At 56.4% G+C, this 278,206-nt stretch overlaps 7 protein-coding genes across 24 annotated transcripts in view; 2 read left to right on the top strand and 5 right to left on the bottom strand.

The window, feature by feature from the left end:
• The first annotated feature begins 12,004 nt into the window (after positions 1–12,004).
• MACROD1 (mono-ADP ribosylhydrolase 1) lies at positions 12,005–164,262 on the top strand. 2 transcript variants are annotated; one of them, XM_060104325.1, is made up of 11 exons: positions 12,007–12,596; positions 22,636–22,737; positions 23,382–23,498; positions 149,364–149,393; positions 162,236–162,352; positions 162,843–162,964; positions 163,096–163,126; positions 163,311–163,384; positions 163,748–163,829; positions 163,917–163,953; positions 164,124–164,262. In XM_060104325.1, the coding sequence occupies exons 1-10, from the start codon at positions 12,299–12,301 to the stop codon at positions 163,919–163,921; spliced, it is 978 nt and encodes a 325-aa protein (XP_059960308.1). In that variant the 5' UTR covers positions 12,007–12,298; the 3' UTR covers positions 163,922–163,953; positions 164,124–164,262. The 2 variants fall into 2 exon arrangements, with proteins under 2 accessions (XP_059960309.1, XP_059960308.1); XM_060104326.1 differs by lacking the exon at positions 149,364–149,393 and having other exon boundaries at positions 12,005–12,596.
• Positions 53,700–55,724, bottom strand: FLRT1 (fibronectin leucine rich transmembrane protein 1). Its single transcript, XM_060104980.1, has one exon. It carries the CDS (start codon positions 55,722–55,724, stop codon positions 53,700–53,702), a length of 2,025 nt encoding a protein of 674 aa, XP_059960963.1.
• Positions 164,263–165,148: 886 nt separating the features above from the next.
• Positions 165,149–172,960, bottom strand: OTUB1 (OTU deubiquitinase, ubiquitin aldehyde binding 1). Its single transcript, XM_060104826.1, has 7 exons — positions 172,856–172,960; positions 170,914–170,975; positions 170,603–170,701; positions 166,268–166,386; positions 165,937–166,021; positions 165,626–165,820; positions 165,149–165,508 (listed from the first exon to the last, which is right to left on the bottom strand). The coding sequence occupies exons 1-7, from the start codon at positions 172,911–172,913 to the stop codon at positions 165,311–165,313; spliced, it is 816 nt and encodes a 271-aa protein (XP_059960809.1). The 5' UTR covers positions 172,914–172,960; the 3' UTR covers positions 165,149–165,310.
• A 5,245-nt stretch (positions 172,961–178,205) lies between these two features.
• On the bottom strand, positions 178,206–180,062 carry LOC132493788 (cytochrome c oxidase subunit 8A, mitochondrial). The gene is made up of 2 exons (XM_060104601.1): positions 179,865–180,062; positions 178,206–178,688 (listed from the first exon to the last, which is right to left on the bottom strand). The coding sequence occupies exons 1-2, from the start codon at positions 179,976–179,978 to the stop codon at positions 178,593–178,595; spliced, it is 210 nt and encodes a 69-aa protein (XP_059960584.1). The 5' UTR covers positions 179,979–180,062; the 3' UTR covers positions 178,206–178,592.
• An 8,972-nt stretch (positions 180,063–189,034) lies between these two features.
• Positions 189,035–203,405, bottom strand: NAA40 (N-alpha-acetyltransferase 40, NatD catalytic subunit). The gene is made up of 8 exons (XM_060105050.1): positions 203,160–203,405; positions 196,897–196,992; positions 195,455–195,507; positions 192,934–193,029; positions 192,681–192,839; positions 192,466–192,549; positions 191,960–192,037; positions 189,035–191,708 (listed from the first exon to the last, which is right to left on the bottom strand). Exons 1-8 carry the CDS (start codon positions 203,163–203,165, stop codon positions 191,567–191,569), a joined length of 714 nt encoding a protein of 237 aa, XP_059961033.1. The 5' UTR covers positions 203,166–203,405; the 3' UTR covers positions 189,035–191,566.
• Positions 203,406–219,597: 16,192 nt separating this feature from the next.
• On the top strand, positions 219,598–224,716 carry RCOR2 (REST corepressor 2). Of its 4 annotated transcripts, none has more exons than XM_060103353.1 (12): positions 219,598–220,226; positions 220,954–221,010; positions 221,307–221,387; positions 221,626–221,678; positions 221,766–221,927; positions 222,035–222,159; positions 222,253–222,322; positions 222,412–222,627; positions 222,990–223,067; positions 223,204–223,261; positions 223,400–223,632; positions 223,754–224,151. In XM_060103353.1, exons 1-12 carry the CDS (start codon positions 220,100–220,102, stop codon positions 224,066–224,068), a joined length of 1,575 nt encoding a protein of 524 aa, XP_059959336.1. In that variant the 5' UTR covers positions 219,598–220,099; the 3' UTR covers positions 224,069–224,151. The 4 variants fall into 4 exon arrangements, with proteins under 4 accessions (XP_059959336.1, XP_059959337.1, XP_059959339.1 ...); XM_060103354.1 differs by having other exon boundaries at positions 223,400–223,515; XM_060103356.1 differs by lacking the exon at positions 223,400–223,632 and having other exon boundaries at positions 223,754–224,716.
• Positions 224,717–224,940: 224 nt separating this feature from the next.
• Positions 224,941–278,206, bottom strand: part of MARK2 (microtubule affinity regulating kinase 2) — a 59,417-nt gene continuing 6,151 nt past the window's right edge. Inside the window, exons 1-20 of one of the 14 annotated variants that reach the window (XM_060102994.1) lie at positions 257,458–257,572; positions 240,295–240,474; positions 240,001–240,054; positions 237,262–237,310; positions 236,884–236,949; positions 236,724–236,794; positions 236,449–236,505; positions 235,495–235,731; positions 234,937–235,056; positions 234,737–234,836; positions 234,545–234,657; positions 233,453–233,585; positions 233,090–233,271; positions 232,660–232,757; positions 231,696–231,857; positions 230,801–231,058; positions 229,738–229,764; positions 227,734–227,778; positions 226,869–227,115; positions 224,941–225,259 (exon numbers count right to left, since the gene is read on the bottom strand). In XM_060102994.1, the coding sequence (XP_059958977.1) occupies positions 224,978–225,259; positions 226,869–227,115; positions 227,734–227,778; positions 229,738–229,764; positions 230,801–231,058; positions 231,696–231,857; positions 232,660–232,757; positions 233,090–233,271; positions 233,453–233,585; positions 234,545–234,657; positions 234,737–234,836; positions 234,937–235,056; positions 235,495–235,731; positions 236,449–236,505; positions 236,724–236,794; positions 236,884–236,949; positions 237,262–237,310; positions 240,001–240,054; positions 240,295–240,429 (2,436 nt within the window). In that variant the 5' untranslated portion in view covers positions 240,430–240,474; positions 257,458–257,572 and the 3' untranslated portion in view covers positions 224,941–224,977. Of the gene's footprint in view, positions 227,116–227,733; positions 227,779–229,737; positions 229,765–230,800; positions 231,059–231,695; positions 231,858–232,659; positions 232,758–233,089; positions 233,272–233,452; positions 233,586–234,544; positions 234,658–234,736; positions 234,837–234,936; positions 235,057–235,494; positions 235,732–236,448; positions 236,506–236,723; positions 236,795–236,883; positions 236,950–237,261; positions 237,311–240,000; positions 240,055–240,294; positions 240,475–257,457; positions 257,573–278,206 lie in introns of those variants that run through there. The other 13 variants (XM_060102981.1, XM_060102982.1, XM_060102995.1 and 10 more) reach the window with 13 other exon arrangements.

Raw genomic sequence — 278,206 nt, forward strand, 5'->3', positions numbered from 1 at the left:
GAAATTTCAATTGGGCGGTGAGTTGCAGACACTTTGCTCTGATAGGTTTAAATTGCTGCCCTTCAAAGAGCAGGGTGGGGTTTTACTGTAGCCGTGGTTTATGGGAGCCCAAGGCCGCAGCCGCCGCGGTGGTACCCCAGGCTGCGGTATTGGCGGGGTCGCTGGGGACGCTGGCCGCTGCCTTTCTCGCTCTGCGGATAGTGTGGCCTTGGCAATTCGCTCCTCCCCGGCGGCAGAGCCCTGGTCCTTCGCCCGAGCGTCGGGCTCGGGGGTCCCAGCCTGGGGGCGGGGGGCCGTTGGGGTCGGCCTCGGGAGAGTCCCCCGACGCGTTCCCGGATCCCGCTGTTGGGTTTGGGTGTTCCAAAATCCCGCGTGGTGGTGAAGGTGCTGGGGCTTGGGTAGGACAGGCCTGGAATCTCACCTTGGCGGGGACCCTCCGTGGAATGGCACCACCTCTGAATCTTTCGGGAAGAGAGTTTGGTAATCCAGGGCCGTGGATCGTTCATATTTATGTAGTAGAGTATTTAGTACTTAATGAGGGATAGTTTCCCCGTTATTCGGAGGTAAAGGGGTAAGGGAGACAAAAGACCTCACTGAGGTGCTCGATCACCTGGCGGGCGGCGGCGGCGGCCTGGGCGGTCCTTAAAATCGCGGCTGTTCTGCCAGAGGCAGGGCAGGTACCTGTAGAGAAGCGAAAAGATTTAGAGCGTGAGAGAAAAATGATTTTTCGTCCTGGACCAGCATGTGGTTCACGGAGCAAAGCAGCCGCATGACGGGTCTGGAGGGAGCTTAGATGAGGGTCTTGGGTCCTGCTGTGACCTCTCTCCCCCGCCCCCGCTGGGTAATGCGGTCCCTTCCGAGGGTTTTAACTGCCCTTTATGCTAATAGGTTGTCTCCACAGCGTTCATTTCCATCCCAGCTGTCTGACCCATTCTCGACACTACAGCCAAGGTCACTGTAGATCCGCTTGCCTGATAACCCCCTCCTTTGCTCGAAACTCTTGGAGGCTTTTAGATTGGGGATCAGGGCCTGTCTTAACATGGCAGGCCTACTTTTCCCACCTCTTCTTTCCCTGTCCTCCACCTTCAGCACCAGTCTCCAGCCGCACTGACCTGTCTGTTCCTTGAACTAGGTGGGCTCCTTCACTTGGGGCCTGCCTGCAAGATGTTTCCTCTGCTGGGATCTCCCTTCCACCAACTCTGCCAGGTTAGGGTCTCCTCAGGTCTTTCAGGCTGAGATGAGCTGTCAGGGTTCCTTGACGACCTGCCCCCAATGAACTCACTAATTTCTGCCCACCTATTATTTGCTTTCACAGCATCATGGTCTACACATGTGTCCAATCACATATTAAACCAGAGACTGGTATCCGTACCACATTTTGTAGGGCCTACAAGGGCCTTGTGTCTTTTCCTTTAGATCCTTGTCTTCCAGGTGCGTTGTACAGCGTTTTGCACGTAGCAGGTAATCGTTAATTCATCAAATATGCCCTATAATTTTTTAGGTGTAAGTGTGGGCACTGGGGAAATGCAGTGAGTAACCCTGACAAAAATCACTGTTTTTGTGGTGCTCATTTTAGTGAGAGAGACAAACTAAAAAAAGTTTGCATAGGGCCTCCCTGGTGGCGTAGTGTTGAGAGTCCGCCTGCCGATGCAGGGGATACGGGTTCGTGCCCCGGTCTGGGAGGATCCCATATGCCGCGGAGCGGCTGGGCCCGTGAGCCATGGCCGCTGGGCCTGCGCATCCGGAGCCTGTGCTCCGCAACGGGAGAGGCCACAACAGTGAGAGGCCCGCGTACCGCAAAAAAAAAAAAAAAAAAAAAAAAAAAGTTTGCATAGTGTATCTGCAGTAGAGAAAAATAAAGCAGAGCATTGGGCAGGTGGGGCAGTGTTGCATTTTCAGTAGGGGTCCAGATCAGACCCAGTGAGAAGCTAATATTTGAGGAAAAACCTGAGGAAGTGAAGGAGTGAGATTCATGGATATCCTAGGGAAGAACCTTGCTGTCAGAGGGAAGAGCAGATGCAAAGGCCTTGGGGTGACCAGAATGGCAGGGGCAGGGAGAGAGTGGGAGGTGGGGCTAGAGGAAGCAGGAGCAGATCCTGCAGAATGGGAGGCCATTGTGTTCACTTGGGAACATGCAGAAAAGTGATGTGATCTGACAGTTTTATCAGGATTCTTCTGATTGCTGTATCAATGAAGAGGACGAAAGCAGAGGAACCTCTTCGGAAGCTGTTGCAGGATTCTAGGAGAGTGGTGATGGTGCTGTGGGCCAGGGTGGGAGCAGAGGATGGGTGACAAAAGTTGGATTCAGAATGTATTTTGGAAGAGCTGACAGGATCTGTTGATGTATTGGGTGCAGAACATGAAGGAAGGAGGTGACTCCAAGGTGTTTGGCCTCTTACTCATCTGCTAAGTTAAATCTGTCAACAAGACCTTTCCTTTCTTCTTGGCACCGACCCCAGACCACCGCACTCCTGCCAATTTCACTGCTGCCCCCCAGCCCAGCTCTTTCTCCACCTCTGGATGCCTTTTGAGGCCTTATATCGTCTCCTCAACAGCCTCTCTCCAGGCTTCTTTGCCATCCCTCCCTCTCTGTGACCTGGTCTCTGCTGTCACACATCTTTTTTGTAGTTCTGTGTGTGGTACAGTACTCTGGGTACAGGGGCTCAACAGTGAACAAGGCAGCCCTCAGATGCAGCTTCTGCACACCTTGTTTTCTAGTGGGAGAGAAAGATGATACTTAAACTCCACAGCTGTGTGACTTCTAGCAACCTGCTTAACCTCTCTGTGCTTCAGTTGCTTTCATTTTAAAATGTGGATGAAAAAGTTTCGGTGTCAGAGTAGTTGTGAGGATTGAATGATTGGATATTTACAAAGCACTGAGAACAGTGCCTGACGACAGAATAAGTACCATATACATTTGTGAAATAAAAATAAAGTTACAAATAAAGATAGTTCTAAGGAGTGGTGTGTGCTATAAAGAAAACAAAAAGTAAGGATAAAGAGTTACCAGGGAGGCAGGGAAGGAGCGCCTAGAGGTGGGGGCTTAGTGAACCCCTTAGACTTGCAGTTATGAAAAGCAAGACACGGACAGCGTTCCATACAGGGCAACAGGAAGTGCAAATACCCTGAGACTGAAACAAATTTGGAATTTTCAAGGAAACCAAAGAAGGCTTTTCTAGTATCCTTGTCTGTAAATGAAGATGATGAACTGCCTATGACTTCCCAAGGTCACTTTTGAGGATTAAACAAAGTAACCCATGCTCCAGTTTTTGTTTGTTTGTTTGTTTATTATTTATTTAGGGCTGCTTTGGGTCTTCGTTGCTGTGTGCGGGCTTTCTCTAGTTGCGGAGATTGGGGGCTACTCTTGTTGCAGTGCATGGGCTTCTCATTGTGGTGGCTTCTCTTGTTGCAGAGCTTGGGCTCTAGTCATGCGGGCTTCAGTAGTTGTGGCTTGTGAGTTCTAGAGTGCAGGCTCAGTCGTTAGTTGCTCCACAGCATGTGGGATCTTCCCGTACCAGGGCTCGAACCTGTGTCCCTTGCACTGGCAGGCGGATTCTTAACCACTATGCCACCAGGGAAGTCCCAGAGAGCCCTCTTTGAGAAAAGAAAAATACAGATTTTAAAAAAGCATGGCGCTTTAGAAGGAGTGTGAATGAGGCACCTTGAGGTTTAAGCTTATTCAGTGTCATGGTAAAGCCACTTCTGAACATTATGATTTCCACCAACTCAGGCTTCTCCAACTGAACTCAGAGCCCTCCCTTGGGGGCCAGGAGGCAGTGATGCGGGGTGGCTGGCCGGTGTCCCCTTCCCCAGGTCCCTGGAACTCAAGCATAAGCTCCACCACAGCAGGCATCCTGGCCCTTGGCGATGCATGACGCTTCGGAGTGATTCATGCTGCTATTTTGGTGCTGCTGCTCTTTAGGTGGGGAGCAAAATGTCAAGGGCTGCATTTGGAGTCAACTCTGAGGCTGTAAATCCTGCAGCAGATGAGAGACTGAAGGGGTCACCACGTGCAACCAGATTCTCTGCAGAACAAATTCCCAGTTTTAAAGTTCTCCCAGGAGTTCCCTAGTGTCCAAGTGGTTAGAATTCCGGGCTTTCACTGCCGTGGCTCGGTTTCAATCCTTGGTCAGTTGGGGAACTGAGATCCCTCAAGCTTGGCCAAAAAAAAAAAAAAAAAAAAAAATTCTCCCAATATCAGAAAAAAGAAAACAGCTGGAACTCAGGAAGCTTAGCATGGGAGTGAGGAGTTAGGAGTGGGGGTTAGGGGAAGGTTGCAGCTCAGAATTCTGGCATCTGCAGAACATGGAATTTTTGTTTTTATAAGAACTTTCAGTGTTGGAGAGGGAACTTAAGACAACCTGAGTTTCCTTCTCCATGTGAGAGTGAAGTTCCATTCCATGTTCCGAGAAATCCCTAAAGAATATTTTCATTTCCCACTTAACTGAGTGATTCCAACTTTGAGCTACCTGTTACCACAGAGTCTGAGTCCTGATTAGCAGGAAAAGTGTGTGTGGGGGGAAATAAAGTGCCATAGAGTTCTGCTCAATTCAGTGAACTCGTACAGAGCCAGGAACTGTGCCAGATACTTCAAGGAATAAAACGATGGTAATTATTATCCAATAATTACTTACCAGAGAGCCCAGAGCCCAGTCCGGGAGCTCGCCATCCACAGGCCCTCCCGGGGTGCTCTCAGCCAGTCTCGTGGCTATAAACACAATCCCGGATGACTCCCACATTAGCTTCGGCTCAGATCTCACTCCCAAGTTCCAGACTTGTCTACCCAGCTGCCTCCTCGATATCTCCATTTGGATGGCAAATGGACTTCCCAACGTGTTCGAATCAGAGCTGATAATCTCCCCTGAAGCTGTTTCTCCCTTGACTTCCCTCTCATCAGTGGCCTTGCTATTCTTGGGCTGGTTCAGGCTGAAAACTTTGGAGGCATCCTTGACTTTCACAACCACATCCAGTTCATCAGCAAATTTTGTCAGCTGGACACGGGCCCTTCTGCAAGTCCCCAGCCATTTCTTGGCTTTGGGAAGGGGAACGGAGTGTTGGCTCCCTGAGCTGGTAGGTGGCCAGAGGCAGAAGGGACCCCCGGCCTGGGCTCCCAGGCCATATCGAGGCCTCCCACGCTACATACCGCTTCCAGAGGGCAGGGCCTGTGATTTGTTCACTGCCATGTGCACTCAGGGCCTGGGACCTAGTCCATGCTTGTAAGAGTTTGGTGAATGAGCCAATGGATCTGATCATCCTTCTACTCCCCCATGGGACCCGCAGCCCCTCCCAGGGAGGCTCTCTGGCCTTCTTCCCTCCAGGCTTCCTTGGTCCCTATTCTCCTTACCCTTCTCTGGGCCAAACGGTTGAGTCCCTTCAGATTCAAACATCTCAATCCCACTGTTTCTGATATCTGTTTCTTGAGAAATACCAAGTAGTGCAAAGTGTGAGCATGGGGAAACAGGCCCTCTCACGTCCTATTGATGGGAAGTTACACTTAGTAACATCTATTTAAAATACAAAAAGCAATTCCACGCTTACAGGTTTATCCCACCTGGGCCCAGCCTGGTGGCACAAGGATGTATACTGCAGCCCTGTCTGTGACAGCAAAAGGAATAGCACCCAACTACATGTGCGTCCATTGAGGATCCTGGGAAACGTGATGTTGCTGCCAGAGGACAATATTAGTGAGTGTTCAAAAGAACCCGGTAGAGGGCTTCCCTGGTGGCGCAGTGGTTGAGAATCTGCCTGCCAATGCAGGGGACACGGGTTCGAGCCCTGGTCTGGGAAGATCCCACATGCGGCGGAGCAGCTAGGCCTGTGAGCCACAACTACTGAGCCTGCGCATCTGGAGCTTGTGCTCCGCAACAAGAGAGGCTGCGACAGTGAGTGGCCCGCGCACCGCGATGAGGAGTGGCCCCCGCTCGCCGCAACTAGAGAAAGCCCTCGCACAGAAACGAAGACCCAACACAGCCCAAAATATAAATAAATAAATAAATAAAATTTTAAAAAAGAAAGCAAGGATGTTTTAAAAAAAAAAAGAAGCCGGTAGATACTGACATGGAAACATGCCCACGATAGACTGCAGAATGACGAAAGTCACGCAGCAGTGTGTATGGCGAACCTTACTTTTGGCAAAAAATGTGTGTATCTTTCTATATGATTATATATATGCATGGGAAAAGTCTAGACAGATATATAGCTAACTGCTAAAGTTGTTGCTTCTGTGGTTTGGGAATGGGGAGGGGTGCTGCATTCATTTGCTGGGGTTGCCATAACTAAATACCACAGATTTGATTCGGTGACTTGCACCACAGAAATTAATTTTCCCACAGTTCTGGAAGTCCAAGATTAAGGTGCTGGTAGATCTGGTTTCTTCTGAGGGCTCTCCCCTTGGCCTGCAGATGGCTACCTTCTCACTGTTTCCTCACATGGTCTTTCCTCTATGCAAGCACTCATCCCCAGTGTCTGTGTATCCAACTTTCCTCTTCTTCTTTTTTTTTTTTTTTTTGTGTGTGGCCACACCACGTGGCTTGCGGGATCTCGGTTCCCTGACCAAGGATTGAACATGGGCCACGGCAGTGAAAGCCCGGCGTCCTAACCACTAGGCCACCAGGGACCTCCCAAACTTTCCTCTTCTTATAAGGACACCAATCAGATTGGATCAGGGCCCACACTGAGGGCCTCGCTTTAATTTCATCACCCCTTTAAAGACTCTGTCTCCAAATACTGTCCCATTCTGAGGCATTGAGGGTTGGGAATTTAACATATGAATTTTGGGGGGGGGGAACATGATTCAGCCCATAACAGAGGCATTCACTTTCTATTATGTTGTTAAAATTTGTTACAATGGGGACGTCCCTGGTGGTCCAGTGGTTAACACTCTGTGCTTCCACTGCAGGGGGCATGGGTTTGATCCCTGGTCAGGGAACTAAGATCCCACAGGCTGCACGGTGTGGTGTTGGGTGGGTGAGGGGGCAAAAAAATTTCTTGCACTGAACACTACATTTATTCGAGCTAAATGTCCCCAGAGCATCCACCTCCTTCCCAGGCTTTCTCTGAAGTCAGAGGAGGGGCAGCTAGTGACCTCTGCCAGCCCAGCCAGCTCCAGGGCCCTCTGAGGCCCTTCCCCTGAGGAAGCCAGTATGAGCCCCTCTGGATCACTGGCCAGGTCCTCAGACCCACCCTGAGAGGAAGCAGATGGAGGGGCCTCTACCATGCAGGCCTATGATTTATAGCTACATGTTCTGGACATTTAGTACCTTGTAACCCATCCTTCCCCTTCACACCTCTCAGTTTAACAGCAATATGATATTAGCCAATGAAACAGATAGTAAAATGAAACAGGTAGGTGATAAAATATGAAGAGAGCGCTACAACCTGGATGAAGGGAGGTGCAAAATTGTGATCACACAGCAAAGATGTTAGGGGGACCTGGGAGGTGCAGGGGTTCCTCTACCTGAATGAGGCAGTAAAAAGAAGAAAGATGGCCAGGTAAAATGGGGTAGGGCTAAAACTTGAAAGACCCAGGAAACAGTAATGCACTGGGCTTTAAAATCAAGCCCCTGAGGAGAGGAGTGCACTGCCTTGTGGGTCTCTTTAGATCTGGCAGTTATCCTGGGTCCTGCTCTGGTCTTAAAGACCAGAAGCTGGAAACCCTCACTGTACTGTGGTCCCGCACCTCACTGCATGTTCAGTCTTGCTGAGATGGTGAATCTGCTCCTCTGGGTAGCTTTGCAACCCTAAAAGGTGTGGAAGCCAGAAAAGCAAACCCAGAATCTTGCTACCAGTTTAGGCAGTTTTGTAATCATTGTGCTAATACCTGCATGTTTATTAAATATTTTGAAACATGCATCAGTCTACCCTATTTGATTTGCAGTTTTAATTAGAAAGGAACGAATGGGGCTTCCCTGGTGGCGCGGTGGTTGGGAGTCCACCTGCCGATGCAGGGGACGCGGGTTCGTGACCTGGTCCGGGAGGATCCCACATGCCGCGGAGCGGCTGGGCCCGTGAGCCATGGCCGCTGGGCCTGCGCGTGCGGAGCCTGTGCTCCGCAACGGGAGAGGCCGCGGCAGTGAGAGGCCCGCGTACCACAAAAAAAAAAAAAAAAAAAAAAAAAAGGAATGAATGGGAGACAGCCTGCCGTGATGACTGTAATAATGCCTCCCATCCCTGTATGCCTGCCCTTTGCCATGGGATTTGGCTGCTTCTATGAAGAAATGGAGTCTATTTCTCCACTTCTTGGATTCTGGGCTGGCCTTGTGACTTGCATTGAATGCCGTGACTGTGTGAATTCTGTGCAACACAATGTGGTGAAAGTGATGTAGTGTGACTTCCAAGTCAGGCCTCGAGGCATTTTGAAGCCTCTGCTGACATCCTCTTGGAGCAGGGCTTGAGAGCAGCATGCTGTGAAGATGCCCAGTCTGGCGCAGTGGAGGCCACATGGGGCAGAACCGAGGGGCCTCGCTGACAGCTAGCGCCAATTGCCAGCCACATGAGTGAGGCCGTCCTGGGCCCCCGCCCCAGTTGGTTTGTCAGATGGCTGTGGCCACAGGAGTGACCCAGGCAAGACCAGCAGATGAAACTTCCAGCTCATCCCAGCCTGAACTGCTGATGCAGAGGCCTGGTTGTTATTTTAAGCCAATGAGTTTTCAGTGGTTTATGAGGCAGCAAAAGATAACTGAGACACTATAAAAGGATCTAAGTTCGTAAACGGCGTTTGAATATTTAAGAGAACTGATTTACCATGTTTATAAGTTTAATCTAGTAGTGTATAACAATTGCTAACTGATTAGAAAAAAATATGCTTGGCTTGGGAGGGGAGAATAAGGTGGGAGATGAAGGCATCTTTACCCCCTACTCCCTCCCTGCTTGTAAAGGAAAAAAACAAAAAAAGAAAAAAATATGCTTGTTATATGTGTAAGTCTCTTCTGCTGAGAGTTTGAGGCATTTGAGAGGACCAGCTATTTCAACTCTGTAAAATGTAGTTTAAAATCTATTAGGGAATTTAATTACCTAAGTTTGCAATTGGCATTCATTTTCAGAATTTAATCTGTTGAACCTGTGATTTAATTAAATATTCATCAAAGACTTAGTGAGAGTAATTGTTCTTATTTTTACACAAAAAATAGATTTATAAATAGAAAACTAGATTTGCAAGTTGCATTTGGATGTTTAAGAAAATCTAGTTCTTTTAATTTATAAGTTTAATAAATACAGTATTAATTTAAATACAAGCAGCAGTAGGTAACTTTTCGCTGCATGAGAAAAACCCCTCTCCAACATTAAAAATCCTCAACAGAAAACAGCGGGTGTTACAGCCCCACCAGAAGATTTGGCATTCCACAGACTCCCATGCCTTTGCTTCTGCGGGTCCCTCGGCCTGGAATGCTCCTGACACACATAGACATCTGTGGTATCTGGCAAGATTTTACCTTTTCTAAAAGGTCCAGCTGAAGCTCTGTGAAGAGGTCCTGCCTTGCCAAGTCAGAATCACACTTCTCTGCCTAGACCCATCCGTGTGTGGGGCCCAGGCCTCTCTTAGACCAGACCCTGGTAGGCTATTGTCTGGGACCTTCTCTATCCTGGCTGCCATGTGAGAACAGAGCTGAATCCCAGCAAAAAGAAACAGAAGGACTAGTTCAGATGCTGAGGGTGTCCAGGGTGCTTCCATGGCCTGGCTCTGGGGGACATGGATTTCAGGCTCTGTGCAGAAGGCAGCCTCCTGATAGGCACTGATACTTTCTATGGCTGGGTCCCCTGCCTCTCCTTGTTTCTCCTCCCCAGACTTTGCCGGGAATGGCGTAATAAGCAGAATAATGCCCCCCAAAGGTGTCCACATCCTAGTCCTTGGAGCCTGTGCATATGTTACCTTACATGGCAAAGGGGAATTAAGGTTGATAATCAGCAGACTGTAAATGGGATCATCCTGGATCATCACCGGTGAGTTCAATGTAATCACAAGGGGCCTTGAAAATGGAAGAGAGTCAGAGGGAAAGACCATCAGGGAAGACTGGTCAGTGAGATGGAACATTGCTGGCTTTGAAGATGGAGGAAGGGGCCCACAAGCCAAGGAATGTGGGTGGTGTCTGGAAGCTGGTGCTGACACCTTGATTTTTAGCCTAGTGAGACCGATGTCTGACTTGTATCCTACAGAACTTTAAGAAAATGAATTTTGTTTATTTATTTAAATTTATTTATTTATGTATTTTTTGGCTGCGTTGGGTCTCTGTTGCTGCGCATGGGCTTTTCTCTTGTTGCGGCGAGCGGGGGCTACTCTACGGTGCAGTGCGCGGGCTTCTCATTGGGTGGCTTCTCCTGTTGCAGAGCACAGGCTCTAGGCACGCGGGCTTCAGTAGTTGTGGCACTCAGGCTCAGTAGTTGTGGCTTGCAGGCTCTAGAGCGCAGGCTCAGTAGTTGGGGCGCACAGGATTAGTTGCTCTGCGGCATGTGGAATCTTCCTGGACCAGGGCTCGAACCCATGTCCCCTGCATTGGCAGGCGGATTCTTAACCACTGTGCCACCAGGGAAGCCCCTGTTTATTCTTTAAGCTGCTATATTTATGGGAATTTGTTATAGCAACAACAGGAAGCTAATACACAGTGTCACCCACATACTTCATTGCCTGAATCAGTGACATCTGTGTAATCACTTACCAGACCACAGATAGGAACCAAACCACCTTGACCCAAGCCTGGACTCTGACCCCCATAGGCCATGTTGACCTCGGGCCAGTCCAGGCTTCTCATCTGTGCCCTGGGGCCGTGCTGCCTCACCAGGCTGTGGGGGGCACATAGTGAGTTAGTGGAAGTAGAGCAAATGGGTGTAGAGGGCTTAGCTCAGCGCCAGCTGGTACCTAGTCCCCTGTGAATGGTTGCTGTCCTGGATGCAGTTGGCAAGGCCCTTCTTGCCCTGGTAAGTTATTGGAGAAGCGGCAAATGGTGAGGTGACCTTAGGCCTGGGGGCCTGACTACTGCATCCTGAACTCATCTCGCTGACCTTTTCGGGGAAAGGCGCAGGCCTCGTCGTTGGTAGTCCTGGAGTGTTGGGGGCCCTTGGCCCTTCCTTCCTGTCCCCTGGCTTCTGATCTACCCTCTCTGCCCAAAGGTCTCCCACTGATCCTCTCTTGGGCACCACAGTGGTGCCAGCTGCATCCACAGGGGGGTTCTGTGATCCTCCTCACAGCTCTGTGAAGAGTTATCACCACACTCAGCGTCAGAGAGGCCTGGAGCACAAGGCAGGTGTGCAACCAGTCAGACCTGAGAGCTGTCTTCCTAACATGCAGCTCAAGAAGCAAGGTACAAGGGGCCAGTGTACCCGAGTAAGAACGAGCAAAGCTGGCGCTAAAACCTTCTCTGGAACCCTGGCTTCTTGTCCCAAGTTAAAAAAATATCCACTATGGCGAGTTCCCTGGCCGTCCAGTGGTTACGACTCTGCGCTTCACTGCTGTGGGCCTGGGGTTCAATCCCTGGTCGGGGAACTAAGATCCCGCAAGCCACGGGAGGCGGCCAAAAACAAGCAAAATATCCAGTATCATATTTATCAAATAATGAAATGGTATAGAAAGACATTAAAATATTTATATTAAAATCCATCCTTATAGTCCTTGTAAAAAATTAGGAAAAATATAAAGAAAAAAATCACCCCAATTCTTCCACCGAGAAGGCCACTTGGAACTCTAATTTTCTGCCTTCAAATTACACGATTTCCACCTTTGCCTCCCTAGCTGCTCTAGATTCGGTTCCTGCCGCCGCCGGCTAAGGAGCAGCGCAGCGGTCTGGGGAAAGTCGCCCAACCGGACGTACCCGTTCGCGCCACTCGTCACCTCCCCGCCGCCGGCGGGGACGCGCGGCTCCCGGGGACTGGGGGCGGGGTGGGTCCCGGGTGACCCGCAGGGAGCCGCGCTCGGCTCAGTACGCCCGGCCAGAGGGGCGGAGGCGGGGCCGGGGGCGGGAGGCACCTCCCACCAGGAAGTTGGCGGCGGCCGAGCCAGCCCCAAGAGGAGGCGCACGGCGGCCGCGCAACCCTGCGAGAGCTGGGCTCAGGCGCAGCGCGACCCCGCTGGCCGGGCGGGGCGCGCACGTGTGTATACGAGTGCGGGGGCCCGTCAGCGGGCCGGACTACAAGTTCCAGGGTGCCCAGCGGCGCGCCTGGGTTTTCTGGCCGCGCGGCCCGCTGGTTCCTGAGCAGGTCGCCGCGGGTTGGCACGCGTCACCTGGTTCCCGAGTAAATAAGGGAGAGACTCCCTGAGCACCGTAAATAGAGTCCAAGTGGGCGGGGAGCCGCCCCGCGCCGCCCGCTCATGTCTCTGCGGAGCCGAGTGTCCGGCCGCCTGGCACAGCTGCGCGCGGCGGGGCAGCTGCTCGGCGCTCGGCGCCCCTGGCCCGGCCCCTCGGCGGGTGCCAAGCGGACCCGCAGCACTGCGTGCGGTCCCCCGGCGTCCCTGGGCGCGTACGACCCGCGCGGGCGGACCCCAGCGGGAGTTGGGGCTTGGGGGGCGGCGGCGGTGGGGCGGAGAGCCGGGGTGCGCACCTGGGCCCCCCTGGCCATGGCGGCGAAGGTGGACCTGAGCACCTCCACCGACTGGAAGGAGGCAAAATGTAAGTGTAAGCAGAAGGGGGGCGCGAGGGGCGAGGGCGGCCCTACGTGGGCCTTCTCCGGCTGGACAGCACCCCACCAGCAGCCTCGTCCACCCCAGAGAAGTGGGGAAGTTAAGGTCCTGTGCCCCGGTATGGACCCCCATTAACAGCCACGCCCCCTATGTGCCCAGCCCCATAAACTACTTCACCGCCCCGACCAGGTTCAGGTCCCCAGTGGGGGGCAGTGTGAGGAGGGTGGCCTCACGCCATTGAAATGTGTTGCTGGGCACCCCCAGGGAGCATCCAAGACCTAGTACCTTAATCTGTTGTGCACGAGGGAAACTGAGGCCCAGTGCCAGAGCCAATAGGCCAAGGTCACTTGGAGTTTGCTTCAGGATCTGACAGTAGGCTCTGAACTCCCCGGGTTTTGCATAGTGTGGTTTCTCAAGGGATGGCATTTTAGGCAGAGTGGCAGGGAATGGGCTGAGGGGACAGCTCTGGGGCTGGCATCCCACCTGGTGGGATCAGATAGCCACAAGGAGTGGCTTCCCTGAGCGGGCCGGTTCCACCTCCCCCCACGCCTACGGGGGGGGGGCTGCATCTCTAGGCACGTGGTTTGGTGCCCTTTTGCCCTTAACGTTGGCCTCTGGACACTTGTGAGCACTCTCTGCCTTATTCCTGGGGGACACAGGACAGAGGAGCTTCGGGGCAGGGCAGAGATGGGGCGTTGTGCCTATGAGAACAGTGACCCCCCACCGCCCCCTCCGCCCTCCCCCCCACCCCCCATACCCAGGAGTCAAGCCATTTCCTCCCGCTCTGGGGCAGAGCATGAGTCCTGGTGGGCATGAATCCCAGGGCTGGACTCTGGGCCCGAATAGAGCAGGGAAGGCAGGCAACCTGACCTGCAGAGCCCCAAATAGCCCCGGCTGCCTGTCCAGCTGCCCCTGCCCTTCAGGACCTGCTCCCTGGGCTCTTGCGACCGTTCGGGCTGGATCCCCGTTCAAAAGAACAGGGATAGCAGCTCATTGGCTGGGCCCTTGTGGTGAAGTGGGTTCAGCCAATGGGGTTGGGAAGGCAGGCCTAGGGCTGGCTGTGGTTGGGGGCAAGGGGAAAGCATCCTCTTGGGGTTGGAGGTAGAGTTCAAGATGACTTAACCACTGTCATGAATTGCATTGCCTTCACTGGGATCTTAAAGCACCAGCAGGAAGCACTTGACTTTGCTCCGGGAACACAAGGAGTGCTTGTCAGCCCTTCAGCCCTGGCCCCAGAACACCGTTCAGGGTGGGGAGTGGGGGGCAGGCCCCCTGGTACGGGGACTGTCCCCACAGGGAGCCCTGCTTTCCCTTCTCTGTCAGAGAACAGTAACCCAGGGTGGTGGGAAAGAGAGCTGGGGAGGCCAGGGGCCCAGGCACCTGTGCTGCAGCTGCCATTTTTTCTAGGACCCGGCTCTCCGCCCCTCCCATTCCTGGGTGCCACTGAAAACTTCCAGACCTCATGAAGCTGATGGGTCAGGAATTCCCAGGCTGCTCTCTGCTAGGAGCTGGGATTTCCATTCATTCAGTTCATGTTTATCGAGTGCCTTCTATGTAGCCAGCACTGTTGTGCTGGGGAGACAGGCAAGGACCCTGCCCTCATGGAGCTTAGGGGGAAGAAACAGTAGAGGATGTGATCAAGGCAATGAGACAATGCCAGGTAGAGGTCAGTGCTGCAAAGAAGCCGTGGCCGATGGGGCCACCTGAGTGCCGGTGTCCAGTCAGGGGGCAGTGTGAGGAGGGTGGGCTTGCCCCAGGAACCCCAGCAGTAGGTGTGAAGCCGCCCGCCCCCCAGCAGCCGTTAGGTGGTAGTTTGTGGGGGTGAGACACAGAGACATCTCTGTGTCTTAGTTACCTATTGCTGCATAATAACAGATTACCCAGACACTTGGTGGCTTAAAACAGCAAACATTTATATTATCTCACAGTCTCTGAGGCTCAGGAAGCTGGGAGTAGAAAGCAGGCTCAGGGTTTCTCAGGAGGTTGGCGGGGACTTGGTTAGGGGTGGGGTGAGCCCTTCCCAGATGGCTCACTCCTGTGAGATGGCTGTTGCCCAAATGCCTCATCTAGCCCACATTCAAGGGGAGGGAAATTAGTTTCCACCTTTGTGAGGGAAGAGGATCAAAAAATTTGGGGCATATTTTTAAAACCGCCACACTAAGGGACTGCCTCAACTGGATTCTGCCTCTGATTGGGGTCCAAGCTTTGATCCTTTATTTATTTATTTATTTATTTGGCCACGCTGCTCGGCTTGCAGGATCTCAGTTCTCCGACCAGGGATTGAACACGGGCCCCTAGCAGTGAAAGCGCCGAGTCCTAACCACTGGACGGCCAGGGAATTCCTACAATCAATGTTCATTTACCTAAGTATACTGCTGTGTAACCACTACTTTGATCAATAGGTAGAACATTGCCATTGCCCCATGAGGTTCCTTTGAGCCCCTTTCCAATCAGTACCCCTTACTGCTAATCATTTTTCTATCTATTCATTTTGTTTCTTCTTGAACTTCATATCACCAGAGGCATACACTGTGTCTGGTTCTTTTTACTAATATCTCTGTGATTCGTCCACATTATTGGGTGTACCGACAGTTTGCTCTTTTTTATTGCTGTGTAATATTCCATGGTGTGGATGTACTACAGTTTGTGCACCCAGTCTCCTGTTGATGGGCATTTGGTTTCCAGTTTGGGACTGTTGGGAATAAAGCTGTTGTGAATATCCTTGTACATGTCTTTGATGGACATGTGCTCATCTTTCTGTTGGGGGTATACCTACATAGGCCTCTAAATGCTTGTCTATGCCTGAGATGATCCTCTCTCAAAGACTGGCACATAGTAACCAAACTCACAAGAGACTGATGTATAGTTCAGAGGGTTGAAGTGCAGTTCACACTGGGGAAATGTAATAGCTCTGGGTCTGGAAACTCATGTGAACATGGGCAGGGCCTCCTCTCCCTGTGGAAAAGCCATGTGGAAGCCAATTCATAGTCTTAAGTTTGCTCACCAGCAGGTGTTCTCAACTAGGGAGCTGGTTGAATGATTTTGGAAGCTGATCCCACTGCCCTGGGCAGGCTGGGCAAACTTCCCTGCCAGGGGTGCGCCTACCCACTGAGGATGCCCTTCCCTGGGCGGTTGCTCAGTGTTCCAGTACAAATGCAGTGCTGAGTGCCTGCTCTGGGCCCCAGGTGCAGATGCCTCAGTCCATGGCCCAGCGAGTCCTCTGGACAGATAGCCAAATTCTGCCTGGGTTCTTTTTCCTGGGTTCAAGCTGACTGCCCACTTCTGTGGACCTGTTCTTTCTGTGGACCTATTCTTTCTCTAGGTAAGTAAATACCATCAGGCTGATCTTCCTGGCTAGGAGACATTCAGTCTTTTTGAGAGACCTCTGCAGTATTTGATTTCACTGGCCAGGGGTTAATTTCTATAATTTAATTCCCTCAGTTCTGGAGTGTCTCATTACCACCCACCCCCGCCAGGTTGTGCCTTTTCATCAGAAGATCGTGGAAACAGTCCTACTGTAAGGCAGTTGGGTGTGAGGGGACTTAAGTTCAGGCACTGGGGTATTTGGGGGCTTTGCCACCACAGGAGGGGCCTGGCCTCCAGGAGAAGGGCACAGATCCTCCTTCTGACCTGCGGTAGGGGCAGAGCTGTGTGCTGAAAAAGAGAACAGGCGTTGGTGTCATCAGACGTGGCCAGCCCTGGCACCACTGCTTCCATGCTCCCTGAGCCTCAGTTTCCTCATCTGTAGGATGGCACCAACAGCACCCGATTTGTAGGTTGTGCTGGGATCACATTAGAAACCATTTTGTACACAGTGGCCAAAGGGTCCCCAGTGCCCCCTCCCTTGTCACCCCCCAATGCCCCCCATCCCTTGTCGCCCCTCGGGTCTATCTCCTCTCTCTGCCCTGTTCTGGCCAGGGGGACACTGGGCTTATATAAACTTGTCTTCCCCATGGTCTCAAATGCTAGAACCCTGACCCTCAGGTCCTGAGCCCTGTTTCCTCTCCCTGGTGGCTCAGGATACGGCTCATGTGTTCCAGCCTGTTTGCATGGGGCAGGGCAAAGACAGATTTCAACCCCTGTGGGATTTCATGCAGAGCGGATGATGTATCTGATTCGACTGCCGAACCAGAAAATTTCCCAGGTACACCTGGGAATTGGGTGGGCTTCTCCCACCTGTCTTCTGGGAAGCAGCCTTGGCACGTCCCGGTGCGGCCAGAAGCGAGGGGGTCTGGGAGAGCAGAAAAGCTCCAATGTGCCTCCTGCCGTCTCCCCTTTGCTCGTGCCAGAGGCCTTAACGAGCCCGTGCTCTTGGGGGACGGTGAGAAGTGATTAATGCCTCCACCGCCATGTTCCCAGAGCCCAGCTGTTATCAGCCCTGCCCACCCACCCTTCTTCAGAAGAGGAGCCTCCTTCCGTGCCAGCCTGCCCTCACCTTTCCGAACACCGTCTTGTGAAGTGCCATAAAGACACTTCTTTAAACACATCATTGAATTCCCGTTCGCCCGGTGCACTTTATGGTTCTGACACAGCCTGCTCCCTCCAGCTCGGCTTTCGTGCCCGGGAGCCGCTGAAAGCTTCATCTGGGGTCAGACCTCTCCATCAAAATTTACTGCAAACATCCTTTTACAGCACCTGTCTCACTGAGCTGTGAAATACTCTCGCCTCTCCAAAAAGGAAAGAAAATTAAAACGTATGTTGTACATCTTTTATAAGAAAAATAAAACTCACTTGTGCTTTAAGTCGGCACCTGTCCTTCTGGCAGAGGGAGGTAGCGTGTGTTATAAATGCGTGGGGCATATGCCCACCGTAAGGGTCCTGCTTCTCCTCCTCCCAGAGCGAGTGAGGAGGGCCTGGGGCGGCCCCGCTGATGATGAAGCTGAGGCTGGGAAGAGAGCCCTCCGGTCCTCAGCCGGCTTCTCCTTCCCATAAATCAGAGAGCAGTGCAGCCTGTAGCTCCTTGGGGTCAGTCAGGCTGCAGCCTTGTTCTGGAGATGAGTGAGGACACGGCACCCCACACACTGGCCTCGAGAGGTGTGCGCTTGGGGACCACAGGCCAGAAGGGCAGGCCGACAGGTGTCCCCAAGGTTGGCACCTCGTCAACCGGTAGCTGAGCTGGAATCTCTGACGGTCTTTCTTTGCCGTCTCCGGGAAGCAGAGTCGTGTTTTGGTCTTTGCTGGAGAGAGAGGACTGCGCGGGCTGTGGGTCACTCAGAGCAGACTTCGGGTACTGGGGAGGACAGTGCAGAACAGAGCCCTGGGCTGCGTCCCGCCCTGGCTTCCTTTTGCTTGCCTGTGGCCAGGGCGATTGCTCTACTGATTTTGTAAAGCAAGGTGGTGGCATCTGCCAGGTGGTGTCTGCTCGGGGACCTGAGCCATCTCTGGGCATCCCAGATTAGTTCCGTGGGGTGCCTGGGGCCTGCCCCAGCCAGAGGGACTCCGGTCTTGGGAGTCCTATGGGGTTGGTCTGGGCTCTGGCTGACCAGCCCCTCCAGTGTCACAGTATGGGCCTGCACTCTGGCCACAGGTCCAGCCAGCTCTGAGTACCGGCACTTGGACATGCCAAGGCCTTGGAGGGGGCCTTTGGTCACAGTTGTGCAAGATGATAAACATGGGGACCCAAATAACTTAAAAAGCTCCTGCGCCTGCTTTGCCCCAAGTTGGAAAAATAATGTGTCCCCTCCCAAATTTTGTCTTGTTTTCGTTTGCTCTCTTTGGGCCTTCTTATTTCACACACAGGAAGGAGTGAGTATATCTGATGTGTATATTGCACTCGACAGCTTCCTCTGTGTTTTCGCAGCCAATCTTCTTGTTCACAGCAAGCTTGGGTGCCACGGAAGGCTGGCCTTGTCCTTATTCTAGAGATGAGAAAACTGAGGCTGAGAGGGTGAGCACCTTGCCCATGAACATGATGGTGGGAGGTCATGAGCCCAAACCTGGGGGGACCAAGGAGCAAGAGCGGAATCAAAACCCCAGCAGCGGCCGGGCCATGGGCCAGCAAACGCCTCAGACAAGCCGGGGGAGGCTGCCAGAGCCTTGCTTTTGCTCTCCCATCCAGCTGTTCTAGATTTCTCTCCATTTCCCCACCCGAATGCTCTCTCCGACCTCAGGGCTTTTGCACGCGTTGTTCCCTCCTCCCGGAAGACCCTGTTCTGTTAGCAAACTTGCCCGCAACCTTCAGGTCTCAGCTCCTTGGTTCATTGAGTCATCCCACAGATGCCCAGGGACACTCACACATGCTTTATGCTGTGCCAGGTGCTGGGACTCCAACATAAACATGACATATCCCCATATGGCCAAGGTCAAGCAAAGCACAGATGGTAGGGGAGGCAGCTGCTCTGGGAGGGGGAGGGCAGTGAGGAGGGAACTGTAAAGGAAGACCAGGCAGGAGGCACAGCAGGTACAAGGGCCCTGAGGCGGGAAACAGCTTGGCTGTTGGGGGAACTGAAAGGCTGAAGGCTGTGGGCAGGGTGAAGTGCAGTGGGGAGGGTAGCACGGGAGGAGGTTGGGAAAGAGGCAGGCTCTCCAAGCCCTGGCAAGGACTTGGAGTTTGAACTGAGCTTCACACAGAGAGACAGCTTCCATCTGACTTCTGTCCCTAATATCTCTGGGCTGCTGTGTTAGGAACAGACCACAGGGTGGACACAGGGAGTCAGCTGGCTGGGGAGTGGGGAGGCGCTTCCACAGGGGTCTAGGGAGCAATCAATGATGGAGGCTTAGCCCTGGTGGGAGTAGCAGAAGGCATGGTGTCTGTGGTGTTGGGGGGATAAATCTAACAGCCTGCAGATGGATGGAAGAGGGAAGAAGAGAAAGGAAAGACCCTTGGTTTGGGGCCCCAGCAAAGTCTGGGGCCGTTCACTGAGAAGGAGGAAGGATAGAGAGGTCAGAAGTTCAGCTCTGCACACAGAGGATTTGGGGATGAGAGCAGGCTGTGGGCCTTGGGGAGCAGATGCTCGGAAGAGGTGAGGGGCTGGAGGTGCAGCCTTGGGATCATGAGTGTTTTCGAATGATGTGAAAACCCAGGGAGAGGGTGTAGATTAAGGAAAAGGGGAGGCAGCAAGGAGGCTGAGAAGGGGGGCCGGTGAGCAGCCTGGGATCGGAAGTTGGGGGTCCTGAGAAGAAAGAAGGGGTTGGGGGTGCTGAGCGTACAGGGGAAGCCAGGAAGGGCCACTGCATAAGGACAGGTGGCCAGTGTGGTGCCTCTGACCTTGGCCTTGATGGAGAGGTGGGGTCGGGGGGAGGAGGAAGTGGAGACAGCGCGTGTAGACAGTGGAGTGAGGCAGAGAAACCTGGCCACAGCTACAGCGTGTGGAATGCGTGGTTGAGGGAGGGTTTTGTTTTAAAAGCCAGGGTACACCAGAAGGTGTTTGAGGGCAGGCAGGACAGTCCAGTGGAGGGGGAGCCGCAGGAGTGAGCCCTTGGGGAGGTGAGCTGGGCGGCCTCGGCTGGGAGGAAGGACCTTCGTGCCCAGTGACCTGAGGGAGGGAGAACGAGATATGGGCAGGTGTGGGGGGTGCTCCCGCCCTGGTGGGAGGGGGAGGCAGCCTCCACTGGATGGATGGCCGGGAGGACAAACAGAGGAGCCTTGGGAGAGGGAGAAGGGGGAGGGGGCACCCACTTCCAAAGGAGAAGCTGGAGTGGCCACCTGGGGAAGATGAAGAATTTAGAGGGAGCCTCTGCTTGGTTGGTAGGAGCTTCTTGAGCGATTTGCAGCTCCTGGGGCAGACCAGAGAAACTGGGGGTACCTCTTCCAGGAAGCTGTCCCAGACCTCACCTCGCCTCCCAGGTGTGGTGCATGGTGGGTGCTCAGTAAATATCTGTTAACTGACTGATCTGTATTCAGACTGCCAGGGAGAGGCAGAGTCTGGATGGAGCCGAGCCTGTTCTTTGCTTGGTGGTACCGTCTGCCGGCAGCTGAGTGCTTTGTTTTGTGCCCAACTAAGCCTGTTCTGCTTCTTATTTAACGCGAGGGAGCTTTCTGTGCCCCCATTTTACAGAAGAAGACAAGCAAGGCTTGGAGAAGTGCTTCAGTTCCTTCAAATACCAGCACCATCCCCCCACCGCCACCCCCCCAACACACAAAGAAAGGAGCATTTAAAGTAGGAGCTCTTGGCCTGTTTCTCAGATCATGGGGAGGGCAGACCCTTGAGAAGGAGGCTGGGAAATGGGTTGTGAGCATCCAGGGACTCTAGTGACAGAGGGGACTGTCCACGCTGGGTACCATCCACGCTGGATACCCTTGCCTCTTAGAAAGAATGAGAATGACACTGCTGTGGGGGGATTCTTAATCTCTACCTGGTGGAAGCATTTTTAATCTGATTTGGGTGCCCCTGGGACGAGGTGCCCCTGTCTCCCCTCAGCATCGTTCTCCCCCTGTGCTTGCCGCCTGCCCCACACCCTGGATTGCACCCACCCAGAACCTCGAACATGCTGTTCCGGTTGGTGGAACACCCTTCCCTACTCTGGCTACCTCTCAGTCCTCTTCCCAGTCTCTGCTAAGCCCCCCTGGACTGGGGTTCCGGCTACCTCCTCTCCCAGTCCCCGAGCGTCCCTTCCATAGCACTTGGAATTTGGATTGCTTGCTTGATTGGGTAAAGCCTGGTCAGTCTCTGTCTCCCCTGCTGCATTATAAATTCACGAGGGCCAGGACCACGTCTGCATTGCTGGGGGTTGGATCCCCAGCACCACGTGTAGGACCTGCGTGTGATGGGTGTTTAGGGAAGGGGGAGGGAAGTGGCTGCCGGAGAGTGTGGTTCTATCTTGAGCTGGAGTTGGTGTAAGCAGATTCAAGGTGTAACGAGCTTTTTGTAATAATTCCCTACAGTGTTGAGCTGGACTGTGAACGGGGCCCTTTCCAGGCTCCTCGGGCATCTTGAGCAGAGGCTTGGATGGACTGACTTTGGCAGGGCAAAGGCACATGTGGGGGACCCACCTGTCTCTTGAATATCTGTCCGTCTCTGCCTTTCCACAGAAGGCTCCAGCAGGCGGACCCTACCTCTCCCCCTACCCCCTCTAATTGCCCTCCTACCTCTGCACATTTTCTGATGATTTTTGGGTTCCTTGACTGTGGTCTTTCCTCTTTGTTGTCTCCCCCTCCCCTGGTGGTCACTGGGGGCTGCTCATCTGGGGAGTGTGTGGTGGAGGAGGACAAGGCCCGGCTGAGAGCCAGGCTGCCCTGGTGGTCTCAGGCCGGCAGGGGGAGCCCACGAGCCGCGAGCCTGGACTGCTGCTCTGGAGAGAGGCTTCCCTGCCTGGGGCCACCCAAAGGGAAGACCAGGCCCAGCAGGGGAACCAGCCTGGGTGGACCCAAAATCTGTGAGTGGATGGGGGGCCTGGCTTCCCACTCACTAGCTGTATGACCACGGGTGGCTTCCTGACCTTCCTGAGCCTGTTTCTTTATCTGTAAAATGGGGACAATTCCAGCCACTCCCTTGATTCATGACTCACCCCAGCGGGCATCTCTCCGCGGGGAGCCCTCTGCCAATGCAGGGGGTTTGTCACAAATGGGCACCAGACCCGCTTGGTCCTGTGGCTCTTTGAGGAGCATGGGTGTCCCGGTTCCCTGTGTCCTGCTGCCTACAAATAACGACGATGATGATGTAACTGATCGATGATGTAACTGATTCAGTGCCGCCGACCTGCCTGGCCTTAGCATGTATGAGTAAGCTTGAAATTAGTCTACAAGGGCTGTCTTGAAGATATTTGGGACCCAGAGGTGTGGACGCAACTAGAAAGTGGCAGAGTTGAATTCTGAACTCAGGTCTGTGGTGCCTGCAAGACACCCTCCACCTCCATGGGCCTCAATTTCCCCTCCTAACAAAGAGGGCACAGCAAGATCTTCTAGGGGACCCTCCTTCTGTGCCCCTCCCCGTGTGCTTGCGGGAAGGATGGGCATGCAGGGCTTCTTTGGATGAGGCGAGCATCCCCGTGAGGACAGGGGACCCGTGGGCGGTGGGGAGGCCCCCCGGACTGCTCCTCTCCCTGCCCACCTGACTCTCGTGCCCACCCCCCACCCCTCGCCCCTGCAGCGTTTCTGAAGGGCCTGAGTGACAAGCAGCGGGAGGAGCATTACTTCTGCCGGGACTTCGTCCGGCTGAAGAAGATCCCGACGTGGAAGGAGGCGGCGAAAGGTAGGCCCTGCGCTGGGCGGCCCAGCTGTCTGGGTGGTGTGTGGCCCTTTCAGGCCCATATCTTGGGAGAATCATAAAGACAAGGCCAAGAAGGAGAATGGCGGCAGCATTTATGAGCGCTTGCTATGTGTGGGGCCCTTTGCAGTGTCACCACATTTAATTATTAACACAGCCTGAGGCAGGTTCGGTTTTTATCCCCATTATACCGTTGGGAAACTGAGCCTTAGACCTGCAATCCCATGGCCGCTGGAGCTGGGATTTGCTGCTTGGTGTAGCGGCCTGCAGTGCGGCGTCCTGGTGAGCACGTAGGCCCTGCGAATTTCAGGCCTGGTAACCGGGAACCCAGGCCAAGTTACTTAACCCTCCTAGGCCTCAGTTACCTAGTGTGTAAAATGGGGATGGATGGCATTGATATTCTAGCTGTGTGCAACGTTGTGAAGATTCAAGGAGATGAGTGTGTGCTGCACACAGTAGGTGCTTAGTCAGTGTGGGCTGTCATTACCGTGTCATCGGTCCTCGCATGGCACATTGCCTCTGGAGGTGGAGGGCAGTTGATGGCGGCTTGCCTGACTGGTGGCCACTGGTGGGTCACTCTGCAGTGGGGACCTCTCTGTGACCCCACCCCCGGCCTCTGCTTGTTCCAGGGGTGACCGTGAAGGTGGAGGAGCCCAAGTACAAGAAGGACAAGCAGCTCAACGAGAAGATCTCCCTGTTCCGAGGCGATATCACCAAGCTGGAGGTGGACGCCATCGTCAACGCCGGTGAGTGAGGGCTTCTGGCCAGCCTGAGCCAGAGACCTGGGTAGCCACCTTGTCACTGTGCCAGGCACGCGTGGATGCCACCTGGCTCCAGTGAGGCTCGGGTGGCTGGGTGAGGGTGGCCTGCTGGCGCCACGAGAGCCCAGCGTGTCGGCAGCGTGGACTCCTCTGCCCTTGAAACCCTGACCTGCTGTGTCAGGGGCGCCTTGGCTGAGCTGCCTTGAAGCTCTGAGACCCGTTAGCGGCTGGTAAGGGAGAGAGCTCTGCTGGAATTGCGCCGTACTGCCCTGCCAGGAAGGCGGTGGCCAGATGGGGTGGTCCGACCTTGGGGGCTGCAGATGCCCCTGACCACTGCTTTCCTTCCTCCGCCTCCTGCCCTCCCAGCCCCCCTTCTAACTGGGGTGGGCGAGGGAGCATGTTGGGGAGCATGTCAGAAGAAGGGTGGGGGCAGAGGCCGCTGCACCCCTGTCAGCTTCCTGCAACGGCTCTTGCTGGCTGGGCAGTTTATTGTGATGAGTTGAGGAGTCTGCTGTGTCTCTCCCCTCTTGGCAGAGGGAGGAAGGTGGCGGCTCTCCTCCCAGGCGGTGGTTGTCTGGCTGAGGTCAGGAGGGGTGTGTCAAGGGCTGGTCAAGCCCAGCAGGTGCTCAGGTGGTTCACAGGACAAGGGCGAGTGGGGGCCGAGTCCCCCACTGTGGTTGCCAAGTGTCACAGGACGGAGCCTCCTCCTTGGAGGAAGGTTCGCAGACCTGGGCAGACCCCCTTGTCTTGGGTTCCGACTCACAGGGAAACTCCACTGTGCTAGCCCCTCCCCACCTGCGCAGTCTCAGGTGCTCCCAGGAGCGTCTCAAATCTCCTTCATCGCACCCTTGGGCTTGCAGCCATTGGCTGACCCCAGTGCTGGCCAGGGCGTGGAGTGGCCAAGTGACTCTGGGTCTTGGTGGTGCCCATGCTGGTCTTGCTAAGCGACTGGGCTTGAGAGACCAGGGGAGAGGTGGCCGCTCATCCGCTCTGGGCCCGCTTGTCTGTGATCTGGGTTGCATTTCCGGCAGTGGCATTGCTCTGCACGTCTCCCCACTGATGTTCGCAGAACTGTGTGGTCACAGGGGTGTTCCCTCCCCGCCATTGCCTATTTCAGCGCACAGGTGACCAGTCACAGGTAAGGCAGGAGTTCTGACTCAGAGCAGGGGGTGGTGGGGTCCCCTTTGGATTTCTGCTGGTGCTTCCTCTGATGTGTTTCTCTTGGGCCACTAGGATGGTGGGTAGCAGCGAGGTCCCCATCTGGGGAGACACGGTGCTAAGACAAGTCAAGTCACAGTGGCCCAGGAGAGAAGGGTATTCTTGCTGCCTGGACCCCAGAGGGATGGCCTGGGGTGGAAGGACCAAGCCTTGGGGCCGGGGCTGAGGGGACATTGCCACAGGCCTGCGAGGCTGCCCTACCTAGTGCCCTTGGCCCTGTCAGTCACTGGCAAGGGTGTGGGAGGCGCCCCGCTGGTCCTTTTTTTTTTTTAATAAATTTATTTATTTTATTTATTTATTTTTGGCTGTGTTGGGTCTTCGTTGCTGCGCACGGGCTTCCTCTAGTTGTGGCGAGCGGGGGCTACTCTTGGTTGCAGTGAGCGTGCTTCTCATTGCAGTGGCTTCTCTTGTTGCGGAGCACGGGCTCTAGGCACGAGGGCTTCAGTAGTTGTGGCGCACGGGCTTAGTTGCTCCGTGGCATGTGGGATCCTCCCGGACCAGGGCTCGAACCTGTGTGCCCTGCATTGGCAGGTGGATTCTTAACCACTGTGCCACCAGGGAAGTCCCCCCGCTGGTACTTTTCTTCCTGAGCTGCAAAGTGGCCAGAGGGAAAAGTGGGGCATCTTATCACCTCCTTCACAGCCAGGTTGATGGTTGGCGGCCAGGAGGGGGGTGTGGGGACCGAGGCAGGGTGTGGGCAGAATGCAGATGGAGTGGTGTGGGGGCTCTGGAGCCTGCGCGCGGGGCTGCAGGCATGATTAATGGCTCTTCCTAAGTGCCCTTGTGCCCGGCCAGACTCTGAGTGCAGCAGCCCTGTCAGCCTCTCATGCTCTCAGGGAAGCCCTTTGGTCCTGGCTTCATTTGATTCGCCAGGGCTGGGCGTGGCAGTGTTTGCTGTGTCTTTCTGGGGACTCCCCTTCTCCATGTACCTGCCTGGGCTTGCATGATGGGAATGGTGGGAAGCCCACCCATTGGATAGTTGGGGATATTAGGGTCTGATGCCCATGAACAGTGATGCTCACGCAGCACCTGGCATGAACAGAGCCCTCGGCACCTACCGCTGTGTCGGCGCTAGAATTGATGCCAGCGGCGCCACTGGACGTCAACCCTGGCCCAGGGATGCCAAAGGATCCTGGTACCTCCTACAAATGCGCAGCTATGCCTCCCCCTGCCTGCCTCAGTTGACTAAATACCTCCTGGTGTGTCTTCCCTGGATCTCCTTTGTTTCTAGAAAGAGTCTCATAGCAGGGAGGACCCAGAACCTGCCTGGAACCCCAAAAAACGGCTGAGGCGGGCCCTGGATCCAGAGCTCCCACACAGAGCCTGCATCCCCTGCGGACCCTCCCTGCAGGTTTTCCCAGCCCGGTGTTTGGGTGGCCTTGGCACTAATCAGACCTCGGGGGTCTTTGGTGGTTTTGGTACCCTTCAGCATCCTCCCTGGGCCCTCCCAACCATGGCCTGGGGCCGCCGCCCACCAGGGGGCAGCAGAGATTGCGGTTCCTGCGCGCAGCAGAGCCCGTAAATCAGCCTGTTTATTAGCGGCATAAAAGTCGCGGCAACGCGGGGCTTTTCAGGGCTGCATAAATCTGGTCTGTGCCTCGTGAAACCCACATGTGCTTAATTCATATGTAAAGTTTCAAGCAGGAAGAGAATACGTGTCCATTAAATTCTATTTGACTTGATTATAATCATTAGCCCTGAATAATTGCTTCTCAGCGCCGACCGGGGAGCCACCACAATGAGGAAAAGGAGCGAGCAATTATCTCGGGGTGGGAATTTTTTAATTTTTATTTTTGAAGTCAGGGGCAGTGTTGGTCCCGCCAGGGTCTGTGGCCCATGGGGAGTCGTGTGGGTCGGACAGGGCTGGGGGCTTGAGGTCCACTGTGGAGCTTCTGGATTTTCTCAGGACGGGGTGGGGGGCGGGGAGTCTCTCTTTGTCCCTGAGGCCAGATGGGGAAGGGTAGGGAAGATGCCATCGCTGCCTGGGCCTTGCTCCAGCTGCAGGGACCATGGAGGGGGAGGCCTGCAGGGGGCTGGGAAGGGCCTGTGCGAGAAAGGGATCAGCACCCCAGAACCCCTCCATCCTGAAGAGCTGTGGCTAGGGGGTGTCTCCAGCCACGCAGGCGCTCTTCCCATCCCTAGGGAGGACCCTGGGGGTCCTTGGAGAGGGCAGGGGCCGGGTGTCCTCCCTTCCTGCCCCCTTCACTTCTCCCCTCCCCGCAGAGTGACTCCACCCACAGCCTCGCTCAGGACTTTGGAAAATCAGACTCAGTTTCCCAACTGTTCCCCTGACATTTGAAGTCCAGGGCTGGTTTTTACCCCACTCTGTTGATATTTGATATGTGATTGGGGTGTATGTGCTATTATGTGCCTGTAATAGTGGATATGTGTGTGATTTGTTATGTGTATAATATGATGTATGTTATATGGTATGTGGAGGGGGGCTGGAACAGAGTAGAAGGATGTTTTCCTGGCCAGTGGCAGGGCATGAGGTCACAGGGGACAGGACCAAATCCCCTCAAACCCCCAGGGGCAGTGCAGGCCTCCCCGGGCCATCCTTGGTCTTGCCTCAGTGGCTGCCAGCCGAGGCCACTTGCTTGGGCAGAGTCTGGAGAGTCTCAGGCTCCTGCCATCTGTGCTGGCCGCGGCTCCTGCCCACGGGGGCACACTGCATCCATCTTAATTAAATTGGGCTGCCACGCTGGTGAGATAAGCCAGGAAGCCCCTGCAGCCCCCATTCTGGAGCAGGAGATTCTTTGGGGCAGCGCCTGCCTCTCCAGCTTGGCCCCACGTCTCCCAGGCTGTGTCTAGGGAGAGCCAGGCCTAGCATCTCCTCCAGAGAAACCTTGGGTCTGGGGAGGTGCCTCAGCTTCTGGAGTGTTTATGTCTTCTCTTTGCCACGGAATGGTGGGGACTATGGGGAGAGGCAGCATGACCTTGACAAGGTCCCTTCCATGCCCTTGAGTTTGCCAGCTTACCAAGCCTGTGCGTGTGGGCCCCTAGTTCCTGACAGACAGCTGAATCCCAGGCAGGAAATGTCCTGGCACAAAGAAGGACCCCCATTCTTGGCCAGTCCAGGGTCCGGCTGCCGGCTTTGGCCTTCAGGGCATAACGGGACAGAGCAGGGATGAACGTGATGCTTTGTGCAAAGCCAGAAGGAATATTAAACTGCAAAGCTGTCCCAGGCCACTGAGTCAAGGCCATGGGCGTGCTGTGGCCTCTGGTCAGGCATCTCCACACCTCTATTTCCCCATCTGAAAAATGGAGCATCGTTGGCCCCACCCCAGGGTTGGCACATAGTAAGGCCCTGTAAATTAGTATTGGAAAGTCAGCATGAGAGAAACTAAGTAGAATATAATGTGACAAAGCACTGGAAGTGAGGTCTGAACAGAGTGCCACGCGTTGCCTCAGGGACCAATTAATTCTGCAAGGAGGGCGCGGGAGGCGAGGAGGGTCAGGGGAGCCTTTGAGGGGACCCGGCATGCGGGCCGGGCCGTGCAGAACAGGTGGGAAGCCATGTTTCACAGCGACAAGCTGGCCTCACTGGGAGTTTTTCTAAGTTGCTTATTTATTTAAAATAAGGCATGAAGTGGTGCTCTGTTTCCTTAAGTCTTGGGGCTTTGAGTTGTGAAAATCTGCCAGCTGCTTCTATCACCCTCGTCTCCGCAAGCCAGCCAAAGCCCTTGCTTCATCCCTTCTGCTGCCAGGAGCCTGGCCCCCTGGCTGTCCCTGGCCACCGCTTGGAGTCAGTGATTTAGAGACCGCCTTGATGGACTAGCAAGCAGGGGGGCCGAGGGGCGCCGACTGCCTTGTGGGAAGTGATCTGACGCTGAACTGTCTCCGTAAATTGCTTTACCTGTCACTTCAGATTTAAAGGTGTTTACTGAGGCCGGGCCTCCACAGCTACCTTCAGCAGCAGCCTCTTCGCAGTGGGCAAGGAGGGTGGGCGGGAACCTGTGAGCCACGGAAGACTCCCTGGGCCCTGGCCCCTGGGGAGCACAGGCGAGACCAGCCACTGCCTCCATGCCGACCACATGGCATCCCTGCAAAGCAGGCAGGACTCTGATCCCCATTTTCAGTGATCAAACTGAGGCTCAAGAAGGAGATAACATGCCCCAGCTTGGCAGGTGACTGAGTCAGAATTCAAACTCATGTGTAGCCTTTCATTCATTCGATCAGCAGGCGTACATGGCAGGCCTGCTGTGCACCAGGCATTGAGGTAGGTCCTGGGCTATGGAAGACTCAATCTCAACTCCCAAATGCAGAGTGAAAAATATGAATGGAAGGGACAGCAAAGTGCATGAGGGATGGGAAGCACACCTGCAAGGGTGGGAGGCAATCTGGAGGGCTGCTTGGAGGAGGCAGTACTTGAGCTGAGAAGTAGGAATCTGAGTTAGAAGTTGGACAAGGACATTTTAAGGGGAGAGAGGGAGAGCACTGGCAGGGAGGGTGAGGCAGGTGGGACTCAGGGGAGGCTCTGGGGGGGCTTGGAATGAGCCGTGGTGGGTCCTGAGCTGAGGGTCTCCCTCTAGGTCTAGGCTGTATCCACACCCCATGCTACCTCTCCTAGCCTCCTGGTGTTATTATATCAGCCCCACGGTGTCAATGGGAAACTGAGGTTCAGAGACTTGAAGCAACTTACCTAAGGCCACACAGCTGAGCAGTAGTGGCACAGGTAGGGAAGGTTTGCCAGACTAAAGAGCCTCCAGGAAATCCCCACCCCCACGTTTTTTGTGGGTAGCTGGGAACACCTTCTCTTTGTTCCCTTTTCTTTTCTGGTTTAAAATTTTGGGTCCCCAGAGTGGGTCTGCTGTCATCTGTCCTCACTACAGGGAAACAGAGAAGCGGGATGGGGACTGGGTGGTCAGTGCAGAAAAGATGGGTCTGGGTTCATTGGCCCCATGAGGCCTTGTGGTGGGCTCCTGCTCCCGTGGCTGCTTGGTTGTCCTGTGCCCCAGTCCCTGCCCTGAGCACCCCACCAAGCCCTGCTTCTGGGTGGGGATAGTGTGTTACTGTGTGTTCCCTCTGGGCCAGGGGCTGCCTCCACACTGGACTTATCACGTCACTTCTGAGGCAGGCAATAATATTCCCCCAGTTTACAGATGAGGAGACTGAGGAACGTATGGGACCACAGTGCTGGGTACAAGGCCGAGCCAGGAATCAAACCCTCATCTTTCAAACCTGGGTTTGAGAGGGATGCCGTCACGTTTGCTTTTTCAGAAGTTCCCTCTGGGTCCAGTCTAGGGGTGGGGGGCTGAGTGGATTGGGAGGCCAACAGGGAGGCCTGGGGTACAGGTGGCTCCCTCCCCACATTAGAAAGCCTGGGACACCAAAGACTATGCCAAGGCCTGATTTCCACCACTGCAGGAGGAGGGAGGCTCATTTCCACAAGGTCAAGAAGCGGTTACATAAATTCATAAATGATGGATCCCTCCTGAATTATTGAGATTCCCTCAAGGGCTCGCAGGGCCTGGGCCAGTGAGCCGAGCTCTGGCCGATGGGCAGGACTCGAGGATCCTGGAAGGTCCTTCTGCCCCAAGGTCTTCTCCCAAGTTTCCCTTTATTAGCCAGATTGTTCCTGTCCTTCCAGAGGGAACGTGACAGTGGGCAATGGACCTTGGACCCAATGATCTTTTGTTCTGAGACTCAGTAAATATTTGTTGAATGAATGAGTGATCAGATGTCCTTGAGAGTCGGTCAGACAGCAGGAAGGACTGGATGAACCAGTGATCGCCTCTGGGCTCCCTCCTTGTGCCCCAGCCCAGACCCCACGCGGGACTAAAGCATCATGCAGGAGAGGACAGTGGCAGACTGCTCCTTGTGTGGGCTGCTTGTGAGGTTCCTGGCTCAGTGTGAGGCTCAATGACCCAGTGCCTGCCGCCAAGGCATTTACAGTCTCATAGGGAAGACAGGGGAGCATCTGAAGCCCAGAGAGGGACGGTGACCTGCTCAGGGTCACATAGCAGGGAAGTGGCAAAGCAGGCCTTCCTAACTCCCGGCACTGCCCTTTCTCCTGGGCCTTTTTCTCCCCATCACAACACACAAATGGTCAGGAAACGCAGGTAGGGCTCCGCTGCCCGCCACCCCCTGCTGAGGGGCCCTGAGCCCTTTCTGTCCGGCTCATCTCGTCCTTGAGGCTGCCAGCCTTCAGCACCCACACCGGTGTGCCGGCCTGTGTCCCTGACGTGCTCTCCACCCCAAGCACTGAGCTGAGGAGCCTGGAGCTTGTGGGAATGTGTGTGTTTTGAAATTAATGGGGACCATTAAATTGGCCAAGCATGAAAAGGGCTGGATCTGCAGCACTTGGATCACTCTCCAGTGCTTTGGCAAAGGGCTGCCCAGCCAGCTTCGGGCCTCCCCAGGAGGCTGTGTCTTGCCCGCCGTTTAATGCATGGGTACCCTGTGTCCCTAGGAGGTGAAGGGGGTCCGGCGCAGCATGTGAAAGCCATGGATGCCCCCAGGAAATGGGGTCCCCTTCCCTCCCTCTCAACACAAAGCTCTATGCAGACAGTGCTGTTTGTGGGGGTGTTGAGATGAATCTGCTCTCTCGAGACCCCTAGGGTGGGCTTCACACACACCAGAGCCTGGCTCTGGGGATTCCTGGGTGGGACCTGCCCTGGTCCCAACTTGGGGTGGCCTCTAAGACATAACATGACCTAAAAGAGAGTGAAAGTATCCAGCCCCCGCTTCCTCACCTCCCAATCTCCAGATAGCCCCACCTGCTCTGGAGTCTCCATTACAGAACATTGAAATTGGGAGTTAGAGTCCTGGGTATGAGTCCCGGCTCCACTGTGCACCAGCTGTGTGGCCTCAGGCAAGCCCCTTCACCTTTCTGAGCCTCGGTTTTCTCGTCTCTAAAACGGGGATAAAAGTGCATCAGGGGCTTCCCTGGTGGCGCAGTGGTTAAGAATCTGCCTGCCAATGCAGGGGACACAGGTTTGATCCCTGGTCCGGGAAGATCCCACATGCCGCAGAGCAACTAAGCCCGTGCGCCACAACTACTGAGCCTGCACTCTGGAGCCCGTGAGCCACAACTACTGAGCCCACACACCGCAACTACTGAAGCCCGCGCACCTAGAGCCCGTGCTCTGCAACAAGAGAAGCCACCGCAATGAGAAGCCCGCGCACCGCAATGAAGCGTAGCCCCTTTTCGCCACAACTAGAGAGAGACTGCACGCAGCAACGAAGACCCAGTGCAGCCAAAAAAAAAAAAGTGTGCATTAGGACCCATGTCCTGGGTCATTGTGAGTTTGTTTGTTTTTTAAATATTTATTTATTTATTTTGGCTGAAGTGCAGCACGCAGGATCTTCGTTGCTACATGTGGGAGATTTAGCTGCGGCGTGCGGGCTCTAGTTCCCTGACCAGGGATGGAACCCGGGCCCCCTGCATTGGGAGTATAGTCTTATTAATCACTGGACCACCAGGAAGTCCCTCATCGTGAGTTTGAAAGGAGACGATTCACTCAGCACGGCGACGCCTAGGATAGAGGAAACCCAAGAAATGCCAGCTCTGGGCCTCCTGCTGTTGCTGCTTCCCTGGAAGGGCAGCTCAGACCCGTGGAACCAGGACTGCTGTGCACCAGCCCTCAGTAGGGCTGGGTCAGGGGTTGTCAAGGGCACCGCCTTCCTGTCCTCCCTGTTGTGAGCTGAGCACTTGCTGGCCCCAGGGGAGGCCCTTCCTGACCCCTAGTCTTTTGGATTTGGGGTCTCTTGACCATGAGCATGCAGGGCAGGAGGGCTAGCCCCCCTCCCCTCTGTGACAGGGCTGTCAGTGTCTGCTCTGCCTTCTGTCCGGAAAGGTGTGTGTGTCACATGGGAACAGCCCAAGACAGGGGATGTTCCCTCTCCCCAGGGGGCCAGGAGGTGGGTGTTGACTGAAGCTCTCCTTCAGAGCTTGGCTGCCTCGCCTCAGCCTGAGCTGGCAGACCTGAAGCCACCTGTAGCCTCCAGCCCTCCCTTCCTCTCCCCTCCTCGGGGTCTTCTTGCATTTCAGAAGCTCACCTTTGGGGCTCATTTATTTATTTTGCAAATTATTTCTACTCATGTTTCCTCAGGCCCTGCTGGCAGCCGTGTTTCATGTGGATGCAGTGACTGTATCACGGGTTCCCTTTCCCTGAAATCTTTTTTTTTTTTTTTTTGGCCATGCTGAGCAGCTTGTGGGATCTTGGTTCCCCATCCAGGGATCAAACCCACACCCTTGTCAGTGAACGTGAGGAGTCCTAACCACTGGACTACCACGGAATCTCCCCCCTGTAATCTTGACTGATGACTTATGGCAGGGGTGCAGCTGTCCTGGGGGGTCCTGGAGCCAGGCCTGGGCTGGAAGCCCCCCATGGGTGTGGCACAGGCTGGCCTCAGAGCCAGCTCACAAAATATTGATAGATTGATTGGGGTAAAATCCGGTTCCACTAGCTGCTTCTCTGGGCCTCAGTTTCCACACGTACACCTTATGGGAGGATTAAGAGGAAAAAATGAGTTAGTGCCTGTAATGCCTTGCGCACTGGAGGGGCTCAGTAAATGATAAGTACTGTTCTTATTAGTGAAGTATCTCACTGCACCACCCACTAGATCAGAGCCCCTAGAGGGCAGGGGCAGGGTGCACTGACCCCTGGTCTCCATCCCTAGACAGGGCTGGCACATGGCCGGTGCCCATCCGTGGCGGGGGCCATCCAAGAATGTCTGCACAGCAGTTCCCCAGGAGGGACACAAAAGGACAGGAACTAACAACTCATCTCTGCCGAGGACTGCTGGGTGAAATCAGGCTGCCCGGTGGGCACAGTGGCGGGAACTCCTGCTGCTTGCACATCGGGCAGGGGAGGGACCACAAATATTTATGTCCTTGTGGGAGTGTCAGGAGCCAGTGAGGACTTGGGAACGAGGAGCTTGGGCTGCAGCCTCCGGGGAGGACAGGTACTGGGTGTGGACCCGGGTTTGACAGTGAGCCCGGATGGCCCTGAGAGGGTGGCAGCGGGGGGTGGACATAGCTGGCTGGCATCACCTGCTTTGGTTCATTAAAACCCCATCAGCCGAACCCCACACCCAGCGGCAACAAGTGGTCCTGTACAGCGGTACCCACCCTCCTCCTTCCCCTCGTTTCCCTCTTCGGACATTGTAATTGCCATAAAAATAGGAGCTTAGCTGCGGTGGCTGCGTAGCATGTGGGAAGAGAGAGGCCCGGCTGTCAGCCATCCCCCTACCAGCAGGGCTCGAGTCTGTTTTATTATTGCCGCCTGGCTGTATTTCACGTAGGTTTAAACATCATCAAACGCCACATCCCTTTTGAAAAGCAAGAGCTACCTTGCTGAGGATGTTGAGGAGAAACAGGAACATTAAAATCTACGAAACAAATGGCCCAGAATTGACATTTGTGATGGGAGCCTTACAGCTCTGTCAAAGGAGCTAAGGCCTGCTTGGCAGCTGGCGGGGAACTTTCTGGTGAGGCTCACGGGTCATGCGAAGGTGGGGCAGGTTGTGGCTGAAGCTTTGGGGTTTGGCAGGGAGGGGACCAGAGTGTTGGTGATGGAATTCTGTGGGTCACCTGACCACCTCTTGGCCTCCCCGGCCTTGACCTTGACTCAGCCTCATCTCCCTCCTAACAAGGCAGATGGGAGCCCCCTCTGGTGCGTAGAATAGGGTGCTGGGCTCTGGGGCTCAGGGGGTGGGAGTGGGGGCATGTTAGGGGCCAGGGCTGCTGTGGCCACTTAGGAGCTCTGTGACCTTGACCAGGATACACCTCCCCTCTGAGCCTCGGTTTTCTCTTCTGTAAACCTGGGAGAGTGCTGCCCCCTCCGAAGGTGGTTTGGAGGACGGAGATGCATGCAAATGCCTGGCAAGTCACTGGAACTCAATAAATGGTGACTGTTATCATTGAGCAAGTGGGCATTTGAGCTGGAATTGATTTTTAAAAAATGTTTAACCTACCTGTTTCCATTGAAAAACAGATATAATAAAACCGGGGAAGGATTAAAACAGGAATAAAAAGAAACAAGTGACAAGGAGGACGCTGACCTGGGCATCCAACAAGAATATGCCCAGTGCTCTTGGCCACACCTGGAGCCCTTTGGCCTGGATGCTCTTTGCACATGCTTTCTGACCTGCTGGCCTCTTGCCTGGTTCCTGGGTCTGCTCAGCCCTACCTCCTGCCTTGGGATGCTGGTGTCTGGTCTACTGAGGGACCATGCCCTTGTATTTTATGCTCTTGGCGGCTGCTTGGGCAGCTTGGCTCCTGGCACTTACCTTGGCCCCACCCAGAAGACACCTCAAAGCGAGGCTATTGTAACAAGTCTATTGCAACTGAATATGACAAGTGGCCTTGAGCTTCCTGGCAGCCATAGCAAAAAGGGAAACAAGATTTTAGGTTCTGTACTCTACACTTGGAAATCCATTTATATTTCAGCTTAATGCCTCTTTCTCTTTCTTTCTACTCTGTGCCTTTTCCCTCCATTGTCTCCCTCTGTCACCCTTACCAGCTCTTCTTTATTACCCCTCCAGATGCTTCATCCCTTGCTCCAGAGTGCCATCTCTAAGTGCTTTGCTCCGGGTGTGGGAGGCCCCTCTGCCCTCTCTTTTGTTGCTGTCCATTCCCTTGTCAGCGGCCTGGCCTCTGGGCCTCTTGCCTTGTGCAGGCCCACTGGGTCCGCCACTGTGATTTCTCTCAGATGAGCCAGTGACTAATAAGGGTTGCCCCCAGGGTGGGGGGGCGGCAAAATCTCTCCCTTCTTAATATCGGAGTTTAAAAATGTGTCACCATCAATTTGAAGAAAAGACTTGTTCCTGCTGAGAAAAGCGGCCTGGAGATTCGTCTCGCCTTAGGCAGCTGCATAAATTCCAGAGTCACAGAGGCTCTCCATGCAAATGCCGCCTCTCAGCGCCACAGCCAGCCTGGAGAGGCCCTCGGAACCCACCCCAAGCTCCCATGGGCTGGCACCCCACCTCCCCACCTCTCGTGCTCCCACAGAGACTCTGGGGCCCCCTTTGTGGGGGGCATCCTTGGTTAGAAGATACTCACTTCTCTCCACCTCTTTGTGGTTAAGCCGGAGGCTGAGCTTGCAGCTAATTCCATGTCGCGATGTGCTTTGATCCTGGAGGAGAAGGAGGAGGAAGGAGTGACTTCTGAGAGGGGGTCCCCACAGTCCCCAGGGGGAGGGGGTCCCTCCCTTACCCTTGTCTGTGGATCTGTTGGCTGCACAATGGATTTGCCCTGAGGGTGGGATTTTTAGGGCCTGGATGCCCTGTCCTCCGACCCTGTTTCATCCTTGTCTGGAAGGGACTGTTGGGGTCATTTTGACTATCCCCCCTGTCTTCAGACAGGCCCCCTCCCCTCTGGCTGGCAGGCCTGCCCCTGGCACTTTGCCCTCAGACCTGGCCCAGCCTCCTGCCCCACAGACCCAGACCTTGGTCCCCTCCTCTTCCAGCAGTTCTCTGAGCCCAGGATAATCATCATAACAATGACCTGAGAGCTGGCTTTCAGTGTTCCTGCTTTTCAGGTTAGGAAGCCGTGGTGCTGGGATATTAAGTGACTTGTCTCCAGACAGTCCGGAAGCTTGAACCAGATCCTGGGTACTTTCCCCTATGTCACATCACCTTTGAATGAATGAGTGAGTGAATGAATGAGTGAGTGAATGAATGAATGAATGAGGGGCAGTGGGCTCATGGCAACCACTCGTAGTTCTAGGTGTCTGGTGAGTGGGCATGGTGTCAGCCCAGGATGGGGGTATTTGGAGAGCTTGGGGAAGGTCAGGGAACCCCCCTTCTGTCATGCAGAGGTCATTGTGGCCACCTTTGTGGCGGCGTTGTTTGTCCTCCCGGGAGGTTCACCCAAGCATGGCGCAGAGCAGGGGGGTGACCTTGGCCGGCACCAGGTGGCCTGCAATCTGCAGTCTGACTCTTCTGCCAGGAGCTTAGTGGCGGGTGGGAGAGGGGTGGTCACAGGGTGCCAGTGAGCCCTCCCTGGTTTTGGGGAGCCAGTGCAGCTGGGCTCAGGGTAGTCAGAAGAGATAAGCGGGAAGTTTGCAGCCTCCCTGGCTGCCGTGGCCCTGTCAGAACACGTGCTGAGCTGTCATTTACCACCTGGTGCAGGGAGTTCTGTGGGCTGGTCCCTGCGTCTGCCACCCCAGCTTCTGAAAGGACCCCACGAGGACTCTCGACAGCTATTACTCCGAGAAAGGAGGGTTGTTTTTTTGTTCCTGGCTCCCTAAATGTTATTGCCTTTATAAGCTTTGGAAATCAGTTTTATGGCCTGCACTCTTTGTCTGCTGAAATGTGGAAAGCACTGGAGGGGAATGAACCACAGGTTTGCTTCTAGCCCTGAAAGGTCAGATGGCTGAGGGTGAAGGGGCAGGGCTCACATGTGTCCTCCATGCCTGGGTCACTGTCATAGCTGGAAGGGGGACTGTCATAGCTGGAAAGGGGGGGCAGGGATGGTGCGCACCAGAGGGGGCCCTGGAATTCTGTTGGGAGGGTCAGCTTGAGGCTTTGGGACTTGCCTCTTTTGTCGGCTGGGTCCCGCTGAACTGGTCTGGGATGGTCATCCCTTCTTCCTGGATGCCCAGCTATACCAGCTGGCTCCCCTCAGGTGCCATCCGGGGCACCCTGCCAGCTACTGGCAGTGTAGACTTCTCAGTGCAGTAAAAAAATAAGCCTGGGTTTTGCCAGCTGAGATGCAGGCCTGGCAGGGGCTCCCACCTGCAGAAGGTGCTTCATCTTTGAGCAGAGTTGGCCCCCTGGGAGCTGGGCAGGGTGTAGAGATGCAGTGGGAGCATTCAGAGGCCCACGCAAATCCTCCCCCCCTTTCCTGGCCCTGAGGACCCTCAAGGGAGGCCCTGAAGGTCTGCCCCAGGCAAAGGCTGCTTCTCTACTTCTCTCTTGATATGCAAAGCACTCCTACAAATCAGTAAGAAAAGTGGGCAAAAGATATGGACAGGCAATTCCCGGTCGGAGAAAAACAAATGGCCAGTAAACAAGTGAAAAGACGCAGAACTTCGCCAGCAATCAGAAAAAGCCTAATCAAAATAAGAGACATCATTCCCATGGCTGGAGAAGAGGCAAAGGCTGGAAGTATTGATATGCACAGGCGTGGTGCTGGAAACAGGCCTTTGCTGGGCTCACCATTGCATTGCAGATCACACCAACCGGCACACAGTAGGTGCTTGGAAATACTTGCTTTATCCCAGAAAACACAAAGAACTCCTCCTTGCTCACAGGGAGTCTCCGCAGGGCCACTGCTGCCTTTGTGGCCCCTGGTTTGCCACACCCTCCGCTGGGGGTGCTCCTGGGGGGTTTGGCCTCATTCCCACCCTCAGCTCCCTGGCCCCAGGGATCCACACGCTTCCTTGGCTGTGGTCTTTCTGGGCCTGGCCTCTTGTGGGGTGGATGCCATTTCCTGCTGCTGGACAGTGCCTCTGGGTTTCAGCTGTCTCTGCAACCTCATGGCTGGTGCCTGGGCTGCACTGCACAACGGGAGTGGGGGGTGGTATTCATAGAGGCCACAATGGAAATGGGGGCCCCCAGAGTTGGGCAGCCCTGGCTGATATCATGGCCTCTTGCAGCACCCCAGGGAATCCTCGATTTAGGGAAGGTCTTGCCCTAATAGTGACCTTGGCTCCCCAGGCATCGTGACTGGCTCACCCTCATCGTCCAGCCCCAGAACCTCTCCTGCTGTTTCTGGTTCCCTCTCCTACCCTCTCCCATTCCAGCCCAACTAAATGATTTTGGGTCTCATAACTGCATGTTCTCTCTCACCTCCTGGCCTTCGCTTGGGCTCTCCCCGCTGCCTGGAGCACCTTCTCCTCCCATTTCCACTTGGCTGACTCTGGTCAGGCGCCAGGCCCCGGCTTAGATGTCATTTCCTCCAGGCACCTGCCCTGACCTGGGTTAGGCATCCCTCCCACATGCCCCAGAGCACAGCCATTCATTCATTCAGCAGGTGCTGGGTGCTGAGGCTGCAAGGGCGGGCAAGGAAGATGTGGTCCAGGCAGCCAGGACACCCTGGGGAGCGACATGGTCACCTGCAGCACTTGGTCCTGGAGGCAGACCTGTCTGGAGGGTCAGGAAGGGGGAGCCCAGGGGAGCATCCCAGACAGGGGCCTGAGGTGGCGCCCTGGGGGTGGCTCAGCTTCTTGCCCCGGGAGCAGGGAAGCCAGAGGGAGGCTGGGGTGGGTGGTAGCTGCTCGCGGAAGCCCAGTCGCCTTCTGCTGCCTGCCCCAAGAGGGCAGCCCTTATCTGTAGAGCCTAGCGTGGCCCGTCCACAGCAGAGCTGCCTTTGATGCAGAGCTCAAGGGGGAGAGTACAAGTCCTGCTTCAAAGGGCTTCAGTCCCGAGGAATCTGGGTCTCCAAGTCCTGGAATCATCCTGCCCCTCATGTGCCTCCCTAGGCAAAGCCGGCCAGCAGGAGAGCCCAGGCCTGGGGGAGACCTCAGCCTGGAACTCGGCTCCTGGGATCCCTGGCAGCCTCCTCTCTTGGCTCTGTCCTCCCTGTCCTTCTACTCCCAAGACCCAGCCTCCTGCCCACCTTCTCTTTCTGGACGCCCCCAGACTGAGGAGGACACAGTCCTCCTTCCTCCATTCAGAGAGTATGACATGACGAAGACCTAATCCCTGCCTCTAAAAGACACTCAGTGTAGAGTGGGACTAGTGGGTACAGCACAGGGTGTAAGTGCCTAGTAGGGGAATCCAAGGTGCTGTGGGCCGGTCTGGGAAGGCTTCCTGGAGGAGACCTGCCTGGGGAGGCTTACTTCCCTGCAGCGATTTCTGGTGGGGGTGTACCTGTGCCTTTCCCTTCCGGTTCACAGACCCCAATCAGGCTGTCTCACTGGCCAGGACCTAGCTCCCATACTAACCTCTGTCACTGTGGCCTTGGGCAAGCGCCTTAGTCCTGGGCCTCAGTTTACTTGCTTGAAAACAGGGGTGAGTGAGGATGGAATGCAGTGACAGGTGTCTGGTGCCTGGCACCATCGGGCTGCACTACCTCGCCTCTCACAGACGGGTGCCCCTTTAGGAAATCCCCCCTAATTATGAAGCACCAGATCTGGGCCATCACATGAGAAGGAGGCACATTCATTAGTAGACTCAGGCACACAGCCCGGCCATGCCAAGCGTCTCTCCGTGCCAGCTTCCCGGGGACGAAGGCCTCACTGAGAGCACATCTCCTGTGTCTTCCTGGTGACAGGTTCCATCTGCTAGCCCCTGGGGAGCCACCATCCCTGGTGACGGCCCCTCAGCCCTTCACCCGGGCTTGTAATCTCAGCTCTAAGGGACTGCAATCCCTTTCTCTAGCCCACCACAACTAATCCATTTGCCAGGGCCCCCATCCAAGAGAAAGCTAATTAAAGAATTTCTGCTTTTGGCTCAACCTGGACTTTGAAGACTCCCTTTGGTCTTCCTGGAGTATCTGAAAACAGGTGGAGAAAGGGGGCCTCAGAAATGGTGTCGGAGAAGCCCCTGGAGCCTCAGTAACAGGCTGAATCCCCCCAAAGCCAGCAGGCGTCAAACAGTCCTCCGCCCAGTGCTGCTGAGAAGGGGCTCAAGGCTTGTGACCCTGTGGGCCCCAGACCGCAGGGCTCCCTGTCCCTGGCTTTCTGTGAATGTGAGGTTGTGCATTCCCCAAGAGGGTCAAGGCCGTGGAAGGTCAGGGCACGGGTCCCTCACTGCACGATCTGCAAAGCAGTGAGAAGCACTGTGGCGCCGAGCCTTCTCGTCTGTGACGTGGAGGCCCTGCTTCAAGGGTGGCTGCAGTGGCTGGCATGGAGCAGATGCCCAGTTGGGTGGGCTCACTTCCTCCCTGCCCCTCCCTCCAGTACCCCCCATGCCAGCACTGTTTCTTTCAAGAGCTTGTTTGCCTTTTAGAGATTTTAATCAACCAACCGCAAATATTTATTCGACACTTATCAGCAATGTGTGCAGTCCATAGGGCAGGGTTCTTTGGGGTCTCGCTCACTGCTATGTCAGGACCTGGCACACAGTAGGTGCTCAGTAAAGACTTGTTGATTGTGTGGTTGGTGGACAGGTCCTGAAAGAGGTAGCCTCTGCTCTCACAGAGCTTACACTATTGCTGCCTTCAGAAAACACCCACAGGGTCTTTGGGGGATCACCGAGCCCCTAAATATGGGGTCGTGGGGGAATCTTAGAGCCGGTCCTCCTTGTCACTCTGAGCCAAGCCTGGTGTAACCCGGGAGAGAATCAGGGCATCTGCTGCCATGCCAGCCTCCACCCTCACCCCCTCCCAGGCCCCTGCTCCCCCATTTTCATCACAGTACTGGGGGTGCAGGGAGCATTTAGACCCGTAGTTCCCTGTGCAGGGACATCGGGCCTGCATCACGGAAATAAAAATGATAAAAACCTGCCACTGAATTCTGGGTGGCAGTAAATTACTTAACACCTGAAACAGGTTGAAATGTGGCCACTGTGGCTTTTAATAAGTCCAGCTCTGATGCCACGGCTTCCACAGGGAGCCGGCTGGTCTCTCCCCGAGGCATCATTTCATTGCATCCCAGCCTTGGCAGCAGTGCAAATAAGATTTCACTTCCTCTGTAAGTCTCCGAAGGGGGAGTGCCAGGTTTTCACTTGTGCTGTCAGTTAGCGGCTTGAGGGATCCTACTTCCTCTGCCTCTGGAGGAGAGGGTCCCTTGGAGGTGCCGGTACCGGACCTGGGGGCGGCAGGCCGTGCAAGAAGCAGGTGCTGACAAGAGGCCAAGGGGTGTGGAGGAGGGGAGGGGAGGCATCCAGTAGGTGGGCTGGGGGCGCCTGAGAGTGATGAGCAAGCTCCACCCAGCCCTTCTTTTTTTTTAAAATTTATTTGGTTGCACTGGGTCTTAGTTGTGGCAGGCGGGCTCCTTAGTTGCAGCTCGCCAGCTCCTTAGTTGTGGCATGCAAACCCTTAGTTGCGGCATGCCTGTGGGATCTAGTTTCCCAACCAGGGATCGAATCCTGGCCCCCTGCATTGGGAGCGCCACCAGGGAAGTCCCCACCCAGCCTTTCTGAGGCAGCATTTTGGGGCTGGCTGGGGACCTCAGATCCCACCAGGGCTTTGTATGCAGGGTGCTAAGAACTGGCCTCAGAATTTGGGTGTGGGGTGGGACTTGGGGTGTTAGACCCTTCCCAGGTTTGATCGCTTCTTCAGGATGCTTGATGAGGGCAGGGACCCCTCCTAGGAAGTGGGGGCAGGAGGAGGGAAGCTTCTGGAACCTGGTGGTAGCCAGGTAAGAGCAGTGTCCAGGGACAGGGATGGCGGCCACCCACTCTTCATCCCACTTGAACTGGAACTTTTAGTCCTGAGCCTGACCGAACAGCAGGAGTTGGACACATGAATCAGGGACGCTGGACTTTGGCGTGCCGCTTGTCTGCTGAGCAGCTATTCAGGGGACTTGCCCCATATATATCCGTAACCTCAGCAATATGTGGGTCCTGAGATTTCTTTGGGAAGGAAAGGGCTGGAAACTGCTTGGCTGGAGTGGAGGCTGTAGCAGGAAGAGTCCCGGGTGGGTGGGGAGACCACCCTGTCCCCCAGGGTCCATCTGAAGACATGCTAGGGAGACAGGGGCTCTTCATTGTCAGCCTGTTGCCTCCACCACCCAGAACTTGCACCCCCTTGAGGGGCCGGCCAGCTCTGCTTGCTCTCCTGTGAGGCTGGGCCTCCCTACCGCTCAGATGGAGGGTCTTCTTTCCATTGACCTGAAATACAGGTCCTGGAACCTCCCCCGTGGTTCCTGGTGATTTCCTCCTGTGCGGCCCAACCCTGTCTGGGCCTCCAGACCCCCGGGCCACTTATTAAAACCTAAGATGCCCCCATCCCCAGCCCTGTTCTCCAGAAGCCGAAAGCTCGGGTCAGCCTGAGAGCCCGTCTAGCAGGTTTCCGGAGCAGGCCGCAGACCTTGGGTGTGGTCACGGTGGCTTGGAGAACGGGCCCTGTTCCGACGTCTCTCCTCTCTGCAGACCTGGGGGCACTTGGCTGTTGCGGAGACACCTGGGCCTCCTTGGGAGAACTGCCCGCCAGCTCAGCACCTGTACCTGGGGGCTAGGGATGCTGGGTAAACCCTGGGGGCACCAGGGATGGGGCCTGCAGGACGAGTGGGTGGGGGGGAAGCAGCGTTCTCACGGAGGCCCCGGCACACATCAGCCACGTCAGTGCTGTCCTGGTGGGAAAAATGAGCGCGGTGAGTGCGGTGAGCTGTCATCGTGTGTACGCTTTACAGAGGCACAGGGAGTGGGTGGTGGAGCCTGTGGGTCTCACCCAGTTCTGAGGGACTCCAAGGCCCTGCCCGAGGAGCCCCCAGGACAGGCGTTAATCCAGTGGTTCCCAAATGCATGTGACCATGAACCCTTCCTGGGCAGAACTTCTGTTAGCTCTAGGGGCTCAGGAACACAGTCTGGGAAGCCAGCCCCCCCCGCTCCGGCTTGAAGAGAGTGGCCGGGGCACCTGGTCTGTGGTGCTGCTGCCAGTGTGTGGATGGTCAGGTGAGCTGGGTCAGCCCCGTCCGAGGCTCCCCCTGCCTGGAGGGGTGGGAGGAGAAGTAGAGACTGCCTCACACCTGGGGCGCCAGGGCTGCTGCTCTTGGAAAGTCGTCCTCCTTGGGCCCCGCATTGATAGATTGATCTGTTGGTTGATTGATTTGCTGGTGTTTATTGACTCCCTCCCTCCATTCACGTTTCCGGTGCCTCCTGTGTGCCAGGCCGGTGCCCTCTGGGATCTGAAGGGGTGGAAGGCAAGACCTGCTGGCCAGGGGCCCTTAGTGAGCGAGGTGCTGGAACCAGTTACCTGTCCAGGTGAGAACCAGCAGGTGTGGCCCGGAGAGGGCAGCCTCTCCAGAGACAATGCCTGAGTTGAACCTTCAAGGGCCCTCAAGGGCACCCGGTGGAGAAGTCAGCACAGACCCAGAGCCCGCTTGGGTAGGCAGGGCCTGCTTGGGGAGTGAACTGTACTCGGTGTGGCCAGAGGTGGGGCCAGATGGGTCCTGTGCTTATGGGGGAAGCGGAGTCTTCCAGAGGGGGACAGAATCAGACTCGCCTTCGTGCCCCCTGCCTCAGAGCTTCTGGCAGGCCCTCTCCCTTTCTCTCCAAGTCCTTCTCATCTGAGGAAACACCCTCAGTGGAGACCTGGCTCCCAGAGTGCCTCCCCACCCTGATCTCGTCCATGAGCATCCTTCCTTCCCCCTCCATGAGGCTGGAAGGGTGCCCCAGGCCCAGCCCCAGCACATAGTAAGCCCTCAGTAAATATCTACTGACTGGCTGGCTGATCAGGTTCTAGAAAGGTGAGTGTCAGGTGAGGAAGAGCAGGCAGCCCTCCTGAGCACCCACTGTGCGCTGGGCCCTAGGAAGAGTTTGGGGAAACAGACTCGGTCCTTTCCCCGAAGCCTATGTGGCGAGCCGCCCTTTGGAATGATCTCTGGGCTGCTCCTGCCTCCAGGGGGCCGGCAGTGAGGACCAAGAGAAGATGGGAGTGCGAGGGGCACCTGTGGGGTCAGAGCACCCCGTGTCACCCCAGCCAGGCCACCTGCCACCAAGGCACATCCAGAAATAACTTTGCTTCCTTGGGATATAAGGAAAAGCTCATTAACTCGTATCCAGATGTGAAATCAGATCTAAGGCAGAAGTAATGAGCTCTTATTTTATATGTTAAATTTGGCAGAAACTGCTATTGTTCTCACGGAAAATAATTTTTTTCCTTTTCCCCCTCTTTGGAGTGTGAGATATCAAGCTAAGCCTGGAGAGTTGTGAATGTGGTGGGTGCGTCTAGGGGATGAGGGGTGTCAGAGGTGGTGGGACCCAGGCAAGCGGAGGAATAGCCGTGTCCCCAGCACCCGTATGGTGCCAGTCTTATCTGGGTGCCCACATGGTTGCCGGAGCCTCTTATGAGATAATCCATGGCTCTGATTAATACATCTCCACATGGAAACCCTCTTGGAGTCTGCCTTTAGCTGGCAGGCGCCTTCCCCGGGGCCCGTGGGATGGGGCCAGAAGTCCCTTCTCCATCCTGCAGCAGAATTATTATTTTGGTTCCCATGGTGCCCAGGGAATATACTAACCCAGAGCTTCCATCCCTCCCAGCCACCACCTCTGTGCCAGTGGACCCTGACAGCAGGGCTGACCCTCAGGGCAAAGCCTGGGGAGGGGGTGTGGGCAGCCAAGACCACGTGGGTGACAGACACCGGCCCCTGGCACGCTGGGCCGCCGAGCTGAGAGTCAGCAGCCGAGAGGACTGTAAAAGTTAAATCTTTCTATTTATTTCAAGAAAGGACAAGGAAAGTGGACTTGGACATTTCATATGAAAACAGACAAACAGAAAATAGGACCAAATAGTTCATCACATTCATCTCAACACTGAAGTTTCAAGGCACCTACAAGAAGGAGGCCCAAGGGCAGTTCTCAGTGCACTTTGGTTTGTGTTGTTGTCGTGGTGGGTGTCTGTGTGTCTGGTGCTGAGATTGGGAGGGAAGCGGGCAGGCCTGGGGCCAGGCCAAGTCAACCAGCCAGGTGTCAGATGGCAGCAGGCAGCAGCGGAACTCCCATCACTCAGACCCCCGAGGTTGCTTTGCCCTTCAGAGAAAAAGGAAGAAGGCAAGGAGCGGGTGGCCAGATGGCCCCACTGGGCAGATTCTGCAGGTAGAAAAGGGCAGGGGCTCAAGGAAAACCAGGGGTGCCCCTAGCAAGGGTCCCTCCGTTGGCAGAAGGGACCTTGTTCACAGCCCCGTCCTCCCCATGCCATTGGCTGGCCAGGCATCCACCTTCTGCAGCAGACCCTCCATTCACCAGGGTCTGGCTCAGGACCCCTCCCTGCTCTCTTCCTCCCCAGGCGCCAGGGATAGACTCTGCTGAGCACAGCGCTGGGTGGCCCCTGAGCGAGCAAGCGCTTTAACACTCCACGCCTCACCAGATACAGTAACCTTTGAACACTGGGAAGGGGAGTTGCTGTTGGTGGCTGTTAAAACATTTGCTCCGCAGGGCTTACGCATGGGGTTTCTTCTAGTTTACTTTTCTCTTTTGCCTCTCCGTTCACACCCGCCTTGTGACATTCATAATTAGGGGGCGTCCGCTCCAGCCCACAGAGTCGCACAACTGCACTGTCTCTCTGGCTCGCAGCCCCGCAGCTGTCCCCAACCTTCAACCCCGTCTGCCCGCTTCTCTCCCTCTCAGATGGCAAACCTCTAAACACTGGGCGCTTCTGCTTCCTCCCCACGGCTTTCAGCATCTCTTCAGGAGCTGGATGCCAGGTGGGCATCTCAGCTGAGGCCGCTGGCCTGCAGGCAGGTGGTGTTCTGGCTCGGGTAAAAATATCTCAGCCAGTTTCAGAGTTTTGTGTGTGTCTTCCTCCTGGGTACGCAGAACCTTTTGAAAACGGGACCAGCCGGAGGTGAGTGGTTTCTGGGACCCTCTGCAAGCATGTCCTTTGCACAGGGCAGGTGAGAGGCGCCCTGGACATTGGCTCCTGGGAGACGAGCAAGTGGCGGTCCCATGTCTGCTGTGGCTTTGATTGTTGGCTCGTGTGGCATTTGTTTTCCTCCGTCTTGAGGAGAAAGCCTGGTTAGTTCCTCCAGGTGGGCGGCTCGGGTGCGAGGACTCTCAACAGAAGCGTCAGACACGGGGGGGTGGGGCACCCAGTTCTCTGCCCCCCTCGTCACCCACCTGAGGCTTGGCTCGGAGAGGGGGAACCGGGTCACCCCCACTGGCGGCCAGATCTCACCAAGTGGCTGGATTTCCCCATCAGGCTCACAGCTGGTGATCGCGGGTCCGAGGGAGGGTGGAGTGAGATGCTTCAGGGAGAAGGAGCCCCTCGTGGGGCCAGGCTGCCAGCGGGGTGGGTGCAGGATGAGAGGAAGGCCGCTGCCAACATACCCGCTTGGGCCCTTTGCACTGAGCCCCAGGGACAAGAGAGGAGGGAGGAAGAGATGAGTGACACCCCTGTGTGCCCCACGCCGTGCTGGGCCTCAGTGACCCGGCGCGGAGGAGCGCAGGGACCTGGCATCTTGCCCGAGCGGCCGTCAACCCTGACTGCTGTAAAAGAGATTTAGGGGCGGTGACAGCAAAGACGTTCCTGCAAGGACTCTCCGGGCTTGGACTTTTGGGCCTTCAGGTGGGGGGTAGCGTGGGTGGGAGTGGGAAGGACAGGGGCCATGGCACCATGGTGGCTCCGATGGCCACAGTGCCTCAGGGACTGGCTTTGCCAGGAAGTGGGGGCCGGGTCAGCCCCCCACAGGACCCTTTGTGCCCTCAGTATGCCCACACTGCCCTCCCAGCACAAGTGGGAAGGGCAGTGACAGTGGTCTCAGAAAGCCCCTGTCCTGCCAGCCTCTCCAGCGGGGAGCAGGGCAGCAGCTGCCCACCCACCGGCTGAAGATCTGCCCCGGGCATGATGTCCCCAGGGGAGACATGGGGAAAGGTGGGCTTTGCCCCTGCAGCATGGGAGGTGGGGTGGGGTCTTGGGCAATCCTGGAAATCATATTAATGTGAGAAAAATGGGCCTGACCCCAGTGATAATAGAATTTCCAAAACTAGAGAAAAACAGTGTGTTAAAAATGCAAAGGGGGGGGCTTCCCTGGTGGCACAGTGGTTGAGAGTCCGCCTGCCGATGCAGGGGACATGGGTTCGTGCCCTGGTCTGGGAAGATCCCACATGCCGCGGAGCGGCTGGGCCCGTGAGCCATGGCCGCTGAGCCTGCGCCTCCAGAATCTGTGCTCCGCAACGGGAGAGGTCACAACAGTGAGAGGCCCGTGTACCGCAAACAGAAAAAAAAAAAAAAAAAAAAAAAATGCAAAGGGGGGCTTCCCTGTGGCGCAGTGGTTGAGAGTCCGCCTGCCGATGCAGGGGACACGGGTTCGTGCCCCGGGCCGGGAGGATCCCACATGCCGCGGAGTGGCTGGGCCCGTGAGCCATGGCCACTGAGCCTGTGCATCCGGAGCCTGTGCTCCGCAACGGGAGAGGCCACAACAGTGAGAGGCCTGCGTACCGCAAAAACAAAAAAAAAAAAAGCAAAGGGAGGGAGGAAGTAAAGGGAGGGGGAATGAAGAGCCAAGGGAATCTTCTTGAGTGTTTTTAAAGAAGCAAATGTGGATATTTCAGGAAACTACTTGGAACATTTCAAAAGAAATGGTAAATGCTTAAAAATGTAGAGTGAAAAGTGCCCCAGGCAGCTGTCCCCCTGGCTGGGTGGGTGCATTGAGCCGGCAGCTGTGAGCATGCTGTTGGGAGAACAGCCAGTGGGATGGTGGTGGGAGCTCAGGGGGCGCAGGTCCGGGCACTGAGGATGGCCAGGAGGCAGCCTGGGACGGGGAGCTGCAGTCCCTGGGAGATGGCCCCCTAGCGGCCCCAAGAGAGCCAGCGCAGGTGGTGGGTCACCTCTGCGCTCCCTGCCTGCCCAGACTCCTAGATGGGGCGGCGCGCGTCTGAACTTCCTCTCCCGGTGCCTCTTAGACACTGAGGATGGGGATTTTGCAGGCTGTCTGGTGGCAAAAGCGACACTTGGACGGGGCTGGGTGGCCTGGCTGTGAGATGGCCCTGACCTGCTATTTTCAGGGAACACTGGTCGTTTTGAGCAATCTCTCGATATCTTCCTTAAAGGGTCCTCAGGGATGGTAAAGTGAGAGTGGGAACCAGGATCTTCTCCTCAAAGAACCAGGCGTTGGCTTAGGCAGGAAAATATCCGCCACCTCCCCATCAAGTGCTTGAATGCGGCCAGTGACAAAGAGCTCACTGCCTGATTCTTTTTGCTGGGCCAGATTTTTCTTCCCTGACTTCAGTTTTCCCTTTACCGTTGGCCCCATTTCCCTTTTACTGGCTGCAGGGAATGGATCAGAGACAGATCCACCCTGGAACAGAAAGGAAGCAGAAGGACTCATGGCTTTAGAGTCCTACTCACGAAGGGACTAGCCCGGCCACTTCCCCTAGCTTTTCAACCCGAAGGCAGATGGAATCTGGAGGGCAGGAGCAGAGTCTCTGCCTGGGGGCCAGGGCAGCTTCTGAGTGACTTGTGTGGGCCACGTAACCCCCCCAACTCGTCCCAGGGGCTGCGCACGGCACTCGATGGAGGCAGAACTGCTTCCCCACCCGCCCCACCCCGAGCTCGAGCCCAGGCTCCGTCCAACCAGCATATCCGGAGCCAGCGCTGGGGCACGCGTGGTGTCAGCCTTCAGAGACCCCAGCTCCTCACCAGCCAGGCCCAGAAAAATCCCTGCTTTGCCTTTGGCCACTGGGGACAGGTTCAAAAAATGCGAAATATCCCCCTTTCCCTTCACCTCCAAGGAGTTTAATCTCTCCTAATCAATTTAGCAGACTCACTTGCTTGTAAACGGTAATGATTTTCATTTTTGAGCCTTTTTATTCCTCCTTAAGAAAAAAGATGTCTCCTCTGTCTGCATTCTAGAAGGCCTGTGCAGGGCTGTGAATTGCTTGTTAGCATTCACCCTGGCGCAGATCCAGAGCCAGGCATCCGCTGCCTGTCACCTGCACTGATCTGAGTGATGGGGACATGGGCGCAGGGGACACCCCCAGCTGACCCCGCCTGAGCCCTGGCCCTGAGAGTGTGGTCTGGCCCTTGGGGCTCAGGCTGCCATGCGCCCCGAGGCCCCTCCTTCCGGAAAGTGCCCCGGCTCCCTCCTGGTTGCCTTCGCAGCTCCATTGCTCCCTGTCTGCCGCATCCAATTTTCCTTGTTGTATTTTTCATAAGTGCGAGGCTCAGAAGCCCCGTCCTCCCTGGCACGTTCAGCTGGAAGCAGATTTCTGGAGTGGGCTGGCTTTGGGACTTGAGCTGCCATTGGAGGGGGTGGCGGTGTCCTCCCCTTGCTCCACAGCTCTGAGGGGGTGAAGGAGGGAGGCTCGGATGCAGTCCTGGCACATTGCCCAGTCAGCTCCCTCAGATCCCCGGGATCCCTCACCTGGCCTGTCCCTCTCACTCTGGGCTTCCGTCACCTGCCTTGGGCCAACCAGAACCTTCCAGAGTCAGCAGATGGTGGGGGAGCCCCCATTTGGCTTCTGGAGCCCCTATCTTTTCTGGGTGAAGCTAGACCCGGCCTCAGCCCACCTCTATATTACAGAAGGGGAAACAGAGGCAGAGGCTGTGGATTCGCAAAACCTGCTTTCCCTGCATCTCCCTGGAAGGTCTCCCTGACCTTTCTTACTTTACTCCTTGCTGGGGCTGGTGGGCTTCCCTGGACCCCTAGGGGAGGGGGGAGGAGGCCCGGTGCCCATTGAGGAAGGAAGAGGCACAGGCAGGCGTAAGCTTCGGACTTCGGGTGGGGAAGCCTGGGTCCCCCAGCCACTGTCACCTCCCCTGCCGGCGTCACCCAGAGCGGGAAGGAGCCGGTGCCCCAGCTCCTACCCCCAAACCCCAGAGGCCCCCTAGTTGGCCACGCAGCCGCCATGTTAATGAGAGGTGGTCCAAGAAGCAGGAGCCAATTTAGAGAAGATGGAGGCTTCTGTGGGAGGCCGCAGGAAGAGGGAAGGAGAAAAAGGAAGAAAAGAAGCTTTTGATGCACATCATGTCTGCGGAATTGAGTATGACTAATTAATAGATTTTATTCTTAGTAATCTCTTAAGCATTCCATACGTTGGGCCCCACGCCTGAGCTGAGCTTACAAGAGGCCTCATTCGCAAAATGCAAATGACTCGCCTGGCCCTGCTGCCTTCTTTCCTTTTTTTTTTTTTTTTTTCCAGGGGAAATTTAAAGGAAAATTGCCATGTAATAGAAAAGAGATTCCCATCACTATATCTAATTACCACAAAGGGTAAACCACTTAACCAAAGAAGGGTCATGAGTTTTTTTTTTTTTTTAACTTGAAACCTGCCTTAAATGCCACAAAATACACTCATCAAGGCTGAGGTCAATGAGGTTGTTCTGGCTAGTTAGAGGCTGCAAGGGTCACAGGTCGGCCGCCCACAGGAGGGAGGTTCTAGACAGAAGTGGTGACCCAAGCCCTGTGTCCTCACGTGCTTCTAGGGGGTGGAGGAGGCTCGGTGCCCTGGAACATCCTCTCTCATTATGTTGCATGGCTGGCTCAGAGGGGCTGGACCAGGAAGGGAAGGGGTTTCAGAGTGGACCTGGCTTCAGGCCCCATCCCTGGCTTGGGGGCAGTGAAGCAGCAGGCATTTGGAGGCTTGTTCTTAGAAAGGATGCTGGAAAGATGTTGGGATGCTGAGGGCAGGAAAGACGAGAGGGGGGCCCCCGGGCCCTGGCTGGGCTGAGTCTCCACTATCTTCAGCACTTACACTAGCAGGAGGATGCCTGCAGCAAGGCAGGCAGGGCCTGGTTTCCCCCTGGTGTGAGGTGGGGCCCAAGCCCCATTAGCACAAGAGGTGGGAGCAGGAGACTGATGTGTCCTCAGGCCAAGGCAGGCCTGGGCCTGCTTTGTGCTACGGGGCAGAAAAGTTCATCACCCAGGCCTGGCCTGGAGGGCGCTGCTGGCACAGGCAGGCTCTCAGAGCTGCAAGGTCTCCCCTGTAGCCCTCCCTGTATAGGGCCACCTGCTGTTCCCCAAATGCCTTCTTAGCCTCTAAGGGGATGATCTGACCTCCCGCCTGGCTCGGGGAGAAGAGAAAGGAGGATGAAGTGTGAGAGCAGGGGACCAAGCATGTTGGCAGCAGGGGTTGGGGGTTGGAAGTGGCGAGGCTGGGACCGATTTTCCTGGAACGCTGGCCAAAGACAGAGGTGGTGCCTTGGGGAGGAAACTGCATTTCAGAACCAGCAGATACCTTGAACTTCTGACTCCCAGCCAGTGCCCCACACCCTCGTGCACCCTCTCCTCCTGGATGCTGCTGGCGAGGCCCCTGTGCTCCTCCCTGGGCCACGGGGAACGTGCCTGTGTCGGGGGGGTGCCAAAGGGAGGGCGAACTTTACACGGATGTGACCTTTACACGGTCCCAGCCCTGGAAGCATGGTCCCAGCCTTGGAAACGTTTCTCTCCTGACCTCATTGTATGAGAAAATGCTTCAGGTGGGAAAAGGGAAAAAGCTTGAGTCTAGAATGAAATGTGTCCATGACCCTCGGCCTCTCCCTGGAGCTGGGGATTGGGGCTCCCCCCTTGGTGAGACCATCCATCCAGCCTGGCAATGAGAGCTGCGCCTCTTCTCCACCTCGCTCACGCGGTTGTTGTGTCCATTTCTTTCAAGCCCAGCCTCTTCACTGAGGGGCCAGCAGCATCTTTTCAGGTCCAGCAAATGGCTGGACCCCGGGCCTGTCACAGCAGCCCTGTGACTGCTGTTCATCTTTCTCTTCCTGTCTTTGGCTTTTGTCAAAGCAGTCAAGGCCTTTTGAAAACACCACGGCCAGGAGCTGGACCCCTTCTCATCCTCCCTGCCCTCAGAACAGCATCTCTCCTTTGACATCGCCCTTCCTGGGTGCAGGACAACTGGCACCTTGACAGATGGTGACCCGAGTTCCCCAAGTGCTGGAATGTGGGAGATATCAGAACCCCAGGCACCACTCCTCTCTTCTCCTCAGATTTGCTGTCATTATTTCATCATCGTTTTAATCTCATGGCTCGCCAAACAGCACTGTCAGTTGATAAATGATGGCAACATTGATTCCAGAGGGAGGGAAAAAAGATCTTAACTCTTCTGAGGCCTCCAGTCACTACTTTTTGGAGGCTGGCATTTTTAGAGAGGTCTGGTCTTCCCTCTTCAGAGCAGCGTCCCGGGGGTGGGCACAGTGTGGTGTTCTGCATTCTGGGGTTGGGGGGCGTGCTGTCTCCTAGGGCTTTTCTGAGAATTTTCATGTCTTTTTCTGGGCTTTGTTTGAGCAGCCATGGAAACCATTAGGTCTAATCAGCTGATACTAAAAAAAAAAAAAAAAGTCTCTGCACCAATTACCTGTCTCTGGAGGAAGCACATTGCACACAGTAAATGCTCAGGAAGTAGCTGTTGAGGTGATTGCATTTGTGGGGGTGTAGGGGGAGAGAGATGAGGACACCGGAAGTCAAAGAAAGCTCTTCTCTATATCAGAAAGGAGCTTGGCCCAGCTCTGGCCAACCTGAGATAGGACTGACTGAACTGAAAACACCCCTTGCCCAGGGTCTCCCAGCCACCCAGCCAGGACAGACATGCCTCCGCCTTTAGGAACAGCATTATCCCCCACCCCACTCCCATCCCCAACACACTTTGTCTACTTACTCAATGATTTCTAGGAGAAAGCAACATTTTCGTGACTCTACTGTCTCAAGAAATTGTACGAACTGACCCAAGAAGTACTGTGAGGACTGTATATGTGGCTCTATACCCATCTGTAGATAGAGACACGACATAAAGATAAACAGGTAGATAGATGCACCTCCGAGTGCTGGAAAAGCCACAGCTTCCATGGTGCTTCCATGGACTATGGTGCATGGAATTGAGGAGGGCTTCAGTATAGGAAAAAGAAAGTTTGTTTTTTAATCAACTACATCGTCGTTCAAAGAATGCAGTGAAAGACGCGCTATTTCTGCAAATCTGTAAGGGAAATAGCATGGAAAGAACCAGGGAAGAGATTTCAGGACAACATCTCCACAGCAAAATATTTTTTCTTCCCCTCTCCTTTGTGAGGAGCCTGAAAACCTTCCATCATGTCGTCTCCAGTGAGCAGCCGGCAGTGAGAGCTGCATGGGGGTTGCGCGTGTTGGCTGCTTCTCTAATGGTTCCTTTGTGACGGCCCTGCACAGAGCATGAGGCATACACAGACGGTGCACAGGTAGTATCTTTCCAGTTCAGGAAAAATAAAAAGCCCCAACCCAACCCTTCCTGCGATATTATTTTTAGTCTTTTCCTCCCCACCTGGCATAATTTGGTATAAATTATGTCTTCATCAATGTCAAATCCCCCTCCTGCCTTCTATTCTTTTAAAAAAATTATTTTCTTCACTGTTGTGTTCTACAAAATTGTCAACCCTCCCCAAACTCTGCTTTCTGATGGGAAAGTCATCGTGGAATTTCTTTTCCTTGTTCTGTCAGATGGCAGCAGGCTGGTCAAAGCCACACAGTCGCCACACCAGGAGGAGGCAGGAGCCGGGTGCTGGCATCATGTGTAGGAGTAGTCTATGTCGGGGATGCCACCGTCCCGGTAGCCCCGCGTGGCGCCGTAGCCGATGGTGTGTGTGCCCTTGCAGAGGCTGCTGCCGTTGGAGGGGAAGATGGTGTGGACCACATACTCGTCCTTGCTGTGGTAAGGGTTGACGGGCAGCATCTGCAGCCCGGGACCGCGGATTTCCAGGATGGAGTTATCCTTCTTGGTCCCCGACTCCAGATAGTCGTCCTTTTTCCGGTTGCCCCGGTTGTAGGCCCGCTCCCGGGTCAGCAGCTCGCTGGCCCGGTGCACGTACCAGCAGATGGCCCCCAGGACCAGGAAGAGGAAGACGAGGGCCACGGCGCCACCGATGATGCCCGCCACGGGCAGGCCCGCCATGGGGTCGGCGTTCTGCTCCTGGTTGAGTGTGGTGGTGGGGCCGTAGCTGTCGGCCGTCTCCGCCTTGGCACACACGGGCGTCTCGTCGGCCACATAGGTGTTGCCGGTCTCCATGGTGACCATGCAGATGATATAGGTGGACTTGGGCTCCAGGGCCGTCAGCAGGTACTCTGTCTTGTCCCCCTGGACCAGAGTCTCTGTGATGGAGCCCACGGCTGGGCTGTGGCCCAGGCGCAGCCAGCTGAGCCGGAAGGAGGAGGCGGGGAGCATGGCCTTCCACGTGATGCGGATGGAGTCCGCCGTCAGGGGCTTCACGTGGATGACCAGGGTCTTGGCACTATCACCCGTGGCCATGGGGTAGTCGAGGCTGGAGTCAGGGAGGCGCAGCCCCGGCCTCTTAGCCTTGAGGGTGAAGAGTGAGCCCTGGGGTGTGGTGGCAGAGGCGTGGTCACTGGCCGTGGTCTTGGCGGCGGCGTTGGCTGCTCCGCCCTGCACCCCCGCCTCGAAACATTCGTCCATCTCGCTGGTGATGTCCTTGATGGCCATGCCCCGGACCTTCTCGGGGCCCTGGCACATGAGGCCTCGCACATTGACCACGGCCGCCCGTGCCTTCACCCAGTCCCGCAGCCACAGGAGGTTACAGCCGCAGAACCAGGGGTTGTTCCGGAGCAGCAGCTGGGCCAGGTTCTGCAGGTCATCGAACAGGCCGCGGGGCAGCGTGGTCAGGTTGTTGTTGGACAGGTCCAGGCGCTCCAGCTCACGCATCTTGGCCAGTGTGTTGTAGGGCACATGGCTGATGGCGTTGTCCTGCAGGTAGAGCTTCTGCAGGCGGGCGCTGGGCAGGTTGAGGGGCGGGGCAGCCAGCGAGTTGCGCACCAGCGAGAGCTCGGTCAAGTTCTGCAGGCGGCTGAAGGTGTCGTCGGCAATGCGCTGGTTGGCCAGCAGGTTGCCATCTAGCACCAGGCGCCGCAGGCTGCTGAGGCCCTTGAAGGCGTGCAGCGGGATGGTGGAGATACGGTTGTCATCCAGCCGCAGCTCCTCCAGTGTGCGGGGCAGCCCCGAGGGGATGCTGCTCAGGTGGTTCCTGCTCAGGAAGAGCAGCTTGAGCTGCCTGCTGTCGGCGAAGGCGTCCTCCTCTATGCTGACGGTGGACACGGAGTTGTCATCCAGGTGCAGCTTCTCCAGCAGCGGGATGCGGGCCAGCGAGTCCCGGGCGATGGTGCGCACGTTGTTGTCCTGCAGGTGCAGCTCCCGCAGGGAGCGGGGCAGGTTGACAGGGAACTCATCCAGGTCGTTCTCGTAGAGGTAGATGACCTGCACGTTGACCTTGGTCTTGAGGTCCTGGGGGATGCCGGCATTGTTGATCTGGTTGTTCTGCAGGTAGAGGGTGGTGGCATCGTCGGGGATGTCGGCGGGGATGGAGGTGAGCCCCCGGTCGTTGCAGTAGATGAAGCCGTTGTCGCAGCGGCACACGGAGGGGCACGTGGTGCTGTCGATGACCTCCGTCAGGAAGGCGATGAGCCCATAGCAGAGGAGAAGCCAGTCCCGCAGGTCCATGGTGGCTGTGGTCATCACGACGGTGGCCGTGACGGTGGCAGTGGGCGTGGTGGTGGCGGTGGCAGTGGGGTGTGCCACCACCATGGTGGACGGCTGGGGGAGGCAGGCCCCACTTGACTTGCAGCCTCTACACCTGCAAGGAGCACAAGACATGTGCGGTGAGAGCGAGTCGGGTGTCCACCCACCTGCCGCTGAGGGGTGGCTGCAGTCGAGGCCACGGGCAGAGGTCAGGCCTCAAGGTGCATGCCCCGTGGCCCTTCCAAATGTCAAGTTTACATCACAGGTGATAGCTCGGGCTGAAGTCAGCCTCTAATGACATTGGCTAACGTTAATCTCAGCGGGAGCAAAGATGCTGCCCGTGAACAAGACAGACGTGGCCTTGGCCCTCCTGGACTGTGACCGTGGGCTTCGTGACGTTAATTTACTGGGAGCCGGGCTGCAGTTTCAGTCTCTTCTTTCAGGATCCCACACTAAGCCAGTCTTTATGGCTGATGCTGAAAGTGGCTGCTCAGTGTTGATGGGATGGATTTAGAGCCACCATTTCTCATTGGAACAGGGATCTCGTATCCCTCTCTGGCTCGGAACCAGGGACTGAAGGGAAAGCTTGTTTCTGCGAGGCCTGTGAGCTCAAGGTGGGGGAGGGGCGTCACCAGAACCTGTAAAAAGAATCTGCCAGCGTCCTCACTGGCGAGCAGGGGAAAGTGGGGCGCTTCATCGTCTGGTGTTAAAACAACATGTCACTTGTGCATCTTATAGACAGAAGAATGAGGTGTCAACAGAACTGCTTTCCCACGGCTTTACAGAAATCTCTTTCTATCAGCGGTGCCCTTCCTACTGTGTTCCATGTAATGTGAGAAGTTATTCCATACTTTGCCCCCTTCCTAAATCACAAAATTTTCAGCTATTTTGAAAAAAATATGTATCTGTTTTCTTGCATTTAAAGACAGGAAACAAATAAAAGGAGGGAGGGGTCCACACTCTGAGGGAATTGTCTGCAAGGTGTAATTTTGATTTTCACAAATGGAAAAATTGCAATGTAGGTTTTTCTCATATTACATTACTGTTCATAGTGGTAAAAAAAATCAATTAAAGAGAAATTATCTTTCAACCTCAGTGGGGAAGTGGTGTTCATGCAGCCGGCAAAGGTCTGCTTTATAACTCCAGGTTCACAGACGCTTTTCAGTGTGAGACACAATGGCCTCTGGGAGCCTGAGCTGAGGCCGCAGCCTGGAGGGCAGCCCTGGTGTGCAGAGCAGAATTGGGACCCACTCACTGGATGAGATGGTGGGGCCCCCACTCCCATGACCCAGGGAGCCTGTGTCTCCATGTCTCAAGCATGTCAAACCCTTCTTCCTTCTGTCCCTCTCTATTCCTGGACTGCTCGTCACCCTTCAGGACCATGCTCAAACGTCTCCTCCTCTGCTAGGTCTTCCTCATGCCATATAGAGCTTCCCTCTGCTCCATCCATCCATCTATCCACCCATCCACCTACTTACCCATCCATCTATCCCTCCACCCAGCTCTACATCTATCTACCCACTCATCCATCCATCCATCCACCCATCTACTCATCCATCCATCCATCCACCTACCCATCCACTCATCCATCCATCCATCCACCCACCCACCCATCCACCCACCCTCTCACCTATTTACCTATCTATCCATCCATCTACTCACCCATCCACCCACTCACCCATCCATCCATCCATCCATCCATCCACTCATCCACTCATCCATCCATCCATCCACCCACCCATCCACCCACCCTCTCACCTATTTACCTATCTATCCATCCATCTACTCACGCATCCACCCACTCACGCATCCATCCATCCATCCACCCACCCACCCACTTATCCATCCATGCATCTGTCCATCCAGTGAGGGGCCCTTTTGTGGTCACAGCCAGCCCAGGTTTCCAGCTGCACATCTGTCCCTTCCTCTGCACAAAGCCAGAGCCATGAAGGTTATGGAGCCTGGAGGTCCTGTCTCAAGATGCTTATGAGCAAAGAGGCAGGGCCAGGGCAGGTGCTGGGGACAGGAAGGCTCAGGCCTGCTCAAGGCCACCTTGCCTCGGTCTCAGGGGTCAGGTCTGAGCCCAGGAGCACCTCTGCCCAGGCCCCCAGCATCTGGCCAGAGGACGCACACCCTCCTCTGAGTCCTGGCACAAGGGATGCTGTTGGCCCCTGAGCTCACAGATTCCAGAGCAGTGCCCTGAGCAGGGGTCAGACTTGTTAAGGCCAAAGACGAGGCCAGACCGCCTTCTCTGGCATGAACATCAGTTCCCGGTGCCCACTCAGCTCATGGCCATAGCCCTCAGCCTCCAGATGCCCTGGCATCATAATAGAGTCTAAATTACACCTTTCAGAGATGCCTGATGGATAACCAAGAAGCATTTGGGAGGCAGGGACCCAAGGCCTTTCTCTTCCCCTGTCTGCAGCCCTCATCCATCTTGGCTGAGTCTCCCCTGCCACCCCCTTCCCCAAGGCCTCGTGATGCTGAGCCCTGGCTCCAGGAAGGCAGGGAGGGGCCTGGGGTGGGGAGGAAGACAGCGGGCCTTGCCTGAGGAGCCCTTTAATTGCCCAGGTGCCACGAGGCCCTTTTATTCCCTTGTTTTGTGTTTGATGGTTTATGTGGCCATCAAATTAAACCCGGTAAATCGCCCGTCTTTTATGGGGTCACTTTCCGTTGTTGCAAGAATCCCTCAGACTTCAGCAGGGTGTGAGTTATGACTTGCCAGCTCCATGACTGACAGCTGGATCCTTGGCGTGTGATGGAAGTGGGGGAGGGGAGCAGTGAGATGGCTCAGACTAGAGGTATCCAGACCCCCACTAGCCGAGAGGTGACCTGGGGCATCATTCTTGGCATTTTCTATCAGTCGCTAGCTCCTGTCATCTAGGACAGAGACACCTGGGTTTGAGTACTGCCTCTCCCTCTTCCAGGCTGTGAGATCTTGAGCAAGTTACTTGCCCTCTCTGAGCTTTAGTTTCCTTATCTATAAATGTAGCCATCAAGTTCCCCTTAGAGGAGAGCTCACTACTGAGCATTCAGTGAGGTAATACCTGCAAAGTACACCCTTGTAAGTGCATAAGGTTTAAAAGCTGCTGTAATTCTCTGACTGCTCCAGGCATACCGGTCTAGCCTCTGTGTTAACTGCTTGTCTCTCTCCTCTGCAATCCAGAGGCCCTTTCTTTACTCCCTGCTGTGCCTCCAGGGTAGACTGGGAGGCTGTAGGCCAAGCTGCTTCCTGGCAGAGACTCCCTGTCATTGCTGTGATGCTGGGTCTCCCCAACCTCAAACTGTGCGTCCTCAGTCCTGTCCCCTCAAGCTAGGGTAGAAGCACTGACCCTAAGCCTGCTCTCCCTTGTGCTGCCTCTGGGCCTTTGCACGTGCTGTTCCTGCTTCTTGAACACCAACACACCTTCCCCACTCAAGCTTCGCCAGGCCAGCTTCTGCTCACCCGCCAGCCTCAGCTTGAATGCCCCCTCCATGAAGCCTCCCAAGTTGTGTCTGGCTCTGCTTCCCATACCCACTTGACTGGTGGTAGTCGGACCTGAGTAATATCTGTAAATACCTGCCAACAGGATGGAGGTGCCTCCCTGTTGGAAACGCCTGGCCTCCCGGCGCTTTGACCCGTTGTCTTTCTCAAATCCCATCAAGCTGGGGCTGCCAGAGACCCACGGCCCTCTGGGGGGTCTTCTTGGGGAGTCAGAGTGATGGCAGGGGGCAGCTGCAGGACCCCAGGCCCAGCACAGGCCCTGGCACGCTGGATAGGAGAGGGCATCTACCACCACAGGCTCTGGGGATGGGGGCACAGTTAGACATGACACACCAGGGGCTGAGCAGGGGTGGGGGCATGTGGCAGGAGGGAGCTAGGCATCCCAGGCAGTAGAGGGAAGTCTGGATAGGCCTCCCCCTGCCTCCCAGTCCCGGCCTTCCTCCCCATTTGCCAATGAAGGCAGCTCATGTGAGGATGTCCTGATGCTGCGTCTCCCGAAGTACCAGGTACAGTCTCCGTCCCCACTATGGGAATCAGAGAATTCCAGGTGGCACTGACCCCGAGAAGGAGGCGTGTAGATTAGGAGCGGGGAGAGGACACCAGGGCTAGGTTTGAATCTGACCTCACCAGTCCTCAGCCGTGTGACCTCCAGTGACGCTCTCTGGGCCTCAGTTTCCTCATCTGTAACGTGTTGCTGAGAACCCCACTCTTCTGGGAAGATGACAAGGGAGGGGTTGTGTAAAGTGCCCGGCACAGGCCTGGAGGTTTTGGAAAGAAGGACTGCCCCACCCTATCCCTGGGAGGGACCCCAAGGTCCTCCTATGACCCACTCAGGGCGGCCACCCACCTGTCTTGGCTGAACTTCAGAAAGAGGGAGGGCAGACACGAGTGGGCAAGGGGGCCCCAGCTCAGAGAGAGGGAAGCCCCTCCCCCTCCCCCTTTCTGTGCACCCTCCCAGTCCCTCCCTTCAGCAAGGAGAATTCATTGTGTTTTCCCTAAACTTTGCCAGGTCCTCAGGTCCTTACTGGCAGAGCAGGGCCCGAGGTAGGAGGGAGGTGTGCAGGGCAGACTGGGGGCGAGAAGCAGTTTCTCAGCTCCAGAAGGACCCCTGCCCCACAGGAAGCAGTAACCTCCCCACTGGGCTGAGAGCTCCACCAGAGCAGGGTCACCTCCATACCTGTGATGGGTCCTCAGCAAACCTTTGTTTAAAGCAATGAGGGACCCCGCGTTTTTCTCCTCCACCAGCTGACACTAATCTCTCGGGGCTCAGCTACAAGCAACATGGAGAGAGGAGGGCCTAGAGGCAGGGGGGCCAGGCTCTACCTCCTGGTGCTCACAGGGGCCTGGGGAGAGCTCCTCTCTAGGAAGCCTCTTCCCTGAGAAGGCCTGCCTGGGATCAGTTCAGCTGCTCCACAAACCAAGAGTGGCCTTGAGTCTCAGGCCTTCATCTGTAAAATGGGACCATAAACTATCTACTGCCCTGGGTGTTGAGCAGAGGGCCTGCTGCAGGTCCAGGAGATGTGAACTGCAGGCAGGAGGGGGACTTGCGACTTTTGTGTGAGTGGGGCTTTTCCGAGCCCACCCTCGTTCAGGGAGAAGCCCCGGGCCTGCTCCTGCCCAGCCCAGTCTAGGCCCACTGGAGGCCCCTTCTTCAGGCAGGATGCCATGACCTCAAGGCCCTTCCAACCCTGCGTGGCACAACTTTGCTCCTGATCTCGGCTACTGGTGCCATTGAGAACTTGTAATGCATTCGGGAAGGGGGTGGGATTCTTTTAAAACCTAAAGTTAATTATTTTTCTAATTTCATGCCGCATGCATTATGCATCAGCTGTTATCACTGGCGGTAATTACAGACAGGTACGCAAATCCACTAAAAATGTACCTGGAGTTCACCTCACTGCGTAGGCCGTCTGGGCTGTGCCGGGCGGCGGGTTGTCCTGAACTTCAGAGAATGCAAATTGCTTTAAAAAACAAGACTTTAAAATTGTGTCTTAGGAGGTTAATTATATTGATAACAGTGTTCGATATTAAACTATTCAGGGCCAGGAGGGGTTGGGGGCGCTGAAAGGAGACACATGTAATTTTGTTTCTTTCTTTCTCTGTATTATTTAATAAGATGTTCCTGCACCTATATTTCTGTCTGTCTGTGTGCATTTTTAGTAAAGCTGCCTAGACTGAGGCTTAATTCCATCTGGGAAGGAAAAAGGAAAGGTCAGGAGTTTTTCAGAAGGTAGGAGGAGGGCCTAAGGGCTGTTATTCTGGGTGGGGGGCAGCCCAGAGAACAGGGCGGGGGCCCTAGCTCTGCACTGCTGTTTCTCAGCAGCCAACGGGATCCTGACAGCCAGGGGCTGGGAGAGGAGCCGGGTGATCAGGAAAGACTGGGAATGGTGATGCTTATTGAGCATAAGACAGAGGCTTGGGTGGGGCTGGGGCTCCCCCTAGGAGCTGTGTGGCGTCCCCCACATGCAGGCCCTGTTCTTGGGGTGATCCCTCCCCTCCCCCAGTTGTTTATCACAAGTTGATTGTCAAGCCCTCCCACTAGGATGTAAACTTCTACGAGTCAGAATATGTTCTATCTTGTTCACTGGCCTAGTATAGAGCCTGGCATCAGAGGTGTTCATAAACACCTGTTGCATGAATGAATGAATGAATGAATGAATGAGGATGCCAAAAGGGAGGCCCCAGAATCTGAAAGCCAGGACAGGGCAGTGGGAGAGAAGAGGGAGGCTGGCCCTCTGTCAGCCCCACGCTGGGAGGTAATAATGACAGGTGCCCTCACCACGGCCTCCCAGAGAGGCAAAGAGGTAGGTCTGAATTGTGCAGCAGGTGGCGGAGGAGCTGGACGGAGACCCAGGCTTTCCTTTCCCAGGTGTCTTACCTGCCCTCCTCAGCTGCCCGGTGGGGCCACCCCAGGCCCCGAGGGAGCAAACCCAGGGAAAACCCCTGGGTTTGCTCTTGTCTGCTCTGACATGGGCTGGCCAACCAGGCCTTGTCCAACTGCAGGTCTGCTTCCAGGCACAGAGGCTGGCCCTGCTTTCTTAGAGATGGCCCCTTCCCTCCCACCCCCACAGATACGCACAAGCATGGAACTCACCCTCAGGACCCTGGAATCAGGGAGGTAGAGGACCCTGGAAAAACTGAGGCCCAGAGAGGAGAAGGAATGGCTCCAGGGCAGAGAGGACCCTCTAGCAGCCATGAACAGCCCTCTCCCTTGCCTACCTCCTCTGGCCCTGGCACTGAACTCTCAAACCCTTTCCCAAAGGGTTGGCATGGAGAGGATGATGGTGGACAGTATCCAACTCAAGCAGGATCTAATGGGGGCGACCCACCAGCAGGTCTGCAGACCCCTCTAGCCCTGTGGGGTCTGTCCCACTAGTAGCAGTAGCTGGCAAAGCTGAGCACCTGCTGCATGCTCAGCCCTGCACAAACGCCTCTCCTTTCCAGCTGGCCACAGCCCTGTGGAGCCTGTGTCCCCAGTGCACAAAGGGGAGCACACTCAGGGGAGGGAAGGGACGTCCCCAAGGTCACACTGCTCACAGCTGGAGGGCCAGGGTGCTAACCAACCTCTGTCTGGCCCCAGAGCCCAGTAAGCTGGTCTTTGTTTTCCTGCCTCGGAATGGAGGGAAGCTTGGGATGGAGGGAAGCTCAGCAGAGGCAGAGCCCAGCACCGAGCAGATGCTCCATAAATATCTGGGGTGCAGGCCTGCTGCTGCCCGCCTCTGGCTTGGCCTCAGCCCCAGGAATTACCCACCAGTCTCTCCTAGGAGATGGGAGGAGAATAGGAGCAAGTGATGGGGCGGTAGGTAGGGATGGGGGAAGGGAGGCCGGCTGGGCAGGGGCCGAGCTCGGGCTCCAGAGAGCTCACAAGGCCTCACGGCCCTGCTGCCAGGCTGGTGCGCCGTTATAATAAATAACAGTAAATAGCCGATCCGCAGGGCATCTTTCACGCTGGTGGCTAATAACATGGCTATTAATGCCCCCTCAGACGGCGTGCGTGCAGTGCGGCGCTGACAAATGTCCCAGGCCCTGGCACCGTCATAAATCAGCCCCTCTCCTGGGGAAGAGTGCGGGGGAATTGTCATTTTCCATCTTGGTAATGAATTGGGGCTTCCCTGCCCTGCCCAGGGCGCTGCCGATAGAGGTGGCCTGAGGTTTCTGGGATTTGTGTTTGGGGAGGCATGAACCCTCTCTCCTGGCCTCTGGGAAGCCAGAAGAAGTAGGTCCCACCCCCCCCCACCCCCCACAAACAGCCAGACCACGCCACCGCTGCCACCGCCTGCTGTGTGACCTTAGGGCAATAACTGCCCATCTCTGGACCCCATCAAGCCACTCTCACCAACAAAAGGGCTGAACTGGAGGCCAGAGCAGATGATGCCTAATGGCCGGCAGGTGCAAGGCCTTGGATGGTGGCTTTGGATCAACCCCACCCTGGGTTCTCCTGGCCAGGGCAGGGGAAGGCCTTGGATGGAGGGGACTTGTGGACCCTTTCCAGTTGGAGGGCAGCAGGTGCCATGGCCAGTGGCTAGTTCACCAAAGGTCCTGCCTCTCCAAGGCCTCACGGCTGCCCCCTCTGGTCAGAACTCAGAAGGGCTCAAAGTGAGACCTCCCCCAAGGGGCAACGGCTGGGAGGGGCGGGAATTTCCTCCAGGAAAGGTCACCCCCTTACATCCTGGGTCCACCTACCCTGGGGCAGAGCCCAGCAGCACAGGGGCCACCAGGTAGCAAAGGACCCCTCCCCTGGCAAGCAGATGCCACCAGTTGCTTCAGCTGCATGTGTGGGGTCAGTGGGGTGGAGCTGCAGATCTCCAACCCAGCCCGAAGAGGACAGGCCCCATGTGTCCTGTGCCCTCTCTGGGCACGAGGAGCCCCTGGGCCTTCCTGGGCCACCGGAGCCCATCTGCATCCGCCTTACCTCCTTCGTTGCAGCCTGGCGGCCCGCAGCTCTGGATGCTGCGCTTCCGTCGAGGTGGGCCTGGGCTGTGCTTACATTCCAGCCCATCAGCCTTGGCACTCAGGGTGCAGACCACAGACCTGGGGTGTTGGGTGGTGCTGGGGGTGCCCGGGGCTCAGGGAGGAGACCCTGTGCTTCGCTCTGCTGGGCTCCTCGTGTTCAGACGTGGCTGCGGGTCTGGAGCAGCATCTCCCGCGCCCTAGGCTGCCGGCACTGCTGGCTTCTCCTCCTGGAATGAGGGGTTTGCGTGAGGGGCCTGCAGGGGTGCCCCCCGCAGCCCCGGGGCTCCCGTGTGCAACCTGAGGGTGTTCTGGGCCCCTGCTCTCCAGGCATGCCCTAGGGCCGGGCGCCCATCCTTGGGGAGGGTGGCCTCCCTGCCCTCTTTCAACTTCCGCCCTTTTGTCTGTTGGCCGCCACCTCTTCTGAAAGGCTTCTGCGTGGCTTTTACCCCTTCTTCTTTACCAAGTTTTGTTTTGTTTTGTTTTTAATCCCTTTAAGTCACTCGGCAGAATGGGCTCTGGTGCAGAGAGCGTTCTTGCGTGACAGAGCTGAGAGGGAGTCACTCTCCAAAGAATCGGTATTCCTGCCACTCAGGCTGTGTCTCCGGGGGAAGGAGGGGGTCCATTACCCCGCTGAGGAGTTCAGATGTTCACCACAGGGCTGGAGCTGCTGACATGCGCTGCTGAGCTGTCAGGCCCCACATGCCCCTCTTTGGGAAGATGTTTGGGCGGGGCAGGGGGGGTGCATTCAGTCTTGCTTGGCTGCTCCTGTTTGTAGGAAGGCTTTCTTGCTGGGGAGATGGAGGGACGGGTTATTCCTGCTTCAGCCCTGGTCTCGTCTGTCCAGAGAAGAGTCCTTCTCACCCACTCCCTGCCTCCTCACCTGCCAAAAAGCAATACAAGTGATCAAGCCCAGGGAAATTAGGAGCCGCACGGGGACCGGCAGCCTGGGCTGCAGCCCCCTCTCCTCCCATCCCTCAGGAACCTGTTTTCTTTTTTTCTTTTCTTTTTTTTTTTTTTTTTTGCGGTACGGGGGCCTCTCACTGTTGTGGCCTCTCCCGTTGCGGAGCACAGGCTCCGGACGCGCAGGCTCAGCGGCCGTGGCTCACGGACCCAGCAGCTCCACGGCATGTGGGATCTTCCCAGAGCGGGGCACGAACCCGTGTCCCCTGCATCGGCAGGCGGACTCTCAATCACTGCGCCACCAGGGAAGCCCAGGAACCTGTTTTCTTGAATGCCACTTTCCCATGATCTGGGATTTCTCCCTTCTCTTTCCAAATCCAGATAACAAACAGCCGGCCATGCCAAGCACCCTTCCTCGCAGCTCCCTGCTTTCCCTTTTCCTGGGGGTGGGAGGACTGGAAAGAGAAAAATGAAGTTCTGAGAGCTCCCAGCCGTGCAGGGGCCGCCCGCCTGGCCCAGAGCCAGCTCTGCTTCCCCCAGCACCTGCTTCTCTTGCTATATGTCATTCAAAGGATCCAACTGGGCCACCATGGCCTCGGCTTCCCGAGCAAGTGCTGCCTTTCCCCACCATGGGAAGCAGGAGCATCAGGGAAATGGGGAAGCTGGATCCCTGGACTCCCCACCAAGGCCGGGGTCAGTGCTTCACACCCCGGCTGCCCTCCACGGCCACCTTCCCCCTCCTCAGAGACCTGGGAGCAGGGTTGGCTGTTCCTCAGAATCCAAAACAACCTGAGCTCTCTGGATCGCCTCTCATTAGCATGGCGTGTTGAAGGCCCACAGTGCCCTGGTGTCCATATTCCCCCTGCAGGAGCCCCTCTTTGGAAAAGGGCTTTTATTACACATCTGAGAGTGTTAGCTCTGGTTTGAAATTGGAACCAGATGGGCTCGGCTGCATCTGGGCACTTTTCTTTGTAGGGCCGAAGGTGGCTGATTTGAGAAATGCATGTTGTCTGAGGCTGTCACAAATAAAAACAAGGATATTTAGGGTGCACGTTATAACAAATCTAGAGCACAGACCGGGGGGTCACTGCTCACTGGGCGCCCAGCCCGGCAGGGAGTGCATGTAGGAAGAGGGGCAGGTGCTGGCCAGGTGGAGGGCAGGTGGAGGCTGATGGGTTGACGGGAGAAGGGGGGAGGTCTTGGGACAAGCTTCCCCAGGAGCAAGGAGGGTTAAGAAACAGCAAGGTTTAAGAGCCCACGGGACATCCCCCCTGAATGGCCAGGGTCTGGTAAACACTCAAGGTGTGAGCAGGCAGGTGGGGTGCAGCTCCCTGGGAAGGGGCAGGCGGGGGTTGGGCAGGAGGGACGATAAGGACAGAGTCCCCACAGGAGAGGTGAAGGCTGGGCTGCAGCACGGCTCTTATTGCTATTACACCCGCGTGATTTCATCCAATTATAAATTGTAATTTCTCTGTGAAAGGGAGAGATGGAAAGCGTCCAATGAGGTCATCCGCCTCCCTGGCCGGGGCAAGGAAATTGTTTTATACCTTGGAGGGTGGGGGCAGAGGCTGCTGGGCCTCCGTATTTAGAGAGGATGGTGGCAGTGTCCTCAGAGCCAAGGCTCCAGCTGGCCATGGCCGGCTGATCCCCCATTACACAGCTCTGCTTTCGAAATTATGAATCCAGGAAGGCAGCTGCATCCTGCTGGCGTCAGGCCCTTCCCACAGCCCTCAGGATGAAGGCGACACTCCTATGGCAGCCTCCAAGGCCCCACAAGACCTGGCCCTGCCTGACGCCTCCCCCACCGCCCCGCCTCAACTCCCACCACCTCCCCCTAACTAACTCCCTGAGTTGGCCCCTGCCCTTCCCCATGCTGTTCCCCCTCCTGCAAGTGTCCATCCAACATCACCCCTCACCTCCTCTCTGTCTGCAGGGTTGCACAAACCGTGAGGGCCATGACATAATGTCTTGGAAGGGAATTATCTTGCTGGTTCAAGGAAGAGACCACATCCGCTCACCTGAGGCTGACCCCCTAGTGCCTGAGTCAGTGCCTTGCACACAGTAGGTGCTTAATAAATGCACCCAGTGAACTCCCCACTCTGCTTTCTCATTTAGAAAATCAAGGGTCCAAGCAAGGCTCTCAGTGGGCCTGTCCAGCCTTGTGTGTTCTGGGTAAGCCTCCCCTGCATCCCCCTTCCCTGAGTGTGGGAATCAGGCAGCACTGCACGCCCCAGGCCCCACCGAGGATATGGGCTCCTTGAGTGCTTCTGGGTGAGCGGGTGCCTCTCGGGTGTCTGGGGGGTGCGTGCTCCAAGGGCAGCCTGGCCACAGTGCTTGTGAGGTGAGAGCACTTTCCCCGCATGGGTGCATGATTATGATTGTTGTAGCCACCTGCACGCGCCGGGCCCAGGAATACCTCCTAAATGAGCCCTCCTGGCACACACCTATCATCAGGGCCATGCAGTCCCCAGTGGGCACAGTATTGGATCGAGTAAGCCTGGGCCACACAGTGCAAGCAAAGTCCTCAGTCAAGCTGACCAAGGACAAAGTGAATCTTCATGGCCCCAGGGTCTCAGTAAGCGGGAGCCACTCCTTGGCCAGTTCTGGGCACTCTGACCACAGGACAACCTCTGCTCACCCTCCTTGCCTCGGCTCTCCCCTGTTCCCATAGGTCTGGTCCCTGCATTCCAGTGCCAAAGAACAATTTTTTGGGTCAACATAATAAAAGCTTCCATCTGTAAGTACTTGAGATGCTTACACAATTTTACTTTTTATTATAAATAACAACATCTTAACTGTATTAAAAGAAATTTGAAAGGGGGGAAAGAAAGCCAAGTGCACAATCCCACGTCTCTATAGCACTCTCTGCATTTTGGCCAGATCTGTCTGCCTGTACATATACGCCATTTACAAGGGGACAATGTCCCTTATCCCTTTCCAGGTCATTTCTAATTTGCCATTTCCCCTGAGCCTCAGGACAACCCAGCACAGCTGGCGGGGCAGGGAGGACTGTCCGCACTGTGCAGGTGCAGTGACACTGAGAAGGGGGGGACTTGTCTAAGTTCGTATGACAGTGAGGACCTTGAACAATGGGCCAGTTTCCTTCTCCCTGCAGGATGCCAAGTCTCAGTGCAACAGAAACACAAGGTGGCCCTTAGGCCCATGCACCCAGGGACCTTGGGTTTCTCCTGAGTCCCTGTCATGCAATTATCCATCCATTCATCTATCTTTCTATCCATCCATCAACCATCTATCTCTCCATTCATCCATCCACCTGTCCATCTTTCCATCTATCCGTCTGTTTTTCCATCTCTACATCCATCCATCCATCCATCCATCTATCTGGCAAATGTGTATTGAGACCCATCACGCTCCCGCCATTGTGCAGGACACATGGACCTAAAGAGGAGCCCCTGTCCTCTAGGAGCTCATGGTCCACTGGGGGAGGCCACTGGTTTGCAGAAGACTACAGTGTGAGATACACATAGGGCATTAGCAGAGCCAAAAGCCACTCCTTGCCCAGCCTGGGTGTGTGTTGGGGGGTGCCTGGATCACAGGGGGCTTTCTGGGGAAGGTGACACTGTACTGTGGTTCTGGGGTCCTCTAGACTCCCACATCACAATAGTCACGTGGGTTCAATGGCAAGCTAGAGTGGCTCAGGTGTCGCCGGGGTCCCCCCATCCATCTTTCAGGGTGGCCGCCCCAACTTTGGACCCCAGGGCCTCCACCTGAAGTGGAAACGCTCTGCAGCTTTACAGTTCCCACCTGCTTTGAAGATCAGTACTCACTGATATTAATTCCTATATTAGCAATTAGCCTTCCTGCTTCTTTCCAACCTATGGCTCTTTGGGATGGATTTTATGTGTGTGTCATTAATCAGATTCCTGTATGTGCTGCTGGAAACCCAGGTGGGCTTTATGGCTGGTGACTTAGCCGAGTGGCGTTTTAAATGAACAACATGCCTGCCCCCCTCCCTGGGCAGAGCTGCCCTGTGGCAAAGAGGGCAGAGTTTAGATCATTGTAAGCAGGTCAAAGCTGGCGCGAGCTAGGAGACCAAAGGTGTTCTTTCATTTTAGACTTCCAGGCTGAGGTCAACATCTGTATCTGACCTCTAGAGATGAAAAGGCTCTTTGTGACTCAAACCTGGAGTTTGTTCCGTGGCTGCTGACTTCCTGCCGTGAGGACGGCCATCCACAGGGCCTGTCCCTTCTCCTGCACTGCAGTGTGTGTGTCACTCACTCCTCGCTGTGCCAACGTGGACCCGGGTGCTGCCACAGTCATGTGCCCTCTCTCCCGGATGCAGAGGGCTGGGGGCCAGGGCCATGGGTCAGGGGGAGCTTTTCCTTTTGGGAGTGTGGACTGCTCCTGTAACAGAGTCAGCATGGTAGGGGGTTAGGCAGGAAAGGCGTTTCAGGCTGAGGGAACAGCATATGCAAAGGCTCAGAGGTGAGAGGGCTTGGTGCAGTGAGAAGGTTGGTGTCCCAAAGCTCTGAGTTAGTGGAGGGCAATGATCTAAGCTGAAGTGGGAGATGGGATTCTTGGGGGGAGTTTCAAATGCTCTGCTGAGGGGCCTGGTCTTCATTTTGAGGGCAGTGGGCAGCCAGTGAGGGTGCCCAGGCAGGAAGGGGCATGACCAGATCTTCGTGGAGAATTGGAGGGTACGAGGGTGCATGGGAGGGGACCAGTGAGAGGCTGGGACAATGTCCTCAGGAGGAGGGGTGGGGAGCAGGGGGCTTGAGGGGAAGGGACTGACTTGGAGGCCTCCCTAAAGACAAGCCCAGGGGCTGAGTGGGTTCCCTCCACCTTCTCCTCCTCGCTGGAGGGTGGCTGAGGGTGGCTCCCGTGACCACATGAAGCAGCACCATGGGTGGCTGGCCCGCCGGGGGCTCTGAGCCTGCCCGAGGTGGGTGTTAGTTCTAGGTGCCCTGGGCAGGGCGGCAGGGAGGCCTCTGGAGGGGGCGTGCTGGAGGCTCCAGCCCCTCCCTCTGCATGTGATTCGGCCCCCCTGCCCCCTTCTCACTCGCTTTGGCCCCAAGGCTTGGCATGGCAGCATGGCACCCACACAGCATTGTGGGTGAGAAGGGGAGGAGGTGAGGGAGCCTGCATTCGGGCGTGAACCCTCCCAGCCTCCACTCTGCTAATTAAACCATTTCCTGACAAAACCCAGACTTTCAGGGATGGGTGTGCAAGCGTGTGAGCCGGCGGGCAGTGCCCAGAGCAGAGAAGCCGCCGGCTCCAGGGTCCCAGGCTCTTCCAGGCGTGGCTTGTACCAGTTTTGGGTGCTGCCCCCACAATGTGGCCGAGCAGTGGGCACCTAGAAAGGCCATCAAGTGGGCACTGTCATCCCTGGGCAGCGGTGAGACAGAAGAGCGGCCAGGTGCCTGCAGAGGCCTCCCGCACCTGGAGTGGTCTCGTGCCTTTGAAATCTCCTCCGAGCCAGTGGGCTGCGGGAGGGACTCGGTGCTGCGGGAGCTGCGAGAGCGGGCGAGGGCACTGGCTGGCCAAGGGCACTGGCACTCAGCTGGGCTCATGACCACTGCTCTCAGCCCGAGGGCGGGAAGGCCCTTGACGGGGACTGCAGGTGGTCCTGCTGTTCGGGAGGGGCGGAGGAGGGTGAGGGCACAAGGACCTCCAAGGCCCGCCCCTCTGCCCGCGTAGAGGGAAGCAGCGGTGGGGCCAGCCTGTGCATGACACGGGGCATTCGTGGCCTTTGCCCGCTGCCCGCGGCTCCCAGGAAGGGGCTGCCTGCTGGCCAGGTCTACCCCGCAGGGCTTGTCGTAACCGGCTGTGTCCAGCCCGTGGGAGCCCGGGGAGGATGAGTCTGGCGTAGCGCAGCGAAGGCCAGGCCTTTCTCAGGAAATTGGGCTTTGCGACTGAACAGTGGCTGTGCATTTCCCACCGCACCCCACTGTGAGCTCTTAGCAGGGTTGGCCCTCGGTGGATGCAGGTGGTGGGAGCCCCAGGCAGAAGACCCGGTCCCCTCCTGGCCACCAGCCTCTGCGTGCTCTTACCCGGGCCCCTGGCCACCCTGGCCACAACATGGGCCCTGCAGAGTCTACATGACATAACTCTCGAGCAGATGTTTGAAGCAGGACTTTGCTGGTGTGCCTGGTAGGCTTGGGGTCATGGGGGTCACAGTTAGCGGCCTCCCAGGGAGCAGGATGAGGAGCTTTCAGAACCCAGGCTCTGCTCGTGGGGTCTTAGCTCCCCTCCTCCACAACCCCTTCCCTCAGCCCCCTCCCCAGCCTCAGATTCCTTCAGGAGCCCTACACCCTACGGGCACAGGCAGGTCCTCGGGGTTTAGCATGCACCCGGGGGACCTCAGCACCCCTCCAGCTGCTGCATTCACAGTGCCACTCCTCCTTAGACCTCCAGCCCTGACCACACTCAAAGCCATGAGCTGGGAATTCCAGGCCACGCACCTACATCCTCCAAGTTACTCAGGTGCAGCTGGTGGAAGCTGCCTTTTCTTCCAGAAGTATCTACTTCCCTCTCGTCAGCTGTGCCGACCCCCAGCCCCCAGGGACAGGCACCCTCCCGCCTGGCTCCCCCCCGCCTGGCTCCCCGGCTCTTCAGATTCCCTGCACCAGCAGAAGCCTGTGCCAAGGGATTTTTGCCTCTGCGTTGGAAATCTCTCGCCCCTCCCCTCCTTCCCGTAAACTCACTCCCCAGCTGGGAGCAACGCGCGCCGCCCAGGCCAGGCGGCCAGGCTTTGTTAATATTTACAGCCAGTGGCTCAGGAAGCTATTAGCTTCCTTTTCTTGTTGTTAATTGAAAGAGGAGAAAATGGTTGTAACACTTCAAAAGGACTTAAAGCGCAGCCTGAGAGACCAGCTGAATTGGGAGGAAGGGAAGAGGGAGGGACTATTTTAAATAAAGAAAGGAAGCCCACACCCCACGCGAGGGTGGATTGATGCTCCTTCCCGGCTCTGCAGCCGCTTGGCTTTCCTCTGAGGTTTCCTCATTGCCACTCATGTATATTTTCCTTTTCATTTGGGAATCTGCCTTAAGGATAGAAAGAGGAAGAAAAAGGATTCATGGCGTATTTTGTTAATAATGGGGCTCTTTGAAGCTGTGGCTAACGAGGCCCCTGGCACCTTCACTCCTGGAGCACACGGGCCGGCCTTGCCTGGCAGCTGCTTCCCTGTCCTGTGGCCACCAAAAAACCGGCGCTCACCTTCCAGGATACAGGCCCAGACAGGGGCCATTGGGCTAAAGCGATTCCCTGGCCTCAGAATCCCCCCACCCCCGTGGACCCCATGGACAGCCAGGGATACCATGGTCATGATGGGTGGGGGGACTTTCTGAATCCTGGTAGACAAGGAGCTGGGGATCTAGCATTGCCGGGTCTCTGGCCTCTGTGGTTGGCCTCCCCGAACCCCATTTCCTCGAGATAAATGATCCCTCCTATAACACCTGAAGAGTTAGCTCCTGGAGTCCGACCTATGATGTAAGCAACCAGACGGCTCTGCCAGTCTCCCTGTGGTCAGATAGGGGCGGATTGGGTGACTCAGAAGGTCTTTGCTCTGGGAGCCTGCCATTTGGTTCTGGCTGATAAGTGCTGCCGCCTCCTCCAGGGAGCCTTCCCTGACCCTCCCTTGTCCCCAGCCTCCTTTAGAATGGCCTCTCGGGCTCCCCTGGCACCCTGCTCTCTATTAGACTGGCTTTCTCTGTGTCTGCAGAGCAAGGTGACCGACTGCCCCAGACACGGAGGGCCCCAGCTCCTAGTTCTGGATGGGCTGTGTTGAAAGGAGGGACAGACTGCACCCTGCTCCCTGCATGCTTCTGCCTGGATCAGACTAAACAGGAGCCCTGTTCAGTCTGAGCTCCACGAGATGCCCAGCCACACTGCAGGGCAGGAGACCCAGAGGAGTGCGAGGCAGCTATAGGGCAGTGACGGAGGGAGGATGGGGCGGTTCGGGGAAGAGAGCTGGTCCCCTGTCCTCCGTTTTCTGGACAGCTGACCTAGAGAAGGAAGACCAGCCTACTCTGGGGAGGCCCAAGAACTAGAAGGACCAGGAGAGCTTCAGTTGAAGAAGAAATCTGTAACAGGCAGAGATGCCCAAAGATGGGCCAGACTTCCACTGCCGCGGGTGCCAAGGCCCAGGCTGGATGGCCGCTTAGCAGTGAGGCTGGACCAGGATGACCATGTCAGGTGGGGGCCTAGCCAATCCCCTGAGGTCCGCTCTTGCAGCCATGCTGTGGTTCCTTCTGGCTACCTCCACAAAGCCCCAGCCCTGTACTCTCCACCCTGGATTCTAATTGTCTTTAACCCCCTGGCTGTGACCTCTTAAGGGCAAGGACTGTGTCAGCAGCCGTGACGACAAGTGTAGCTAAACTGATTGATTTCTGACTATAGCCCAGGCACACAGAGCTAAGTGGATAATAATAATACAACAATAACAACAACAGTAGCAACCCCGTATTAAGTCTGAGGCAGGCACTAATCTTACATCGCCTCACTGAACCCACAGGCACTATTATGACCCTTTCAGTTTTCCACCTGAGGAAACAGAGATTTTCAGGAGCCTGCCCAAGGTCACACAGTAGGTCCACCGCGGAGCCCGAACACAAACCCACTCTCGACTCAGCTCTGTGCCCACAGCACATTTCCTGTGTGGCCAGGACTAGGGGGCTGCGCTCAGACGGGCAGTAGGCGGCAGGCCAGCGCTCCCCCACCCGGTACACAGGGCGCATCAGCGTGTTAAAAGCTCTGAGAAGTCCCGTCTCAGAGATACCAATTTAGGGCTTCCCTGGTGGCGCAGTGGTTGAGAGTCCACCTGCCGATGCAGGGGACACGGGTTCGTGCCCCGGTCCGGGAGGATCCCGCATGCCGTGGAGCGGCTGGGCCCGTGAGCCATGGCCACTGAGGAGCCTGTGCTCCGCGACGGGAGAGGCCACGACAGTGAGAGGCCCGCGTACCGCAAAAAAAAAAAAAAAAAAGAAAAAGATACCAATTTAACCCTGTTCGCTCCAGCGGTTACCTGTTACCCTCTGTTAACCTGTTAGCACGTTCTTCAGATCACGCTTTGGGAGACGCAGTATGATGTTTGGTGAGTGTCTGCTGTGTGCCAAGTGGTGAGGACAGGCCTGTCTCTGCCCTTAACACCCCCCCACCCAGCTCGGTGCCTAGCCCGTGCCTAGCACATGAGAGGTACACGCATCAGCAAATGCAGGCCAAATGAGGGAGGGGATGGATGTGCAGATAAGCTGATCTGGGGCCACGGGAAGCCACAGGTCCTGGCCAGACGCAATCTCTGTCCTGAGCTGCCCCCATCGCCTCCTCCTCCAGCCCTGGACCGATGCTGCCCCCTCCGGCCACACCCAGCCTCGTCCTTACCCCTGGAGGCCAGGTCAGGCCAGGTGGACTGGAAGCAGGCTGCCCCTCGCAGGCCCTACCGTGCTTTCTGGGCAGGTTGCAGCCCTCTGCCCCCACCCCAGGGCCCCTCTTCCCTTCCCTTCCAGCTCTGTGACTCTGGCCTTGACATTCCAATCACGTCCCCCAGCCCTGCCTAGAATACTAATTCTCCCAAGATGAAACCATCCATGTTTAATTTTTGTAAGTGCCAGGCAGAAAGAAAAGACAAGAAAAGGGAAGCATCAGTGGTGGAAGTTGGGGCCCTCCTTGAGGCTGTGTTCAGAGCTTCTCTGGGCAGCTGGCCTTGAGAAGGTACAGTGCCACTTCCCTCCCCCTCCCCGCCCCCACCATGGTCACACTGCCCCGATGAGGGCCAGGAGGGAGTCGGCCATGTGCGGTGCTACCAGCTATCCCAGGACCAACTTGCTGTCCCTAAAACAGGCCAAGCAGGGGGGCAGCGGCAGGGGCCCAGTCTGGCCTTCTGAACACACCAGGGCATGCTGCTGGCCCTGGCTTGGGAGGGTTGTTTTTTGAGGCCTTCAGGGGGGAGCCCCCTTAATGAAGAGTGGGCAGCCAGGCTGCCTCTCCCCTGTCCATTGTTTGCAAATTAGGTTTCTGCCCAGCTCCTGCCAAAAAATGGAGCCTGGGGCCTCCCCAGATGGGCTGGGGTCACAGTGGGGATAGAGGGAGGGCTGGGAGGCAGGGGCAACCTGGGAGTGCCCACAGTGGGCACAGGGAGAGTGCTTCAGTGCTAGATGACCTTGGATGAGTCCTTGACCTGTTGGGGCCTCAGCTGCCTCCTTGGGGCACTGGGATGTGGCTACAGGGTTAGGAGGGCCGTTAATAGGTGGTTAACAGCCTGGAGTCAGAGGTCAGAGTTGAACTCCTTGTGTAGCTTCAACAGCTGTGTTACTTGGGGCCAGTGTGTTATGTCTCTGAGTGTCCGGTTTCTGTATGTATGAGATGGAGTAATGAGGGAAGCACCTCACAGCACCTCATGGGCCTGTGGTGACGATCCAAGGAGGTACCGTGTGGATGCCCTAAGGACCAGTCTTGCACTCTAGGCACATATGGAAGCCAGCGATTATTATTATCATAACCCCTGAGACAAGTGCTCTTGGTAAAGCTCTTCCCTCGGCGTCCTGTCGGACTGCCTGGGAAACCCACCTCCCTCCTGCAGCCCCTCTGCCCCAGCCTCAGCCTGTGGCCCCAGACCAGCAGACTCTTGCTGCGTCTGACTCTCCCTCGCACCAGCCTGGCCCTGGGACAGGAGCTTAGCTCGGTGCCACCTCCGCCCTGCATCCCAGTTTAACGCCCTCGTGTCCCCAGAGGGAAGAATGAAATTGTCATGGCAGGAAACATGACAGAACATGAAACGTGATGAAATCAGCTATGTAAATTATGAAATACAAATCACAGCCCTTTCCTTCTGCAGCAGGGTAAACGCTGGCAAAGGCTCTGTGGGCTGGAGACCCTGTAGTGGAGGCCTCTGGGCCCCCGAACCCCTAGACCAGGTACTGTGACTGGCGGCTGCTGGCGGCTCCAGCCTCCCCGCCAGCCACTCACGCCCTCTCCCTCCTCCTCCAGCAAGCAGGGTCCCGGAGACCACTGGCTGGCCCCGAGGCCTCAGCGAGACACCACTCTGTGCAATTTCTGCTCTGTAGCCCCCGTGAATTAGATCCGGGCCAGGACCACTGCTACGCTCCTCCCTTCCCCTCCTCTCCCAGTTCACGTCCTCCCTTAGGTTTTTCCCACGAGCTCAGGCACAGGACCCCTGTCTCAGGCCCTGCTCCCCTCGGCTCCCACCTGAGACAAACCCCAAACTGCTCCGTGGAGAGACCCACTGCTGTTCCCTTGCCCCATTTTAGTCTTGCGATACCTCTGGCTCAGAATGTGGGCCTGATTGGTGGTCAGGGACACGCCTGGGGCCGGTCAGCACTTCAGCTGCTTGCTCCCCTCTGCTCTTCTCCAGGGGCACCCCTGCAGCGGCGCCCAGGCTTCCCCCTTCTGCTTCCTCCCTTGTGCACTGGGCCGCTGGTCTCCCTCCCCAGCCCCCACCCCAGCCATCACAGCCACCTGTGAGCACAGAGCTGGTACAGGGAGGGTGACTCCAACCTACCATGGTTTTTTGGCCACCTCCCCTCTCTTGCAGGGGATGCATCACAATTTTTTTTAAAATAAATTTTATCTATTTATTTATTTATTTTTGGCTGCGTTGGGTGTCCGTTGCTGCACGCGGGCTCTCTCTAGTTGCGGCGAGCGGGAACTACTCTTCGTTGCAGTGCGCGTGCTTCTCACTGCGGTGGCTTCTCTTGTGGAGCACCGGCTCTAGGCACTCGGGCTCCAGTAGTTGTGGTACACGGGCTCAGTAGTTGTGGCTCACAGGCTCTAGAGCGCAGGCTCAGTAGTTGTGGCGCACAGGATTAGTTGCTCCGTGGCATGTGGGATTTCCCTGACCAGGGCTCGAACCCGTGTCCCCTGCACTGGCAGGCAGATTCTTAACCACTGCGCCACCAGGGAAGCCCTGCATCGTAAATTATTATTGACCAAAAGCCGGCCCAGGCTGGAGACGAGATGGGGAAATAAAGCACTGGGCTCAATAATTGTGCCCTGCTGCCTGAATTTACTTATTTGTGGCTTTCTACCCACTAGGAAACTTGACGATAAATAACTGCTGACTATTAGGCTCCTGGTCGGGAAAAACACCCTTGGATCCACTTTCTGAGGACAGGCAAGGGCTGGAGACCCACACGCCCATCCCATCCACCGTCTGGGTCTGATTTGATTTTCCCAGGCCCGCTCGCCCAGGTAGAGGGCTCCTTCTCCATGTTACAGACGAGAAAACTGAGGCTCAGAGGCGTGAGGTACCTTGGCCCAGGCCCAGGATGACCCACAGGTCCTGTTTCGCCTGGGACTTTCCCAGTTTTAGCACAAATCCTGGGCAACCCGGGACAGCTGGTCACCCTACCCTGGTCTCACAGCAGAGTCAAGGTCAGGACCCTGCTCTTTCTGACCCAGAGCCTGTGGGCGCTCTTAGCCTATGTGAAATGTCTTCACCATCACCTGCCTGCATCCTGTTCCAGGGCCCGTGGGACTTTGAGAGGCTGTGCATGCTGTCCCGTCAGATCACTCTCCAGCCTGCTCTAGGCCCAGGAGGCTGTGGTCACCAGCGAGCTCCTGGAGCCCTGGCTTCTGGCTGAGCTCGGCCATGGGGAGCCCCAGCAGCAACGCAGAGGGAGGGAGGGGAGCCGGGTGCAGCACAGACTCCCGGGCCACGTCCCTCTCTTGTTCAGGGACCCGCTGATGGCTCTGGCTACTCTCTCAGGCTACCACTGCCTCCCCTCCCCCTCAGACCTGCGTGGTGACTCTCCCTACTGTCCCCAGCCCAGAGAGCCTCCCCTTCCCGTGCGGGTTTCCCTAACCATGTCCATGGCTGTGTGAACAACCCCTCCAGTACGCTCTGATCCCCTGCGAAGTGACAACAGAATAGCCGCTTCCACCTCCTGAGGGCCTACTGTGTGCCATGTACATTCAAAGTCTTCTACTGTCTGCATTGACTCGTTTCATACTCTTAACGACCCTGTGAGGAAGCATACTGTCCCCTTTTCACAGATGAGACAACTGAGACCCAGAGAGTTTAAGTGACTTAAGTGCAGGACAAAACTGTAAAGGGCTGTACACCCTGGAGCCACAAAGATGAGAGGCGGTGCCATCGGGGGCTGCCAGCCAGACAGCAGCCCCTCACAGGCGTCCCGGTGTGTGTGACATGGTGCCAGAAGGGACCCTGTGAGTACCTGCAAGAGGGATGCTGGGGCTGGGGTGCGGAGACCGGGGAGCTGAAGGGGGACCCAGATACCTCACAGGGAGCCCTGAGCTGGGCGCTCTGCCCAGGAGAGCACAGGGACTAAGGCCATCACATGGCTGCACTGCAGATGGCCACAGTCCCGGCTGCCACGTGCAGGGGACAAGCAGGGGAGCGCGAGGCTGGCGGTTACCGAGCTCCCGCCTTCTCTGCGGAGGCTCACCTTCACAGCGGTGGCCCTACAAGGAGCATGGTGGTGCCTCCTTTTCACAGGTGAGGAACCTGAGGCTTCCAGAGCAGCCTGTCTGAGGTCTCACAGCTTCAGAGGGGCAGAGCTGGGGCTGGACCCGGCCTCCCTGCCCCCAAGTCCCCGCTTCCCGTCCCCAGCCCTGCCTGGCAGCTGAGCCTCTAGACACACAGGCCCCTCCATCTCCTGGTTATGGCTCCCCAGGGTGCCCTCCTGTCTCTCCCCAGGGGAGACAGCGGCTTTAATCGACTCACCTGGAGGAGTCCCCAGGTGGCTCAACTTTATTTTTGCAAGCACTGTCTGAATAATAGAGTCCCCGAGGCCCTGGGGTGGGGGCAGGAGACTCACAGGGGCCCACGTGTCTATGGGAAGAGCCAGAGGAGTAGGCCAGGAGAGGCAGATGGTGATGGGGGGCAGTGATAATGTGGGAACCTGTCTGTATATCCACGCTGGACTGGGTGACCTGGGGCAGAGCCCCCCCTGGGCCCTCAAACAGCTGAGGAGACCTGGACTCCCCTTCTGACACAATCTGGGCCTCTCTGGCCTCTCCCTCACCCCAGAAGCTAAGGGGAGCTAAGCTATCACCCGCCCTCACCCACAAGGAAAGTGGTCGATGGACCCCGGAGTGCAGAGATGCTGGGCCAGGCATCCCGCCCTCCAGCCATCCACATCTGGGCTGTGGGGAGTGAGGCTGGCAGGACACTGGCTCTAGCTGTGCCCATTCTACAGGCCACCATCACCTCGGGGCATCCTTGGCAATGCCCGGCAGCTTGGGACCTGGGTCCCTGTCTCCTAGCCCAGAGCTCCTTCAGGGGGTGGTGAGGCTTACACCCAGCTTGACCCTGCCCGTTCTAGGGCCTAGAGAACACAGCCTGCTCGATGAGAGCCACATGCCCCAGGCCCCTCCCTCGGCATGGGTTCTCCTGTTGCCCTGAGCAAGGGGCTTGGGTTGCGGGGAGCCGGCCTGACCTACAGCCCCGGGGCAGGGGGCATGTGTGGAAGAGGGGGGAGGTCTGAGTGGTGAGACCGTGAAGGAGCTCCCCTGCCCCGATCTGCCCACATGTTCCCTCCCTGGGCAGCAGAAGCAGGATCCCCCGTCTGGCCTGCTTTCAGAGGGGGACAGCAGCCGGCTTGTTTCCCTCCTTAGGTCCTGGGGGCCTACCAGAAGGCCCAGTTCTGGGCACCAACGTGGGGCTGGAGCCCCAGGGCAGCAGGAGGCCAGCCCAGGTGCGCTTCTGCCAGACCTGCAACTCCCGGGCCTCACTTGACTGCGCCATCATTTATTTTAATGCCTTTGTGGTCTACGTTTGGGTGCAGGTGAAATATGGCCCCGCATCGTTCGTTTACTGGTAGGACTGTTAACTGTGCACCGCTGATGCAGGACGAACATGCATCTGGGGGCACAGAGGAGGTGGCCGCCACCCGGGAGGTGGCCGCGTGGCCACTGTGTGGGGAAAGGTCAGCAGAGGGAGGTGGGCCGAGGGCCTGGGGGTCCTGAAGGGTGGGGAACCAGGCACCCTGCGTGTGTCAGGACCCAGTGTGTTCTGGCAGCGTCGGCCAGGAGATGTGGGGGCCAAGGAAGGGGTCTCTACGTGGAAAAGGCTTCTCTGGTTTTCCTCTCTGTACCCTGCAGTGGAGGAGAGGCGGGCAGCATTAGCCCTGCTTCTCCTACCACTGTTTCCAGGGTGGCTGCAGAAGTCACAGGGCGGGGGAGGAAGGAGGGCGAAGGTACAGTCCCACAGACCTCGGCTCTGCCAGCACCTGCCTGGGGACCCGGGCGAGTCACAAATCCCTCAGTGCTGTCACCTGTGCTGTGGGCATGATAACCCTCCCTCCTTCCTTCTCTCCTCCTTTCTTCCCTAAACGTGAGCCAACATGGACAATATGATGACTGGAGCAGGGCGGGAGTCAGCAGCAGGGAGAAGGCTGGCTCGGGGAGGTAATGAGAGAAGCCCACCTGGGCCGGGGCGGGGCCGGGGGGCAGTCAGTCAGCTGGGGGCGCCCGGGGAATGGGTCTGCACTTCCTCCTGAGGGCAGCGGGGTACCCGGGGAGGGCGGAGCGGAGGGGGTGGGGCAGGTTGAGACTTGAGAGTAGAAAACAGGGGAGGGGAGGTCTGGGGCAGGCACAGGAATGTTTTGTCCTCTGACCTGGGGCTGGTGCGTACAAGATAAAATTCCCCGAGCTGGCGCTTCAGCTGGTGTGTGGCTGGCTGTGCGCCTTGCACCTCCATAAACAACAAATTAACAGCTAAGGGAAGCTTCTCTTGGCCCTGCACAGAGGGCCTTGGGCAGGGTGGCCAAGCTCCCCACCCCAGCCCTAGGGCTCCCATCACATCCCAGGGTGCAGCCCCCAGTGCTCCGGGGGAGGGGGCAAAGGAAGGAGGCCTGTGGGCTTCCCAGATTGCTCCTGCAGTGGCCACCCCTGATCTTCCCCTTTGGGCGCCAGGCCACTCGCTGTCTGCTGGGGGCAGGGGCTGTGGGGAGAGGAAGGGGCACCCAGCCCACCTCTCTGACAGCGCAGGTTGGTGGTGGCCTCCAGAGGAGCCCACTTCCGTTCCAGGGCATTATCTACATCACCTTCCTGATTCCCCCTACATCCTCCAGGGGACGCTATGATTCCCCCACCGCAAAGCTGAGCAAACTGAGGCCTAGAGAAGTTAGGAAACCCACCTCCTGTCCAGGAAGAGGGGGAGCTGTGATTTGAACCCAGACCTTTCTGACAGCAGAGCCAGCCACAGCCCCACTGGGACCCTGGCCCAGGCCTTTAGGGCCCCCAGCTGATGACACCAAGCTTCCGCTTGGGACAGACAGGCTGGGCCCTTGGTCAACCGCAGTAGCCAGTGCCTGGCAGGACGTCCAGGCCTGTCCGTGCATGCCTGTCCCTTCTCCCCAAGGCAGGCAGACCCCCTGCCCTGCAGCCACATAGAACATTGAACGAAGCTGTCCCTGTGCCGGCCCAAGCTGAAGCCTGTGCTGGACCTGGCGGGTGGCAGGGGACGGACTTGGAAGATCTATGAGCTGGGTTAAAATTTAATTTGGGTGGAAGATCCCGGCCAGCCAAGCCGGCTGCCCCAGACAAATGGCCTCATCCCTGTGGTTGGGCCTGGCCCCTGTGCCAGCCTCCCCCACACTCCCTCCCCGGAAGGCAGGCCGCCGCCCACATTGAAATCATAGCACCGAATTTGATTTGGCGTGGGGTGGGGGGGCGGCAGCAGGCACTGAGCCTTGTTGGCACTTCAGCTCAAAACTGAATGGGACAGAATGGGCTTTGGGTGGGAACTGCCTCTGCCAGGGCCTCCCTTGGGACCTAGGGTCAGCACTGCCTCCAGAAGGGCCCTGCCATGCCCACCAGCCTCCTCGCTGGGGGAGGTGGCCCTGGGCACCCCACCTGTCCACTCTGTGTGCCACCCAGCTGCCCTCTGTCCCCAAGCCCTGTCTTCTGCCCAGTACCCTGATCCTCCCTGGGCCCTGACTACCTGGGCTGGAATCCCAGATAGGCTAGGAGATCTTGTGCAAGCGACTAAACCTCCTGGGATCTGTTTCTTCATCTGTACAATGGGACAGTCTGTAAAAGAGGACCTATTGTTATTAGCTGATGTAATAACATAGCCATGGCCCTGCAGGTGGAACCCCCTCATTGTCACAGCGCAGCGCCTGGGCTGTGAAGGGGAGGGAGCAGGGGGTTTGCAAAGCCGAGGAGGGTCTTTGACTTCCCAAGAGTCTTGTGGTCTCGCTCCCCACCAGGGCCAGGGGGTCATCTCTTTGGACCTCGGGGTGCTATTTTGGGTTTGTGCAGTCTGATCGGATAAGGAGCAGTGCTGGGGTCCCCAAGGCTGAGCTGTGGTAGCACAAGCACGTGGGCCCCCACGCACAACCCTGCTCGCTCCGGGCTGAGCAGCCCCATCACTGTTCTCACCCCACTGCCATGTTGGGCCCCTCTTAGGTGCTTTCCTGAGTGGGCACTGTCCACCCATTTTACAGATAAGGAAAGTGAGGCTCAGAGAGGTGAAGAAACTGCCCCCTGCAATTTCTCTGCTGCCTCTCAGCTCCTGTCCAAGGTGGGGGGTTATGGAGAGATGAGGGGGAGCTGGGCCGGCTCAGGGAAGGCGGGGCAGAAGCATCTCCCTCTTTGGAACTCACATACACACGCACGCTCGTGCTGCCACTGGCAGGAACCCAGGCCCGGAAATAGCCATGTCACCTTCCGAGGCTGAGTCCCCGACGTTGCTCTGCCTATAGGACTGGGGAGGAGGGGGCTGCAGTAGCCAGGATTGTACAAGGCACGTGTGCGTGCACACGCCCTCCCACATACTCCCGCTCACATATGCACAAACCCACACATGCATATAGGATGGGAGGGACAAGCTTCAGATGTCACCGTCCTGGCCTCCTGAGGGACCAGTAACGGTTGGGCCTGATCCCGGCACCTTTCTTCTCCAGTTGTGCAATGAGACCCTTCACCCGGCCCCGCAGGAGTGCCGGTGGGTGTGTGGTGGGGGCGGCGTCTGCACTGAAGAGTGTGTGTGGCCGCCAGCTCCTGGCGATCGCTGGACCTTAACCAGGGCTGCCCAGCACCCTCGCACACAGAGCTGGGGCCAAGGTATTGAGGGGGGACCCTTGAGGGTCTCTTTTATCCTTTAGTCCCCCCCCCCAGGAATCCAAGGTCCTTCTTTCAGACACCCGGGGATCTGGGAGCCTGGGCTCGGCCTCCTCCAACTGCAGCAGCCATTCCCACCCTCTGCTCCAGCCTGGGCTGGAGGACCCTGCGTCCTCTTGCTTGGGAACTCAGCTCTGTCCCTTGCAAGTGCTGGGTTAATCCTCCCAGTGTGCTCCCAAGGGTGGAGGGATTAACGTGTCAACATATTTGCATGATAACAGGAGCGTCAGGGGCTTGGCTCTAAGAAGCAGCGTGGTGAGGAGCCAGACACCGCTGCTGCTGCTGCTGCATCTCCCAAACCCCATGCGTGCACGCCCCTTCCAACGCACCCAGCACCCTCCCCAGGCTGGTGCCCCACCGCCCCCCGTGGGTGCTGCATGTCAGCCCCGACTCACCCTTGACCGTGGGAGACCCAGACTTGGGGCTGGTGCACCTCAGGACACACACACACACACACACACACACACACACACACACCACACACACACACACACACACGGAAATAGCCCTGTCCATGCTGTCTCCCACTCCCAACTCTGACCTGGGGTCTCCACCCCTCTGCAGCCTCTCATTATTTACTTATGTATTTATTTATTTATTCCCGCCTCGTCCTAAAGGATTTGCAGCAGCTTACAACCTCGTAGGAGAGGATCAAGAGGAGGGAGTGGAGTCCTGTGGGAAAACCCAGCCTCCGAAGCAGACAGGCTTGGGTTCAAGTCCTGCTCTTTATTTACTTATTTTGCTCTGGGATCACCTTGCCTCTCTGAGCCTCAGTTTCCTCACCTGGGAAATGCAGATAATAATGCCCACCCAGGGGGATGTTAAGGGGGTGAAATGAGAAAACACCAGGGGAGATTGAGCGAGTAGGTACTTGGCACACAGGAGGTGCAAACAGCTCGTGGGTGCTGTCGTGGTTAGGAGAAGGAAGTCAGGGCAGGACAGGTGGGGGTGAAGAGCTGCAGCAGGCACAGCACAGCCCATCTCCGAATCCTGGGGCCTTCCGTGTCCTGAACTGCAGGAAAGCGGTCTGGGCAGGAGTCTCAAACTTCTCAAATGCCAAGGTCCAGTAATTTCCCACAGATTCCTCTCAGAGGGCAACACCACCATCACCCCACCTGCCTCTCTTGGGGTGCCTAGAGCCTGCAGGGTGGAGAGGTCTGGGGTTCCAGGTTGGAGACTCCACCCTCACACCTAGTACCTGCACCCGGAGGTGGGGTCTTCCGCTCCTGGCCCCTGAGCCTCACCCCAAATCCGATCCCCACTTCAGCCTTGACCTCTGACTCCCGTGGCCCTGGTTCACTCTCCAGTACCAGCTCTTGGCCCCAGCCTGACCTTCAGCCCCTTGGCCCAGCCCCCAGTTGCCCCCAACCCCTTCACCTTCATCATCACCTCCTCCAGGGGGGCTTCCCAGCCTGCCCTGAGTATGCTCTGGCTTCTCCCAAGCCATCAACTGCTCCAGGCCCCCCCGTCCTGTCTTCTGTGGTTCCCCCAAATCCTCCTCCTCCTGGGGGCTCCAGGCCTGGCAGCCAGGAGGGGCCCGGGGAGCCAGGCCCAGGCCCCCTGGTCCACAGGCCAGCCAGGCCACTCTAGGCGTGCACAGAGCAGGCAGAGATTCCCCCCGGCCCAGCCCAGGATGCTGGCACTCACATATTTTGTAATCCTGCCCTGGGAGGCGGCTGCCTACTCTTCGAGTGGCGAATTTGTTGACACAGCTGTGGGGACTGAATGCCTATTAGAAACACCTGGTGGGAAGCAGCACCCGGGGGAGAGACTGGGGAGTCCAGTGCAGAACCCCCCACCCCTGAACCCTCAGCTCCACCACCCAGCAGCCGCCGTTCGGAGTTGGGAGGATGGACCCATTCTCTCCCTGGCTCCTTAGCTACTCTTGAAGGAGGCAGATGGGGAGAGGCATATGCCTGCCCAGCTCAGCTTGGGACCTCAAGGCGGGGTGGTGGTGCTGGGCAGCCAACTGCCTGTAGGAACAGGCTTCCACCACCCCCTCACTGACTGGGTTCAAGTGGAGAAGGCTTTATGGGCCCAGAACAAACACTAGACACAGTCCATATCCTGAACAGTCCAGGCTCCAGGACCACCATGCTGTGATGCCGAGTGTGCCCGACAAGCGGGGATAAACTCAGGATAAACTGGTTCACGGTAACTGATGTTAAAAGAATTACAAAGTGTAGGCCTTTCAGAGGAAGTTGGCAGAGGGTACCCTCGTTAAATAGACTCCAGTAATGTCCGTGTGGGGACTTCAGGAGAATCGGGGATTCCCCCCCAAATTCTCCCCTGCAGGCTGCGTGCTGTGGTCGCCAGCAATGGCCGTAGGATGCCTCTTCACTTCCCTGCTCTGAGAGTTCTCCTGTCACTGTCTCCCTTAGGGCCACACCAGGGCTTCGTGAGCTCACCTAGCTGTAAAGCAACCCTAGGATCCACCGGACAGCCTCTGTGCCCTCTCCTGTTTCCTATTTGCTTTCTCTTGGTTCTGAGTGGTCCTCAGTAGTCTGGGTCTGTGCAGTGGACGCGTGGAGGAAGGAAGTCCTACAGGGAAGGGTGAAACGGGGACACAGGAAAGGGCCCTTTCCTTATCAAACAGGCACTGTACACTGTCTCCTATTCAACCCTCACCACCTCCCTTTGACTCAGGTGCTTATTTGTGTCCCCATTTTACAGATGACAAACCTGAAGCTTCTTTTTGGGGTGATGAAAATGTTCTGGAATTAGATAGAAGCAATGGTTGCACAACTTTGTAAATATACGAAAACCCACTGAATGCTACATGTTAAAAGGAGAATTTTTCTGTTTTTTAAGGCTCTAGGTGTGCGGGCTTCAGTAGTTGTGGTGCGTGGGCTCAGTAGTTGTGGTGCGTGGGCTCAGTAGTTGTGGCACACGGGCTTAGTTGCTCTGCGGCATGTGGGATCTTCCCAGACCAGGGCTCGAACCCCTGTCCCCTGCACTGGCAGATGGATTCTTAACCACTGAGCCACCAGGGAAGCCCCTAAAAGGAGAATTTTATCTTACGTGAATTATATATATATATTTTTAAAGTGAGTTTGGACCTTATAAAGAAGAAAGAAAAAAAAAACAGGCTCAGAGAGGGGAAGGAACTTGCTCAAGGTCTCAAGTGAACAAATAACACAGCTGAGGTTGGAACCCAGGTCATTTTAACACTTCCCACAATACATCCCTGCTTCCCTCATTTATGACTGAAGACAAGCTTTAATCTTACTACTCCCTCACTCAAGAACTTTCACTGGCTCTCTATTGCTCCTTCCATAGGCCCAAGAGCTCCACCAGGCCTGGCTACACCTCCAGATAGAAGTGCCTTCTTCTTCCTCCTCACCCCACTCCACATTCCCCCCTCCCCCATCCACTGCCCATTCCTGCCTGTGCCCAGCCCACCCACTCCGCCTATCTCTTTCCTCCAGGGGTCTCGGCTCCCATAGGCTTTGTTCAGGCCTGGGCCCTGACTCTGCCTCTCTGTCCAGCCCATCTCCCACCCCAGACCTGTCCATCTCTCTGTCCCCAGCCTCGCTGGACTGCTCTCCGTTCCAAGACAGCTGAAATTTCTCCCACCGCCAGCCTTGGCACTTGCTGGTCCCTCTGCTTGGGACACTGCTCATGCGCGACTTCCCCCAGCTACCCTGGCTGACTCGTGCTCATCCCTTGGGTCTTGGCTCTGACACCCGCTGCTCCCTGCACGTGCCCGCATAGCTACCCCTCCTGCCTGTAAGTTCTTACTCCAAATCTGTCTCTCCCTTTAACCACAACCTCTTGGAGGGTAGACCCGGCTCTGTCTAATTCCCGGAGGCACCCACAGCGCCAGGGCTGGGGAGCACACAGCAAAGGTGGGAGAGCTCCTGCAATCCTAAAGCACCACATGGGCAGCTCTTCGGGCAGGAGCAGGGAGAGGCCACAGAGCCTCCCCTGGACCCCCTCACCCCCCTTCACAGTGGTCAGCAAGTCCTTTCAGAACCGACGGAATCCAACCACTTCTCTCTCGTCTATCTGTCCACCCGCCCGCTCCCACCCTGCTCTAAGCTCCGCCTCTGCTTGGAGCCCACAATGGCCTCCTCCTGCCCGCCCCCCGCACAGCGGTCTGTCCACCGGCAGCCAGAGTGAGCCCCTGGGAAACTAAATCCCATTGCAACTCTCCCCTTAGAACAAATCCAAGTTCTTTACCAGGGTCCACAAGGCCTCCACCTCCCCGCTCACCACACTCCGACACACTGGCTGCCTTTAGGCCCTGGATCCGGCCCAATCCTTCCCCACTCTGGGCTCTGCAGTTCCCTCCCCGGGCCTGCCTCCCATGCCCGCCTGTGCCGCAGCGTGTCCTCCTCGGAGGGGCCTTCCTCCCCGCCATCGCCCACCTGAAACCAGCTTTCCGATTTACCTGTGGCCTGTCTCCACAGCTCGGTTACCTCCCTGAGGGCAGAGCCCCGCTCTCCCTTCTCTGCGGGGTCCCCCTGCCCAGATCAGGCCCCTCGAAGCTCTGTGTTCAGTAAATATCTGTAGGAGGATGGGTGACGGGCTCTCCCGCCGGGCTATGGGCCGAGAAGCCTCCACAGCCTCGTGGCTTCCCCACCAGAAGGAGCCTCAGGAGCCAAGTGCGCCAGGCACATAGCCCCGGAGATGGGCAGTCCGTCCCGCGGCCACCCAGTGGGACCCTGTGGGGCACAGGGCCGCGCTCAGGCCGCTGCCCACCCAGACAGCTGCCCCTCCTGGGCATCCCTCTGACGCTGCCGTGGGAGGCCGAGGCAGAATAACCAGATTAGCCTAAGCGGCCCCTCTTGTTTCCTGGTGTAATTGGATTGAGGCCATGTTTCGGTGCAGCTGCATTTAATATCGTAACTCCGAGGCCACCTCACCCCCGAGAGCATCGGCGGATGGACACAGACGGGACTGGGTGGGGACTTCGGCCTAGAGGAGAAGCCAGGGGCAGGGGTCTCCCGTCTCCCACCTGTGCAGAGGGCGAGCATGCTGATCTCCGGTGTGCGGGGAGGGGGGCAATGTCCTTCTGAGCAAGGGACACGGCCTGCTCTTCTAGCTTTTCTGGGCTGGGCAGGGGGCTGCGCACGAGGGAGGAAGCACTGGGTTGTCGCCAGCACCCACGGTGGGGGGGTGCTCTGTACATACCTCTGGACCGAGGGCAAGACTCTCAAAGGGGCAGGCCACACCCAGACCTGATGCCAGACGGCCCAGGCCTGGGGTGTCGGGAGAGCCCCTGGGTCCCCGGCTCTGAAGGACTGGGGAAGGAGGCCAGGCTGGGCCAGCATGGTCTCCTGAAGCCCACCCATCACCGTGGGAGGCCCTTGGCCCAAGTGGCCAAGCAGCAGCCTTTCCAGGCTCCTAGGTGGCCAGAGACCCAGGCCAGCAGTGGGTTGGGGGGATCCTCTGTAAAAAATGTCAGCCCAATGCTAGGTGACCTTGAGATAATGGGCAGTGACACCAGCTGGACGCCCCTCCAGACCTGGGCTTAAATGTTAGTGCCTCCAGAGACCAAGGGGGGAGAGGTGGGTGTGTGCATGCCAGTGTGTCTGTCTTTGAGTCTGTGTGTGCCCATCAGTGTGTCCGGGCCGAGCACGTGTGTATGTGTGTTGGGGGCAAGGAGCCCCTGTGCCCCCCACCTTCCCATCTGCAGCCTGAAGCCCAGCCATGTCTCCACAAATGCCCATCAGCACCTGGATCCTGAGGCCAGGCTGATGGGTGTTTAAAAACCAAGAAGCTAAACGACACAATTGAGAACAGGGCATAGCTGGGGAGAGAGGGCAGGGCGGCCTTGTCACAGGGTCCTTGATTCCCAGACACCCCTGCCCCAGGCACAGGCACAGCCCCAGTCCCACCTGATGTGGACACTTCCAGCTTCCCAGCGGGGGCACCTGTTGGGCAGATGAATCACTTGGCCTGGTGTGGCCGGTGCCTGTCCAGCTGGTTCCTCCTGGAGGCTCAGGCCCATCTCTGAAGACCTCAGGCACAGAGCAGCTTCCCCCTCATCAGTGAGAGGGGGCTGAAGCCCACCAGGGGCTGGGGAGTCACCCCAGGGTCGAGGGCACTGGCTGGGGTCTATGGACCCCTCACTGGGCCCCATCCCCCTCCCTCACTCCCACCACTGCTCTCCACGGCTGGAGGGCCTGGCAACAGCTCCCATCCATCACTCAGCCCTATTTTTGGGAGGTGATAACCCAGCTGTGAAAATTCACTCCATGCAGATCCCTTCCACGTGAGGGAGTCTTAGCCCCAAGCCGAGGAGATGAGTGAGGGCGGGAGTATAAGAAGAAGAGGGATGGTGGAAGGGGAAGTTGGAGAGGAGACCCTCTGGCTGGTTTGTGGTTTGTGGCTTGCATCAGGCACCTGGCAGAGGGCACGGGGCAGCTCTACCAAGCGGTGGGGCTGGGGGGGGGTGTCCCTGGCCTGGTCTCCTGGGGCAGCCCACTGAGTACAAGGGCTGGGAGTCCAGAGCCTGGGTCCTATCTTGGCTTTCTCAATAACAAGAGCCTGCTGCTTTGAAACTCACTTTCCCCTCTGTAATCTCACATTACAACCTGGCTCTCATGGTCCCCCAGGGTCCTTTCTACCTCTTCTTTGTAGGGCTGGCAGATAAAATATAGGAAACCCACTTAAACGTGTATTTCAGACAAACAACCAATACTTTTTTTGGTATAACTAAGTCCCAAAGATCACTTGGGGTATACTTAATAGTACAAAAATTATTAGTTATTTCTCCAAAATTCAAGTTTAATTGGGCATCTGGTTGTTTTTTAAAAAATTTATTTATTTTTGACTGTGTTGCGTCTTCGTTGCTGTGCGCGGGCTTTAGTTGCAGTGAGTGGGTCTTCGTTGCGGTGCGTGGGCTTCTTATTGTGGTGGCTTCTCTTGTTGCGGAGCATGGGCTCTAGGCGCGTGGGCTTCAGTAGTTGTGGTGCCTGGGCTCAGTAGTTGTGGCTCGCGGGCTCTAGAGCACAGGCTCAGTAGTTGTGGCACACGGGCTTAGTTGCTCCATGGCATGTGGGATCTTCCTGGACCAGGGCCTGAACCCATGTTCCCTGCATTGGCAGGTGGATTCCTAACCACTGACCCACCAGGGAAGCCCCGGGAGTCTGGCTTTTTTTTTTTTTGCGGTACGCGGGCCTCTCACTGTTGTGGCCTCTCCCATTGCGGGGCACAGGCTCCGGACGCACAGGCTCAGCAGCCATGGCTCACGGGCCCAGCCGCTCCACGGCAGGTGGGATCTTCCCGGACCGGGGCACCAACCCATGTCCCCTGCATCAGCAGGCGGACTCTCAACCACTGCGCCACCAGGGAAGCCCCCGTCTGGCATTTTTATTTGCTAAATCTGAACTCTGTTTCGTTGGATCAAGTCTCTCTCCACCCCTCTGCCTGAGCCAGTCCAGCTGCTGAAGGGGGAGTGGCCAATAGGTATTTGCTCCATCCTAGCTGCACTGCACCCCTGGGTCCTGCCCCCTCTCACCGCTTGGGTGCTCTGGTGCCACAAACCACCCAAGTCATCCCAGTGTTTGCTGGGACCAGACCTCCAGCTCCTGAAGTCGGGGTGGGGGGCCCGCATTCTCCTGGCTGTGTGACCTTGGGTGGTTTCACATCCCTCCCTGTGCCTCAGCTTCCTCCTCTGGAAAATGGGGATAATAGTGCCCACCATAAAAGGCTGTTGTGAGGATTAAATGAGCTAATACTGGCTGAAAGTTTAGAGCAGCGACATGAAAGTTGGCCATCTCTAGATTCTAAGTGCCTGCACGGAGCCCAGCACAGAGGACATTCATTCATTCATTCATTCACCCAGAGCATAAGGCCGACCTGTGATATGCCAAGCACTGTTCTGGGCGCTGGAGACAGATCAGGGATCTGAGCACTAGGCTGCTCTGGGCACCCAGGGAGCCTCCAGACCTGTCCTGACCTCAGAGCTGCTGAACCAGGGTGCAGTAAGGGGGGTGTTTGACCCAGGAGGTGGGAGGTCTAGAGGTACCTCAGTGGGGAGGCCTATGAGGGGTCAGAGGGCTTTGCTTAAGAAGTAGAAACCTGCAGGGTGATATGCAGCGGGGCACAGAGCATGGAGCATGGCTCATTTGAGGAGCAAAGGGAGAGAGGGGAAGGCGGGGCAGGGTGGGGGAGAGCTGGGAAGGTTGCTGGGGCCAGAGGTAGAGGCCCTCCATGGTCTCACCAGGACCCAGGCCCAGGCAGGTGACTGGCAGGGTAATAAGACTGTGTTTTAGGGAGATGCCTCTGGTTGTGGGGAGCGGAGGCATCAGTGAGGAGGCAGCAGAAAGGAGTGAGAACAATGTGGAGCAGCACCTCTGGGCTGTTCCCTCCAGCTTCCCTTCACCCCAGGGCCAGGTTCGGGGTCTCCCCTCCCTCTCCTCAGGAGCTGTGTAGATTATCACTTCAAATGAGGAGGGAACAGGACAAGAATCTAGCCACCAAGGTGAGGGTCAGCAGGGCCAGGTAATCTGTCCACCTCTGCCTGAGCCTCGGTTTGAGACTGTATGGGGCTGGGCCACCTACCAGCTGGGTGGCTTTGGACAAGTTACTTAGCCTCTCTAAGCCTCAGTTTCCCCATCTGTAAAATGGGAATAATAGTGGATTGTGATAAGGCTCCAAAGAAGCTAAGCGTTTAAAGTGCCAGGCTTTAGATGGTGCCCAGGGAGTGGTTCAGACTCAGGAGGGCCACCCCCCGGCAGGGCCAGTTCTATCCAGATGGGGTGATGACAGGTCATCAGGAGAGCGGGGCCAGGTAGGTCCCAGCCTGTCTAGATGTGGCCCAGGATTCCCGGGGAAGGTCCTCATAAGCCACCCTGTGGGGTCAGCCTCACCTCCCATCTTCTCCAAGTAGAAGAAAGAGGCTCAGAGAAGATAAAGTGCTTCCTGGGGCCATAATGGAGACCAGCCCTCCTCAAGTCCAAGGGTCCTCACACCCTTCCTGTCCTGCGGGTGGCTGGGGCAGGGTCTTGGATCCCAGACCTCCCTTTTCAGCCTGGCAAGTCAGGAGGCCAACAGATTTGATAGGGAACAACCCCTTTGGCCCCAGAGTGGCATCTCCTTGACCGAGCAGGAGACTCCCAGATGGAAAGGGTATGCTCAGGATCCCAAAATGAGGTCAGAGATCACTGGGGCAACCAGAGCCTTCCCCACCCCAAGCTCCAAGAGCTTGGAACTTGGAGATTTGATCATCTGCTTGCTGCAAGTAAAGCGCTGAGCTCAAGAACCCCGGGCAGCAGCTCAGGGGCCCACAGGGCTGATTAATGGTGTCTGGCTCCTGGGAAAAAGGGGGTCTATCTGGATGTGCTGGAAAGGTGTGGGTTGTCCCTCAAGGAGAGCCTGGTTCAGTGATGGGAGAAGGGCTACAATGGAGGGCACGCAGAGAAGGAGGCTGAAGGCACAGAGGGGGATTGCTTGTCCACCCTGTATTTGCTGTGTGACCTTGGATCAGAAACTCAACCTCTCTGAGCTTGCTTCCTCCTCTGTAGCATAAAGACAAGTCCTCCCTCCCAAGGTTGCTCTGAGAGTCACATGGGATCCAGGGTGGGGGGACCCACTAGGGCTCAGCACAGAAAGCTGTGGTCACAAACCTCAGAGGTAAGAGGGCAGGGGTCAGGAAAGTTCTCCCAGAGCTGGGGCCTTGAAAGATGCATAGGAATTCAGGAGGTAGAAAAGGTGAGGGAACCTCCTTCATAAGCCTTACCCCCCTGGTAGAGACAGGAAAGAACCCCACAAACAGGCTTCAGAGGCCTTGGGGAAGCCCTTCCTTTCTCTGTGCCTCAGTTTCCCCATCATAAAAGGAGACCATTGCCCTGAGCCAGACTCATGTCTAGTTGTGACATTCTAGATGACTCTTCCCTGGGAGAAGGCAGGACTGGAGTGAGGAGGGTATACCCCCCCCCAACATCCCTCTGACCGGCTAGGCTGACAGGTCACCCGTGGTGCCTGGGCCTCCACGGCACCCCCACTGGCCAGGGCCCCAGCCTCCCTCCCCTGCACTCTTGGTCCAGCCAGGCCTCCAGCTGCACAGCCCGGAGTCCCAGCTGCGGCTCTGGCCCCTGCAAGGCTCCTGGGGCTGTGGGGCCTTCCTGCCCTGAGCCCAGCCGGACACCGGCTTCTCCACCGGAAGCTGCACTGTTTACCCTGCAGAGGCTCAGCCTTTACTCTCCGAGGAGTGCGTTTAGGAGGCGACAACCCACGCGCACATGCACACTCCCACACCATCTGACGCGCCAGACCACACAGGCTCCCGGCCCAGCTGCAGATGTGCAGCCCCAGCGCCGTCTACGGGCTGCACCTCCTGAACTGGGGCCGGAGCTGGGCGGCCTCGGGACAGCAGGAAACTGGCACTAACTTTGAATTAATAAGTTAACAAGTGCCACATATGACCTCAGTCAGTCCTTCCCTAAACCTCCCAGCTTTATTCTGTCCATCTTACGGATGCCCAAACTGAGGCTCTGGGTGGCTAAGTAACCTGTCCAGAGCAGAAGCTGGAAAGTGGCAAGTGGGGTTCAAAGGCAGACCTGTGGAACCTGGAGTCTGGTGCTGGCTGCCTCAGAAAGGAGGGAGGTGGGCATAGGGCAGCAGGGATCTACAGAGACCACAGGACAACGGCGGGGGGACAGCACGTTGGTCACAACCAGACACCCTGTGCACAGCATTAGGCAGCCCTGGGGGTCTAAGCCCATGGTGGTGCCCCATGGCCCTCAGGACCTTGCAGTGGGGGGGGTGTCTCTGGCCCCCTCCCCTGCATATGGCCCAGCATCCTCTGAGCCGCAGCATCCTCTGGCCTGCCAGCTCCACCTCTAGCTGACCACGGGTGGGGCTCTACACCTCCCTGGGCCACAGGACCCCTCATAAAATGGGGCAGTTGGAGCAGATCAGGGGTCTTCACTTTCAGAGGGCTCACCTTGAGAATCTGATCCTGTTCCTGGAATATGAACCTCCTCCCCAAGACATTCAGGTTTACAAGGGATTCTTAGGGTTCACAGACCCTCAAAAGGCCAGGTAAGGGGCTTCCCTGGTGGCGCAGTGGTTGAGAGTCCACCTGCCGATGCAGGGGACATGGGTTCGTGTCTGGGTCCAGGAAGATCCCACATGCCGCGGAGCGGCTGGGCCCGTGAGCCATGGCCGCTGAGCCTGCGCGTCCAGAGCCTGTGCTCCGCAACGGGAGAGGCCACAACAGTGAGACGCCCGCGTACTGCAAAAAAAAAAAAAAAAAAAAAAAAGGCCAGGTGAGGGACCCCGGGGCCTCACGTGGGGTGAAGCTGCAACGGGAAGCAAGGGAGAAAGAAATCCCAGATTCCGCCGGGAGCAGTTACCTCTTCCTAGTGCTTTAGAAATCCGAACTCATTTCATCCTCAGGACAACCCTATAACCAGGTAGGGGGTGCTCTTATTAGCCCCATCTTATGGTTGTGGAGACTAAGGCACAGAAAGGTGAAGCAATGTGTCCAGGGCCACACAGCGGGAAGCGGCACAGCTGTTATTTTAACCTAGCAGTCTGGGCGTTTAACCACTGGGCTTAATTTGCATGGTGGGTTCAGAGTGTGATTTATCATTATGCTTCATGACTTACAGAGATGCCACATGTATTTTTTGTATTTATCTGATGTTATGTCATTATTTTAATTAAAAACAAAAGAGCTGGATCAGCTGACCTCCTAATTTTAGCTTCTGGGATTCCTGCACTTTCGGCTTCCAAAGCCTCCTCCTGATGCAGCCCCCAAAAGGCGACTGTCCTAGGCCCGCCTCCCCGGGGCCCAGCCCAGCAATGGGGGCGGGATCAGCCTCTCCATCCCAGGGCAGCGTGAGGATGTTGTGAGGCCCTGCGCCCCATCCCTGCCCCACCGAGGCCCCAGCCGCCTGACCCCTCCTCTGGCTCCCAGTGGCGGGGCAGGGCCACGCAGGTTATGAGTTCAGCAGTCGATTCAGGCTCGCATCATCTTGTCTGCCGGGAGGATTTAGTGCGCTGTCGGTCAATAGTGAGCTTGTTTTGTTATCGACCTGCCGGCACAGCGCAGGAGACGGCTCGTGTCCCCCTCGGCCGCTCAGGCCTCTCCAGGCTGCGGAGCCTGGAGCTGGAAGCCCCACTGGGCAGGTTGGGGGACTCCTTGTGACCCCCTCCTAGGCCTCCTGCCACTCCCAGCCCCTGTGCACAGCCTGGCCTGGTGAGTCCTGACTCAGGGTCCCTCACAGGCCCAGTCTCCTGCCTCACCTGATGCTGGGGGCCTCCTGCTTGACAAAGGGCCCTGGTCTCGTGCAGACCCCACAACCACTTCACAGATGGGGAAGCTGAGGCCCAGAGAGGTGCAATGGCACAAGCGTACCTGGAGGAGGAGGTTCCAGGAACAGGTCCCCTCATCTAGGGAAGGCCCCAGGTTGGTCCCAGCCCAGCCCAGGAGCAGGGGCCGCCTGGCAAGCTGGCAAACGGACTCTGTCCTTGGCCTCAGCCCGGCCCCGGCTGTACCAGGTTACAAGGAAAGGTAGACACTGGGTCTCTGTCCATGACCTTCACTCACGCATTCATTCAACACATATTGCCAGATTGCTGCTCTGTGCGGGGCCCCAGGAACCCCGGGCCCCCCGCACAGCCCCGCACTGGGCAGAAATTGAGGGCTGGTGCTAACAGCGGGCTCAGGAGGGCTGGAAGGCTGCTTTCAGCAGAGCAAAGGCCTGGTGTCCCACACGGGAGCACAGGGAGAACAGAGAGATGAGTATGGCCAGCACGGGAAATGTGAAGGTTTGATGAACTGTATGCACTGCTCCTTGGAAGCAAAGAATAAAGACAGCCCCTCCTCAGTTTACTTAACCAACCCCCCGAGGATGCGGACCCCCGAGCATCCCCTTCCCCGATAGCGTCCCAGACGGGCCCCTGGCCTCACCCTTCCTTCCTTCTCTCCCCGCTTCCAAAATGGGAAAGAGCAAAAAAACTATTATTGTTCACGCCTCATCTCCCACCAAAGTTATTAAATTTCATCCCACGAACAAAAAAATCCATTTTTATTGCAGCGGGAGGAGCGGGCAGCAGTTTGCTGTTTTACGTTTTTATTTTTCAAAGTCCTGTTAAATCTGCCCCAACCAGCTGGGCGGCCCCATGGCCCCAGCACGCCCGGGTTAGTTATGGTGTTTCCTTCTCCACCACTGTGGCAGCAGCCGTTCCCCGGAGTGGCAGGCGGGGCTGGATCCCGCTGGACCTGCCCCTGCCTCTCAGGTGACCCTCCATTCACCTGCAAGGAGTGTGGGGAAGCTTCCCGACAGCCTCTTGTTTATCTGGCATTTTATAGTTTTCCAGACACTTCCCGCACATTTCCTCCCAAGGCCCAGCCCCACCATTTCACAGGAGAGGAAACTCAAGCTCAGAAAGGCTCCGGGGCTTGCCCAAGGCCAGGAGAATCCTAACCCTTAGTTGCAGCTCTGTGGGCCTGGCCTGGCCTCCTTGGAGGGGATGCGCTGGGCTCTGGTCACGGGTCCCGGTCACCTCACTTGGTTCAGCAGGAATTCAGTTCCCACCTCTGTCACCCACCAGCTGTGTGGCCCTGAGCACATGACCTGGCATCTCGGGCCCTCCGCTGCCTCATCTGCAGAAGGGATATCATAATAGCATCTCCTGCCTCAGGCTGCCATGAAGACTGAGATGCAGGGAGCACTTGGCACAGAGCTCGGTACCTGCCAACACCTCTCATTTCCACACTCCCCCAGCCCCCCAGCTTCCAACAGGTCTGCTGGACCCCCTGTTCTGCTCCCCTGCAGAGGGACACGGAGCCGGCGCCCGGGGGTCGGGGAAACACACGCCTTCATAGCTGAGGTCTGAGATGGGCGCCCAAGATAAATCGTCATCATGGCTGTTTTTTCTCCCGAAACCATTTGCTAAAGACTTAATGACTGTCAATAAGTAGCCTGTTGCGTCAGCAGCACTGCCCACTCGCAGAGGTTTCCCTGTGAAGCACTGAGGTGACGCAGCTGCCCAGGCCAGGCTCAGGAGTGTCACTGCGCCCCCTCCCATGCGAACACGCCGCTCTGCATGTGTCCCTGCAGGGAGGGGACTGCCTCCCCCTGCCCAGGATGGGGTCCAGCCATTGCAGGGCAGAGCCAGCAGCCCCACCCCCACCAACTGGCCCCACATCTGGGAGGACTGCTGGGCGGGGAGAGCCCCCCATCTCCCCTCCCAGGCTTCCAGTGGCCGGGCTGACCTGAGAGCCATCCCCTCCTCGAGCTGGCCCGGGAGGCCAACCGCCCCACCAGGCACAGACAGCTGACAGGCTGCACCTCTGCCAGGCCTGGCAGTGCTTTTCCCCTCCTGGTTCAGAGCTGTCTTGGGTGTCAGATGGGCTGTGATTCCAGGTGAAGACATCCCCCGTGCCCCCCTCCACACACACACACACACACCTCCACACACACACACACACACACACACACCAGTGCCTTCCTGCTCTCCCTCCCTCCACCTCTCTCCACCACCCTGCCATCAAAAGCTGGGGGATGGGGTCGCCCGCATTCTCACGCTCCCCCCCACCTCCCTTCTCCTAGGCTCATCTCCTGCCCCATCCTTCCTCACCCCCACTGCTGCTGTTCCCTGGGGATTCCCTCTTCTTTTCCCTCCCAGACTGATTAGCTCGTGGCACTATCAAGAAAGGCAGCTCCAGATAATGTCCCCAGTGCTGCCTGTCGGCACCTGGGGCCGCTCCAGCCTGGGAAAAGGGGGTGGTTATGTGGGTGCCCATCTCCCGCCAAGTCCCCTACAGTCCTGACAACCTCCAGCTAAGCCCAGAGGCTGACCCTGGCCAGGCTGGGAGGGCTGCTTGGGAGCATAGGCCCACAGTGGGGGTGGGCATGCCCACAGGGCTGCAGCCGGGACCTGAGCACCGGGCTAGCAGCCAGCCCAGCCCCAGCTTCTCTGCCCTCAGCAGGGAGAGAAAGAGACACAGAGAAATGAAATCAGGACCCTGCATGCTGGCTGGAAGAGATGGAGGCAAAAGCCCTCAGCGTGTGGAACCCTTCCCATTTCTGCCTGTGCCTCCCTGGCCTCAGTTTACTTGCCAGTCAAATGGGAATGCTGGCCTTGCCGGCTTTGCTGGGCGCTCTGAGATTCACTCAGCAGTAAATATGTGTGACAGTGATAACAACCATCATCATCCTAGACCTCATGCTTATGGCAGGCTCCACTCTGCACCGCCAGGCCTTAACATGCCCAATCTCCCTAATTAATTTTTCTTTTTAAATCATTTTTGGCTGTTTTGGGTCTTCGTTGCCGCACGCAGGCTTTCTCTAGTTGCGGCGCGCGGGCTTCTCATTGCGGTGGCTTCTCTTGTTGCAGAGCACGGGCTCTAGGCGTGCGGCCTTCCGTAGTTGTGGCACACGGGCTTCAGTACTTGCGGCGCACGGGCTTAGCTGCTCCGCGGCGTGTGGGATCTTCCCAGACCGGGGCTCGAACCCGTGTCCCCTGCATTGGCAGGCGGATTCTTAACCACTGCACCACCAGGGAAGCCCCTCCCTTATTTCTTGATGCCAGCTGGCAACACAGATGTGGTGGGCACCTCCATTTTATAACAGCTGGGGCACGCCAAAAGCTGGGCCAGAGGCAGGGAGCAAGCCAGCCAAAGTCCCTGCCAGGGCTGGTAGGTGTGAAGTGTCCTCCAGGATGGAAGGGTGGGCCAGGTGGGTGCTGGGTGTGGTTGGAGCCACCTTGCCCCCAGCTCCCCAGTGCCTGGTACAGAAGGGGTTTCTGGCACTGCCTGGAGGTGCCACGTCACCTGAACAGAAGGCGGAGCCCTTGCCAACGCTCCCCTCACATGACTCCTGACAATTCAAACGCTGTATCTCAGTGCCATTAATTTATATTTTGATTCCACTTTCTTAATTTTACTTTAACTTCGCACGACTGTGGTTTCAGAATCATTTTAATGTATTTATCTGTGAGGCAATTTGTTAAATAACCCCCAGGACTCGGTGGTTTTCCGTTCTGAGCTTTTATGGCAAGGATGTTTTAAATTAAATTAGTTGTCAGGGTCCCTGAGTGCATTGTAACAGGGATGAGTTCACTGCCAGCCCACTGAAAGTCAAGGGAACGTCGGCTAAATGGACGGGAGCAGGAAGTACACCCCTCAGCTCCTCCCGGACCCCCTTGGTGCCCATTTTGGGAGTGCGGGAGTGGCAAGCCACCTGCAGGCTGGAAGGCCAACAGCTCTGGATCCAGCCCCGATTCCCAAGCGGGGCCATGCCTGCCAGGCCCCTGAGGGCCGACTGAGTCTGACGCCTCCGATGCCGCAGGCTGGGGCAGCTCCTTCCCTGGGCTCCCTGCTCTGGGGACACCAGGTGGTGTGCGTGCAGGAGCCACAGGCCTGTCTGTGCCGTCACCCCCTGAGGGCAGCAGGGAGCCAGAGCCTGGTCTCTGCTTTGGGTCCGTGAGTCCCAGGGAGAACTGCTGGGGATTTGGGGTGGGGGGGTTGAGGTCGGTCCTCCCGCGTTCTGTAATATGAACCGGCGTCTGTGCTGGCTGTCACCTGGCCTGGGGGCATGATTTGTGAGCCGAAAGGTACAGGTATTGAATCTATATTTCATTTTCACATCAGTAGCTGCTCTTTGCCTGATAATGGACTCTCCCTCATGGCTGTCCCAGGGGAGACTGAAGCAGCGGGGAGGAGGCCAAGTGCCCTGCTTGCAACGCTGCTGTGCCATCGGGCCGGCGGGTGCCCTGAGCAAGGCTCTCCCCTCCCACCTCCTGGAACTACATGCTCCTATGGGTGGGCATGCTGGCCTCCTACCCACGCCGTCCCGCCCGCCTGACCCCCAGCAGCCCTCAACCAAGCCAGTCCCTGCTTGTGAGGAAACGAGACACTTCCATTCTGCCCTTTAAACCTCACATACCCTGGGGAGCTGCCAGCCCCTGACAAATGGACTGGGACACTGGTCACTGAGAGTCACTGGAAACCTCACTGGTCTCCCCAGGGTCTGCCCAGCCCGGGGGAGGAGGGCCGGGACGCTGGTGATGCTTTGGCACCTCCTCCGCAGCAGCTGGCAGGGGCCTGGCACAGCAGGTGTTCAGCACAGAGCCGTCCTGTGCACGGGGACAGCAGGGCACCCTGGTTATCAGTGTGGGCACTGCCGGTGGATGCCTGGGTCCAAACCCTGGCTCTGCTGCTTTCCCGCTGTGTGATCTTAGGCCGTTCGCTTGCCCGTCAAGCAGCCCTTCTGTAAGACTGGTCCTCAGAGGAGCACTGTGAGGATGAAGTGGGTCAGAGTGCTCGGGAGCACCTGGAAGCAGTAAGCCTCACCATGTGCCCACCCTGGAGGCAGACATCTCCTCAGAAGAGTAACTCTTTAAATACACCTTTATAGCCACTTGGCAAGCTCCAATTCATCGATCAAGCCCCCCCTGCCCCGCCAGAGGTCGCCTCCTTTGGGCAGCCTTCCTGAGGCAGGGTGAGTTGTGCTCTCGCAGGGCTGGGGTGAACCTTGCTGCGTCCTCTCCAGCCCGGCTGGCTGTGCACTAAGGGATGGTGGACTCTTTTTCATCTTTTAAACCTTCTCTAGCTCAGGACAAGCACACACCCTGCCACATTCACCGCGGCCCCCATGAATGTTCGGTTTTGGAGGGGAGGAAGGAGAGAGGGAGGGAAATCCTAAAAGGCAGATCGGACCGTGTCAGGCCCTGGGTTGCAGCCCTCCAAGACCCCAGCCACCTCTGAACAAAGCTCAGCCTCCCGCCCCTGCCTGCCGCCATCCTGCCCAGCCTGCCGCCCTCTGCCTCACCTCGCACGCTTCGTGCTGCCCCCACTCTTGACCTCTGTGTCGTCACTCCTCGGCCTCTCCTAACCCGGCCCTTCTCCTGAAATGCCGTCCTGCCCCCCTTTCCTTGGCCACCACCGTACCTCCAGACACATGTCCAGCTCATTTTTCCTCTGGGAAGCCTTTCCGAGGCCCCCAAGTCAGGGTCAGGTGCCTCTTCTGGTTTCCTTCATCACAGCTCATGTCCCCAGCACCATCACTGCCCCATGTCTGGCCTGTCCTCCTACTAGACTGTGCTGGGGTGCTGGGGACAGGACCAGAGTGTCTCAGCGACCATGGTGTCCCTCCTGCCTGGCTGGTGTGTCCTAGGTGGGCTCTGGAGGCACTTGGTGAATGAATGAATGAACAAATGATTGATTAAGGTCTTTGTGAAACTCTGGGCTCCTGGCCACTGAGTGCCCAAGGTGTTGTCTGGCAGCCCCCTCTCTGCCAACCTTCACTGGGCAGTGGGTGCCAGGCCTGGCTGCCTTCTGGGAGGCAGGGGAGAGGGGAGGGGAGAGCTGAGAGAGCTCTGTACTGTTTAATGTCTGGCCAGAGGCCCTACCCTCTGCACCCTGCTGCTCTATCGCTGTCAGGACACGCTCTGGGTTTTAATAGGGCTGGAGAGGAGGAAGCCACAGCCAGCAGGCAGGTCTCAGGCGAGGACCGTGTGTCACGCACACACACACCCGGCCCCACGTGCCCAGCCAGGGCAGGGCCTGAGGGCCCTGGCTCTTTGGCCCAGAGAAAACAGAGACTGCTTGTTCTAGTGCCAGGTCCTGAAGAGTCGGGACCCCGGGGCCCCAGCCCCAGTGTGGACATTGATCAGCCTCCCAGACCTCACGTCCCCCTCCCTGTGGAGCCAGAGCCATTGGACGGGTCTACCCCCAAACAAGCAGGCCCTCCCTGGGTGAGACAGCCACCCCCAGCACCCGAAGGGCTGCACGTGGAGCTGGGAATGTCGCTTGCTTGCTTTCTGTCCTCAAGCCCGGGCTGTGCAGTTTGGGATACTTCCCCGCTTTGCTGATGTTTATTCATGGAAACCCAGCCTGCATCTGTCCTCAGATGACAAGAGAGAAGATGCAGGACAGAGAGGGAGAGATGGCGGGCGGGGGTGGGGGGGACGGGGCGGAACTCATAGAGATTGAGGGGCTCGGAGAGAAGGAGACCTCAGGTATGTGTGGGTGTCCCTGTTCAAAGCCAGATAACCTACAAAGATCCACCAAAGATGCACTCTCTCCCCGCAGCTGCCTGACAACAAGAGGAGCCATCACTCAGATGCGATTCGTCACCTCTTCCTCTATTGCTGGTTCCTTTTCAAACCTCTCCACAGCTCTCTAGGGAGGGCCCGGCCCGTCCCCTGCCCTCTGCCACCCTTTCTGGAGCCGGGGAGGAAGAGGGAGGCTTTGTCTGTGCTAATTGCATTGTTAGACTGAGGGTGCTTGCGCTTGGCTGTCTAATTTGGGGCCTTTATTAAACATGACTGCTAGCTGACAGGCAGGCGAGAACCAGCAGCGCTGCTGCCCGTGTAGGTGTAGGGAGAGCCCGGTTTCAGCACACGCTGAGGCCTGTCCCAGCTACCCCCCCACTTCCCACCCCCTCCAGCACACACACCCAGGTAACCCAAACATCACTCCCCTCAAGGTGGTTTTATTCCCATATGAGCTTCAGCGAGCAGAGGGGAAGGAGCTGCTAGGAGGGTTGCTGGGCAGTAATGGGGGCTTCTTGGGGCCCTGAGACTGCCCTCCCCCCAGCCCCTGACGAACTCCTGTTCATCCTTCAAGAAAAGCACAATGTCACTTCCCCCGGAAGTCTTCCTCCTCTCCTTCCTTCATTCCTTGGGCTTCCGTGACACCTGGTATACATATGGGCTGTGTTTTCAGTTGACGCACGAGTGGCACTTCCGATGAACAGGCAATCTTCTAGGTGTTTTATAACTGTTAACTCCTGCAGCCAGTATTAACCCGAGGAGGAGCACACTGGTATCACTCTCCACACTGCTGAGATGAGGAAACTGAGGCACAGAGAGGTTAAGCGATCAGTCTGAGGGCACACAGAGCCCGAGTTCACCCTGCTCCTGTGTCTGTGCCCTTGACCACTCTACAGTGGCCTTTTCACTGACCACGTTGCTCCCTGAAAGGCTTCATTCGAATGGAGACTGCACTACAGCAACTGAGCCCTCACACCACCTTAATCCCCTCATAGCCGGGAGGTGCGGCAGGAGCCCTGTCCCCCTGCAGCTGTGGTGTCCCTGTCCCAGCATATGTCAGTCTCATCAAATGTCAGTTTGTCAGTGTGGCTCCACCCCCAGTGCCTGGAACAGTGCCTGCACAGGGTGGGTGTTCAGTAAATGCTGACCGAGTTGTTAAAAGAACCTCACACTCACCCCAGTTTGGGTGCCAGAGTGCAGGAGGAGGCTGGGCTGAACTGGGCTGAAATCTGTGACATTTCCTTTGGCCTCGTATGTGGTGGGATGTGCCCCCTCCACATCCAGAATGCCCAGGTGGTCCCAGGGTATGGGCAGAGGACTTAGCAGATATAAGACCAGGATTTGGGAAGACCTCTGCATCAGCCCAGCCCGAGTCAGCCCACAAACCCAGGGCTCCCTCCGGGAGGCAGCCAAGACTCATCACTTGTTCATTGGTTCACACGCCTCACGCTGATTGAGCACCTACTGCGTGCCAGGCACCGTGCAAAGTGCAGGGGGCTGCTCAGAGAAGCAGAGGGGAGGTGCAGCCCTCACAGTGTGGCGGGACCAGGCACTTGAGTAGAAAGACAACTGTATGCCCAGCCAGAGGACTGAAGAGGAGGGACCCCTGTCTAGGGAAGTTTGAGAAGGCTTCATGGGAGAGGGGGCATTTGAGCAAGGCCACGTGGACATCCAGGCAGAGAAGGGGCCAAGGCATGCCAGACAGAGGCTTGGACAAAGTCTCAGAGGCATGAACAAGGCCATATTTGTTTGGAAAATTAGCCAACAGAAGGAATGGAAATGGGGGGGGCGGGGTGGTGGTGGAGCGGGTGGCCAAGTGTAAGAGTGTGTCTCATTTACTCCTTAGAAAAGTAAAGTTGGAACTTGACATTCCACCGAGGGATGCTCTCAAAAGTGCCCTGGCTGCCTAAATTGGGGCAGAGGGAGGTGTTTTAAAATGCAGATTTGGGACCCCACCCACAGATAATCCACTCCTGCAAGTTAGGGGTAGCACCCAGGACCATGCAGTTTGAACAAGGCCCTGGCTACGGGGTCAGAGGCAGGTGACTCAGAAAGCCCATGCCGGCACAAGGAGGGACCCGAGGCCCCGGAGGCTGGACTGGGGTCCGAGCAGGCGGGGCCTACCTACTCCTCTCCCCTAGCAGAGAGTCCTCACCTCCAGCTGGGGGCGGGACGGAGGCCTAGCGTGAAGGAAGGACAGACAGTGGCAAAGTCAGCGCGCGGCGCATCCATCTGCCCTGACAGCCAGCAATTACACCGCGTGATCGCCAGATTACTCCAAATGCATTTATTACAGGGGTTAGAAGCGGGGGACTTATTTACTGGCAAATCCATACTCATTACAAGACTCAGCCTAGCCTAGACTGAAAACAGCTCAACTGAAACAAATAATTACCAAAGCCCTTCCAGCGCGAGGCTCTCAGGTGGTTGGGGAGGGAGGTGGAGGAGCGCCGGGCACTTTCCATGAAGAAAAGGCAGGAACAGGCCGCCGGTTGAGGATGCCCCACCGCCCGCCCGCCCAACGCGATGCGACGCGCATGCCCGCCCAGGTTATGAATATGCAAATAGGCCCCGCAGAGGTAGGGTGGGGCTGTCACGCTTGGCCCAGAGGGCTCGGCCCACTTCCCACACCTACCGAGGCCGAGAGAGGCGTGGGGAAGGGGAGCGACGTGGGGCCTGCAGGGTTCCCAGACTGGGTCTTCGAGAGGCAGCGCAAGTCCTGCATTTTCCAAGGAAAGAAACACTGGACCTGGCACAGAGCACAAGCCCCCAAGTTGTTGAATGAAGGAAAGGATGAAGTATAGCCCAGACAGTCCTTGCCGGGATCTCACAGGCCTGAGGGCCCACTCTCGGTCCTCAGGCTGGGGGGCCATGGAGGGGCCACCTCCCAGAGTATCGCTGGGCTGGGGTCTTCTCCAGGCACCCCTTCACAGGCTCAGGCAGCTGACAGACACTGGGCATCCCTGGGGGCGTAGACTTGGCGGGGCAGCACACTGGGCTCTCAGGCTCCAAATGCCTTCCGCACCCACTTGGGACTCTGGGGTCTCAGAAAAAAAATCAATCCAAGGATTTTTTAAAGACTGACAGAGCTCGCCTGGACTCCTGCTCCCATTAGACAGATGAGAAAATTGAGGCCAAGACGGGGCAGGGCCGGCCGCAGTCTGCCTGTGCAGGGATGGAGAGCTCCTGGGTGGCGGTGGCGACAATCAATGCCTGCGTGGGGAGCTGTTAGGTCAACTGAAATGTGGGCCCGGCCTCTCTGCCCGCTGGGCAGATGCTGGCACCGCCACCCCGCGCCTTAAATATTCATTCACTTGACAGAACACTAATTAAACAAAGTAAGGTGCATTATTACTTGATTAAATTTTTTATTGGCAGCTTAATTGGTCTGTTAGTTGCCCCTTAGGGAGTTGGTCACCCGCTTCCCCCTACCCACGCCGTGTGGGAGGGGGCCCCTAGCCATCCCTGCGCCTCCCGCGCCGCCCACCCCTTCCCTGCCTGTGCGGCCACCTGGGCGCCCGCCCCTGCCCCTCCAGAGCCCCAGTGCCAGTCTGGGCGCCAGGGGTCTCAAGCCCCGCCCCAGGGCCAGTGGGAGAGGCAACCAATCAGCGCCTAGGGGCGGGCCTCTCGCCGTCAAGCTCGGGTCCACCTAAAAATGCGCTTCTGAAACACTTTGGCGAGGGAATGGACCCCAACTTGGAGGGGAAGGCCTCGGTTTGATCCGCCTGGAGTGGCTGGGTGATCCACCCCTGTCTGGGCCTGGGCTTTGGTTTCCGTATCTGTGCCACGGCAGGGCTGCCCCCATAGGCCCTCTATCCAGGTACAGACACCTCCGTGCCCACTGCCTCTGTGCTACCTGTTCCCCCAATCAGAGTGGGGTTCCCCCAGTCAGGTATGGCCTGAGGGACCCAGAGCCCGCACGGTCCAGCCGTGGAAGGCCCTGGGAATGCCCCCTTGGAACAAGGTCCAGCCTCCCACCACCCCTACAAGTAGCCCGCTCTGCGGTACCCCTCTTGGGTGCTCACCACCTCCCAAGTCTGTGGCTGGACACGCCCACCCTAAGAGGAGCTGGAACCTGCATGTTCCCTCTTCACAGCCCACACCTCCTATGTGCTTCTTCCATCCCCTTGGGGTGATGGGAGACTGAAGCCAACCTTTGCCCCTTTCAGACAGGCTGCCCCTCCTCCTCTCTTCCCCCAAGTCTATCCCTCTGGGGAGTCGCAGCAGAGGAGAAGGGCCAGGGGCCGTTTCGTTGCTTCAGCGCTAGCCAAACCCCTGTGTGAGCCTCAGTTTACCCCAGTGCAAAATGGGTGCCCATCCTCATCCTACGGGCATGGTTTGAGTGTGGGGCGCTGAAGCAGGAGCTCGCCCTCTCCACTCTGAGCTCTCATCTCACCCGCTGCAAGGGCACTGCCTCCATCACCCCGCTTTACAGATAAGGCAATGGGTGCCCAGGGACTCAGTGACATGTCCAGGGTCTTCTGGAGGGCCCAGGAGAGAGAGGAAGCAGGCAGAGTGGAGGTAGCAAGGCCAGGGAACGCTACGGGAAAACCAGAGGTGGGCGAAGCTCTGTCTGTTCTGTTCACATGCCCACTCGCCAGCTCCGCAGCCCAGTCAGCAAACGGGGAACCTGCTCTGGGGGTGCGGGCAGGAAAGAAATGGGCCCTTCCCAGATGGCCTGAGTCTGTGTGTCACACCCCTACCTCCAGCCGGGCCCAGTACGACCCCCCACCGCTGCCCTCTCCATACCCTCCCACTCTCCAGAGAGGATCCAGGCCTGGCCGATGACAGAGGAATCATCTGGCAGCCTCAGAAGCCGCCGCTGGCGAGCAGGAGGTGAGGTAATTGGGATCGCCGGCTGTGGGAGCAGGAAATGAACGGCCGCAGGCCGCGTGGAGCGGGAAGCTGTTCAGTGTCATCAGCCTTATCTGGGAACAGGCTGCCCAATTACAGGGCCATGCCCGCTACTCCGACAGCTGCCGGCTCCGCTGCTGCCCCCTCCCCAGTGTCCTCACAGCACCTCTGGGCCTGGGGCATCTGCTGCCCCTTCCAGAAAGCACCAGGCAGCTGCCCAGAGAGAGGCCTGCCCTGATACTCCCCTGTCCAGGTGTGCAACACACGTGACCCCCAGCCAGGCCCGGCATACAGGGGAGCAGCTGCCAGGTCCCACCTCCCGGGCGCTCCTCACTTACAGGTGACGGTCCAGGCCGAGCCCTGCCCTGGGCTGCCTCTTCTCCTACCGATCAGGAGTATTCAGGCCAGGAGCTGAGATGAGAAGCGAGGAGCACACAGTTGGGCTGGCAGGTCCCCAGCTGCCCCATCTCAGGGTTCCCTCGGGGAGAAGGAGCAGGTCGCCCTTCTCAGATGCCTCGCCCCGTCTACCAGCCACCGAATGAGACGATTAATAATTCCGTGGGTGGACAGTGCTCAGAAGCGCAGCACCACTGGAAGCTCTGACAGTCTCCCATGTGTTAGGAGAACAGGACTGTAACGGGTTTGCAGTTGTGCATAACGCAGCCCGGTACTAGCAGACCATGCTGTGGCTCACAGATCAGGGAGGGGATGGCTGTCCCAGGAGGGCTGAGCCGAGGGTGACACTGGGCCGCCCTTCCAGGCTGGCGATGGGGAGGCGCCCGGCAGTGCTGTGTGCGCAGCCACGGCCCAGGAGTGGCCTGGGGGAACAAGAACGGCTTTGGGATTGGACCCACCTGAGTTCAAATCCTGTGACTTCACCAATTCATGCCTCCATTTCCGCATCTGTGAAGTGGGGGCGCTGCTGCCTGCTCCCAGGGTGGTTTCTGAGAACTCAGTGGGCTCGTGGACAGAACGCTTGGCGCAGTGCTGAGCACGGAGTAAGTGCCCAACAAGTAACCGTCCCCTTCCCCTCCCACAAGAGCGCCAGTGTCCCCCGCCTGTCAGACCCTCCTTTCTGGGAAGTTCTCCGTCAGACCTGCAGACAGAAAGGAGCACCCTGCATGAGGGACACGTTTCTGCAGCCCCCTGTCCTAATCTGGCCCCTGGGGTGATGGGTGCTGGCGCGGGGCTGCCCTCCCCACCTCCCCACCATACACACTTATGTGCCCTCTGGGGCCCACAGAGTCCTGCAAGAGTCCCCTTCCTGTTTTTGTTTTTGTTTTTTAACTTGTTGACAGTTTGCTTTATTTATTTATTTATTTATGGCTGTGTTGGGTCTTCGTTTCTGTGCGCGGGCTCTCTCTAGTTGTGGCAAGCGGGGGCCACTCTTCATCGCGGTGCGCGGGCCTCTCACTATCGCGGCCTCTCTTGTTGCGGAGCACAGGCTCCAGACGCGCAGGCTCAGTAGTTGTGGCTCACGGGACCAGTTGCTCCGCGGCATGTGGGATCTTCCCAGACCAGGGCTCGAACCCGTGTCCCCTGCATTGGCAGGCAGATTCTCAACCACTGCGCCACGAGGGAAGCCCTCCCCTTCCTGTTTGAAGATGCCCTTTTCTAGGCAGAGAGGAGCCAGATGGCCTGAGGATCTCCACCCCTCTGCCTCTCTCTCTTTGTCTAAAAAGGGGCCATGATGGTCTGTTTGGCCTTGGAGAGCACTCCATGCCCGGCACCCTTGCTAGCTGGGAGCTTCCCCAGGGCTGGGACTGGGTCTGTCTGGCTTCTCTCTGTCCTGGAGCTGGCACTGAGCCTGGCACCAAGTGGTCACTTCCCACGAGGTACTGAGTCCACCTCGGCAGGTGAAACTGCTTATCAAGCAGGAGCTGTGCACAAACAGGGCAGACAAGGGTCCTGACATCTCTCTGGCCTGAGCACAGGGACCCGACCTGCTGTCAGTCCACAGGTGGGGGGGACCGGAAGGAACCGCAGTAGGCTGTCCCCTCCCCTAAACCCAGCCTCTGGCCAACTCACCTCAGAGACCTGGTTCCTGCCCTCTCACCCAGCCTTATAAACTAGCAGCTAACTGAGGCCAAGAGTGGTGTAGGGGCCACCCAGGGCCACCAGGTGGGCATACTGAGATCCCTGTTTAGGGGTAACCAGTGTGGTGCAGACTGGCCTGCAGGGAGAGGCCTGGTGGCCAGGGTGGCCTAGGGGGGCTTCTTGGGGGAGGTAGCACGGGAGCAGAGGCCAAAAGGAAGGCCAGGAAAGGCCTTGAGCTGGGCAGGGATGCTGGGGTGGGAAGGAGGACTCACTGTCCTTGTGGCAGTGCGTCTGGAAGGTAGACCAGCCCCGAGCCTGGCGCCTTGAGTCTGAAGAGCATAGACGTGATTTGTAAGACAGACTGGGAGCCTTCCCAGCGGGGTGGGACAGGCCCCTCACCCAGTGCCTCAGACCCCTGACTTCAGCCCGAGGTTCATACCGTCCCAGCCCCAAATCATGGAGACCCCAGGATTGGCCTAGCGCCCCTACTGCGTCCTCAGCTGTCCCCAGTGAGCGCCACTAGTGGGCAGAGCCCCCGGGATCCCCTCTGTCCCACAACCTGTTGGCCACGCATCTTCATCACAACCAGCCCTGCCTGCTGCCACCAGACCCAGGCCCCACCGCCCAGGCCCCATCCCTCTGGGCCATGAGGGCTGGCGGCCCACCTGGCCCCCGGCTGTCACTTACAGATGGAGGTCTGGGTTCTGTCTCCCCTTCCGTCTGTCCACTCTCTCGTAGAGCCTCCTGTTCCCGCAGCTGCTCCCCCTTCCTCACCACCCTGCTCTCTGCAGACAGCTTGGTTGGGCTGTGAGTAAGAATTTCCACTAGGAGGGAGGGCCTGTTCCTCCTGTTAGGGAAGCTGAGCCTGGGGAGGGAGCAGGAAGCAGTTGGGTGGATGGGTGGGGCTGGGGAGGGGGACTGGGTTTCCCCAGGGGCCCTGCAGACCAGGGCTGAGGTCTGGCTCCCTCGGCCCCTCCTGTGGCTCGCCTGCCATGGCTCCTACGAAGCCAAACAGGCAAGGACATCCAGGCCCGGATGGCCCGGAGGCTGAGAGACAAGCGGGCTGTGGTCCCACCTGCCTTGGCTCCATACTGGGGGCTCAGAGCAGATTCCTGAGCATCCTTTCCCCCTCCTCCTCTACCCTTCCCCACAGGGAGAACAAGCTGTGCTCCCATTTTGTGGATGGGAGGCCCGAGACCCTGAGGATTGACACTGTCTCCTGGGGACCCACTGCTCACAGAGCTCCCCAAGCGCCTGGCCCATGTGGCTCTCGGCGGGAGCCAGCGCGGCCTCTGTCCCCACTCTGCTGTGCCCTGCGTGCTCCAGCAGCCCCTAAGGGACAAGAGCACACCCAGTAGTCACAAGCCAGGCCTGGTGCTAAGAACTGTACCCGGACCAGGGCTCTCTGTACGGAGGGGGCACCGAGGCAGTGCAGAGCAGCAAGGAATAGACCTGGCACTCCACCCACGGCCCACCCTCCATCCATCCGTGGATATTTACTGCTTGTCTAACGTGCCAGGCCCTGGGGAACAGGAGAGAGCTGAGGTTCCTGCCTCTGCAGCGCTCACTGCCTGGTGGGGGCAGACAATGGCGAGGAGTTACGCTATAGACAGAAAATGTCACGTTGTACCCTGTGCTGGGAAAGGACACAGGTGAGATGCTCCCCAGCTCCTCCTAGACCCTATGGCGGGGAGCCATGTGGGAAGGCCACAGGCAGACCCTGAGCTGCCTGCTCCCATGCCCAGCTCTGGCTTTGCCTCCCCTCCCCACCCCCGGGGGGCTGTGCAGAGCTCCTGTCCCCTGTGGTTCCTGCTAGTGCAGGGCAACTCCACCCACCCAGAAACCGGGCTGCTTCCAGCTGGTATTTAAAGAGGTGTCTCTGAGCGTGATGATGGCGTTCGTCCCCATTCCTGTCTTGTGCCCGCCCCACAGTGTCCCTCTCACGGTAAATTGGAGAGAGAGCTACTGGCTGCCCCTCGCCCCTGCTCTGGCACCAGAGGAGTGCCTCATCCAGGCTGGGCTCCCTGCCAGGCCCTGTGCGGGGCACGGCAGTTTCAGGGACAACTAAGGCCTAGGGCTGCTCTCAGGTCACCCCACCTGGCTGTGAATGAGGGTCAACTTCTGGATCAGGGTGGGGGAAGCAGGGAAGGCTTCCTGGAGGAGGCAATGTCAGCACAGAAAAGAAAAGGCAGGCAAGAGCCGGACTTCAGTGCATTCGGTTCATCAACTGTTCTGAGAAATTTGGCTGTGAAGGGGAAGAGAGAGAGAGGGCAGGAGCTGGAGGGAAAAGGGAGCTCCAGGGAGGGTGTTTTTTTTTGTTGTTGTTGTTTTTTTTTTTTTTTTTGCGGTATGCGGGCCTCTCACTGTTGTGGCCTCCCCCGTTGCGGAGCACAGGCTCCGGACGTGCAGGCTCCGGACGCGCAGGCCCAGCGGCCATGGCTCACGGGCCCAGCCGCTCCGCGGCATATGGGATCCTCCCAGACCGGGGCACGAACCCGTATCCCCTGCATCGGCAGGCGGACTCTCAACCACTTGCGCCACCAGGGAGGCCCAGGGAGGGTGTTTTTAATAGGAGACACTAAACCTCCTTAAAAGCTGCCTGGAAAATGCTATCTGAGGAGGGATGGCCACTAAAGAAAAGAGAAGATGAGTTTCAAAGGGAGGAACCCTCAAGGCAGGAAGGGGCTGGCCAGGGGTGGGTGGAGGCCTGGAGCAAGGAAGTTTACAGGTTGGGTAGGTAGCAAGAAGAGGGGACTTCCTGTCTTCTCTGAGAAGTGAGAGACGAGGTCATCTTTCTCCCCAGGAAGGACTCACCCATTTAAAAATGAGGAAACTGAGGCCCAGGAAGGTTCCATGGCTTGCCCTGGCTCGTGGACTGTCTGGGGCCCACTGGCTAGCTGCCGGCCTGCGCTCTGTCAGGCGACTCTGGGCTGAGAGGGGATGAAAGGGGTGAGGGCCCGAGGGCATCCTACGGGGAGCCCAGTGCCCACTTTGTTGATACCTGCTGGAAATGCCGCCTGCATATGTAGGGCAGCGTGTTTTCCAAAGCGCTCAGATCAAGCCCGCTGCCGAGCACGGTCTTCTGGGGAAGCGGCTGCTGCCTTCTTTGCAAACTTGTTAATAATCCCTGATGTCAGGCAGTCCTTCCTCTGTCTAACCTAAATCTCTCCTGTCATGGCTGAGCCACCAGTCTCTGTGGGGCTCGGCTGTCCTGGAGCAGGCTGCCATCTGCCCCGCAGGGGAGGCCCGCCCTGCTCCCACGCCCTTGGCTATGGGCACTAAGGGCAGAAGTGCGTTGAGACCTCACCCTTTCCACACCAGTGGGTGCTCATTTCACAAAGACGTCTCCAGGGAGCTGGGGCCCCCTTGGTCTCTTCCCAAAGCTCCTCTCTGAACTGGGGGTTGCCTCTCTGGCTCTGGCTAGCATCCGGCTCCTCTCTCCTACCTGGTGGGAGAAGCCTGGGCCATTCACAGACTAGGGCACCTCCTGCCACCCCCAGGCCAGGCCTCTATTCCTGAACTGGGCTGGAGACAGGAGTCAGTGGCATCACCTGGGTGGGGCACTCAACACAGTGCCCAGTACGTAGGAAGCCGACCCCAGGCCATCGAGGTGGTGATCAGGATGGTGTGGAAGGAACCCGGGACATGGCCTCGCGTCTCAGCCCCGTCACTAGCAGCCGGGTGACCCTGAGCAGACCCCTTCCGCTCTCCAAGTCTCTTTTCCCACCTGCAGGCGAATGAGGGGCTCTGGAGCTGGTGGCTGTGCCACCAGGCTGGGAGCAGCCAGAGAGGGGAGGGCAAGGTGGGCAGGGACTCCAGCTCCCCCCAAGCCCCTGCCCCCAGGCAATCATACCTGCTGAGGACCCCACTGAGCAAACATCCCTCGTGGGTCCCCAAGGCAGAATCCCTGTGTCCCTCCCGCTCCAACCTTGGGCTGTTGGTGCTGAGGCCTCTGGGTCCAGAGGTTCCTGTGGCCTCAGACCAGCCCTGCCTGCCCTTCTCCAGGCCTGGGTTCCTGGCCACACTCCCATGGGGGACACAGACATCCCTGGCCCAGCCTGACCCAGCACGTCAGCCCGCCAGGACTGCAGGCCTGGCCTAGCAGCCACCTCCAAATCCCCACCTGCAGGAAACCGTGGGCTGCGACAGCCCCATTTGCAGAGCCCAGCCTGATTAATCTGCTTCATTAAAGGCACTGATTAATTGGCTTAATTAAAAGGGTAACCTGGAAGCCAACAGAACTACCTCCTAACAAGGCACGAGGCGGTGCAGAGGCAGTGCCCTGCCCGCCAGCACGCCCCTCCTAGGGCCCAGCCCAGCCCTCAGCTTCTGGCAGCTCCCAGCCTACATCAGCCTGGTGACTGCTGACCAGCCCCCCAACCCCACACACCCCTCAGTCAGGCTCAGCGTGCTGGCGGGAGTTGCAAGTCCCACATTCATACGCACCACTTGGCTGCAGTTAAGAGCCTGGAATGTAAGTGGCCATAATTAGACAGCACAGACAGGCTGCAGCTGATAAAGGTTAGCAGGCCTCGAGGGAGGGATGGCCGTGGTAGAGGGGATGAGCCTGGCCACACTGTGCCTGTCCCACAGGGAGCTGGGTGGGCTCTAGCAAGAACACTATTGGCACTGTGGCAGAACTCCACCTGGGCAAGGAGCCGCTGAACCACCAGCTTCCATGATCACAAAGCTCTGGGGTCAAGAGAACCAGGTGTAAATCCCACCTCCACCTCTAGAGACTGGTGGTGGTTGTGGTCAGCTACTTTGCCTCTCTGAGCCCCCATTCTTCATTTGCAAAACAACTGCCAGAGATGCCTGACAACTTCCCTTCCCAGGCAGGCCCTCCCCGGCTCAGCAGAGGAGAGTGCTGGGATTGATTAGTCACGTCTGCCCAGGGCAGTGGGTCAGGAGTGTTGGCGTGTAGGCTCCTGTGCCACTCTCACCCCAACCATCCTGCCAGCCTCTGAAGAGGCTAATCTCTGTGTCAATATTTCAAACCTTTCCCACAGTCAGAGGAAAACAATTTTCACAACTCCTCGAACATAAGGCCTCACTGCTGAAAAAGGTTTTTAACAGACAATATTCATTTGCGCTTCCCGCCACCCTTCAAGATTTGGAACTGAGCAACCCTGGTTCAGAACTGAGGCTCTGGGGTGGCCTGTCCGGAGCCATCCCCTGGCCCTGAGGGTATTCCTTCTCACTGGAAGGAGGAGGGTGGGGGCATCCTCCAAGGAAAGAATTCGCACTGGCTTGGAGACCCTGCCCTCCTCCTCCCGTGAACACTGCCCAAGATGCCAGCCAAGTTCACAAATAGCCCCCACCTCTTTCTCAAGCAGAAATGGCATAAACACGTAACGTGGTGCGTCAGGACCAAGCGGCCTTGGAATAGTCACTAGCTGCCCTTCTCAAAGCACCCCCCCGCAGAGAGGAAAGACAGGACCTGGGGATGGGGTGGGGGTGGCCCCCAAGATCCAAAGGAGCCCGCTTAGGCCCCAGAGTCCCTGGGGGATGGGCAGGGAGTGAGATTAGAGGCCGCGGGTGCTCTGTCCATCAGTTTAGGATGTAGAAAGGTTCCTGGGGGTAGGAGGGAGCCCCTGAGGGTCTGAGCCCCAGCCCTGCTCATCTTGTGGACAAGGCCTGAGGGCAGTCTGGCCAGCCCACTGTGCAGGGAGGAAATCACCGACCTTGGCCCCCTGCCCCCACGTGCTCAGGGACCCTGGGCTCAGAGAAGAGAGTCGTCTAGGCCCAGGCCCCGAGCACACACGGCTGTCAGCTCGCAGCCCTCTCCCACGCTGAAACTGCAGGGTGGAGGCTCAAGGCCCGTCTGTCAGACCCGGACAGATTTAGTCCCCGTGCAAACAGCTGTTAGCCTACTCAGCTGACAGCGCTGCCACCAGCCCGGGAGCCAGAAGCGAGGTTCCGGGAGGGTGCCGCCCTCCGCCCTGTAATGATAAGACTCAGAGCCAGGCCCCGGAGTCCCCCGCCCCTCCCCAGCTTGAAGGCGCACACACCTACCCTGTCACCCACTTGGGTGCCCAGAAGGCTGTCAGTGCTGGTATCTTTCCAGAGCGGCTTCGCCCGGAGGGACCAGCCCCTTCCCTCCCCTGACCAGGCATCCACGAGAGGTGAGCTTCTGCCCACATCATCCTGTCTTGGCATCCCTGGCCCCATGTTACAGATGAGGAGGCTGAGGCCTAGTGAGGAGGCCAGGTGAGTGGCTAGGGCACTCAAACCTAGGGCTCTGGAGCTGCACCCAGAGGGAGGCTTCCATGGAGCCAACCCCCCAGGTGGGCACAATACCTGGGCCCAAAGCCCTGCAGTGCACGACTGGGGACAACTGGCTGTTGCCTGGCGAGGCTGAGTGAGGAGGCCTTAGAAGTGGGGGCTGAGGGGACAGTCAAGGCCACTTACAGCAGGAAGGCCTTGGAGGCTGGACAAGAGTCAGGCTGTGGGTGCCGAAGGCCCGGCTCAGACATCCGGGCAAAGGAGAGTCGGCCTCAGCTCTCAGGACCCTCTGGTTCCCCCTATGAGTCAGAACCCGGCCTGGGGCCAGGGACCCGGGACCCTTCTGCACACCGAGCCACAGCCCTGCCCTCACTCCCGCCCCAGCACGCGCGTGTGTGGTTTGCCCAGGACCACGCGAATCTTTCCCTCCCCCATGAGAATCCTCAGGTTCAGGGCGGGGGCTGAACCACCTGGAACCCAGCACAGTTCGGCCGAAAGGAACATGCTCAGTCTGCTGGCTGGGTGACACCCAGCAACCGCTGTGTGGCCCTCACTGTGCCAGGCTTGCACACAGCCCTGGGAGGGGGACTGTCCTCCCCTGGAGACCAGTGGGAACTGAAGCACAGAGTGGGTGCAGGCCCAGAAGCATCCACATCTACACGGTCAGGAAGGAGTGGGGCTGGGACCACCGTGTCCTCCCAAGGGCTGCATAAGGCTCTGCCCACGGGACAGCAGCCGCCCTGGGCAGCAGGCAGGCCATGGTGCTGGCCTTGTCCAGCTCCCCTTGGGCAGCCTGCACGTTTCTAGAAGGGCAGGTAGGGAGAGCGCTGGACTCAGAGTCAAGTCCTGGGACCGAGCCCTGGCTGGGCCTCTTGGTAGCTGAGAGTCCTCTGGGACTGCTTCTCTCTCTGGGACTCAGGTCCCTAGAGCCGTCAGCCCCCCCACCCACCCCCTCAGGCTGGTGTGAGGGTCCTGGAACAAGCCAGCAGGGTTGAACAGGGGACTTGGAGCCTGGCACCTGGCTCCCCTGCGGGGGTCACCTGCGCCCACCCAGGAGGTGCTGGGGCATAAGGGCCCGAGAGCCTGATTTCCCACCCTTGGGAGAGAGCCCAAGGGAAGAGCAGACGGTCACCCTCATCATCTCACCAGCCCACTCATCATGAATATTAATAGCATTAATTATTTCTAATCTGGCATCCAGGGCTCGGCTGGCTGTGAGTCATCCCCAGGCCACCAGGCTCTGAGGGAGGCTCAGCCTCCTCCCCAGGGCTGTGGGGTCTGGGTCTGGGGCAGAACCTTTCAAAGGCAGAGCTGGGGGAGGGGAGGGGAGGGGAGGCCCGGCCCCAGCAATGAGGGGGTCTACAGACAGGATTTCACCTGTGGGTCCCCTAGGAAAGGGCTGTGCAGGCTCGGCGCCCATTTCACAGGTGGGGAAACCACCCAGCTCAGAATGAGAAGGAGGCAAGTTCAGCAACAGGACACTGTCCTGCAGAAGGTCACTGAGGTGTCCATCTGGCCCCACCCGAAGTCCCATCCCCCCCTCAGCAGGCACCTCCGACCCTGAACCATCAGGGTGTCTGCCAGAGGTCAGGGTCCTGGGGGAGGGGAGAGGCTATCCAACCAGCTGAGCTAGGAGACCTCCAGGGTGTGGCCTGGGAACAGTGGCCTCGGTTCCCTCATTTGTATCATGGAGATTATAACAGTACAGCCCTTATAAGGCCCTTGTGAGGGTTAATTAGTTACCCAGGTCAATGCTTAGAACTGGGCCTGGGACATGGAAAGTGCTCAGAGTTTGCTGTTCCCCCACCCCACCCCAGGTCAGCGGTGGTGTCCTAGTGGACAGCACAGCCTTTGGGAGCTCACGTTCAATCCCCAAGGCTGTGGGACCTGGGCCAGGCCCTTTCCCCCTCTCTGTGCCTCAGTCTCCCTGACTACACAGTGTGGATGTAACACATGGTCTCTGAGGGTCCTCCCAGGAGGGACTGTCTGTGTCGGAGGAGGCTCAGTCTCGAAATCCCTCAGTCTCTTGCTGGGACTCCGTCACCTCCTCCACTACCCCCTGCTGTGGGACCTTGGAGCCCAGCCACAAAGTTTGGGCAACTGTCCCACCTACCCCAAAGGGCAAGCCCGAGGAAGGACCCAGGTGGGGAAGCCACATGTAGATGCAGTCTGCCCCTCACCAGCCAGGCACCCAGACAGCTCCCAGAGCATGTTTCCTGGGCCCTAAAATGGGGTGACGGGGTCTCCCTCACAAGGGACTGCAGTGCAGATCAAGCCCAGTGGTTCTGAACTCTGCAGGGCAGGGCAGGTGGCTCTGTGCCTGTGCACCGTGGTGGCCATCTGGGTGCTTAGCAGGGATGGCACTTAAGAATGGGCTTTGGATCGGGTCCCAATGCTCCCCTAGAGCTCTGTGACGGGAGGTGAATGTCTAACCTTGCAGAACCTCAGTTTCCTCATCTCTAAAATGGGGCAAATAACTGTCTACAACCTGTAGGGCTGCTTTGAGGAATCAATGAAATAACACACACACACGCCTCTCAGCAGACACACAGTAAGAGCTCCACGAACGGCAGTAGCCATCGTCATTATTGCTGTTATTATTATTATTTTAAATTAACCCTCCAGCTTCCACACCTTCTCCTCAAGCCTGAGCCAGACCAAGAGCCAGCCCACTCCAAGGCCAGACCTGTGCACTGGGAAGAGTTTCTGGGTCTTGGCAACACAGACCACACCCATCCTAGGCCATCTGAGGGTCCAGAGCAGCTCCTCCCCGGGGAGGCCCCCAGCCTCCCTCAGACAAGAGCCTCTGTCCTGCTGACCCCGGGTCAGGGCAGGGGCAGTGTGCTGGCACAAAGGCTGGGCTCTGCTGGTGCCTGAGGCGGGGGCAGCTGCCCGTGGAGGACCCTCCTGCCACAATGAGGCCTTTGAGCAGCTGCCAGTGGGAGCTGAGCTCTCCTTGAAGGCCCCCGGCTCTCACAAGCCCTGTCTGTCTGTGAGGCCACCGGGCCAGGCAGGCAGCTGCCGTGGGGGCAGGGCCCACGCCCACACTGCTGCTGGGCACACCGCCTCCCCAGACTCCTCTCACCCAGAGGATGCCTGGCCAGGGCAGGCTGCAGGCCTGAGAGCCAGGTTGGGCCTCAGAGGGTGGAGGGGAGGGCTTGCCCACATCCCTGCTCTGAAGTGTCAGTTCCAGGCCTGGCACACAGAACATGGGAAAAGCCCCTATCCCTCCCACCCAGGGCTCTCAGGAAGTCACTGCGGGGCTGGGGCTCTGCCTCCAGGCTTCCCTTCCTCTCTTAGCCTCAGTTTTCTCATCTGTAGAATGGAGCCTCCAAGGACATTCCCCACCCCCACCCCCAGAGCATCTGTGAGAATCACATGATTCCTGCATTTAATTCTCTACCTGGTGCCAGGCAGGCATGAGGACTCAGGGATTTGTCGACCTTATCATGACCCCATCACTACTCCTACCTGGGACCTGGCTTCAACCCCAGCTCCGCCTGGGTGACCTTGGCCTGGCGACCGAACCTCCCTGCGTCTTTGGTTTCTCCTTTATAAAATGGGCTAATGCGGGCGTTCCCCAGCGGTCCAGCGGTCAGGACTCTGTGCTTTCACTGCTGAGGGCCCGGGTTCAATCCTCCGTCGGGGAACTAAGATCCCACAAGCTCTGCGGTGCGGCCAAAAAAAAATTTTTTTTTGAATAAAATTAAATGGGCTAATGCCACCCACTCCCAGGGCTGCTGTAAAGAGAAAGCCATTTATCAACACGCCTCAGGCTCAGGAAGCCTTGGCTGGATGAATTAATGCATCCCAGATTTGACTCCAGAGATAAGTAGCACCTTGCAGGGGCCTGGGGAGGGGAAGGAGGATTCGTAAAGGTGGGTGGAGGTGGGGCAGATGTGTAAACGCAGCCACCTACCCCATCACAGGGAGGCCGGCCAAGTGCTCCGAGGACGAGAGGCAGGAAGGGCTGGTTCCTGCAGTCGGTCAGGGACGGCTTCATGCAGGAGGCAGCGGTCACCCGGTGTGGGGATTGAGGGTGGCCTTTTGGACACAAGGAACAGCAGAGGTGTGAGCCGTGTCATCCACAGGCCTAGTGGGGGAGGGTCTGGAGGAGAGGCTGGTGGGCCAGCCAGGGCTGGGCTGGGGAGGTCTGACATGCCAGGCCAAGGGCTTTGGTCAGTGTTTCAGGAAATAGGGAGCCACTGATGATCTCAAAGCCAGTGAGTGACTGGAGTAAGTATGAACTCTGTAACTGTCTGGCAGTGTCTGTGCTACAGGGGCAGGGATGGGGAACATTTCCACGTGACATCCTCTTTCCCACCGCTGCAGTTTAAGAGCGGGACGGTCAGGGCTGTGTATGTGAAGGGGACTTCGGGCCACGCACAGCCGTCCAGAGCCTGACCCTCTGTGGGGTCCTAGTCCCAAAGCCAGCACTGCCCAGGGCTACCGTGACGTGCCCCTGCGGGCAGCCTTGCACCCAGCACAGGGGATACTTTGAGAACCCAGAGCCAGCCTGGGTTCAAATCCGGCCCTGCCCTGACTCGGTACAAATGACACCACCTCTCTGAGCCTGTTGCCACGTCTGTGAGGAGGATAAGGATGCCTGAGCCCCACAGTGCCCCTGGGACGATGAAGCTCAACCCTTGAAGGTGCCTGCAGGAGGGGACCCCTGTTCCCTACTCTGGGCCTTCCTCACCTTGGAAGAGGGGGGCTGGGGACCAAGGGGAGGCCGGGTCTCTGTGGAGCCCTGACCAGAGTCAGTAACTGTGCTGAGAGAGGCCAGCGTTCAAATCCCACCCCTGCCTCTTCGAAGCTGTGTGGTCATGACCCTCTGTGCCTCAGTTTCCTCACGCGTAATAAGACACTAGACATTCCATCACACAGGGATGCTGTGAGGACTGTGTGAGACGCTGCCCGTGAAGCACTCAGCGCATGTGAGAACTCTGTAAATGGGCTAGCGTCGCTGTTGTTTCCATGTTGTTAGCTCTGAATCCTTTCCCGTCCCCCAGAGAGGCCGAGGCCTCTTCCTGTTTTAAGGCGTCCAGGGGTACAGGGACTTCTGTAATCACACAGCTGGCAGCTGCAGGGGTGTGGGTCCCCAGTCACCACCTCCCAGCAACCGGCTTCCCCTCCCCACCCTGGAGACCCCAGGAGCCATCTCTCGACGCTGCATCCTCAGGACCCCGCGAGCTTGCCCCGGCCCCTACCCATGCCAGAATCGGGAGAGCAAGAGGCCCCAGCCACACCCCGGTCCACACCAGAGTCTGAACGAAGCTGCTGGGAGAACCCCCTCCGCTGCAGGTGTGGGTTTGGGGCCTCTGACTGTCAGGGCCCCAGAGGATGCAGCCTTCACCTCCCCCAGGCCTCCCTCCTCCCCCGGCCCAGGCCACCCCAGCTGCACCCTCGAAGAGCCTTGTTCCCCCAACCTCCAGAATCGGGGGGAGGATGGGGCGCCCCCACTGGAGCTGCCAACATTAGGGCTGCGTTGCAGAAAGCCGGCTGAGCAAATAATGACATTTCCTCCTCTCTCCTGCGCTCTTCGCCCCTTTCCCTTCCACAAATAAATTATCAACATGCCCAGGTCCCGGCGGAGCGGAGCGTATCGCAGGGAACAATGAAAAAGCTTTTAATAGGATTCCAGGAGCTGCAGCCACTCGTTCTGGGCCCTAATGGAGATTGCTCCGTGACCGCAGGCCGCAGGCCGCCCGCGACCCCACGCCGCCAGCTCCTCCCGGCCCCGCGGGCCGCCTGCTGACGTCTCGGGCAGCGTCTGGCTGTAGAGCAGCGGGAGGAAGGGGAAGCACGTGCCGCCACCCAGCCTGCCCACTGCCAGCTAGCAGCCCGACCCTGCAGCCCGGGAAGCTGACCCGGCCCGGAGGGGCCCCAACCTGGCTCTCCCTCCAGGCTCCTGGCACCTCCACCAGAGCCCTCCCCTCATCCTCCCACCCCATGCGGGTTAAAGGGCGGCACCGCGCCTGCACACAGTGGGGCCTCAGGGAGGGCGGGCTGAGTGGGGGCCCCTCCAGGAGGCTCGAGGCTCTGAGATGGGAGGAGACAGCACGGGAGGGGCAAGGGGGAGGGAGAAGCTTGAGAGATGAACCTCTGTGCTTGGGTTTCGTCTTCAAGAGCATTGTATGGACCAAGGGTGCCTTGATGGCCGCCCTTCCTTGGTGTGACCTTGGGCAAGTCACTTCAGCTGTGTCTGTTTCCTGGAGTAAAATCAGGATAATAACAGTCTACCTCAGAGGCTTGTTGTGGGGGATAAATCCAGTTAATACTGCCGGGTGCATAGCAAGTGCAATCTGTCGGCTACTACCTCTAGGACAATGACCACCATTTCCTTATGTGTTGGGGGGTAAGGGGTAAGATGCCCTGTCCTGGCTGTGCAACCTTAGTCCGGTCACGTTAATCTGTCTGTGCCTCAGTTTTCTCTTCTGTAAAATGGGTTGTTCTGAAGCCTCAAGGAGTCCTGCATGGGAAGAGTCCCTAGCATGGTTGCCGCGTAGACAGTAAGCAGTCAATAAAGGCAGCAGTAATGGCCTCTCTGCTGCCCTCACGGGAGGGATCTAGTCACTGGTCCCTGTGCCTGGCTTCCACCCCGAGGCCTGGCACACAGGAGGTGCCCAGTAAGTAAATACCCAAGGGAGACCCGCCTGACCCCATACCAGGGGACTCACCCTGGGCAGAAGGTGACATTTGAGCCCCACACTCTCCCTTTTCTTCCTTGGCCCCAACCCCTCCACTCCTCCCACCCCCACAACCCTACTGCTTCCCGGAGACCTCAGGGGCTCCGTTCTCCCCAATTTCCCCAGAGTTACCCACATTCCAACATGCTCCTCATCACAGCTGAGTGGTATAGGGTCCCTTCCCCTCCCCATCTATCCACCTGCTACCCACCTGGGCCACAGACCTCAGACACCAACCTCTGCCCCATGAGGAGCTCAGCAGATGCTCCATGAGCCTTCCGGCCAGGAAGGACAAGAGGCCAGCGTGTGCAGCCCTTCTCAGGCCCTGAGCTCCTCAGCATCCCAGCCCTGCGTCTGGCAGGACCTGGCCTCTCTGCTGAAGTGCAGCAACTGCTGGTTCCTACAGAGCCCTTCTGTGGACACTGTCACACTGAATCTTCACAGTGACCCTGGGAAGTGCACTCTGTCGGTCCCTTTCACAGGTGTGGAGACTGAGGCACACGGAGGGAAAGCGAGGCATCCAGGGGCACCCAGCTGATAAGTAACAGAGGTAGGATTGGAACGCAGGTCCACCAGACTCCAGAGCCTGGGCACTTTCATTCCACAGTCCGCTGCAAGGCTGACAATCTCCAGGCCTCCTCAGCTGGAGCAGGGCTTGGGGAGGGGGCTCTCACCCCAGCTTCTCACTCCTTAGCATCCACCCCTTCCCCAGAGAGGGGCCCAGGGAAAGCACATGGGCGACAGACGGCCCTATCTGCGGGGTCGGGATGGGCAGGGGCTGCACAGGAGGTGGCCCTGGGCTGGGTGGGTGGCAGCCACTCAAGGCTCTTCTTAGCAGCAGGGCCCTGGGGGTCAGACGGGCTGTGGGGTCATTCACCAGAGCCCGGCTCAGGGAAGGCAGGTTAAGAGGGGTGGGTGTGAGCCTCTGTATGCAGGAGTGTGAGTGTGTGTGGGCATGCGGGAGGTGTGAGCACGGTGCACACCTGTCTCCCGTCCTGACCTGGCTCTGCCACGACTAGGACTGTGCATAACTCATCTGTGGCAGGCTCCAGGCCTGGCCCATCCTGGGCAGCTTCTCTGAGGGAGATAGTGAGCTCCCCCCAGCCACTGAACCTAAGCCCCTTACCCAGGGCAGGGGCAGCCCAGCCCAGTCTAGGAGTCCAGTGGGCCTGCTGGCAGCCAGATTCCCTGAGCCTGAACCAGGTCCCTCAGGTCTGACCACAGAGGAGCATGTTTTAAATCAAGGTCATCCTGGGAAAGCCAGCGTGCAGCTCCTGGGCAGGGCCTGCAGGGACCCTCGTCCAAGTTTGATCCAGGACCCAGGGGGGCATGTCCCTTGAAGGGCAGCTCAGTCCAGCAGATTTCATCCCCAGGAGTCCCAGCTGGCATGTTGGACCCTCCACTGCCCCCCACACCAGCTCCTGAGGTGGTTCAGCCATGGCTTCATCTTTCACTCAGCCGTTCATCCACCCTGCACCACACTGAGCACCTACCATGTGCCAGGCCCCCTACCAGGACCTAGGGATGCAGGACCTGGGGATACACCTACCATGTGCCGGGCCCCCTACCAGGACCTGGGGCTGCACCAGTGAGCAAGACAGACACAACCCCTGCTGTCAGCCATCCCTGCCACACAGGCCCTCTGACCCCTTGTCCCCGGCCCCCCACTACTCAGGACCAGCCAGCCGGGCACTCCCCCCACCGAGAGCAGCCCTGGACGCCCCCCATGGCCCCCTGAAAACTCGGCTCTCCCCTCTGCTCCAGCAGGCAGCCCTTGGCAGCCCGCCCCCAGGGAAAGCCCATCCTGGCACCAGCGCCCAGCGGCGTTTGAGAGGACATGTTCCCGCAGCACTTCCCAGGCAGGCATCTCGCAGTGGAGGCTGGGGGGGCACCAGGGTGACAACAGCAATTTGCTTCTGTAGATAAACGCCGTTGTCCTCTCCTCCGAAGTGAATCCCTCTTTCTTTTCTCTCTTCCTCACTCGCATGCGCTCTCTCTTTTTTTTTTTACAGTTTGCTAAATCTGTTGTAATCTGGTGCCAACGATTAATTCAGGCAGAGGGAGGGAATGGGGAGCAAAAGACGTGCTGTCACAGAGCTGCTTCTCGGGAGCAGTGCAGACGGGAGCGGCCAGGACCAGCGCCTCGGCCACCCCGGTTTTAAGCCCAGTTTTAATTAAGTACAAAGCCATTCCCCAAAGGCCCAGCCGCTGCCTCCCTGACAGTGAGGCCCACCCCCACCCCCACCCTGTGAGCAGAGCCTGCAGCACCCGGGCCCAGCCACCCTCCGGAAGCCTGGGTCCCGCGCTCTGCCTGGGAGGCAGTGTCCCCTAGTGGTTAGCTGAGCCCCATACAGCTGGGTCCTGGTGCCTCCAGGAGACCCGGCCTTCACTGCCTTCTTCCCCAGCCCCTGTCTGAGGGACACTCAAAGCCAGGATGGCGTGGGGGTGTCTAAGGAACACCCTTCGTCACCAGCAGCCCTCCGTCTACACGGGGGCCACTGCCCCCATCACAAACCAGCCCAAATATTCTCCCTCCTGGCCCATCAGAGGCTGGGTCAGGCTGCCCACGCAGGCGGACACACAGCTCTCAGGAACAGGGGCCCACCCAGGAGGACTAGGCAGCCAGTCGTTGAGGCAGGCCGGGCAGTCCCGAGAGATGGAGATGGACAAGCCAGCAGAGACCCAGGGAGACAGACCACAGGCTCTGAACAAACCCGCCGTCCAGATGCCTCCCCGACCCCCCGACGCTCCTCACACCTGCCAAGGGGTCCCTACGCAGCCCCTTCTGTTGGTTCTGTCCTCCGGGCTCCTATTCCCGTCCCTTCTCCTCACCGACGCCTGTTCCACCTTCACGTCCTCGGCTGGAGCACCCCGTTCCCTGATCCCAGGCCCCAGCAGGCTCCCCAGTCACCCCACCTCAGAGGGCGCCTTCCTGCCTTCAGAGCCCAAGGCTCCGAGGTGGGAGGGAAAGCATCTGATTGCAGTCTGACCCCCACTCCCAACTGTAGCTCCCCGAGAGCAAGACTTCACAGCGGCTCCCCCAGAGCCAGCGCTGCACCTGGCCCACAACCGGTGCTCAACAGGAGTGAATGAACGTATGAATGAATGGGCAGGAAAGGAGGGAGGGAGGGAAAGACAGAAGAGCCAGGGAGCCAGGGGTGCCCAGCAGGACACCTTGTGAGCCAACACCCCATCCCCACAGCAATGCCTGTGGCCGACCTCCCCTCCCCGACTCTCACTGCCCCCCCAACGCCCCCCCCCAAGCTCTGCGGGGTGGGAGGCAGCAGGAGCAAGGCCAGGGTGGGAGTTTCAAAGCCCAGGGCTGCAGTGAACCCAGCAAACAACTTCCACAAGGCGAGTCGAGGCCCCCGAATGCTGACATCATCCGCAGAGCCGCTGACCCCAGGGAGCGGCTGAGCTCTGGGGGCCGCAGGCGGCGGTAAACAGACATCCACCCGCCGCTCAGGCAAACAGGCCTTGCACAAACACGGCCCTCTGCATGGAGCCCTGTCCGCTCCAGCTGCTTCTAGGGGATGCCAGGCCGGCGGGCAGGGGGGGCGTGAGGTGGAGCATGGCAGGAGCACCCTGGGGTCACACTGTCCATTCCCCTGTCTTTTCCTCCAGCCATGCCCCCATCCTGGCCGTCTTGGGGTGACTGCCTCGTGGCAGAGGAAAGCATACAGCTGCCTCATGTCAGGTACACGCCGGAGCAGGCCTGAACTTTGTCTCAGGGAGAACGACCCAGGTTCTAGGGAGGCGACCCCCCAAACACACACATCAAGGGCAGCAAGTAGGCCTGAGGCCCGCACCAGCCCCACCCTTCCAGAGCTATTGCGGCCTCTCCAGATGGTAAGTACCCTGGGGCAGCCACCACCCACCCCACTGCTGGCATTTAAGACCCCCAGCCACGCCCACACACCTCACACCCCTCCTGGTCCATAGGCTCACAGCCCACACAGCCCACACACCCCATCCCGTGAGGGACCCAAGACAAAACCCCTCAGCCTCACCCCTGTTGCTCCTGGACACACCCACTGTCACTGGAGCTGACACCCCAGCCAGCTGGCACGTGAGATCCCACCCAGAATGGACTTTGGTGGCTGTGGCGGGGTGCCGAGGCATCCTTCCTGCTACTCCAAGGCCTGAAGAAGCTGAAAGCCCTCAGCCCAGCGTGAGCCAGGGGTGGGGACCCCAGGGGGCAACTCATTGCTAGGCATAGACTCTGCTAGAAGCTTCATATGCATCATCTCATAGTGGGTACCCCAAGGTGGGAACTGCTATTACCCCACTTTACAGATGAAGATATTGAGGCCCAAGGAGATCCAGTCACTGGCTCGAGGTCAGCAGGCCAGGCAGAGAACCCTCCCCAGGAAGCACAAGTCCCTAGGACCCTGGGGCAGAAGGGCTGGCCCAGCCAGATCCCCCCCGCACAGCCCCAGACAGGCCCCATCTCTGAAAGGAGGCCATTTCTCAGCCCTGACTCCAGGGCAGCCTGGCTGGCCGGGGAGGTGGCTGCCAGCAGTCCCCAGTTCCCCGAGGACACACAGTGGGGCCATCTACATCTCAGGGCAGGGCCTTCACCCACTCACCGCAACTCCTTCCCCGGGCAGGGGGGCAACCTGCCCTGCCCCGCCCAGCCCTGCCTCCCTGCCTCTGTCCCACCTAACTGGGCAGAGGGAGCTGTGCCCAGCGGGCCCCAGGGGCCTCATCCTCCCCTGCACCAGGGCAGCCGCTTCCTGACAACTGCCCCTGTACTGGGCCTCTGCAGGCAGTCAGCCGGTTCCGGGCCTGCCTCGCTGTCCCTCGACACCCGCACTCAGGGTGCCCACCCATTCTCACAGTGTGGGAGAGCCGTTATATCCCCCTGTGCAGGCAAGGAAGTGGGTCCCCAGAGGTACAGGCCTGGGGTCACCCAGTGGGTGACACAGGCTTAGCCACCAGGCCTCAGTCTGTGCAGAGCTGAGTCTTGCAGGCCAACGCCCTCCCTGCAGAGCCCTGGCAGCAGGTGATGCGATGGGGCGGCAGCAGCCCTCCCACCCACCGTCTCCTTAGAGACCAGCTGGGTGGACCTCCCAGGGGCTCATGATGACGGGAGGCCTCAGAGGAGGTACAAGGGGGGACACCAAGAAGGGTGCTGCTGCTGAGGGTCACCGTCAGGCTGATGTCTACCAACAGGCCACTGGCTGGGGGGAATCTGACCCCCCCAGCCCTCCGGGTGCCCTCAGCCCTCGGGGACCCCTTCAACAGGAGCAGGGCATCTGTCCACCTCACCCCATTTTATAATGCATCCTGTCCCCGCCAAACTCAGCCTCAGGAGGTGAGTACACTCAACAAGGCGAACTGAGGCTCAGAGAGGCAGGGACTTTCAACCAGTAAGTGGTAGAGCAAAGGCACACAGACGGGGGCTTAGGGGACATGCTACAGGCTACAGCAGCCCCGGGGCGTCATGCCGGGGAGGCTTTTTACTGAAGAGTGTCCAGCCCTGTATCTATGTGAGGTCAAGGGGCCAGGGACGTGCACAGAGGCCACCCCCGCCTCCATACACAGACACTGTCTGCCCTCCTCTCTCCTGCTCTCAAACTGGCCCATGTCTGACCCTTCAGCCAGGATGTGACAGCCCCTCGGCTCTTCCTGTCCCTCACACTTACCAGGGCCCCCTCTCTGCCTGCTCAGCTGGGCAGTACTCCCTCCCGGGCATGGGCCCTGGCAGCTCAGGCCATTTCCATTTAAACCTCTGAGGAAGCCCTGAACAGTCGCCCACGGAGTCGGCACCAGCTGACAGGTGATGTTTGCGCCTCTCCTCCTGGGGCTGGCAGGAAGAGATGCAGTTGGCTTTCACTCCAGAAACCTGAGCCTGGAGCCCTTGAGCATAACCAGCTTCCCCACGGCTGCTGAGCAGAGAGGGGCATGCCCCAGCCCACATCCCTCTGCCAGGGGCATCCTGCGTTCTGTGAGGCTCTAAGCCCCACACAGGCAGCCTCCTCCCCGACTCCTGAGCCACCTGGGGAGGGAGACAAGAGAGACTGGTCTCTGTCCTCCCTGAGGATGCAGGGGCCAGGGTGGGGCAGGGCAGGACCCAGATGCCCCCCACCTCTGCCCCCAGCCTAGGCTTTATTTATTCACATCAGGTCTCTGGCTTGGGCTACAAGGGCCTCGCACAGCCCAGCTGGGCTGTGTTGTCTGAAAACCACACGCCCCAGGGAGCCTCACAGCCCTCGGGGCCGCCGGGAAGCCTGGGGCAGCTCCCTGATGTCGATGCTCCACAACTTTCTCCTCCTCGGAGAGCTCTGATCAGCCAAGGCTCCCTGCAGCTGGGCAACAACACTCCCCAGCCTTCCGTCCCTGGGCCTCCAGTCCCCCGGGAGGAGGGGCATGCGCCCGGCCCCTGGCTTCCCCGGCCTCCAGCCCAGAGGTCCCACCGTTCTAGCCGCCAGGTGCACCGCCCTGGTCTCCTGCCCCGCACAGGACTGACAGTCTACCGCGCGCACAGGGAGGGAAGTTGGAGGCTGCTTATGCCCCCCCTTGAAGTCGTTTTAAAAATAAAACCTCGCTCCAACCGTGACTCACGCGGCTGGTGGGGACGGGAGCGCGGCGCCCGGGCCGGCGGGCTGCCTCTCTTCGCGTGCGCCAAGCCCTCCGGTTCCCGGGTACTAGCCCGGAGCCGGAACAGTCCAGACCAGCTAGGCGACCCCCGCGGGCGGGGCCGTCTCCCTGGGGGCGCAGCGAGGTCTCGGGCCGGGGCTCCCGCCGAGCCCCCGCCCTTTCCAGCCTCTGCTGGGGAGAGTGGAGCCGCCGGCCGCACACCCCGCGCCTCCCCGCGGCGGAGCCAGCGCCATGGGTACTCGGCTGTCGACTGGGGGGGCCCCCCTCCCGAAATCCCAAAGGCTGCGCGGTCCCCGCGGCCGCCGGGCAAAGCCGGGCAGCCGGATCCTGCGGCGCCTCCCTGCACTCTCCCACCCCGCCCCGCTGGCCCCGGCGTCCCGTCCCGCACGCTCGGACCCCGGCCCCCGCCCCGTGCATCCACCCTTACCTGCTCAACGGCCGGGGAGGCGGGTCTCCTCGGGAAACTTTGCGGCGACGGCTGGAGCCTCAGGGGTTATTCCAAGGAGCGGGCGGGAACTGGAGCCGGAGGGCGCCCACGGGGGCCCGGGAGAGAAGCCCCCGGCGCGCGGCGGGGCGCGGTGGCGGGCCCGGGGCTGGGGGCGCGCGGCGGCGCATCTGCCCGGCTCCGGCGCCCGGCGGAGCCGCGGGGGGCGTGCGCGGGGGTGCGCCCGGCGGCCGGGGTGCGTGTGCCCGGGTGGGTGCGCTCGGCGGGGCGAAGGCCAGCAGCAGGGCTTGCGCGAGCGGCGGCGGCGAGCAGGGCGCGGGGAACCAGGCTGTGCGGCCGCCTCTCCCCTCGCGGCGGCAGCGGCGGCGGCGGCGGCGGCGGCGGCGGCGGCGGGGGCCGTGCGTGCAGGCGCGGAGCGGGGAGGGAGGAGAGGGGAGGCAGCGGGCGGGGAGGAGGTGACGGGGGCGGGGGCGCCGCTCTGCGCACTGGCCGGCGGGACCGGGCGCGAGAGGCTGCGCCGCCGCGCGGGGACTCGGGCCCAGCCTGGGAGAATCGGCCTCCGCGTCCCCCTCCTCCTGCCCTCGGCTAAAATGGATGGGGAGGGCGGGGAGGTTGGGGTGCCGGTCCTCAGTGCGGCGGGGGCTGAGGAGGGAGGCTCCCAGAGCCAGCCTCCAGCGCGGGGGCGGGGAGAGAGAAAAGCGTTCTCCCTCACGTGCGCCTCCCCTTACACCCCTCCTCTCTGCACTCATTCATTCATCCTTCCAACCATCCGTCCATTCATTCATTCACAAACAGTTACCCACCATCCACTCTGTGCGTGCCAAGGTAACCCCTTCCTCCCTGCCTGGCTCGCCTTCCCCGCGGGGACCCCCTCGTTTGCCTTGCTTGCCTTGCTCCACCAAGCTGCCTGAGCAGGCAGTGCCCCGGGTCAGATCCCAGCCCCGCCTTTCCCTTCACTAGCTGACCGTGACCTTGAGCAAGTTACTTAATCTCTCTAAATCTCAGTGTCCCCTGTTGTAAAATGGGAGCATTAACAACCTACTTGCAAGGGTTAACAGGAGGGTTGAAGGAGACCTTGAACAGAAGGGTGGCTACGGCCAGGCCTGGCACACACTGGGGACTAAGGAGATGTCTGCACCTGTTGTGTGGGGTCTGGTGCGGGGGTGAGGGTGCGGGTGGACCAGACCTCCCTCCTCTGAGCCTGGAGAGTCCCCATGGTCTTGGCCTTTTCTGGGGTACTAAGCAGCTCTCTGTCTGCCTGGCCTCCCCCTGGCCAGACTTTCTTACCAAGCTCAGTCATCGGGCCCTGCAACCCTTTCCCTGGAGGGCTGCTCTGAGCGAGTCCTTGCCTCTACCTAGAACCCCACCGCCTCCACCTAGGCCCCACTGTTTGCCGGTCCACACCCAGAATGCCCACAGTCTGGCTGGGACGCCTGCCCCCAGACCCATCCCAGCACCTCCCACCCACTGTCCCAACTGCAAGCCCGTGTTAGACGCTTCCCGGAGCCCAGCACTCCCTGCGCTTTGCTGTCCTTCAATGCCTGGCCAGGCCACCCCTCCCCTGGGATGCCCTCCCGGCTTCTCCCTGGGAGAAGGTCACCATAAGGGGTACTGGCCCCTCCCCCCACCCCCACCCCAGTCCTGTGCTCTCCTGCCCTCTCGCCCCAGCCTGGGAGCAGGCTGAGCCCTTACCTGAGGCTGCTGCTTCTCCTCACTGTGCGCACCCCTGCCTTGGCCCTTCTTGCCTCTCCCTCCTCACCCCTCCCTTCCCATTTCCTCCCCTTAACTCCCTCTCTTTCTTCCCCTGCTTTATACTTAATTCACCAAACAGCTATTTTTTTCCTCCCAACTTTTATTTATTGTCCAAAGAGCATTATACCAACAATAAAGGAAAGAAAAATCACCCACACCGCCACCATCCTGTGGCATCAACAGCCTCCATGCCTCCGCTCCCTTCCAGGCTTGTCCGTGCACTGTCAGCTGTAATTTTTGCAGAGTTATGGTCTCCGTCCCGCCTCCCCAGACCCCCAGATGGACGTGGGGGCCCTGGGGCTCCATCTTCCCTCCATCGTGGCACTTGGCGTGTTGCTCAGGAATTATGCGTGTCTTCCTCCTCTTCTAAACTGAATCCCTTGAAGGAGGGACCCCTTTCCATCCCTGCCACCCCCATGCCAAGCACAGGGCTGGCACAAAGCAGGCACTCACAGCCTCGGAGGGGAGTGGATGGCATGGATATAGCGGTTTGACAGGTTGCACTTAGATATCAAAATATCTTCTTCATAATAGTGGTTTTAATGGCTGCATGATATTCCATTGAGCTGCTGTACCTGGTGGCTACACACTGTTCAGGAAATATGGAGGTCCACCGTGCCAGGTGGTTTTTGGGTACCAAAGACCAAAGGGAATCAGGCCTTACTGTACCCTGCCCTGGCAAAGCTGGAAATCCAGCCAGGGGACGGCCACCTACATAGCTTTGGCTTAGCAGGATCTTGCTGAAACAGACATCATTACCACGTGACCCCTGGACACAGGGGCCAAGTCAACTACAAGATGCAAGGATGTCTTCCCAGGGGAGGTGGCTGTTGAGCTGGTCTTGGAAGGTAGGGAGGACTGTTCTTGGCCGACACTAGAAGTTCATTTCAGCTTGTGCTCAGGGGCTGTGATGTGAAAGAGCCTGGGGTTTGGAGATCTGGAATTCTTGGTTGGAGCTGGGGTTTAGGAGTCGACGGGGACCATGGTGGAAGATGAGGTAACTGATGTCAGCCAGGCCAGGTATACAGGGCCTTGGACAAGCCTGGAGAGTCTGGCCTTTTATCTTGGAAGGAGTAGGGTGCCAGGGGGCGTAAGTACGGCAGAGGCACTATTGGCTATGAGATTCAGAAAGATCCCTCGTTCATTCAACAAACACTTGCTGAGCCCCTGTGTGCTGTGGGGCTCCCTGAGGGCATGGGCTGGTGGGGCCCTGGCCCAGGAAGACTGAGCTAGTCTTCGAGCCAGGCAGTCACAGAGATGCTCTCAGCACGAGGCAGCACATGTCACGCAGGGACAATTTGTGGCTTCAGCCGTGGGCTCGCCAAGCCCCAGCTCCCCAGCTCCCAGGGCAGCAGTAACCCAGGCAGTGTCTGGCATCCAGGTGCAGTGGGCCCTATGCTGGGCAGCCAAGGTCACGCTGGCCCTGCCTGCAGCACCCCTGCCTCCCCACCATCTGCCCACCTTCTTGGGAGTCCTCGGATGTGGATTCTGCTCACCACCTCACCACTTACCCACTGCTGACCCCGGGCACTATCTCAGCCTCCCTGTTCCTTATCTTAGTGGGGCCATCACAGACCTCCTAAGGCTGCTGTGACAGTCTGATGAGGCCCCAAGAGGAAGAGTGCTTTGTATACTGTGAAGTGCGGCAACAACACAACGCACGATGATTAGACTGTTGTCAGCCAAGGTTGTGCCACCCTTGGCCCTGCTTGGGCTTGTTCTGGGCTGGGGGCAGCAGAAGGGACTACCTGACTCAAGAGAGGCGTAGGGTCTGCCCCACTGGATGGTCAGTGGGCATCACCAGGGACCCCTTTGCCCCAGGCTCGGTGCTGGGCATCCAGGAATGAAGCCCTCTGAGGGGGTGGTCAGGGATCAGTACCACTGAAAAGGCCAAGAGCTGCTGTTCAGAGGGCATGACCTTGGACTCCAGCCAGCTGCCCAAGAGTCAGAGGTTCAGCCTGCCCCACAGGCCCCAGCTTGGACATCATCTCCAGGGAGGATAGATATCAAGCCCCTCACCTGGGTCCAGAGAGCCTCCTAATGGACTTTCTGCCCCATCTGTGGGTTCTTGGTCTTGAAGACCACTGCCCTCCAAGATCCCCAGGGTCCACTGCATCTGGGGGGACCTGACTGGGGGGGACCCAGAGAATGGCAGTCACTGAATACCTGGCCATCCCAGACTGTGGTCTCCTGGTGACGCCCAGGGGCGCCCTGATATGTTTCCATGAATCGTGGGCGTGTGGCCTGTGGGTAGGCTGGCTGTGCACACCTGGCTGGGAACAACAGTTCTCACCAGAAAGTCCCAGCAGCTTCTCTGATCCAAGTCCTCACACCACCACGCTCTCTCTTCTGCCACTGTGCACTAAACCTTCCCATCCTGCACAGCACAGAGGGTTGGGGCTTCTCCCCATAAGCACAGGGTCAGGGTACAGGAGAGGCAGGGGTGGGCCCCAGGGCAGAATTTCAGGGACAGCAAGGCCCCAGCCCAGGCGGAAGTCCCAGAGAGGGTGCTCCAGGGAACAGGCACAGCAGGGACAAAGTTAGGTAGGACAAAGCCAGCAACTCCCGAGGACAGGTGCTGGGAGCAGTGGGGAATGGTGGCCTGGGGCAGCTGGCCTGGGAAGCCGCTGGCCTTGTCCAGGCGCTGAATCAGGGGTCCCGCTTCCCTGCACTCTCCCGCCTCTCCGGACCAAGCCAGCTCCTACTCACCTCTCAGCCCAGGGCTTGACCATCCTGTCCTTTGAGAGGCCTTCCTGAACCCATTTTTCCCAGTTGGGTCACCTTGTTCTCTCTGACCCCTCAGCTTCTCCTTGGTAGCACTTAGCTCAGTCTGTGATTATGCATGATTTGTGTGACTCCTTTTTTCATCTACTAGACCAAACTTTCACATCTCTGAAATCGGGGCACGGCTGGTACTGTGTTTTCTTCCTCAATTGTACATGAAGCCATGGTGAGACTCAGAATCGATGGAGCCCGTGTTCAGTGTCGTGTGTTTTGTTAGTGCCTGTCTCTCCCAGTAGACTGTGAGCCCCTTGGGGGCACATCCTGGGCCTCTTGTGGTCCCCACATGTCCCCAGCACCTGCTGCAGTGCCGGGCACCTGGGGAGAACAATCAGGCGTTGCTCAGTGTCAGGCTGGAACAGCCCTGCAGGCAACGGTGACAGAGCTGCCCAAGGCCAATCATGATTCCTAAAAATGCCCCAAGATGATGGTTCCAGGGGTTCAGAGGGGCGCCAGACACACTTCCAGCTACTGGAGTATGGCAGGGTAGGGTCCTGGTGTGTTTGTATGAGTTGGGGATGATGGGAGGTGAAGGATGGAGATCAGAATGGACAGATACCACTCCAGGCCCCTGGGTGGGGAGAAGTACGCCAGAGAGATTAGAACCAGGCCTGGGGAGAGGCCGGACCATGCCACCCCAGGGGCAAGGGTTCCCCACCAGCCCACCCTCCCCTGCCCTGGCAGGACTGAGGCTGCTGTCCAGGCTTGTCTCTGATGGGCCCTCCTGTCCCTTGGGAACCTCCTCTTCCCCCCACAAATGACATCACCACCACCCCATCCCCCATCTCCTCCAGGCACCTGGGGCTGCCTCTTGCTCCCTCCCGCCCTCACCCACTCACTCCTAGGCCATTATTCCCAGAAGTAATGCTTCTGATTGTGATTTAAGCATTTCTTGACTCTGGCTATCATTCACCTGTTACACACATCCCAAGTCAAGTTCAGGAAGGGAGACCTACCTGAATTGTGTCTTAAAGGACAGTCCAGGACTTCCCTGGTGGCGCAGTGGTTAAGAATCCGCCTGCCAATGCAGGGGATACGGGTTTGGGCCCTGGTCCGGGAAGATCCCACACGCCGCGGGGCAACTAAGCCCGTGCGCCACAACTACTGAGCCTGTGCTCTAGAGCCCGTGAGCCACAGCTACTGAGCCCGCATGCCATGACTACTGAAGCCCACGTGCCTAGAGCCCATGCTCCGCAACAAGAGAAGCCACCGCAATGAGAAGCCCGCGCACCACAACGAAGAGTAGCCCCCACTCGCCGCAACTAGAGAAAACCCACGTGCAGCAACAAAGACCCAACGCAGCCAAAACTTAATTAATTAATTAATTATTTATTTTTTTAAAAAGGACAGTCCAAGTGGAGGGACCAGCCTGTGCCGACGGGGAGCAGCTTGTGGGCAGAGGGCTGTGGGAAGGAGAGTCAGAGGCGAGGCCAGAAGTACAGGCCTGATCGGGAAGGAAGTTGGAAGGAGGAAAACATCCCCAAGATGCTGGGGAGCCCGAGAGCACTGTCTGCCTGATTGCCCAAGGAGGTAGAAGCGGGGGCAGGGTGGAGGATGGTGGGGTGGAAAATTCGGGGTTTTGAGGTTGGAGGCTCAGAAACTTCTGCTGGAGCCTGGCTTCCGACAACCCCTCCACCCCCCCACTGCCTCTCTGAGCCCCTGCAGACCTTCTTCTCAGGGCTCAGAACCCCACCCTCCTCCTCAGCTCCCCTCTCTCCCACCCCTGCCCCCGTCCGAGTTTAATGCCTTGGTCTCCACCACCACCCAGGGGCTCTTGAGGCCGGATGCCCTGTGTAGGCCACCTCCCCGGGGACTCAGGCAGTTCCTGGGCCCTTCCCCTTCGGTCCTCTCTGTCCCCGCAACAGGCTCCAACACCTCAGGGCAGCTGAAGCCACTGAAGATGGGGGTGGAGCAATGGGAATCTGTACACGGCGTGTCCCGAGCCTGGGGTCCCCCTCCTGAGTCCTGGTGGAACAGAGCTGGGGTCCAGGGCTGGGGTTGGGCGGGGTCACCAAGGCCTCTCCCCTGCCTGGCACAGGTGCAGCCAGGCCTGGCAGGTTCTGAGCTGAGGACACTTCTGAGACTGGGTTCTGGGAGGAGCCACAGACGAGGGGTGGGGAAGGAGGGGGAGGGCTCCAGTGACGGTGGGGGGATGGGGTTGCCCAGCAACCACCACGCTGCCTCTGCGAGGAGGGATCCTTAAAGAGCTGAGCAGAAAAGGCTGGGCTTGGAGGGGCACAGGCACGGCCTCGCATACCAATGGCTGCCTGCCACCCGGCCTCCCCTCCTCCTCCCTCCAGGAGTGGAGCTCCAGCTGGGAGGGTGGCCGGACTGGGAGGACGGGTGCCCACCCCACGGGGACCTGAGGCAGCTGGGCCTGGAACCACACTGGGGTCCTATCTTGTCCGCACAGGACACAACCTGGGAGGGGGCAAGAAGGCCGCCCTGAGGCCCTCAGGACAGGGGACACCCTGGGCTCCCAGACGGCAGGGCCTGAGACAGGAGGGAACTGGGACTCCTCAGCACCACCCCTGGCCCTGCCGCCAAAGGAGCTCTAGTTTTAGACCCAGGTGAAACCGCCTCTTCCCAGCTGAGTGACCTTGAGTGGGCCACCTCCCCAACCGCGTGTCCTGAGAGTCCCAGGGGGCCAGTTGCAGGACTGTCAGCCAGGGGCTGCCCAGAGAAGGTGGGCCTGACAAGGCTGTGTCTGGTGGGTGGGGTTTCTAAGGAAGTCCTTCCTGGCGTCTAACTTAAATTCCCTGCACAGCAAAGGCTGGCCTCCTTTCCTCTGTCTTTTTTTTTTTTTAATAAATTTATTTATTTATTTTATATTTTTAGCTGCATTGGGTCTTTGTTGCTGTGCGCGGTCTTTCTCTAGTTGTGGCGAGCAGGGGCTGCTCTTCATTGTGGCGCGAAGGCTTATTGCGGTGGCTTCTCTTGTTGTGGAGCACGGGCTCTAGGCACGCGGGCTTCAGTAGTTGTGGCACGTGGACCCAGTAGTTGTGGCTCACGGGCTCTAGAGTGCAGGCTCAGTAGTTGTGGCGCACTGGCTTAGTTGCTCCATGGCATGTGGGATCTTCCCGGACCAGGGCTTGAACCTGTGCCCCCTGCATTGGCAGCCGGATTCTTAACCACTGCACCCCAGGGAAGCCCCTTTCCTCTGTCTTTATCAGAAGAAGGGAATGTCTGTTTGATCTCAGTACCACACCTCATGTTCCAAAAGCAACAACTAGCGTGAGGATTCAGCTGTCTGGTCTTCTTCTAGTTCCTTTCCTTTTAGGGCCTCGGTTTCCCTGTCTATACACAGAGGGGCTGGACTAGATCAAGGTGTGCCTCCCTGGGGTCCAAGGAGGCACCTCTCGACTTCTGCCGCCCTCTCAAAATCACTGGGAGAGCTCCCTCCCAGCTCCTGCAGTGGTGAAAGACGGTGGGGGGCGGGCATCAGTGGTGGAAGGCAGTCGGGGGGGCATCAAGGGGGCCAGAGCCCTGCCATTTCCTCACACCAAGGTGCTCCTTCCGTCGACTGGACTGAGCCACATTTGGAAGCCAGTCCTATGCCCAATCCAATCCTGTCTCCCATGGTCCTCTAATTGGTCCCTGTGGGTTTACCATCGCGTATCTTCCTGGCCCTCCATCAACCCATCCTCGGCCACCTCCAGCCCCTACTTCCAGGTCCACTCCCTTCAATTTGCTCCCCCTCAGCTCTGAGGAGCTGCCTTCTAAAGTGCAGGCCTGACCCTGCCACTCCCTCACTCTAGCACCTGCCATAGTTCCCCACGGCCGTGGGAGAAGGCTCAGGGCCCCATGGGCCTGGCTACCCCTCTGCCCTCAACTCGGACTCACTCCCCTCTGGACATTTCAACCAGATGGGGCTTAATCCACATCTGTTGAATGAATGAATGTCACTGAGAGCAGAGCTTCAGTGCCGGCCGTGCTGGCCTCCGGAGCACAGGAATGACCAAAGCAGACCAGGCCCTCTTCCACGGGCTGCCATGCTGGTAATAAACCAGCAAATAAATGAGAGGACGAGATCACTACAGGACCATGACTGAAGGAAATTTCTGAAGGAAATAAACAGGGTGAGGAGGAACAGGGTGGAAGGCACTTCAGGGGAGGACTTTCAGTGGAGGTGACATTTTCATTGAAGACCTGAAGGATGAGCAGGAGACAGTTTGGAAAGAGATGGAAGAAGAGTGTGCCAGGCAGAGGGAGCAGTATGTGCAAAGGCCCTGAGGCATGAAAGAGCCAGACCTATCCAAGGAAGAGAAAGAAGTCCAGGAAATTGGGGAGCATGGAGCATGGCATGCAGCCATGCATTTGTGGAGGCGAGTATGGATTTTATTCTAAGTGTAATAGGAAGCTATTTGAGAGTTTTAGGCAGGGAAGTGACATGATTTAATTTATATTTTAAAACGATCATCTGAACAACCACTTTGGAGAACAATTTGGCAATAACTAGTAGAGTTAAAGATGTGCGTATACCACAACCAGCAGTCCCACTGCCAGGCGTATAGGAGACAAATTCCAGCACATGGGTTCACGGGCTGCGTGCAAGATGCTACTGCAGCTGAGTTTGCAAGAGACAAAACTGGGCACGCTTGACTGGTGGTCAGTGGGAGGACAGGTGGAAGAGTGTGGGACAGTCCCAGCCTGGAATATTACATAGCGGTGAAAGCAGACCGACCAGAGCAGCCTGGGCCTGCCGGGATAAGCCTCCCAAGCCTCACTGCAAAGGGTAGCAGCCAATCCCAGGAGTTCCACTTTATATAAAACTAAGACACGATGGACTTCCCTGGTGGCACAGTGGTTGAGAGCCCACCTGCCAAATGCAGGAGACACGGGTTCGAGCCCTGGTCCGGGAAGATCCCACATGCCACGGAGCAACTAAGCCTGTGCACCACAACTACTAGGCCTGCGCTCTAGAGCCCACGAGCCACAACTACTGAGCCCGCATGCCACAACTACTGAAGCCCACATGCCTAGAGCCCGTGCTCCGCAGCAAGAGAAGCCACCACAATGAGAAGCCTGCGCACCGCAACAAAGAGTAGCCCCACTCACCGCAACTAGAGAAAGCCCGCGCGCAACAACAAAGACCCAAAGCAGCCAAGAATAAATTAATTAATTAAAAAAAATTAAAACACGAATACCTGGGTAATAGCCTGTTGAGGGGTATACATAGTAAAACTCTAAAGAAAATACATGCCCGATTCAGGGTGGTCGGTTCCTCTGTGGGAGAGGGGAGGTGAGGTGAGGGGAGGGCTTCAGCTCTTCTAGGACATTTTATTTGTTGGGCTGTTGGTGGGTCAAGGGGCCGTGTGTGTGTATGTGTGTGTGTTCAATAGAAAAGGAGCCCCGGTTGCAGAGTGGAGGGTGAGGGCCAGCAGAGGAGCTGCCCAGGTGGGAGGAGACGGTGGTTGGACCTCATGGGGAAGTTAGAAATGCAGCCCCAGACCTGCCCTGCTGTTCAGACCCTGCACTCTTTCCTCCTCCCAGGCCGTCATTTGTTTTCTGCTCCATTAGCCCCGGTTCTCTCCTTTCAGGAAGAAAACTGAAGCTCAGAGAGGGCAAGGGGCTGCCTGGGATCACCCAGCAAGCTGGGGGTAGAGGAACCTGTGACCCTTCCTTAGGGGTAGGGGGGCCTCTCCAGCTGGGGCTGAGCAGGGGGTCAAGGCTGCCTGCAGGACACACCCACACCGCCCCGGGGAGCAGTGGACAAGCAGCCTCTCCAGGTCCCTCCCCCAGAACATATTCCCCTCGTCGTCCACTCTTCCACCCGCCAGGGCTCCCTTGGGCCCCAGCCCCTCGTTCCTGCATGGCTGGAGACTGTGCCTGCCCGGCTGGCTGGGGCCCAAGTCATCTCTTGGTAATTGGGTTTCAGGGATGTTTGTGGTTATGCTAATGGTGGGACGCTGAGCGCTGGGACCCCTGGCTCCTGGGGGAGGGGAGGCCCAGGCAGCAGCCAGGGTCCCACAGCACTGCAGACTCAGTACTCCCTCAGAAATCAGACTGCCTGATTCAAAGCCTGGCTCCCTTGAGCAGGTCATGCAACCTCTCTCAGCCTCTATTTCCTCATCGGTAAAGTGAGAAAAATAATAGTACCCTCTCATTAGGCTCTCCAGGGAGGAAAGGGTAAAATGAAAGAATCCACTGAAAATACTTGGCCCAATGCCTGACACAAAGAATTTGCTCGATAAATGTGTTATTAACTATTTTTTGTTTTTGTTTAAAGTCTAAAAGTTCCTCCAGGAAAATGTGAACGGGGGCTAGCCAAATCTGTGCAATGAGCTAATGGGTGACTCACTTTTCTTTTGCTTTTTATGTATATTATCCAATTTGGGGCAATGAACATGAATTTCTTGCAAAACAAAATACCAATATGTGGAAGGTGTCCACGGGGCTTGGAGAATGGGTGTTGAGGGAGGGTGGGATCCAAGAGTTTGGGGTCCAACTTGGGGATCACCAGCTGGGAGGTTGGGTCTCCAGGGGCAGAGCCCAAGGAACCCAGGCAGGAGGGGACAAAGGAGGGGCCTAGGCCAGCAGGAACCGCAGCCAAGTCACCTGCTTTGAGCTTAAATGGCTGAGTGGGCAGCTTTTGTAGGGAGAGGCATAGGGGTGGGATGCCCGGGGTAGACCAGGGAGGGGACTGCAGAACCAGAATGGACGTGGGTGAAGGGGCAAGAGCGAGGGAGGCCCATCTGAGGTTCAGGAGAGCAGAGGAAGGGGGGGCCTGGCACAGGGCCAGTGGGAAGGAGGAGGCTGAGGGGGAGACTCTGGAAGAGGGAGCCCAGCTGGGTACAACGCCCAACAGATTTGGAGAATCTCAGGGCTCTGCTCAGAGAAGATGGAGTGAGGAGCTCGGTCCTGGAGGCAAAAAAGCCAAATCGGGCTGAGCAGGATGCTGAGTGGTCTAGGCTACAGAGTCAGATCAATGGGATTGAAATTCTATCTCCACCACCCTCACTGTGTGGCACTCGGGCCAGGCACTTATCTGAGCCTCAGTCTCCCCATCTGTAAAATGGAGCGGTGCATCCAGTAAGGTCCCCATGGCTCTCCCTAGGAGGCTGGTGAACAAACCTTGATGAGAAGAAGCTGCTGCCATTATTATTGTTGTTATTATTATTAATGCAGCCTGTCAGCAGGCTGATCTCACCCTTCTCCCTGGCTGACGGGGAAGAGCTGGGGACCCCAGCTCCTGCACCCAATGCCATCACGAAGTTCTATGACTGCCGTAACAGTTTTAGAGGCATTTTAAAACTTTATCATCCATGCCCCAAAGGCCTTCACTTAACTGACCTCCCCACCCCACAGATGAGGAAACTCAGGCCCCAGGGAGTGGAGCAACTGGCCCAAGGTCACAGATGAGGGTTACAGGACAAGACCTTGCAAAGCAGAGGACATTGGCTCCTCCGATAAGGGCTGTGGCCTTGGGCAAGTCACTTTGCCTCTCTGGGCCTCAGTTTCCCCATCTGTAAACAGGGCGGGAAGGGGTGTGTATACACATGTACACACATGTTGAGTGGATCAGCAGAGGTCCAATAGCCTGGTGCCGATAAGTGTGGGCCCCTTGCCCCCTCTGAGGGCCCCCCAAGCCTGGGGAATGTCCAGTTAAGCCTCCCCCTTTCCACCAGGCAGCCTCACTTCACAGGACAGTGACCTTGGCCTGGGGGACAGAGCTTGTCAAGCACGGCAACTGCTCCTGCACCTTGAGATGCCTTTGAAGTCTCTTGTTTTCTCTTCAGAAATTAAGCACATTTCACATTTTATTCCATCTGTGGGATGTTTCTAATCTAAAACATGTTTTAAATGGCTCGCCCTCAAGTGATGTGGACACCCACTGCAGGCCTGTGGGAACTCGGGGAGGAAACGGAGAGGACTTCATGGGAACAAAGCCCACTCCCCCAAACCCCCCGTGGGGCTGGGGCCACCATTCCATTCCATCGCACGGGCCCTCAGTCAATCGTCCCCTCATAGGTGCCGGCCGCTGTGCAAGACTCTGGGACACAGGGGAGCAGTGGGGGCTCGGCCAGGCAGAGGCAGGCCAGGAATGGGGCAGGTGCAGTAGAATGGTAGGGGCTGTTCGGGGACGCACAGACACTGGGGGAGAACCAAGGAGGAGGTCTGGGAAGGGATCACCTGGAAAGTGCAGTAGCCCCCTGGTCCCTCTCCTGCCCCCTTTGCCCTCTGACCTTCTCTCCTGCTTCTCTCCCCGACTCACTCTGCCTCAGCCACAGTGGCTCCTGGCTGTGCTTCAAACCCACCAGGCGGGCTCCTGCCTCAGGGCCTTTGCACAGGCCAGCCCCTGCCTGGCCTGTGCCCCTCACAAGTAGCTTCCTTTTCAGCGGGTCCTCGACTCCTTCTAGGTGAGCCCCTACCCACCTGCCTGCCACTCTCTCCTCCCTTCTATCCACTTCACAACCTCTGGTGCTAATGGTAATTCTTTTTTTTTTTTTTTTTTTTTGCCGTACGCGGGCCTCTCACTGTTGTGGCCTCTCCCGTTGCGGAGCACAGGCTCCGGATGCGCAGGCTCAGCGGCCATGGCTCACGGGCCCAGCCGCTCCGCGGCATATGGGATCCTCCCAGACCGGGGCACGAACCCGTATCCCCTGCATCGGCAGGCGGACTCTCAACCACTGCGCCACCAGGGAGGCCCTAATGGTAGTTCTTGTTCAAGTTTATCTGGTTGTTTCTGGACTGTCTCCCTGCCTGATGATGAGATCTGTGCCAGCAGGGCCTTGCTGGTCTGTGTCCCAGAGCCTGGCACATACAGAGGTTGGATGCGCCTATGTCAAATGATGGAAAGCTGAGATCTGGCCTTACAGGGGAGGGTGGAGGAAACGGGCCAGGGAGAGGGGCTGGGTGATTTGGGGGAGCAGTTCCCCCACCCCAAGCCTGGCCGGCAGCCTCTCAGGCCTTGGAGGCCAGGATGAGGCCACGTTGCACCCGCAGCCTCCGGAAACACCCGCACGGGCTGTGCCTGCTGCAAAGTCACTGCTGTGCCCGCTCACCCAGCTTCTCCCTGGCCCAGTAACCTGCTCAGCGCTTTCCTCGGGTCACCGAGTCTCCTCTGCGGTGGCCCACACGGCCCACTGCCCCCTCCTTGGCACTCCCCCACCCGGGCTGGAGGAGTTAGTCCCTGCCAGGGACAAGCCTAGGCAGCTCCTACAACACCTCCTGTTACTGCCCTTGAACCAATCCTGTCACCTGCAAGGCCCCCACCCCAGATCCTGCCTCTTAGGGCCCCCCCGGGTGGGCTCTTCTGTGAGGCCTGGTGGATGAGAGCCTCTCCTTCAGAGCCAGGGGACCCCATGCAGCCTGGCTGAGTGACTCTGGGCACAATCGTAACCTGTCAGGTTTGTTCAGTGTATTAGTGGGTGCCTGCTGTGCACTGGGCTCTGTGCTGGGCGCTGGAGACGCACTGTGGACGAGACACTCAGGGCTGGGGGGGTAGGGTAGCAAAGTAGACGCTCACCTGGGAGGTGAGGATGCTGGAGGCAGTGGTTCATGGCCCGTGGGAGGGTGTAGCCGGAGACCAGCTCCAGTCACTGCCGGCTCTCAGGGCCGGATATGGTGAGGGTCTCCTCCAGGCAGAGGACCAGCCCATGCAAAGGCCCTGGGGCTGGAGGAAATGGGGCAAGTCTGAGGACCTGGAGTGTGGCTGAGGGATAGATGGCGGGGTAGAGAGGACAGAGATAAGGTGATGAGTCAGCAGGGTCATGGGCCTGGGGTATGGGGGCAGCTTGTTCTTTATCCTGAGAGCAAAAGGGGGCTTTGGACCTTTAACCAGGAAGCTGTGGGTAACATAGGAGATGCTCATATTTGCATAGTGAGAAGATCCTTCTCCATGGCTCAGCTCTCTCATCTGTAAAATGGGTTAGAAATAGTGTCTTCCACACAAGGTCAGGATTAAATGAGCTCATGCAAGTACAGGGCTTACCTGGCCCAGGCCCAGGCCCTTCTGCCACTGTGGGCCCTTCCTCTACAACAATAAAAGTTAATTGTATGACTTTGTTGGCATAAAGATGAATTTATTAACATTTTATATGTATTATATATTTGATCTATACTTAATATTACATATAACTTTTGTTTTCAACCTAAAAGTTCACTTTTTCTTCTGATTTTAAAAGAAATTAGGGACTTCCCTGGTGGCACAGTGGTTAAGACTCCACGCTCCCCATTCAGGGGGCCGAGGTTCAATCCCTGGTCAGGGAACTAGATCCCACATGTATGCCGCAACTAAGAGTTTGCATGCCTCAACTAAGAGTCTGCATGCTGCAACTAAGAAGTCCACATGCCGCAACTATGAGTTCACACGCCTCTACTAAGGAGTCCATGTGCCGCAACAAAGGAGTGGGTGAGCCACAACTAAGGAGCCCACCTGCCGCAACTAAGACCTGGCACAACCAAATAAATAAATCAATATAAAAACTAAAATAAAATAAAAAGTGCAAAAATACATACATACATAAAAAGAAATAAAAGAAATTACGTTTTCATGGTCCCTAAAAGTATTATGGGCCCCAGGTACATGCCTACGACTCCCTGCCTGGGCCCTCAAAGTGGGGGCCACTCTTCTGTTTAGGTGCTGCCTGGCAGGGCAGGAGGGTGGGTGCAGTGGGGAGCAACCAGAAGAGGAAGAGGAGGGAATTCCCCGGCGGTCCAGTGGTTAGGACTCAGCGCTCTCACCGCCAACGGCCTGGGTTCGATCCCTGGTCGGGAACTAAAATCCCGCATGCTGCGAGGGGGTGGCCCCAAAAGAAAAGAAGAGGAAGATGTACCTGTGTGTCCCCTCCCCTCCGCCCTCTCCCCTCGCCTCCCCCGCCCTCCATCCCTGTTCTGCTGCTGCCCTGGTTCAACCACATTCTGGCCCCTTTGATCCTCCCTGGGCCTGTGGAGAGTCAGGCAAAGCCGACCTTGTCCTTCCCCAGCATAGGCGCCCCTGTGGCTCCCCGTCGGACCAGGGAACGGCTCAGGCTCGTTTCCTTGCACGTCCTTCCTTCCCTCCAAGGTGTGCTGCCGCCTCCTCTGTGAAGCCCCCAGGCTCCAGGCTGCTCCAGCTCTGGTACCTTCCTCACCTGGACATTTACACACTCCCCTCAACTCCACTTGGGTACCCTTGGTGGCCCCTGGCACACAGTTGGCACCCAAGTAAAATGTTTTTTTTTTATCATGTTGTATATTACATCCCTAGTACTTATTTTTATTTAACCAATTTTTCTTTTAACTTATTTATTTTTGGCTGCATTGTGTCTTCATTGTTGTGTGTGGGCTTTCTCTAGTTGCAGTGAGCGGTGCTACTCTTCATTGCAGTGCTCGGGCTTCTCATTGCAGTGGCTTCTCTTGTTGCAGAGCATGGGCTTTAGGCGTGCGGGCTTCAGTAGTTGTGGCAGGTGGGCTCAGTAGTTGTGGCTGGCGGGCTCTAGAGCGCAGGCTCAGTAGTTGTGGTGCAGGGGCTTAGTTGCTCCACAGCATGTGGGATCTTCCCGGAACAGGGCTCGAACCCGTGTCCCCTGCATTGGCAGGCGGATTCTTATCCATTGCACCACGAGGGCAGTCCCTCTAGTACTTATTTCTCTTCCTTTCTTTCTTTCTTTCTTTCTCTTTTTCTTTCTTTCTTTCTTTCTTTCTTTCTTTCTTTCTTTCTTTCTTTCTTTCTTTCTTTATTGCTGCATTGGGTCTTCGTTGCAGTGCACAGGCTTCTCATTGTGGTGGCTTCTCTTGTTGCAGAGCACGGGCTCTAGGGTGCATGGGCTTCAGTAGTTGTGGCATGTGGGCTCAGTAGTTATGGTGCATAGGCTTAGTTTCTCCACGGCGTGTGGGATCTTCCCGGACCAGGGATCAAACCCATGTCCCCTGCATTGGCAGGCAGATTCTTAACCACTGAGCCACCAGGGGAGTCCCCAGTTAAAATGTTTTGTGCAGAGAGTGACTGAGGGGCCGCTGGGTCCCCTGAAGTGACAGTGGCCAAGCACTCCGGGTCTGGCCCTCTCCCTTTCACCAGGCAGTGGCCACATTCCAGCCCCTGAAACGGGCCGGGAGCTGGGGCACAAACCGGGAAGCGGCTCTCCCCCACCCACAGGACAACAGGTACTGGGAGTCAGGGGATGGGCTTCCCCCTCAGGTGCCCCGGGCCTGAAAAGGTGCGGAGTAGGCAAGGGAGAAATGGGGGTCGGGGGACTGCACTGAATGAGCAGCAGTGCGGGGGCAGGGAAGGGCTGGCAGAATGTGTGAGAGGCGGGGAGCGATGCCCCCAGCACACCCCAGCCCCAGCCCCTGGCCTGGTGGGCCGCTGTCAGTGGACAGAGGATTTGGCAGTGACTGGAGTGGACCTCATTTCCACCCCAAGGTCACAGGCGCAGCACTGAGGCTCCTAGGCAGTTAATTATGTCCAACAGAGCACGGCACAGGCACGTCCACGGGCAGGGGCTGCAGCAGGGCTGGACCACCTCGCCCTGCATGGGGGCCGACAAGCCAAGTCGGATGGCAGGCGTCGGACCAGGCATCTCACAGCCCCGGAGGCGCACACTCTGGCCCAGGAGCCTATGCCCGCCACAAAGCCAGAACAAGCCTCAAGCCCCACTCAAACCCTAGGGCCAGGCGTGGGTACCCCCTCACAGTCTTGATGACCCTACTTTGCTGGGGCAGGTTTGGGTCCTTTGGGTGGGGCTGTGTTACAGACTCTGGTTTGGACCTGAGGTCCAGTGATCGTCCACGTCTTGCTCGCCCATCACCCCGCCTCAGCAAGGAGGCCCTTTCCGACAGAGGGAGGGTGCAGGGGTTAAGAAAATGGGTGTGACAACCAGCCATCCTGGTTCAAACCCCTTTCCTCCCCTCACCAGTCAGGCCGTGAGCCTCAGGTTCCTCATCGGAAAAATGGACTAATGACCAGTTGTGATTTAGAGCCTCAAACCAAACTGAGGCGGGGGCAGAAAGGGGAGGAGCTGGAGACTCAAGGCCAGTCAGTGTGTGGGTGAGGTGAGGTGGGAGGGGCCAGCGCGGGCCGGGGAGCAGGAAGGCCTGAAACTGCCCTGCTTTGGGTGGGAGGCTGGGCAGTACACCCAGGGGACCGCCTGTGGTACCTTTGGTACTGCTCCCCATTTTCCGTGTTCCCCCCAAGTCTCCAGGCCCTCCTCCCAACTGTGAGTGCCTCGGGCAGCCCTATAGGGGCACCATGTGACCAGGCGTCCAGGCCCCTGGGGAGAGGGCCAGACAGGGGCCTAAGGGAAAGAGGAGCAGGAGAACGGGCTGTAGACCATCAGATTGCAGCGCTTCCCCCTGAGCCCCGCCAGGGGACTGCCGGGCATGGTGGGCCGGGGGCAGCGGACACTGCAGACCGGCCTCCTGGGATACCTGCTGAACTTGGGGACAGGCTGGTGACCAGGTCCTCCGTGCAGCTTGAGTCTGAGCCCCCAGTGCTGGGGCACACCTCCCTCTCCCACCTGTGGCAGGTAATGCCACCTGGCTACCTGGTCCCCCCTTCCCCCAGCTCAGCCTCTGCACCAGGTTCACCTCCCTCCTCAGTCCCTGGATGAGACGTCGGGCCAATCCACCCCAGTCCCCTCACCCGGGCAGGGCCACACTCGGTGGGGTTTAGGGGGTGCAGGGCAGGTGGATGTTGGCATCTCCTTCCAAAGGGGCCTGCAAAACAGCAGGTCGGAGCCCCTCGCCTCCCGCCCCTTTGAGGCTCCCTGCCGGTGCATTTGACACTGAGCTCTCCACCAGCGGGAGGCAGCTCATTTGCCGCCAGTGTTAATTAAGAGAGAGAGGTGATGGGGGGAGGCAGGGAAGGGCCGTGGAGGGCAGCTGCCGACAGCCGCCAGGGCTGCCCTGGGAGCCAAGGGGGCCGGGAGCTGGACCCGCGCCGACCTAAGATGCCTGGGTCTCCCGCGCTGGCTCCAGGGCAGAGCTCTCCAGACGTCCGACCCCTCATCTTTGCAGCCAACCTGCTGGGGTGGGAGGCGGGTCAAGAGTGCATCCGAGGGGACTACTGTGTGCTTTGCCTGATGTGGAGGAGGCGGGCCCCAGCCCTGGGGGGTGGGGGGGGAAGGGGGGGCAGGGGAAGCCTCCCTCCAACAGTCCCTCAGCAGTCTGCTTCGAGGTTGGCCTGCTTTGTGGCTTGGCTTTGGAGTCAGACAGACCCCGTTCCAATCCTGCTGCCACGCAACTCAACCTCTGAGCTTTGGTTTTCTTATCTGTAAAATAGGAGCAATAGCACTGCCCTTGTGGCTTTGTTATGACAGTAAATGGGGTCAGTCTGTGCCTGGCAAATAGCCCTCGCTCGGTCATTGGTGACGTGCATTCCTGGGGCAGAGGCCACATTCCAAGCCTTTGCGGGCCCAGCCCCCAGCGGCCTGCCAAGTCTGCCTGGGGGTCCCGCGTGGTCCATCTCCTGCTCGCGCTCTCCCTCCGGCTCCTGCTCTGGCTGCCTCACCTGCCTGCTCAGCCCGCCTCTGCCCACATTCCCTGCGGCCCCCCAGCGCTGCTCTGGGAGCGCCCAGCCTCTCCTCGCCTCTCCATCTTAATTAGCTGCTTGTATTAATCTTGCAAGTAACGTGGCAACTTGCAGCCCTGGGTTTCGGGCTGTGGAATTAATTATTCCCCAAGCGAAGAGCTGTCAGCTCTGGGAGACCAGCCACTCAGAGCCACCTGACACCGCTTAGCAGCGTCCACAGCTTCCGCAGAGCACCCTGGGCCTACAGCCGGGCCAGCTCGGAAATGGCCCCCATTCCTGGCCTGGGCTGTCCCCCTCTTACAGAGGGGCTGCAACAGGACCTGGGAAGGCAGGGAGGGATGCCACAGCGGTGTCAGAGCTGAAGGCCCCGCCTGGGAGCCAGGACCCCTGGCGCCAGAGGGACTGAAGCACAGCTGACCCATCTCCCCACCGGGCAACACCTGGGCCTGGGGAACGCACCTGCCCTGTCTCCCCATCACTTGCACTCATTAGCATCAGTGCTTCACACAGAGGCAGCTGTGTGGCCGGAAGCTGGAGCCCAGGCTGGGAGGGGGCGCTGACCCGTACAGCCCTCACATTCTGATGGAGAGGCTGCCAGCCTCACTTTGCCCCTGCGTCGGCCCCGTGGGGAGGCCAGAGAGGGCAGCTGGCCAGGCAGAGTGAGATGGACAGGGCAGCCGCGGCAGCTGGCGTCCGGCTCTGGTCGAGGGTGTGGGGGGCCAGGGGCCGGTGCAGCCGAGGAGCCCTCTCTCTTCCTTGACCTTCACAAGTCACCCATCTCTTCCAGTCCGGTTCCAGTCCCAGTGCCCTGGGCCCTCCCTGCGCTGCCCCGGGTGGGGTCCTGACCTCGCACATGAGTGCTGTCGTCCATGAGGCTCCCAGCCCTGGTTCACAGTCCTCATCCCCTGGGCGGCACTTACCACGGCTGCAGCGATGCAGTTTGTTCCTAGTGGCTGCAGCTGTGTCTCCCACAGTCCGTGAGCTCCGCATCTCTGCACCAGGCCTGGCACAGAGGGGCTCGGGAGACCCTGTGGGAAGACAGAATGAGTGAGGGACTTCCCTGGCGGTCCAGTGGTTAAGACTCCGTGCTCCCAATGCAGGGGTCGCGGGTTCGATCCCTGGTCGGGGAACTTAGACCCCGCATGCTGCACTGTGCAGCCAGAAAAAAAGAAAGAAAGCACGAGTGAGTGAAGGATGCGTGCGGCCGAGGGTCGTCTGCCGCTCTAGACCTCACACGCAGCCGCTTCCGGGGCGAGCGGACCGACCCTGCTGCCGCCCAATCCCACCTCCGTCCCAACCCCAGGCCCAATGGGAGCCTCAGCGGGAGAGGAAGTCCCAGCCCCCTCCGCCTCCTGGTTATCTGCCCCTGCTTCAGGGACCCTGTGCCCAGGGACCCGGGCTGGCCCTCGGGCCTGGCTGGCAGCCCCCCATCGCCCCCTCCACGCAGCTGCATGCCCCACCAACCTCTCCCCGACTGACCGCCTTCGTCTTTCTCTCTTGCAGCCAACAGCTCCCTGCTCGGAGGCGGCGGTGGTGAGTACACCCTTCCTGCGGCCTGGGGGTTGGCTGGGGGTCTGCTTCTCTCCTCCTGGCCCCTTCACCCGCGGAGCCCAGCTGGCTGCCATGCGCCTTCCCCGCAGCCTTCCCCCTCGTGCCCGTGGTGCGCCGTTCCCATTTCTCCATCTCTGCCCTTTTTTACCGCCTCCCACCCCATCGGCCTTGCCCGGCCTTGCCCTCACTGTGGATGAAGCCAGACACCTGGCTGGCAGGCCCAGCTGCTTCAGCACTGGGTGACTGGGGTAGGTCCCCACCCTCTGAGCAGAGGGCTCCTGGTCTGTAAATGGGGGCTGGAGGGCCCCCCTGAGGTTTCAAAGGGACTGGGCCTGGGACCGGGTCGTTGCGGGGCCGGGGCACAGGTGTGGTGGGGAAAGCCCAGCCCTGCCCCTGACGCCCACGGGCCCTCGGCCAGCCCTGTGCCCCTTTGGCCTCAGTCTCGCCACCTGTGGAGGCAAAATTAGCGTCTCCGCTCTGCCCTGCAACCTTGCCGCCAGGACAAGTTCTCATCAAGTCAGGGGGAGCTCCGCCAACGGTTAAGCCCACGAGAATGTGTGTGTGTTCACTGTTGTCAACGACCACCAGGAAGCAGGGGTTCCGGCAGGCCAGGTGGGCGGGGCGTTGGAAGTCAGCGTGGGCCCGGCCCCCAGGGACGCAGGGCAAGGTCAGCAGGTGCCGGCGGGGAGGGGCGGGGCGACAGTCCCCATGGCCCCTGTGCCCGGCCAGCCCGGCACAGGCTGGCCACACCAGCCGCTCGGCCCCAGCCCCTCACCCCCCGGCTGGCGGGGCCGCCCGCTGTCTGTGCAGGCAGCAGTAGGATTGGTGAGCTAGGGTCAGGGGTTAATGCGCCGTCGGATAAATCCCAGGGTGTGCTTACGGCAGTGGTGGCGGGGCCCAGGCCAGGTTTTAAAAGGGGAAAAATAAAAGGGGCATAGAAGGTCGGAAATAAATAAGAACGGCGTTAAGAGCTGTTGATGACCGGCCAGGATGCAGGATGGGGGGGGGCGCGGGGAGCCTGTTTGTGTTTAGAGATGCTTTCCCTCCCTCCCTCGCTCCTTCCCTCCGTCCCCTGCTTCTCCTCCGGCTGTCCCTGTGGAGGTCACAGCTACCCTGGCGGCCTCACAGAATGAGGTGGCTTCACTGGGGACTGGGGGTCCACAGACAGGCCCATCTAGGACCCTCTTCTGAGCCAAGTGCCTGGACAGATCTGCCGGGCACCAAAGGAGCCTGGTCCCTGCTTCCTCAAGCTCACAGTCCAGACAGGAGCACCACCACGACACAGGGTGGTCTGTGCAATAGCGGGGGCTGGGGGTGGGGGCTCAAGGAGGAGTACAGGCTCAGTGTCCAGGCTTGGGGACCAGGGAGGCTCCTGCAGGAGGTGGTGCTTCCACTGGGACCCAAGGGATGGGTAGAAGGCAGCCGGTGAAGAGCAATGGGAAGCGTGTGCTGGGCAGAGGGAACGGCACAGGTGAAGCCTGGAGTGAGGGAGAGCGTGGGGCGTTCGGAGACTCCGAGGACTGGAGTGGTCGGAGCCCAGCCAGGAGGAGGGGAGGTGGGAGAGGACTCAGGGGCCTCAGAGAGCACGTGAGGAGCTGGATTTTTAGCCGTTCAGTTAGGAAGACAAAGGATCACAGAAAGGTGTGGGACTTGTAAGTCCTAAGTCAGGTCATCACCCTTCTTCTGCTCAAAGTTCTGCCAGGGCTCTCACCTCACCTCCTTCCTACGGCCCACAGGGTCTCCAGGCGCCTGTCAGACTGCCTGGCCCTCTCCACTCTGTGCCAGCACACTGACCTCCTGCAGTTCCTGGAACAGACCTGGCCCACTCCTGCCTCAGGGCCTTTGCACTGGCTCTTCCCTCTGCCCCGAATGCTCTTCCGCAGAGAGCCATGTGGCTGCTCCCTTCACCTCTTACAAGTGTTTACTGGTGTGCCATCTACTCAGTGAGGCCCACTCTGACCCCTCGAAATTGCAGCTCCCTGCCACTGCCCCACCTCCCCAGGCCCCTCACACTGCTCTAGTTTTTATTTTCCTCCAAGCACCTCTCTCCTAATGTGCTATATAATTTACTTGTTTATTAGGTTCATTGTTTATTGTCTGTCTCCCCACTGAGAACGATAGCTCCAGAAGGCATGACTGTATCTCCAGCGCTTAGGACTGGGGCTGGTGCATACAGTCGGTGCTCAATAAATGGTTGATAAATAAATGAATGAATGAACTACAGGTAAAGGCAGGGACGGCCTTACATGTCAAGCAAAGGACTTGCTGATGAGGGCAGTGGGAGCCACTGAGGTTTCAGGCAGGGCAGGGAGTGGCTCATAGATGGCCTGGTGACCTCACTCTGGGAGGTCAAAGGACAGCTACTCTGGCCACATTGAGGAGGGAGGCCCAGTGGGGTCCCTCTAGCTCCCTTTCCTGCAGCACTGAGGGTGAGAGGAGGCTGGAGCAGGCCCCAAGCGCAGCCTGTCCGACGCAGAGATGGATGGGGTGGGCCAGGACCCAGGAGGAAGTGGGCCCGGAGTCCAGCCTTTTAACGCCAGCCGAGATTTATGGAGCCGCCGCCAGTGCTCACTGGGACTGTCACTCTGCTAATGTGATTGGAACAAGGCGGAGGTGGCAGGGAGGGGACAGGGGATAGGGAGAGGCTGGGGCTTGTGGGGGCCTGGCGCCCACCTGGGATGGGAATGGAAACAGGCGCTGGGCCCCCGGGATGTCCTCTGCTCTCACATCTGCCACCTGTACCCTCTACCGCCCCCTGGTCCATCCAGCCTTAATGCCACGACCTGCCAGGAGGGAGGGCACAGGCAGGGGCAGCCTGGGACTGGGGGGTCTGGGTCCCCATCTAACTCTGCCCAGACAGACCCTGGTCTTCCCAGGTGCCCTCTTCTCCCAAGTCCAGCCCCGCAGGGGTTCAGGCCTCTACCCACCCCCAACTTCCCATCACCACCTATCCAACCACCACCCATGCGTTTAACAAGCACTGGTCCTGTTCAGCCTGCCCTGGCCACTCTGTTGAAAACCCCCCCCAGCCAGCCCAGCCCTCCATGCTGATCCTCTACCCTGTCCTGTGCCTGTTCCCAGAGCATGGATGCCCTTTCAACATGCTTGTGTTTTATGTTTATTTTTATTGCCTTTCTCCCCACTAGAACATACTCTCCCCAGGAACAGGGATTCCAAGCCCCTAGATCAGCCTTTATGGGGTGGTTAGTTGCACCCCTGTGTGCTGGGTGTGCCCTAGGAGCTGGGGACTAGCAGCCTGCCCCGGGCTTCTCATACATTCCTGTTGGGGGAGGGCAGTTCAGAAAGTTTAGAAAGGAGCTCTTAAAAGGGGGGCTGAGGCTGGCCTGCAGGGCTTTGGTGCAGGGAACCGCAGTGTTTACAGCAAGTATGTAGGGGAGTCTTCTGTCACCCTAAACCTCAGGGTCCAGGGCCCCTGGGCCTGCCTCACTGGGGTTGGGCACCCACCAGGCCCTGAGGCCAAGGTAGATGGTCTGATAACACAGTGAAGGCCCCCCACTCCCCATTCCTTCCCAGCACTCTTTCTGAGTGTGTGTGTATATGGAGCCGGGGAGGACACCTGTGTCAAACCCTGGGACACAGGACCTTGCCCTCAAAGAGATCCATTTTGGTAGAAGTCTTCCCAACAGAGGGGGTATTTGACTTGGGCCCCGAAGACTGCATAGGAGTTCGTCAGGTACAGAGGGATGGAGAGGCCCACCACGTAGAGAGCCCAGTGTCTGCGGTGGGGAGACCTGACCGGGCTGGGGCAGCTACCCAGCCAGACCCTCAGGCCTGGTGACTGCCAGGCCCACTCCTGCTCCCACCTCCTTCCTGGAGAGCCTTTTACTGGCTCGATAAAAAATTTTTGTGAACAAACACTCTCCTATTGTATGGTAGGAAGGGAGGCGGGCCCTAAATCAGGATGGGAATCGACAGGGCCCTGACGCGTGTCTCTCCTGTTTATGGGGACTGAAATGTTTACTCGGCGATAAGGAGCCAGCCTTCTGGTGGAGATTTGTGCACTCTTTTTCAATTACCCCTCGTCTTTCTCTGCCACTTTCTCACTAAAGGGATAATAAATGTATCGGAGCGTTTCAATTATTCATCTAAATCATGACTGCGCCTGCCACGGCCAAGCTTTAGTGACAGATTAATTCAGGGCCGCCTTCCTCTGCTTGCAGCGGCCATCTCTGCTCCCGCCTGTCCAGAGCTCCGGGGGCCAGCCCAAGGGGTGGGAGGCTGGGGTCAGGCAGGTCCCCGGCAGGAGCCAGGCAGGATGGAGCCCCGTCCACACACAGCCACTGCCAAGGACCCTCCCTTCCGGAGGTCAGCGGGCCCACCCAAACCTGCAGGCCTGTGAGGGTGCAGCCACCCTGCCCTCCTGCTTATCGGCTCTGCACGCCCGCCTCCCTGTGCTCACACTGCAAGTCCATGTGTGTGTCCCTTACACTGCAGGGTCCCAGGCATCTCACACCAGGGAGAAGCCAGAGGTGGCTCGGCTCCCGGCATAGCCCTCTCCTGGCACAGGGCCTTTGCACATGCTGCTCCAGTGCCCGCCCACCATACCTTCCCACCTAGTTATCTCCATGTCAGGGCAGCCCCTCCCACCAGCAGCCCCCCAACACACACACACACACACACACACACACTGCTCTATTTACTGAGGGGCTGCCACGTTCCTGGCACTGTCCTCAGTGCTGGAACACAGCAGGCACTGGGACACAGCAGACACTGCCCCTCTTGGGCCAGTATTCTGTCACCCTTGAAAATCAGACTCTTGTTTGTGTGATTAAGTACCAACTGCTCCCCATCAGACTCCCCCACTAAGGGGCATGCACAGGGCGTCTGTCTGTCCACCTCCTGGAAAACAGTAGGTGCTCAGTGGGGCCAGTGGTGGCCCCGGCCATGCCCAGGGGCGCCTCCCCCCAGCCCAGGTATCTGGGTGCATCCCTCCCCCACCCACCATGCAGGCACATGGCTCGGGGCAGAACCTGCCAGCCGGGGCCCAGCCTCTCCTCTCTCCACACAGGGACCCATGAGTCCGGGGGGCGGGGCGCACCCTCTTTCCTCTGTCTCCATCTGAGTCTCTCTCGCCCCCACTCGGTCTGTCTCCTGCCGTCTCACTCTCGCCCCATCTCTCTGTCTCGCTCCTCCACGCGGCTTCTCCGGCACGTGCACTCTCTCCACCTCTCGCTCTCTCCTGCTCACTCACCCTCAGGATTCAGGCCTCGACTTCTGCCCAGCTCACTTGCCATCCAGCGCACCTCCACCTGGCACTATCTCCATCGCCCAGCGCCGCTGACCTGTGATTGCTTCCTGGCTCTGCCCCTATTGGCTGGGGCCTGGCACAGCAGGCAGACAGGGGGCCCCCGTGGCCCTCTCCAGGCCAGACTGTGTGGACCTGACCAGCCAATCCTGAGCACGGCTCCGTGCCAGGCTGCGGTGGGTGGGTGCATGGGGCGGGTGTGGCCAGAAGTTGTCTGGGGCAGGGGGCCGTGCCGCGGCAGAGAGGGGAAGGGCATTCCTGGACGAGGGCACAGCAAAGGGCCCCAGGGGCCCTCTCAGACCACGCTCCTGCCCCGCTGGCACCTTCCCACTGCGATGGGTCCTGCGGATGCAGCTCTGCCCTCCCACCTCTCCCCCTGTTGCCCTGCTGAGCCCTCTGCCTGGACCCCTCCTCCCCTGACCTCCCCAAAGCCTTTCTTCTCATCACTTAGGGCTCTGCTCAGATGCCACCTCCTCAGAGGCACCTTCCCAACCCTGAACCGCACCCATGCCTGCCCATCTCCCTTCCCTCTCCTCTGGCTCTGGAGTCTGTTTCCTTCTACTGTTTCACCGCGGTGATATTAGAGCCGCACTTCGCCTCCCTCACCCAGGGCCTGGCGCCTGGCCGGTCCGGAGCCCCAGCCTTGCTCAGCGTTGATGATTTTATTTCATGGACTTGTGGGAGCCATGGGAGGTTTCATGAGCAGGGGAGTGACACGGTCCCCCAAGTAAAGGCCCCAGCTGAGGAGGAGGAGGAGGAGCTAACAGCTGCCAGACGTATGGAGTGATCCCTGCCTGGATGCCAGGGCCTTGCTGAGCTCTCCCTGCAGAATCGCAGCCCCGTCACAGCACTATGGGACCCACGTATCGTTAGCATCTCCATTTTGCAGATGAGGAAACTGAGGCACCAAGTCCCTGGAGCTGAACCGCGCTCCCCACCCCCACCCCTCAGCCAGCCCTCGCTGGGTGGGAGAGAGAAAGGCCTCTGGGGCCCGTGCCCCGCCCCCAGTGGGCAAGATGCCTCCAAGCCCCTGCCTGCAGCTGCCAGGGGGATTTTTAATAACGGGAGTGATTTTTGCATGATGAATGAGGTGCTGCCGTTGTGTACATAATGAAGCCCTAATGTTTTCAAATCCCCATTTAAGGAGCTGATCTCACCCCATAATGAATTTCAGATCGCATCGCCGAACAGTCGTTCATCCATCTTCTCCCTGGGGCACCCACCCGCCTTGGCCCCGTGAGGGTGGGTCCTGGTGAGGGTGGGCTCTGCATCCCGCCCCCCACAGTGGGCTGACAGAGCGGGGGCTGGCACGGGTTTGCTGACTGAATGAGTGACCAGGAGGTGTAGGCAGAGGCCGAGGCAGTTCTGGAAATGGGGTATCGTGTGGGGCTGAGGATCCCAAGTCTCGGCCTGGGCCTGGGAGGAAAATGGAGGCCAGAGATGAAGAGGGTAGGAGGGGCCAGAGAGAAGGAGGCCCGAGGCCCTGGGCTGGGTCACTTGGCCAGGCTTTATGGCTGGGCCTGCCCCCTGCAGGTTAGGGGCCTGGGGGTGCAGCGGCTCAGGCTTCTGCCCCCTTTCAGCCCTGGCATTTGGCGTTTGTGCAGGTGGCTGGGATGGGCGGCAGCTGCTGGCTGCACCAGCGTGGTTGGAGCGGGAGGGCTCTCAGGCCGGGTGCCCAGCGCCTGGGGCCTGCGGGGTGAGACGTCTAAGTGGGAGGTGGTCCCGAGGGCCCAGACCCAGGTGCCTTCCCGGGCTCGAGAGGTGCACCCCTCCCCTGGCCCTGTGGGCCTCAAGCTCACCCCTCTGCCTCCCCAGCCCTCTCTCTGCCAGGGCTTTCTGGGTGACACTTCCACCTTGCAGTGTGTCCCATCCCTTGGGCAAAGGGGACCCCAAGAGCATGAGGGACAGAGGAGTCTTCTGCCTACGGAGTCTGTGGCTGTGCCTCGGTCTCCCCATCTGTAAAATGGGGCGACATGTGATAACGTGCAGGGCCCTTTGGTACCATCTCGCACTGAACGCTCACACCAAATGCAGAGGGAGGTGCTGTTACTGAGCTTGCACAGATGAAACTGAGGCGCAGGGAGGTGAAGGGACCCAGCGGAGGAGTGGGAGAGCTTGGGGGAAGGGGCCTTGGGTCTCTCGGGGCCAGGTCTGCTCTGCTACCAAGAGCCGTGGCCCACACAGCCCCAGCGAGCTCCTTTCAGAGGCTCTGAGACTTGGCACCCTGGGCGGGCACTGCCCAGGCCCATCCTCTCCCTCCGCTGCCCTGGGGACCCACAGGAGCCCACAGGGCAGGGCTGGGGGCTGCCCAGGCAAGGCCTTACAACCCCCACCTGGCTGAGAGTGGCTTTGCCTCCATGAGCTTTGGTCCCTGTTCCTGTGAGATGGAGGCTGGGGAAGTGACTCTGAGCCTCTCCTCTCCTGTAACTGAGATACTGGACGAGTTGCTTCATCATTCTGGCCTTTAGTCTCCCACCACCCCCCCGCCAGGCCACCTCTCAGCAAACCTCAGTCATCCCCACAAACTTTCTGAGGCTAGTTCTGAGGCTCAGAGAGGTTAAGTGACTGGCCCAAAGCTACTAGCAAGCTTGTGGGCAGGATTTCTGGAAAGAGAAATCCCAGAAGGAGGCGAGCAGGGGGGCCAGACCCACAGGACAGTGGAGGGGAATGCGGGGGAGATGGAGGGGTAGGCCCAGGGCCAGCCAGGGTCTCCTGCCCTCTGTCAGGGGCACAGCTGCCCTCCTCTGCCCCAGGCCACAGGCCTCCTTGTGTTCCTGTAAATAATTAATTAGCCCCTGCTCGCTTGTTTGTTTAGCATGAGGAATGCTCCCCCACTGAGATGCATTTATTGCTGAATAAATTTAAATATCTAATCTTCCCTTCATGAATATTACAGCACTCTAAATAGCGGCCAAAATATCCTAAGCGCCTTGGCAAATGGCCCCCATGGGAGCCTGTCTGTTTCACCTCCACTGGCTCTGAGGAGGGCCTTGCTCCAGGCCCTGCCCTCTCCCAGCGCCTTCCCGGCCCTGGACTTGCGAGGCAGGGGCTGAGTCTGAGCTGATGCTCCTGAAGGCTCAGTGCAGGGCTGTGGAGGCCACACCAATGACAGGAGGCTGGGGTGGGCTTCCAAGCAGGGGTGGCTGGCTTCTCTGGGGGATGTGCCTGGACCAGGGCGGAGAGTCAGGGCTGGAACAGAGAGAGGGCAGACAGGGCCCCCAGACAGAAGAGATCAGGGAGGCCGGAGGCCGGAGGACGGGGAGAGCAGGTCTCCAAGGCAGCCTTGCTGGATCGGATGGAGACAGTTAGTGGTCAGCCTGTGGGTGAAGCTGAACAGTCGTGCAAGAGGAGTGGCCCCAGACCACTCAGCAACCAAAGGTCCCCAAAGCAGTCCCTCTGTTAGGAGGGGGATATGTAGATGTGGGGAGGGGACAGGAGACAGGCTGCAGGGGCCAGAAGTGAGGAGACAGCAGCCGTAGACAAAACGTCTTCCCAAAGTGTTTGGGTGAGGAGGGCAAACAGTAGACAGACAGCCAGGGTGGGAGGGAGGCTCAGGATGGGAACGGAGAGACAGGTCCTTTCACGGTCCTAGAGGAAGTAGAGCAGTCCAGCTGTGTCACCTTGGGCAAGTCTCTCACCCTCTCTGTGCCTCAATTTCTTCTTCTCTAAAGCAGGAAAAATAATAGCACAGCCAGGCTGTGAGGCCCAAATAAGACAGTGGATGTACATGGCTCAGCGCCTTGCTCACCAAGAAACTGTAGAGGGACTTCCCTGGTGGCGCAGTGGTTGAGAGTCCGCCTGCCGATGCGGGGGACGCGGGTTTGTGCCCCGGTCCAGGAGGATCCCACGTGCCGTGGAGTGGCTGGGCCCGTGGGCCATGGCCGCTGAGCCTGTGCATCCGGAGCCTGTGCTCCGCAACGGGAGAGGCCACAGCAGTGAGAGGCCCACGTACCGCAGAAAAAAAAAAAAGAATCCACCTGCCAGTGCAGGGGAAACGGGTTCAAGCCCTGGTCCGGGAAGATCCCACATGCCACGGAGCAACTAAGCCCGTGCGCCACAACTACTGAGCCTGCGCTCTAGAGCCCACAAGCCACAACTACTGAACCCGAGGGCCACAACTACTGAAGCCCATGGGCCTAGAGCCCATGCTCTGCAACAAGAGAAGCCACCCAATGAGAAGCCCATGAACTGCAACGAAGAGTAGCCCCCACTCGCCGCAACTAGAGAAAAGCCTGCGTGCAGCAACAAAGACCCAAGGCAGACAAAAATAAAAATAAATTTTTTTTTTTTTTTTTTTTTTTTTTTTTTGCAGTACGCGGGCCTCTCACTGCTGTGGCCTCTCCCGTTGTGGAGCACAGGCTCCGGACGCGCAGGCTCAGCGGCCATGGCTCACGGGCCCAGCCGCTCCGTGGCATGTGGGATCTTCCCGGACCGGGGCACGAACCCATGTCCCCTGCATCAGCAGGAGGACTCCCAACCACTGTGCCACCAGGGAAGCCCAAAATAAATATATATTTTTTTAAGTTATAAAAAAAAAAAAAAGAAGCTGTTGACGCGGAAATTAAGGAGCCAGACCTAGGACCTTAAAGATGGAGGAGCGAGGGGGAGGCTGAGGAGGGAGGCAGAGTGGCCTTAGGGCCATCTTCCGGGAGAGGAAGGGTTCAGCCTTGACCTTAGTGGAGGGACATCTGAGGAAGGTCCTACCACCCGTGTGGGCTCAGTCTCCCCAGGAGAGACCCCAGGTTTTCTGCTGACTCGGAGTGACGTGGGGGTCAAGTTGGAGCTTTGAGGGATTTTTGTTTTTGTTTCTTTTAATTTTTTTGGAGTATAGTTGCTTTAGAGGGTTTTTGGATGTGGCTGACCAGGGAGAGGACCGAGGGTCAATTGGTATGAACTGGGGCACCCCCTAACCAGGCAGGCCCAAGGGCCAGCGGCCCCAGGGTCAGGTGGGGAGTTGGGAGGAAGGACATTGTCTTTGGATGGGACCCCAGGAAACCTCCTCCTTCCGGTCTCCAGGGCTCAGCTTAGCCCAAGGAAGAGCTGGGACCGGGCCTGGGGGTCAGAGCCAGGGGAGGTGCAGGTCATGGTGGGAGACATGGGAAGGGGCAGCCCTTTGGGCTGGGAGCCTCCTCTGGCACTCAGGGATGGGAGAGCCACAGGCTGCTGTGTGGACAGGGAGCCAGGGCAGGAGGGGGCCTGGCTGCTGAAACCCTGAGTCCAGGGCCAGTCTGGGCGCTGGCTTCTTGGGGAAGGGTGAGCAGGGGTGGAACCCCGGGCCTGTCCCTCAGCTCTGCTTTGGGAGAACTGCTCCCTGGGCACCTGCACACGGCCCCGGCCCTGTTCTGCATGCTGCTCGGGGGACTCCAGCCCGAGGGCTCTGCCAGCGCCAATTCCTCCCTCCTCCTACCCCCTCATGCCCCCAGGTCAGCCCCAAAGGCTTGGCTGCAGGCCTGTCCGCTTCTGCAGGAAAAAATAAGTCCCTCAAACACAGATCTCGCTGAGCGCCACTTCCACACGGCCCCCACAGTGGGCCAAGGTCGCCTGCAGGGTGGACAGCACGGGGAGATGGCAGGCAACCAGGTGCCAAGTGGATGAGACCACTGGGGCAGGGCTGGGAGGTCCCCAGGTGAGCCGGCTCCGGCAGGTCCCTGTGCTAACCCTGTACGCCCTGGACGCTACCTCCCGCCCCGCTCCCTGGTATACACGTTGGGCACCCGCCCATATAGTCTCACTGACTTAGTAATAGACAACACTGGCGTCGCCTTCACTCATGCCTTAAGCACGTTACAGGAATTAACTTAATCCTTCCAATACTCCTATGAGGTGGGTACTACTATTATCCCATTTTACAGATGGGGCAATCGAGGTCCAGAGAGGTTAAGTGCCCTGCGTCACACAAATGTGACCGGCAGAGCTGGCATCTGAACCCAGGCTGCACAGCTCCACAGCCCCTGCTGTGGCACACCTTGCTGGGTGGGTCGCCTGGCACCCCCACCCGGAACAGACACACTGCACGTGGACGCTGTACACCCACTGTGCCCCCCCTTGGACACACAGCCCAGGGCCCCACTCTCTGCCCCCTCCCATTGGGTGCCGCCATCCTCACCCCTGCCCAAGAGGAGGAGACGGGGGACCCAGTCCCAGATTCCGTCCCCGGGGTCCCCCAATTCCTCTACCCCACCCGCCCACCCCCACTCCTGGGATGCCCTGGGAAATCGCCCGGTGCCATCCCTGAGTGAAGTCGCAAAATTAGGTTTAATTGGGCTCACAGGGCATAAAAGAAAACAGAAGAAAAGGGAGTGGTCCAGTTGGTGTCCCTGGTCCTGTGCCAAGATGTTGAGGGTGGGGCTGTGATGAAGGAGCTAGGGCCTCGGTTTGCGCATCTGTAAAATGAGGAAATTATAGTCCTTTCCTGCTGCAGAGCATCGAGCTCCGTGTCCAAGAAGCCCCTGGCACAGGCCTAGGGTGCAATCTGAGCTGGGGACCTGCCAGAGGTGGGTCATGTTCTCCTGACCAGGATGTTAACGCCTCCCCTGAGGCCGGGGTGGGGGGCCGGGGGGCGGCGCGGTCACTGTGCCTAATTTTCAGATGAGGCAGTGGACGATCTGGGAGCGGGGAAAGGGCTTAACAAGGTGCGGCAGCCAATGAGGGGCAAGGCCGAACCCCGCCTGTCCCTCGGCGCCGGCGCCGCGGGAGGGAGCGAGGTCGGACAGGAGAAGAGTCTCTTCCGCCTGTGCCCAAGTTGTTTATCTGGGTCCAGGTCCCCAAGGTCGCTAGCGAAGCACCAGAGCCGCCCTCGGATAAATAAGCCCAGGCCCGGCCCCAATTAAGCCGGATGCACTAACGAGGCGGCTCGTTAACGAGCTGAGGTGCACTCCCGGAGACACCTGCGCGGCCCGGATCACCTTCCCCGCGTGGCGCAGGCAAGAAGCTGGAAGACCTAGCTCAAGGCCGGGACCGGATCTGACTCTTGTAACTAGGTGGCCTCAGTTTCCGCGTCTGTAAAGTGGGTCTTAGAGTTTGTAAAGTAGGTCCGAGGGGCCTCGCCTTGAGAGGTCGACCTTGGGACTCTGGGCTCCTGGCGCGGAGACGGCGACTGGTAGCGGGCTCCGCGGCGCGTCCGGGCCGGAGCCGGGAGGGCGGACTTACCCCTAGCCCGGCTCGGGCTGCGGTTCCTGCTGTCCCGGACCCTGCCTCCCGGAGCCACCTCGGCCCGGAGAGACCCCAGCCCCTCCCGCGTCCCTGCCAAAAGCCCAGGAAAGAGCAGGGCGGGCCGGGCGCGCCCCCTGCCGGCCGGTCTGCGCCGGCTCCCGCCGGGGCCCGCTTTGGTCCCTGTCTCCGCCTCGATTTCCGTAGATGTGAAACAAGTGTGGGACCAGGGGTGGGGGTAGGGGGTGAGGGAGCGTCTGGAGGCCGCGGGAGAAAGGCGAGGTGCCCTGTGAGTCCCAGCACAGCCAGGGGATCGGGAGTATTCGGTCTGTGGGCCTCGGCCTTCTCTGTAAAACGGGCTCAGGCGTGCGGCAGGGCACCCCAAGGCTCACTGCCCCGTCCCCTGCAGTGGACGGCTGCATCCACCGGGCCGCCGGACCCCTCCTCACCGACGAGTGCAGGACCCTTCAGAGCTGCGAGACCGGCAAGGCCAAGATCACCTGCGGCTACCGGCTGCCGGCCAAGTGTGAGTCCCCGACACTCCCACCCCGGTGGGGCGCAGACAGGGCGCCTGTGTGAGTGCTGTAACTGGGGATTAGGGGTGCACCCCCCCACACAGAATTGCTGGAGGCCTCCTCCGGGGCCCTTCTGAAGTGCCAGGACCTGGCCCCCCCTCGCCTTCTCCAGGAAGCCGGTGGCGGGAGGGGATGCGTGGAGGCTGGGGAGGGGCCAGGACTTGAAGGGAGGGTAAGAGCTAAGGAGGCAACGCCCCATTGCCTCAGCCGGGTGCCTACAGATGTGGGGAGGGGCCCAGCGTGGGCCTGCCTGTGGAGGCGTGAACTGAGGCTCGAGGGTACACCTGCGTGCCGACCTGGGTGGGGTCCTCCCCCGGGGAGCCTCAGAACCTGGGGAGGAGAGGGCTTGTTTCCTGTCCGCTCCAGGGCCCAGGCCGGCAGGAGGGAAAGCCGAGGACCGCACGGAGCCCCCGGCCGGTCTGATCTCGTCGCCTCCCACAGATGTCATCCACACGGTGGGACCCATCGCCCACGGAGAGCCCAGCGCCAGCCAGGCTGCCGAGCTCCGCAGCTGCTACTTGAGCAGCCTTGACCTGCTGCTAGAGCACCGGCTCCGCTCGGTGGTGAGGGGCGCCAGGCGGCGGCGGGGTGGTGGTGGTGGGGGCGACGTGAAGCCGGGGGCGGGGCACGGCCTGGCGGGAGGCGGAGCGGAGAGTGACGCGGTCCCCAATCCCTTCTCACCCCCCCACCCCAGGCGTTCCCCTGTATCTCCACAGGAGTGTTTGGTGAGTGGGGTCTAGGGGAGGAAGGGCGCGGGTGGGCAGCGGGTGGGCCCAGACGCAGGGAGGGGCCAGGGAGGGCGGGGCAGGGGGAGGGGCCCGGTCGGGGGTGGGTGGGAGCCGAGGCGAAGCGGCGAGGGACGGGTGGGAGCTTGGGACTCACTCCCGCCCCACCGGGTCCGGCCCGCAGGCTACCCCAACGAGGCGGCGGCCGAGGTTGTGCTGACCACGTTGCGCGAGTGGCTGGAGCAGCACAAGGACAAGGTGAGGCCTGGGTCCAGCCAAGAGGACCAGACCGGGGTGGGTGGCGGGGCGCACCCCGGCCCCGCTGACCAGCCCCACCAGCCACGTACAGAGCGCTGGGCACATGGGGTTCAGGCCTTGCCATTGCTCTCTGCGTCCCCTCTCCTTTCCTCGGGGCTGTTTCCTCCCCGGCAACCAGGGCGCAGGGTAGTGAGAGAAGGCAGTAGCACACCACACCATGAGCCCCTTCTGCAGCCTGAGGGCGAAGAGCGCCCCAAGGGCGAGGCAGGTGCAAACCTGCTGGGGCGGGCGGCGTTAAGGCCGGGGAGCCGGGGAGCCGGGGTGTGGGTGGTTTCCCCCCAGGCTGAACAGGCCCTGGCGCAGGTGGACCGGCTGATCATATGCGTGTTCCTGGAGAAGGACGAAAACATCTACCGGCAACGCCTCCCCCACTACTTCCCCGTCGGTACGTACCCCGTGGTGCGCGCCCCGGCCAGCCCCTGCCCCGCCCCCATCCACCCCGGGCGGGCTCTCACTGTCCTCTGCCTTCCAGCGTGATGGCAGCCTGCCGCCTACCCTGACCAGGACTGGTAAGCAGGGCCTGGCCCTCCGTGTGGCTGCCCACTAACCTCGTGCCCACTAACACACCCGCTCACCCCGCGCTCCGCTCACCCCCACGCAGGGAAGCCAGGGAGGCAAGCCTGGGAAGCCAGGGGAGGCCCACGGCCCACATGCTCTGACCTACTGGCTTTGCCCACAGACTCGTCTGGGCCTACCGGACCGCGCTCCCAGCTCTAAGAAATCGCGGAAGCCTGCAGCAGGGCTTGGCCACCCTATTCTTTCCCTCCACCCCCGCCCCCTCAGCAACCTCTATTCTAATAAAGACCACTACTGTTGCAGCTCCTACTGTCCCAGTCCTGGCTGGGGACGGGTGAGGGAAGCAGCCCAGGTATGGACAGGTGCTTTGGCTTAAAGGGGCTGGCGAGAGCTCTCGGTGAGCCAGGCAGGTGGAGGCACGGGCCGGACAGCAGAAGTGGGCAGCAGCACTTCACATTTATTGAGGGCCTGCCCCCAAGGAGCTCACAGCCTGGGGGCCGAGACCCCACATGTGCCGGAGGGAAGAGAAGAGGTGAAGGCAAAAAGGAAGGCGATGCAGACACCGCGGCCCAAGCAGTGGGGGTGCAAAGCAGGCACAGGCAGCAGGCCGAGGGGAGGGGTGGGAAGAGAATGGTGGCCTGGCAAGCCCCACTAGGCCTGGGCATGGAGGACCAAGCACAGGCTTGAGGACTGCCCCTCCCCCACCTGGTTGGCACCACCTGGGGTGCTCTGGGGTGCCCCCGCTCCTCCACCTGCCCTGAGCCAGGCCCCACCATCACGCCGGCCCTCTCCACCCGGGACTCCTCCACCAGGCAGACCCCTGATGGAGGGCAGGCAACCCAGGCCCTGGCCAGGACAGCAGGGTGGAGGCGGAGCCTATGAGGGAGCAGCTTGAAGCTTTGGTGGTCCTGGGTCCCTGGGCTAGTCTCTGAGGAACTTCCACATCCCCATGGAAGCCCCTGGCCAGCTAAAGAGGGAAGGGGCGGAGGCCTGAAGGGAAGGAATCAGAACCCCAATAAGCAGGAGGGATCCCCAAGAGGCCTAGCCCCCTCAAAACTGCTCCTGGCGGGGAAGCTTGGGGGTGGACAGGTGGAAGGCTGAGAGGAACCCACCTGAGGGGAAGGGGGGCAGCCAGACACAGAGCAGCCAGGTGGGCAGCAGCAGAGCAGGGACACGCACACACGTGGCTCACCACCAGCGTCCCCTTTAATAAAACACGGAAGGTCGTATGACAGGGAAGGGGGTGGGGGAGTGAAGTATGACCATTTACAACCACAAAAAAACCTCTGTACATGTCTAGCGCCTGGCAGAGGGGAGGGCAGGCAGGGCAGCAGCAGGCCGGGGCCGGCCCTATTTGTAGAGGATATCGTAGTGTCCGGGCCGGTAGAGAAGGTACACCTTGGGCTCGGAGCCCTCGGGGAAGATGTGGGGGTTGGTGGTGCCGCCCTCGCCGCGGTCCATGTACTCCACCTGGATGGAGACGCTGAGCGCCTGGGCCAGCGCGATGATGTGGATGTGGTCGCTCTCCTTGCACATGGGCTCCACCTCCTGAGGCACAGGGGTGGCTCAGGGCCCGCATCTCGGCACCTCTCCCCCGCCCCCTTCCCCGGCCCGGGGCTCCCCACCCAAGGCACCCGAGTCTGAGGAGTAGGGAGGGGGCAGCACCTGCTGGCAGAACTCCTTGACGGTCCGGCCACCCTCGATGAAGTGCTCAAAGAACTTGCTCTCGCGCTGCAGGTAGCCCGAGGTGAGCAGCCGCAGGTAGACCACCAGGTAGTCTGAGGTGCTCTGGTCGTTGAAGGAGGCCAGCAGGTCGGCCACTGAGGTCTGCTTCTCCACCTGCTCGATCAGGTCCATGAACTGCCACCCGAGGGGGACAGAGGGCAAGATGAGGGAGGAGATGGGTCAACCCTGCCACAGCCAGGCCACCCCCCAATCCACTCTGGCTGACCGGGTGACCGGGTGGCTGGGCTCACCGTGTTATGGAAATCCTCAATTGTGAACTCAGTGAAGCCCTGGGACACCAGGTCCTCTTTGCTCTTGGCGGACACGGCCTTGAACCTGTGGATGGAAGGGAAAAAGAGGCTGGCATGAGCTCCTAGGCCAGCAGAGCAGGGGCCCAGAGACACCAGCCCTGGGGTGGGGGACTGGCCACTGACGGAAGCCCCAAGCAGAGGCCCGTCCCGTCATTGGGCCTCAGGTGGAACCACACCTCCCAGTCATCAAGAGGGAGGAGGGGGCCCACAAGCCCTTCATGGAACCCTCCCCTACCTGCTTCCATTGTGCCCAAGTGGCCACCCTCCTCACCGCTGCAATTCCTTGCTGTCATCCAGCAATGCCTCCAAGTGGGAGAATCCGAAAGCTCGATAGAAGCAGTTTCCATCAGGCCTGGTCTTGCGGATGTATGAGTACTTTTTGTGGAGGTCCTGCGGAGAGGCAGCCCCCAGCCCACCCCGTGCCCGTCAACATCAGGCCAGAACCACGGCGGGCCAAGGAAACCCCCCCAAGAAAGGTCACACCAGAGCGGGTGGCAACTGAGCTCCAAGCAGCCACCGGGCAGCCTTGGCTGCTGACTCTGGGGTGGGGGCTCACTTAGCAACCCACTGCCAGGAGCCCCCAAAGCCCCAGGAAACTGTTATGGACACATTGGGTGCACGGGTCGCCGAAGTGGTCACCAGCCAATGCGTATGCCACGCTGCTGGGCCCGAAGGGCTGCTGTTTCATAAAAACAGGCAAGAGAATGGGTCCCTGACCGACAGAGCTTTTCCAGTGAACAGCCTTTCAAACCCTGAGAGCTCCAGGGCAAACAAGTTAGGGTATGGGGCATAGTGCCACACCTGAGGCCCCTACCACACAGCCCCAGGGCGGGAAACGGCCTCCCTCGCCCCCCCTGTCTAGTCTCCACCCTGCCCGCTCACAGGGCCTGGTTTGCTCTTTTCCAGTTCCCTCCGCAGCTCAATGGAACTTCTTCCGCCTGCTGAACCTCCGCTATGAGCGGGGTGGGGGTGGGTGGGGGGGATGGGTGTGTCTGGCCCTCAGTTCTGTCTGGCAAGCAGGCCTCACTCCCCTGGCCTGGGCCCCTCCCCTCCTCCTATCTCATACCTTCTCCATTCTCCTGAAGCGCCCCCCAGTCACCTTCCCAATGACCCTGCTTCCTCTGCGACTGAGGCCCCTAGGCCCCCACAGCACACCCACCCACGGCCTCTCTCTCTATCCTCGGAGGGTCTGAGGCGGCCACCAGAGCCTCCCTCTCTTGGATTCAGGTCACCGTTCCAGGAAGTCTCCCCTCTCCTCCCGCATCATCAACTTCTCTCTCCCGACCCGTTTAGACCCATCAGCATATAAACCCAAGACCAGTTCTCCCTTCGAAAAAAACGCTCTGCTTCCCGTGAATTCCTTTCCAGCTACCACCCAATTTCTCTGCTTTCCTGTAGGGCTTCTAGTGAAGCCATCTGTGCCCACTGTCGCCATTTCTCTTCTGCTGTGAACTCCATCCCAGCAGGCTTTTACTCTAGTGAAGGTCACGGAGGGCCTCCTAAGCCCTAAGGTCGAACCCATCCTCCCCAGACCAGCCGCTCGGCAGCGTCTACCTGCATCCACTGTGCGGTGACGCACCCGCCCCACTTCCGTCCTCCCTTCACGTGCTGCCAGGCCCATCCTCTCCATGTCCTCCAACCTCACCGCTGCCCCTCCTCATCTAACCTGTGGCGGTCACGGCCGCCACCAAACCACAGAGCACCCTTCCTCAAGAGCCCACGTGTCACCTGCCAGAAGACAACCATGCCACAGGCCATCCACAGCCCCTGCCATGTGAACAGCACAACCTGCTCAGACCTGGGGCAGCTTCAGCGTCAGCTCTACTTGCTCTCCTGACCTCACGGCTCATGGGATTTAAACGTAACTCTTCACCCGCCCCCTTCTTGGCCCTCAACTCCAACTTTGACTCACACCCAACTGCCTCACCTCCACCACCTCAGACCAACGCAGCCAACAGGTGGCTCCTGACCTCCTCCCGGCCTCCCCTCAACTGCCCGCCCTCCACCTTTCAGCTGCGGAGCCAAAACCTCCCAGCCACTGCCGACTCCACCCTCACACCCCATCCAACCCAGCAGCAGACCCTTTCGGCTGTGCCCGCATCCAACCGCTTCTCACCTGGGCCACTCAGCTGCCCTGGCCGTCCCTCCATCTCTGGCTGGTTTTATTGCACAAGCCTCCGCCCAGGTCTCCCTGCCTCCACCTCACTGCTCAGTCTATCCCCACCCAGGCCACCAGCGACCGGAGAAACCCATTAAATACTCAGCTCCCTCCAAGTCCTTTCTCGGCTCCAACCCCCATGTCTCCTACCCGCTCTGCTCCGGCCACACTGGCCCCCACCCAGCTCTGCCCAGCCAGCCACGCCAGCTTGCTCCCTTGCCTCTCAGTTCCTTACTCACATACCCCCATACTTAAAACTGCAAACCTGGGGACTTCCCTGGTGGCACAGTGCTTAAGAATCCGCCTGCCAATGCAGGGGACGTGGGTTCGAGCCCTGGTCTGGGAAGCTCCCACATGCCACGGAGCAAATAAGCCCGCCCGCGAGCCACAACTACTGAGCCCATGCCCACAACTACTGAAGCCCACGTGCCTAGAGCCCATGCTCTGCAACGAGAAGCCACGCAATGAGAAGCAAATGTACTGCAACAAAGAGTAGCCCCCACTTGCAGCAACTAGAGAAAGCCTGCGCACAGCAACAAAGACCCAACACAGCAATAAATAAATAAATAAGTTTATTTAAAAAAAAAAAAAAACCGCAAACCCTCCCACTCCTGATCTCCTTGTCCCGCGTCACTTTGCTCCACAGCACCTACCACCTCTGACATACATTAGGGTTCCCCCTCATTTAATGGCCGCCTTTCCACTATGAACCATCACCTTGAGGGCGGGAGTTGACAGCTGCAGTCATCACTCTATCTCCAGCACCTAAAACAGTGCCTGGCCCACAGTATGTACTCAGAAATGTTAAATGAACGGGACAAAATGTGTACAAAGAGCCCAAATCACTGCCGCTACCAGAACAGCTACCAGAATCAACCTGAGCGCTCACTCTTTGCCAGGCCCTCTGCCGCGGGCTAATAATACCCATTCTCCTCCTCCTCCTCCTCCTCCTCCTCCTCCCAGGGTGCTGCCCAAGACCACACAGAAGGGGTGAAGCCAGGACTCAAACCCAGGTCTACCAGGCCCCAGAGCCCGTGCTTTCCTCTCTCTACAGGCCTCTTGGGTAAACCATAAACACCCTGAGCAAGGGGTCAGAGGGGACCACAGGCCACACAGAGCTGATCTGTGTGCACTGTTTGGCCCACACATTTTAAATCTGAATAAGCTGCCAACTATTAGGAGTCTGGAGATTTTACCACAAAATAACCTCTGGCTTGTCTTGGAAGCACCGATGGAGTGACAGGCATGGACACTCCCATCCGCCCCATGAGCTTCCACTGCCTGCTACTGGCTGACCCGAGCTGTGGCGTGGCTGTTCACCACCTGACCCGGCCACCTTCAATCACCTGGGTTACCTGACTGGCCCCTGAAATGGCTAACCCCAAAGGTCCCTCCTTTCAGGTGGAAGGTTCTAAGCATCTCTGATCTTTGGGGGAGAGTGGGGAGGAATAATATTTACTAAACCTGGGACTTCCCTGGTGGTGCAGTGGTTAAGAATCCGCCTGCCAATGCAGGGGACACAGTCCGGGAAAATCCCACATGCCGCGGAGCAACTAAACCCGTGCGCCACAACTACTGAGCCTGCGCTCTAGAGCCCACGAGCCACAACTACTGAGCCCGTGTGCCACAACTACTGAAGTCCGCGCGCCTAGAGCCCACACTCCGCAACAAGAGAAGCCACCACAGTGAGAAGCCCGCGCACCGCAACGAAGAGTAGCCCTCACTCGCCACAACTAGAGAAAGCCCGTGCGCAGCAACGAAGATCCAACGCAGCCCAAAATAAATAAATAAGTAAATAAAATTAAAAAAAAAAATTTACTAAACCCTTAGGCTGTGCCGATTAGACAGTCTACACATACTCACTGTCGCCTTTCAAACTCCCAGCTCACAGAGAAGGAAGTGAGTGGTTAAAGGACTTACCTGTTTGTAAGTGATGCAGCAGGGCCTTGCACAAAGGTCTGTAGGCCCCTCTTCCCCACTGCTGCCTACCTCTCCACACATCCCGGAAGCAGGATGCAGGACTGTGTCCCCGCTGCCACCGTCGTCCCGCAGCCGGCCCCAGCCCTCTCAGCCCCACTGTGAGCACTGAAAGCATCAGCTCCCCGCAGCCTGCACCAGGCCCCACAGGCATCATCTCCCTCAACCTCACAACCACCCTGTGGGCAGATGCTTTCATCATCCTGATTTCACAGATGAAGACCGCACAACTCAGAGACCCCACGCTCAGAGACATCGAAGGAGTGGCTGAGGCTACAGCTGCTGTGTGGTGGTCAGGATTTGAATCGAGGTCTTTGTGGTTCCAGAGTCTGCATGCTTATGAACCAGAGGGCTCCCCCAACATCCCACCCTCTCTGAGGCCAGACCCAGCGAGGAGCAGGTCTAAAGCAGGCACGCTCCTGCCCTGTCCCTACCCGAGAGCTCTCCCTGCCCCCTCAGCCAGGCTCCCACCTTGATCTTCTGTTGATAGATGCTGTCATCCTCAGCATACTCTTTGTACAGGACAGAGAGCTCCAGCCGCTCTGAGACCAGAGGGTTCTGCACAGCGATCTGCAGAGGGCAGGAAATCCATCGTGTTCTGACAGGTGAACGGGGTGACCCACACCTATCAGCCCGAACACCTAAATGAGAGCTGCTGAGCCCAGTGGCACAGTGACCACCGCCCCATAAAGGCAGCTAGTACCCAGCTCAGCCTGGAGAGGAGACGGCTTCCAAAGTGGAGATAAACATAGGCCTTAGGTCCACCCTACGCAGCCCCTCACCTCTTGCTGAATTCGGTCCTGCTGAGCCATGATGGCTTCATCGTAGGCAAGACAGTTAACACCTGGAAGAAGGAAGACGGCCAAGGATTACAGTGGGCCCTGGCTATCCCCACTCCAGGCAGCTGGGCGGAGGACAAGAGCAGGCGAGGAAAGCAGACTTGGGAATCTGGAAGCCTGCGTCACACCCTGCTCCACCCCAACTGTGTGATCCTGACAAAGTCCTTTCCTTTCCTGGGCCTTAGTTTTCTCATCTTTAAAGTGAGGAGGCCAAGGTGATCAGCCCCAAGGTACACTCTTAAAGCTCTAACAAACCCTTTCCCCTGCTTTCTAACATCACTTCCCAGCAGCCCGGGAATGCTCTGGAGCCAGGCAGGGTCTCTTGAGGAAAGAAAGATGAGGAGGCAGAGTCTTGGGCTGGATGAGAGCTTCCTGTGAGCCTGCACTTTGCTCAATCACACCCTTCCTCCACCTGCCATCCTGGGTATTCTTCTTCTTTTTTTTTTTTTTTTTTTTTGCGGTACGCGGGCCTCTCACTGTTGTGGCCTCTCCCGCCGCGGAGCACAGGCTCCGGATGCGCAGGCTCAGCGGCCATGGCTCACGGGCCCAGTCGCTCCGCGGCATATGGGATCCTCCCGGACCGGGGCACGAACCCGTATCCCCTGCATCGGCAGGCGGACTCTCAACCACTGCGCCACCAGGGAGGCCCTGGGTATTCTTAATGGTGCCCATTTTACAGATAAACAAATGCAGACGGGTGAAGTAATCTGCCCAAGGTCTAAGACCTGTGGTCAAACCCAGGTTTGTCTAATTTCAAAGCCTGCACTCTTCACCACAATAGCCCTCCTCTGCTACCTCACCGCAGAGGCTTATCCTCAGCTGTGAATAGGGACTAATACCACCACCTTCCCCCTTCACTTAAGTGTCAGGAGGAGGTGCTACCTTAGAGGCACAGTGTTAAACACTCATCAGTGAGTTGGGCAGGTCCACCCTGTGGGTCCCGCTCTGAGCAGCCACTGGTAAGGGGCCAGGAGATCTGAATCCTGGCCCTGGCTCCTTCTTAACTTACATGATCCTGAACAAGTCCCTTCTAGGGGGCTGGGTCTCCGAAAGCTCAGTCCCTCGAGTGTGCGATTAGAATGGGAGGTGGGTGCTGAATGATTTTTAAGGCCAATCCTTCGGAGCTTGAGCATCCCGGATCCTCAGCTGGGCCTCCACCCATCCCCTACGCTGCCCTACAACAGGGCTGTCCCTCCCACCCTAGTGACCTACTCAGTCCCCGCGTCTAACTCAGGGGTGAAAAAAAGAGGGTGGGATCTTTCTGAAAGGTCCAACTCTTCAGGGGTCTAAGAAAACAATGCCTAGACAGGCGGAAAGAGGCTGCAAAGCCAGAAGAGGGGGCTCTACCGGAAACGAAGGCTGCTGCCCTCAGGGGCACACACCTGCGGCCGCTCACAACCCCGGGCCGCCCGCAGCATCCCCAGCGGCCCACCCAGTCCTTTGTGCTCCGCAGCTCGGCGTAATTCGACGCCCCTCCGGGCTCGGGCTGCTCTGGAGAAGGCGGACAGCCGGGCCCGGAGGACGCCCGGGGCTGACTGCAAGGACCGGGGCGGGAGAGCTGGGGACCCGGGAGCCTGGCGCCCGGCCCCGGCACGGAGGGGGCTGGGCGCTGGGCGGGGCGGCCTAGGCCCCGCCCCGGGAGCGAGCGAGGGAGAAGAGCCGAGGCTGTGGGCCCGCCCCGCTCGCTCGCCCGCCAGCCCGCCCGCCCGGCCGGGGGTCGCGACAAGGCTCCTTCCATTGTGAGGGGGAGGGGGGGAGGCGGTGGAGGAAGGGGCCGTCCGCGCGCTTCGCCACCGGCCGCCCCACCCGTGGCCTCTCCTCGGGAACCGGCCATCCAGCATCGCCCCCGCTAGCCCAGGCCGGACGGCCCTCCCCCGGTCGGTACCTTCCGAGTCGCTGCCAAGCGGCTCCTGCTTCTGCTGCTGAGGTTCCTCCGCCGCCATCTTTAAACAGCGCCGCACTGCCGACCGCTTCCGGGTTACCAGCTGCCCTCCTCCCGGAAGAGAGCCCCTCCTCGTGGCCCCTCCTTGGTAACGCCCCTAGCAACGGGATACCTTCGGGCGCCGTCACCTGAGGGGCTCACACAGTCCGGTGGGGCCGCCGCGGAAGCAGGTTAAAGGGAAAGTAGTCCCCGCCCACCCTCCACCCGCACACTCGCTCGGCTCCATCTTCCCAGGCTCCCAAGGTGCTGGGTGGTGATAAGAGCCTCCTGGGGCCACTTCAGTTTTCTTCTCACTGGAGTTTGAAGCGCGGATTGTGTTATTGAGATAAGCAGGAAGATGAAATTAAAATCACGCAAGGCAACATTCCTGCTTAGGCCTCCAGAACTCATGGCAGGCGATTGAGGATCACCTGGTGGAGGAGACCAGGAATCGTGCTAATATCAGAGCCCTGGGCTTCACCGCCCCTCTCCACTGAGCCCCGGTTCTGAGCGGGCTTTGGTGTCCCGCTTACGACAGGGAGAGCATGTCCCTTGGGGTCAAGGACCTAACTTCGGACTCCCTGCCCTTCTGGTTATGAGAAAATAAGGGTGTTTGGATTTTTGGGTTTTTTTAAGAGAGGAGTTGATAAGAATGGAAAACAGATTAGTGAGTGGTTGCCAAGGGCTAGGGAGGAGTAGGGGGCAGCAGGGAGGTGGGTGTGATTGTAAAAAGGCAATAGGAGAGAGTCCTTGTGGAGATAGAAATGTTCTTTATCTTGATTATATATAAGTATCCTGGCATATTCTGTACTATAGTTTCAAATGCAAGATGTTACCCAGAGGGGGAAAGCAGGTAAAAGGTAGACAGGATCTTTCTGTGTATTCTATTAAAATTGTCTGTGAATTATCTAAAACTAAAACTTAAAAAGTAGCACGGCCTTGGATGCTAAAGATGCTGTTATTTAGAGAGGTTACAGTCTGGGGCTCTGGTTGTCAGCTTTTCACTATGGAGGGCCTTTTTTCATGAAGCGACGGTGGTCTGTTAGCACTTGAGAAGGCCGTGCCAGAGCTCCAATCAAATCCCTCGGTTCGTGACAATACAGGAGCGGAAAGTGATCTAATGTCTTTATCAGCTACATCCAGCCCTGCAGCAGGGGCATTTGGTGCCCAGGCTCACCACACAGCCCACAGTGGCTCTCTCACAGCAACGCTACAAATGCCAAGTCTGTGTCCCAGCCACACTGCAAATTATTATTTATTGGGTCACTGAGCCTTGGGGTTGCTTCCAAACTCAAGGAAGCAAAGGGCCACCCTGTTTGGATTCCATGCCTACCAAAGTGTTCATTCCTTTTCCCACTTTTAACACTGCAATCTGTAACTGCCAATCAGATCTTCAGTAAGTAGCACTGGTATTACCAAATCAACTAAGATAGTTGATGACAAAAACATGATTTGTATTTGGCTTTACAAAATCTTGAAAATAACTATAAGACAACTCCACCCTTACCCCCACTCCTTACTTTGACTAGGGAGTCTGAGGGGTGGGGGGCATTCAGGGGGAGTTGGGATTGGGATTAATGGCGGGGACAGAGAACACAGTTGCTCTGGAGAGTGAGAAGGAATCCATTTGTGGCCCAGTGCTGGACTGCAGGCAGGCTGCCAACACCAAGTAAATGCCTCCCTCCCACACAAGGGTCTGGGGCTTGAGGAATAGACCTGCACCCTCAATCTATGCAGGGTGTGTAAATGAGGGGTCCTCCTACCTGCTGCCCACTCTCCCCCTCTTGTCAGGCAGAATGGGAAGGAAATGCCCAGGGGAAAACTTTGGCTCTTAATCCAGCCCAGGATGGGCTTTTGCCCCACTCTTTTCCATGCCAATTTATTTAGTAGTTAATAACTGTTCTCTTACCCTCATTCCCTCTCTCCTGGTACTTTTTACCATTTTCGGGTTTTGATTCTCTATCCTGAAGCGTCTAAAACCCAACAGCATATTTGCCAGGAATCGCCAGCATGACTCCAGACGTTTCTCTCTGCCTCCCAATCTGCAAACCCAGAAATGGCCCAGCACTGCTGGTCCTGCCTGCTGAGGCCTGTCCTGAAATAGGCAGCACTGGTGCTTGGGTTCAGGCTGCTGTTGGAAACAGTCACAAAGGTGACAGGCGTCAGCTCAGGGCTTTTTCCATAGAACCGACAAGGCACAGATGCCTCCTCACAGGCTTGGCATGTGTCCAGACCCCACATCCCTGTCCCTGGGATTCTGTCAGGTGGAGGGAAAGGAGACCCCGTACCAGGACCCAGGGACTTTGAAACCTCAGCCACAGAGGAAGAGTTTATGGAACGGCACAGAGGCCCTAGAGAGCCACAAGGCTTCCAGGCCCACCCAACCTCTCAGGGGAAGGGGCCAGGCAACAGGACATGGTATGGGCCTTGGGAAAGCGACAGTCCTCACAGGGGGGTCATGGCCAGGAGAAAGGCTCAAGGTGCGCCAAAGATGAGGCCCCGGTGATCCTTCCCAAGACAGGCTGGGGAGTCAGGCAGCTGCCCAAGTGGGAAGAGTGGGGGCGTGCCCAGCCTGGAAACGGACCTCTGGGAATGCCCCTGCAGGAATGCACAACGGTCCACAGGCAGCCAGCTCCAAAATCATGGTCTAGGGAGGCTTTCATGGTGCACCCAGGCTGATGAAGCTGAGCAGGGGCTGTACTTCAGGGCCACTGGCTGGGTTGATACTTGCCTGCAGGGTTCACACCACCTAAGGCAGGAAGCAAGCAGAGGAGGGGCAGAGGCGGCAAAGGGAGAGCCCCGCCACCCCCCGACTCACACCACCCACGCTCCTTGGGGCACCTTCCTCCTGCAGATGCCTCACGTTGCAATTCACCTCAAGTCTGTTGAGGATCCAGCCACTGGTACCAGCCTGAGAGCCTCACAGCACCAGGAGAGACACATTTGTCACCTGATTGCTGTCCTAACAAATCACCACAAACTTAGTGGTTTAGAACAATACAAATGTATAATTTTACAGTTTTAGAGGTCAGAGGTCTGGAATGGGTTTCATCAGACTAAAATCAAGGTATCTGTAGGCTATGTTCCCTTTCAGGGGCTCTGAGGGAGAACCTGCTTCCCACTCATGCAGATTCTATTAGCAGAATTCAGTTTCTTGCAGCTCTGGGGCTGAGGTCCTCATGTCCTTGCTGGCTGTAAACTGAGAGCTGGTCCCAGCTTCTAGAGGCCACTGCATTCCTTGGAACACGGCCAACTTTCTCCATCTTCAAAGCCCCAAGGCAGGCAGAGTCCTCAGGTGGCATCTCTGAGATGCGAATTATCTGCCTTCCCCGTCCACCTTAAGGACCCATATGATTACACTGGGCCCAGGGGATAACCTCCCATTTCAACATGCCTAATTTTAATCACATCTGCAAAGTCCCCTTTGCCATGAAGGTAACATATTCACCAGGTTCCAGGGATTAGGGGAGCACGGATATCTCGGGGAAGACATTATTCTTCCTGCCACGTCACCACCTTCATTTTACAATCATGAAAACTGAGACCCGGAGAGGTTAAATGACTTGCTCAAGGTCATATAGTAAACGGCCAAGCCAGGCCTCAAACCCAGGCCTCCTCCCAGTCCACTATTCTTGACATTATATCCTCTGCCATGACTGTAACCACCCCCACACCCCTCCACCCCGCCCGGTGTGCACATCAGGACAGACCTGCACCCCTCCGGACTCAGGATCTGATAAGACACCCTCAGATACACAGAAAAAGCTCTTTGGGAGCACAAGGAGCCTTGCTTTTGCCACAGAGAATGGCCCCTCGGCCTCTGACTTGGTTAGGGATAAGAGAGGGACACAGAAAGGTGACCAGATTTAAGCTTAGTGGCTCCACTGAGAACAAGGGGAAGATGTGGTCCAAGCATGACGGCTCACTCACATCCAAAACTCTCCCACCCACCCACAAGTCTACGACCCTGCCCCCCTTCAGCACACTGCAGCACCCAGCAGGTGTGGGAGCACAATGGCTGGAGGTGCTATTGGGCTTCCTAAGGGCTTTCTCAGACCGGGTCCTAAAGATCTGGCCTGTAACCACTGGCTTCCCATCAGTCTCAGACGTGGCTCAAGATGCACAGCTTCGGGCTAAGGTAGCCCTCCTGGGCCAAGGGGACCACTGTGTCCCTTTGGGATCCAGGGGTGCAAAAATGGGGGACACCGAAGCAAACCCTTGGCAGGGCAGTGGAGCTACCACAGAAACTCAAAGACAGCTCACAGCCTAATCTGTGCCCACAGCAACCAGGCGTCACTGGACACCACACAAAAAGGCCAGGAAAGACTAGACAAGGGAGGGAGAGCAGGGTCCCCCTTCAGCTCCTGTCAACATAAAGCGAGCCCTGCAAAAGGGGCTGGCGAGACGCATGTTCTGACACCCAGGGCCTAAAGCACCCACAACCTAGAGCCCCTCAGCTCTCACCTGGCGTCTTTGCCCACCATCCAGCAGCTCCACAGGGGACGCTGAACCTGTGTCTGCTCAGAAATCATTCATGTCACCCCAGCAAAGAGGATGCAGAGAACTAAAGCCATGTCCTCCTCCAGGGGTGGGTCCAGCAGGTCAGAGCCTTCCTTGCAGACACTGGCAGTCAGAATTCCAGCGCAGTGGGGAGCGCTTCACATGCCTGTCCCAGCTAAGAGGCGCCCCCAGGAAGAATCACTGAGGAAGGGCCCTTGGGATGGATGGAGGAGCAGCAAACTTTCCAAGCCGAGTAGGGGAGGATACAGGGAAGCAGGCAGGAAGAGAACAAGGAAGCCAGTCAGTGCATAAGCGTTCACAGATATGGTGCTAAAAGGAAAGGGGCCCCAGGCTGACATAAAAATGCAAGATACTGTAACGCTGCCCACCTGCAACTAGGAAGGGCAACAAGCACCTGAGAAATGGCTGGAGCCCACCGACCAAGGAGGACAGGGAAGGCTGGCCCCACAGAGGACGGGCTTCCAGCTGCAGAGCCGGCCCCACTGGGAGAGGGCAGACACAGACACAGAGCCCCGAGCTTGGTACAACCAAGAGGACTAGAGGGGGAGCAAGAAAGGTTGCTGAACGACAACAGGATTTGTTTTCCACAGAAGCCAGAAAACATTTAAACAGCGGAAAGCACGCAATGGAAGCACCCCTTGCAGGTATCGAGGAGCACGGCTGAGCACACTGGACCTCCCACCGGGCAGTAAGCCGGCAGGGCCAGGCAGCCAGCCAGGCCCTCGTCTCCACACCCCACCCAACACCATCCTCAGCTCAAGTGAGGAGGCAGGAGCCCAGGCCAAAGGCATGATGAGTGTCTGAAGCGGGGTTTATTTATTTATTTATTTTTGGTCACGCCACACAGCTTGCAGGATCTTAGTTCCCTGACCAGGGATTGACCCCGGGCCCTCAGCAGTGAAAGAGCGGAGTCCTAACCACTGGACTGCCAGGGAATTCCCTCTGAAGCAGGGTTTAAAGAGACTTTATTGTTACAAGGGAGGCCCTACCGAGCAGGGCCTTCTAAACGGATACATGTGGTCCCAGGATGTCAACAAGGAGAAATGAAGAGGTCACGATTGCAGAAGAGGTCCCTGTAACTGAAGGACAGGCTCCAGGGGAGGCCGGCCAGGAATGCAGCAGAGGTGATCAGGACAGGCCGGGTGCTCAGGTCACAGGCTGAGGGAGAGGACAGCTCCTGTCACTCCCGCTTCTTGTAGTTCTCCAGGTGTGACAGGACCCAGCCCGACGGCAGGAGGAAACACAGGAAGCAGGAGGTGAGCCCAATGGCGATATCCTACACAGAGCACAAGAAAAAAGGAACCCTCAGAGTCAGGATTCCCCCAGGCTTCTCGTAGTCCGAGCAGTCTGCCCAGACAGCCCCCTCCAGGAGTCAAGATTCCGGCTCCAGAGGAGGGCCAGAGCATCCATGGCCCACTCTAGGCCTTAAGGTAAAGGGTCAGATATGGGGTGGGGGTCAGCCTGGGTTAGGGGAAACCCACCACCAGATGATAAAGTGAAAGGACAGGAACAAAGCTGGTCTGTTGGGACCCAGGGACCTCGCACAGACCAATAACTCTAAAAAAATGCACCTCCCCTTCCTTGTCTTAAAAAGCCCTCCCTTCCCAAACCTTTGCGGCTAGAGGTGAGCGTTTTTAAAGCCACTTCCATATTCCCGATAGCAGTTAAGATCACAGCGCAACTTAAGAGTCAGACTGGAGTTCAAATTCCTTCCTTGCCACTGAAGGTGTGACTCTGCCAAGTCAATACACTGCTCCTAAACTTCCGCTCCCTCAGCCACGAAACGGAGAAAATGGCCCTTTCTTGGGGTGACAGGGAGGACCGCATGAGGCCAGCACAGCAGTCTTAGCACGGTGCCTGGCACCCAGCAGGCACTCAGCTGCAGTTACCGTCACTATTATTTCCTCCGCCGCAGCGCTCTCCGGGCTCTGCTCCTAACCCACTAACCTGGACACTGAAGACTCGCACTCAAGGCCGAGTTCTGCCACTGAGGCAAATGTAGAAATGCGCCAAACAGGTGAAAGTCACTAAGGGTTAAACTCTCCCAAGTTTCTGGGAATTACTAAAGCCTGTTGGGGTCCTCTTCCCCACCCCAAATAAATAAAAGCGGTAACAATGATAGCGCTGACAGCCGTCAGGCATCCCCAAATGAACCGACGGGTAAACAGGTTCAGAGAGGGCTAAGGAAGCTTGCTCGAGACCGCACAGCGAAGAAGCGACAGGGCTGCACTGACAAGGTCTGACCCGAGAGCCTGGGGCTGACTGAACACCGACTGTCGCCCGGGCACCATCCCCTCGTTCGCGCCCTCCAGACCCAAACCAGCACTGCCGCTCCCCGTTACGCTGCGGGCCGCGAGGTGCAGCGCACCAGACCCAGCGGGCCCCCAACCTGCCGCGGGACCCCAGGTGCGGCCGGCGGCATCTCTCATGCCCTTCCCGGCCCGCTTCTCACCATGGTCCTGAGCTGCTCCCGCGGCGGCTTGGAATGGATCAGGGCCCGCGGCACGGGGAGCCGCCGGGCTGGGCCTATCAGGCCCCTCAGCAGCAGTGGAGTCAGCACGGACATGACCGCACCGAGGAGACTGCAGGTACCCGGTATCCGGAACCCAAGGTCGCGAAGTCAAGATGGCGGCCCCAGCCGGAAGTTCCGCAGCTGTGGGGCCGGGAAAAGAGGGGCCCGGATGTCCCTAGGAAGTGACGTAAGGAGACACCTCTCGCCCGCCCTTGTCGGTTTTTGGCGCCTTCCTCGAAACAGCCAATCGACGCCATCCTACCACCGATGGGCGGGGCAAAGAGGGGGCGTTCCTTTCGGTTATGCCCCCGCCTCCAAAGCCGCCTATCTTCGTGAGTGACATCTGTGGTCCACCCAATCACATAAGCCAGAAACCTAGGCGGCACTCTTGACTCCTCCCTCCATTCATACTCAAATCTCTACTCAGAAATCCCCTCTCCCTGCCGGGACTCCATTATTTCTGGTCCGACCGCCTGACACTAACCTCCTAAATGAACTCTCCCCCTTTACTATTACCCTCTCCAATTCCAGTCTCCATGCAGTAGCAGCCGACCTTCCTCCCTCCCTTCCTCCCTTCTCTTTAAACATAAATCTAACCAAGTCATACACCTAATCTGAAATCTCCTCATTGCTTACCAAAGTCCCAATTCCCGGACGTCACTCTCCAGCCTCATCTCTAAGTATTCCACACCTTCCTCTTTGCTCTCTGGTCCCTCCCCCCACCCCCAAGCCTTTTGCTTCTTTGTATCTTATGTTCTACAGAACACTTTTTCCGCTCTTACTTACATAGCCTTCCTTTTTCACCACTCCAGCTCCTACTCCCAGGCCTCCACTAACTGTTACAGCTTACTTTATTCATCAAATGTTTCCTAGCCCCTACCGTCTGCCAGGAACTGTTATAGACACACAGTGAACAAGGTGAACAAGGACTCCCTTATCACAGAACTGACATTCCAGAGGCAAGAGACAGACAAGAGACGAACACTTAATGAGAAGCTATTGAAAGTGCCATGATATGATAGGAAGTAACAGGGGTGGCACTGCCTCAGGAAGCCTTCCCTGGCCACCCCAGGCCTGTGCCGCCTCTGTGCTCAGCAGCCCCTGCCCACGGGAGTGATCTCTGTCTCTAGGCTGGGGGCCATGTGAGGGCAGAGCCTGTATCTGGTTCACCACTGTCTCCAGAGGGCCTGGCACACACTCAGACACTCAGAGAACGTTTATTAATTGCAGGAGACTGAACAATAGGTAGAGGAGAACAGGAAAGGGGGTGAGGGGCCAGCCACTGAGCCAGGCCTTACCTATATAATCTCACTCCACCTTCACTACAATGTCACAAGGGAGATGCTGTTATTATTTCAAATGTTTTACAAATGAGGAAATAAGCCTGGAGAACTGGGTGACCTGCTCAAGGTCACGCAGCTCCAAGGCTGCCTAGCCAGGATTCCAGGGCAGGTCTATCCATTCCAAAACCCATGCTTTTAACCACCACAAAAGTTACCGCCAAGAGGGAGAAGTTCCAGCAGTTCCAGTTTTGATATTGTGGTGGATAGCATCAAAGGCTACTAAAGGGGGTGGGGATGAGGTGAGGCAGCCAGGGCCCCGGAAAACAGGGGCTTTGGAGGAGAAGCCTTGGCCCCATGGGAGAAAGAGGGTATTCACAGAAAGGTGGGAATGGACCCAGAGTGCCCCAAAGGGCGGTCTGTGTCTGAGCTTCTTCTGGAGAGATGGGCTCCCAGGTCCTGAGCCATCCAGGGCCCTTCTCCACCCCTCCCCATCTCCCCCACCCTATTTGTGGGTATTGTTAATGTCCAGCAGTCTTGGTCCAGCCTCACCACCAGCTACCAGGCCCCTTGCCCTCACCCTGCCCTGGGCCCTGGCAAACAGCCCAGGACAGATGCAAACAGCCCAGGACAGATGCTTCTAAGCACCTCCCCCCACATCCCAAGGGGCATAGCCTAGGCACACAGGGCTGGGAGGCCCAGACCCCAGCTGCCTGCCCCTGGGAGAATGAAGGGACAGGGACCTCCCTGCAGCCTTACAGGGGCTTTGTCAGGCTTTTTTGTCCTGTGAACAAAGTAAGAATGCCCAAATTAGAGCACTGCCAGGCAAGAGCCCTGGAGAGGCTTTGGGAAGGGATGGACTTTCTGTGGTTCCCTGGGTTACTCCCTTGAGGAATCTCATGTTCCTCTCCTCCGCCTGCGTCTGGAGGAAAAAGAGTGAATGTATGTTGAGCAGGTACCCCTGTGCTCTGTTCCAGGGCTTTCCTCGTGGCCCCTGTGATGCGACTTCTTTCAGAACTCCTGTCAGAGAGGAGGAAGGAGGCTTGCAGAGGTTAAATAAGGCAGTTGGATTAATACCAACTTCTCTGCTCTCTCCCCAGGCCCGCAGCAGCCCACCCCTCCCCAAAACTAGGGACAGTCCATCAATAAGAAAGCAGTGAACCCAGGTGGTATTTTATATAATGAAACACTATACGGCAGTGAAAATGAACAAACTACAGCTGCAACGTGGATGGTTCCCACAAACATAATGTTGAGCAGAAGAGGTCAGATGTCCAAGAGCACAGACTGTGTGGTCCTGTTTATATAAAGTGCAACTGCAGGCAGGACTAAGCCATTGTGGTGGGCGGGGAGTCAGGTGGTGGGGATCCTGGGGGAAGAGGGAGGGCATAGGATCGGGAGAGGCACGAGGGGGCTTCTGGGGGCTGGTTACAAGAATGCGCCCACCCGTGATAATTCCATCATGAGTGGCTGGACATTCACGACTTGTGCACTTTTCTGTATGCCTGTTACACTTCAGTTAAAAAAGTTTTAAAACAGATAAGAAAAAAGCAAGGAAAACATAATGTGTGATAGGATCTTGTTTTTCTAAAACAAAGAAAACATCCCTAGGGAAATAGATATGCAGAGATAAAAGTTTGGGAGGACACACACAAGTTGTGAACAGTAGTGCTCTCTAGATGATGGCAGGAAAATGGTCTTTTTCTGCTGCATTTTCCAATATTACACATTGGGCACTTTTTTTTTTTTTTTGGCCACGCCCTGCAGCATGCAGGATCTTCCTGCCCCAACTAGGGATCGAACCTGCTCCCCCTGCAGTGGAAATGCGGAGTCTTAACCACTGGATCATGAGGGCAGTCCCTTGGGCACTTCCTTTGGCATTAGAATAAGCAAGCATTGGGACTTCCCTGGTGGTGCAGTGGTTAAGAATCCACCTGACAATGCAGGAGACACGGGTTCGAGCCCTGGTCCAGGAGGATCCCACATGCCTTTGCACCACAACTACTGAGCCTGCGCTCTAGAACCCGTGAGCCACAACTACTGAAGCCCGCGCGCCTAGAGCCTGTGCTCTGCAACAAGAGAAGCCACTGCAATGAGAAGGCTAAGCACCATGATGAAGAGTAGCCCCTGCTCACCGCAACTAGAAAGAGCCCACGTGCAGCAACAAAGACGCAACGCAGCCAAAAATAAACAAATAAAATAAATAAATGTATTTTTTAAAAAAGAGAATAAGCAAGCATGGAGAAGGGGGCTCACTGGTCCAGGGAGGGAAGTTTGCCCTGTGGGTGATAGATTCTCTGGGAGGCAGGGATCTCTTCTAACACCCTGGCAACTGCTGTGCTGTCCGCAAGGATGGGGACCTCATTCTCCTACCCCAGGACTGCCCACTACGCTCGCATTGCTGGGAGTCTCTCCTGTGTCATGATGAGGCCTAGAGATCCCAGCCTGGGTCCTGGCTCTGATCCAAGGGCCCAAGCTGTCCCCCCGCCCCACCCCCTTCCCTGAATGGAGCCGTAGGAATAGATCCCAAGCCTTGGGGATGGGTGGAGGAGCTGGTCCTTGCTCCTGAGACCAGTGTCACAATCCAGGCCCCCAGTCCCTGATGGTCATATATGGACTGGGAAGATCCCAGGTGCCCCATCCCAGGGCTGACCCCCAGAACCTACTGGCCATACATGGGTTAGAGAAACACCGGGTGACCCCCACCCCCGGCTTGGTCCCCGTCCATTAAAGGCTCTGGCTCAACCGTTGCTCTCTCCAAATATGGAGCTGTGAGACCTAGGGAGGGGGTCAGACCTGACCCCCAACCCCAAACACACACACCTTCTGGAGTTTGCTACGTCACAGAGCATCTGACACAGAGCTGGTCTGAACCTGAGCTAGGGGTCTCCAGTCTCCCCACTGGCCTGAACTCCCCTCCTGGCACGTCAAGTGACTGCTGGGCACTGAGCCCCAGGGCTATAGGGTGAAGAGACCCCTCCCAGGCCTCTGAGGGCAGCTGCTGAGTCTCTGTAGGCTGGTGGGGACTGTCTCCCTACGGTGGGGGTAGCAGCAGGGCGCCCCGTAGAGCCTCAGGAAGAGCCCAGTGTTCAAAGAGGAGGGTTCAAGAAGAGGGAGGGGATTTATTTTAATCTTTGCAATAACTCAGCAAGGAATGCCTGCCTACTTCTTTGATGAGGAAACAGGCCCAGAGAGATTAGATAACGTTCAGGGTCACAGAGCCTGTGAACAGGATTCTCAGAGAGGTCTTCTGGCCACCCTCTCCCTCCACTCCCACCAGCCTGTACACTCCATGAGGTGAAGGAGAGGTCACATCTGCTTTATTTGCCGATGTACACCCAGTGCTCAGCAAACAGCAGGTACGCAGTTCATACCTCTTGAATGAATCCTCCAAGATTCAAATCCAGGTCTGAACCCCAAAGTCCACGCTCCTTCCACTACATCAGTTAAATGTAACTGACACTTGTTATAAAGTGTGACATAAATGTTGCTTTCACACGCAGCTGTGAAACTGCTCCCCTTGCTATTCCTATCAAGGTAGTATCTCTGTTACTGCCAGTCACAATAGTAGTTCTATAACTGCTAGGGGTCGCAAAGAGAAATTAAAAATGGGGGCTTTCACGCAAAAAAAGGGGAGAAAGGGTTAGGAAGAGCCGGGCCTGTTCTGGGTTCTCCTCAACAAGGAGCAGAGAGCCCCCAGGGCGGGGGTGGAACGGAGCAGGGTCCCATCTGCCCTTCCTGGGGCACAGCTGTCACCGGGAGCCAGACATCCAGGGCAGGCCAGGACACAGCTGTCGGGGGCGGAGCAACATGGGAGGGTGAGGGCAGGGGGCAGGGCCGGGGTGCTGCCCTCCCCAGGGGGACTCAGCTGTCCTGGCCTAGGCATCCCGCAGCTGGCTGGAAAGGTGCAGCTGCCAAGGCACAAGGAGGCTGTGGGCTGGGGTGGGGGGTGCCCACCTGGAGCCAGGCGGTAGTTAACCCCTTTCTGCCTGCAGCCCACAGCCAGCAGCCAAGTGTGACGAGCCAGCTCGGGTGTGACTACGGTGCTGGCTTGGTGAAGGTCCCCCACACCTGTGCAGTCACGGCACTCAGGTCTCCAAGTCTGCCTGACACTGCCCCTACTCCATAGTACAGATGGGTAAACTGGAGACCCACAGAAGGGGAGGGCTGCTGGGCTGGATGACCCCCCCACAAAGAACACCCAAGGTCTCCTTCCCCAGCTCCCCAGAGCATCACGATGGGCTTGGACCAGGACTCATATGTGGGCAAGAGGTCCAGAGCAAGTGCAGCATTCTTTTGCTCAAGTATCCCACGGAGCATGGCATCCTCACCAACTAGGAGGACACGGAGATCTGCACCACAGCTTCTACGACAAGCTGTGTGTGGCCTGGGAGGGGCACTGGGCACTGCTCATCAAGGCCCCACTCAACTCGAAGGCCAACAGCAAGATGAGGACCACTCAGGTCATGTTCAAGACATTGAACCTTCCTGCCACACGGGTGACATCCAAGCCTGTGCTGAGGCTATATGCCTCTGGCCGCACCAGTGGGGACCAGGCCCCCAGTCTCACCCCTACTGTGCTATGACCTCGTGTCCAGAGCCCTCTGACTTCTGGGCCCCCAGCCTGGACTCACTACTCCAAACCCTGGGCCCCCTCTCCACCTCTGGACTCCTGACGTCTGATCTCCAGCCCTGGGCGAGCACCCATAACTTTTCATTGCTCTCCACACCCCATGTCACAGCCAGGCCCCCAGAGGGCCCTAAGGCCCTGCACCTGAGAGCCCCATCCCTGATCCCCACACCTCTCCTGCCACGTCCCCGCCCCTCCTGTTCCTTGTATCCAGCATTCAGGACACGGGTTGTCCCAGGAGTACAGGCCACATCCTGGCGCCCCCTCCCCACCTCTGCCTGAAGCCCCTGTGTAACGCACCCGCCACGCATCATGCTGGACCCCGGGGGCGGCAGCACCCCCATCTGAGGGCTGTGTGCTGCCCCTTGCTGCCCAGCGCCTGGGCCGGGAGGGCCGGGACCTCACTGACGACCTCATAAAGACCCTCACTGAGTGAGGCTACTTCTTTGTCACCACTGATGAGGGGCTGGGGTGGATGAGACACCCCCCCGGCCCACTCCCCGCGACAGCGCCCTCCTGTGCCAGGCCAGGACCACCCAGTAGCACAGGGCCTGGCGCACCAACCTTCTCCTGGGCTCTGGTGTGGAGGAGGGCAGGTGGTACCCGCGGGCAGCTGCAGACACCTCCAGGTTGCCTCTCACACCTTGGCTCATGGCTGCACCCCCCAATCCCATTCTGCCGGCGGCTCCAAGCCCTCTCACCTGGTCCCTTTCCTTCAGGGCCTCCTCCCTCCAACCTTGGGGTGGCCTACGCTGAGCACAGGGCAGCCCTTCCCTGCCAGCCTCTAGCAGACGTTCATCTTCTCAGAGCAGGGATCCCGAAGGCCCCAGGACAGGCTTCCATTTCACCTTGTCCACTTCTGCACAGGTAGGATCCAGGCAACGCAGAAACCGTGTGCATGCGCACGTAGCAGCAGGGCCCCTGCGGGTGCTGCTCTCCCACCCTGGGCAGGGATGGGATTCAGAGGGCCCGGGTCAGAGGGGGCTAAGCTGGGCTGCAGGCTTTGGAGCCAGGGCTCTGGCAGGAGATCATGCCGGGACATGCAGGGAAAGCTGGGGTCTGTGGCCCTGGACTTTGAGCATGAGATGACTGTGGCTGCTCCTCCCTTGGAGAAGGCAGGTCATCACCATTGGCCCTACCCCTGTCCTAAGACCCTCTTCCAGCCCTCCGCTGTGGGTGAGTCTCTGCTCCCACAGGGCGGACATTCCTTGATATTGACCTTCTCAACTCCAGTCCCTGTGTTTCTGGGCAGCCCCCTGCATGGGAGAGAAGGCAGGCTTCTCTCAGGAGAAAGCGCCCTTACTGGCCAGGCCCTGAGAGGGAAGACAGGACCTCAAGACCAGGCATGGATACCACCAGGACCAACGAGACAACCCACGACTGCATCGTGAAGGGTGACATCGACATCCACAAGGACGTGGACGTCAACGACGTGCCGTCCGGGGGCATGACCACGTGCCAGGGCACTGCAGGCGGATACAGATCCTGTCCTGGCGCCCAGCACCATGAAGTTCAAGTGTGAGCGGTCGCTGGCGGAGCAGGGAATCACCAAATGCCAGTTTCCTTCCTCGCCGCAGCCAAGTAACAAGGCGCCTGCACGGGGCTGTCCAGCCTCCCAGCCACCTCTGCAGCACCTCCCCTACAGTCCCAGACCCTTGACCTCGGGCGGTAGAGAAACGATCTCTGCTGCACTTGGAGAAGGAAAAGCAGAAAAAACGAGAATAAGCCTGCTGTGTTTGAACTGACCACTTTCAAAGCCTGGCAGTAGAAACGTCTGGTGGCCAGGTTTCTCACGCTGGGGAAACGCAGTCCCTTTCAGACCACCTCAGGCTCTGACCGAAACTGAGGCCCTCTCGTCCAGCAACTGTGCCTCTGGTTCCATCCGCCCACCGAAGGGGTGGCACTCCAGTCAGTGCCGCTTGAGTGACAAAGTCTGAGCTGCAGGTGGAGGGAGGGGTGGGAACAGCCACCTCAGAGGGCCAAAGAGGGAGCCCACCACGTGGGAAGGTGGTGTGGAGGGCGCAGACGGGGCCCGCAGCGGGGAAGGGGAAGGAAGGGCCCCCAATCCTTCCGCCTCTGGCTGTTCACCCTGCGGCAAGGGGGTGGTCATTCCAAGGAATTCCTGCCTGGAATTAAGACAGCCTTCAAGGAACAGAGAGCTCCGGGGTGGGGAGGGGGCGGAATTCCCTCACACGAGAAGTCTGTTGAATGATTCTGATTCAACAGCATTTGAAATGCTCTCTCCTTTCCCAAGGACTGGGAGGCCTTTCTTCACGCCTCCAAGGTAAGGCAGCTGCACAAACCATGCCCTGGCTGTGTCCCCACCCACGGGGCTGAGGCCACAACATGCTGGCACCCACGAGACAGTTGTTATCCCTACTCCTCTCTCCCCGGATCACTGCCCCACCAGAGCGCGCAGACTCAGTAGGGCTTGGGTCTCCATCCCGGCCGCCCTCTCTGCCTTCCGGCAGATGTGAGCACCAAGCAGGAGCACCAGGAGGCTGGCCCCTCCAGTGTCCACAGGAAGCACTCTGAGCCCTGGCTCCTGGCCCACTTCCTGCCTCTGCTCCCGGCTTCCCCAGGCCAGGCATGGGCCTGGGAGAGAAGTGCACAGCTCCATCTGTCACACTCGAGGGGCCAGAGCCTCCCCCAGCTCATAACTTTCCTGCCCTGTCAGGCCTGACGTGAGTTACCCTTCCTTTGAGCCTTCGTCTTTCGTGAGTGGAGGGAAGAGGGGGCTGAAGTCTTTTTAAGAGACACAGAATATCCTGAGTAACCCAATAAAGTAAAAGGGAGGAAAGAAACACCAACACTCTCGTCTGTGCAACTCCCACAAGTGTTCTGGAATTCACCTTTACCCACATATGTCCAGTGTCACGCCTGGCCTGGGACTCTCTCCAGCAGCAGAGCAGGTGCCCCTCAGGAGAAGACTTTTGACCTCTACCCAGGGCTTTTGGGAAGTGGCACAAACACATGCATTCGGTCTCAGTTCCCACGTCTGGCTCCTCGCTCCAGACACCCTGAGGTTTTCTCAGCCCAAAGCTTCCTTCACAGGAAGAGGTGTGGGGCGTCACAGCTACATGCCCCCCAAGGTCTAGGCCCAACGCTGGGATGGTCTGAGCCCACGCTGCCAACGGCACCCCAGCAGCAGGAAGCTGTCCCAGCAGCTGAACAAAGTGTCTTTTATTTGTGACATACAAATACAACCAATGCGAAAAGAGATCACTTTTTCCCTTTGATTCCAGTGATAACAAGTTGCTAAAGGAAAAAAAAAAAAAAATATATATATATATATATATATATCAAGGAGTTTACCTTCAAAGTTTCCTCTAAAAAAAAAAAAACAAAGAAAACACACCAGGAAGGGTTAAAAAGAACCATACACATGTCATATACACATCTGACATCAATGAAAATAACCTGAAATAGGGTGGATACAACTAAAAAACAAATCTCAAAATTAATATTTTAACATGTCCCAAACCAACCAAAAAGCCTGGTACAAAAGGCCTGCTATGTTTCTTAGAACCAAGACCTTGGGGAAATGAAGAGACCGGTGGTTGAGAACTGACAGGGTGACCCGCGGGTCTCAGGCAGCGCCTCCCCACCCAGCCCGAGCCCCCAGCAGCCCTTGGGAAGTGGCACAGGCGGCTGGACAAGCAGGGCCCAACACCAAGTGCCCATCTACCAATGGGGCTCGGTGCCAGGTGTCCAATGAGGGGAGACACGCACGCTTAACTCCCTTTATGTGGGATTTACGCTGGGGTCCTCTTGGTCCCCTTGAGTGGGAGGTATCAGAAATCCATGATCTAAGACAATAAATATTTATCATTCTCTGTCCTGTGACAGAAAGCAGGGATCACAGGAGAAGCTCTTCCTAAATATGATTCTGTCATTCCATGATTCTTGGAAGGAGCCCTCCAATGCCCTTCCAGCAATGAAAACTCTCCCCCTTGGGTAAAATCTCCTGGGAGTCAGCAGGGTAGGGGCAAAGGTGGGCTTATTCCAGTGTAAAGCTGCAAGGCCCTCTCCAAGGGAGTGCCACGTCCACTGCTGGCAGGTCAAGAGCAACACGGAGCGCTCAGCAGAGAGGCTGTGCGCACAGGCGGGACCCTGGGCGAGAGGCGAGAACGGCCCCGGGGAGATCGGGGAGATGGCCGGCACAGGCAGCCCGAGTCAGGGCAGAGGGTGGGGCGTGAGCAGACCGAGGTCGGAAGGACGGACAGACCTCCTCCGGAACAACCTCGCAAAGGCAGAACCTTTTTTTTTTTTTTTTTTTTTTTTTTTGCTGTACGCGGGCCTCTCACTGCTGTGGCCTCTCCCGTTGCGGAGCACAGGCTCCGGACACACAGGCTCCGCGGCCATGGCTCGCGGGCCCAGCCGCTCCGCGGCATGTGGGATCTTCCGGGATAGGGGCACGAACCCGTGTCCCCTGCATCGGCAGGCGGACTCTCAACCACTGCGCCACCAGGGAAGCCCCAAAGGCAGAACCTTTGAGACGCTCCCTAAGGCAGAGCTCAAGGTTGTCCAAGGGGAGGCGGTAGGTGCTTCTTCCTGGATAAGGATTTGGTCATTTTCTTCCCTGGAAGGGGATAACGGTCTGGGGATGAGGGCAAGTCTGAGCTCTGACCCTGCGCCCTCTCTATCCCAGGAGGGGAGAGGAAGCTTCTCCCGCCCCCCGCCCGCCCGCCGCAGGGGACACCAGAGAGAAGAGCAGTGTCCGGCCAGGCTGGGGGGTGCAGGAAGGGGCTGCTGCTGGCTGGGGGCTCTCCAAAGGGGGCAGTGGCGGTGGGGGGTGCCCACCCTCAGAGAACTAACAGCACCAAGATATGAGAGGAAACGGCACTAAATAGGGCAGGAGCCAGGGGTCCTCGGGGGAGACAAGGGGCTCCTGAGGCTATTCCCCCTTGAGAGTAAGAACAGGGGTATCGAGTGGGGTGAGAGGTGACGGAGAAGAGCAGGCAGGGCTCCAGCTCTTTTCTGTGAGTAAAAATCTCGAGTCACTGCCATGAGATCAAGAGGTTAAGCTCAGGGTGCAGCCGGGTCCCAAAGCCCAGAGAAGCCCCAGTCCCCACGGCAGGCCCCATTCACACCTGCTCCTGGTCCTCTCGGCCCCTCGCTGACAGCAATGGGGAGAGGGGGCAGCCTTTCTCCTAGAGTCGGCTGGCCCCCTGGGACGACTCCACTCTAACTGGATCCGCGAAGGCACAGCCAGAAAGAGCTCCCTCGATTCCCTGTGTCATGGCACAACACACCTTCCTGAGGTCTCCACTGGAGCGTCCCATCCACGAAACAGGAGTCTCTCTACGCCCAGATCTTACACTGAGCCCATTCCTCTTTGGGAACCAGCCAGACCCTGACCCAGGGCTCCAGGACTTTCATGAAGGTGGGAATAAACACTCCATTTGTCCAGCAGTGTCTGTGGCGGGGAGGGGGACTTGTCAGGAATCCAGCTGTAGGGAAGTCAGAGAACCCACGCTCAGGGCCGAGAGCTGAGTGAGAAGGCAGCCACTGTGAGAGGATGCGCCTCGTGCCCCGGCCTCCGCCGGCTCTTCCGGCAGCCTCCTCTCCTCTCTGCTCCCTCCGGCACCCTGCTCTTCTAGGAGAGAGCAGGAGGGGCGGTGCGGACCACTCCTCCCCAGGGTTGGGGCTGAGGAGGCCACAGCTCTGAGGGCACCTGGCAAGCGGCTTGAAACCGGGGAGAGAACAGGCCTTGGAGAGAGCTTGGGAGTTCAGTGGCAGCAGCCACCACAGTGCCCGCCCGAATGGGAGTGCTGGCTGTCCCCAAACTTGGTCCTCCGGCTCAGGATCTCATAGGAGCAGTCCTCCCCACAGCAACCCGACATGCTTGGGGAAGAGTCGTCGATTTCAAATCTGCAGGCAGGCAGGAGGAAAGGGTTGGCTGTGGGCAGCTGATCGCCTTCCTCCCCAGGAGTCAGGGCTCAGGAGCAGGGCAGGGGACCAAGCCACAGGCGCTCCCACACCATCTCCCCAGTTGCCAACCCCAAGGACCTCAGAACTGAGAGCTCAGTGTCAGGACGAATGGGGCCAGGATGGGGGAAAGGACACTGGGGCAGGCAGCTGCTACCACCCAGAGGGTCCCACGCCGGGGCCCAGCTCCTTACTGCAGCGCTTCTCTGAAGAACTGGTAGGCACCATGATTGTGCTTAAATACCGTTAACATAACTTTCTTCATCTGTGTGCTGAGAAGGAAGCAGAGAGAACCTTCCAGAAAGAGAAACAGGTGCTAAATCCCGCTTGCTCTCTCGTGTCTCTGCCTGCTGTCTCCTGTTTGCTCCTAAGAAGTATTCCTGAGGCCCGACTCTAACCTGTCTTGGGCACCCACAGCACTGGGTGCCGCCCTCTGTGACAGGGCTGATCAGGCCCCCACCTGACTGGCTTCTCCTCCAGGTCCTCTCCGCACCCCATTACGCAGGCGCGGAACAGGCGCTCAGAGGTGTTTGCCTCCTAGAGCCCAGTGTACAAAACCTGGAGTCATGGCAGGGCAGGGAGAAGCTTACTGAGAGGGTTCTAGACACCTATCTTCCAGAACAGTCCCATGAGCCCTGTCCCCACGGGGACGCCCCAGAGGCAGCTCCCTCCAACGGAGCGGTGCACGGACGGCCCTCACCTGTTGGCCACGAGCTGCAGGATCTGTATGAGGAACTTCCCCAGGCCTTTCCGCCGCACCTTGCTCTCCAGCTGCACTTCGTAGCTGGGGGAGGAAAGCAGGGTGAGTGTGGAGCGGCCGCAAGGCCTGCCACAGACCCTGATGGGCGTGCTGGGTTTTGCCACTGGCTGGGGTGCCTCCTCCCCTCGCGCCCACCCCCAGGCCAGGGCCCCTACCAGTACAGGACTTCATCCCCGCACTCCACGTCAAACCGGAAGTGAGAAAAGGCTACGGGAACCGAACTGTTTTCCCAAGCGATGAGGTACCAGGCTCGGTCATCTGTCATTTCCTCGCGTTTCTCTCTGTCCTTCCAGCCCCACTCGCTCTGCTCATACCTGGGAGATGGGGGTGGGGGTGGGGGTGGGGGGCAGTCAGGACAGGGACTCTGGAGCGGAGGGCCAGGCTCCCTGCCCGGGAGGACGTGCTTACATGGTCTGCATATTGGTCTTGGTCAGGTCGAAGGCCCAGTCCACGGTGGCCGGCTCCAGGCCAGACACTCGCTTACATTCAATGGACACATTTAACCTGAGAAGAGGAAAAGGAGGCGTCTGGAGCCGGCTACAGGCCCGGCACCACCCGCTGCCCTGACAGCCTGACAACGAGGCCCGCCTGGTCTCAGTTAATCTACAGAGAAAAGCCGAGCCCGGACGTGACTACAGAAGGTGCCTGTGAAGGAACTAGGCCGTTCAAGCCGAGATTAACAACTGTCATCACCAGCCCACCACCCTGACCACAAGCCCCGTCTCCTGCCTTCCCTGCACAGCCCGTATCAGACTCAGCACTTTGTAAACTTCTGTCCCTCTCTGCTAGCTCTTAGCTCTCTCCGCCCTCTCTTCTGTACTTTGTTATAAACACCGGAGTCCTCTCTGTTCCCTCAATTCCTGCCCTTAGGCGTTTTTCCAGTGGCTTTCTTTTGGAATCAAGTCTTCACTGGGCTCCCAGGGGACCTCTTCCTTCTTATCTACCCATCTTGCCTGCAAAAGCAGCTGGATGACCTCAGGCCCTTCAAGAAGACTATGGCCCACATCCCCCTGAGGAGTCCTGCCCACTGCTTCCTCTGAGGACACAGTGGGTGCTCTCAGCTGATCAAACAGGGTAGATGGGGACTCACCCCATGCTCTGTTTTCCTCAACTAACGAATGATATAGGTGTTAAGGTATCAACCCTTTTTTTTTTTTTGGCTGCGCCACGTGGCTTGCAGGATCCTAGCTCCCTGACCAGGGACCGAACCTGAGCTGCGGCAGTGAAAGTGCCAAGTCTCAACCACCGGACCGCCAGGGAGCTCCCTCAATCTGCTATTTAGGTCTAAATGAATTAAAGAAATTACAGTTAAACTCCTTGGCCAAACTGTGAAATCATATTCTCCAGGTAGTGCCACATTCTGAAAGGACCGACTCGACTCCTCAGAGGACATCATCGCTGGAATCCATGGTCACCTCTGCTGTCTGGTATGTCATATGAGCTGCACATGTGTGTGGCCTTGTGAATTCAGAACTTCCTGGCTCTGAACAGCCTTCCTTTCTTTCCAAGAACTGACCATGTAGTGGTCAGAAATGCCCACACACAGCGCTGCAACTGTCTTAGCTATAAATTTTCTCAAGGCTGGTTTGCAAGTATAAATTCTCCACTAATCTGAGTTCCTTAAGTACATGAAAGTAGGATCACAGCCACACAAATCACACACAATTCCAGGCACCAAATGAGCCCAGAGTCAGCTGGCAATGCCTGCTTCAGAGCTGGTCCACATTTCTGGAAGTCAGTGGGAATGTGGGTTAGGGAACATTGAGAGAGATCACAGCAAGGAATCTCTAAACTGTGTCAAAGGGCTTCCCAGAGGTTGAATGATGACAAAGCTTCTAGAGGAACCATAATGCATCTGATCACAGACAGAAAGAATAAATTAATATGATACTATGAAATTCAGACACAGCTATGAAAGGCAAATGTAGTATCACCTACTATAGTCTTTCCTTCATAATTCATGCGTTTACATTTGTCTTATCTTGTTCATTAAAATACTCACACCAGCTGCAACTTACAGAGCTGGATATAGTTTCTGTCCTCCTTAAAACAACCCTGCAAGTTTGCCATCATCGTTCCATTTAACAGATAAAAAATGAGGCTTGAAGAATATGTTGACTTAACCAAATACAGTTAATAAGAGGCACTGTTATGATTCAGACCCATATAGCAATGATTCTGTAAAATCACAGCCCCTGTTTTTCCCTCAGCCAACAGCATCTCGGGTAAGACAGATAATGCTACCTATTTTACAAACCAAAGGAACAGAAAGTGGAAGGGGGCTTTAGTCTAGATTCTGCAGTGAACTGGATTAGTAAAAAGAACAGTAGAAATAACAACTAACGCTGACCTAGCCTTTCGTATGTTCCAGGCACTAACACTTTACATCTACTCCTCCTGACAACTCTATGAGGAAGGTACCCATTTCTGATTCGAAAACTGAGACACAGAGAAGTTAAGTAATTTGTCCAGGGTCACAAAGCCAGTAAGTGGCTTTTAACAGTTATACTATAGACCCAGGGAAAGAACGCTGGACTGGGAATTAAAAGCTCCCCCCACCCGCCGCGGCCAGGGAGAAACTCCATAAGCTCAGACATCTCATTCAGCTTCTCGGAGCTTCGGTTTCCCTCTGCATAAAATGAGGGAGTCGGCCTAGATGATTTTTCAAGTTTGTTTCAGCTCTATGGTTCTTCGTCGGAGAGAATAACAAGTCCCACAGAGACATCAGTCTGAGATTAGGCAATCTTTGCACATTTGCAGATTCCTTTGTCTCCCTAACTGGGGGATTTTATACCAACAGGGTACTAGCCATCTTTTCTGCTTTTTCATTAATGAAGAATGAAACAATTTGGGTCTGAGGAAGCCTACTCTGGAAAGGTGAATTCCTGAAGAGACTCAAGGAGACAAGTTAGGAATGCTGAACACTCACCCATTCCGATCATATTTCTTGAACACTGGGAAAGCCTCTAATGGGTCTCCAAGCTGTGGAGGGAAAGAAAAGAGGAGTAGCACAAACACTCACCTAGCAGAGTCACAGGCTCCACCCTGAAGTACCACGCTGTGTGGACCCAAGTGGAGGCTCAGCTCCCAGGGCCAGGAGCCGCCCTTATATACAGACCCTCCATCTGCCTTAGCTCTGAAATCAAATGTAGAAGGGAGGCTCTGAGAAGAAGGCCCAACAGGGTTTTAGCTTCATTTGACGGGGTAAGAAGAGACTTTACTGCCTAATTCTAATACCGGCCTCTGGGCATAAAACCTACTCAGCACCCACCTGACCCAAGAGAGAAGACAGGTCCCTTGCTCCACTCATGTAATTGTTTTTTTAAATGATACATTTTCTTCTGATTTTAGTTTTGGCTACATGCGATAAGATTTTTTTTTTTAATTAATTTATTTATTTTTGGCTGCATTGGGTCTTTGTTGCTGCACGCAGGCTTTCTCTAGCTGCGGCGAGCTGGGGCCACTCTTCGTTGCGGTGTGTGGGCTTCTCATTGCGGTGGCTTCTCTTGTTGCGGAGCACGGGCTCTAGGGTGCGCGGGCTCCAGTAGTTGTGGCTCACGACTCTAGAGCGCAGGCTCAGTAGTTGTGGCGCACGGGCTTAGTTGCTCTGCGGCATGTGGGATCTTCCCAGACCAGGGCTCGAACCCGTGCCCCCTGCCCTGGCAGACGGATTCTTAACCACTGTGCCACTAGGGAAGCCCCACTCACATACTTTTGAGAGGCCCCCAACTAACCTCCCCTGGTCAAAACCCAAAATGAAAAATCATGTCCCTGCGCCACAGCCTTTTAAGTGTGAATGTTTACTGAGTGGACTAAAAGAATAACAAAAACTGGGACATGAACCGGGGCAGGAAGGGTGACTAGAATAGAATCTCTCTGGTTCCACTGGAAAGCTGAGCCACGCCCAGTCAGGCCCACCGGGTGCTCAGAATCTCAGCTACTCCTCCCCCGACTGCAGCCCCTCGAAACCAGGCTGCTGCGTCCCTGGCACAACCTGTGGTACCTCATGGGCAAGCAATAAATGTCTGAAGGAAAGAATAAGAAAACTATACCACATTTTACCAGGGGCGTTTCCTCACCAAAACCCTAGGAAAAATTTCTGCAGACCCTCTTCTAGTGTTAAGGAAGGAGACCCACAGAGAGAAGACGCCACTTCCACTTCAATCCACACTTCCCTGCACGCCTGGGCCAATCACTGGCCCTCCTCGCAGCTCCCTGCCAGCCAGGCTGGTTTTCCCCGGCAGCGAGGAGGCAGCAGAGGCATGGACGCGTAGTAACACAATTCTGCCACAGGGTGGCGCCAAAAGAAATCAAATTAAAAACCAAGTTGCAGTTCCAGGAGGAAGGGACTAGGACGGAGGGGAGAGTCACCCTGTTGGCGGCGTCCACTTTGGCACAGACAGCATCCATGGCTGCTCGCTCCTCCAACCGCTTCTGTTTCTTCTCCTTTGCTTTGCTCGACTTCCTCTGCAACAGGGAAAAGCAAAGTGGGCTGGAAGGCTGTGACCAACCAAAGACTTGACTTTGACTTTCCCTTTGGAGACCCTAAGGGTCAGTCCCCAATCCCCAGCAGAAACTCCGGATCCTGGCTGCCGGATCCTGCTTGGTAGGGTAGGAAAGACCCAAGCGCGTCCCAGTCATGAGACCCTGGGACTGTCACTAGACTGCTCAGCTTCCCTCTCAGGAAGGGTACTGACCCTTGGGACCACTGGGTCACTGTGAGGACCCAGTGAGAGCACGTGACAACGCCTGAAGCAGAGCCTGGCCCCCCAGCAGCGGCCTAATACATATTCACTCATTCATTCCCTCCTAAGGTAGGAACAAGTAATTTTAGACACATTCAGGGCAGGTTTCAGGGAGGTGATGGCATCTGAGGTAACGGCTGACAGCTGTTTCTAAGTATAAATTCGTTCAGTAAAGCCTGTTCAGTGTCTTCTGGATTCAGAAAACAAAGATCTGGTCTGGGGCAGCCTCTTTGGGAGCTGAGTCTCCTTTCTAAGTTAGGGCTGGGCACTCTGGCTTAAGGCGACGGAGCTGTTCCCAGAAACGGCTGCTCAGCCAAGGCCAATGAGTGGCAGACACACGGAGCACCTAGGAGTGACAGGGCAGAGTGAAGGGCCCCAAGGGGTTCACCTGGGGACAGAGGCCATACTGACACGTGGCCAGCAAAGCCAAGTTGCAGGACACATAGGCAGCAGAGGAGGAGCAAAGGGAGGCTGTCCTTACACAGAGAAGCAAACTGCAAACCGCCCATAACTCCAAACGGAGCAGACCCTGTTTGGAGGCTCACGTGAGGTTTTCTCAAATCTAAATGGACCCTCTCACCCTCTTGTAAAGACTGGTAACACAGGGAAAAGAGCCCAAGCTCTGGGGTCCAACAGACCTTGTCCAAAGCCTCCTCCTGCCCTTTACTCCCTTCGGGTCTTAGGACAAGACACAACCATTCTTTGAGCCTCCTTCCCTCATCTGAGGAGCAGGGCCCTTAAAACCTCCTTTGAAGTATTAAGCCCATGAGGGTTACTATGGCCTGTGCTCAATAAGTGACACTTCATTCTCACTCCCAAGGAGGAACAGAGCAGCACAGGCATCCGGAGGTGCCTGCCCACCCAGCCCGAGTCCTGAAGGTACCCCAAAGGCACTGGGGAGGTGGCTCTGCTTTTTACCAACCGCACTGCCTCTTCCGCCCCCACCCCTCACTTCCCAGACCTCACCGGAGAGAGGTTTTGCCACCTCCGATCCCACAGGAGCCCTGACACTGATTGGCCCAGGAAACGGTGAGTTGAATACCCAGCTGCTGGATAAATTCTACCCTCGGTTCCTCAAGGAATGACACTGCTTAACTCCTATTTCAAGCAACCAGAAGGCAAGAGCTCGATACCAGGAACTCACAGGGATGGCTCTTCTAGGCATAGACTCGCCCAGCACCAGCTGTTTACTATCTGCAGGCTGAGCGCTGTGTAGAAAGCCGAGAACTAGCGCCCATTTCTTACCTCCCTAGAGGAACAAACAGAAGAGAATAGGCTGTCTTCATAACACTGGGATCTCGCGACAGAACTAGCCCCTCTCCACCACAAAGAGGTTTTACATCATCCAGCCTTTTTCCTCTGGGAATCTGGGTTTCAAGACAACACTGAGAGATACACTCATCTTGCAAAACACCTTCACCAACATTATCTGGTTTAATTCTCAGGGCAGAAACCATCACCTCCCTTTACACAAGAAACTGAGGCTCAAAGGGCTGGCGCGACTTGTTCGAAGTTCCCCAGAGAGTAAGTGGCAGAGGGGAGACTCAACCCCAGCGCTGGGTGCAGATTCAGTGTTTGTCCCACCAGCCACTCTGCCTCCCTCCGGGAGAGCCTACACCAGCGTCCAAGGCCTTCTCAGCTTCGCCAAGGTAAGCAAAGACAAGACCTCAGGAGCCTCAAGGCAGCCACTTGGTGATTCACCTCTCCTTACCCTTCTGGCTCAGTAACAGCCAACGTGACACGCCTGCATAGCGCCACCCCCAGACCCTACGTCCACAATGAGGTAGGGGTAAGGGACAGGGAAACTTGAAACGGAAGGTCGCCAGGGCTGTGCAATGGGGCAGAAAGAATATGAGCTTTGGCATCAAACAGGCCAGGCCACTGTTCCTCCTGCCACCCCCCGTGTGTGAAAGGAACTCCACCTCCAGGAAAATGGGAACACAACTGCTGGCCTCACAGAACAGCCAAGGACAGGTCAGAAGCCAGCACACAATCCCAGTCGGTGCCAGCTGCCTGCCTCCTCCCTGCACGTTAGCTCTATGGCGCAGAGCTGAGGGATCAGAGGTGCTGGAAGGAAAGAGTAACTCCCAGGACCCAGAAAGCACTGAAGTGTAGGTTCCCTCCATAGCCTCTCATTTCTAAGCACCAGAAGTCATTCCTAAGCACAAGCAGCAGGAGGGCCAAGCCCGGGCCTCCAGGAGATTCATGGGCTCATTCATGCAGGGGAACAGGTGAGTCAGGCAACTCTCAGTGACGCTTGGGGCCGCCATGGCCAGAGACTGCGATAATGAAAGAGCCCCTTAAGCGCTTCACTGCCTGCACACGGGGTATGAGGCAGGCTGCAGCAGGCGGGGCCAGACAGGCAGGGGCCCTCCCTCAAACCCAGCACACGCTAGGAAAAGCAGTCTCCTACTGTTCCAATTAGCTTTGTCCTGCCTTGCGGAGGTAAGACTATCCTGCAGGGACACAGGAAAATTCTCCTAATTAAAATGGGAAATAAGCACAGTGAACAGTAAAGCTCATTGTGGTTAAGTGTCTTTCCCAAGGGAGCTTTATATAATAAAGAGTGTGGGATTCTGAGTCAGGAAACCCACATTTGATTCTCAGCTCTTCCACTTAATAGCTGTGTGACTTTGAGCAAGTTATTTACTCTCTCCAACAAGTTACTCAGTTTCTCTGAACCTTAATTTCCCCATCCATAAAATGGGGCTAACAATGCCTATACCTCACAAGACTGTTGTAAGGACAAAATGATACAATGTACTAGATATAAAAATTCCTTACTGTAAGGACTTCTGTTTACAAGGACCTACTAACGATAAACACTCTGCTAGTGCTTTAATAAAGATGATTTATTTTAATCTTTGCAATAACTCAGCAAGGAATGCCTGCCTACTTCTTTGATGAGGAAACAGGCCCAGAGAGATTAGATAACGTTCAGGGTCACAGAGCCCGTGAACAGGATTCTCAAAGAGGTCTTCTGGCCACCCTCTCCCTCCACTTCCACCAGCCTGTACACTCCATGAGGTAGAGGAGAGGTCACATCTGCTTTATTTGCCGATGTACACCCAGTGCTCAGCAAACAGCAGGTACGCAGTTCATACCTGTTGAATGAATCCTCCAAGATTCAAATCCAGGTCTGAACCCCAAAGTCCATGCTCCTTCCACTACATCAGTTAAATGTGTATGACACTTGTTGTTACAAAGTGTGACATAAATGTTGTTTTCACACGCAGCTGTCAAACTCCTCCCCTTGCTATTCCTATCAAGGTAGTATCTCTCTCTTTTTTTTTTTTTTGGCCGCACCTCATAGCTTGTGGAATCTTAGTTCCCCGACCAGGGATTGAACCCGCACCATCAGCAGTGAGAGCGTGGAGTCCTAACCACTGGACCGCCAGGGAATTCCCTCAAAGGAGTATCTCTTTGACTGCTAGTCATAACAGTAGTTCCATGACTGCTAGGAGTCACACATAGAAATTAAAAAATAAAAAACGCCCAGATGGGGGCAGGAGGCACCTTTCAGAAAAAGGATTTGGCAACCCTTAGGTTTTCAGTATCAATGCCTCCATCCCACAAAGAATCCAGAATCCAGGGGAAAAACCCTCAGTTTCTGGCAAAGGGAGACAGAGCTCTAAATTCTAATTCCTAAAACACGTGTGGCAGCAAGGGTGAAAGAACTGTGAACAGTGCTCCAGCTGATGCCGCTCTCTCCAGCCCGCGGTCAGGCTGTCAAATGGAGCAAGGCCCTCTTCTGGAGGGTAATCATTAGGAACCATGACGCTCCTGACACTGAGGTGGGGAGACCACGGCCCCCACCCATAAGGAATGAGTATGATGAGAGGGTTCCAGCTCTGCTTCAGGGAGGAAAGGTCAACTTCTCTTTTGCAGAGACTAGGTAGGGGCTGTTCTGAGAAACCCATCTGTGAAGTATGAGTAATAAGATCAGGGCCCTTAAGGGAGCAGCAAGGATCGCAGGATCTCTGAGGCCTGCTATTTCAACTCAACCAATGAGGAAGTGTTGAATGAGAATGGCATGTTATGCTTCTTGTGTTCTGCTCAGTCTGGAGTGGCTGATGCTGGGTAGACGTTTACCAAGTAATACCAGGGACTCAATATTTTATTTAGTTTCAACAAGACCTGGGGTCTGGGACCTTTCACTAAAATCTAGGTTAAATATGCCTAAGGTTTCCAGACTTGATTTTCTATACATGAAGTACACAGTATCCAAAAGTCCTTGCTGAAACATGATGAATGTGTTTTGACATGGATTACATAAAGTGCTTTGACATGGATAAGACAACTATTTTTGTCTAACAAGTTGATTTATTCAGTCAATAACTATTTGAGTGGAGAGGAAAAAAATCTAGATTAATAATAGTAGGGGCAAACCCAATGAGTTAAAAATAGCACAAATCTATTTTAGATGACTAAAGGCTGAGAATACAGGCAAAAATAACAGCCACTATTTAAGAGGCACCTATGTAGCTATTTACATCCACTATCTGATTTTATCCTCACATCTGTCCTAAAGGGGAGGTATCATCATTCTCATTACATCGATGAGGAAATTCAAATCCACAAAGGCCAAGTCACTGGCACAATATCATGCCGCTAGCCAGGGAAGGTGGGGCTGGAACTGAGGTCTCTCTGGCTCCAAAGTCAGGACTCCCTAAAGGTGGTGGAAATTTCATGTAAAAACTAAGATACAGGGCTTCCCTGGTGGTGCAGTGGTTGAGAGTCCGCCTGCCGATGCAGGGGACACGGGTTCGTGCCCCGGTCCGGGAAGATCCCACATGCCGCGGAGCGGCTGGGCCCGTGAGCCATGGCCGCTAAGCCTGCGCGTCCGGAGCCTGTGCTCCGCAACGGGAGAGGCCACAACAGTGAGAGGCCCGCGTACCGAAAAAAAAAAAAAAAAAAAAAAAACCGAAGATACATGGTACCAGGGAGGGCCAGTTACATTTTTAGGAGAGTGACTGGTGCTACTCTAATTGGGACTTAGGAAGGTGATCTCACTGAAACATGCGAATAACTTCTGCTCGACCCTCTATCAGCACATGCCAAGAAGGGCATAAAACGCACCTCCAGGCTGCCTTGTGCAAAACAGGTGGTCACTATCCATCCCCGGCTGGGGCCGTCACCAGTACTCCTCCATCGTCCCCCTGCTCACCTTCTGCACAGCTTCCCCACCCAAAGCCACCTAAAGTAGGAAGACTACTAACAACCCAAGTAATAAGACCCACTTCGGTGCATCTGGGAGGCCTTGAAGGCAGGCCTCTGTAGAAAAGGAAGAGAATGTTTTTGGAGCAGAAGGAACCTGGTGGAAAGATTTCGAAAGAAACTGGGGAAATCAGCTTCGCTGAGAAGCCGAGTAGCGGGAAGCAGGCGGCCGGGGATTCGAGAGCCCTGCGTCGGGGTTTGGCGCCCAGTCACTGCCCGTGTGACCTTGGCTGGGTGCCTTCTTTTCTCTGGGCCTCGGTTCCCTCCAACCCAGTGTAGGCCTAGGATATGGGAAGCCGCGAAGCCGGTGACAGCGGGGTGATGGGTGACCCCTGGGGGCGGGGGGGATACCCAGGGACCGCGCGGGGGTAGAGGGGAGGCCAAGAAGATAACACGTCCTAGAGGGAAGGCAAGGGCGGGCACGACGCGAGAGGAGGGGGGCACCAGAGGGGGTGGGGCCCGGAGACGGGGCTCCCTAGGAGATTCCCGGGCTGGGCCGGGCGTCGGGACACTAGACTGGGGGAGTCGAGTCATGTGGGGGCTGGGGGTCACGTGAGGCCGGAGGGGTTCGGGGTCACGTGAGAGGGGGTTCAAGGAACAATGGGGGCGCAGGGGACAGGGTAAGCGGGGGGCCCTCCCGGCCCTCGCGTCTCCTCTCCCTCCCTCACTCACCCCCATGGCGGCAACGGCGGCGGAGGCCCTCAGCTCCTCCTTCTCACACTTGCCAGCAGGGAGGCGGCAACGGCGGCAACGGCTGCGGCAGCGATACCAGAGCGGCGGCGGTCCCCGCACGGCGCATGCGCCTCGCGGGCTCCCCCTCGAGCACTGGCGGGCACCGCGCCGGCGCAGAGCCCGGGGAGGGGACGGGGAGTGGGGGGAGGGAAGGCGCGCAGGTGGAGAGCCGGGGAGGCGGGCGGAGGGTCTCGCACCCGAAAGAGGCGGGAGGCGAGGAGCAGCGTCGCTCTAGGAATGACGTAGCCCGGGCCCGCCCCCTCCTCGGTTGGCTGTGTCTGTAGCTATGGCAACGGCCGCGCCGCCCCGAGAGAAGTGCGCCGTTGGGCAGCTGGGTGGGTGGCAGCGCCGCCTCTACGCTCTGTTCCGCTTCTTCCCCGCCCGCCTGGGTCAGCCTGCGCAGCAGCCACCTTCCCAGACAACCAAACGCGTCACGACCTCTGAAATACCAGTCCCTCCTACAACCCTCTGGCCCAGGGGAAGTCTTTGGAAAATTCCCACCTTCTAGATCGTGAACTCTTGAAATTCCTTTTCTAACCAGAGTCATTCATCCTTCTTCTAACCATTCATTCACCCTCCATTCATTCGCTCTCTCAAACACGGACTAGCACTGACACCTACGCTGTGCAGAGCCCAGGGGGCACAGAAAGGAGCAACATGCCATCCCAGTCCAAACCTTACTGTTTAGAGGTGAGACAAGCATGTAACAACTGTTTACTGGAGAGTGGAAGGTGCTGTGAAAATGAGACATTAGGCGTCCTGAACAATATTAACTTCAGTCTATCCCAGCAGAGCAGTGTGACCCCCACTTGACCCGCATCAGAATCACCTGGGGAGCCTGTGCACTGTGCACACCCCGGGACCTCCCCTAGAATCTCCAGGGGTGGAGCCAGAGTCTTCTCTTCTAGGACTTCCCAGATAGGGTCGTACTCATGAAAATCGGAAAACCGCTGCCCAAGACAAGCTTCACAGGCTTTGTCAAGTTTTGCTCATTATCCCATCATCAGTGTTCAGCACAGGGGTGGCCCCCAAACAGCCACTCAAGCAACAGTGGCACTAACCATATGCTAGGCGCTGTTGCAGGCAGCAAAGAAAATACCAAACAGAAAAGGCACTGCCGTCACAGAACTTGTATTCTAGAAGGAAGAGGCAGATAATAAACTAAATGAATGAACCGGTAAAATACGTAACACGTTAGATGATATAGGTTCTATGGAGGAAATAAAGCAGGGAAGGCAGATGGGGAAAGTCAGGTTTATAGTTTTAAACTAAGATGTTCAGGGAAGGCAAACAAAAGGTGACATTTGAGTCAAGATCTGAAGGAGGTGAGGCTACCTGGGGGAAGGGCACTGCAGGCTGGGGGTACAGCTAGTGCAATACTCCCCAGCAGGTGCATGATTGGAATGTTTGAAGAACTACATGTAGCACAATGTGGCTGAAGCAGCGTGGGCCGGTGGGAGAAGAGTGGGAGGTGAAATCAGACAAGTCAGGAGAGAATCATTTAGGGCTTGTATGTTTTAAAAGACTTTGGCCAGGGCACTTCCCTGGTGGCGCAGTGGTTAAGAATCTACCTGCCAATGCAGGGGACACGGGTTCAAGCCCTGGTCGGGGAAGATCCCACATGCCACAGAGCAACTAAGCCCGCGTGCCACAAATACTGAAGCCCACATGTCACAACTACTGAAGCCCGCATGCCTAGAGCCCGTGCTCCGCAACAAGAGAAGCCACCGCAATGAGAAGCCTGCGCACTGCAACGAAGACCCAACACAGCCTAAATAAATAAATAAATAAATATATTTAAAAAAAAATAAAGACTTTGGCCAGGACTAGAGCAAGCTGGGATGCCATTAGAGAGTTTGGAAGGAGTATTAGGACTGGCTTGTGCTCATAGGACCTCCTGGCTGCTGGGTTGAGAAAAGAGTGTAGGGGCAAGGTCCAAGGAGAGGCAGTGCAGAGGCCACTGCTACAATCCAGGCGAGAGTGATGGTGCTTGCAGCAGCTGGTTGGCAGCGGAGGTGGGAGAAAGGTTCAGGATGTGGATGGATGCGTGTTGAAGGTAGAGCCAACAGGACGTGCCTATGGACTGGATGTGGGGTGTGAGGGAAAGAGGAGAGTCAAGATAACTTCAAGGTATCTTGTGCTACTGGAAAAATGGAGTGACTTCAACTGAGATGTGAACAACTTTGGAAGGAGCAAGGTGGGTGGGGGAGGGGAAGATCAGGACTTCAGTGTTGGCCCCCGTCAGGTATGAGACTTCACACAGTTCCCCGACCAGGGATCAAACCCATGCCCCCCGCAGTGGAAGTGCGGCAGTCTTAACCCCTGGACCACCAGGCAAGTCCCTTGAGATGTCTCTTTAGATATTCACATGGAGATGTGGAGTAATCAGAGTCTGGAACTCAGTGGAGAGGTTCAGGCTGGAGTTACAAATTTCAGCGCCAACAGGTCTGGATGGTATTTAAAGCTGGATGAGACTGGGTGAGACCGTGGAGGGAATGTAGGTGGACTAGAATGAATGACTCTTTGGCCTACATCCCATTCCTGGGTCAGAAAATCTGGTTGCTAGCATGCCGGGGGCCAGAAGAGGGAGCTAAGGGTGGGAGGAGGGTGGCCCAGGTAGAAAGAGGGGGCTTCTGAGCTTGCCCTTGAAGGAGGAGGAGGAGAGGAAGGAGGCAAGCAGATCCCAGGGGAGGAAAAGGTATTTGCCAGCCAAGGAAGCATGAAGGGGTGGGGCAAGGGGATTCACAGAGGGAGGAGGGGCAAAGTGCAACTCCCCACCCTATTTTGGCTTCTTTTGTCTCTTCACCCACAATGAACTTCATGGTCAGCTGTTTCAGGGAACAGATGCCCACCACTGTGATGCCCTGTGCCCTGTCTCTTCTGCCACTCCTCACTCTTGGGTCCATCCTTCCCAGGCTGCAGGGATTTGCTGGACACCAGACAAGGCCCGGGAGGTGAGCCCAGTAGGCCCTTGGGGAGGTGACATCACCTAGGCCCCCGAGAGGCCTGAGAAGGCCCAATGCCCTATTCCTGCCCCACAGCAGTATCCTTCTCCCTGGGGGCTGCCCCCAATTCTGGACTCTTTCCTGCTCAGGGCTTCCTTGGTCTCATGGGGTGGGGGACAGAGCCTGCTTTGGAGTCAGACCAGCCTGGGTTTAAATGTCCTTTGTGCTACTTCCGTCCTCTGTGACTTTAGTCAAGGTGCCTCGAGTTTCCTTATTTATAAAGTGAGACCACCAATAGCAGTCATCTTCATCATCGGCATCATCTTCCAGGCGAGGTGGTGAGAATTCATGAGATTAAGTGAGATGAGGGAATTCCCCAGTGGTCCAGTGGTTAAGACTCCGTGCTCCCAATGCAGGGAGCCCAGGTTCGACCCATGATCAGGAAAGTAGATCCCACATGCATGCCGCAACTAAGAGCCTGCATGCTGCAACTAAAGATTCCGCACACTGCAACGAAGATCCCATGTGCTGCAACTAAGACCCGGCACAGCCAAATAAATAAATATTTAAAAATAAATAAATAAATGAGATGATGTTGCAAGGCACCTGGCATGGCCTGGGGCAGGAAAGGAACCCCTTACCTGGGACAAAAGTACATCTCCCACCCCTACACACCCCCCACCCACCCCCACACACCCCACACACACCCCCACCCACGCCCCACACACCCCCACACACCCCACCCACACCCCACACGCCCCACACCCCCACCCACCCCCACACACCCCACCCACACCCCACACGCCCCACACCCCCACCCACCCCCACACACCCCCCACACACACCCCCACACACCCCCACCCCCCACACCCCCACCCCCCACACACCCCCTTCACCACCCTCTGTCCCTTCTCTGCCAAACCTCTGCCCCTAGTGCCCAGGCTGTTGTCTAGGCCGGACTCATTAGCTACGCCCTCCAGCTCCTGTGCATGCAGGGAACCCAGGCGACCTTCTCCACCCTCCTCTGACCTCTCAGGATGGGGACACTGTCTCCCCTCTCTCCCAGGCCCTGCACCCCTCCCATCTCCTTCCTGGACTCCCCTTCCTTCCACGACAGCCGCTCCCCCAAACACCGTGCTTTGCCTTCCTCACTCCACAGCTCTCACCTGCTCCAGACTATTTATTCACTCACATGCTCGGCGGGAGGCCTGGGGGCTGCCTTACACTGTAGTCTTCCGTGCTGGGGAACAGCCTTGGGAGATAGCCCTGCCCAGCAGGTGGCCTGTCACGGCACTCACAGCACAGTGGGGGACGGATGGGCAGACTTTGCACCCTGTGATCAGCTGGCCAAGGAGAGTCCTTCCATTTCCCAAAAAGAAGAAAAGACAAAAAGACCAGAAAAGAATCTGAATGCACTTCACCCTCTCCTCCCTGCCACCTGCAGAGCTGCTGAGCCTCCTCCCCTCAGGGTCCTTCCCTTCAGTCGCCCCGCCCTCCCCCAGCCTTCCTCAACCCTGCTCTCCTGCTCTCCACCTCGCTCCACCCAAAAACCTTTGGAGAAAGCCGCCTTCCCTGTCTCTACCTCCTCCTCGCTTCTGACGCGGCCGCTCTCAAGCCGCTGCAGCCTCGCTTCTGTTCCCACCACCGCCCCAAGGAAGCCTCTCCCGAGGCCTGCAGCAGCCTTGCTACCTGCAAGGGACACGTCCCAGTCCTGATCCTTCGGGGCCTCCTTGCCACATCTGGCCTGTTCTTCTCTCCCCTTTGCTTGAAACACTCTTTTTCTTTGGCACTTGTGACCGCATACGTTGCCCTTTTTCTAACATGCGCATCTGGTGGGCCGGTTACAGCCCTCGAGGCTGCAGGCTCTGTTCAGGGTTAGGGACTGCATGCTTGGTGTTGCCCGCTTGGCAAGGGCCGCATCTCCCCGCCTTTGGAAACTCTTTTTCCTCCTCACCCCTGGGGTCCCGGCTTAGATGCAGGAAGCCTCCTCTCACTCCCCTCACTCCTGCTGGCCCGGGCGCACTCCCTGGGTCTCCTGATGCCTTGTTCTCCCCCTGCTGCACCCTGCCATCTCCCCCACAAGACTGTAGGCTTCCTTCAGTTGAAGGCTGTGCTTCTCTCCCCCGCTGCTGTTAGCGTTGCTAGATACAATACACAATACGGGGGCAAACTGAAACTCACTCTGCATCTGAAATTCAGATTTCACTGGGTGTTCGTGTTTTTGTGTGCTAAATCTGGCAACCTGAACTTCTGAACTCCCGGGACCCAGCTCAGTGCCTGATATAGAGCAGGTGCTCAGGAAATGTTCATTGAAGGAATAACGGTGCAGTGGTGGTACCAGGCACCGGTGCTGTGGGGCGCAAAGGAGAGGTAGCCGGCTCCCTAGAGGAGGTGTCACCCGAGCCAAAGCAGATGGAGATACTAGGTCATGGCATCAACCAGCCCCTCCGTGGGGATGCCCCCTGTAGTGGGTTGAATAGTGTCCCCAAGTCCAACCCCTGGTGCCTATGAATGTGACCTTATCTGGAAATAGGATCTTTTCAGATGTAATTAAGTTAAAGATCTCAGGATGAAATCATCCTGGATTCAGGGTTGGCTTCTAAATCCAAGGACCAGCGTTCTTATTACAGAAAACAGAGGAAGATTTGAGACGCACATCCAGGGGGAAGATGGCCATATGAAGACAGAAGCAGAGATTGGAGGGAAGCAGCTGCAAGCCAAGGAATGCCAAGGGTTTCTGGGAGTCATCAGAAGCTAGAAGAGAGGCACAGAATGGAGGCTGTCTCAGAGCCTCTAAAAGGAACCAACCCAGCTAATAACTTGGTTTGGACTTTTGGCCCAAATTAATTGTTGTTGTTTTAAGCCATTCAGTTTGTGGTAATTTGTTATGGCAGCCCTGGGACACTAATAGACTCCCAAGGCTCCATCTTTCCCAAGTTCAATGCGTGAGACTCTTCCTTCATGACCCTTTGCCCCATAGTCCCTTCTGGTACCAGATCTCTTATCCGGCCTGCGGTAGCCAGCCACCCAAATGGCCCCAGTGACTTTCTGGTATTCATGTCCTTACATAGTCCCCTCCAACACTGAGTAGGGCTGACGTATGTGACAATAAAATAATTCTGAAGTGACAGGGTGTGATTCCCAAGGTCAGGTTATCAAAACTTAAGACCAAGCTTCTGCCTTGGTCTCTTGCATTGCTCCCTCTGGGGAAAGCCAGCCGCTATGCTGTCAGGATGCGCAAGCAGCACCATGGAGGTGAGGAACTGAGGCTTCTCACCAACAGCCAGTCCCCACTTGCTGGCCAAGTGAGTGAGCCACCTTAGAAGATGATTGTCCCACACTAGTCAAACCTTCAGAGGACTGAAGCCCAGCCAACATCTTGGTAGCAACCCCACGGGAGACCCCGAGTCACAACCACGCAGTGAAGTCATTCCTGAGATTCTGACTCCCAGAAGCTTTGGGTCCTTTGTTACACAGCACTATTGTGGCATTACTAATACAAGGCAGTTAAACGTCATACTTGTTACTCTCAACTTCAAGACCCACAGGCCCCACCCTTGGCATTAGAAGTCAACAGAAGGCAACAACTGGTGTCTGGATTTAACAGTGACAGCTGGCCTCATCAGCCTCAGGGCTTGTTAGGAGGCCAGGTAGTCATCTAGTCTATCCCTCCTTGACAGTCAAGGCCGCCAAGGCCAGAGAGGGGCCCAAAAGTGGGAAGGGGGTGAGATGTCCTGACTTGGAGGCCCACGGCCTCTTAAGGTCTTGGTCCAGGTAAGTCGTGCCCAATCTGAACACACACACCCCTGAGCCCAGAGGCTGTTGCCCCATGTAGTAGTTTTGCAGGGCTGCTGTAACAAGGCACCCCAGGCTGGGTGGCTTAAACAACAGAAGTTTATTGTCTCACAGTTCTGGAGGCCAGAAGTCCAAAATCAAGGTGTTGGTAAGGTTGGTTCCTTCTGAGGGCTGTGTGAGAAGGAGCTGTCCCAGGCCTCTCTCCCTGGCTTGTAAATGGCTGTCCTCATGATCACGTGCTGTTCCCCGTATATAGCTATCTGTTCCAAATTTCACATCGTAATAAGGACACCAGTCAAACTGGACGAGGGCCCACCTATTGACCTCACTTTGATTATCTCTGTAAAGATCCTATCTCCAAATAAAGTCGCATTCCGAGGTACTGGGGGTTGGGCCTTCAACATATGAATTTGGGGGAGGACACAAGTTAACCTATAACACTCTGGGGTCCCCTCTTTACGGTCCTAGTCATTCCATAATTTGTTGTTTCCTGGCTTCTCTCCTTCTCTCTGCCTCTTCGCCACTCATTCTGTGCCCATGACAGGCATTACTATCCCTCCTGGCATCCTTTCTGCTGAAGCAAGGTGCAGACTCAGCGTCCTCATCAACAGTCTCCAGGCAACCTGTCCACCAATATCAGCTGGTTAAGACTTTGTAGAGGAGAGGGAGGAGTCAGAGGAGATGATGGACAATAAACGCTTGTTGAATGAATGACTGCATACATCTAACCTGCAAAATCCATCCACTTGTCTGTCTGTTCCAGGTTATCTGTCTCTGCACTGGACCACTGGGTCCAGTGAGCCTGCTTTCCACCAGGAACTGCAGCCCTCTTTGCTTGTTTTCATCCTCGGAAATGTGGGCACCTGGAGGCTGTGACTTCAGGGCTATAACCCAAGTCTGCCGGGGAAGAGAACCTCCCTACCTGCTTCTTCTGTTTGTAGTTCAGCCAACAAATATCTTTGAATACTCTAGTGCACAGAGGGTGCCAGGGGGATGGGGAGGGCAGCAGAGGGCAGGGTTGCCTGTCTACCCAACAGCCATATTTCCTTCTTCCTTGCTAACAAAGCCCCAACTGCTCAGGTGATGGGTGGAGATCCCTGTATGTCATGGCAGGGGACTGGCTTAAGGGGCACAGGCCTGCTCAAGAATTCCTGAAAAAGGTTTTTCTCTTTGATGAAAGAGACATGCCAAGGAGAAAGCCCCTGCTCTATGTCCCTTCCCTCACACTCTGGAAACTGTCCTCTGAGGGTGGGATGCTCGGAGCAGCTGCAGCCATCTGGGGACCATGAGGCGGAACCTTCTGATGCATGGAAGAAGCAGAGCTGAGAGATGAGAAGCACCTGAGGCCTCGGTGACCACTGAGCACTGTCAGTGGTGACACTGACCTCCACACTTCTTAGGAGAAACAATAAAATGTCCACTTTGCTCAAAGCACCATCAAATGATGGTGCCTCTTGGAGCAGCCAAATGCATCTTAACTGGAAGGATATGGACACAGGGATATAAAAAACAGACTCTGGCATCAGCTGGCTTGAAACCAGTCCCAGTTCTGCCACTTCCAAGCTTTATGATCTTAGGCAGATCATCTTCTGAAGCCTCAGCTCCTCATCTGCAAAATGAAGATAATTAGAATACCTACCTCACAGGGCTACTGCGGAGGAAAATGAGATAATTTCGGCAAGCATTTTGCACACTGTGGTTGGAACCTATGAGCATTCAATTTGTTTGTTACTCATCCACTAATTTATTCAACAATAGTTATTGAGCATTTACTATGTACTTGTGCTAATCTAGGGTCTGGGGAATATAGCTGTGAAAAAAGAAATAATAGGCACTCACAGAAGTTGGCATTCTCTATTATTATTGTAAATCTTTGCCTACAAGGAGATCCTAATACGTTGGTAAAATCAGGGGAGATTTGGCAGAAGTGATTTCCTGGGACGTGGCAGTGTAGGTACCTGTGGAGTGAGAGGGGCTGGGGGTGCACAGGTGAGTAAGACAGATGCCCTGCCCTCTCGGGACTCACAGCCTCAAGGAGGAGACAGACAGGTAAACAGGTATGTGGTCACATTAGAGTGTGATCAGTGCTGAGATGGGGAGGAGCAGAGGTCCTAGACAGGGTGAAACTGAGTTTCATTTTGTGAGGCAAGTGGGAATTAGTCAACAAGGAAGGTGGGCATCCCAGGTATCAGGAATTGCATCTACAGACTCCAAGAGAACTGCAGGTTGTTGGGCATGGCTAAAGCCTAAGTTCAAGTGGGGTAATGTTGAGAGATGTCTTATTTCAGAGGCTGTGGTTGCAAGTGACAGAAAACTGAAATCAGCCAGGCTCCAGCAATCAAAGGAAGGTACTGGCTCACGTGACTAAAAAGTTCAGAGGTTCAGTGGCTTCAGGTAAAGTTGATGTCACTGGGAAACCAGTTTTTTCCCATCTCTTTGTGGTGCCCTCCAGGCTCAGCTTCCTGGCCTTCATCCCATATGTGTAACATGCTGATTGGGCCAGCTTAGGTCTCTAGTCCACTTCTGAACCAATCATGATCTCCAGGGCCTTGGGAAAGGCTGACATTGGGGTGGGATCAACTCCACAGCACCACATGGATCCCCAAGGAGAAAGGCAAAGGGGGAAGGGATATCAGGAGGCCAGATTTTGAAGGAGATTATCAAAGGATAATGAAAAGCAGCGGATTGACTTGATTAGATTGGATGTGAGAAAGATTGCCCTGGCTGCTGAATAAAGAATAGATTAGAGGGGGCCAAGAGAGAAGGCAGGAGGGCCTGCTGGGAGGCTGTTTCATTCACGGGGTGAGAGGGAGTGGCCGTGGGGGAAGAGACTGACACAAACTGGAGGCTGTTGGACTCGGAAGTGCAGCAGAAGGAGGAGTCCAGGGCGTTTCCTAAGTTTCTGTACTTTGTCCGGGACTGGTGGGAAGAGGTGGGCAGGCAGAGCAAACGGGTAGTCAAGAGGCGGAGCTCCATTTCGGACAGGCTGAGCTTGTGGTATCTGTCAGAAAACTGAGCACAGACGTCCAGAAGGCAGTTGGTTGGGTATGGGGGTCCAGAGCCAGGGGCAGGGGTCGGGGCTGGAGATGGAGGTTGCAGTGTCCACAGCCCGGGGAGTTAAAGATGTAGCCTGGGACTGAAGGATCTACAGCAAGGGTTTGGAGACAGAGAGGATGGGCGCCAGGTGGGAGCTTATGTCCAGGAACAGGGGTAGCCCTCTCTGTCCGTCCTGCCCAGAGGTGGATTGAGTCCAGGTCCGTCAAAAGTCCTTTGGGGGCTTCCCTGGTGGTGAAGTGGTTGAGAGTCCGCCTGCCGATGCAGGGGACACAGGTTCGCGCCCCGGTCCGGGAAGATCCCACATGCTGCAGAGCGGCTAGGCCTGTGAGCCGTGGCCACTGAGCCTGCGCGTCCGGAGCCTGTGCTCTGCAACGGGAGAGGCCACAACAGTGAGAGGCCCGCGTACCGCAAAAAAAAAAAAAAAAAAAAAAAGTCCTTTGGGTTTAGAGATGACAGCCACTAGTGACCTTGGCAACAGCAGTCTCCGTGGAGTGGCAGAGGGTGACACAACACTGCAGTGGGTTGCAGAGTGAGTGGGAGGTGAGGACAAGGATGAAGGGGTGTGAACAACTCTTTTAAGAAGCCCAGCTTTATCTTTATTTTTTAATTTTTTTTTTGGCTGCACTGTGCGGCTTGAAGGATCTTAGTTCCCCGACCAGGGATTGAACCCATGCCCCCTGCAGTGGAAGCCCAGAGTCCTAACCACTGGACCACCAGGGAATTCCCTAAGAAGCTCAGATTTAAAAAAAAAAAAAAAAAAGAGAGAGAGAAAAACGGTAGCACTAGCTTTCAGTAGCTGTAGCTGAAAGGAGTAGCTAAAGGTGAAACTTGGGATGGAGGAAGGGGTGTGTGTGTGTGTGTTGGTGTACATGGGGGATGGGAGTGTCTTGGGATGGAGGGCCTTAGGCAGGTTGACATGCCGAAGGGGAGAGAATAATGAGGGAGGAGAGGTAAATGAGGACCAAACGTGTGTGTATGTGTGTGTGTGTGTGTGTGTGTGTGTCTCTCTCTGAGAGATGCAGAGCCTGGGAGGGAGGTTGGCCTTGAAGGGGGATGGTACACCTACAACTGGAGGTGCGAGGGAAGGAGTGAATCTCTGGGTGCAGGAGCAGGCCTTAGAGGGGTTTCCTCCCAGAGGCCTCTATTCTCTCTGGAAGCGGAAGGCAAGGTCATGGGCTAAGAGCCATGCAGCAGATGGGGTGGTGGAGGAGGAGCATGAGGGGGGCAGGTTGGGGGAAGCAGGAAGGGTGATTGTAGCCAAGCCAGGAACCCTGGATGTGCCCTGTCACAGCAGAGCTGGCCAGCAGAAGCCAGCAGTCCCAAGGGACTGGCCAGGTATGGGGCATGCAAATAGGTGGGCCGGGCCACGGTCTGCAGGGTGGATGGGGTATTCTGGGGCACCAGGTAGGGCTCAGCAAGTAGTGAGCAGACCTGTTCAGCTGGATCAGATACAGGCTCGAAAGGCCTTGAGTACTGGGCTGGGAGAGGAGAAGCTCCAACTTTGTCTGGAAGGTAACAGTGAGCCATGGAAGGTTATTGAGCAGGAGTGAGACCTGATCAAAGCAGTATTTGAGAATCTGTATCCAGCTATGTTTGTGTGTTGGATTGGCGAGATCAGACCGAAGGCAGGAACTTGAAGCGGTAGACAAGTCAGAGGGAGGCTGTCAAGTGTCAAATGTCTCAGAGGAAGAGTTTTAGCTCCAGAGGCCAGAACCAGGAGCTTCAGGTGGCAATGGCCTTCAGCTGGTCCACAGAGCATGGGCAGCCTCACAGATAAGTGAAGGGTGGTTTTCTAGCCTAGCTAGGGGTGTTCAAGAGGGGACCCCTGCTTCAAAAGGAAACCAGCATTGATGGAGACTCCAATTACATTCCATGTGAGATGATGTTGGATCCTCCCAACAATCAGATGAGGTCAGCGTCATGGTTCCCTTTGAGAGAGGGAGGGGCTAAGCCTCGGAGAGGCCAAGTGACTCACCTCAGGCCACACAGCAAGCAAGAAGCAGAGCCAGGACTCACTCCAGGTCTGAGCTCCTTGACCTGCAGTGCTCCTGCACTTTCCCTGCGGTTCCCCTCTCCTCTGCCATTTCTCTAGGGGTTTTCACTCCACCCGACTTTGTTCTGGGAGGTTCTGGGTGGCTCTGGGCCCAGGAGACGTGCTGGGGATTGGATCTAAAGCTCAGTTGGCCCCAGATGATCTTGACTGCATGCACTTGCCCCAGGAGAATGGGCTCCTCAGGGTGCCGTGCTCAGACTCCCTGGGAGGACATTTGTGGCCAAGCTGAGGTGGGACCCCTTGGTCCACACTGTCACCACTAGAGGGCGCCAGCTATTGCCCAGGTGAGCGTGAGGGGAGGTTCCTTTCCTGGCTTCCGGAGAAACAGAGGGGACTCCCAGGTCGTGAAGCTGCCCCCTCGTGGCTCCAGGGAGCCCCTGTCACCTTCTCGTGTCTCCCTGACCCTTCCGCCCTAGCTCCTGCTCCGCTCAGGGAGTCAGCTTTCGTCGGCGTGGGTGACAGGAAGCCTGGGGTCTCCTTGCTGACCTCCCGCCTGCTTCTGCTCTGCCCGCCCCCAGCGCCACTCACAGATGTGCTGGCCGGGGCTCCTTTAGCGCCCCACCCCCCACCTCACGTAGCCACAGTGCTGAGGCGATGCCAAGCACCGGATCGTCACCTCTGTCACCTTCTCTCAGCCTCTTCACAGCCCCGGGTGGGAGGGTGGGCCAGTTCAGGAGATAACTAACTGGGCCCAGGAAGTCAGTGCCCTGGGCCACACAGCCTGCCAGTGAGCCCCAGGGGCCTGGGAGGAGTTGAAGTGCTCTCTGGGCAGGCTGAGGGCGTGAGGGAGCGCCCCCATGCTCCTTTCACACTGTATCCCACCTTCTCCATTTCTCCAGCTTCATGTCCCCCTGGCCTCCAGTCCGACTCCCCCGCTGCTCAGCCAGGTTTCTCCTTAGATCCTGCCACCCTCCCTCCCCCACCCAAGGGCCCGCCTGCCTGCCACCCTCCCCAAGCTGAGCCCCTTGGCTCTGGCCACTGAGGGCCTGGCCGGGGTCCCAGGCACCACACCGCAGCGGCCAGCCTTGCCTGGCCAGAGCTCAGGACAGTCCCAGTCTGTCTGGCAGGGCTACGGGTTCAGGATTGGCTGGAGCTGCCCCCGCCTTTGGGAGGAGGGAGAGGGGAGGCTGGTGGCCTGTTCAAGGTCACCCTCCTTTTCTCTCCCAGCATCCCTGTTCGACCTTCGTCCCCTCTGCCTCACCTCGAGGAGTCAGGAGGCAGGATGCCCAACACGCAGAGGACAGAGGAGCCCAGCGAAGAGGAAGGCTTTTGGGGCTTCTGGCATTTATTTATTCAGCAAATTTTGAGTGGCTCCTATATGCCAGGCACTGTGCACACAGCAGTGAACACAGTGGAGCCAATCCCTGCCATGCCGCCCTGCAGGGAGACAGTCGAGAAATAAACAATCACACAAATAACGTAAACTGGTGTCCCCAGCAGTGTGGCAAAGGCTCTGAGCGCCTTGGTCTGGCTTCCCGGGGGATCTCAGGGGTGAGGAGACCTGTCTGGCCCAGGGGTGGGGGGCGGTAGGAAGGCTGCAGACACAGCCGGGGGCGTTGGCTTTGTGGAGGCCCGTGTGGGGCCTCGGTCAAGCCTCAGTTTCCTCAACTGGAAAACACAGGAAGTAAATGTGCCCGGATCACGGGGTTGCTGCCCAGCGGCCTGCAGCCCTCAAAAGGCAGGCACTGGCATCCTCCCTGAGGAAGGCCGAGGGGGAGCTCCTCAGTGAGAACGGCGGGGAGGGCACTCCCGGAGGCCGGCAGCAGCTCACAAAGCTCAGAGGTGGCCTCAGGGAGGTGATGTACTACTGAGCTTCCCTGGCCCCTCGGCCTAAGGCAGGAGGGGAGGGGCTGGTCCCTGGCTGCCTCCTTTCTCTCCCCTCCCACACCTCCTGTTCTGGACCACGTGGCACCTCGGTGCCCCTGGCCTGGGGGAGAATGATTCCCGACCTGGGGCTGGGGGAGCGAGGGAAAAGTGGGTGGCACGTGGGGTACCGCTGAGACCAGGTCCTGTGGCGCACCCGGTCCATCCCGCCCCACAGCCCCAGGGCAGGGAGGGGGTGCTGTCTCTTTAAGAGCCTTCAGGCTGCTGGGAGCAGATGGCCAGGCCGGCCGGGGCCCCTTGTCCTTTGTGTGGCTTTGCACAAAAGAGGGGGCCAGCTGGGGAGGGGGCGGCTGCAGCAGGTGGGAGGGTGGGGCCTTGCCCCTCCCCCTCCTAACCCTGCCGTTGCCCCTTGGGGAGGAGGCTGCTCACTAGGAATGTGCCTCCCCTCTCTCTCCGGACACTGTGGACCCCAGAGTCATCCCCAAATTCCTAGGATACCCCTCCCATGTCGCATCCCACCTCCTAGGCGGAAGCCTCATCACACCAGGGCCTAGGGACTCCCCCCCTCCTCTCTACGCCAAGGAATAAGCCTCCCCTCCCTGCCCCCTCCTCCAGAGCAGAATCTTCTTCTGGCCCTGAGCTCCAGGCCCTAGGGAGAAGCGAGAACAGAATTAGGTTCTTATTGGGGGGAGGGGTGCTAAGGAAGGAGGGACGCCTGTGGCTGGGGGTACCTGGGGCAGCCCAGGAGGAGGCTGGGGAGGCCAGAATAAGCGTGATGCTGAGGCCTGGGGATGGGGTGAGGTGCTGGGCCCTGGACCCTAAGCATGAGGATGGAAAAGTGGCAAGGGGGAAACGGGGGACCCAGCTGAGGCCTTGCCTCAAGAGGGGCTGGTGTGGGCAAAATGGAAGACTCCATCATAGGAGAGGGCTGTGAGCAGCGATGGCTGCCTGCCAGGCAGGAGGGGACAGAGATGGAGGTGCTGGGGGCAGGGTGGCCACTCAGGAGGAGTAAGGCTGCGGAGGCTCTTTTCCATTTGTAGCAGAGCCCTTAGCTCAGACCTGCCCTTGGCCCACTCGTTCTCCTCTATCCAGACCTCCCCACCCTGGGGCTTGGTGCCCAATCCATGATTTAAGAGGAGGAAAAAGGCCCCATAGCTGTGACCGGAGGTGTGGCGGGCAACGTGGCTGCCAGCTGGGTGGCCCCAGTGTGGCCCCATGTGGCCCGACAGCACCGCAGCCGGGTGGGGTTGTGCCTGACTTTGCCCGGCCGCCCGCAGGAGCCCCCAGGACCAGGAGGCCCCAGCCGGGTCGTGGCCCGACCGCAGGACCCCGGCCGGCTGGCCGCAGGCAGCGGGTGGGGGCGGGGATCCATCCCTGGCTGGGCCCTGGGTTGCTTCTAAATTTAGGAATCTGATTACTGAGTGGCCGAGGAAGGGAAGGGAGAGGAGGGTGCGAGTGCAGGCTCGGCTCAGTCTGGGCACAGCGGGGCGTGCCCGGGTGGAGGTGTGTCTAGAAGTCTGGGGCTCGGGTGGGAGGGGCGACGGGTGGGAGGGGGCTTCGGCCTGTGTGCGCGGCAGCACGTGCCTGCGGCGGCGGGGACGGGCACCGGCGCAGCTTGTCGCCGGTGTGTGTGTGTGTGTGTGTGTGTGCTGGCTCTTTGTGTGCCTGGCAGGGTGGCTGGGTCTGGCTTTGAAAGTCTCTGCCCACCCCCCTCCCCCACCTCCGTCTGTGCCGCTCTACCCGCTTCCCGGTCTGTCACTCTGCCCGTGCTCGTCCTGGGGGAGGGGGATGCTGGTCCCAGCTGGGGTGACAGTGAACCCAGTAGGGAGGACACCCAGCTCCTCCCTCACCCTGCAGTCCAGATCTTTCCCTACACTTCCCACTCCCCATCCCGCAACCCCTTGTGCCACTGTTTTGGGGTGCGCGCTGCAGCAGTTAAAGGGAACTGAGGTGACCCCTGGGGACCCACAGATGCACCAGAAGCCAGGCTTTGGCCCGGTAGCTCTTGGAGGAATTCATTCCTCGCCTGTCCGGCCTCCCATCCGCTCTGGCCCCCAAGGGCGCATGAAGGGGGGGGTCCCCCCTGCGGAAGGGGGGCGGGGAGTTCCTTGGCAGGAAGGGAAATGGAAGGAAAAGCTGGGCTCCACCCGGGCGGGCGGGCAGGCGGCCTCAGGGCCCCCGGGGCAGGCGGCGGTAACCCGAGCCCACTGGTGTGTGGGGCTGGTGTGCGCCTGGGTGGGGCTGACCCCCGGCTACTCCTCGGGGGTAGGGGGTGGTCTCCCCCAGGGGCAAGTCTGGGAGCTCGGGGGGCCCGCAGAGGAAAGCGCTCTCCACCCGGGTCCTGACCCCACCCCCTGGAGGTCTAGCCCCGGCCCCCAGGCCCCGCCCCCCGGGCCCTCCCTTCCACCCCAGGGCCAGATGTTCAGCTGGCGGAGGCATCGGCTGGGGGAGGGGTGCTGAGGCCGCAGCCGGCACTACTTCCCTGCCAGCAGCTTCATTGTGTGCGCGAGGAGCGAGCGGCGGCGGAGAGCGGGCGAGCGAGCAGCAGCCCGAGCGCGCCGTGGAGAGCGAGCGCGCCGGGGAGGGTGCGAGGCGGCGCCCGCGGCTGCGCTCCCCCGCCTCCCGGCAACTCTGCCCCAGCACCGCGCGCCGTGCGCGCCGTCCCGCCGCCGCCGCCGCCGCCGCCAGCGCCGGGGCCCCGCCGGCTGCCGTCGCAGGCAGGGGTCTGGTCCGGGCAGGGGTCCCCTCCCGGGGACTGGGGCATCCTGGTGCAGCCGAGAGGCGCGGAGCCCGCCGGGGGCGGCAGTCGCGCCGCAGCGCCCGCTCGCTGAACTGCGTGGGCAGGCGGGCATTGGGGCTCCAGGGCGCTCCGAGGGCAGAGTGCCCAGACTTCTCCGGGGAGCCCCAATTCCGGGGAGCGTCCAGAGCGAGCGCGCCCCGGCCCCACCGGACCTTGCGCTCATCCCCCGCGTACCCCACTTCTACACAAACTTTTCTGACACCCTCACCCGGGGGGGTCGCGGAGAGCGCTGGGCTGCCCGCTGGGCTCCTGCCCCGCCGGACCCTAGCCACGCTTGACCTCCTGCCTCTCGTAGCCTCGGTGGCGACCTCTCCAGGCCGGGCCGGGCACGGCACCCCAGGCGAGCGCGGCAACGACCGCTGCTCTCCGAAGGCTCCCGCGCCCCCCGGGGCAGCTGGGCGGGGTAATGCCCTCGGTGATGGAGAAGCCGAGCGCGGGCTCCGGGATCCTGTCCCGCAGCCGGGCCAAGACGGCGCCCAACGGCGGACAACCCCACTCGGAGGATGACAGCAGCGAGGAGGAGCACTCGCACGGTGAGCCCGGAGGCCTAGGGTTAAAGGCGCACCGGCCCGGGTGGGGCGCGGAGCAGGGCGTGGGGGAGAGTTGCCGACCACGGGGGTATTATACGGATGGTTCCTGCCTTGCCTGGATTGGAGCCTGTGCCTTGCTTCTCCCCCAAGCCGGCACAGGGAATCTGGAGGCTGGGCCCCTAGCTGCCGAGGAGGCGGTCCTGCCTGCCCCCTCCCTGCCCTCAGTCCCCGAGGGACTCAGGCATCCCTCCCTTTCACAGCTTGGGCTCCTCGTACCTTGCCACCTTGCAGGGGACTGAGGTCTGACTGGGGCAGGAACTGGAAAGACACCTCCACACCGAGCTGTGGGGCTCCTGTGGTGGGGAGGAGCCTTGGATTCTCTGCAGGAGGGCTGTGGTCCAGGTCTAGGGGCAGCCCTCCAACCCCCCCCAACTCCCCCCCCCCCGTCAGAACAAAGGGCTCTGCTGGGCCTGGGCTTGAAAACCGGCCCCTGTCCTCTCCCCCACCCCCCATGGCTATGGCTAGGCAGGTCTCTCCCTTTTCCAGTTCCTTCTGTGGCTGAGGGTAACTGAGGGGAAGATCAGGGAAAAGTGAGCCTCCTGGAAGATGGGGGCCCTGGGTGGTCAGGAAGGAGAACTCCAGGCCAGCCACCTCCCCCGCCACATCCTCCCGTCCTCCCTCCCTCCCTGGAGTCCTGACTGCCTCCCCCCGCCCCCCACCGGCTCCACAGACAGCATGATCCGCGTTGGAACCAATTACCAGGCCGTAATTCCGGAGTGCAAGCCTGGTGAGTGGCAGGACAGGCTGTGAAGGGGAGGGGACTGGAGGGCCCATGGCTTGGCCCTGAGCCCCACCTGGGGGAACCCTTGGCTGGCGCCCACTGTAAGGACAGGCGGGGGTGGGTGGCCGGCCCTGTGGCATGGTTAGTTTTCCTGCTCTGCCTTCCTGTCTGGGTCTCTGTCCCTCCTTCCCCTCTGGGCCTCACCTCGCGGGCCCCACTCCTCCGCTGCCCTCTGGCCGTGGGTCCAGGCCAGCGCCACCAGGCTGATGATGGCTTCCCTCCTCTGCTCCGTTGCCTTTCAGAGAGCCCCGCACGCTACAGTAACAAGGAGCTGAAGGGGATGTTGGTGTGGTCGCCCAACCACTGTGTGTCAGATGCCAAGCGTGAGTGGGGTGGGACCCTGGGCTCATGCATACCCTTGGGACCTGGGGCCTGGGGTTCATGCCAGCTGGCAGCCAGCTCTTCTCAGAAGTGGGCTGGAGGCTGAGGTATGTGGGTTCAGCCCCTGCCCTGGGGCTCAGGCTCAGGGGCCTAGCCCCTGGGGGCATACCCCTTTCCGGGCAGGCCTGGCTTAGGGGTTGTAACCCCTCCTCCAAGACCTGGCTCCTCCCGCCCCTGCAGTTGACAAGTACATTGCGATGGCCAAGGAGAAGCATGGTTACAACATCGAGCAGGTGAGCCTTGGCCCCACAGGGATTTGGGGTGGAGACGGGACAGTGTTGCAGGCAGCTGAGCCTGAGTTGTCCCCTCTCCTGGGCCAGGCACTGGGCATGCTCCTGTGGCATAAGCACGACGTAGAGAAGTCGCTGGCTGACCTGGCCAACTTCACCCCGTTCCCAGACGAGTGGACGGTAGAGGACAAGGTGCTGTTTGAACAGGCCTTTGGCTTCCATGGCAAATGTTTCCAGCGGATCCAGCAGATGGTAAAGCCCTCCACCCCCGCCAGTGCTCCTTGGCCCCTTCTTTCTGTTAAGCCTGCCCGAGGCCCAGAGTCTTAGGTGGGCCCCAGCCTCTGGCGTTGCCCCTCCAGCTGCCTGACAAGCTGATTCCCAGCCTGGTGAAGTATTACTACTCTTGGAAGAAGACCCGCAGCCGGACCAGTGTGATGGACAGACAGGCTCGGCGGCTGGGGGGCCGAAAGGACAAAGAAGACAGGTGGGGGGCTCGGGGAGGCTCTGGGTGGGGGTAAACTGAGCTCCTGGGGGCCCTGGCCCCTGCCTTACCCGGCCTTGGCCCCCGTGTAAGCAGTGATGAGCTTGAAGAGGGACGAGGAGCCGTGAGTGAGGGGGAGCCGGACGCTGGAGACCCCAAGAGAGAGGTGAGGTCCCAGAGCTTCTCTGGCCCTGCCCGCCTGCCCGCCCTCTCCTTGGGCTCTGCACCACCCACCTCCTCTCCTTTCCCTGGCAGCCTCTGCCCTCTCGGCCCCTGAATGCCCGCCCAGGTCCAGGAAAGAAGGAGGCCCAGGGGTCTCAGTACCGCCACCATCCGCTGCGAACTCGGCGGCGCCCTCCCAAGGGCATGTACCTGAGCCCTGAGGGCCTCACTGCCGTGTCAGGGAGCCCGGACCTTGCCAACCTCACACTTCGAGGCCTCGACTCCCAGCTCATCTCCCTCAAGCGCCAGGTGGGGGGGCCCGAGGAAAGAAGGGGCCAGGCAAAGGGGACAGTCGGCAGCTGGGAACTATGACTGGGGGCAGCTGAGGCGTAAGGGAGGTTGTGGGGATGCCAAGCGTGCATCTGCCCCACCCTCTGGGCTTCTGGGTAACGTGGCGTTCTTTTCTGGACATTAGAAAAACAAACAAACAAGCCTGGTCTTTGAAAAGGGCCAAACCCCAGTGTCTCCCCTACTGAATGGTTGTGAGGGAGAGATGAGGTAGATGACGGGTGGCAAAGAGCTTTGTTGGGAAGTAGGGCCCTGGTGAGGGTTGGTATTGATGGCCTCCCTGGCTTGGAATTTGATGTCCCTTCCTTGCCTTGCCTTCCCAGGTGCAAAGCATGAAGCAGACCAACAGCAGCCTCCGCCAAGCCCTGGAGGGGGGCATCGATCCACTCCGCCCCCCTGAGGTGAGGCTGCTCTTCAAGTCTGGGTGCAGGAGGGGGGTTCTTTCTGGTGGCACAGCAGAAAGGGGAGTTTTTCTTGGGTAGCAGGGCCTCTGTTCCCATAGTTTTGAGTCTCAAGGATATATTACTTGCTCTCCAGGCCAACACCAAGTTCAACTCCCGCTGGACCACGGATGAGCAGCTTTTGGCAGTACAAGGTGGGTGAGACTCGGGAGAATAGAGGGCCCCAGGAGTCTCTCCTGCCCTCCAAGGAGCTGGGGCGGAGGGGAAGGATCAGGGAAGTAACTCGTTCTAAGGGGGGGTATTCACACCTGCTGCCCTTTTGACCCTTGCAGCCATCCGTAGGTACGGCAAAGACTTTGGGGCTATTGCAGAGGTGATTGGGAACAAGACTCTGACCCAGGTGAAGACCTTCTTTGTGAGCTACCGGCGCCGCTTCAATCTGGAGGAGGTACTGCAGGAATGGGAGGCCGAGCAGGATGGGGCCCCTGGAGCCCCCCCGGTCCCCATGGAGGAGGCTAGGAGAGGGGCTCCCTTGCCAGCCCCAGCCCTGGAGGAAGACGATGAGGTGAGAAGGGGAGAGAGAGCCAAACACTTCAGAGAACAGAGGAGAGGAACTGCCTCCGCCCTTAGACTGGGCTGAGGGTGTGCTTGAGCCTGGTTTCTCACTCTTCTCTCGCCCCTCTCAGGTCCAGATTACATCTGTGTCGACATCAGGACCCCGATCGGGGCCCCCTGCGCCGCCCCCTCCTCCGCCTCCCACCTCACTGTCCCAGCCGCCGCCACTGCTGAGGCCACCTTTGCCCACGGCTCCCACCCTGCTCCGCCAGCCACCCCCACTCCAGCAGGGCCGCTTCCTCCAGCCCCGGCTGGCCCCCAACCAGCCCCCACCACCTCTCATCCGCCCTGCCCTGGCTGCCTCCCGCCACGGTGCCCGCCCCGGCCCTCAGCCCGCACCCACCCTGGCTGGAGCCCCCCTGGAGCCTCCAGCACCCTCGCTCTGAGCCCCGAGGCCCTCCGCCAACCGGAGGCTCCAGAACCCCTTTGCCGGACGTCCTCGGGGACCTCCAGCTTCACTGAGGACAGAAAAGACTAGAGCTCTCGCCAGGTCTTTCGAAGACCCAATGCTGCCGATGGGGGCACAGCCTGGACCCCCGCGGGTTCCGCACGTCTTTCTGGCAGCCAGCCTGTCTCCACCCCCACCCCAGCCAGGGTCTGGGGCCTTCTGAGCTGGCCCGAGGGTACTTTTCCTGGCTGGGACTGGAATGGCTGCCTCCTAGTCTGCCAGGGCCTGGCCTAGGGGGTCCTGCCCTTCGAGTGTAGGGGGTAGTGACCATAGCCTGGGGGTGGGGGACAGGACAGTTGAGTGTGTTGGCTGTTCTTCCTCTTCCCCTTCTTTTAGCAATAAGTCTGGGGTGAGGTGGGGAGGGAGCTGGAGGGGGGAAGTGGGCAGAGAGGTTCCTTGGGGCCTGACAGCAGCAGAGGCTGAAGAGGTAGCTCTCGGGTCTTCAGGGGGCCGGGTGGAAAGTGCTGAGGAGCCCTGAGGGTGCTCGCTGTGCCCACTGCCCAAGAGCTTAGAGAAAGGAGGGTTGGGAACATATGCAGACATGGGTTTATTTTTCAATGTTTTTAAAAAATAAATAAAACCTTCAAGCTCACTGAATCCTCTTTCCCTTTTGGTTTAAGGGTCTTGGGCTTCGCTTCCTGTCTGTGCCATGAGGGTGGGGAGGGATCCCGCCCAGCACCGGCCTTTCCCCAGGCCCCAGACAGGAATCAGTTCTCCCCTGCGAGGCAGGCAGGCTGGGCCACATCTTGCCCATGGGGACTGGGTCCCTGCCCGGTAGGAAGAAACAGGAGGAGGCAGCTCAGATTCCAAACATTCTCTTTATTACGTGTTTGATCCAGAGGAGAAACTAAGTGCAGGAAGGGGGGCTGGGTGGGGAGGGGCCACCTTGCCTGGGAGCCGCCCCCCCCGCCCCCAGCCACCACCCGCTTTGGGAGCCAAGCCTTGCCCTCCCGGCCCCCCCCTCGGAGCACCCGGGCTGTTCCATAGGGCAGGAGGCCGGAGGGGAGAAGGGAGGGGGAGCCCTTGGTGGGAGCCGGAGGAGCCCGCATTCAGGGCTTGGGGCAGGAGGGCTGAGGTTGGCGAGGCCCCTTCCTGGGAACCAAGGGCTCAACTTGCCACGGAGCCAGGCCTGGGAGTGGGGTGATGAGTAGGAGTGGAGTCATCATAAATCAAAAAAAAAAAATAAAATAAAATAATAAAATAAAAAATAAAACCCATCACAAAAAATGTACAACTCAGGTGAGGGTAGAGGCAGCCTCTGTTCAGGACCCCCTCCCCCAATTTCTCAAGAACAGAAACAGCAGAGAAATAAATTAAGGGATGCAGCGGCTGCCACCAGCCAAGCGCCCATAACCAGCCACTCCCACGCTGGCTGCAGAGGTTAGCAAGCTGGGAGTCACTTGGCCTATCTGTCCCCCCACCCTGTGGAGGGCAGAGGCTCCCGGCCCTGCTGCCCTGTCCAGCCTCCCGCCAGGCGGCCGGCCCCGGGGGCCCCGGGCAGTGTCTCCTGAGAGGAGGGGCGACAGTGTGAGGAAGAAAAGGCAAGGCCGAGAGATGAGTGGTGAGGGAAGTCACTGCTATGGAACTAGCTGGTGCCCAGATTAATGCCAATGAAGGGGAGCAGTGGGGAGAGGGACGGCGAGGGGGGCTGTGCTTTCAGACAAAGGCTCTCCCAGAACGGAGAATGCCCAGCGTCCCTGTTCCGGAGACTAGCAGCCCAGGCGGCCCCCTGGGGGCCGAAGAGCCCATCTGCCCTGCGGTCCCCTCCCCTCTCCCAGCCCTGGGGTCAGCCCCGCCTTCTACCCAGGAGGGGGTGGGAGAAGATGGCACAGACTTTTTGAGGAGGGGAACAAAAGTCCCCACAGCAGCTTGTGGAAGGAAATGCCCAGCCTCTGGGGAAGGAGGGGCAGAGGATACAGTGTGGAGGGAGGCCGAGCCCCGCGCGCCTAGCCTGCCGGCCCCAGAGCAGCCGCCAGTCCCACCGCTGCAGGGCTGTGCGGCACCCCTGCCCCCAGCCCCCAGCCGCCCAGGCCTCCAGCCCAGGGGCCTGAGGTCAGGGGAAGGCCACCTCTGGTGGTTTGCTTGGAGGGGAAGGAGGAGAGGAGAGGGGAGAAGCCCGCAGTGGGCCTGGCGGAGGGCCTGACAGGGAACTCCACCACTCTTGCCTGAGAGTGTTCCAGCCCTGAGCCACCCTCCCGGGAAACCCCACAGATCCAGTCTCGACTGTCCCAATGGGGCAGGGAGGAAAGGTGGCCGCTGGGATTTTTTTTTTCTTTTTTCTTTTTGGTAATAAAAAATTTCTTGGTTTAGGCGAAATACTCTGTGCAACCGCAGTACCGAGGGGGAGCCCTGCCCCCCACCCCTCCCTCCCCTTCCTTTGCCTCCTGTGGGAGAGAGAGGGGAAAGGGGAATATCTGGGCAGGGGTAACTGTGGGGGGGGAGAGAACCATCTCCCAACCCCCACAAACATGGAAGAAAAAACTGAGAAGGGCGGGGAGGGGAGAAGTGCCAGCAGGGGAGACACACCAATCCATCTCTGCAGTCTCGCCCGGGCAGGCGGAGCGCCGGCCCCAGCAGCTAAGTCCAGCTGGCCGCCTCCGTCGCCCCCCACTCCTGGCAGCCTGTTAAAGCTTAAGCTCGTTGGCTATTTTGGAGGCAATGTTTTTGAAGGCCATGGAGGTGCCCGATATCCGCTTAAACCGAACACCGTTGAGAGAGAGCCGCGGCAGCTTGCACACCTCCATCTCCCACTGCACGAAGTCCTCGTGGCCCGGCGTGCCGTGCATGCACAACAGCATGTACTTCTCGTGCAGCTCGCTCTGGCAGCTGTTGGCGTCCAGCACCTTGCGGATCTCCCGCATCATCTCGTTGGGCTCCATGGAGCTCGTGGTCTTCATGCTCCACGTGAAGCGTAGCGAGCGGGGCTTGGCCTCCCGAAACTCCTCCTTTTCCTTGTCACTGCCGCCGCTGCCCACCACGTGAGGTCTGCGGAGAGGGCGGAGGCGGGCGTCAGGCGCCCCACCCACACGACAGCCCCCATGGCAGATGGACCCCGAGACCCGAGAGGAGAGCGGGAGGGTGCCCGGGAGGCGGCAGTGCTGGAAGAGGGAGCATTAGACCTGGCCCAGGGAGCAGAGGGAGGGCCAGGGGGGTGGGCGGTCTCATCTCTCAGGGCAAAGAAGGCGAGAAGCCAGCCCCTGGCAGGGGGTGACAAGGTGACAGCTCCATGCTTTCCTGGGAAGAGGGCAGGGTCAGGGAAGCAAGGGGAGCATGCGCTCAGTAGCCCCGAGCAGCTCACAAACTGGACAGAAAGAAGTGCCTGATTCACAGGAAAGTGAGCTTGTCGAGGGGTAGGAGTCTAGAGTCCCAACCGCACGGCCCAGGGCTCCCGCTTCCAGAACACACCAGACCTGAGGAGAAGGGCCCACACCCACTGCAGCGGGGCTGTGGGGGTCCTCTGAGGAAAGGGAGACCCCAAGAGGGGGAGGACAGGGCGCAAGCATGGGAGGAAGAGCCGGGTGGCGGAAGGAAGAGAGGAGCAGGAGGCTCGTGGCAAGGCCGGCGGCCCGGGCAGGGCTGGCGCTGGCTCCGGCCCTCTCTCACCTGAGCGTCTCCACTCGGTCTTTGCTTTCAGGTTCATTCAGGTTCCTCAAAAAACAGAGCGAGGGAGAGTTTAGTGCTGGGACCTCTGTGAGGGCGGGTCCGGGGAGGTGCCGCCCGGTGGGTGGGCGGGACCCAAGCCCAAAGGCCACTTGCCCATCACCTAGCAGGCCAACATGGCGCCTCACACTGGCAGCTCAACTGTCCCTCTCCAACAGGGAGCCCAGCACGCGGGGCCTAACGATGGGTGCCGGGCGGAGCCGGGGGAGGAGGAGGGTGTGGACGTGCGGGCACACGCGTGGAGCACACAGCCCACAGCCAGGGCGCGCGCGGAGGGCGGCTTCTGCACTAGCGCCCCTGAGTGGGTCTCAGAACTGTAGTCCTCTTGGAGGGAAGGGGCGGGGTGGGGGGGAAATAGAGGTCTCTCTCAGGAGGCTCAAACGGCCAAGGGCCGGACCTGCTTTGAGTAGGCCTGGGGCTCAGTACCTGGGACTGGGTGGGGAGGAGATGGGCCCTGGGGCCGGCTGTAGACAAGCCCACCTCCCCCATTCTTTTATAACTCCCCTGCCTGCCAGGCCATCTGCAGATACAGAAGGGAGGACAGAGGGCAGAGCAGGGCAGACACCTTGGGAGGCGGGGTGGGGAAGAGGTCTGGCCCCGCTGAGCGGCTTCTCCAGCTCCTGGCTGGAAGGTGGGTGCCTGGAGCTGGGAAATTGGGAAGTGCAGAGGAGGGCAAGGATGTAAGGAGGAGTGAGAGAGAGCAGCGGCAGCACATGTAAAAGGAACACAAAGACACAACAGACACACGAATGCAAACAAGTGCACTGCGAGCAGGGAACCTGGGCTGTGCAGGGGAAGGAGCCTGGCTGCTCTCTCCCGCCCCACCTGGCTCCTGCCCTGTGGGTGGAGGTACCCTGCAGGGCAGGCCCCCACTGGGGCCCCATGAGTCAACAGCCAGCCATGCAGTGAAGAGCTGGGTGGCGAGCGGCGAGCGGCTGGAAGGGGGAAAGCCTGAACACCCTGCCTTGGCCGCCGTTCTGTCAGCTGGGGCACCAAAGGGGCTGGGCCGACGGCCTTGGGGAACCAGGGCTCCCAACCTGGCCCTTGGTCCTCAGCTTGGTACTTGGCCCACCCAGGCCACCAGAGAGGATGAAGACAGGGCCAGGGGTGGCAGAGCCAGGAGCTGGCCTAGGAAGGGGGACACCTGAGGGAGGGGGGATCTCCCACTGTTTTGCCAGGGCTTAGGGGCAGACGGCCCCTGCCCTAGAATGTCCCAGCTTCTGGCTCTTCGGAAGTCACAGGCCATAACTGGAGAACACAGCCCAGAGAGGACGCAGCTTGATTCATCCAGAAACGGCTGGAGGCAGGAGGTATGCTGGGGTGGGGGTGGGGTCGGCCTAGTTCTGCAGGAGCTGCCAGAAGGGGGTGCTGTGCCCCACTCGTGAGGCAAAGGCTCCTTGGGCCTGGAGGTGTCAGGCTGAAGTCTGGAGACCCCAGTGTCCCTGTAGTACCTCCAAAGTCCTGCCATCCCATAGGACAGGGGCAAGAGGCCACAGAGCCCTGAAGTTCAGGGCACCAGGGAAGGGGACGCCCAGGAGACCCAGAATGAGAGACCATCCCAGATGCACTTTCGACCCCGGGGGAGCTTCCTCAGAGCGCATGCACAGACACGAGAAAGGGCTGGAAAAGGAACCCAACGCACTTGTGACCAAAACCCAGGGTAGGGGATTGGGGGGAAGGAGACAATCTTAAAGGGAGAATTCCCTGAGAAGGTCCCCCTTGCTTGGGGACAGGCCCGACGTTTTCAGAGTCATTTGCCCTGAGTGGGCAAACGTGGCCTTGTGGGCCGCCCAGGCAGAGGCAGTCTTCATCCCTTTAAGATGGCAGAGAGAGGACCCCACAGACGTGGTTAGCAGATGCAGGAGGGAGCAAGAGCCAGAAAAGGGGAGTTAGTGATGGAGGCAGGACACAGGACACAGACGCACACACAGCGGGCTCAACGCCTACCTTCTGGCAAACCTGAAAGACAGATTTCTAAAAAAACAAACAAAAAAAGACAAAATAAAAAAAGAAATAAAAAAAAAACCAACAAGACGGTATGTGGATAAGCAGGTGGGGAGTGGGCTTTACAGGTTCAAGGGTCACCCCACTTGTGGAAGAGCCGCTCAGCGAGACTAGAGTCCCAGATGTCCCAACCTGCTCACGCCCCACCCTGCAGCCCTACACCTGCATTCCGGGGCTGGAAAGGGGCAGGCTTGGCTACTCTAGCTGAGTGGAATGAAGTGCAGGAGGAAGGGCAGGCAAACCTGTTCTCTCCAGGGCTCCTGCTGCGTCCTGAGCTACACTAAGATGGTTGAAGGAGGGGTGGGATGGAGACAGGGAGCAGCCCGAGAGGCCAAATTACTGGATGCACCTCAAGAGTCAACGCTGTCCTTTTGGGTCATCAGGGGCCAGGTGTGAGAAACCTCATGAAGAGAACCTTCACCCTGGTTCCCACGTAGGAAAGCGTCAGAGTGCCTCAGGCAGCAAGGGAGCCATCCTAGGCCCCCACCAGCTACTTCACTTATGGCCTTCATCCTGGCAACCCCCAGCCCCCCCAGCAGAGGAACGTGGCAGAGGGGAGTGGCTGCAGCCAGACAAAACCAACTGGGTGGGGAGAAAGGAGGTCAAAGGGGGCAAGACAAGAGACCAGGAGAAACTCTCCTTGCCGGCCCAGCCTAGCTCAGGCCTCATGACTTTGCAGCTGCGTCACCAAATATAAGTTTCCATGGGAACCCAGGAGAGACGAGGGGGGCTTTTATTTTAGCATCTGAGTTCACACTCTCCTAGAGAGGAGGCGGCATCGGCCATCTGCTCGGGCCAGAGAACAAGGAGCTGGGGAGGCCTGAGAGGGACGGATGGGTCTGGGCATCTCAGGTGCCAACAAAGACTCAATTTCTTAGGCTTCCTGAGGTTTCTAACCCTGGGACCTAATCCCAGTTCTAACCCCCAGGTGTCCTCATCCCCACCCCCAGGCAAGGTGGGAAGCCCAGCCTCAGCCTCTCTGTCGCCCTAGGCGCCCCCTACTCACCTGCGTACAAACTTGGAAGTGAATTTGCTGAAGATGCTCCCCGACGCCCCCCGCCGGCCCTGGCTGTTGCCAGAGGGAGAGGCTGGGGTCACACCGTAGGGCAAATTCTGCTGGTCCCGCACCTGCCGGAGCTGCCCAGCGTGGAAGGTGCTTCGACTGGACACACCCCGGGGAAAATTAGTTCGGTCTGGGGCTCCACCACTGCTGCTGATGTTGTGGGCGGAGGGGGAGGCGACAGGGACACGCTGGGGGGCTGTGCTGTGAGAAAAGAGGTGGGGGGCGGGGAAATGCATCAGGGCATGAGAAAGCCATCACCACCGAGCAGCTGGAGCACCCTGGCGTGGGAAAGGGAAGGGGGATGCTAGGGCAGAGGCAGCCATCACAGAGGACACAGAAGGAAGGGGTGTGACCACTGAGGACACCGATAAGGAAGATGTTTGGGTGGAGGGGGAAGGAGATGGTTTGGGGGAGGGAGGGGAGGCAGGGAAGGATACGTGTGTGGAGAGCAGTACAGGATGGAGAGAAGAGGCTCCTTGGGAGCTAGGCAGACTGGAACCTCAAGGGGACAATGTTGACCAACCCTCAAGGATTGAGTCCCTGTGATGCTGACTGTCCCCGGGGTCCCAAGGAAGTCCAGGAAGGCTCAGAACAAAAAGGCTTCCTTCTGGAGCCTCGGGACGGCTTCTTGCATATCTGTTCTGAGAGGGAGAACTGGAGGAAAAGAGGGGCATTAAGCTATTTTTTGTGTCCTCTACTTCCTGGCTGCAGGGGACAGCCATCTCTTGTGGCTAAGATGCCAAGAACAGAGCAGGACCCCCAGGTGGGAAGAAATTGTGGGGGGCGGGGGTGGGTGGGCTGAGGGCAGCAGGTGCATCAGCTACCCCAGCACACTTGCCTGGGCCGCGGCACCTCACAGTTACTGTCCGTGGGGGGCAGCCCAGTGGCCTTGTTGGGGTGCACGGAGGCCGACATGGATTTCTGGTGCTGGCGGGGCCGGGCCGCAGAGACCGCGGCGGAAGCAGAAGCCGTGGAGGCCCGGGACCCTGGCATGGTTAGGCTAGGAGACAAAAGCAGTGGAGAGGCCTGGGTTAGGGGTGGGTGGGGGCAGGAGGCTCCGGTTAGGAAGCACAAGCAGGGCGGGAAGGGCCAGAGCTGGGGAGCCTCGGCAGGATGCAGGTCAGGCCCAGGAGCAGCAACGGGGCACAAGTCAGAGCTGAGGGAGGCAGGGCTGGGAAGTGGAGGGCACAGTAAGGAAGGCGAGGCAGGCCAGAGCCGAGGGAAGGAAACCCAAAGGGCAGGAAAGCCAACAGGAGGCAACTGTCTCCGGGCTGCACTGGTCTCCTAGAAATTCTAAGAACAAGGATGTGTCGTCGCCAGAAAGAGCAGCGTGTTGCTAAGGGGAATTTTCATTAAGCTCAGAAGACAAGGAGCCAGGAACTCAACATGACGGTCAAGGTTAAGGGGGCTCTGCTCTCATGGGCACAGCTAGAGTCACCCTCAATGTGTACACGCTCCAGGTGGGCATCTCTCGGTTCTGCCCTGAGCTGGGGCCCCTCAGGCACTGATGCCCAGAAGAGTGCAGTTGCCACGCCCTGGCTGCAGTCAAGAAGCAAGAAGGCAGCTGAGATGACCATGGAGTCACACTCGATACACCGCAAGAAGCGGTCACAGGAGCAGAGGGAAGAGGAGGAGGCGGGTGGGGAGAGCAGGGAGGAGGTGCCGGCGTGTGGAAAGCTGGACTGGACAGAGCCAGGATGGGACTCCAGGGGGCAGGAAGGGAGACGGTGCTGCTGACAGACGTCACCGCTGGGAGCGGTGGCTCCCGGGGACTATGGCAGGCAGGGCCCAGGCCTGCTCACCTGTCTTTGCCGTTCTGGATGGAGGCCTGGCCAAGGCTGGCCCTCTCCAAAAGTGGGGAATTCCTGCTTCGATTTGTGCTGGTGGAGAGGACGCTGTTCTGTGGAGAATAAAGAGCAGAGTGGTATCACAGAAAACCAAAGTGTTCTACTGGCAGGTTCACAAAACCTGCTCCCCCTCCCCTTCCACCACGAGCAGTCAGCAGTCGGGCTGGGAAAAGAACCGGATTTTGCTTTTACTCTGTGGGGCAGGGTTTTCTACAGTAAGCAGAAGTGGCCCCGGGGCGGAAGGTCAGGTAGGCAGCCAAAGGGAGCTGAGTCTGGATTAAGGAAAGAGCTGCCTGGAGAGGGCAGGCCCCAGAGCAGGAGCACGGAGGATGGGAAGGAGAGGTGGGGCTGGCCAGGAGGAGGGAGGGGGGTGGGCGTGGCTCACCGTGGAGGGGGTGGGGGTGGTCTTCTTCCTCTCCAGCCCGGGCAGGGGGCTGGCAGGCACTTTGGCTGTGCTGCTGGCCTTCCGCCCTGACTCCCGGTCCTCCTCAGGCCGCTTGTTTTCTGCGTTGTTACTCTGAGTCTTCTTAGAGTAGGAATTAGAAGTGGGAATGGCAGGACCAGCTGCTGGGCCAGAGGACAGTGGGAATGGGTAAGGGCAAGCTGGAGGGAAGTTAAGTGACTTGCCCAAGGACATGCTACTAATGAGGGCTGAACAGGGACGGAAACTCAGCTGTGTCATCCAAAGCCCCAAGAACCCATCAGGAGAGGGGTGAGCCCCCCACCTGCAGCTCCCAGAAGTACTTACCCTGGTCGCTAAAGCGCCGCTGCTTGGGGTTGGCTGAGACGCTGCGCTGTACCTTGTGGGAGGGGGAAGGGGCACTGCTATTGGTCAGATCAGCTGAAGGCCGGGGCTTCAAGGTGATGGTGTCGCCCTCCAGCTGCAAGAACACAAAAGGGAGGGCAGAAGTCATGAAGAGCTGCCCATGGATGATCCCAGTTACACATTCCTGCCTGACACAAATCCACCCCAGTCTCCCATGAGACATACCCCTGCAAGACCAACGTGCATCTAAATAAACACTCATGGAGACAAGTCCCAACACAGACCCTGACAAACACAGTCAAAGACACACCAACCTCCCCACAAAGAACCCCGCCCTCAGAGTGGGACACACACACCACACACATAAGAATGCACATTCAGACTCAGAGACACCCCCCAATACCTCCTGAGCAGGCTAAGTCAAGAATCAAGAAAGAGAGTCCAGCACCACCAGGCGGAGAGCAGGACGGGGAGGCCACGAGTGGATGTGGGGACACACAGATGGTGAACGAGACCCTACTCCCACAGAGACCCAGGGATTCAGGCGCAGACATGGGTACCCATACGAGCAGAACAATAATCACAAAGCCTCCAGATGCACAGATGGGAGGATGGACGTACATGCACACAGATACATATACCTAGGCAGAAGCAACACACAGGCTCAAGATTCCTATAAGACAGACACAGAGCACCCAGGAACCCAGACTTCCAGATACAGAGAGACACAAACATATTGAAACAGTCAGAGACTCCTAGAGCCAACACAGAACTGACCCAGCCAGAATGACCTAGACCTAGTCTAACCAACACAGAATGAGCCAGATCTACTCACCCGTATGGAAACCCAGACCCAGGCCCAGACCCCACCAGCTTCTCTATTGAACTACTGATGGAAATTAGTGAAAGCAAAAGCCAGGGGACCTTAGCACCACCAGGGCTGAGGCTTAAAATTAGTCAGTAGAGAGCACACCTACTCAGAGATGAGCTTCTGCCCTCAAGAGCTGCCAGAAGCATGGGGATACTACTGACAGAGAGGCTGGCTAGACAGGGAATGGAGCAGGGGGCACACACCTCGGAGTTCTTGTAGCCCAGGAGCAGATAGGTGGCCATCACCTCGTTGTACCTCTGGCCCACCAGCGAGTCCTGGATCTCTTCCCTTGTGTAACCCATGGACACCATCAACTCTGCGTGGGGGGGGACATACAGTTAAGGCTGGTCCTGAGTCCTAGGCAGGCTCAGCCTCATGGCCCAGCACAGCCTCACCTGTCCGCCGGGGGTCCTTGTAGTCAGGGAGTGGCTCCACATAAGGCTTTAATTCATCATCTTCGTGACCCACATTCATCCATCGATCTTTCATGATTTGCTGGGGAGTAAAGGGAATGGGAAGGGCAGAGAGGGAGACTCAGCTTGGAGGTTTCCTTGGGAACCCAGGACCTCCTACCAGCTGGGCTCAGGCTGCTCACCTCTAAAGTGCCTCTCTTGCTGGGATTGAGAATGAGAAATTTCTTAAGCAGGTTTTCACAGTCTGTGGACATGTAGAATGGAATACGGTATTTCCCCCTCAGTACCCGCTCCCGCAGCTCCTGTAGGAGGGAAATTTAAATCACCCAAGGCCAAGGGAAGGAACCTAATATCCAGGCTCCTGACAGCTTAAGACTGGCCAGGCAGATATAAATGAAATATGGTAAGAGGCAGAGAGCCTGGGACAAGGCACCTCACTAGAGAGGCAGTGATGTCAAATACCCCACGCCCTCTCGCTTGATCAGCCCGAGGCTTGCAATCCTGAGTACCTTGGAGGGGTGAACAGACAAACAATTTATCCCAGCCCTCAAGAGAGGAACTCAGGTTATTTTGCTGGGTGCAGAGGGCTTTTAATAGCTGCTACCTTTTGCAAGCCCTTCTTTGAAGCTCTGGCTCAGGAAAAATGTAGAAAAGCAGCAAAGGTGAGAGGTCGGGGACAAGACCAGAGGCCAAGAGAAGAAATGAGAATACAGATGATCTAAGCCTGCACTTCACTCCACCTTGAGGTTCTGTCCATCAAAAGGCAGGGATCCGCTGACCAGTGTATATAGAATAACTCCCAGGCTCCACACATCCACCTCGGGTCCGTCGTATTTTTTGCCCTGGAAGAGCTCTGGGGCAGCATAAGGGGGACTGCCACAGAAGGTATCCAGCTTGTTCCCAAAGGTGAATTCGTTGCTGAAGCCGAAGTCTGCAATCTTGATGTTCATATCAGCATCCAAGAGCAGGTTTTCTGCCTGGGAGGCAAGAAGGGAAATGTCAGGGAACCAAGTGGATCACACTACGGCACCGGGCAGGAAGGAGCTGAGGGGAATGGAAGAACAAACAGGAAGTCATCTTCAATGTCAGAACTTCTCCCACCAACTCCAGGGCAGGCCTCCAACCAGTGTGCAGAGGCTGGGCTGGGCTGGAGGCGGGCCGCACAGGCCGCTCCTCACACAGGCAGCCACGTGAGAGCTGGGATCTGAAGGCTCAGAGACGCTGTGAGCTGTGCAAAGCTTCCCTGTCAGGCCTGGGTTAATCGTGGTCACGTCTGCGAGGACTCAGGGGCCAGGAAGACTCACAGGTGGTCTCACGTGCTAACAGCTCAGTGAGGAGATGAGTGTGTTACACATCTGCAGAGCAGCTGTGACGCAGCTGTGGAACAGTCAACACTGTTTCCTCGGTCAGCCGCCACGCTGCCTGCAGCCCTCCTGCCATGCCTGGCTGCACCGGAAGGTGAAGGGCTGAGAGGTGAAATGGCAGAGACCCTCTCCTCGCTAGCTGGAATGGGATCCTAAGTCCCGTCATAAGGCCTATGTCAGAAGCAGCCCTAGGGGCTTCCTCATCATCTCCAAAAAATTAAAGGCTGGTGTTTCCTTGAACACTCAGGGTGTAATGGTTATGTCACAGCTAACAGAGGGTGAATGACCCAGCCCTGACTCAAAGACACTGGAGGTGAGCGCACGCCTTACCTTTAAGTCTCTATGAACAATAAACTTCTGGTGACAGTACTGCACAGCAGACACTATCTGAAAGGAAGGAAGAGGGGTCAGCTCAGGGGCACCTGAAGGTGGGCTACAGGGGCTGGTGGAGCTGTGATCCTGTGACCAAGTTCGCAGCTGCCACATAGATAAGCAAAGCCCAAAGGACCCTCCAGAGGCCACTTACAGACAGGCAGCCCCTCCTTGTAGCTAAACCCCCCAGAGCAGAGGTCGGGCCCACACTCCATGGAGGCAGTCACACCCACCTGGCGGAATTTGGCTCGAGCCTCTTTTTCTTTCATCCTGCCATGAGCCACTAGGTAATCAAACACCTCTCCTGCAAGTGACAGGGGCAGGGTCTACATCAGAGCTTGCTGGGGCTGGGGAAGGTGGGGACACAGCAGGAAGAGGCAATTCCATACCTACCTCCACTAGCGTACTCCATGACAAGGTAGAGAGTTTTCTCAGTTTCGATCACTTCAAATAACTTAACTACGAGAGAAAAGGCCAAGCTATGAGTCAGAGAAGCAGCAGGGGCCACACATCGAGCCCCAACATGTACAGGGGCATCCTAGGAATCAAAGTTTCCTCCTCTCCCAAAGACAGGTTCCTCTCGAGGCAGCCACACCACTAAGGACAGCCCTGTGCTCCAGAGGCAGAGCTGGATCTTGAGCTGGGCTCCCCAGAGGCACCCTTGAAAACTACAGACTCCAGAAGGCCATGTGCCTCAGGGAGAAGGGCCACATGCTGGGAAGTGGAGCCTTGCTGTGGGCAAAGAGGAAAAGAATGATGACTGGTTCTCACCTATGTTGGGATGATTCAAAACCTTCATTATTCTTACTTCACGGAACAGCTGGAAAATAAAATACCAGGGGTCATGCTTGCTCAGCTTGCTCCCCTCAGGTCCCCTCCAAACAGAGCCACTGCTAGGATGCTTTTTCCAAAAGAGAAAACTGGCAGGGAAAAGAAACAGAGTAGCTGTCCAGATCCTCCCTCCATGCCCGTCCCCAGTGGCTGAGAAGGACATGCGGGGAAGGAGAGCAAGAAGGGTCAGTGCGAGGAAATCTGGGCTCTCAAGACTTGTACCCTCAGGGGCAGCATCTGGACGAGCCAGCTGCACCCTTGGGTGTTGTCTCCCCAAATCCAGCCCCCAAACAGCAGACGGGTTTTGGCTGCGTGCCTCTGAAAGAGGGAGCGTGAGCCCACGTCCATGGAACATTTAGAACCTGAGCGGCTTCTACAGGTCACTGACAGAGCAGACTCTAGCCTGGTCTGTGTGAAGAGGTAGGGGAGCTCTGAAGGGGCCCCTCTGAAGGGGCCACCTTGTGACTTACAAAAGTCAGAGGGCTCTGCACTAGTGGGTACGCCTTTCTCTCCTGGGCCTCGGGGTGGTGACAGAAGAAGCCACTCCTATATATAGCTGATGCCAATTTTAATCAAATCCACCTCCACACACTCACGCTCTCTTTGTGAAACAAAATCAGGGACTCCAAACCATACATTTCCATAAAGAAAGATGACAGAAACGAACTCCATCCCCTCTGCGGGGGCCAGAGAACTGGAGGTGGGGTTTTCTGCAACTTCTAGGCCTCACCGTTTGCACAAGGAGCAGAACTAGTTGTGTTGTGTTTTGTTTTTGTTTTTAAGGAGAGGGGAGGTATGGAGACCTAATTTAGGCTATATTTTAGGGGGAAAAGTGAACACATCTTTCTTTTTTTTCCTTTAATGAGATCCCAGAGCTTTTGTGAGCTGGAAAGGAAAAGATGAGACAGGTTTTCTAATCTTCGAGAACGGATTCTGACCTTGGCTCCCTTTTCTTGTTAGAGCCCAGGTTTTTCTTGCTTTCTTCCCAGGCCCAATAGTTATCTTGGATGAAGAGGCAAAAAATCCTGGATGCCACCTCAGGGGCAATAATGGGCCTGGAAAGGGCGTTCTCCTAGGAGAGCGTGGAGTTTTCTGGGCTTGCCTAGAACCCCAAAGAGGTTAGCGTCTTCAGCGTTTGTCCTTTTGCTGGGATCAAATTTAAACAGAGTGATGTGGCCAGAATCAGATTGGCCTTGGCAGTGGAGTGTGTTTAAAGGCTTTAAAAATGGCTGTATTTGTCTGGTGCTGGTGCTTCCAGCCAGTCAGGAAGAGGCAGGGAGAAAAAAGAGGTGGGAAGTAAGACGGCCTAGCTGACTCTGGCAGGCTAAACTGCTCCGAAGACCAAATGGCCCACACCGAGCTGGCTTCTCCTCGGTGGGGTCTGAGCCAACATGTCAAGAGTAGCCCTCTTTCCCTGCCTTCCGGAAAGCTCCCAGCAGCAGGGAAGCCCTGGTGATGACAGCCATGTTTCCTTTGAGTCAAGGAACTTTGAGGGGATCCCAGGGGTAACAAAAAATAGGAAACACCTTGGTTTTGGCGGTCAGCATGTCAGGGCACCTCAACTCACACTAATTCTGGGAGTGTCTCTCTCAGTCACAGCTCCCAACCTCTAGTCCCAAGCTTCCCAGCCTCACTGTAGTTGGCTGTTAGCATCAGGTTATGCCCTCTCCCAACTCAAGTAACAAATGTGCTCATGAAAAGAAAAACTCAATCTGCCAGAAGATGCAAGGAACTAGGTAGGTTAATCAAGGTCAGAAAATCTGAGCCAGGGTCAGCTGGAGTATGAGGAAATCCGACCGACCTGAATAGGGGCAGCTTTTTGGGAGACCGACGGGAGATTTCTTCCTTCCCCTAACTGACGGAGCCCAGGGTGGGGGCAGAGGGCAGACAGTTTCCAGTTCTACACCAACCAGGCACTGGTAAGCTGTCCCTCTTCTGCAGATGAAAGCCTTCTTTTCTCACTCCTACATATGTGGTCTCACCTGGAGGGTTCCCTGACCAGCTAAGTAAGACCTCAGTTTTCCACTGTAAGTCAAGAAGGGAAGGAAAAGTTCAACCTCATCTAGCAAAGACTACATGCCAAGGACTCTGCAACTGTTAGTCAAAAGAAGCCTAGAAGTGAGAAGGAAAACTGGGAGGACCTGTCATTAATCTGCACGTACTGTAAGAGGCTTGAAACTGGAGTTTAGTTTCGAAAAAACCCAGCCTTCCATACCCATTCTCTGCAATGTAGCTGGCACAGAATCCAGGGGCAGGTTCTTTGCCTCCTCTTATCCCTGTACTTCTAGAGCCACTCCCCTGGATCATTCAGATCTTACAGTTAACTGCATGTGTTTCTAGTAATGGCTATATACATGTGTTTTTGCATAGGGCTGGTCACAGGCCAGAAGAAAACAAGATGCAGGAAGTAGGTCAGACAGGTAGGCCAAGGGGCAGGAAAGGGGCAGAAAGACTTCTAAAAGAGCCAGTGTCTGTGGCCAGGAAGCTCAATCAGGAGAAGCCAACACAGGTGATCCAACCAAAACCCTAAAGATAGCAGAGCCATGGAAAGGGATGGTGGGAACAGTGAAACGACCAGAGATTCTGAATTAGGGGTTCAAGAGGAGGTCCAAATGGGGTCAGCAGATCATTAACTCCTGACAGAGGTTTAGAAAGGGACAGGAGGTACTGTGTGCTTACTTTCTGGAGGCTGGAGGAATTCAGTTGAGTCTTGTCAATGATCTTCACAGCTACCTGAACAAGAGATAAAAAGCCCAAGATTACCCCTTCGACCAGGCTAAACTCAGGACTCGCATCTACTTCCTCCTTTATATTTCTGCCTCCTTTTGGCCCTATCCCTCTTAGCACCCCTATCTGTTCAGATCTCATTTCTGCCTGATAAACAAAAGGCCGGCTGTGGTAGAAGTCCCACTACTACCTGCTGGGGTATCAAGAGTTGGGAGATGCTGCCATGTCCCCAACCCCAGAGCTCACCTCTTTCCCAGTAAGGATGTGCCGAGCCAGCTTCACCTTGGCGAAGTTACCCTTGCCGATGGTCTTGAGGAGTCGGTAGTTGCCAATGTGGGGCTGCTCGTCAGCAGAAGTGGCTGAGTTGCGGCCCCGCAGCATGTTGGACTTACTGCTGGGCTTGGAGTCGAGGTGTCCCAAGGTGGGCTGCAGGGTAGAAACATGTACACCTTTGAGTACGCTGCCCTTCCGGTTCCCCGTACCACTGCCCTTAGCTCTCTGCAAAAAACGCAAGAGGCTGGGGTATGGGGGCCGACTCCAGGAGGCTGGTAGGCACGCAAAGGAAGAATCATAAGGCAGGGGGGTAAAAGGAGATGGGAAGAGCGCCCACCTTCGCTCCAAAAGAGCACAGCCTAAGGTCCAGCGTCAACACCCTGTGGGCGCTGGAGCTTAGGACCTAAGCTGTCCCATCACTGGCTCCACTGCCTGGCAATACATCCCCTGTAACAACCCAACACTTCCTCCACCTCATGTGGGAGAGCGCCGTCTACCGTCCTCCCTGTCGCCTGTTCACACTTTGATAAGGCTACATCTCCAAGTCGCAGGAGCATGATCAGAATTACTGCAAAGCACTCACTGCCACCCAACACTTTACATTTCTCTTTATTATGTATCACTTTACATTGATCTGTTGTCTATCCAGCAAGAATGGAAGCTCATGAAGGCAGGCATGTATCATTTATTCACTGATACATCCCTGCACCTAGACAGACTGCATTATGGTAGACGCTCAATGAATACTTGTGCAATGAAAAAATGGAATGACAGGGTCTGCGCAAGGCCACCCTCTGCCCTCCTTAGATATCCCATAGCTCAAATAAGGGTGTGAGGAAGCAGAAATGACAACGACTGGCACCAACAGGTATATAAACATAACACAAAAAAGGTACGGTCCAGATGAAAACATACATCTGCAGGAAGACCTGTACAGTCCTCAGAGGGCTAAATGTAGAGTTCCATGTGATCCAGCAATTCCACTCCTAGCTACATACCCAAGAGCAACTTGCACATTAATGTACATTTGTAGTATCACACATTCATAATAGCCAAGAAGTGGAAACAACACAAATGTCTGTCAATTGATAAGTGGATATACAAATTGTGAAACATCCACATAGTGGAATATTCGTTGGCAATTAAAAAGAAAAAGAAGGGACTTCCCTGGTGGCGCAGTGGTTAAGAATCCGCCTGCCAGTGCTAGGGGACATGGGTTCCACCCCTGATCCGGGAAGATCCCACATGCCGCGGAGCAACTAAGCCCGTACGCCACAACTACTGAGCCTGCGCTCTAGAGCTCGCGAGCCATAATTACTGAGCCCACACGCCGCAACTACCAAAGCCCGCGCGCCTAAAGCCGGAGCTCCGCAACAAGAGAAGCCACAGCAATGAGAAGCCCATACACCGCAACAAAGAGTAGCCTCTGCCTACTGCAACTAGAGAAAGCCCGTGCGCAGCAACGAAGGCCCAACGCAGCGCGCCCCCCCAAAAAAGAAAATAACTTAAAAAAAAAAAAGTACTGACATATGCTACAACTTGGATGAACCTTGAAAGCATTATGCTAAGTGAACAAAGCTGTTCACAAAGGACCACAGGTTATATGATTACATTTATTTGAAATGTCCAGAGTAGGTAAATCCATAGAGACAAGAAAGAGATTACTCTAGGGCTGAGGAGAGCTGAAGAGGGTGAGGGGACTTAGGGGTAACAACTAAGGGCTGTGAGGTTTCTTTCTGCAGTAATGAAAATACTCTAATGAAATGTTGACTGTGGTGATGGATACACAGCTCTGAGAATTTACTAAAAGCCACTGAATTGTACACTTTAATGGGTGAACTGTATGGGATGTGAATTATATCTCCGTCAAACTGTTAAGAGTCTGGTCTAGCTCTGGTCGAGAGCACTGATTGGCCTCTTCCAGAAGACCCGATGCCATTGCTCCGGCATAATGGGGATCAAGTGCTGCCTGAGTCTCATCCCAGAACCATCCAGAGCTGCCTTGAAACTGCAAGGAAACAATCTGGGGGAGCAGGGTGACCAGAGAAGTGTGACTCAACATTCTTTCTTTCACGGTCCTTTTCTGGCTCTAAGTGAAGCCCTCAAAAACCACAGAGAAAAGAAATGACTTGCTACCACCCAAGGAACTGTCCAGGGTTCCTTGGCAAGCAGCGTGCTTCCCCAACCTGTTGCTTTTCAGCCCTCAGGGGCTACGAATAGGAAAACACTTCCCTCTGCCCCAACTTCCAAGATAGGAAGATGAGTGAAAAGTTGCCCTGGCAACCTCTAAATCACCTCCTAAATTTCTTGTCACTCTCCTGTTTTCTGAGGATATGAGCCAAAGGCAGCAGGGTCTTGACAGTCCCCAAGTCCTCAAAGTTTGCAATGAGAATTTAGTGTCTACCTGAGGCTGTGGGTCCTTTGTTCCCTGAAGCCAAATCTGGGAACCCTGCTGCCTATCCTGAGCTCTGCTCTGCCCATCCCTCGCAACGTTTCCCGCTCCAGGGGCTGCTCTGTGCTGTGCAGCAGGACAGCATCCTCCCCCCACCCCGAGGCTCAGCTGCACACAGAACTTCAAGGAACAGCAACGACCCTCCTCCTTACTGGGACAGAGAGGGGTGCTTAAGAGTAGAGATGCAGAGACAAACCACCAGGGTTCAAGTCCCGAATCTGCCACTTGCTCAGCACATGTTAACTTTATTATTATCACAACATCCTCATGAGGCAGATGAGATTATTACAAAGCAGGAAGGAAACCACCTAAAAGATGACCGACGTGGGACGATCCCACACACGGGTGTCAGGAGACGGCCTAGTGGGTGCTGAGGAGCTCTGTCCAACAGAACGAGGTTCCAGTCCTGGCTCCCCCACTTACTAGCATTAGTTTCCTTATCTGTAAAGCGGTGATAAAGCAGTCCCTGTTTCACATTCATTAGGTGACAGAAAACATGTAAAAATGCCTTATCCAATGCTCAAAAAAGAACCACCGTGAATGCCATTATTTTTAGTTCCTAAATACTACAAAGCCTATTTGCAAAGCCAGAAGTCTCATTGTCAGCAAGACTTCTGCATCTAAGTCAAGCCCTCCTAAGCCAGCTGCAGGCTAGCTGGAGGCCAAGAGATGCTATGTATGGGCCCTCCCGGCTGGGGAGAGGTCCCGGCTGAGCATCAGCCACCTGGCCTACACCAGCACCTTTAGCCTTCACAGGAGGGGACTCGACAGGGCAGCTGTGAAGGGTTGATTCCAAGCTAGGTATCCAGGACAGTCAAAGAGAGGGTTCTGCTTGTCCGGGACCCAGAGAAGCAGAGAACTGCTGCGTGCTCTTTGATCCCCTGCTCTAAAAGTCACACACTCCCCTCTCAGGGCCCAACTACCCAACTCTCAGGACTCAAAGGACACAGTCCTTCTCTTACCCCCTTCTGCCTCTGCTATGTTGTGAGATATTTCCCACAGCAGGGATGTGGGACAGGGTGAGGAAGCAGAGAAAGGAGAAACTCTCTAGTAGGAAATGTTCCTTGGACCAAGGCCCCATGAGAGGCAGCTTCTTTGAAGGCTGAAGAGGAGGTAGGGGTGTGGGTGGCTATCATGGAGAGAGGGTCCCATCCCTGGTTCTCGACTAGGCCCTTGTAACCTGGACCCAGATCTCACCAACAGGGTGGGGGGCTGAAGACTAGCTGCCCTTCTGGGCCAACTAAGCAGGATCTAGCTAGAGCCATGCTCTGCCCCCCACCCCCATCCTCCTTGCACACAGGAAGACATGGAACACCAGACATCCTCAAAGCTCTGGCTGACATCACACCATAGGCAGGCCCCAAAGCTCTGAGGCCAGTCTGCTGAAAGCAGACACCACGGCTGTCAGGCAGCTTTCAGAAAGAACAAGGGGTCACCCTGTGAGGCAGTATTTGGAACCAAATGGCAGAACACGCAGGTTACTAAGCAGGCCTGATTCAGAATTAGGGCCTAAACAGCTTTGAGGTCCTCAACCGAGAGGAGAGAAGGCAGGAGGACATGAGGATGAAAAAAAAAAGTCTTATATCCAATGGGCCCTTCAACCTGGATCTCAGAACCCAGCCTAGGCGTGTTGCCACGTTTGCCCGGAAGACTGCCTCCACCCCGAGAGGCCCGGCGCTGACTCAGGTAGGCAGGGCCCCTTCCCTAATGCTGGAGGCCCTGACCAACAGTTCTCCCCTAGAAAAGCTCACGCTTTGGGGCTCTGCACTCAGGTTTGGCCTCGAGTGCCCCGAGACTTCCCTGGGGCCGGGAGGGGGCCAAGCTGGGAAGGGGGATAGGCAGGTACTCCCTGGCCAGAGGCAGAGTGAGCCTGGGCACTGTGGAATGGAGGAAAAGTGTCCCTTGGGCATCAGCCCTGGGTGGCCGCCCCAGATCCGTCTCCCCTCACTGTAGCACTCGTGCGCCCTCCCTGGGCCTCTGCCTGTCATCAGCCTGTTCCCTTCACTCGGGCTGGGCCTGCTCACTCCACCTAAGGGGAGAGTCTTCTCTGGGTATTTGCCCCCTCTTCCTTTCTCAGCCAATGCCTCTTCCCAGGAGGAGCACTTCCCTGTGCTAGTTGCTGCCTGGCTCCATTTAGCAACTCTTCAAAGATCCTGTGTTTGGGGTGAGACGGGTGAAAGAGGAGGGGGCAATTCCACAGCAAAAAAAAAAGGGGGGAAACATACCCGGCTGGAGAAAGGGACAAGGACTACCAGCGACTTCCATTCAGCAGAGCCCACGGCAGAATCTGTCAGGCAGTGAGGGCAAAGTACAGAGGCCGGGAAGAGCCAGGCCCAGGGCGGGGGCTCCTGGCTCCGTCAGCCACCCTTACTCAGCTGAAGCAGGCGACACCTTCCACCACCTCGTCAGTGAAAAGGAGCGAAGCAGCCAGGCCAAGCGGCTCCTGCCTGGGAACCTGGACTGTGTCGCAACCGAAACCACCACTAGCAGAGAGAGCCCAGGCTTGGCAAGAGAGCAACGGGGACAAAGCCCTGCGGCTTCTTGTGGGCCAGGGTCTGGTAGCCAGAAAATGCATGCAGTCCTCGGACACTACCCAGGAGAAAGGTGGGAGGAAAGGGGCAGGAGGCTAACGGGAAGGAAGGGAGACAGAGAGAGAAAGAGGCGGGTTTAGATCAACTTCCTTCTCCCTTCCCCTCCCCCTCTCCGGAAGTGGGCTGCCCCACCCTCCCCAAGGTGCTTTGCTGGGTAACAGCTGGGAGAGGGTGAGGAGGAGACTTACTCCAGCCCAGGTTGTCATAAAGCCATTATCTCACCTGCAGCAGGTGGGACCTGGGTAGGGGCTCACATCTGCGGGGTGGGGGAGGAGTGCGTGTGAATCAGACATGCTGACCCAGAGAGCGCCAGCAAGACACACATGGGGCGGGGTGGGAGCAGAAACCAGCCATCCAACAGTGGCAGATGGACCTCCTACTTCACAAAAAGCAGTGTTTAACCTTAGAAAAATGCACACTCCACTTATACAGACAGTATTCTGGACATAGTATCAGGAGATTCATGAACCCTGTGAAGCCCCTTAGGTCCATGGGTTCTAGACTAAGAACCTTTGTCACTGATAGAGAATGAGATGCTTTATCCTAAATTTTGCCCAAAGGCTGGGAGCAAACCAAATGCTTCTCTAAATCCGTTCCAGCCCTGATTCTGGAAGTCTATCTCCAGGTTCCCACCCACCTCCAAGTCTCCATCACCCCCCCCCAATACTGCTTTCTTTGGGCCTTGAGGGCCTGGGGGCAGCAGGGGAAGCCATTTCCTCACACCTGCCTCCAGCCAAGCCCCTGCTGTCTAGGCATCTGCTGTCCTTGTGGCAAACTGGAGCCCTCCCCGTTTGTGTTCTGGTCTCGGCCTTTCTTCTGGCTGCCAGATCAACTTCACATTCACTCCACTACTCGAGGCTAGGGTCTTTCCCACTAGGCAACTCTTTAAAGATCTCATGCTGGGAGGCCATAAACCCCTCTAGGGAAGGGCAAAGCCTCCCACTGACCTCACAGCACCTGAGCACAGACACCTGGGAGACCATGCTACTCAGTGTTCACCTTATGTATGAACCCTGGTCAACAGATTCGGCATTTCTGGTACTACCATCTGCTGGCACGTACTTCCCATGTTCTCCACACCGTAAACCTACAGGGTAGGGAGCGTCTTCATCTTACAGATGAGAAATTTGAGCGCAGAAGTTAAGAGACTTGCCCAAGGTCAGCCTCCCAGTGCAGAGCTGGGACTGGAGCCCAGGGCTTTCGCGCCCACTCCAGCACTCTGCTGTTCCTCACGGTCCCCTTCACCAGCTCCTCTTCAATGCTTCTGAAGCCTAATCTGCTCTTACTTCTCCCAAAAGAAGAATGAGTCCCTCGCTCTTCCTCCACAGACTAGGAAGAAGGGAAAGATGTGAAGATTCCGGAAAGGTGCCTGGGACAGCAGGAAGGCCAACAGCCGGGTTAAGGCCAGTGGGGGGCAGGGGCTGTTTTAAAGGCCTACCCAGGTGGTCCCATAGCACCCCCTGCTCTCACTCCTTCCCAAAGTGGGCCCTCATCTCAGTGGAAGAGGTCAGGCTTTATTCTGGACCCTGGGCTCAGGCTTGCCCCTCCACTCAGACGCCAGAGCGGGATCAAATGGCTTCATTTTCCAGTCTCCAGGATTTTGCAATGTGACAGGAGGATTGTTTCCTCAATCTTATTTGGGGGGGGCAGTAAGGGGCTTTGCAAACTGAGCAAGTACCAAGCAGTGACCTCAGAGAGGCTGGGGAGAGACAGGATGGGACTGAGCTGAAACGTCACACGGCAAATCACTAGTTCTTTAACCCTTCTGCCTTCATTTCATCCATGAGCCTTCTTTGCATCCTCTGATCCTGAGCAACTGTCACTCTCAACTGCCAAGAGTCAATACACCAGCGGAGCATTCTGGGTAGGAGAGCTCTGGTAAAGCTCAGTAAGCAGTGACCAGTGGAGAGTCTGGATGTACACCCCCAGCCCCAGAATGAACTGTGATGTCTCCACCTGGGGAACCCCCACCATCCCTTAATACTCCGTCGCAGAGCGGAGCTGGGCTTGTGTAAAACTGCCAAAGGGCTGCTCCCTTTTTCCAACCAGGGTAGGTGCCTTCCTGACAAAGGAGGCCAGCAGAGCCTGTGACTGAAGCAAAGCCAAAAGCAAGGTGGTTCGCTGCCCTCCAGCTCTCTAAGCTGCAAGTCTCACCCCAAGGCTGGGAGACCAGCACTGCAGCCTGGGCCATGCAGGGAGCCCGAGTGCCTCCAAGCAGCCACAGCAGAGCCAGTGCCTGCCTGGGAAGTCCGGCAGGCGAGAACTGACCTGGAGTGAGGTCCGAGCCGAGCCACCTACAGCCCCTTCACGCGTGGAAGCTGCGGTGCAAGGAGCACCCCTCACATCTCCTGTCTTCTGAGCCGCTGGAAATGCTGGGCTCCTCTCCAAAAATGGTGGATTCTACTGAGCAACCACGGCTTCAGAAGCTTCCACACCACTTTATCCCTGAGAATCTGCTCGCTGGGGCCTGGTCTCTATCTCAGTCCCCAATTACTGTTGCCCTGTTCAGCAAACTTTCATTGAGCGCCCGCCTCTGGAGCCTGTTGCAAAGTACGGAGAGATCTGGTTCCTGCCTTCTAGAGACTGAGAGGAGGGGAACCATACACGAGACTCACGACGGTATCTCTGCTTACTTGTTAGGCAGGCAGGATAGCACCGCAGAGCTCTGGAAGCAGCCGGGAGGCAGTGGGGGCCCTGCCTTCGCTCCTTACCAGCTCACCGAACACCACCAGCAAGATCACTTGGCACCTCCAGGTCTCAGTTTCCTCACCTGGGACATGAGGACACTAGCTGTTCCCACTTCACAGGATAAGTGTGAAGATGAAATGAGAAAATCCACGCCAGCGCTGACCACGGTCACTGGTGCGCAGTAAGGTCTCGACCATGTTTTCTATGATCTCTCTTCACTTTCAGGTAGGGACCTTTGTTTCCCATCTACAGGGGTTCTCTGAGCCCTGACAAGAGCTATAATCTCTAAGAACTTGACTACAAGTACCAGTGTAGCAAAGCTGGTATTCCTTCTAGAATGAGGAAAGTCAAATTTCTACCATGGCCGGGCTGTCAGACAAAAAGGACCCTCCTTCCTAACACCACTCCTGCCAAGAGAAGTGGGTGAATGAGAAGGCAGCCACGCCTCTGCCCGTGAGCAGCCCAGAGCGGGAGGAAGGTGTGCCCACTCTTCCCTTTCTCATCATTTCCTTAACTCCTTCCTCTCAGAAAAGGTCCAAGAAACGGCCAACATACCAGTACCACATGGTGCCAAGGGCTGGGGGAAGCTCACATTGCCAGCCTCGCACTCCATTCGGCTCCTCCCTACCAGTGGGTTACCGTAACCATGGAGACCAACAAGTTCCTCCATATCACAGGAGAGCCTGCCTGCCAGCAGCCCAGGGCTCTGGGGGAGGCAGAAGGCAGCCTGCAGCAGGAAGGTCTGGCTCGCTTTACAGAGGACTGTGGGGAGCTGATGGGAGACTAACCAGTGAAGCTGAGGTGCCTGGGCCTCCCTCCAACTTCCTTTTCTTTGCCCAGTAGTTTGTTTTTAGCACATTCATTGTCTGGCTGTATGTGGTGTGGTAGTGAAGGGTGTCACTCTGGAGTCAGACAGACCCACGGTGGGACCCCAGCTCCACCACTCTGGCTGCTGCGTAGGGAATGGACTGGAACTGTGGTATGAAGAGCTACACAGATCCACACACACGAAAAGGCTCCAGATCTCATATAATACCTTTTTTTAAGTGATCCAGGTAAGTAAACGCTCTTATCCCTTGTTTATCCCAAATCCCTTTGTTCAAATAGTTATCCAGACCCCTTCTTAGCTGAGAGTGACCTCTCCCTTCTCTGACTCTCCCCGCACCCTCTCTGTATCCATTCAGCTCTTCTGCCTTTGTGCCTCTATGCCTTCACCCACCTTTGAGCTCTGAGAAGTCAGAGGTCACCGCTGTGTGCCCTTAGGGCCTAACAGTGCCCCACATTACAATACTTCTGGAATATTTACAGAATAAAAGTGGTAAAACTTCTTCATCCCTAAAGTTGCTCCCTCCTCCCCCAAGGAGATAAGCAAGGGCAGAGGAAGGAAGATCAAAACCTCTGGCCAGAAGTCCCCTTTCCCCTCTTTCAGGGCATTTACTGCCCTCTGAAGTTGGCTGGTTACTGTCTGTCCCTCCCACTAGACTACACCATAAAGGGAAGGCCCCGGTCTGTCTGATTCATGGCTCACAACAATGTCTATAACACAGAGCGGAAGTATTCAGTAAGGTAATGAATGAATAAATGTGAACGAATGAATAAATAAGAAAACATGTTGGGGCATCTTCGTGACGGTCTCTGGGATACACGCCAATAACCCGTATCAGTGGACTCTGCACACAACATCCATGTGGGCAGTGGGTCATGAGATCCTCTCTCCCAAAAATGGATGACATCCATGGAGCGTCAGTTCTACTAACAAGCTTTCTCTCAGGTGGTGACAAGCCCCTTGGAACTCTCATCTGTCACAAAGCTTGAGGCAAAGGTGGTCACCGAGGAGAACTGAGGCAGGCTCAGAATACAGGCACAGCTGAGGGCCAGCGGCCCCCACCCCCATCCCTGGCTCCCCTCAGTCAAGCCTAAGCCCTCCTTTCATCACAGAGGGGGATCCCTGTCCTCGAACTTCCTGCTGCCCAACGACCCCCACGCCCCCCCACTTCACACAGGTCTGCCTCCCCACATTCAACCCCTCCACAGCTCTGCTACCAAAACTACTGTGTCTTGCTGTGACAATGCAATGCAGCTTGAGCCATTCTAGGAGCTACTGATTTGGGGAAGTGACAGTGACTTTAGGAGACATTTACTTACTGTTTGCCACACTGAGAGCTGCTATAGTATTTCCCCTTTGAACCAATGTACTGATTGCAAGGCCCTGTCAACCCTGGAGAGCCAAAAAATTCACCCATATACACCTGCCTTCTGTCCACTGCACAAACAGCGTTCCCACCCAGCCGCCACCCTCCCCAAACTGCCTCCTGTTCCAGAAAAGCGGAGGGACTAAAAACGGCAGCTGGGGAGCTCAGGTGACTCACCCAGCATAATCACCTCCTCCCAGAATCTCCCATCTTCTCCTGGGGTTTTTGCCAACACAAAATAAAAAAGAAGCACGAGATCTAAAAACAACAACAACAACAACAAAAAACCCCTCTCTCAGCGTTTATGCAACAGCCTTTCTACCTGGGTGCAGATTTAACCCTTGGTCTCTGCGCCTTCCAATGAAGTTTCCTTAAAATGTTCTTATGCTGAGGCTGGGAGACAGGCCTTCCGGGTCTTATGTGGTTCCAGCTCTACACTGGAAGGTGCTGAGTAAGACATGTGCCTCTTTCCACTGCATCTTCCTCTGGAAGTGGAAAAACTACTACCTTCCTACTCCTCCAGTTTCAAAGAGGGAGTTGAAGAAGGAGGAGGAAATATCAGAAAAAAGATTGGGATAAAGTTTGCTGCCCCAGAAGTCACCATGGTCAGAGATCAGAGCTCAAGCAGGACAAGAAGTAATAGAAACCACCTAAGGCCGGCACCACCACTCTCAGAACCTGTCTCCACCTGGCCGGGCTGCAATGTGGCTCTTCCACTTACGTGACCACTCAAACTCCAACTGGCTGCTCTTTCCATGAGCAAACCCCCATTGAGCTGTTCCTGCTCACAGGGAGAGGTGTTATCTTCCTCCTACAACAGATCATTAAAAACCCAAGCAGGTGAGGACACATGAGCTGTGGAATGAGGGACACCCCTGTTTCCGGTGCTACCTGACAATGGGTCGATCAGTCAAAATTGAGAATTCAGTCTCACCTGTTCCTAGAACAATCACAGGAGCTGCACATAGCTCTCTAGCAAACTTGCTGGGTAGGAAGTGGTGTGTGCGTGTTTATCTTTGGCATTTGGCATCTAGAAAGACAACTTATTTTTGTGATAGCTGGTGCTATGACTACAAAGTAATGAGAATGCTCCCACAAGGCACATGCAAATCTGCTGCAGCATATTAGTCAAGAAATCCCCAACTTGGGACTTCCCTGGTGGTCCAGTGGCAAAGAATCTACCTTACAACGCAGGGGACACAGGTTCGATCCCTGGTCAGGGAACTAAGATCCCACATGCCATGGGGCAACTAAGCCCGCACGCACCACAACTACTGAGCTCGCACACTTCAACTAGACAGCCTGCGTGCTGCAAACTACAGAGCCCACGCGCTCTGGAACCCGCGCACCATGACTATGAGCCCAGGCGCACTGGAGTCCATGCACCACTACTAGAGCGAAGCCCGTGCACCGCAAGGAAGAGCCCGCACTCTGCAACAAAAGATCCAGCATGCCTCAACAAAGATCCCGTGAGCCGCAACTAAGACCCGATGCAGCCAAAAATAAATAAATAAATACATAAAAAATCTTTAAAGAAACAAAACAGGCAAAAGACCAAAAAAAAAAAAAAAAAGAAAGAAATCCCCAACTTACCAAAAGTTCTGTTCTGAGAAGGAACTATTTTTCCATAGAAACATGTTACAAATGATGGCTGCGTTCTCAGGCCAGCCCACCCCATCAGGGCCCACCACTGTAACTGAAGTAGTGTATTAACCATACTTAACACTTAAACCAGAGTTCAGAATAGGAAAATGAATTCAGTGTTCCAACATGGGACCTAGGAACGTATCTTTGCTCTCCAAGGCGCATGGGCCGTAGAAACTGGGGTTTCTTAACCTTCAAACTTGAAATAAAAGGGCATGAAATAAAAGGACTTGAGCATCTGGGGGTGGCTGGGTAGGAGGGAGGGCCTAAGGAGATATGAACCTAGGTGGAGATGAAGAATAAGGCTGGAGGAAAGGAATGCTGAATGGATACTGCCTTACAGGAGAGAAGGGCTAATTAAAGGAAGACCAAGTAGAACTTCCAGAGAGAAGGGAGCCTGGGACAGTCCCCTGACATATCAGGGGAAACACTCTTGAGAACTGTCTTCCCTGCTGGGTACCTCCTTTCTACCTCCCTGGGCCCACCGCTACGACTGTAGTCTCAACCCTTGGCCAAGGGCAGAGACTGCTGAATCCTGTTACTAAGTGGCCATAACCTGGGCAGGTGCCTTGGCTAGCTTGTCGGATAAACAGAGGAGGGCTCATTTGTCAGAAGCTGGGTGGAGAAGATTGGAACGCACAAGTTTCTCACTGGGACTGAGTAGATGGCAGCTTGACTTGAGGCTTAGGTTGCCCCTGAAGCCAAACACTGTTCGTTTTCTGGTAGCAACGACAGTTCTCCTCCCTAGCTGTTTGTGTGCATGACTTAGGAGCAGAGAATATGGTAAATGAGATAACAGCTATTTTCCATTATAAGTGCCTTCTTAAAAAACACTTTTATAGTTAATTCATCTTCTCAGAGACACAGTCCGAGGAAGAGAGTCTGACTGTACTGGTTTCTAAGAGAAAGGAGTGGTCCAGAAAAGGCCAGTTCAGCCCTGGCTAAGGCAACGGGGAGATGTGGGTTCAGACTTCATTGCTGGAGGTTCTGAGCTTTTAACGTCTGTGATTTGAACACGGGAGCAGGGCCCTTTGGTACAGATTAACTCATGTGCTGGTGGAAGCCCTCAGGAACTAGATCCACCAACTGACCGGTGGTGCTGGGGAGGAAGGGGGCCACTTTGGGGCATTGTTAGATGCACTATTTATTACACAGACTGCAGACAAGAGAATGCTGGTTGTTTTGAAGGAGGCAAGCAGCCAAGTTTCTAGCTCTCCACCTCCGAATTCACTCAGAGAGAGCAGGGAAGAAAGGATGCCTGCAAAAGGAATACAGATCCTCTCCAACAAATCCTGAAGGGCAGCTCTAATTGCCAGCAGGCATGGTGGCTTAAATAAAGGCCGGAAGATGGAGAGAAAAAAACCCACCCAGGATACCTCCGGTCAGAAGAATCTGGCTGCGTAGCAGGAGGTCACTGCTACCCATCCTGTTGTTCTATCTAGTCCATGCAAACACTGAGTACAAGGACAAAGACCCCATAGTCATAAAGGGGTTTCTATCACGAGAAAACAAAGGGGTAAAGTCAGAAATTATCCAACACCATCCAAAACACTTAGAACAATGCCTGGCATATATTAAATGCTCATGACATGCTAGCTATTATTACTATAACTCCATACGCTTTCCCAAATTATTCTGTAGGTTGTTAGAAAAAGATACGGCTTTTGCTTAAGTTTTTATATTTTTTAATATGATTTTTAAAAAATTAATTAATTATTATTTATTTTTGGTTGCATTGGGTCTGTTGCTGCGCGCGGGCTTTCTCTAGTAGCGGCGAGCGGGGTCTACTCTTCCTTGCGGTGCACGGGCTTCTCATTGTGGTGGCTTCTCTTGTTGTGGAGCACGGGCTCTAGGCACGCGAACTTCAGTAGTTGTGGCTCAGGGACTCTAGAGCACAGGCTCGGTAGTTGTGGTGCCTCGGCTTACCTGCTCTGAGGCATGTGGGATAGTCCTGGACCAGGGCTCAAACCCGTGTCCCCTGCATTGGCAGGTGGGTTCTTAACCACTGCGCCACCAGGGAAGCCCAGATATGGCTTTTGGCTTTAACTTCTTTACCTACTGCTTACCACTAATTCTCTCTTCTCCAAAAAGAGGTGGATCTTTCAAACCGGCCTAGGACAGCGCTAGAGTCGAAGACCAAGTTCTGGTCACCTATTTGCACAGCTCAGACTTGGACGTGGGTTTCTGGCAGAGCCAGAAAGGGCTCCAGCAGCTCAACTGTTCTATCCCTTCCATAAAAGGCCACTCTACTTGTCCCTGATAAAAAGCACTTTAAACACACACATCCAACCCTAGGAAAATCCAGAGTACACACCACAGCTCCTGAGACACACAATGTCAATAATCTTGCCAAGATTTTCTAGGTATAGGGAACTGGAAACTTTGCAAATTAATAGTCACAATGGGAAATGTGACCGGTATTTAAGAAACACACACACACACTCACACAGTGTGGCTAGAGTCCCTGATTGTTATGTACTGAAGAGCACTGCCTCTTCCGTAGTGAGACGAGGGAAACTCAGAGCCAGGGTAGTGTGGGTGAGTGTGGTGGTGAAAACTTAGCTGCACTCCCAGCTCCTGAATGTCTCTGGCTTGGAGACTCAGCAGCCTTCGTGGCAGTCAGGCTCCCACCACCAGCTGTCTTTCACACAACATAACAAGATCACTGTTTGGGAAGATGGGATTTTCGGTGTTGGGTTTTGTATCCCATAAGCTGGCATGCATCTGTCTCAGGGGCAGTTTCCTGAAACAGCTGCATGTCATGGGCCCTGGCAGACAGGATTTGAGATACAGGAGAAAGATAAATGAGATACCAGAAGTAGGAATTCAGGGATGATAAAGGTAAGAAGGAATGAAACTATCTAGCTGTCCTTTTCTCACTTCTGTCCCACAAGAGCTGACTTTTCCTACCTGGTCCTCACTAAGGAATCATAAACACTCCTGTTTCCCTTTCTTGACAGATCCAGGCTTCCTCCTGGCACCTCCACATTTTTGCCCTGACAGCTCTAACACATCAAGTGACTGTGGTATCTAAAACTGATGCTGGGGCTTCACTGGTGGCGCAGTGGTTAAGAATCCGCCTGTCAATGCAGGGGACACGAGTTTGAGCCCTGGTCCGGTAAGATCCCACATGCTGCGGAGCAACTAAGCCCGTGCACCACAACTACTGAGCCTGCGCTCTAGAGCCCGCGAGCCACAACTACTGAAGCCCACGCGCCCAGAGCCTGTGCTCCGCAACAAGAGAAGCCACCACAATAAGAAGCCCACGCACCGCAACAAAGAGTAGCCCCCACTCGCCGCAACTAGAGAAAGCCTGTGAGCAGCAACGAAGCCCCAGCACAGCCAAAAATAAATAAATTAATTAATTTAAAAAAATAATTTAAAAAATAAAGCTGATGCTGGCTACCCCATTAAGAGATAACCAAGGTCATGTGAGCTGGCCCGACATGTTCTGCTGCACTTGTTTATGGGCAAGAGGATTAAAACAACCTGTCAGGGGAGGGAAGGGGGCAAACCCTGTACACAGGGCCAGCACTGGGAACACCACACAGAGGCCTCCTGCCAAGAGATCTTTTGCTCAAATATAAAGCAGAAATCTCTCACCAAACACCAAACCAGCTAACTATGCCAAATACCACTTACGATCCAGTGACTTTGAGGCACTGCTCCATTTTTCCAAAGTTCTTCGTATAAAAGGTTTGGGTTTTTTTGGAGGGGGTCCAGGAGATTAGAAGGATGAGCAACATAGGGCCCCATTAAGAGTCCCAAATTAAAATAATACTCAAGCAAAGGCTCTCTGTCTCACCAAGAAATACATGTGGCATAGGGCTTAAGAAAGGGGGGTGTTTCCAGGGTACTTTTGCATAAAGAAAGCACTCAGGGGCTTCCCTGGTGGTGCAGTGGTTGAGAATCTGCCTGCCAATGCAGGACACAGGTTTGAGCCCTGGTCCGGGAAGATCCCACATACCATGGAGCAACTAAGCCCGTGCGCCACAACTACTGAGCCTGCGCTCTAGAGCCCGCGAGCCACAAGTACTGAGCCTGCGAGCCACAACTACTGAAGCCCGCATGCCTAGAGCCCGTGCTCTGCAACGAGAAGCTGCCTCAATGAGAAGCCCTCGCACGGCAATGAAGAGTAGCCCCCGCTTTCCACAACTAGAGAAAAGCCCCCGTGCAGCAACGAAGACCCAACGCAGCCAAAACTAAAATAAATAATAAAATAAATAAAGTAAAAAAAAAGATCTGTGCATTTAAAAAAAAAAAAAAGAATCTTCCTGCCAATGCAGGGGACACAGGTTCGAACCCTGGTCCAGGAAGATCCCCCATGCCGCAGAGCAACTAAGCCCGTGTGCCACAACTACTGAGCCTGCGCTCTAGAGCCCGCGAGCCACAACTACTGAAGCCCACACGTCTAGAGCCTGTGCTCCGCAATAAGAGAAGCCACCGCAATGAGAAGCCCACGCACCGCAATGAGGAGTAGCCCCTGCTCACTGCAACCAGAGAAAGCCTGCGCGCAGCAACAAAGACCCAAAGCAGCCAAAAATAAATAAATAAATAAATAAATTTTCTAAAAAAAGAAAGCAAGCACTCAGTTCTCAGATGGCTAAATGCCCAATCAGAAGTCAAACTATCAAAACAAAACTTCCTATGACCATTTCTTGCCCTATACAAAGTCAGAACTGGGAGGCCATTTAGGTACAGCTCCAGGGCAGAAGGGCTCAGGCAGCAGGGAGTCAGGGTCGTCCTCTCTGACCAGAGGGTTAACCTCACAGTGACATCACTAGCCACCAGACACAGGAAGGAAGGGAGAAGGCAGTCAGCACCTGAGCCTGTTGCCCTGTGGTTCCAGGCCGTCTGGGCTCTCCACAGGGTTACTGTAGAAATTGGCCCCTGGCTTTGCTAAATTAGATCCTTTCTCCCCTGCTCTTCTGCAAAACCATTTGTCACAGCCCCTAAATAACCAATCTTCCCCTCTTAGCAGGCCTGAGCTGCTACCATCTGGTCTCTGCCTCAGGCACTCAAGCCTCGGCAGAAAGAGGATGTTTCCATTTGGGTGCTCCCTTGGCTGTCTGGAGAGGTCGGCAGACAGGAACTAGGGTGGCACCCTTCTCCAGCCAGCCAGAGGGGGATGCGAAATACCTGCTGGCAACCTGTGCTCCCTCTCCAAGCTCCCCTTCTAGCAAAGGAGCAGCTACCCCTTCCTAACCTTCCACCCACAGTCTCACCCCGGCCAGGGAGATGCACTCATCCTACAAGAAGTGAAGGTAGTTAAGTCCAGCTTAGGAGCTAAAGAACCTGGCTTAGGGAAGAAAGGGATATTGTGCTGCAAAAGATTCCAAGAACAAACTCCCCGAACCGCCCACCAAGCTCTTCGGAAGAGCAGGGGTATTTTGAAGCGCTTTCCATTTCCCCACGTGTTAGAGAGGAGGGTGGCCTCAGGCAGACACACACCTGGCTGGGTCATCATCTCCCCTCAGGAGCCCTGGTCTCCCTAACACCAGAATAAGTCCACACCTGCCAACGAGGACCAGCCTGAGATGGTAACGTGCTCCGGGGTTCACATACTCACGCGTCCATTAATCTTCCTCCAGATCGCTGCTGTCGTGCAGAGCAGTGAGGCGGGCTGAGTCCCGCTCTGAGCCCCTGAGCCGGTCACTCCAGTTTGCTTGGTGTATTGTGGGGGGAGGAGCGGGGGCCGGAGAAGGAGGAGGAAGGGAGATTATGATTCTCTAGTTTCAAGCCCTGCCCCTAAAACCGAGGAGGGAAGCAGCTGGGTTCCCACTGCAGGAGAGCTCCGATCTCTGGGCACTACAGCTGCATATGGAGAACTCTGGGGAACATGCACATCCAACACGCTGGGAAAAGGAGGGGAAACCAACCCGGAGAGAAGTGAGCTGGTCTCCTGCCAAGAACTCTGAATGGTACTCCTATCAGAACTAGAACATAACAGGAGGTAGGCAGGTTTATGGTCTCTGGGGAAAGGCAGGAGGGGAAACAGTAAAAGCCGGACTAGCATGGGAACAAAACTTGCTCCCTGGCAGGAGAGTGGACAGCCCAGCTGTCTGCAAGGCAGCAGCCACATACAGTCGAGTGAGACACTGTCCCCGTTACACCTTTCGGAGGCAGACAGTCTACACTCTAACCTCAGGTCGGTTTTCACATGCTTTGGTTTTGCCGGCTGTGCCCTGAGCCCTGCAGTTTGGAGCATGGTCATTTCTATGACCCTGTAAGTCAAGGTCCACCACTTAAGGACCTGTGCCCCTGACTGCCAGTGGCAGGAGGGAAGGGGGACTCTCGCTGGTGTGCTGTATAGGGTCGAGCAGAAGCCACAGATGGCCCCTCTCACGGAGAGGAAATGCTCCTCCTTGGCCAGAGCAGAGCCCAAGGCTGCCACAGAGAGGTGCTATTTAGCGACAGAAATGTCTGTCAGGAGTGGCAGGAGAAATGGCCACCAAGTACTTCTTTCTCACCAACTGCTACCATCAGCCGCCACAGGCTGCCTCTGAAAAGCCTGCAGAACCTCCGGTGGCAGTAACGGCCTGTGAGTCACTCCCCCCATGAGAAGAGGGAAATCTGTCCTGTCCCTGGGCCTGAAGAAGCCCCACAGTGTCCTCAGCCAGCTCTGCCCCAAAGCTAAAACCAGTCCCACCTGCCAGGACAAAAACCTCGGACAACCTACCCTCCACCCACACCTGCATGTAGAGAAACCAGTCCTCTTACTCTGCCACATGTCGGGGGCATCCACAGTCACCTCAGCACTGGGAACAGGAAGTGATGGCTTCATATTCAAAGCTCCCCTTAAACACATACACACACACACGATTTATATGTATACGTACCCATACTTGGGGTAAATGTCTATATACATATATATATATATATATACACACACTGTAAAACTGATTTGCAGACCCAAATCGTTTCTGGATTTTTCTTTCAGCGGGCAGCTAGCTCCCTTTCCCTGCCTGCAGCTCCAGCCTTGCCCTCGTCCCTCCCTAGAGTCGCACTCTGGGCTCCTGCCACCTGTCTTCAGGTGTTCTCTCAGACCTCCAGGCCTTCGCCACGGCCTCCTGCTGTCTGGAACGCTTTGCCTCCATCCTCCGTTCCCATTCTTCTTCCTGGTTAGCCTCAGCTCAGACATCACGTCCTCCAGGAATTTCTCCCTGCTCCACCTCTCTGACTTCGCAGGGTCCCTGACACGTCCCTCCAGGTGTCCCAAAGACAGCCGTCTTCTTGCACTAGGACTTCGCTCTTGCGGAACGGCCTGCCTCCTTCCCAACTCTCGGTGGCTGTCTTGTCCGCCACTGCACAGGAGTGGGAGCGATCGAAGAGGAATTTCCAGGGCTTAAGTCAACTCTGTGCCCTCAGTGCCCAGGCACAGTGCCTGGCACCTAACAGGCTTTCAAGCAATGCTTTCCTAATTCATGAGAGAAGGTCAGGGTCTTCCTGCTTTTTTCGGAGTGACTCTTTACCCAATAGCTCTTAGCACATCGCTGCTCCACGTGACTACTTCACCCTGGGCCAGGGCTAGAATGCTGGTGCCCACTGCTTTTAATCCATTCTCGAGGGCCTTCTGGTGTCTCTATGGACGCAGACTCTGGCAGGATTTCAGAGCTCCTGGCCAGTGTGTGGAGCTCGGGCCTACTGCCCTTTCACCTGTCCTTCCCCAGCCTCCCCTCTGCCATGAGGGCTGCAGGTAGCCCCCGCACAGGTCTTCTAAGCAAGAGGACTGCTTCTGAAGTGGAAGCAATGGGGGATACAGCTCCAAGTCCTCAAGAGAGAGCAAATCTAGATCCAGCTCCACCCAAACAAGTTACATATCCTGAGCCAGTCATTCACCCTCTTGCGACCTGTGTTTCCCCACTTGTATAATGAGGGGCTGGAGATGAGCTCTGAGGGTCTGTCCTAGGTGGATGTGAGGGCTCTCAGTGCCTCTGTGCTCATAAGCCTTCCAGTCCTGTCCCTGAGACCACAGTAGGAAGTGAGCATGGTCTGCACATCCTGAAGACCACATCCTGACCTTGTCTTATATCGAGTCAGCCTGCCAGAAGTCTGGCTCCATAAGTAAACCTCACCTAACATGTCTTGGACATCAAGCTCGCACACTGGAAAATCTCTTCCACCTAGGGCTGAGAAAATTAAAGTTAAGCTAGGTGACAACTCTGGACTTAGAAACATTACAACCCTGAACTCAGTGTGCCCTAGGCAAGAATCCTCTCCCTCTCTAGACTTCATTTACCCACAATTTACAAGTTCCTCACCACTCCCAGCCTCTCTGCATACGACGAATGTGGCCACAAGGTGCAGGAAAAGGTACCGTGACACACAGTCTACTTCCAGCAGGCCCCAGGGCTCTGCAGCCTTAGTCTGAGCAGCTCTTGAGTAGGCACAGCTCCTGGTAGGCTAGGTGGCCTAGAACCTGCCCCCCCCCCCGCCCCCGTAGCATGACTCCCTAGCAGCCTGGCTCCTTGGAGGGCTCCTGGATGGGGAGCTGCCTGCCTGCCTGCCATGGTAGCCGATCCATGAGGAGAAACCAACTTGGCAAAGCCCAGCAAGCAGCAGTTTCAGCCTTGCTGCCCAGAATGGGGGAAGGGGGAGGCGGGTCCAAGCAGACCAGTCCAACAGGTCCTTTTTCCACCATCCTACACAGCTGGTGCCTTCTGCACTGGTTCAAAAACAGGAGCTTCAAAAGTCAGTTGGAGGGCTTCCCTGGTGGCGCAGTGGTTGAGAGTCTGCCTGCCGATGCAGGGGACACGGGTTCGTGCCCCGGTCCGGGAGGATCCCACATGCCGCGGAGCGGCTGGGCCCGTGCGCCATGGCCGCTGAGCCTGCACGTCCGGAGCCTGTGCTCCGCAACGGGAGAAGCCACAACAGTGAGAGGCCCGCGTACCGCAAAAAAAAAAAAAAAAAAAAAGTCAGTTGGAGCTCTCACACCCTGAGTCACAAAGACCAAGGAATCAAGAGGAAAGTAGAAAATGGTTATCGCATTCTTGCCCTACCCATAATGGTCCTGGAGAATGTGGTCCCCGACACCTCACAGCTCTTGGTCAATTCAGAAAAGCACCTGATCTCCCCCGAGATGCTCAAAGAGAAATCTGGGTCCGCACCACCACCAGGTGCTGAGGTGGTGTGAAATCAGTTCTTTCTGTGCCATGCTCCTTAGCTTCTCTCCCACTATAAATAACTCCAGCCTTCTGATATAGACCACATGATCTCTCCAGCTCTGGACAAAATTCCCAACACCCTGTGTACCTCTGTTCACCCACTGCAGAAGCAGGAAAGATGAGGCCAATTTAACCAAAAGCAACAACATAGCCAGAGATGCTGTGTATCAGGGGCAAGAACAGAATTCAGCAAAACCGGGAGGGCCTGACTTTTCCACTCTGTTCTCTACTTCGGGAAGCCAGACAGGGTTTCCTCAGCAGTGCACTCCCCCCTTGTGGTTTCCTCTCTTGAGTTCTTAACACAATCCAGTAATAGGGTAAAACGTCCCCCTTAGGGCTTCCCTGGTGGCGCAGTGGTTGAGAGTCCGCCTGCGGATGCAGGGGACATGGGTTCGTGCCCCGGTCTGGGAAGATCCCACATGCCGCGGAGTGGCTGGGCCCATGAGCCATGGCCGCTGAGCCTGCGCGTCCGGAGCCTGTGCTCCGCAACGGGAGAGGCCACAACAGTGAGAGGCCTGCGTACCGCAAAAAAAAAAAAAAAAAAGTCTCCCTTATCCTCTCATCCTGAAAAAGTTGTTCTTTTTAGTCATTATTGAACCTATTAAGACACCACTTAAGACTTGTGACTTATATGGCCCAAAATTGGATAGACAAATGTCTGATTCACAAATCAATATGGACACACTTCCCCAAGGGTGGTGGTAAATGAAGAATAATACCCATGTTGTAATTTTTCTTATTGTTTTATTTCACAAATAATTCACTGAGAGATGATCATGTGCAAAGCACTCTAATAGACTCTGGGGGAGGAAGGGATACAGAGAAGGATAAAATACAGCCCAGCCTTCAAAAAAGTTGACTACCTAATTGGAGAGATAAGCACAAATCACACTGTCCAACGTGGGACCAAATCCAGGAGCTAACTGAAGTTACAGTCTGCCTATGCTGTCCAATTTACTAGAAGTCTGTAGCTTTTGTTATTTTTCAGAGGAACCATGCGCTGAGAGATTTGAAGATCCCAGGTCTCGCTTCTAGCTACGACCATGAGTTCTACCAGGATCTATCTAAACCCTGAGACTTGGGACTTCCCTGGTGGTCCAGTGGTTAAGACTCTGCGCTCCCAAGGCAGGGGGCCTGGGTTCGATCCCTGGTCAGCAAACTAGATCCCACATGCCACAACTAAAAGATCCCGCATGCCACAACCACGACCCGGAGCAGCCAAATAAATAAATAATAAATATTAAACCCTGAGACTTCAATGAATGGGGATGCCCACCCACTGAGTGGACCATGATGAGAGTTGTGAGATGCTGGTATGAAAGCAAGTCAACCCGGGGAGACTCACTGAAGAATCCATCATTTAGCCTTCCTTGTCTCATCCCCATCTAGAAACCAGAGACAGGCCCAATATACAAGCAAAGATGAGACAGGAAGGGCTTAAGCACAAAGTCAGAAAAGTTGCTCAGGGCTAAGGTCATGGAAATGAAGTCAAAAAAAGACCTTAGCATTAGAACAGAAGAGGGTGCTCTTGGGGAAAATCTGGAAGGGCTTCGTAAAGCTCTGCATCCAGAGGCCCATATCTCAGTGCTGGCTTGACTATGGAGGCGCCTTAATATACTTTTCCTTTTCTTTCCCAATTATTGGTTGTCAAGCCTGGTCTCCCTCATCAACTCCCATTCAAGCAGTGAGATAGCTTGACGTATACACTAGTACCAGTTTTTAAACTGTACCCTTACTCAGCAGGCTACCAGCACTGTCAGAGTTCTTCTGGAAGGTTTCAAGAAGGAACGAATACTTATTCCTGAAAGTACTTGGAAAGAAATTCCCTAGACAAACAGAAGATTCTATGCCATCCTAAAAAAAAAAAAGGTAATTCAGGGCCTAAGGATAAAGATTAAGGCCCCAGTCTTCCTCTGTTGGGGGAAAAATAATTCTGAAGCTAGTTCTATTTTTTTTTAAATTGAAGTTTAGTTGATTTACAATATTGCAGGTGTACAACAAATTGATTCAATTATATATATATGTGTGTGTGTGTGTCTGCACACACATATATACGTATTCTTTTTCAGATTCTTTTCTATTACAGGTTGTTACAAGATACTGAATATAGTTATATTGTTCCCTGTGCTATACAGTAGATCCTTGTTGTTTACATATTTTATATATAGTTCTAGCTTAAAAATGGTAAAGCTAGTGAGACTTGGTCCAAATCACCTCCAAAGAAAATCATTTTCTGAAATTAAAAAAAATAAATAAGTAGGTGAAGGGGAATGTGAACTGTTTTGTTGAAAACCTTTCCTACAGCAGATAGCAGATTAGCTGCACAACATTCTTTTGGAATGGTTTACTATGCAGAATTTTATAATGTAAAGCATTCCAAATGTTAAACTGGGAGTTCAGCACCTAAACATTTATTAATGAGAAAAACCCTCACACCCTAATCATAAGGAAGGTTTAACATCAGTGTCTGATATTTTGTCAGTTAAGGGTTGGTTTTAACAGTGTGGATTTGGCAGCTTGCTCTATCGGCTGTTTCACAAGCAGTTTCTGTGGTTTCAAGAGAGGCAGGGTGTTTGCTTTTAAACACTATCTTAAAAATATATTTCAGAATAGGGTTCAACCACTCCAAGACAGGAGGAGAGAATGAAAACCAAAACAAATAAAGGAATCTGGTGCTACCAAACAGAAAGGAATCACACCAAAGGCGCAGGAGAGGAAAAGACACTGTTTGCCACCGGCACCAAAATGGCAAGAAAAGCCAACTTAGTGCTTCTTACTACCAAGTTAGAAGATAAGGACACAGAAATGGCACTAAAGACAGGAGGTCTGGGACTCCCCTGGTGGCTCAGTGGTTGAGAATCTGCCTGTCAATGCAGGGGACACTGGTTCGAGCCCTGGTCCGGGAAGATCCCACATGCCGCGGAGCAACTAAGCCTGTGCACCACAACTACTGAGCCTGCGCTCTACAGCCCGCGAGCCACAACTACTGAGACCGTGTGCCACAACTACTGAAGGCCACACACCTAGAGCCCGTGCTCCGCAACGAGAGAAGCCACTGCAGTGAGAAGCCCGTGCACCACAACGAAGAGTAGCCCCCGCTCGTTGCAACCAGAGAAAGCCTACATGCAGCAATGAAGACCCAACACAGCCAAAAATTAATTAATTAATTAATTAATTATTCAAAAAAATAAAAAAGACACGAGGTTAATAAAGGGAAATCTTTATCTCTTCAAAATAAACTTACCTGGCTCAAATCTATTTTATTTAAAAACAAAACAACCTCAACAGTTCCACACCAATGCAAAGGACTGTCATCTAATCGATTAGCAGCCACACCTCTCTGCCAGCATGATGTGGTAATTAAGGTAGAGATTTGTCCCCCTAGGAATACAAGTACAGAAGGGCAGAGCCCCTATGGACCTAACCCATTATGACAGCCTTTTCATTAGCAAGAGAACACTGCCATGCACTCTCCAAGGAAGCAGTGGCCTGCATCACTAAAGAACACCTGTATGTGACAGCAGCCACCTCTGAGGAAAGATAAAAATGTGCTGGAGGGACTTCCTTGGTGGCGCAACTGTTAAGAATCCACCTGCTAATGCAGGGGACACGGGTTTGATCCCTGGTCCGGGAAGATCCCACATGCCAGGGAGCAACTAAGCCCGTGCGCCACAACTACTGAGCCTGCGCTCTAGAGCCCGTAAGCCACAACTACTGAGACCACGTGCCACAACTACTGAAGCCCAGGCACCTAGAGCCCATGCTCCGCAACAAGAGAAGCCACCGCAATGAGAAGCCCACGCACCACAACGAAGAGTAGCCCCCGCTCGCCGCAACCAGAGAAAGCCTGCACATAGCAACGAAGACCCAACGCAGCCAAAAATAAATAAATAAATTTAAAAAAAATGTGCTGGAGGTGGGAAGTGGGGAGGGGGAGAACCACTCATAAGAAACCCAACAGGCTGTGCTTCTCAAAGTAATTCACATGGACCTTGGTTTTTCCACTGTAACAAAAAGATGGATTCTAAAGTAATTTAGAAATGGCATGTAACTGTGACCTTAGAGAAGTGAATCAGGTTTGAACACAAATACAATCATATAAGTTGAATTCCTCCTCTTTTTCTGCTAGGGCAGCAATAGGGGCGCAAGTGGATAAGTGATGCTTCAATCAAGGGCAGCAGCTCACCCCCTTTACCCATGCCCCATGCTGGCATCTTTAAATCAGCTCAAAATTTCAGAATTTTGCTAATAAAATCAAAACCTCTAACAGTATAAAAGAAAAGGCACTATATTGCCAGGGGTAGACAAGCAAGTAAATCAAACCAAAAACTCATAAACTCAAGTTAACTGAAATTCCACAGAGGTTCACTCTCATGAAGAAACAACTCCGGATGTCTAGGAGGACCACATGCATAGCTTCAGGAGAGAGAAGTGAACCAAAAGGAAGACTGACAAATGCAAACAGGAAGTAGTGGCATATTACACAAGCAATGGGATAAGGAGACACAGCAGGACGGACAGAATTCAGCTCCCAGGATTGGACTGGCAAGTCCCACACACACACAGAGGCCTGGCACTACCAGCTGCAGTGCTCTCAGTGTCCTTGGCAGCCAAGGCTAAAAGCAAGTAGCTCAGGGCTTCTGCGTGTGTAAGTGTACATAATGGTATATAAAAAGAAAATATTAGTTTCGTAAGGATAAAATGTACATAGTTAAGATCCACAAACAAAAGTTTTCTTTTTTGGGGGTAGTGAGGTGCTACTGAGCAGGACAGTCAAATCTAAGAATCCAAACTGTCCTATGCTGTGAGGTATTTACTTGTTGGTTACCAATTTCAGATCTCAAGACTCTGGTTTTTCTAAAGGAGCTCTTGGAATTCCAGAAGGTAAGAAGAGATGAAGAGGGAAACCAGAAGCCAGGATTAAACAATAAGGTCAAAAAACTGTTTCCAACAGCTGTTAAGACCAGGGAGCTAAACCCAAAAGAGCTGCATCTCCTGCACTGTGCCACCTTTACAACAGGCCACAGAGGGCAGAAAGAAACAACATGGGGCAGAGGAGAGCACGCACAACTCTGAAGCCGGCCTGGGAGCCATGTTTTGCCCCACACTGACTGTGAGCTAATCCTAAGGGATCTATCTTCTTCTGCCAGGACACAACTGAAGCCAGAGCCAAAGTGCTCTCCACGGTCAAGAAAGTCTTGTTCTGACACCAGCAAACACTCTGAACCACATGAGTTTGTTACCTTAAGTTACTCAACATTTCTGGGCGTCTGTTTCCTCATCTGCAAAGTGGGGAAAATAATAAGACCTACTATCTCGCAAAGATTAAATGAGTTAATGAATGTAAAACAGCTAATTAAACAAGTATCTGGGACAAAGTTAAGTGCTCAATAAATGCTGGCTATTATTATGTCTATAGCTGAAGACACTAGCCTCAGGGAAAACTGTGCCCCGTGAGAATGGGTGTGTGAGAATGGGTGGGGGCACCATCTTCCCAACCACTGGGAACAGAGTAATGTACTTAGAGGGCCATCCAGGAGGCACTGTTACTGAGTCACTGCCTTAGCTAATAGAGTGAACAAATCTCCTTTGAAAGCAAGTCTATCTTCCATACAGACCAGTGGCCGAAGAGAGAGAAAAAAGCACATCAAGTTGAATTCTGGAAAGAAATATGCTTTGTGTAAAAAGCAGAGGCTTATGGGACTTGCTGAGTGATGGGAAATGGAGCTACAATCCTGCAAGTCTATATGTAGACACAAATTGATATAAGGTAAGCACTTGATTAAACTTTTTTTTAATGATTCTGATGAAAAGTGATTCTGAGCAAATAAGATGAGTGTAAAAAGATTTGCTTTAAAGCTGGTCTGAGTGACTACTAGAGGAGGCCCAAAGGTCTACTATTAGTGGTACTAAGAAGAGCTTTTAAAAGTATCCCTGGTGGCGCAGTGGTTAAGAATCTGCCTGCCAACTGACATATATACACTAATATGTATAAAATGGATAACTAATAAGAACCTGCTGTATAAAAACATAAATAAAATTAAATTAAAAAAAAAAGAATCTGTCTGCCGATGCAGGGGACACGGGTTTGAGCCCTGGTCTGGGAACATCTCACATGCCGTGGAGCAACTAAGCCCGTGCGCCACAACTACTGAGCCTGCGCTCTAGAGCCCGCAAGCCACAACTACTGAGCCTGTGTGCCACAACTACTGAAGCCCGGGTGCCTAGAGCCCGTGCTCTGCAACAAGAGAAGCCACCGCAATGAGAAGTCCACGCACCACGACAAAGAGCAGCCCTCGCTCGCCACAACTAGAGAAAAGCCCGCACACAGCAACGAAGACCCAACGCAGTCAAAAATAAAAAAAAAAAAAAAAAAAAAAGAGGCGCTACGTTAACTGGAGAATGAATACAAGCAAAAGAATAAGGTGGAAAATAATATAGTAGTTCAGAAATATATTTACTGCAACTGTATCTCTTAAAGACTCTTCAAGCAAAGATAAAGTTCCCACGCTGTTATATACACAACGAATCTGCTTACCTCTTCCAGGAGAAAATAAAGTGCACTTACATAAAAGCGGGATTTGGTAGGTGTGTTTCACTAAGAAACAGGACTAACAAAGAGTTAAGTACAGAAGAAATAGGAACAAAGTGTGTAGGCTCTGCAGCCACCCTGAGAACAGACTGTTGGGTGTTCTGGCCTCAGTGAGTGCCTGGAGCCTACCAGCCTTCAGCTATTATAGGCACCAAGGTTTTTCAAGGATAGAGACTAAGCAAGCTTTGCAGTTTTCAAATTTGGAATTGACCAATAACCTACATATAAGCTTAAAAAAAAATCTACTGTCATAATGAAATCCAAGTAAGCCAAAGGATTTTTTAATGGGGAAAAAAAAAAAGCCAGTGCTCTGTATTAGAAGGAGGAAATAAGCCAAATTTTGTTAAAGTCCCTCAGGTCACTGAGAACCAGCTTCCTCATACAGATACACTGCAAACCAAGGCAGCAAGTGCCTTCCTGCAGTTCAGCCAGGACTCTGGGAATTGCAAAACAAAGGCTCATTATGAGGTCACAGCAAGTAACCAGCCAATCAAGGACAGGGATGATCCACAAAAGCAATTCTCACACTCCTGTGTGGACAACCCTTTATGCCTTAATTATTAAGGACCTCAAATAGCTTTTGTTGATGTGGATTATAGCTACTGTTATTATAACTAAAACTGAGAAAAAAAAGGGAAAACGTTAATCTATTAATTCACTTAAAATAATATTACTAAATCCATTAAAACTATGTCTTAATAACTATATTTTCCAACATATCAAGTTAATACATACCATCACAGTAAAATCCAGGTTAACTTTTTTTTCTTTTTTCTTTTTTTTTGCGGTACGCAGGCCTCTCACTGCTGTGGCCTCTCCCATTGCGGAGCACAGGCTCCGGACGTGCAGGCCCAGCGGCCATGGCTCACGGGCCCAGCCGCTCCGCAGCATGTGGGATATCCCTGGACCAGAGCACGAACCCGTGTCCCCTGCATCGGCAGGCGGACTCTCAACCACTGCGCCACCAGGGAAGCCCCCAGGTTAACTTTTAAAACGTAATTAAAGCTATAACATAGATGAACGTTGAAAACATTATGCTAAGTGAAATGAGCCAGACACAAAAAGACAAATATTGTATGATTCCACTTATATGAGGTGCTCAGAACAAGCAAATTCATAGAGAAAGAAAGTAGAAAAGAAGTTACCAAAGGCTGGGGGAAGGGAATATGGGGAATTATTGTTTAATTGATATAGAGTTTCTATTTGAGATGATGAAAAACTTCTACAAATAGTGACGCTGGCTACATTATGAATGTACTTAATGCCACTGGACTATGCACTTAAAAATTTATTAAAATATAAGTTTTGTGTTACGTGTATTTGACCACAATGAAAAAATAGAATTAAAGCACAAGGCCGTGAGAAAATTTCAGACTACCACAACTGAGGAACATTCTATAAAAATAACCAGCATTCTTCAAAACTGTCAATGTCATGAAAGACAAGGAAAGACTAAGGAGACTATAGAGACAGGAGAACTACATGCAATGTGGGCTCCCAGACTGGATCCTCAACAGAAAAAGCACATCAGTGGAAAAACTGATGAAATCTGAAGATGGTTGGTTAACGGTATGATACCAAGATTAATTCTCAGTTTTGATACATGTTCTATGGTTATATAAGATGTTAATATAAGGGGAAGCTGGGTGAAGAATGTACAAAAACTCTTTGGACTATTTTTGCAACTTTTCTAAGTTTAAAATTATCTCAACATTAAAAAAAATCAAATTTAACTGTTTAAAAAGAAAATCACAAGGTCAATGTTATGTATTCAGAGGAGGAAACGAGCCAACTTTGGTCAAAGTCCCTCTGGTCACTGAGAACCAGCTTTCTCAGCTAGAACAACAGCAAACCAAGGTAGCAAGTGCCTTCTTGAGGCCCAGCCAGGACTAAATAGGGGCTGGGAACTGCAAAACTCTTTTTTTTTTTTTTTTTTAATGAAATTACCAAGAAAGCAACCAAACAAAGCCAGGGAGAATTAACCCAGGTTTTGCCTACAGCTGTGGTTCTTATTACACTTTTTGGTTTCAGAAAGCCTTTGCAGTATTAAAAATAACTGAGTTCCCCAAAAGCTTTTGTTTATATGGGTTATATCTATCAGTGTCGCCATTCATTTAAAAGAACATTAATAAACCCATTACATATAAACATAAGTTACTTATTTTTAGTGAAGAAACTATATTTTCCAAACCACAACTTCACACATACTAAAGGAAGTCCACCTGATGAACTGATTTTCATAATGTAATTAAAACACAATGCCAGACCTCCCCCCCAACCAAAAAAAACTAACAAAGAATAAAAAAAAGAAAAAATGAGAAAAATAAAAGAATAAAGAGAAAGGGAAAATGAGAAAAAGAAGAAAAATTAGGGAATAAAGAGAAAAAACAGGGGAAATAAACCACAGACAAAACAACAACAACAAAAAAATCTCACAAGGCCAATGCTATATGTATTAGAAGGAAATAAGCTCACTCGGGTCAAAGTCTCTGAGGCCCAGGCAGGGATTATTACAAGGGCTGGGAACTGCAAACAAGGGCTCCCTATGAAGTCATCACAGGTAACCAGCCCAAGACTGAGGACAATCAACTCAGGTTTTGTCTACAACAAAGGTTTTCTCACTTTTCGGTCTCAAGAACTCTTCACACTCTTAAAAAATTTATCAAGGACTACAAAGATCTTTTGTTTATGTGCGTCATAGATATCAACAGTTACCTTATTAGAAATTGAAACTGCTAATTTTTAAAATTATTTTTATTCATTCAAAATAACAATAAACCTATTACCTGTTTACACAACTAACCCATTTTTTAAACGAAGAAACTATTTCCAAAACAAAATGAAATTTGCAACAAGAGTTACATGTTTTATATTCTTGTACATCTCTTTAATGTCTAGCTTAATGGAAGAAGGCCAACTTCTCATATCTGCTTCTGTATTCAGTGTGTTTCCACATGCTGTTTTGGTTGAAAGATATAAAGAAAATCTCATTTCACACAGATGTGTAGTTGGAAAATGGAGTTTAATAGCCTTTCAAATATTGAGGATTTTCTTCTTTGATACTAGACCAAAACTCCACAAGTAGTAGTTCTTAAAGACTAGTTGCAACGTGCAATCTGAAATGTTATCAATGAAACTTTTGTGTACTTTTACATTAAAATCCACTGGTCATCCTGCGCTTTGAATGGCTCTTTTACCCACTGACAATCTAGGAAACATTCCTTCACCAAATTATGCAGAATTTCCAAATACTGGCATTTCATACAACATCAAAAAAATCACATTCCATCAATCTTATCACCGATCTCATCAAAAAAATTCTGACAAATACAAGTTTTCCAAAATTCTAAATTTTGCTTGAAAACTTGAATTTTATCACTGGCAATGGTGACAGGCTTTGTTCAATTTCAATAAAACGTCCACTAAATACTGCAGTATGAACAACTATAGTTTGTCCATCAACTGTTATTTCAAGTAAAAATGATGATCCATGTAGATGGTTCGGCTCCAACACACAAGTGCATTTTCTCCAGACAGCTGGACTACGGTATATAGCAGCAATGCTCCATGAATACTTTGCATTTCTTCACTTGGAACATCAAAGACCTTTATTATTGGAGGGTTGAGATTTAATTTAAAAAATAATAATTTTTAGTGCTTCATCCAAGGCATTCTTAAGTGAAAATGGCTTTTTTTTAAACCACAAGTGTGTAGCAGGAAAGTCCATGACTACGACCACCAGCAGTTTTGTGCCACTGCCCTGATTCATGTTATGGCACCAGCAGTTTTCTCTGTCCCTGCTTCTGCACCAACAGTGCAAATGGAAATGAAGTTGTTCCAGGATAAACCATGAGAGCCAAAAAAGTTATTCAGGGCTTCCCTGGTGGCACAGTGGTTGAGAGTCCGCCTGCTGGTGTAGGGGACGCAGGTTCGTGCCCCGGTCCGGCAGGATCCCACGTGCCGCAGAGCGGCTGGGCCCGTGAGCCATGGCCGCTGAGCCTGCGCATCCAGAGCCTGTGCTCTGCAGCGGGAGGGGCCACGGCAGTGAGGGGCCCGCGTACCGCAAAAAAAAAAAAAAAAAAGTTATTCAACCCTATGCATATTTATCACAACTTGTGTTTGTTGTTGAGCATTCACATAAAAGAAAATATTTTTTTTTTTTTTTGCTGTACGCGGGCCTCTCACTGCTGTGGCCTCTCCCGTTGCGGAGCACAGGCTCCGGACACACAGGCTCCGCGGCCATGGCTCGCGGGCCCAGCCGCTCCGCGGCATGTGGGATCCTCCGGGATCGGGGCACGAACCCGTGTCCCCTGCATCGGCAGGCGGACTCTCAACCACTGCGCCACCAGGGAGGCCCGAAAATATTTTTTGAAGCGTACCTGGTGCTGATACAACTTGAGCCATGTCTATAAATCTGCTCATTTGTAAGGTGAAAGTAAAATTTTATAAATAAGATATTACCTCAGTCTTCATGTTTGCAGCTAAATCTTTAATTTGACAAGTCACGGTAACATATGAAGTGGCACTACCCTGAACTTTACTGACTTTTCATTCAGTGGGCATTCAGGAACGTCAGCTGTTCAAAACATCACTAGTCTGTCTATTGAGTGGGCTATTCCAGCCAAAGCAATAACTCATCCTGTAAGAGGCTTCAGTGACTTTGTCATTTCTAGGTGGAAAGCTGGAAAAAATTTTGGCTTTTAAAGAGACCATGGTGTGTATGCTTAAAACACGTAATTCCTTCTTCTTTAAACTCTGACTGATTGGTCTTGAAATGATGCTTCAACTTAACTGGCACCCTAACACTACATGAAAACACTCTGTTACATAAGATACAATAAAGTACATTTTTTGCATCTATAAAGCTGAGAAGGTAACTTTCATTATGATTTTCATTTCTTTTTTTTTTTTTCAGTTCTTGTCTACAGTTTCGCCCAGTTTCTTCAGAGTAGATCCCTCCCTTTCACTTGTTGATATGTCCAGTTGCAGTAAACAGAGCTGGCAGCTACGTTGAGAAAGCAAGACTTCCAACCTCCCTTTTTTTTTTTTTTTTTTTTTGCGGTATGCGGGCCTCTCACTGTTGTGGCCTCCCCCGTTGCGGAGCACAGGCTCCGGACGCGCAGGCTCCGGACGCGCAGGCTCAGCGGCCATGGCTCACGGGCCCAGCCGCTCCGCGGCATATGGGATCCTCCCAGACCGGGGCACGAACCCGTATCCCCTGCATCGGCAGGCGGACTCTCAACCACTTGCGCCACCAGGGAGGCCCCCAACCTCCCTTTTTTAAGCCAACAATTAATCCTTAAATATAAGAGAAATACTATAAATTTTCTTCTATTTTAGAATAAAACAGAATTAAGTGCTAAAATAAACTATAAATAAAAATTTAAAAATTATTAGTTTTCCCAAAAGTTTTTACAAGTAAGTGTTGCAGGTTGTACTTCTTGTGTTTCTTCAAAGGTGAAGGAAAATGCTGGGATTTAAAAATAACTACTTATTGGGGCTTCCCTGGTGGCGCAGTGGTTGCGAATCTGCCTGCTAATGCAGGGGACACGGGTTTGAGCCCTGGTCTGGGAGGATCCCACATGCCGCGGAGCAACTAGGCCCGTGAGCCACAACTACTGAGCCTGCGTGTCTGGAGTCTGTGCTCCGCAACAAGAGAGGCCATGACAGTGAGAGGCTCGCACACCGTGATGAAGAGTGGCCCCCGCTTGCCTCAACTAGAGAAAGCCCTGGCACAGAAACGAAGACCCAACACAGCCAAAAATAAATAAATTAATTAATAAACTCCTACCCCCAACATCTAAAAAATAAATAAATAAATTAAATAACTACTTATTGTACAACAATGAGGTTTACAGAGATTAGCAGGTATAACCGAAGAAAACTAGTAAGAGTACAGGAGAAGTACTGAGAACAAATCGAGTTCATCACTGAAAACTTCCATATTTTTTTTATAAATTTATTTTTATTTATATTATTTATTTTTGGCTGCATTGGGTCTTTGTTGCTGCACACGGGCTTCCTCTAGTTGTGGCGAGCGGGGGCTACTCTTTGTTGTGGTGCGGGGGCTTCTCATTGCAGTGGCTTCTCTCGTTGCGGAGCATGGGCTCTAGGTGTGTGGGCTTCAGTAGTTGTGGCACACAGGCTCAGTAGTTGTGGCTCTTGGGCTCTAGAGCGCAGGCTCAGTAGTTGTGACACATGGGCTTAGTTGCTCCGCGGCATGTGGGATGTTCCCAGACCAGGGCTCGAACCTGTGTCCCCTGCATTGGCAGGCAGATTCTTAACCACTGCACCACCAGGGAAGTCCCAGAAAACTTCCATATTTATGCCTTAAAGTACTACCTTAAAAATTCTAGCAAACACAAAAATAAAGAAGTACACATTCCACTGGCCAAGAGTGATGACGTCAACACACATCATTTAGCCTCTGGAAAACTCCACTGTACACTGGTGAGAGAATGAGAGTGAAATAGGCAAATACTGCATTAATGTTACAGTGAAAATTATTTTGACTTTGTATAGCACCAAACAGGTCTTAGGGACGCCAAGGGTCCCCAGACTACACTTTGAGAACCAAGTTCAATATTGTGCTACCAAAATTAGTAAGTGCCTCCCAAGATCTCTCCCAAGACAGGATCTAGAGTTATGGCATTCCTGATTGGTCAGAGGAAACAGCCTAGAACTAGCTTAGACCCTGTCACCAGGGAAACTGGGATGCCATCCCTAATAAGTTGTCAAGTTGCCAAGCCTGGATTTACTGAGGAACGTGGCTCCAGAGACACAAAAATAAAATGTTTTCTAAAGCAATGAGTCCTTAACTTTACAGAAATCAGAGGAATAGGAGAAAGAAAGGACTGGGTGGTTCTGGGATTTTATACATGAAGGCGATCTCAGACTAGCAAAATTCCTCTCCTGAGCCATGCCACAAAAGAGGCATACAGGGCTTCCCTGGTGGCGCAGTGGTTAAGGATCCGCCTGCCAACATAGGGGACACGGGTTCGAGCCCTGGTCCAGGAAGATCCCACACGTCACGGAGCAACTAAGCCCGTGTGCCGCAACTACTGAGCCTGTGCCCTAGAGCCCGCAAGCCACAACTACTGGGCCCGCGGGGCTACAGCCCATGCTCCGCAACAAGAGAAGCCACCGCAATGAGAAGCCCGCCCACCACAACAAAGAGTAGCCCTCACTTGACGCAATTTCAGGAAGCCCGCGCGCATCAACGAAGACCCAATGCAGCCAAAAATCAATCAATCAATCAATAATTTTAGAAGTTCCCTTAAAAAAAAAAAAAAAAGAGGCATACAGGCGTACAACCAGGTAAGGCAGTGGTACATGGAGATGAAAACCCAAGATGGACAGTGAAAAGGAAGGAACAGAGTTCAAAGAAACCAAACAGAAAAAAAAAGGAAGTGAGACACAAGTCAGCAGAGGGGTCAAAAGGAAGAGGAAAATGCACTGACAGAAACATTCCCTGATGAGCTCTGCGGCGACACTGTTACCTTTCTCCCTGGCCACAGTGGCAGTGTGAAAAAAACTGAGCAACTTACTTGCTGTTCTGATAAGGCATTCAGGCTCTAGAAGTGGCAAGCAAGGAACATCAACAGGAGCCAACTGAGACTAAAATCTCGGCCCAAGATTCAAAGTCCACAAATCCACAGGAGCTGCTGAGAAATGACTATCACTCTCCCTCCCAGGCCTCACAAAGGGGAGGCTTTCTTTTCACTTCAGAAAAGCCTACAAAGGTAACAAGAATCTGCCCTTGAAGGCCCCTCTGCTAGTGAAAAAGGAACCTAAAATCATCAGCTGCTAAGTTCCCATGTGGTCTTTAAGAGAAACAGGGAGCTTTCTCCTGTTGCCAAAGGGTAAATACTGCACGTGAATAAAGGAACACAATGAAAGAGATCCTGGCACTAGGTGGGGCCTCCTCTAACACCCGGATCCCAGCAGCTCTGAAAAGCCCATGCTCCAGAAACTTTGGATTTGGCCTTCCAGCCAATGAAGAGACTGCACATCCACCACCACCACCACCATTCACACCACAGAAATAATGGGCAGGCAGAGGGTGGTGTGTTTTTTTTCCCCTTTAATCAATAAAGTTGCCTAATATTGATATCTTGTAAATAAACGAAGTATCATTTTTTAAAAAGTGCTTTCAAAAGTACATAAACCTCTCCAACGGCATCCTATTTTCTTTTAGATATCTGATTTAAAAAGAAAACTAAAATAAACCAACAAATTAAAAAAGCCAGAAATGATAGGAAAAGCACCTATGGAACCCCAATGGCTGGAAGAGGCCAAGGTTCTTCCAGTCATTACAGAGACATTCCAAATTATGTCCCTTATACTGACCTGGAGCTGTGTGGCGCTCAGAGAAAATTCACTGAGTTGCTCAACTGAAAACAACGATGACGATAATTATTACGTCCTGCCAGCGCTATTGTAAGTGCTTTATATTCATTAACTCTTTTAACGCTCACAACAACTATATCTCTAAGACGGGTATTATTATTACTCCTTTTTCTTTACAGGCCTAGAGGGATGAAATAAGCCCAAGGTCACAGTCGGGCTGACCCAAGATTCCAATACAGGGACTCCAGCTGCAGAGCCTGCCCTGACCACAGTGACACCATTTACTGGAAGTCTGAAAGTGCTGGGGTCTCCTTGCAACTCTGCCACAAGCTCACCTCAATCAGAATGCTAATGCGAGACCAAGAGGGCCTAAGGGACCCCACCTCCTGTGACTGGAGAACCAGTAACTCAAACTCTTTTGGGCAAAAACAAAGCAACAAGCCGAAAACGCTCCCAATGCTACGTGCAAAGGCAGTCAGGAGATGGCCATCTGTGGAGAGGACGTGAGGAAGTGATGGGGTAAGGGAAAACCAGCAGACACTCGGGTCTAAGGAAGGTGAAGGAAAAAGGGGGCCACCCTGCATATAGAATATGAGTAACCAAAACAAAACCTTCAGTAAAATGGTCCTCAGGAGAAGCAACGAGTAAACCGTTGTAGCAGCAACAAGGACGTAAGCTAGAGCTCTGCCTGCAGGTAGCTGCACTCATTAATCACCAAGCTTTTGGACTTGGGAGCTTTCTGCTTAGTGGGAGACTGAGAAAACAATCCTGCTACATCAGCAGCACCTGCAGTCTAGTCGCAGGGGGCTCAGAATCCTGCTATGTCCCCTCCCTGAGAAAGATTCCCTACTGTGCTCAGGAAGTGCCAGCACGTGGTGACTGAAGGCTCCCACCTTTCCTACAGGTACCTTGATCAGGGACACTCAAACTGTTCCCCATGGCTGAAGTACCTGTTGAACTGCCAAAGATCAAAAACTATTCTCTCTCCTTTTTCTTCTCCAGCGGGTCTGGACAGACAGCACCTATGTACCGATCCAAAAGGTCTGGGGTCTGGTTGGATTTAGCAGCCAGATCACGACAGCCAGGAGTCAGCAGTCCGATTCCCTTCCAGAGCCACACGTGGGGAGCCAAGCACAGACCTCCTGGCCAGGCGAAGGGCCTTTTGCCAAGCTGTGAACTGCAAAGAAAAGGAGCTCTATCTTAGAGCTTCCAGTGAAAGGTGTGTAAGACCAAGCTGCTTTGAGTAGCATAAGGTGTGGAGAAAGCCCACTCACTGGAGAGGCCCAGCTCAGAGACCCATTCAGAATTAGGAGGGAAGGTGGTTGTTTACAGACCTCCTCCAAACTCATGCCTCAATGAGCAGAGCCCCAGAAGAGGCAGACCTTTGTATTGCCAATTTCCCAAAGAGCACAGAGGAAAAGAGGCCGAGGCGGCTCAAAACTAGCTTGACTGGTTCTACAGAGAAGCCGCTGGTCTGCTCCGCCTTCCTTATGTTAAAAAGAAAATGGTGGCTTGGAGCCAGTCGTTGAAACACCCCCCACCCCCCACCCCCACTTCACTGTCCCACAGGATCCACCTAGCCACCAAGACCAGTGCCCATCTCACCCTCCCTCCTACCTACTTGTGATTCTATGACTTCATAAGCCTAAAATCAACCATTTGCTGCACAAGAGGAAATATATTTGTTTTTTGCCCTTTTCCAATGAGAAGGAATAAATGAAAGTAAGGGGGAATGAGTGCCAACCCAAAGACAGACATCTGTGGAAAGAACTCCCCACAGGGACCAAAAAAACTTCAAACACTCTAGACAAAACGAACATTCAGATGAAGGGATCTAGCCTATTTCTACCCGGCAAAGGAGAAGCAGGTCGAGTGGGCCAGAGAAGGCCCTGGGACCCCTCCTCCTCTGAGAGAGAACTGGAAGCCAAGGGGGCCAGATGTTCTCTTGGTGCTTTTTCAGAACCAGATGTACCATCTCAAAGTCTAAGAAACAGCAAAGACATTCAATAGCCCGCACTAAAAGGGCTGTGGCGGGGTAGTGACGCTCTGCTCCGAGAGCTGGAACTTTCAGAGTTAACACGGCGATAGACAGCCTCTTCCCATGCCACAGGTGGGAAATGGGTGGTTTCCTCCCCCACTAGGTTTGTAAAGCCTTACTCTTCCCTTTGCTGAGAGAGAAGGGGAAAACGCATATATAACACTTCAGTGACTCA

The sequence above is a fragment of the Mesoplodon densirostris genome, chromosome 7 (assembly GCF_025265405.1).
Source record: "Mesoplodon densirostris isolate mMesDen1 chromosome 7, mMesDen1 primary haplotype, whole genome shotgun sequence".
NCBI classification, from domain to species: Eukaryota; Metazoa; Chordata; class Mammalia; order Artiodactyla; family Ziphiidae; genus Mesoplodon; species Mesoplodon densirostris.

What these genes read in the sequence shown, in the direction of transcription:
- MACROD1 (XM_060104325.1), top strand. Translation starts at nt 12,299, where the DNA reads ATGTCTCTGCGGAGCCGAGTGTCCGGCCGCCTGGCACAGCTGCGCGCG. An exon ending in CCTGCTCGGAGGCGGCGGTG is followed by an intron (nt 149,394 to 162,235) that starts GTGAGTACACCC and finishes CGTCCCCTGCAG; the next exon opens with TGGACGGCTGCATCCACCGG. An exon ending in CTACCGGCTGCCGGCCAAGT is followed by an intron (nt 162,353 to 162,842) that starts GTGAGTCCCCGA and finishes CGCCTCCCACAG; the next exon opens with ATGTCATCCACACGGTGGGA.
- NAA40 (XM_060105050.1), bottom strand. An exon ending in AAGAAATATGATCGGAATGG is followed by an intron (nt 193,030 to 195,454) that starts GTGAGTGTTCAG and finishes TCCTCTTCTCAG; the next exon opens with GTTAAATGTGTCCATTGAAT. An exon ending in GGGGATGAAGTCCTGTACTG is followed by an intron (nt 192,550 to 192,680) that starts GTAGGGGCCCTG and finishes TTCCTCCCCCAG; the next exon opens with CTACGAAGTGCAGCTGGAGA.
- OTUB1 (XM_060104826.1), bottom strand. Translation starts at nt 172,913, where the DNA reads ATGGCGGCGGAGGAACCTCAGCAGCAGAAGCAGGAGCCGCTTGGCAGC. An exon ending in GCTTGGCAGCGACTCGGAAG is followed by an intron (nt 170,976 to 172,855) that starts GTACCGACCGGG and finishes TCCTTCTTCCAG; the next exon opens with GTGTTAACTGTCTTGCCTAC. An exon ending in TTGAGGATTTCCATAACACG is followed by an intron (nt 165,821 to 165,936) that starts GTGAGCCCAGCC and finishes CTCGGGTGGCAG; the next exon opens with TTCATGGACCTGATCGAGCA.
- LOC132493788 (XM_060104601.1), bottom strand. Translation starts at nt 179,978, where the DNA reads ATGTCCGTGCTGACTCCACTGCTGCTGAGGGGCCTGATAGGCCCAGCC. An exon ending in GGGAGCAGCTCAGGACCATG is followed by an intron (nt 178,689 to 179,864) that starts GTGAGAAGCGGG and finishes TGCTCTGTGTAG; the next exon opens with GATATCGCCATTGGGCTCAC.
- RCOR2 (XM_060103353.1), top strand. Translation starts at nt 220,100, where the DNA reads ATGCCCTCGGTGATGGAGAAGCCGAGCGCGGGCTCCGGGATCCTGTCC. An exon ending in CGAAAGGACAAAGAAGACAG is followed by an intron (nt 222,160 to 222,252) that starts GTGGGGGGCTCG and finishes CCGTGTAAGCAG; the next exon opens with TGATGAGCTTGAAGAGGGAC. An exon ending in TCATCTCCCTCAAGCGCCAG is followed by an intron (nt 222,628 to 222,989) that starts GTGGGGGGGCCC and finishes TTGCCTTCCCAG; the next exon opens with GTGCAAAGCATGAAGCAGAC.
- FLRT1 (XM_060104980.1), bottom strand. Translation starts at nt 55,724, where the DNA reads ATGGTGGTGGCACACCCCACTGCCACCGCCACCACCACGCCCACTGCC.